This window comes from Lampetra fluviatilis, chromosome 27, assembly GCF_964198595.1.
Source record: "Lampetra fluviatilis chromosome 27, kcLamFluv1.1, whole genome shotgun sequence".
NCBI classification, from domain to species: domain Eukaryota; kingdom Metazoa; phylum Chordata; class Hyperoartia; order Petromyzontiformes; family Petromyzontidae; genus Lampetra; species Lampetra fluviatilis.
This window is the reverse complement of record NC_136301.1, coordinates 7,369,189-7,635,170: the sequence shown is the minus strand read 5'-3', so window position 1 is coordinate 7,635,170 and position 265,982 is coordinate 7,369,189. Positions and strand designations below refer to the sequence as shown.

Below are 265,982 nucleotides of genomic sequence, written 5' to 3'. Positions count from 1 at the left end.
AACAACGACAGCAGCAGCAGCAACTGGAAACAACGACAACAACAACAAACAAACAACACGCAACTTGTCATCGCAGTGGTCGAGATCTCTTGGCCCCGAGTTGGAATCGCGGTGGGGGGGGGGGGGGTTTAGTCGCTGGCTCGCGATGGGGGATGACATTTCGCGAGTGACGCTGCCTGCCACGCGTGATGCCCAACCTTGTCACTCACTCACGCCCCCCCCCCCCACTCACCCCCCCACCCCCCCCCCTCACCCCCCCTCACCCACCCACCGCCCTCGCCTCCAGCCCCCGTCACCCCCCCCTCACCACCCAACCCACCCCACCCCTCGCCTCCACCCCCCCTCACTCCCCCCCCTCCTCCACCCCCCCCTCACCTACCCACCCACCCCTCGCCCCCCCCCCTCACCCCTCCCCCCCTCTCCCCCCTCAACCCCCGCCCTCCACCCCCCACTCTTGAATCTTCATCGGGCATCCCGAGGCGAATGATGTCATCGAGCACACACGTCGTTGATATCGCGATTCCAGTGCGCTGAACTTATTTCGCATCGTACGCAGCCGCAACCGTGCTCAAGTCGGAGATTCTAAAGAAACGAGTTGTCAATCTGGATGATTTGATGGTGCATAGCTCCCTCCAGTGACCTCCTAATATCGGGTGGAAGAGCGTTCCAGACGGCCGCAGGAAGATACCAACACCACGCCCGTACGTACGCCTGCCTTCGGGGGCCGCTGTGGCGAGATGTTAACTACCTCGCCTGGTGTGCAGGAGGTCGTGGGTTCGATCCAGACCCTGACGCCTGCTGTATATTTGGAGTTTGCGTGTCTCTCTCTCTCTCTCATCATCATCACGGTGGCTAGGAGATGTTAACTACCTCGCCTGGTGTACAGGAGGTCGTGTGTTCGATCCAGACCCTGACGCCTGCTGTATATTTTGAGTTTGCGTGTCTCTCTCTCTCTCATCATCATCACGGGTGGCTAGGAGATGTTAACTACCTCGCCTGGTGTGCAGGAGGTCGTGGGTTCGATCCAGACCCTGACGCCTGCTGCTGTATATTTGGGAGTTTGCGTGTCTCTCTCTCTCTCATCATCATCACGGTGGCTAGAAGATGTTAACTACCTCGCCTGGTGTGCAGGAGGTCGTGGGTTCGATCCAGACCCTGACGCCTGCTGTATATTTGGAGTTTGCGTGTCTCTCTCTCTCATCATCATCACGGTGGCTAGGAGATGTTAACTACCTCGCCTGGTGTACAGGAGGTCGTGGGTTAGATCCCGACCCTGACGCCTGCTGTATATTTGGAGTTTGCGTGTCTCTCTCTCTCTCATCATCACGGTGGCTAGGAAATGTTAACTACCTCGCCTGGTATACAGGAGGTCGTGGGTTAGATCCCGACCCTGACGCCTGCTGCTGTATATTTGGAGTTTGCGTGTCTCTCTCTCCCCGTGGTCGCGTGGATTCTTCTCCGGGTCCTCCGGGTTTTCCCTCCGCATTTAGAATCAACGTCACGCGTTTAGAGTGTTTGGCCACTGTACATTTCCACGCGATAAACCACCTCGTTTGGCTGCCACCTGTGGCCAGATCGCTCCTGAGAAAGAGCTCCATGGCAGATCAGTGGCATCTCACACGGTCAAAAAAAAAGAGAAAATAGTTTAGTTTACGGTTAAAATATATGATAATCACGAGCAAATATCTCTACTTCTAGATTTGAAGTTTTCGTGACTGCAAGGATCCATACTCTTTGGTTCTTTCGGTAAAGTCACGGAGGGTAAAAATAAAAAATAAAAAAATAAAATAACTAAATGAAATAATTTGCTAATTATTTCTTGCTGTGGTTGTTCTACCTGATGACGGAGGCTTGTGTTGCTTCCGAAACGTCGTGATTTAATTTAGTTATTTTTATTTTATTTTTATTATTTTTTATTTTCACCTACGTGACTTTACCGAAATTAGTTTAAATTGTCCAACTCGTAGCAGTGTGCGGGGTGGGAGTCTCGGGTCTTGGTGTCGTCCTCTCGCGTCGGTCCAAGTCGCTCCTGCTACTGCTGCTACTGCTACTACTGCTGCTACTACTACTGCTGCTGCTGCTGCTACTACTGCTACTTACTGCTGCTGCTACTACTACTGCTGCTATTGCTGCTACTACTGCTGCTACTGCTGCTGCTACTACTGCTACTACTGCTACTAGCTACTACTGCTGCTACTGCTACTACTGCTGCTACTACTACTACTGCTGCTGCTGCTACTTGCTGCTACTGCTGCTATTGCTGCTGCTACTGCTGCTACTGCTGCTGCTACTGATGCTGCGACTGCTGCTACTACTGCTGCTGCTACTGCTACTGATACTGCTGCTACTACTGCTGCTGCTGCTACTGCTGCTACTTGCTGCTATTGCTGCTGCTACTGCTGCTACTACTGCTACTGCTGCTACTGATGCTGCTACTGCTGCTACTACTGCTGCTGCTACTGCTGCTGCTACTGCTGCTACTGCTGCTGCTTACTGCTGCTGCTACTGCTGCTGCTACTACTGCTACTGCTGCTGCTACTGGCTGCTACTGATACTGCTGCTACTACTACTACTGCTGCTACTGCTGCTACTGCTGCTGCTTACTGCTGCTACTAATACTGCTGCTACTGCTGCTACTGATACTGCTGCTACTACTACTGCTGCTACTGCTGCTACTGCTGCTGCTTACTGCTGCTACTGCTACTGCTGCTACTGATACTGCTGCTACTACTACTACTGCTGCTACTGCTGCTGCTTACTGCTGCTACTGCTGCTGCTTACTGCTGCTACTATACTGCTGCTACTGCTGCTACTGATACTGCTGCTACTACTACTGCTGCTACTGCTGCTACTGCTGCTGCTGCTACTGCTGCTGCTACTGCTGCTACTGCTGCTGCTTACTGCTGCTACTGCTACTGCTGCTACTGATACTGCTGCTACTACTACTACTGCTGCTACTGCTGCTGCTACTACTACTACTGCTGCTACTGCTGCTGCTTACTGCTGCTACTGCTACTGCTGCTACTGATACTGCTGCTACTACTACTACTGCTGCTACTGCTACTGCTGCTACTGCTACTGCTGCTACTGCTGCTGCTTACTGCTGCTACTAATACTGCTGCTACTGCTGCTACTGATACTGCTGCTACTACTACTGCTGCTACTGCTGCTACTGCTGCTGCTACTTGCTGCTACTGCTGCTGCTTACTGCTGCTACTGCTGCTACTGATACTGCTGCTACTGCTGCTACTGCTGCTACTGATACTGCTGCTACTGCTGCTACTGATACTGCTGCTACTGATACTGCTGCTACTGCTGCTACTGATACTGCTGCTACCTGCTGCTGCTGCTACTGCTGCTACTGATACTGCTGCTATTACTACTGCTGCTGCTACTGCTGCTACTACTCCTACTGCTGCTACTGCTACTACTGCTGCTACTGCTGCTGCTACTGCTGCTTAACAGACTGTAGGGGCAAGTGCTGTTAGCGAGCACCTATGAAGGCCGCACGGGCACACGAGGGGGGTGGGGTGGCCAGCAACCACGCCCGGCCGCCTTTGTCTCCCAAGTGGCGATGTTTTTACGCACCGCACCAGGCACTCATTTGAGGCTGAGTCGACCTAGGGGAGGAGGCCCAGGACCGGTTCAGATAATCGTCACCGGTGCTGGCCTGTGAGCGAGAATCGAACTCGGCCCGCCGGGTTTGTAGCGCAGCGCGCTAACCGCTGTCCCACCGCTCCCACTCTACAGGATGCTTTAAAAAAAATTGAGAATTTTTTCTCAGAATTTGTTGCAACGGCGAACAAGTGCAGACTATTTGACTTTTTGAAGCTGTTAACGTTACATTTGTTATCATGTTAATGTACTATCATCCGTTCTTTTCCCATTAAAATCGATAGTCCCATGAGAGTGTTACACTTTTTTGAAGCACCCTGTGTATTGTACGCACAGCAATGGCATGCGGTGAGGACAAACACGATAAGATCCAAAATACCAAATGTATGAACAAAACATTGTCCCCGATGATGCAGTGGCCTCTGCCGCATGAGTCAGCTGCGCGCAGCCTGAGAAGACCCCCCGGGGAGTGCGGGAATAGCAGCCACCAAGCACGCGGGCAACCTCCTCCTCCTCCACCTCCTCCTCGTTCTCTACATCCACCACCTCCTCCTCCTCCCCTCATCCACCTCCTCCTCCACCTCCTCGTTCTCTACCTCCTCCTCCCCACCTCCTCGTTCTCTACCTCCACCTCCTCCACCTCCTCCACCACCTCCTCCTCCACCACCTCCTCCTCCACCACCTGCTCCTCCACCACCTCCTCCTCCACCACCTCCTCCTCCACCACCTTCTCCTCCCACCACCTCCTCCTCCACACCTCCTCCTCCACCCCTCCTCCACCACTCTTCTTCCACCTCCTCCACCACCTCCTCCTCCACACCTCCTCCTCCACCCCTCCTCCACCACTCTTCTTCCACCATCCTCCACCACCTCCTCCTCGTTCTCTACATCCTCCACCTCTACCCCTCCTCCCACCACCTCCTCCTCCACCCCTCCTCCACCACCTCCTCCACCACCTCCTCCTCCACCCCTCCTCCACCACCTCCTCCACCACCTCCTCCTCCACCCCTCCTCCACCACCTGCTCCACCTCCTCGTTCTCTACCTCCTCCACCACACCCTCCTCCACGACCTCCTCCCTCCTGTGCTTCCCACTCCTCCTCCACCACCCCTCCTCCACCACCTCCTCCACCACCTCCTCCTCCACCCCTCCTCCACCACCTCCTCCACCTCCTCGTTCTCTACCTCCTCCACCACCCCTCCTCCACGACCTCCTCCCTCCTGTGCTTCCCACTCCTCCTCCACCACCTCCTCCTCCACCACCCCTCCTCCACCACCTCCTCGTTCTCTACATCCTCCCCTACCTCCTCCTCCACTCCACCACCACCTCCACCTCTACCCCTCCTCCTCCTCCCCTGCTCTTCCACCTCCACCTCCTCTTCCACCTCGTCCTGCGCCCCCTCCTCCACTTCCCACTCCCTCCTTCCTCCTCCACCTTCCTCGTCATCCACCTCCTCGTCCTCCTCCACAACCTCCTCCCTCTTCTTGGTTCTTTCGGTAAAGTCACGTAGAAGGGAAGTAATACAATAATAAAACATAATACAATATTATGTTTTATTTTTTATTATTTTATTACTTCCATTCTACGTGACTTTACCGAAAGAACCAAGAAGATGAATCCCCGCAGTCACGAAAGCTTTAAATCGAAATTTAACCTCCTCCCTCCTCTTCCTCTCGTTCTCCTCCTCCTCCTCCTCATCACCGCAGCGGCACAAGGGGCTGTCGCTTCCGACACACGCGGCCCGGACACCACCGCACGTGGCCCCTGGTCAGCTGGGTGACGGACGCGGCGGTGCAAGTTCAAAGCGAGGCTGCTTCTGCGGAAGTTCTTGATGATGGAAGAGGCTTTAACTCCCCCCTCCCTCCCCCTCCCTCTCACTCCCTCCCCCCTCTCCCCCCTCCCTCCCACCCCCCCTCCCCCCTTCCCCTCCCCCCCTCCCTCCCCCTTTCCCCCCCCTCCCCCTCCCCCCTCCCTCCTCCCCTCCCTCTCCCCCCCCTCCCCTCCCTTCCCTCCCCCCCTCCATCCCTCCCTCCACCCCTTCCCCTCTCCCCCCTCCCTCCCCACTCCCCCTCTCCCCCCTCCCTCCCCACTCCCCCTCTCCCCCTCCCTCCACCCCTCCCCCCTCCCTTCCCCCTCCCTCCCCCCTCCCTCCCCCCCTCTCCCCCCCTCCCTCCCACCCCCCCTCCCCCCTTCCCCTCCCCCCTCCCTCCCCCTTCCCCCCCCTCCCCTCCCCCCCTCCCTCCCCCCCTCCCCCCTCTCCCCCCCCTCCACCCCTCCCCCCCTCCTTCCCCCCTCCCCATCTCCCCCCTGCCTCTCCTCCCTCTCTCCACCCCTGGCCTCCTGGCACATTCAGCTGGTGATGTTCTCGCCTGGCGATGTTCGCGTCTGGGTGAAGGGGTTCGCTATCCCTTGTCGGGACAAGAATTCTTATGGACTGGGACTCTTTGTTTGTTATTGTTGTTGTTTTGATGCCGTGCCGAAGCATGCATTTAGTGTTGAAAGAAATCTGCAGGAATTGATGTAATTTTTCTATCGGACTAATTTGTTTAATTTTAGTTGTTTTTAGTCACTTGATTACCTCTGATAAACTTTGTACTCTTATCGTGTTTTTGTTTTTTATTGTTTGCTGTTGTAACTTACTGAGTCGACCCGACTGTGAAAAAATAGAGCTTCATAGCTCATCGGATTCCTCCAGGATAAATACAGATTCCGATTCAGAAATTATTTGGCGATGCTGCTGCTGCTGCTGCTGCTCCGTTCGGCATCAGTGTGGCACCACCTCGACACATTTGTCCGAACAGGCAACTGGACATACGGGACAAGGTTTGTTCGTATCTCTGAAATTTCGTAAATCGAGTGTTCATAAGTAGAGGAGTATTTGTATAAAATACAAAACAATGATAAACAAGTCAGATAAATAGAAACAATGCACTTATTAATATTATTCGTACGATTTATCAAGATTGGGGCAAGGGCAGAAAAAACAACAACAACACGGTCCCAGAACCACACCGTGATAACACCACGTGACAGTAGGCCAGAGGGCCCTCTTTGAAGGTCCACCCTCACCACCACCCAGAGGTGGGACAAAGTCATTGTTATGCAAGTCCAAGTCGAGTCGCAAGTCATCAAATTCATGACTCGAGTCTGACTCGAGTCCAAGTCACATGACTCGAGTCCACACCTCTGCCACCACCGTTTCCACCTTTTCTCACCTCCCCCCCCCCACCAGCACCCACCCTGACCATCCTGTCCGTCGTGATGACCCCGCACGACCAGGCGAATGCGTCGAATATTAAAAATTGCTGGTCGCTGCGCCTCGTGGCCTTGATATTGTGATGGGTTCCGGAGACACTTGCAGAGGTAACTTCTTTATTACAATCCAACACTCCAACAGTCCTGATACTCTGTTACAGCCTAGGTACACAGCCTAGGTACACAGCCTAGATACACAGCCTAGGTGCGCAGCCTAGGTACACAGCCTAGGTACACAGCCTAGGTACACAGTCTAGATACAAAGCCTAGGTACACAGCCTAGGTACACAGCCTAGGTACACAGCCTAGGCACACAGCCTAGGCACACAGCCTAGGTACAAAGCCTAGGTACACAGCCTAGGTACACAGCCTAGATACACAGCCTAGGTACACAGCCTAGGTACACAGCCTAGGTACACAGCCTAGGTACACAGCCTAGGTACAAAGCCTAGGTACACAGCCTAGATACACAGCCTAGGTACAAAGCCTAGGTACACAGCCTAGGTACACAGCCTAGGTACACAGCCTAGGTACACAGCCTAGGTACACAGCCTAGGTACACAGCCTAGATACACAGCCTAGCGACACAGCCTAGGTACACAGCCTAGGTACACAGCCTAGATACACAGCCTAGCGACACAACCTAGGTACACCAGCCTAGGTACACAGTCTAGATACACAGCCTAGGTACACAGCCTAGGTACAACAGCCTAGGTACACAGCCTAGGTACACAGTCTAGATACACAGCCTAGGTACACAGCCTAGGTACACAGTCTAGATACACAGCCTAGGTACACAGCCTAGCGACACAGACTAGGTACACAGCCTAGGTACACAGCCTAGGTACACAGCCTAGGTACACAGCCTAGGTACACAGCCTAGGTACACAGCCTAGATACACAGCCTAGGTACACAGCCTAGATACACAGCCTAGATACACTACTCTGGCTTCCTCGGAACTCGCCCTCACAAGGACGTAGAGCCGGGAGTTCCAGAGTCCCACCACTGGCCCTCACAGCGTCCCAGGGTCCTGAGATGGCTGGTCTTGGGTCTTGGCTCTTGAGCTACAACTGGCCCCAATCGGTCAGGGAGCTGCCCTTTTATGCCTCGTCCCCAACGAGGGGTGGGGTTGTGTGCGCCCCCAGATATCCCACAGAGCACACACAGCCCCCCCTTGTTGGTGGCGCCAAGGGGCTTAAGCGTCTGGGTTGCCTAGGGTCCCAGAGCCCCCAGCAGCCCCTCCCCTCTTATATTACTACAATATGAATCCGTTCTTTCGCGATCTCCCGGGCTGCCCCCCTCCCCCCAGAGTCAGCCGAAGATCGCCTCGACCCTAAAGGGATTCCATTCGCGAGCGACGGCGTACGGAATAACTGACGACGACATCACCGTGTCAGCAGAAAGCCGCGTGCCAGATGGTGTCGTCTAGGCTGCTGCGAGGTAAATAAGGATGCCTCCTCTTGTTTTATCTTTACCTCTTGCAATCTGTTGTTGTCTCCGTCTGTGCGTGTGCGTGTGTGTGGGTGTAGTGAGAAAATTGGTTGTTCGTGCTCTCGATTTGGTCTGAAGCATGTGCGGGAGATGCTCCTCGTGTCGTTTCGCAAAACGATTGCCGCCATCCGCTCCAAAGACTCTCTCGTTTTTGCTCTCTCCCTCCCTCATTCTCTCTCTCGCTCACTCTCTCTGTAGGACCATCCGCTCCAGGAGGTTTGTATCTGCAGCTCAGTAAATATGCAGGTCTCGAATGTGCAATTTTTACTCTGCCGTTTTTACCCGTGACAATTTTTTACCCGTTGCATTTTTTTTTTACCTGCGCCAATTTTTACCCGTGACAATTTTTTATTGTGCCATTGTTACCGATGCCAATTTTTTTTTATTGTGCGACGTCTTTACCCGTACCATTTTTTACCGGTCACCATACAAGAGGCGCCACCCAGAGACATAGGCCCCAGTTGCCGTGCCCCTCATGATGGCTGGGGTGGCACAGACAGCCACAGCACACGGACACAAAGGCACGGATCCCCCGTATAGCCCTCAACAGGAGTGTTGGGGCAAATGCTGTTAGCGAGCGTCAATGGTCAAGGCCGCCACGACATAGGAATGGATGGGTGGCCAAGTTCAAGTTCAAGTTCATTTATTAGGTATAGCCCTGTGAGCCATTCGGCTCTTGAATCGGGTGCAACCGCACCAAACAAAAAACAAAAACATGAACAAAAAACATCTTAAAGTGAATATGTGACTAAGTGCAAACAGAAAATCCAAGAAAAGACAGCAAAATATTGCCAACACCACACGTGAGAGCTGATATTCACACCCAGCACCTGGTACTCATTTGAGGCCGAGTCGACCTAGAGGGGGGCCCACGGGGGGGGGGGAGGGCATTTCAGACATTCGTCGCCGATATTTAAGCCGCGAGGGGAAATCGGAAATCGGTTCGGCGGTTTCGTAGCGCAGTGCGCAAAACCACGACACGACAGCTCCCCACAGGACATAGACAAAGATCTCCCGCATAGCCTTTGATAGACTTTTGGGGCAAGTGCCGTTAGCGAGCAGCAACCATGAAGGCAGCAACGGCACGCGAAGGGGCGTGGGTGATCAGCACCATGCCCGGCCGCCTTTGTCTCCCCACAGGCCACAGGCCACAGAGGAACACAGGAACATGGGGCACACACACACACACAGATTCTCCCTGCGCGCGTTCCCTTTAAACAAAAATATCGTCAAGATTTACCACCGATTAGTTACCCTTAATTATTAATTCCAGCCCTCACTTCATTGCAGAGAGGGGTGGAGGAGGAGGGGGGGTGGCTCGAGTCACTCCCCCTTATTTATTTATTCTAAAGGACGCCGCGAAATCGAGCGAAATGTGAATTAGTTGATTTGGTTGTTCGTCACCGCGTGAGCGGTGACTAACAACCGGGGTTGGTTATGAGAGACCCCGCGGCAACATTCCCCAACACCCCCCGACCCCCTTCCCCCTACCTCCTTGCTCCGTGCAAATCGCCAAACGGAGGCCGTAGCCTGGCCTCGTGCCCTCCCCTATGTCCACTCAGCGGCAGATGCCTGCGCAGCGCGACTCACGACCTCCTCTTGATACCAAGATCCAGGATGGTCATCGTGTCTATGCGCCGCTTCTCGGTGGCAGCCCCAACAGTCTGGAACGCCGTCACCCCTCTGCACATTTGCAGCATCACCTCAATCGCCTCCTTCAAGAGAAACTTGAAAACTCACCTCTACAGCCACGTGCTTTCGAGCGACTCTGATCTTGGCTCGGCGCCTCTGAGTTGCGGCCGTTGCGTCCGCAAATTTGCGCGCGTTATGAATTGCATTATCATCATTATTATTATTAGCCCGCAAAACGAAGTGACATTTGCGAACGGGTCAAATCGGATTCCTCCAGGATAAATACTACAGATTCTCATTCAGAAATTATTTGGCGATGCTGCTGCTGCTGCTGCGTTCGGCATCAGTGTGGCACCTCCAAGCGCGTTCCTGTCGCGAGCGAGCGATGAGGACAGAATTCCATCGGTGAACACTGAAACCAGATCACGGGTGACCACCCTTGCGAGTATCAAAGTGTAAGGGTAGGTTTGTTACCCTTTCGGGCAATAAAATAGGAGGTATTTACACTATGAGGCCTCCTTTACCAGTGGCAATTTTGTACCAGTTTAAAGGGTAAAACCCTACTACTAAAATAGGAGGTGTTTGAGATGTTCAAACACCCGAATGGAAACCTTCTGCAAGGAATCATGTCTGTATTAACCACAGGCGGGGTTAATACAGACATGTGGTGAACATGCAAACACAGACATGCTCTGGTAGTACGTGATGCATTGTGTCTGGAACTGATTGGTCCACAACAGAGACAGCTTTCTGCAGAGCCTCGTCTCTAACGATGTTAGACCAGAGGACGCCAAAGGGCGGACAGCACCAGGGCAATGCATGATATGACTTTGAGACCCCCCCCCCCCTCCTATACATTCCACAAGTAGTGACTAATCCCATAAATGCATTTTCCATAAATATGCTAAATTCCTCTGTTGATATGTAAATTCCTTTGTCAAGGCGCCATTCCTCCTCTAACCCAGCTTAAATATACGCTGCCAAGCTTGGTGGTGTTTCATTCAGACGCTGTCTTTCCGACAGACCTGTTCTTCACCTGAGGACGGCTGCTTGCGTTGTGGCCGAAACGTCGTGAGAATTGTATTTTATTGTTTTTTTTATTTTATTATTTCATTCTTTCCCTTCTACGTGACTTTACCGAAAGAACCAAGAAGACAATGCCACTATTAGGGCGTTCATAGCTTGGGGCGATCAGCTACATCATGGGACCTTTCTTGCCAGCGTCAAAGTATAACAATTGGTGTTACCCATTCTGCAAATATATTAGGAGGTGTTTGAGATGTTTAAACACCAGAGAGACGGGCAAAAGACAAACTCGATGAACAAGTTAATCACGCAGCAGCAGCAGGAGGAGTAGTAGGAGGAGGCTTTCACGACCAATATTATAATAGAAGATATTTTTTGGGTAGGTGTTAGATCACATGAATATGAATATGCTTCAGCCGCACCGAACCTCACAAAAATAATATTCAGGGCCTACCTTGGCTCCTCCCACCCTCAACCAGTATATATAAAAATTAACCCGTAAAAACAAAGTTTTTCACTATAAATCCTTCATATGCGTGGCGGCTAGAGTCCTCTCGTCCTCTGGCTTGAGATGGCTGCCACCTATGGGTCAGATGATTGCCTGCCAACATTAAGCAATTGGTAATTAAATATAATATTTTTTGTCCTAAAAAGTGTAAAGTTATGGGGAAAATTTTTCACGAAAATAAATTGTCACGCACAACGAGTCTGTGTGCAGAATGTCAGCTCGATTGGATCACGGGAAGTGAATTTAAAACGACCGAAAGATTTGCACGGTCGTAAGCGCGCAAGCAAGCAAGCAAGTGAACTTAATATAAAGGATTTAAAAAATACGGTTTTCCTGTAATTTCTCTCACTTGGTACAGCTATCGTGCTGTGACTGTTCCACCTGAAGACGGAAGCTTGTGTTGCTTCCGAAACGTCGTGATTTTTATTTTATTTTTATTTAACTTTTATTAATTTAATTTTTTTACCTACGTGACTTTACCGAAAAAAACTAAGAATATGAATCCTTGCAGTCACGAAAGCTTCAAATCTAGAAATATGAACGTGTCGTTAAAACCGCCACCACTCGACACACGGCCAACTAGTAAGGTTGTGTAACGTAAATGAAAGTGTTTAATTCCTTACCCAGTGCCGTGACGTTTCGTCGGTAATTAAAAAAAACGACACAAACGAGTGGGTAGAAACGAGACGGACAGAATACTAAATCGACTAACGCCACAAACTGCGCCGAGCTGAGTGCAAAGGAAACCGCGCACTGCGTTTCGCCTGCGCGTACGAATTAAATATTAATGGTGCCATCAATCAATTAAACAATTAATTAACATAATAAACTGGGCCGCTATGTATGCAACCCCCCCCTGACCAGCCCCTCGGGACTGTCCCCCCACACACACGCACCCATCCCTCACACCCACCCCCCCACACATACACCCACCCCACCCCCCCAAACACACACACATACCACACACACCCCACACACACCCCACACACATACACACACCCCACACACACCCACCCCCCACACATACACCCACCCCACCCCCCCCAAACACACACACATACCCCCAACACACACACCCCACACACACCCCACACACATACACACACCCCACACACACCCACCCCCCACACATACACCCACCCCACCTCCCCCAAACACACACACATACCCCCAACACACACACCCCACACACACCCCACACACATACACACACCCCACACACACCCACCCCCCACATACACACTCACCCCCCACACCCACCCCCCACACACACACACACCCACACCCCCCTCCCCACACACACACACCCACACCCCCCCCCCACACACCCCCCCTCCACACACTCCACCCACACACACACCCCACACACACACACACACCCTCACACACACACACCCCCCCCCACACACACCCCCCCCCACACACCTCCCTCCCCCCCACACACCTCCCCCCCCCACACCCCCCCCCCCCCACACACACCCCCCCACACCCCCCCCCCACACCCACCCTCCCATCACCCCCCACCCTCACCACCCCCACCGCCGGTGTTGGAACACCGCAGCCTCGAGTCCCCGGAGTCTGGGCGCTGTGAGCTCGGGGAGTGAGTCTGGCTCGGGGCGACCTGCCGCCCCCTGCCGTTCTCTCCGCCCGCGCGGCCACTGGGAGCCTGCTCACGGTGACTCCTATAGCGGCTGTCGTTCTCGTAGGAAGGACAACAACAGGAACATGAACAGTGGTGGTGGTTGTTGTTGTTACAATAATAATTGTTCTTATAGGATGGACAACAACAGGAACATGAACAGTGATGGTGGTGGTTGTTGTTACAATAATAATTGTTCTCGTAGGATGGACAACAGGAACATGAACAGTGGTGGTGGTGGTTGTTGTTGTTACAATAATAATTGTTCTCGTAGGATGGACAACAACAGGAACATTTACAGTGGTGGTTGTGGTTGTTGTTGTTACAATAATAATTGTTCTTATAGGATGGACAACAACAGGAACATGAACAGTGGTGGTGGTGGTGGTGGTTGTTGTTGTTGTTGTTACAATAATAATTGTTCTCGTAGGATGGACAACAACAGGAACATTTACAGTGGTGGTGGTGGTTGTTGTTGTTACAATAATAATTGTTCTTATAGGATGGACAACAGGAACATGAACAGTGGTGGTGGTTGTTGTTGTTGTTACAATAATAATTGTTGTTATAGGATGGACAACAGGAACATGAACAGTGGTGGTGGTGGTGGTTGTTGTTGTTGTTACAACAATAATTGTTCTTATAGGATGGACAACAACAGGAACATGAACAGTGGTGGTGGTTGTTGTTGTTGTTACAATAATAATTGTTCTTATAGGATGGACAACAACAGGAACATGAACAGTGGTGGTGGTGGTGGTGGTTGTTGTTGTTGTTACAATAATAATTGTTCTCGTAGGATGGACAACAGGAACATGAACAGTGGTGGTGGTTGTTGTTGTTGTTACAACAATAATTGTTCTTATAGGATGGACAACAACAGGAACATGAACAGTGGTGGTGGTGGTTGTTGTTGTTACAACAATAATTGTTCTTATAGGATGGACAACAACAGGAACATTTACAGTGATGATGGTTGTTTTTGTTGTTGTGCGGATAAAATGGAAGATCTAACGGAGAGACTGAGCAAAGGGTCGTCCATAAATGACGTCACGCACCTAGGGGGGGGGTAGGGGGTCAGACATTTGTGACGATGTGTGACGAGGGGGGGGGGGGTTGAGAAATGTGACGTCCCATCAAAATGCGCAACTTTAAATAAATATAGACGACACGTTCTACTTAATTAAATAGACTTTTTAATAAATGCTGTCTCCTACAACATCAGAGTGCACCGCCACATTAAATACGCACTACAATGACAATAGTTTAAAGCGATTTGAAGCATGTTTTATTTTCAAAATGGAAATATTGTTTGGGGGGGGGGGGGGCAGAGCTTTGTGACGTCATTCGAGGGGGGGGGTCTGACTTTTTGTGACGCCGTGTGACGAGATTGGGGGGGGGGGATCAAAAATCGTCCAAAATCGCGTGGCGTCATTTATGGACGGCCCCTTAACTCTTACTGGAGCCTTGCACCACTTTGATTCTCAATGGTTAAAAAAAAATAATTAGAATGTTAACAAATACGTAGGGGTTTGATGAAACAAAGTCAGTTTTAACTTATGCCGCTCGTGCCTAACTTGTGTGTGTCGATGATTTACCGACTAAATAAAAATCTGCCCACGCCTCGCCACCCCCAGGGAGTGGCGTGCACCCCCAGGTTAAGAACCACTGGTGTAGTGTATAGTGTAGTGTATAGTGTAGTGTATAGTGTAGTGTTTAGTGTAGTGTGTAGTGTATAGTGTAGTGTATAGTGTAGTGTGTAGTGTATAGTGTAGTGTGTAGTGTATAGTGTAGTGTATAGTGTAGTGTGTAGTGTAGTGTGTAGTGTATAGTGTAGTGTATAGTGTAGTGTGTAGTGTATAGTGTAGTGTATAGTGTAGTGTATAGTGTAGTGTGTAGTGTATAGTGTAGTGTATAGTGTAGTGTGTAGTGTATAGTGTAGTGTATAGTGTAGTGTATAGTGTAGTGTATAGTAGTGTATAGTGTAGTGTACAGGTTAAGAACCACTGGTGTAGTGTATAGCGTATTGTATTGTTTAGTGTGTACAGTAGTAGTGTAGTGTATAGTGTAGTATATAGTAGTGTAGTGTATAGTAGTGTCGTGTATAGTAGTATATAGTGTAGTGTATAGTAGTGTATAGTAGTGTATAGTAGTGTATAGTGTAGTGTATAGTGTAGTGTATAGTAGTGTAGTGTATAGTGTAGTGTATAGTGTAGTGTATAGTAGTGTAGTGTATAGTGTAGTGTATAGTAGTGTGTAGTGTATAGTAGTGTACAGTAGTGTATAGTGTAGTGTATAGTAGTGTAGTGTATAGCATAGTGTATAGTGTAGTGTATAGTAGTGTATAGTGTAGTGTATAGTGTAGTGTATAGTAGTGTACAGTGTAGTGTATAGTAGTGTAGTGTATAGTAGTGTAGTGTATAGTAGTGTATAGTGTAGTGTATAGTAGTGTAGTGTATAGTAGTATATATTGTAGTGTATAGTAGTGTATAGTGTAGTGTATAGTGTAGTGTATAGTAGTGTAGTGTATAGCGTAGTGTAGTGTACAGTGTAGTGTATAGTAGTGTAGTGATGTAAAATCGATCACGACGGCGTGTAGCGGCCAAGTCCCGTATAAATGTGCGCCGAGGCTGACACGCCGTGCAGTCCCACTCAATGTTCCACTAGGGGCATGGTTCTGGGTGCTCGCAGAAGAGACCCAGATGAGTCCTGCCGGCAGAGGAGGGGATTGCAGCCTCCGCTAGCGCCGCAGGTAATCGCCACGGAGTCGGACACTGGGTGAGTGTGGTGGGGGTGGCTGGCGGTAGGGGGCATCAGGTAGGCCTCGGCAAGGTAAGGTAATTTACTCATAATCAACGTTTTTGGGTTTAGATCGCGTTATTTATAAATGTGTCGTAACCCTCCACCACCCGACACGGCCAATCAGTAAAAAAGTGTCACGTTGACAAAAGACAAATAGTTCACTGCTTTAGCCCACTGATGTGTTGAAGCGTGAAACCACAACATTTACAATTTGAGTACGACGTTTCGCTGGTAATTGCATCAACGTGACACTTTTTTTACTGATTTGCCGTGTCGGTGGTGGAGGGTTACGACACATTTATAAATAACGCGATCTAAACCCAAAAACGTTGATTATGAATAATATTGGTCGCGAAAGCCTACGTGTTATACTAAGGTAATTTAGCCTTTTTACCGGGTAAAAGGGTAAAGGTAAAGGTGTCGACATGCCAAGGGGTAAGGTAAAGGGTAGGGTTAAGGTAGCGCGAAGTATTACCCTGTAAACACCTTGTGTTTACCTACTACATTGTTTACCTACTACCTTGTGTTTACCTACTACATTGTTTACCTACTACATTGTTTACCTACTGCCTTGTTTACCTACTACCTTGTTTACCTCCTACCTTGTTAACCTACTACCTTGTTTACCTACTACCTTGTTTACCTACTACATTGTTTACCTACTACCTTGTTTACCTACTACATTGTTTACCTACTACATTGTTTACCTACTGCCTTGTTTACCTACTACATTGTTTACCTACTACATTGTTTACCTACTGCCTTGTTTACCTACTACCTTGTTTACCTACTACATTGTTTACCTACTACCTTGTTTACCTACTACCTTGTTTACTTACTGCCTTGTTTACCTACTACCTTGTTTACCTACTACCTTGTTTACCTACTGCCTTGTTTACCTACTACCTTGTTTACCTACTACATTGTTTACCTACTACCTTGTTTACCTACTACCTTGTTTACCTACTGCCTTGTTTACCTACTGCCTTGTTTACCTACTGCCTTGTTTACCTACTACCTTGTTTACCTACTACATTGTTTACCTACTACCTTGTTTACCTACTACCTTGTTTACCTACTGCCTTGTTTACCTACTACATTGTTTACCTACTACCTTGTTTACCTACTACCTTGTTTACCTACTACCTTGTTCACCTACTACCTTGTTTACCTACTGCCTTGTTTACCTACTACCTTGTTTACCTACTACCTTGTTTACCTACTGCCTTGTTTACCTACTGCCTTGTTTACCTACTGCCTTGTTTACCTACTGCCTTGTTTACCTACTACCTTGTTTACCTACTACATTGTTTACCTACTGCCTTGTTTACCTACTACCTTGTTTACCTACTACCTTGTTTACCTACTGCCTTGTTTACTTACTGCCTTGTTTACCTACTGCCTTGTTTACCTACTACCTTGTTTACCTACTACCTTGTTTACCTACTACATTGTTTACCTACTGCCTTGTTTACCTACTACCTTGTTTACCTACTACATTGTTTACCTACTACCTTGTTTACCTACTACCTTGTTTACCTACTGCCTTGTTTACCTACTGCCTTGTTTACCTACTGCCTTGTTTACCTACTACCTTGTTTACCTACTACATTGTTTACCTACTACCTTGTTTACCTACTACCTTGTTTACCTACTGCCTTGTTTACCTACTACATTGTTTACCTACTACCTTGTTTACCTACTACCTTGTTTACCTACTACCTTGTTCACCTACTACCTTGTTTACCTACTGCCTTGTTTACCTACTACCTTGTTTACCTACTACCTTGTTTACCTACTGCCTTGTTTACCTACTGCCTTGTTTACCTACTGCCTTGTTTACCTACTGCCTTGTTTACCTACTACCTTGTTTACCTACTACATTGTTTACCTACTGCCTTGTTTACCTACTACCTTGTTTACCTACTACCTTGTTTACCTACTGCCTTGTTTACTTACTGCCTTGTTTACCTACTGCCTTGTTTACCTACTACCTTGTTTACCTACTACCTTGTTTACCTACTACATTGTTTACCTACTGCCTTGTTTACCTACTACCTTGTTTACCTACTACATTGTTTACCTACTACATTGTTTACCTACTACCTTGTTTACCTACTACCTTGTTTACCTACTACATTGTTTACCTACTACCTTGTTTACCTACTGCCTTGTTTACCTACTGCCTTGTTTACCTACTGCCTTGTTTACCTACTGCCTTGTTTACCTACTACCTTGTTTACCTACTACCTTGTTTACCTACTACCTTGTTTACCTACTACCTTGTTTACCTGCTACCTTGTTTACCTACTACATTGTTTACCTATTACCTTGTTTACCTACTACCTTGTTTACCTACTACATTGTTTACCTACTACCTTGTTTACCTACTACCTTGTTTACCTACTACATTGTTTACCTACTACCTTGTTTACCTGCTACCTTGTTTACCTACTACATTGTTTACCTATTACCTTGTTTACCTACTACCTTGTTTACCTACTACATTGTTTACCTACTGCCTTGTTTACCTACTACCTTGTTTACCTACTACATTGTTTACCTATTACCTTGTTTACCTACTACCTTGTTTACCTACTACATTGTTTACCTACTACCTTGTTTACCTACTACCTTGTTTACCTACTACCTTGTTTACCTGCTACCTTGTTTACCTACTACATTGTTTACCTATTACCTTGTTTACCTACTACCTTGTTTACCTACTACCTTGTTTACCTACTGCCTTGTTTACCTACTACCTTGCTTACCTACTACCTTGTTTACCTACTGCCTTGTTTACCTACTGCCTTGTTTACCTGCTGCCTTGTTTACCTACTACCTTGTTTACCTACTGCCTTGTTTACCTACTACCTTGTTTACCTACTGCCTTGTTTACCTACTACCTTGTTTACCTACTGCCTTGTTTACCTACTACCTTGTTTACCTACTACCTTGTTTACCTACTGCCTTGTTTACCTACTGCCTTGTTTACCTACTACATTGTTTACCTACTACCTTGCTTACCTACTACATTGTTTACCTACTACCTTGTTTACCTACTGCCTTGTTTACCTACTGCCTTGTTTACCTACTACCTTGTTTACCTACTGCCTTGTTTACCTACTGCCTTGTTTACCTACTACATTGTTTACCTACTGCCTTGTTTACCTACTACATTGTTTACCTACTGCGTTGTTTACCTACTACATTGTTTACCTACTACTTTGTTTACCTACTGCCTTGTTTACCTACTGCCTTGTTTACCTACTACATTGTTTACCTACTACCCTGTTTACCTACTACCTTGTTTACCTACTACCTTGTTTACCTACTGCCTTGTTTACCTACTGCCTTGTTTACCTACTACCTTGTTTACCTACTACATTGTTTACCTACTGCCTTGTTTACCTACTACCCTGTTTACCTACTTCCTTGTTTACCTACTACATTGTTAACCTACTACATTGTTTACCTACTACCCTGTTTACCTACTGCCTTGTTTACCTACTACCCTGTTTACCTACTACCTTGTTTACCTACTACCCTGTTTACCTATACCCTGTTTACCTACTACATTGTTTACCTACTACCCTGTTTACTTACTACCCTGTTTACTTACTACCTTGTTTACCTACTACATTTTTTACCTACTACATTGTTTACCTACTACCTTGTTTACCTACTACATTGTTTACCTACTACCTTGTTTACCTATACCTTGTTTACCTACTACATTGTTTACTGCTCGCTAACAGCTCCGTGACGCAGTCCGTGGCCTCTATTTAACATTGGAATCATCGAGAGTATTCTACATGAATAAAGCGCTCTACCTAGAATTGACTTGTTATAAACCTTGTTCATGTGTAGTAGTACCCCAGTAATTACCCTGTAATCGGGTAATTTGTATGGGGTAAGGGTAAAAGGTAGGGTAAAGGTAGGCCCGTTGCTTTTGACCTTTTACATTTTACCTTACCTTGCCAGAGGGTAAAATTTAAGGGTAGAGTGATTGTATTGTGGTAAGGTAAAAGGTAGGGTAAAGGTAGGCTCGTTGTTTTGACCTTTTACCTGACCTTGCCGAGGCCTAGGGGCATGTGAGGACGAATCACCCTGGCACCGGGTTAAGCACGTGATGGGCCGGGGTGAGGAATGTGGGCCAAAGGTGAGCGAGGGGACACGTGACGTGTAGCCGAGAAACGTCTGGAGAGTTCCCGAAGGGGGCGTGGTTAAGGGCGGAGCCAGAGAGGGAACGCGCATATTTGTACCATCTTATTTGACAGGTACTCGTCTATTTTACCGAGTTGTTGACATCCCCAGCGTTTAACAGCGCTGATATTTTTTGGTTTTGGAAGCCACTTACCCCTTCTAGCCCCGCCCCCCCCCCTTCTAGCCCCGCCTACCTTCCCTTCTAGCCCCGCCCACCTTCCCTTCTAGCCCCGCCCACTTCCCCCTTCTAGCCCCGCCCCCCCCCCTTCTAGCCCCGCCTACCTTCCCTTCTAGCCCAGCCCACATTCCCCTTCTAGCCCCGCCCACCTTCCCCCTTCTAGCCCCACCCACTTCCCCCTTCTAGCCCCGCCCACCTTCCATTCTAGCCCCGCCCACCTTCCATTCTAGCCCCGCCCACCTCCCCCCCTTCTAGCCACGCCCACCTTCCCTTCTAGCCCCGCCCACCTTCCCCTTCTAGCCCCGCCCACCTTCCCCCTTCTAGCCCCACCCACCTTCCCCCTTCTAGCCCCACCCACTTCCCCCTTCTAGCCCCGCCCACCTCCCCCTTTTAGCCCCGCCCACCTTCCATTCTAGCCCCGCCCACCTCCCCCCCTTCTAGCCCCCCCCCACTCTCCCAGTCCCTGACTGCCACATTTAGATAAGCTCCTCCCCCCTCCCCTTAACCAGCATTTAAGATCTTGTCTCTTGGATTTCTCTTCACTTGTGACAGTAAATTTAGCTGTGACGGTCCCACCTGAAGATGGAGACTTGTGATTTAATTTAGCAATTTTTCATGTATTAATATTTTATTATTTATTTGTTTATTTTTACCTACGTGACTTTATCGAAAACAACTAAGAGTAGGGAACAGGTGTGTCAGGTCGCCTGGAACCTTCAGGAATATTCCGGAGGTGGGCGCGGTCGAGGGTGGAGCCATCAGGTGGGACAACCACGGCAAAAAAATAGCGCCTAATTCAGCAGTTTTGTCTTGCTGTGGTTGTCAAAACCTGATGACGAATGCTCGCGTTGCGATCGAAACGTCGTGATCTAACACATTCCTGCGGAGGGAGCTGGTAGGAACGTTGGGTTGCTCGTTCAATGGCCAGGGTCAACGGCGGCGTGGTGTATTCCGCAAATATGCCCGACTGTGAGGGCGGGCACAAGCCAGCGTGAGTAGGTTAAACCTTCTTAGGTTTTTTCGGTAAAGTCACGTAGAAAGTAAAATAAAATAAAAACAAAAATCACGACGTTTCGGAGGCAACACAAGTCTCCGTCATCAGGTGGGACCGTCACAGCCAGATTAGCTGTATCAAGTGAGGCAATGATTCAAGATGTAATCCCTTAAAAGCGAGTTGAGGGGGGAGGGAGAGGGAGGGGGGAGCTCATCAGACTATGGTAGCCAATGAAAGGAACGTATCGGGAGAGAGGGGGGGCGAGGCCAAAAGGGTGGGCGATGGACGTGGAAGCGCTTGTGCGCAAGCGGCCAATTACTGCACACGCCAACACAATGGAGCGATTGTGCGCAAGCGGCCAGCCACTGCACCCGCCAACACAATGGGCAGAGAGGAGGAGGGGAGGTCTAATACACATGATAGACAAAAGAACGAAAATGATGATGGGTACAAACTTAGGGGGAGCTCATCAGACTATGGTAGCCAATGAATGGAACGTATCGGGAGGGAGGGGGGGGGCGGGGGGGGGGGGCCAAAAAAAAACCTAAGAAGATGATTCCTTGCAGTCACGAAAGCTTCAAATCTAGTAGATTAAACGTTGAGTTTTCTAAGGGCACCACGGGGTGAGCAGCCCCTCCCCACCCAGCCCCACCCCTCCCAACCCCCACCCAGCCCCTCCCCACCCTCCTCTCCCCACCTAGCCCCACCCCTCCCACTCCCCCCCACCCAGCCCCACCCTCCCCACCCCTCCCCACCCAGCCCCTCCCCACCCAGACCCTCCCCACCCATTCCCTCCCTGCACGACGGACGGACACAATAATCCCCTGTGGGCTGGTGTAACCAGGAGGTGTTCCAACCAGTATTATTTTTCTACCCACGTGACTTTACCGATAGAACCAAAGTGTACGATTCCCTGCAGTCACGAAAGCTTCACATCAAGAAGAAGAACCACTCCGCTAGGTCGACTCAGCCTCAATCGAGCACCTATTGCGATGCGTAAACAACAGCCGTGGGGGGAGACAAAGGCGGCCGGGCCATCCTTCGGTTTCTCGCGGTCAAAACATCCCCTTGCCCCGCCGGTCCCTTCGAGGCTACACGGTGGACCTTTGTCTTTTGTTTGATTCGTGACTGACGTTGCAAAGGGCCGCGAGGGGCGGGGGGGCGCTGGGAGGGGGGGTCGCTCCTGGCGACACGTGGTCTGCCGCAGACAAGGAACGCGCAGTTAATTAAAGTGATTAGCATTATGCAAATGAGCAGAAGTTGCCGATTGTTTAGCGCACTGCAGGCGGCGCGCGCGTGCGTGTCAGTGGGCGCGCGCGTGGGTGGGGGTGGGTGGGGGGGATTGTTTTGGGGTGGGGGGGTAGGGCCACTGCGGTGTGTGTGTGTCAGCTGTGTGTGTGTGTGTCAGCTGTGTGTGTGTGTACACTGTGTGTGTGTACGTGTGTACGTGTTGTGTGTGTCAGCTGTGTGTGCGCTGTGTGTCATCTGTGTGTGTGTGTGCTGTGTGTGTGTACGCTGTGCGTGTGTGTACACTGTGTGTGTGTACGCTGTGCGTGTGTACGCTGTGTGTGTGTACGCTGTGTGTCAGCTGTGTGTGTGTGTACACTGTGTGTGTGTGTCAGCTGTGTGTGTGTGTGTACACTGTGTGTGTGTGTCAGCTGTGTGTGTGTGTGCACACTGTGTGTGTGTGTCAGCTGTGTGTGTGTACGCTGTGTGTGTGTACGTGTGTGTCAACTGTGTGTGTGTACTTTGTGTGTGAGTGTTGTGTGTGTACTTTGTGTGTGAGTGTGTGTGCCAGCTGTGTGTGTGTGTCAGCTGTGTGTGTGTGTCAGCTGTGTGTGTGTGTCAGCTGTGTGTGTGTGTCAGCTGTGTGTGTGTGTACACTGTGTGTGTACGTTGTGTGTGTGTGTCAGCTGTGTGTGTGTGCCAGCTGTGTGTGTGTGTGTACACTGTGTGTGTGTGTCAGCTGTGTGTGTGTGTACACTGTGTGTGTACGCTGTGTGTGTGTGTCAGCTGTGTGTGTGTGTCAGCTGTGTGTGTGTGTACACTGTGTGTGTACGCTGTGTGTGTGTGTCAGCTGTGTGTGTGTGTGTACACTGTGTGTGTACGTTGTGTGTGTGTGCCGGGCGTGGTGCTGGCCACCCACCCCCTCGTGTGCCCGTGCCGGTAGCCTTCATAGGTGCTGCTCGCTAACAGCACTTGCCCCTTCAGTCTGTTAGAGGCTACACGGGGGATCTCTGTCTTTGGTTGTGGGGGAGGGGGCGGTAGTGTCGTGGTTCGCGTGCTGCGCTACGAACCCGGGTATTTGAAACGGTCCTGGGCCCTCCCCTAGGTCGACTCAGCCTTAAAACGAGTAGCTGGTGCGTTGCGTAAACATCGCCACTAGGGAGACAAAGGCGGACGTGCCGGACTTCATAGGTGCTGCTCGCTAACAGCACTTGCCCCAACAGTCTGTTAGAGGCTACACGGGGCATCTTTGTCTTTGTACCCCTCACTCTCTGCACTATGTTGAACTTCTTCTGCACCGTACGTAGTCAACCTCGCCGTGCGTGTGCTGCAGCGGTGACGTAGCGGTCAGCGCGCTGCGAATCTGGAGACCCGGTCCTGGGTCTCCCTTAGGTCGACTCAGCCTGAAATTAGTACCTGGTGCGATGTGTGAGCATCGCCACTGGGGAGACAAAGGCGGCCGGGCAGCAGTGTTGGCCACCCACCCCCCTCGTGTGCCACCGTTCCGACCTTCATAGGTGCTGCTCGCTAACAGCACTTGCCCTAACCTTCTGTTAGAGGCTACACGGGGGATCTTTGTCTTTTGTTTGTCTTTGTGTCCCGCGAGGCGCGTCCGTATCTGAGCGCTTGTCCGTGCCTCTGACACCAACGCGCTATCACCCACAACACCCCCCCCCCCCTAAGCCCCCTCCCCCTTCCACCCCCCCCCCATCCACCCCCCATCCAAAACCCCCCTCCAACTCCACTCCAACCCCCTCCAACTCGCCTCCAACTCCCCCCCCCTCCAACTCCCCTCCCCCCATCCCCCCATCCAACTCCCCGCCACCTCGAACTCCCCCCCATCCCCCCCTCTAACTCCCCCCCAACTCCCCCCCAAACTCCTCCCCCCCCCCAACTCCCCCTCCCCCCATCTCCCCCTCCCCCCATCTCCCCCTCCCCCCATATCCACCTCCCCCCATCTCCACCTCTAACTGCCCCCTCCTCCAACCCCCCCATCCCCCCCATCCCCCCCACCCATCCAATCCCCCCCTTCTACCCCCCCCCCATCCAACACCCCGACTCCCCCCCCCAGTCTTCAACTCACGAGCCCTGACCCCCCCCCCCCACGTGGCCCCCGGAAGTAGCCCCCCCCCCCCCTCACTCCCACCCACCCCTGTGGTCTCTGTCCTAAAGGTGCTTCCTGTTGTCCTCATTTGCATACCAGAGAGCCCGGGGGCGGTAGCGAGCCCGGGACACCTGCTCTGTGTGTGGACACGTGACACGTGTCTGTGTGTGTGTCTGTCTGTGTGTCTGTGTGTGTGTGTCTGTGTGTGTGTCTGTCTGTCTGTATGTGTGTCTGTGTGTGTCTGTGTGTGTCTCTGTGTGTGTGTGTGTGTCTGTGTGTGTGTGTGTGTCTGTGTGTCTGTGTGTGTGTGTCTGTGTGTGTCTGTGTGTGTGTGTCTGTGTGTGTCTGTGTGTGTGTGTGTCTGTGTGTCTGTGTGTCTCTGTGTGTCTCTGTGTGTGTCTCTGTGTGTGTCTGTGTGTGTGTCTGTGTGTGTGTGTGTCTCTGTGTGTCTCTCTGTGTGTGTCTGTGTGTGTGTCTCTGTGTGTGTGTCTGTGTGTGTCTCTGTGTCTGTGTGTGTCTCTCTGTGTGTGTCTGTGTGTGTGTCTGTGTGTGTCTCTGTGTCTGTGTGTCTGTGTGTGTGTCTCTGTGTGTCTGTGTGGACACGTGTCTGTGTGTCTTCTCAATGGGCCCCCACTGCGTGCACATCCATATCTATATCGATGTTTTAAATAGAAATCGATATACAAATATAGTTGGTGGCGGTTGAAGCCAACTTCGGGGTGCCGCTGATTTAGACCACGAGATCACGAGGGGGTCACTCCTCATCGCCCGCAGTGGAGACCCGTGCGTCACCATCCCTGCGACACTCACTCTGTCTCTCTCACTCTGTCTCTGTCTCTCTAACTGTGTCTCTCTTACTCTGTCTCTCTAACACTCACTCTGTCTCTCTAACACTCACTCTGTGTCTCTCTCACTCTGTCTCTCACTCTGTCTCTCTCACACTCTGTGTCTCCCTTACTCTGTCTCTGTCTCTCTAACTCTGTGTCTCTAACACTCACTCTGTCTCTCTCACTCTGTCTCTCTAACACTCACTCTGCCTCTCTCTGTCTCTCTGGGCCTGCAACACTCACTCTGTCTCTCTAACACTCACTCTGTCTCTCACTCTGTCTCTCTAATATTCACTCTGTGTCTCTGTCTCTCTGTCTCTCTGGGCCTGCAACACTCTTTCTGTCTCTCTCTGTGGTGGTCGTGGTAGTAGTGGTTGTGGTAGTATTGGTAGTTGTGGTAGTAGTGGTTGTGGTAGTAGTGGTTGTGGTAGTATTGGTAGTAGTGCTAGTGGTTGTGGTAGTAGTGGTTGTGGTAGTAGTGGTTGTGGTGGTAGTAGTGGTTGTGGTGGTAGTAGTGATTGTGGTGGTAGTGGTTGTGGTAGTAGTGGCAGTAGTAGTTGTAGTGGTAGTAGTGGTTGTAGTGGTTGTGGTGGTAGTGGTTGTAGTGGTAGTGGTTGTGGTGGTAGTGGTTGTAGTGGTTGTGGTGGTAGTGGTTGTAGTGGTAGTGGTTGTGGTGGTAGTGGTTGTGGTAGTAGTGGTAGTAGTGGTTGTGGTAGTAGTAGCAGTAGTGGTTGTGGAAGTAGTGGTTGTAGTAGTGGTTGTGGTAGTAGTAGTAGTGGTTGTAGTGGTAGTGGTAGTAGTGGTTGTGGTAGTAGTGGTTGTGGTAGTAGTAGCAGTAGTGGTTGTGGTAGTAGTATTGGCAGTAGTGGTTGTGGTAGTAGTGGTAGTAGTGGTTGTGGTAGCAGTGGTAGTAGTGGTTGTAGTGGTTGTGGTAGTAGTGGTAGTAGTGGTTGCGGTAGTAGTGGTTGTAGTAGTGGTTGTAGTGGTTGTGGTAGTAGTAGTAGTGGTTGTAGTGGTTGGGGTAGTAGTGGTTGTAGTGGTTGTGGTAGTAGTGGTTGTAGTGGTTGTGGTAGTAGTGGTTGTAGTGGTTGTGGTGGGGGAGGAAGAAAGCCGTAGAGCTAAGAAGCTCTGTGTTCCAGGGCGACTCGGACCTGCGGATAACATCAACGCATTTCCACGGCTTTACGGATTTGCAGGGTGCTAGACAAATGAAAATCTCTACAAAGAAATGCAAAATAGTGTCATCATGTTCGACATACCCACGTCGAATTAATGTGAATATCTGTCATAGCCAGGGAAAGTTTGTTAAAACATTTGTTTTATGGTATCGGTGAGATATTCTCGAATTGTGATTGCGTGTCTGTATGTCGTCCATAGTTCACTGTCATCAATCATTCCCTACAATCAATCGTTCACGATGATCAATCGTTCACGATGATCAATCGTTCACGATGATCAATCGTTCACGATGATCAATCGTTCACGATAATCAACGATTCCCCTATGATCATTTGTTCGCGATGATCAATCGTTCACTACCATTAATCTCCATTGGAACCTCCTTTGCCAGTTGCAATTTATGATAATTGTTTTTTTACCCTTTTATCTGGCAACAAAACTTGACACCTTTTTTTACAAGGAGTCATGTTTGCATTGACCACAATACCTGCGGTCGGATTGCAAACAAAAAACACAACTCTGATAATGTGTGCACTGTCCTTGAAGTTGATTGGTCCACACCCGAGACGGCTTTTCTTAGAGCCTAGTCTCACATTGTGTTGGACCAGATGACGCCTTTTTGTTGCCAGATAAAAGGGTAAAATAACAATTATCATATTTTGCTACTGGCAAAGGAGGTTCCAATGGTGTAAATGCTTACCCCGAACTCTCATACTCTGATGGTGCATTGTCCTTGAGTTGTGCGCCTTTTGGCGTCATCTGGTCCAACACCATGTGAGACTAGGCTCTAAGAAAAGCTGTCTCGGGTGTGGACCAATCAATTTCAAGGTCAGTGCATATGTAATGTAGTAACTCCACGGGAGACGACTTCACGGGTAACACACTCTTTATTTTATCAAACTTGGTTACAGGTGACTAACACCTACTTTGCATCTCGGGTGACGAACACCCACTTCGCTACTTGGCGACTAACGCCCACTGAGTTACTCGGATGACCAACATCCACTTAGTACTCGGGTGACAAACACCCGCTTAGCTACTTGGCGACTAACGCCCACTGAGTTACTCGGATGACCAACATCCACTTAGTACTCGGGTGACAAACACCCACTTAGCTACTTGGCGACTAACGCCCACTGAGCTACTCGGATGACCAACATCCTCTTAGCTACTTGGCGACTAACGCCACTGAGCTACTCGGATGACCAACATCCACTTAGTACTCGGGTGACAAACACCCACTGAGCTACTCGGATGACCAACATCCACTTAGCTACTCGGCGACTAACGCCACTGAGCTACTCGGATGACCAACATCCACTTAGCTACTCGGCGACTAACGCCACTGAGCTACTCGGCTTCACTAGGTCTTCAGCTCCGTCTTCGGGTCTTCAACTCGGTAACTCTCCCCGAGTGCTCTCGCGCGTCCCCCTTTATACCCCACCTGCGGACGTCGCTGCGAGCACCCACTTATTCGACCAATCGCCGGGTGCTGGCTACGATCCTCTTTTCCCACATCTCATCGTGCCTCACCACTCACTCCGCGCCGCCTCGTCATCTGTCACTCCCGGCGCGCGCGTCCACACCACGCCCACAACGCGTGCCCAACCCCGCACCCCGCGCCGCCCCGTGATCCATCACTGTCACAGTCGGCGCACGTCAATACCACCACTACATCACCCCCTACCACATAGCTCGCAGCCGCCCCGGCTGCTACAAAAATTACAAACCCTCCCTGTGTGCCCCGTAACACAACACAACAACAAGAACAACAACTAAGCTAACAACACAACACGACGCGAACACCACCATCCGCAACCCTCAACCAATGCCACCGCGACAACAGAACAATATATACAAACCGGCGAGTGACAATAGCAATGTGTATACAAAAAAATAAATGGAAATTTTTTTTTTCTTTCGACTCGTGCAGTGTCCCCTTTTCTTCCGAGCGTCCCTACAACGGGACATTATCCCGGCAGAGGGGAACACTGGGCGAGCTCGGTGTAGAGCACAAAAAAAAACCCGTCCTCATGAAAATTGTTGAGACCTAGCCCGAGTCCGCCTTGCCGGTCCGTCGTACGGCACCAGACGCGGTTGAACGTCCGGTGGTGCCGGCGGTTCAGGAAGACATCGGCCAGGCATCGAGGACTCGTGCGTGCCCCGGGGTTCAGGCTCTCGACGGTCAGCAGCCGTCAAGCCCGAGGCACCTGGGGGTGGGTCAGGTGGAGACACGTGAGGACCAGCCTGCGACACCTCCCTCCCCGAGTCGACGGTCACATCACACGCCCGGTCGTCACGGCACAGAACGGGGTCACACGGTGCCGCATAGGGCTTCAGTCGGGAGGGGTGCACATACCAACGGCGTTTCCCCCATTTAATCTGTATACTCTGGGGCCGTGCAACCCGCACAATCTCCACCGGTCCCCTCCAAGGTCTCAACAACTTGGGGGACGTAGCCAACGGTGCATGTGGACAATGCAGCTAGGCCTTATCGCCTGGTTTTCCAATCATGCGTATGCACCCTCCGCTCATGCAATTTCTCGTTTGCAATTTGCCGCGACCGCGAATTCAACCTTGCCCCCTCCCGCGCTTCAGTCAATTTGGCGATATTAAATTTGATGTGGTCTGCCAATTTAGATTTTGCACGTGGCTGGGAAATCCCCAGTTGGACGTCCATGGCCGGATCGGCCTCCCGCCCATACATAAGAAAAAATGGGGAAAACCCTGTCGCCGCATGAGGGGCCATTCGATAGGCCGCGAGTACCCCCGGCACCTGTAAGTCCCAATCAACCTGATCGTCGCAGACCTGTTGGCACAACATAGACGTAATCGTTCTGTTCAGACGCTCAACCATCCCGTCCGTCTGCGGGTGGTAGGGGGAAGTACGCACTTTCTTTGTACCCAACAGGTCGCACACCTCGCGCAACAAAACGCTCGAAAAATTCTTCCCTTGATCCGTCAGCAAGCGTTCGGGGGGCGCCCTTGTCCAACACATAACCCTGGACAAAGGCGTCCGCCACCGCCGCAGCCGACTGGTTGGCGAGCGGCCATGCCATAGGCCATCGGGTGAAGTATTCCACGCCAACCAGCAGGAACCTATTTCCCCTTGGTGTAACCGGAAAGGGCCCCAAGATGTCCAACGCTACCAATTCGTTTATACGCGAAACCTGAATGGATTGCAGCGGTGGATTAGCTGCCAATGGTGGCGGTTTCCTTTTGGCGCACCCTACGCATCCCTTAAGAATATTCGCCACGTCGTTACCCATCCCCGGCCAATAATAGTCTCGCTGGATTAGGGCGAGCGTTTTGTGAAAACCCAGATGCATGAGCCGTTCATGAGCTGCCAGAACAACCCTACCCCGCATAGCAACAGGCACAACGAGCACGTGACGCCGGGACATGTTGTCCCACCTCATCAACAGGCCCTGTCTGCACACCCAGGAACCGACCCGCGCCTCCCCTTGTTCGGGAGCGCCAACTTTCCGACGCAGCGTAAGTAGGGAGCTGTCGGACATCTGGAGGCGGCCCCACTCAATGAGGGGCAACGACAACAGCGAATCCCTCCCCGTGGGGGCGTCCTCTCCCGGGGTGTCAGTGGCGGCGAGCGCAACTCCCGGGGTGCCGGCGACCGGGGGTTTGCACCGCGCTGATCCCAACAAACATGTGCAGTCCGTGCACGGCGGCAACCGCGACAAGGCGTCCGCGTTTGAGTGCCGCAACCCCTTGCGGTAAATCGTCGTGAATTGGTAGTCTTGAAGGACCTCCAACCATCGGGACAATTGGCCCGATGGCTGCGCCACGCGCATAGCGTATTGTAGAGCCGCATGGTCCGTCCGGACCGTAAAATGACGGCCGTAAAGATACGGCCTGAATTGCTGTGTAAAAAACACAATGGCTAACAATTCACGACGAGTTACGCAATAGCGTTGTTCTGCGGGGGAAAGAACCCTACTACCGTAGGCGACCACCCGTTCAACCCCCCCGACCAACTGTGAGAGCACCCCCCCGATACCCGTATTGCTGGCGTCCGTGTCAAGCAAAAACGGTTGTGTGAAATCGGGGTAACACAAGGGGGGAGCCTGCACCAAAGCGTCACGGAGGGAGCAGAACGCATCCTCCTCCTCTGCCCCCCAGTGAAACCTCACACCCTTAGCCGTCAAAGCGTGCAGGGGCTTGGCTATGGTGGCAAATTGCTTGACAAAACGACGGTAATAGGAGGCAAAACCAATGAAACTACGAACCTCCGTGACCGAGGTTGGCGTTGGCCATGAGCTGACGCAATGCGTCTTAGCAGGGTCCGTCGAGATCCCTGAACGACTCACGATATGGCCCAAATACCTGACCGATTCCCGAAGCAGAAAACATTTAGCCGGTTTAAATTTAAGCTTAGCGGAACGCATCCTGAGGAACACCGCTCTCAGTCGCTGGAGGTGCTCCTCGAAAGTCCGACTAAAGACGATAATATCGTCAAGATAAATCAAACAGGTATCCCATTGGAGGCCCGACAAAACCAATTCCATGAGTCTCTGGAACGTGGCGGGAGCGGAATGTAAGCCCATGGGCAAACGGTTGAATTCAAAAAGGCCCCCAGGTGTCCGGAAAGCAGTTTTAGGTTTAGACTCGTTATCGAGTGGCAATTGCCAAAATCCAGAAAGCAGATCGAGTGTGGAAAAAAACTGCGCTCCCGCCAAGGCATCCAGCGACTCATCCATCCTGGGGAGCGGATACGCATCCGCCATCGAGATTTTGTTTAAGCGGCGGAAATCGACACAAAACCGCAAGGACCCGTCCTGTTTCTTTACTAGGACAATAGGAGCACCCCACGGACTAGAAGAGGGCGAAATGATATCGGCCGCCAACATATCATTAACCGCCGATTGCACATGTTCCTTCTCGGCCGGGCTGAGCCGGAAGGGATTCTGACGAATAGGGGCCGCGTCCCCTGTAGCTATGTGGTGGCGCAACAGGTCAGTGCAGCCGATATCGTACTTATGTTTGCTGAACACGTCAGCAAACTCGATGAGCAAACCCCTCAATGCTCCCAATTGCACCCCGGACAAGTTAGCAGAACCCGCACACAGCGAGTCCAGCCACTCAGTCCCCTCATCACTTTGAGGATGCGACTCGACAGTAAAATCTGCTTGAGCCACGAGCCGTTCCTCAACGGGCAGCGGCGCGGCGTGAGCCAGCACCGTTCCCTGCGCAATTACGGCCGGCCGCGACCCCGTATTCAGGACCATTACGAACGGCTCACTGTCCCCTCTCACCACGGTTTGAGCAACCGCTAAGTCGAGGCCCTTACTGGCTCTGTTTGACGGCCCCAACAGCACCCCCTGTGCCTCCGCACCCACCTCGAGTGGCTTCCTGTACCGAAGGGGTACTAACATTTGCGATCCCGGGGGTACCCGTACAGTGTGAGTCGCCAGCGCCTGCACCGTCGCACAAACCGTGCGCACTTTGATAGGGCTCGACAAGAAGGCAACCCGCCGACCTGACGGAAGCTCTATGCAGGCCTGATCAATAAGAATTTTGATGGGCATTTTTGACAAAAAGTCCGTACCTAGCAAACAGGGAACGGCCAGCGATGATGATACAAAAATAGGGCCCGCTAATTTAATGTCCCCAATGCAAATAGTCGCCCGAATCTGGCCGATGATCCCCAGGGATCCCCCATTCGCCGCATAAAATGGCACGTCTACTGGCAGAAGGGGTCTACTTTGGACGGGAAGAATGTTATAAATAAGGTCCGAGATGATGGTGGCCGACGCACCCGTGTCAACAAGCACCCGGACCTCAACCCCGTCAATGAACCCCGTTACCACGGACGACCCGGCTGACGCAGCCACGATCCTGTGGGCCAATTCGGACCACTCGACTGCTTGCGGGCCGCGTACGGACCCCCCTCGCCGAAATGAACCCCCGGCACCCAGCCGCGAACCCCCCACCGCGAAGCGGCGACCCGAATGTGCCGTGTTTGTGGACCGAACGTGTGAGGTGCCGCGACTTGCCGGGTTTTGTTGGGATGACTTTTGGCCCTGGTCGTCGTCCCGACGTGGTCCTGCGGCGCGCGGACGCGGGGCCCGGCACCCGGCTGCGACGTGACCCCGAAGGCCGCAGTTGTAGCAGACGACAGACGTCGTAGGTTTCGGTTGCTCCAGCTTGCGGGGCGAACGTGTGGGCGAACGACCTCCCGTTCTCCACTCCCCCGGACGCGATGCAGCGAAGGCCCGCTCCTGCACCGCAGCTGGCTGAGGTTCGGCGATCGTGGCGGCCAGTGCCGCGTTCCCCGGCCATTTGCAGACGACCCCCGGCCTGCGTTTGAGGACCTCGTACGCATGAATGCTCGTGGCGATCGCCAGGGAGCAGATCTCCATCTCGTCTGCCACGTTGATGGGGACCCCCAACTCGTGGGCCAACACCAGCAGCTGCTCCGTCACCATGGCGTCCTTCCCCTCCTTATCCATGCGGGGAAAAGCCGCGTCCGCCAAGGCGAGCAGTGCCGTGCGGTAGGCTAGCGTCGTTTCCCCAGCCACCTTCCGCCGATCGTAGAACTGGTGGCGACACGTGGAGGGCGGCCCGAACACCTTCGCCATCAGGTGTAGTGCGGCCTGGAGCGTAGAGCGGGACGACCTTGCAGCAGATGTGAAGGCTGCAAGCGCGTCGTCGTCAAGCATCGCTGGCAACGCACGCAGGGCAGTGGTGTCGGACCACCCCGACATCTCCTGATGAGCGAGGAACCTTCGTTGGAAGGCTCCCCAGTCGCCCCCCATCCGCCTTGAACGCCGACAGCGCGGGCAATCTTTGCTGGAGGACCCGATCGTCGTCGACGTCGGAGAGATTTTCCCGCGCTCCGCTGGAGTTGTGTAAAATGTCGGCTCGGTTGTCAGGCGCAAAATGGAGGGCTCCGGCGCGCGCTGATGACGTGGGCTGCGCTGCGCGGAGGTGTCCGGCCACGTGGCGTCCGTCTTTCCCGCCAATCAATGGCGGCCCCTCAAAAACGGCGGGAACTTCCAGACTTTCGGCGCGAAGCGCCTTTTGGCGGGATCCCGCCAGCCTCGCTCCTTCCTCCAACCCCCGCAGCCGTTTTCCCGCCCGCTGGAACGGAGATCTCGGCCAAGATTGCAGCGGCGGCGAGCAGCAACTCCGCCAACCGGGAGTGTGCGTCTTGGAGGCTGGTGTCGGAGGCAAGCAGAGCGTCGGCCATCACCGCGAGGTGCTGCATCGGCGGGCCACTCCTCGTCCTCTCCTCCCGAGGTTGGTGTCCCCCGGTTACGCCGTCGTCATCCCGACCTCGCTCGTGGGTACGGGTAGTCTTCCTTGTGTCCATACTTCTTGAAGACAGGTTTACTTCTGACGCCAGTTGTAATGTAGTAACTCCACGGGAGACGACTTCACGGGTAACACACTCTTTATTTTATCAAACTTGGTTACAGGTGGACTAACACCCTACTTTGCATCTCGGGTGACGAACACCCACTTCGCTACTTGGCGACTAACGCCCACTGAGTTACTCGGATGACCAACATCCACTTAGTACTCGGGTGACAAACACCCGCTTAGCTACTTGGCGACTAACGCCCACTGAGTTACTCGGATGACCAACATCCACTTAGTACTCGGGTGACAAACACCCACTTAGCTACTTGGCGACTAACGCCCACTGAGCTACTCGGATGACCAAACATCCTCTTAGCTACTTGGCGACTAACGCCCACTGAGCTACTCGGATGACCAACATCCACTTAGTACTCGGGTGACAAACACCCACTTAGCTACTTGGCGACTAACGCCCACTGAGCTACTCGGATGACCAACATCCACTTAGCTACTCGGCGACTAACGCCACTGAGCTACTCGGATGACCAACATCCACTTAGCTACTCGGCGACTAACGCCACTGAGCTACTCGGCTTCACTAGGTCTTCAGCTCCGTCTTCGGGTCTTCAACTCGGTAACTCTCCCCGAGTGCTCTCGCGCGTCCCCCCTTTATACCCCACCTGCGGACGTCGCTGCGAGCACCCACTTATTCGACCAATCGCCGGGTGCTGGCTACGATCCTCTTTTCCCACATCTCATCGTGCCTCACCACTCACTCCGCGCCGCCTCGTCATCTGTCACTCCCGGCGCGCGCGTCCACACCACGCCCACAACGCGTGCCCAACCCCCGCACCCCGCGCCGCCCCGTGATCCATCACTGTCACAGTCGGCGCACGTCAATACCACCACTACACATACATCATCAGAGTTGTGTTTTTTGTTTGCATTCCGACCTTGGGTATTGTGGTCTATGTAAACATGACTCCTTGTAAAAAAAAGGTGTCAGTTTTGTTTCCAGATAAAAGGGTAAAAAAACAATTATCATAAAATTATTAATCTTCCACAATAATCAATCGTTCACTATAATCCATCGTTCACTATTTAAAATCGTTCCCTACACCCCCCGCACCCCCCCCCCGCACCCCCCCCCCACACCCCCCGCACCCCCCCACCCCCCCCCACACCCCCCGCACCCCGCAGTGCCCAGCGGTCACTGCTCTGGGCCCCGTGGGGGTCATTGGAGAGCCGCGAGTTGTTGTTGTTGCGTGGTGGTGGTGAGCACGGGGGGGGTGAGCACGTGGTGGTGAGCGTGGGTGGTGAGCGTGGGGGGGGGGGGTGGTGAGCGTGGGGGGGGTGAGCGTGGGGGGGTGAGCGTGGGGTGGTGGTGAGCGTGGGTGGTGAGCGCGGGGGTGGTGAGCGCGGGGGGTGGTGAGTGTGTGGGGTGGTGAGTGCGGGGTGGTGAGCGTGGGGGGGTGAGCGTGGGGGGGTGAGCGTGGGGTGGTGAGCGTGGGGGGGTGAGCGTGGGGGGGTGGTGAGTGTGTGGGGTGGTGAGTGCGGGGTGGTGAGCGTGGGGGGGTGAGCGTGGGGGGGTGAGCGTGGGGTGGTGAGCGTGGGGGGGGTGAGCGTGGGGGGGTGGTGAGTGTGTGGGGTGGTGAGTGCGGGGTGGTGAGCGTGGGGGGGTGAGCGTGGGGGGGTGAGCGTGGGGTGGTGAGCGTGGGGGGGTGAGCGTGGGGGGTGAGCGTGGGTGGTGAGCGCGTGGTGGTGAGCGCGGGGTGGTGAGCGCGGGGGGGTGGTGAGTGTGTGGGGTGGTGAGTGCGGGGTGGTGAGCACGGGGTGGTGAGTGTGTGGGGTGGTGAGCGTGGGAGGGTGGTGAGCGCGGGGTGGTGAGTGTGTGGTGGTGAGCGTGGGGGGGTGGGTGGTGAGCGTGTGGGGTGGTGAGCGTGTGGTTGTGAGCGTGGGGGGGGTGGTGAGCGTGTGGGGTGGTGAGTGTGTGGTGGTGAGCGTGTGGGGTGGTGAGTGTGTGGTGGTGAGCGTGTGGGGTGGTGAGCGTGTGGGGTGGTGAGTGTGTGGTGGTGAGCGTGGGGGGGGTGAGCGTGGGGGGGTGGTGAGTGTGTGGTGGTGAGCGTGGGGGGGTGAGCGTGTGGGGTGGTGAGTGTGTGGTGGTGAGCGTGTGGGGTGGTGAGCGTGTGGGGTGGTGAGTGTGGGGTGGTGAGCGTGTGGTGGTGAGCGTGTGGGGTGGTGAGTGTGTGGTGGTGAGCGTGTGGGGTGGTGAGCGTGTGGGGTGGTAAGCGTGTGGGGTGGTGAGCGTGTGGGGTGGTGAGTGTGTGGTGGTGAGCGTGGGGGGGTGAGCGTGGGGGGGTGGTGAGCGTGTGGGGTGGTGAGCGTGTGGTGGTGAGCGTGTGGGGTGGTGAGTGTGTGGTGGTGAGCGTGGGGGGGTGGTAAGCGTGTGGGGTGGTGAGCGTGTGGGGTGGTGAGTGTGTGGTGGTGAGCGTGGGGGGGTGAGCGTGGGGGGGTGAGCGTGGGGGGGTGAGCGTGTGGGGTGGTGAGCGTGTGGTGGTGAGCGTGTGGGGTGGTGAGTGTGTGGTGGTGAGCGTGGGGGGGTGAGCGTGTGGGGTGGTGAGCGTGTGGTGGTGAGCGTGTGGGGTGGTGAGTGTGTGGTGGTGAGCGTGGGGGGGTGGTGAGCGTGTGGGGTGGTGAGTGTGTGGTGGTGAGCGTGGGGGGGTGGTGAGTGTGTGGTGGTGAGCGTGGGGGGGTGGTGAGCGTGTGGGGTGGTGAGTGTGTGGTGGTGAGCGTGGGGGGGTGGTGAGTGTGTGTGGTGGTGAGCGTGTGGGGTGGTGAGTGTGTGGTGGTGAGCGTGGGGGGGTGGTGAGCGTGTGGGGTGGTGAGTGTGTGTGGTGGTGAGCGTGGGGGTGGTGAGTGTGTGGTGGTGAGCGTGGGGGGGTGGTGAGTGTGTGGGGTGGTGAGTGTGTGGTGGTGAGTCGTAGGGGGGGGTGAGTGTGTGGTGGTGAGCGTGGGGGTGGTGAGCGCGTGCGGTGATCGTGGTCGGAAGCAGGCGGTGTTGTAAGTGGCGTTAGGTAAGAGGGCGATTTGCCAAGGCGCCGCCGCCGTGGGGAGTGCGGGGATGTGGGTGCTTGCCCAGCAGCACGCGAATCATCGTCGTGCTCGAGTTGGACTTCTTTCGCGCCGTACCCTAGCCGAGCGCGCTAATCGGAGGTGCGCGGTGGGGGAAGCACAACAAACGGAACTCAACCGAAATAAAAGTTCTAAAGAAATTAGTTCGCCAATCTAGATGATGACGATGATGACGAGGACGAGGATTATTTCAAAGTGCCGTAGCTCCCAGCGGCTTCCTTAATATCGGAAGGGAGAGCGTTCCAGACGGCCGCGCATCTGACGACAACGACGATGATGATGATGACGATGACGACGATGATGACGATGACGACGACGACGATATCGGAAGGGAGAGCGTTCCAGACGGCCGCGCATCTGACGACAACGACGACAACGACGATGATGATGATGACGATGACGACGATGATGACGATGACGACGACGACGATGATGACGATGATGATGACGATGATGATGATGACGATGATGATGATGATGACGATGATGATGACGATGCTGTGAACTCCACCGTCTTTGTTCGACGGCTGAGCCCAAAAGCCGCCTGGTGCCACTGCTGCTGCGAGGATAACCCAGAGTGTCGCGTAGCGATGGTGATGATGAGTTTGGTGGTGGTGGTGAGTGGGGTGGTGGTGATGATGATGGTGGTGGTGATGATGATGATGGTGGTGGTGGTGATGATGATGATGGTGGTGATGATGATGATGATGGTGGTGGTGATGATGATGAGTGTGGTGGTGGTGGTGGTGAGTGGGGGGCTCGTGTTGGTGACTGGGGGGCTCATCGTATCGCAATGTTCGCCGCGATGTTTCCCGAGTCGATTTATTTTCTCATTCGTCGCCCGATGCCACCGCACGCCGCCCTCCCAGGCCCCGTTCGGCACCCTCGTCATGATTCCGGAAAATGCATCTTGTTATTTGTAATGCCTATTATTATTACCGTTATCTTTATATTTTATTTCATTCAACTTCTGCTCTTTACTGAACCCCCCCCCCCCGTCACCCCCCCCCCCTGCCATCACCCCGCCCCCCTCGCCCCCCACTCCTCCCCCGCCTGAGCCACCCACTAGACACAGAGACAGAGAGACACAGATCCCCCGTGTAGCCTCTAACAGGCTGTTGGGGCAAGTGCTGTCAGCGAGTAGCACCTATGAAGGCCGGCACGGCACACGAGGGGGTGGGTGGCTAGGCACCACGCCCGGCCGCCTTTGTCTCCCCAGTGGCGATGTTTACACAGCGCACCAGGTACTCGATTTGGGGCCGAGTCGACCTAGGGGAGGCCCAGGAGCCGCTTCAGATAATCGTCACCAGTTGTTGGTGACCGTGAGCGAGAATCGAACTCGGGTCGGCGGGTTCATAGCGCAGCGTAGCGCTAACCGCTGTGCCACCGCTCCCCACACGCACAGACACACACACAGACACACACATAAACACACACAGACACACACAGACACACACACAGACACACACAGACACACACACAGATACACACACAGACACACACAGAGACACACACAGACACACACAGATACACACACAGACACACACAGAGACACACACACAGACACACACACAGACACACACACATAGACACACACAGACACACACACACAGACACACACAGACGCACACACACTGACACACATAGACACACACACAGACACACATAGACACACACAGACAGACACACACACAGACACACACACAGACAGACACACACACACAGACACACACACACAGACACACACACAGACACACACACACAGACACACACACAGACACACACACAGACACACACAGACACACACACAGACACAAAGACACACAGACACACACACAGACACACACAGACACACACAGACACACACACAGACACAAAGACAAAGATCTCCCCCCCCCCCTGCGCTCACAGCCACAGCGGTGCGAGTGTGACCCTTCATACATAGAGACCCATAGAGACCCATAGAGATACATAGAGATAATAGAGGCCCATAGAGATACATAGAGACCCATGGAGATGCACCTCGACACACAGAGACCCATGGAGATTAACAGAGACCCACGGAGATACATAGAGATATATAGATACCCACAGAGACCCACAGAGACCCATGGAGATGAACAGAGACCCACAGAGACCCACAGAGACCCATGGAGATGAACAGAGACCCACAGAGACCCACAGAGACCCACAGAGACCTATGGAGACCCATGGAGATGAACAGAGACCCACAGAGACCCACAGAGACCCATGGAGATGAACAGAGACCCACGGAGATACATAGAGATACATAGATACCCATAGAGACACACAGAGACCCATGTAGATGAACAGAGACCCATGGAGATGAACAGAGACCCATGGAGATGAACAGAGACCCATGGAGATGAACAGAGACCCACATAGATACATAGATACCCATAGAGACACACAGAGACCCATGGAGATGAACAGAGACCCACGGAGATGAACAGAGACCCACAGAGATACATAGATACCCATAGAGACACACAGGGACCCATGGAGATTAACAGAGACCCACGGAGATGAACAGAGACCCACAGAGATACATAGATACCCATAGAGACACACAGAGACCCATGGAGATGAACAGAGACCCACGGAGATGAACAGAGACCCACAGAGATACACAGAGACCCATAGAGACACACAGAGACCCATGGAGATGAACAGAGACCCACGGAGATGAACAGAGACCCACAGAGATACACAGAGACCCATAGAGACACACAGAGACCCATAGAGACACACAGAGACCCATGGAGATGAACAGAGACCCACATAGATACATAGATACCCATAGAGACACACAGAGACCCATGGAGATGAACAGAGACCCACGGAGATGAACAGAGACCCACAGAGATACATAGATACCCATAGAGACACACAGGGACCCATGGAGATTAACAGAGACCCACGGAGATGAACAGAGACCCACAGAGATACATAGATACCCATAGAGACACACAGAGACCCATGGAGATGAACAGAGACCCACGGAGATGAACAGAGACCCACAGAGATACACAGAGACCCATAGAGACACACAGAGACCCATGGAGATGAACAGAGACCCACGGAGATGAACAGAGACCCACAGAGATACACAGAGACCCATAGAGACACACAGAGACCCATAGAGACATACAGAGACCCACGGAGATGAACAGAGACCCACAGAGACCCGTGGAGATGCGTTAAGGACGCAAGGCACCAGGAGTGCGACTGTGGCCATGCAGCCCCATGGGGGAGGAGCAAGAGGAGGAGGAACAGCGACACGAACTCTCTCTCTCCCTTTCTCCCTTTCTCCTGACGTCCTCTCGTCGTGGCAACAGCAGCAGCAGCAACATCAACAACAGCAGCAGCAACAGCAGCAGCAACAACAGTAGCAGCAACAACAACAACATCAGCAGCAGCAACAACATCAGCAACAGCAGCATCAACAGCAACAACATCAGCAACAGCAGCATCAACAGCAACAACAACAGCAGCATCAACAGCAACAACAACAACAACAGCAGCAGCAACAACAACAACAACATCAGCAGCAACAACATCAGCAGCATCAACAACAGCAGCAACAACATCAGCAACAGCAGCATCAACAGCAACAACAACAGCAGCATCAACAGCAACAACAACAACAACAGCAGCAGCAACAACATCAGCAGCAGCAACAACAGCAGCAACAACAACCACAACAGCGGCAGCAACAGCAGCAACAACAGCAGCAGCAACAACAGCAGCAGCAACAACAACAGCAGCAGCAACAACAGCAGCAACAACAACCACAACAGCAGCAGCAACAGCAGCAACAACAACAGCAGCCACAGTAGCAACAACAACAGCAACAACAGCAACAGCAGCAGCAACAACAGCAACAGCAGCAGCAACAACAACAGCAGCAACAACAGCAACAACAACAGCAGCAACAACAACAGCAGCAACAGCAGCAACAACAGCAACAGCATCAACAACAGCAGCAGCAACAGCAACAACAGCATCAACAACAGCAGCGGCAGACCACAACATCGTTGCTGCCGTCGAGCGCAATAGCGAGACGCGCCTCGAACAGCGCGCACCTGCGCGTTGCGTTTTGCGTATGAATGTGTCACGGCCGTCATTGGGTGTTAGAAAAATAAATGTGTGAGACGAGAGAACACCCCCCACCACCACCCTCTCCCCCACCCCCTCACCGCCCTCTCTTATGGGACAGGATCTTTCAAAATTGGGGTAATCAGAGGAAGCGTGCAGAGAGGATGTCTTATGAAATCACACGGAGGAGGGGGAGATGGCGGGGGGGGTGACGCGTCAGATGGGGGGGGGTGCTGGCTGACGTCACTCGCACACTGACAAAGGGTCCCCGTCGTCGTGTAGCCTCTGGGCTGCTGGGGTCAAGTGCTCGCCAGCCAGGCAACGCGCACGGCGCTGATGTCTTCACGTAGCGCGCCAGTCGGAATGTTCTGGGTTTTTTTTAAGGTCGAGTCGACCTAAGGGGGGGGCACAGGGACCGGTTCAGACATTGGCGTTCGCCGTGTTTTGGCCCCGATGTTGGCTGTGGACCTGGAATCGATCTCGGAGTTGCGGTGCGCTAACCACTGCGCCATCGCTCCTCAGAGAGCCGCAGACGCGAAGTCCACACAGTTACATCAAGAAGAGACATTCATTTTGACTTACGACTTTCGTGACTGCAGGGATTCGTATTCTTTGTTTCTTTCGGTAAAGTCACGTAGATAGAAAATAAAAATGTAATTAAAATAAATTTCGTGACTGCAGGAATTAATTTTCTTTGGTTCTTTCGGTAAAGTCATGTAGATAGAAAATAAAATAAAATAAATTATTAAAATTTAATAAAATAAAAGATAAAATAAAAAATAAAATTTTTAAATAATAAAAGCAAAAACCCAGCGACGTTTCGATCGCATGATGAAGACCGCTTGTGTCGCGATCGAAACGTCGTGGGGTTTTTGGGCTTTTATGAATTTAAATGTTATTTTAATTTATTTTAATTTTAATTTTCTTTCCACGTGACTTCACCGAAAGAGCCAAAGAATAAGAGCCATTCATCACCAAGTTGCGGTGACGTCAGCACAAGCCAGTTGTACTCTGAGGCCACGTGAAGTGTGGAAGCCTCGCTGGTGATGACGTCATGGGGCAGTCCCACATGTTGTGGCGTCACCGTGGTGAGTGAGATGTTAACTACCTCGCCTGGTATACAGGAGGTCGTGGGCTCGATCTCGACCCTGACGCCTGCTGCTGTATATTTGGAGGTTACGTGTCTCTTTCTCTCTCATCATCATCACGGTGGCTAGGAGATGTTGACTACCTCGCCTGGTGTACAGGAGGTCGTGGGCTCGATCTCGACCCTGACGCCTGATGCTGCATATTTGGAGGTTGCGTGTCTCTTTCTCATCATCATCACGGTGGCTAGGAGATGTTGACTACCTCGCCTGGTATACAGGAGGTCGTGGGCTCGATCCAGACCCTGACGCCTGCTGCTGTATATTTGCAGTTTGCGTCTCTCTCTCTCTTCCCCCCGTGGATTTTTCTCCGGTTTTTTCCTCCACATTTAGAATCAACATCCACGCGTGTTTAGAGTGTTTGGCTGCCATGAATGTCCACGTGGCGATAAGCCAACGACGTTGAGCCATCATCTGTGACAAGCCACGTCGCTGCTAAAAAAGAGCCACATGGCTCCAGCGGGGCCTTACCGGGTAAAATAAAAATAAATAAAAAGTTGAATAGTTTACTTGATGGGTTTCAACTGACTACCATGACGGATAGAAGCACCTTTCCCTGCGTTTGCCTCCTCCAATCGCCTAACAGCGTCCTTCACGTAGCCGTTCCCTCCTCCTCCTCCAGAGAGGACGATTTTTAAATCCTTTATATTAAGTTCACTTGCGCGCTTGCTTGCTTGCGCGCTTACGACCGTGCAAATCTTTCGGTCGTTTTTTAACCCTTCCCGTGATCCAATCGAGCTGACATTTTCCACACAGACTCGTTGTGCGTGACAATTAATGTTCGTGAAAATTTTTTTCCATAACTTTACACTTTTTAGGACAAAAAAATTATATTTAATTACCAATTGCTTAATGCTGCCATGCAATCATCTGACCCATAGGTGGCAGCCATCTCAAGCCAGAGGACGAGAGGACTCTAGCCGCCACGCATATAAAGGATTTACAGTGAAAAACTTTGTTTTTACGGGTTATACTTGTTACACCGCTGGTACCGGTCGTCGGCAGTTCAACCAAACTCAGCTCCACATCTCTCCAAGCACCGCATCAGCCACCATATCGCTTCTTCTCTAGCCCGTACCCTGCGCCCGTTATGTCTCCCCCTCCCATCCCTCCTCTATCCAGACAAACTAAAGGGCATTGGTGATAGCGAGGGTGAATTGTCGCCGGCCGGATGAGCTAACTTTGTTGGGACCACATGCAGCATGATGGAATAGCCGTCGCACCAATTGTTCCTGTTAAAACGAGGCAGTGTTCCTGTCAAGGAGTTTTGCAACGATTGATGCGAGAGAGAGAGAGGGGGGGGGGCGGTGGGGGGGCAGGAGGGCGATCGAGTTAAAATAAATGATTGCGGCCGAGAAAGACCCAGAGATGCATCTTCTTGGTTCTTTCGGTAAAGTCACGTAGAAGGGAAATAATAAAATAATAAAAATAAAACATTATAAAATACAATTCTCACAGACGTTTCGGCCACAACGCAAGCAGCCGTCCTCAGGTGAAGAACAGGTCTGTCGGAAAGACAGCGTCTGAATGAAACACCACCAGGCTCACGACGTTTCTCATTGCGTCGGCAGACAGCGTCTCGGGAAGCTGACACACACACGCAGACATCGACAGCGTTACACAGACGATGCAGCTGTCGTGGCTGTGACGGTTCCACCTGAAGACGGAAGCTTGTGTTGCCTCCGAAACGTGGTGATTTTTATTTTATTTTACTTTTATTAAGATAATGGCCACGAGTCCGATAAGGGGAGTGCCAACCCACCCCCCACGCCCCCAGGTACCCGGAGGACCTAGCCAGCCTCTCCACAAACCAGCACCCTCGTCCCTGAAAGAGTTGTCGGTGGGTGAGTTTCTGTGGCGGTAGCAATACCCCCGCCAGGTGCATCGTTCCGCATTGGTCCTCCCAAAGACGAACCCGTTGCCCTATTGCAGCCGTGAGCGGCACAATGTTTTCGGGAATGTTATTGCCGTGAATAAAACTCACGCGCGCCACCCCCTATCCCCTCTCACTCCGAACGTGGAATCCAGGCGGCCAGCCAGCCAGCAAAACTTTGTGTTTCTTCCAACAGAGCACGATGAGTTGGCTGAGTAACGCGTTTGTTTCGTGAAGGGTTCGCCTGGTACTCGATAGTTGTTCTATTAGGGGAACTATTGATATGCCCATTTAAAAAAATAAAGCTGGTGGTCACGTAATATTTGTTTTTAATTGTTTATAGTCATCGTCATGCTCGTGTTGTGTGTGGTTGTAGTGACGGGGAGTGTTGATGGTGTTGTTGATTTGTGTGTTAGTGTTGTGGGTGATTGTGTTGGTGTTGTGGGTGATTGTGTTGGTGTTGTGGGTGATTGTGTTAGTGTTGTGGCTGATTTTGTGTAGTGTTGTGGGTGATTGTGTTAGTGTTGTGGGTGATTGTGTTGGTGTTGTGGGTGGTTGTGTGTAGTGTTGTGGGTGATTGCGTGTTAGTGTTGTTGATTCGTGTGTAGTGTTGTGTGTGATTGTGTTGGTGTTGTGAGTGCTTGTGTTGGTGTTGTGAGTGCTTGTGTTGGTGTTGTGGGTGGTTGTGTTGGTGTTGTTGCTGCTGATTGTAGTCACTGCCGGCGAGTAAAAGCTGCAGCCGTCGCTCGGTGTCGATCAGCTGTGAGCTCTATCGCGGGCTTCGAACGGGAGACTCGCATGGTTGGGCTACGTACGGTGCGAAAGAAGTTCAACAGACAGACATATTTACAAGCAAACTCACGCACTGCCCGGAAACCTTAAAAAACGAGGAACTATTATTGGCACCCCCCCCCCTCCACTCCACCACCAAACCACTGAACCCCTCCGCGTGCCCTCGGTGTTGCATTGCACGCTCCGTTGGACCTGCACATTCGAAGCGCTGCCCCTCTCGTCTGTCGTGGTGGTGGTGCTGTTCGTGGTGCCCGTGTGTGTGTGTGTCTGTGTGTGTGTGCGTGTGTGTGTGTCTGAGTGTCTGTGTGTGTGTCTGTGTGTGTGTGTGTCTGTGTGTATCTGTGTGTGTCTGTGTGTGTGTGTGGGGAGCGGTAGTGCAGCGGTTAGCGCTACGCTGCGCTGTGAACCTGGCGACCCGGGTTCGATTCCCGCTCACGGCCAACAACACCAGCGGTGATGATTATCTGAACCGGTCCTGGGCGTCCCCTAGGTCGACTCAGCCTGAATGAGTAGCCGGTGCGGTGTGTAAACATCGCCACTGGGCAGACAAAGGCGGTCGGGCGTGGTGCTGGCCACCCTCCCCATCGTGTACCGTTCCGCCTTCATAGGTGCTCGCTAACAGCACTTGCCCCAACAGTCTGTTAAGGCTACACGGGGGATCTTTGTCTTTGTGTTGGGAGCGGTGGCGCAGCAGTTAGCCCGCCGCGCTTACGCAGACCGCCGACCCAGTGACAATTATCTGGCAATTGTAGACAATTATCTGAGGCAGTCCTGGGGCCTCCCCTAGGTCGACTCAGCCCAACATTAGTACTCGGTGCGGGGTGTGTAACCATCGCCACTGGGGAGACAAAGGCGACCCGGGCGCGGTGTTCGCCACCCACCCCCTCTTGCATCGGTGCTGGTCGCCAACACAACTTTCCCCGACATTCTGACAAGGTCTATACGGGAGGGGGGTGTTTGTGGGGGTGCGTGTGGAGCGCCCTGCGCTGAAAACCACGGCGGACCCAGCAACGACAGTGAGCACTTGGCCCTTGCACAGGGTTGGTGTACGGTGATTTTATCTGCAATATTTAGCTGTCTTTTCTTGGGTTTCTCTGTTTGCACATAGTCACTTAAAGATGTTTTCTTGTTCATGTTTTTGTTTTTTTGTTTGTTGCGGTTTGCACCCGATTCAAGAGCCGGATGGCTCACAGGGCGACACCTAATAAATGAACTTTGAACTTTGATCTGCAAGGCTATACGGCCGAGAGGGGTGGGATCTTTGTCTTTTGTATGCTAAATAATAATAATATTAATATTTGCCTTTAACGGTGTCGGTGAAAAACGTTGTTGGCATTGGATGCAATCAAAATGCGTGCAAAAAAAAACCATGTAAATTAATAAACAATAAATAAATAACCCCATTGTACGAATATGGAAGCGCGTCACTCCTCGTTTTCCTCTTTCGAGTGGCGCTTTTGGAAGCGAGACAAAAATAAAGTCAAGCCCGAGCCCCGGTCGCCCACACGCGTGCACACACATCGTGCGCATGCACGCGTGATCGATGTTGCAAGGGCAGCATTGGAGTGATAGCTGAATGGATTCACAGCGTGGTCGTCTCGGGCAGTGGCGGCTCCTGCAAAATCTCTCAGGGGGGGCAAATGTCTGGATGATTGATAAGGATAATGTCCACCCATGCAATGGATAAATTAACAGCTTAAGCATGTAAAGGCAACTTCACTTCTTTAATATTAATGAAAAATAAAGTGACTCTTACAATTCATCTTGTTTGTTTCTATACTCACTATTATTACAATCCACTCAGTTTATTTTATTAAAGATTCCACTAGGTGGCGACGAATAATATTGTTGACTGAAACGTGCTTACGTTTGATGACGTAAGCACGTTAGTGCGAGCCCTCCCGGAAGCCATAGAGAATGCATTGCAGCGCCCGCCGTTCGAAAAAAAACATCTTTGAATGTAAGTCTATGGGGCCACTCGGGGCGATTCTCAGCCAGAGTGAAATCGCCCAAAAAGAGGCGGTACTCCACAGAACGTGACATGACGCTGATTGGACTATATCCAGAGGCACAGTAACGGCTGAGATTGGTGGTGCGTCGCCCAATCGCCCTAATGAAGAAACCGCCCCTGGTCTCAGGGTTAGCTGAGCGGGATTAGTCCGCCTGTCACACGAGAACACGCGGCGTGGCTGTGTCGGTGTGGGCAGTCGTCAGTGTCCTCACGGCAGCCGCAGGTTGGTGGGGTCCTGGCAAATCGGGGATTGGAGGCGCTGCGGTCACGATCAAAGCGGACTTCGACGAAATCACCGATCTCGCTGATATTGGCCAATCAAATGCAGGGGGGTGGGCGGGGGGGCGTGGGTAACATCATTACTCGATATGCGCAATCGATCGGCGATTAACCCGCACACTTCGATTATTTGAGTTCATCACGGATCGACTGAGCGCAATCGATCGCCATCAATCTCGATATCACGATCCGCAGCGATCATATATCTAGGTGGGGGTGGGGGGTGGGGGGGGGGGCGAAAATCTCCTATCAGTAATTTAGATTCGTCGGGTGCTCGATTATTTATTTATTCAATCGACACGACGCCGGCCCCAGTTTTCAGGTTCATGTATTAGGTGTAGCCCTGTGAGTCATTCGGCTCTTGAATCGGGTGCAACCGCTACAAACAAAAAAAACAAAAACGTGAACAAGAAAACATCTTAAAGTGATTCATAATCAACGTTTTTGGGTTTAGATCGCGTTATTTATAAATGTGTCGTAACCCTCCACCACCCGACACGGCCAATCAGCAACAAAGTGTCACGTTGACAAATGACAAAATAGTTCACTGCTTTAGCCCACCGGTGTGTTGAAGCGTGAAACCACAACATTTACAATTTGAGTAGCACGACGTTTCGCTGGTAATTGCATCCAGCATCATCGGGCAATTCGCCAGAATGGGCAAACAGAAAAATCCAGGAAAAAACTGCAAAGTCTTCCAGAAACCCACGCTGCGTGCAAAAATCCCAGTGGCCCCAAAGGGTCAACAACGCCGAGGCCTTGACAGCAGAAAACTATCGATGTGCACCAGCATTATCGGTGACGATTGATAATTATTACAAAGCAGGCGCTGTAGACGGATGCGCTACGACCCCCTGCGATCCGAGTTCGAGTCCCGCTCACGGCTGCCAACACCAGTGACGATTATCCGAACCGGTCCTGGGCTTCCCCTAGGTCGACTCAGCCTTAAACGAGTACCTGGTTGCGGTGTGCAGTAAACATCGCCACTGGCGTGACAAAGGTGGCCGGGCGTGGTGCTGGCCACCCACCCACTCGTGTGCCGTGCCGGCCTTCATAGGTGCTGCTCGCTAACAGCACTTGCCCCAACAGTCTGTTAAGGCTACACGGGGGGTCTTTGTCTTGTGTATATATAGCAAGATGGTTTTATACAGACGCTATAGATTGGATGTACATGGAGTAGATGCTATAGACTGGATGTTTGTATAGCAGGTGCTCGAGATAGATTTTTTTGTTATTAACATCACATCATCTATCGGGAGAGACGGCGACAAGCTTTTGGAAGCCTCCATCCAGCAGTGGATTGACGGTGGCCGATGATGATCAGACGACAAGCCGCCGAGACGCGCGCACGTGCCTAGGTGTGTGCACGTGACTTGCTCTGTGACGTCACCGGAGCGGAAGTGACGTGTACGTCGGGGGTGGGGCGGGGGCGTTAAAGGGGGGGCGGGGGGGAGAGTTCTTGCAGAGAGACAGAAACGAGCGATAGAGCGACAGGGAAGAAGAGGCAAAGACGACATGGAGAGAGAGAGAGACACACACACGGATAACGACACGACAAAGGGAAAGCCACCCACCGACAAAACACACCAACAGACCCAGGTATAGATGGACACGCACAGAGACGCGCACAGAAAGAGAGACGCAGTTAGTGAGAGAGAGAGAGAGAGACACACACACCGAAATACGCATTGCGACACACACACATACAGACACAGAGAGAGAGACACAGTAAGTGAGAGAGAGACACACACACACATACAGACACAGAGAGATACACACACACATACAGACACAGAGAGAGACACAGTTAGTGAGAGAGAGACACACAGACACAGAGAGAGACACACACACACACATACAGACACAGAGAGAGAGACACAGTTAGTGAGAGAGAGACACACACACACATACACATACAGACACAGAGAGAGAGACACACACACACACATACAGACACAGAGAGAGACACAGTTAGTGAGAGAGAGACACACAGACACAGAGAGAGACACACACACACATACAGACACAGAGAGAGAGACACAGTTAGTGAGAGAGAGACACACACACACATACAGACACAGAGAGATACACACACACATACAGACACAGAGAGAGACACAGTTAGTGAGAGAGAGACACACAGACACAGAGAGACACACACACATACAGACACAGAGATAGAGACACACACATACAGACACAGTGAGAGAGACACACACACATACAGACACAGAGAGAGAGACACAGTTAGTGAGAGAGAGACACACAGACACAGAGAGAGACACACACACATACAGACACAGACACAGAGAGAGACACACACACATACAGACACAGAGAGAGACACACACATACACAAAGATCCCCCACAGAGCCTTCAACAAACTAATGTTGGGGCAAGTGCTGTTAGCGAGTAGAAGCCACGCATATGAAGGTCGGCACGGCACACGAGGGGGTGGGTGGCCAGCAGCATGCCCGGCCGCCTTTGTCTCCCTAGCGGCGATGTTTTTACACACCACTGGTAGTCATTTGAGGCTGAGTCGACCTAGGAGAGACCCACGGGATCGGAAGCGATGTGGCCGTGAGCGGGAATCGAACTCGGGTCGCCGGGGTTCACAAGCGCCGCGCTAACCGCTACACCACCGCTCCCCCACAACACAGACAAAGACAAAGATCCCCCGTGTAACCTGAACAAACTGTTGGGGCAAGTGCTGTTAGCGAGCACCTATCAGGGCCGGCACGGGCACACGAGCGGGCGAGTGGCCAGCACCACGCCCGGCCGCCTTTGTCTCCCTCCCCAGTGGCGATGCTTACACACCACTGGTAGTGATTTGAGGCTGATTCGACCTAGGAGAGGCCCAGGGGATCGGAAGCGGCGTTGGTTCGGAGCCGTGAGCGGGATTCGAACTCGGGTCGCCGCGCACACAGACACAACACGCGGACAGACAGACACATGGATGTAGGAATGAGCGCGGGCGAGATAGGGGTTCGGATTAGACTCAACGATTCAGGGATGGAGGGGAGAGAGAGAGGGGGGGTGGTGGAGTGGGGGGCGGGCAGTGGAGGCTGCTAAAGGCGGTGAAGTTGTCGCCTGTCCGCACCGATAAGAGGCCGGCAGATGTACGCGACCCATCGCCCACGCTACCCCCCCCCTCGTCACCGCCACCAATCCCCCACCACCCACCACCACCTCACAAACCCCAAACCTCGTTATCAGAACCCCATGCCATGCGCGTTCACGACTCTGCTCCTCTCTACGCGTCTCTGCTCCCCGCAATCCCTTCTGCTCACACCCCCCCCACTCCCCCCCCCCCCTCTCTCACCCCTCCCCCCCACTCTCCCCCCTCTCTCCGTCTCCCCCCCCTCTCCCCCCTCCCCCCCCCCTCTCTCCCCTCTCCCCGTGTCCCCGTGTCCCCCCTCTCTCCTCTCTCCACGTCTCCCCCCTCTCTCCGTCTCCCCCCCCTCTCCCCGTCTCCCCCCTCTCCTCCCTCTCTCCCCTCTCCCCGTCTCCCCCTCCCCCTCTCTCCCCTCTCCCCCCTCTCTCCCCTCTCTCCGTCTCCCCCTCTCTCCCCTCTCCCCCCTCTCTCCCCTCTCCCCCCTCTCTCCCCTCTCCCCCCCTCTCTCCCCTCTCTCCGTCTCCCCCTCCCCCTCTCTCCCCTCTCCCACCTCTCTCCCCGTCTCTTTTTTTGTTACGATCAGAGAGAACAAGAAGATGCTCGGTGTAGTCGGTGTAGTCGGCACTTTGCTTCGTTCATCATTTCGTTTTTTTTCAATGCTTTGCTTTATGTGCCCCCCCCCCCCCCCTGTTAAAATGAAATATTTCACAAAATATTTCACACTCTGCTCTCCTCCTTCTTATCCCCTCTCTCTCTACCCCCTCTCTCTACCCCCTCTGTCTACCCCCTCTGTCTACCCCCTCTCTCTCTCTACCCCCTCTCGCTCTACCCCCTCTCTCTACCCCCTCTCTCTCTCTCTCTACCCCCTCTCTATCTACCCCCTCTCTCTACCCCCTCTCTCTCTCTCTCTACCCCCTCTCGCTCTACCCCCTCTCTCTACCCCCTCTCTCTCTCTACCCCCTCTCTCTCTACTCCCTCTCTCTACCCCCCTCTCTATCTACCCCCTCTCTCTACCCCCCCCCCCCTCTCTCTACCCCCCTTTCTCTACCCCCTCTCTCTCTCTACCCCCTCTCTCTACCCCCTCTCTCCCTCTCCTTTCTCCCCTCTCTCCCCTCTCTCCCCCCTCTCTCCATCTTTCCCCCCCCCAATCCCCTTTTCCCCTCGCGGGGCAACTCTCCCCGTGGTGCGACTCACGCGGCTCTGACACCGCCGCGATGCGACGTGACGCCTCTAATCGTAATCGAGGGACAGCGATCGATCCCCGCTTAGCCACTCGGCGAACGCAAAACATTCGACCCATCGGCGGAACATCGGAGTTGGTCGTGAAGTCTGCGATCAAACCGCTGGGCGAGCATCGCTTGACGGGCGCGGGTTTCTTTTTTTTTTACGATCAATGGAAACAAGAAGATGCTCGGTGTATTCGGCACTTTGTTTCGCTTCGAAGCGCTTGTTGTCGTTTGACTTGCGAGGAATTTTGGGAGTGGCTTCGGCCGATGTTGCGATTCGTAATTCGGTTTTCTGCTTCGGTTCGAGTGGCGCTCTAGCCGACGCCTGGTGAAGCTGGCTGCGATCGGCAGCGAAACGTCGCGCGGCATTGCCCGTCTCGTTTCGCGTGCTTTTTTTTACATTCCTGATAACTAAACGCTGGTGTCGATTTAAAGCTTCTTTCGTGACTGCAGGGATTCATCTTCTTGGTTCTTTCGGTAAAGTCACGTAGAAGGGAAATAATAAAATAATAAAAATAAAACATAATAAACATAATAACATTATTATTTTATTATTTCCATTCTACGTGACTTTACCGAAAGAACCAAGAAGATGTACGCTGGTGGTTTTTTGTATTCAGGTAAAGACCCACTGGGCAATATAAGTAGCTCTGTTTCAGAAGCGACCCGGCCGCAAATGACAGCTCAACGAAGTGGCTTAACATCATCACGTGGAAATGTTTCGCAGCCAATTACTCTAAACATGTTTTTTTTTCTAAATGGGGAGGGTAAAACCCGGAGGACTCGGAGAAAAAATCCACGCGAGAGAGAGACACGCAAACTCCAAACATACAGCAGCAGGCATCGTCAGAATCGGAATCGAACCTACGACCTCCTGTACACCAGGCGAGGTAGTTAACATCTCCTAGCCACCGTGATGATGATGATGATGATGATAGAGAGAGAGAGACACGCAAACTCCAAACATACAGCAGCAGGCATCGTCAGGGTCGGGATCTAACCCACGACCTCCTGTACACCAGGCGAGGTAGTTAATATCCCCTAGCCACTGTGATGATGATGATGATAGAGAGAGAAAGACGCAAACTCCAAACATACAGCAGCAGGCATCGCCAGGGTCGGGATCGAACCCACTACCTCCTGTACACCAGGCGAGGTAGTCAACATCTCGGCGGGTTGGCCCATACAATTTGACTGTGATCTCCTCTGTCGGGTGGTGGAGGGCTTTGGTTTTAAACAACCAAAAAAAGCTGACGTACGAGCAAGGCCTCGACAAGTGCGAGGATTAGACGCGGTGGGGTGGGTGTGTGTGTGGGGGATGGAGGAGTGGGTGGGAGACGCGGTGGGGTGGAGGGAGCGGCAAGTTGGATGAGATTCGCGTCGCGGTCGGGGGTCTGATTGGAGTCCTGTTTCGTGGTGCTCGCCTCTCTGATTCGACTCACGACTCTCCAGAGTTCTGCCGAGTTCACGATTGTGGCAAGGTGGTGGGGTGGGGGGGGGGTCGGGAAAGCCAAAAAAACAACAACGAGAGACATTTCGATGATTCCTTGCGATAGGTTTCGGTTTGGTGTTTTAACAACTTAACACCTGTTTTGTTGCCAGATAAAAAGGGGAAAACGAGCGGCATTTCGTTTCGAATTCGGTAAGCGGAAGAAATAGCAGCAAAAATTTCAGGAGCCGCAATGCACCGTGTGGTGGACACGAAACGGTGGTGGCCTTTAATGATCAAGCGTCACGGAGCAGTCCTTCATGAGCAGCATACAGCCCCAGAGCCACAGGTGGCCCCATGGTGAACTGGACTCCCATGGTGAACTGGACTTCCATGGTGAACTGGACTTCCATAGTAAACTGGACTTCCATTGTGAAATTGACTCCCATGCTAAACTGGACTTCCATGGTAAACTAGGCTTCCATTGTGAAATAGACTCCCATGGTGAACTGGACTCCCATGGTGAACTGGACTCCCATTGTGAAATAGACTCCCATGGTGAACTGGACTCCCATGGTGAACTGGACTTCCATGGTGAACTGGACTCCCATTGTAAACTGGACTTCCATAGTAAACTGGACTTCCATTGTGAAATTGACTCCCATGCTAAACTGGACTTCCATGGTAAACTAGGCTTCCATTGTGAAATAGACTCCCATGGTGAACTGGACTCCCATGGTGAACTGGACTCCCATGGTGAACTGGACTTCCATTGTGAAATAGACTCCCATGGTGAACTGGACTCCCATGGTGAACTGGACTTCCATGGTAAACTGGACTTCCATTGTGAAATTGACTCCCATGCTAAACTGGACTTCCATGGTAAACTAGGCTTCCATTGTGAAATAGACTCCCATGGTGAACTGGACTCCCATGGTGAACTGGACTCCCATGGTGAACTGGACTTCCATTGTGAAATTGACTCCCATGCTAAACTGGACTTCCATGGTAAACTGGACTTCCATGGTGAACTGGACGCCCACAGTAAACTAGACTTCCATAGTAAACTGGACTTCTGTAGTGAACTGGACTCCCATGCTAAACTGGACTTCCATGGTAAACTGGACTACCACGGTAAACTGGACTTCCATGGTGAACTGGACTTCCATGGTGATATGGACTTCCATGGTGAACTGGACTTCCATGGTGATATGGACTTCCATGGTGAACTGGACTTCCATGGTGATATGGACTTCCATAGTAAACTGGACTTCTGTAGTAAACTGGCTGCCATAGTAAACTTGACTTCCATGGTGAACTGGACTTCCATGGTCAGGGGCTGGGCAACCAAAATAACAATAAAAGGCAATTTTTTTCTAATTTCCAGAACCGCACTGCACTCCTTAGAGAGCCACCTCATACCGGGGTGCTGTTTGTCTGTGCCCGGTGGTAGCGGCTTTAACGACACATTTATATTTCGGCGGTCTAACCCAACAACAACCCCCTCTATCATAGAGTTGGTGTCGATTCGCTGTTCCTCCGAAAGTTCACCGTGGAAGTCCACGTGGAAGGGGTGCAGACCACAGCGTGTTTACTGCGTGGTCCGTAGTTTCTTTGGGGATTGCGTGACCACAATCGCACCGCCGTGGTTTGTGTCTTTAATGCATCTTTGTATGTCTGAATGTATCTCTGAGTATTCATCTCTATGTGTCTCTGTGTATGTTTGAGTGTCTGGGCATCTCTGGGTTTACTAGATGTGGTCCATAATTTGTTTGGAGGTTGCGTGGCCACACTCGCGCGCGATCTAGGATTGTTTTTAATGTGCTTCTATGGGTCGCGATGTATCTCTATGTGAATGTTGAGCTCTAAAAGCCATGAGCGGGCTTCCCTAGTTAAGAGTTGATATCGTTCTCCTGTTCCTCCTCCTCCATTGAATGAGCGCAGACTTCAATGTGTTTATTATACAGTCCACAGGCAAAATGGGAAAAATAAGCATCTGTCTCTGACTCTGTCAGCATGTATGTGTACATGTTGGAACTTATTTCGCACCGTACGTATTCAACCGTGCTAATCTGAGGCAAGGATAGCACATTCAGTGGCCCTAATTCTTGGCTGTGTTTGATGGGACATGGAAAGACCGGACTTCCAAAACTTGTGTCAGGTTTGACCACTAACAACAATAAGAAATCTACAACAATAAGAAATATATTTCTAGATTGGAAGCTTTCGTGACTGCAAGGATTCATACTTTGTTTTTTTCGGTAAAGTCACGTAGGTAAAAAATTAAATAAATGAAAACAACTAAATTAAATCACGACGTTTCGGGCGCAACACAAGCGTCCTTCTTCAGGTGAGGACAACGTAGCGAAAGCACGCTGTTCCTAATAATACATCTGCCATCTTGAAACATAATGGTGGCCACTTAGGCACTTATAGAAGAAATAAAGTCGAGTGCACGCTGAGAGAGACCGCTCAATTGGGCCTCCGGAAATTCGCAATTGAATGCAAGCGGTTACCGTCGAGATGAGATAATGATTTACATCCTCGTTATCAATCGGATGAAGTGCAACGCTGACGGCTGAAAGGATAACGCGCGGATACCTGCGGTAGATAACGCACGTTCTCAAACGAACGACATCCATGAATTTCATTAGAAACTAACATCTTCTCGATTCTTTAGGTAAAGTCACGTAAAATGGAAATAATAACATAATACATATAAAAAACATCTTCATTTTTATTATTAGAATGGAAATAATAAAATAATAAACATTAAACTTACTTTATTTTTTTTTATTATTTCCATTCTACGTGACTTTACCGAAAGAACCAAGAAGATGAATCCCTGCAGTCACGAAAGCTTTAAATCGAAATAGAAACTAACACTTAAGACTTTACCGAAAGAACCGAGAAGATGAATCCCTGCAGTCACGAAAGCTTTAAATCGAAATATAAACTAACACTTAAGACTTTACCGAAAGAACCAAGAAGATGAATCCCTGCAGTCACGAAAGCTTTACATCGAAATAGAAACTAACACTTAAGAGAGACCAACACTGGCAGCCCTCTATTCGGCCAAGCGAGAGATGACGTCCCAACTGGCGACCCTACCCTCAAGTTGCAACCGTCGTTCCGAGGGCCTTGTCAGCCAGGCTCCCTGCTGCGATCGGCACGACGGTTGAGACGCAAATTCGACGTTGACGGAAAATTATCTAAACAGCTCATCTCGTATCTAGCAGCACTTTGGAACCCGTTCGGAATTAGATTTTCTTTCTGTTGTTTGCTGTTGTTGTTCCGACTCCCCTCAAAACAACCACAATCCCAACTGTCATGTGGTGGGTCGTTTATCTGAGTTCTACCTCCACCAATAACCCACAGCCGCCATTCGCTACAGGGTAATGGTAATATCACCACGGCGTCCGTGCCAGGCCAGGTGCGCTTTGAGGCCAAGAGAAGTGTCGAAGGCTCGTTGCTGACAGGAGGTCACGAGACAAACCCAGGTGCCGTGGGTTGGCTGACTGAGATGACTGGCAGATGCACCACCAGCTGTACCCACCACTGTGCCAACTTGCTGCATTTTAGCCGCCCGGCGCTCCGCTCGTTGTTGTGTGCATCGCCCCTCTGCCCTCCGTTGTTGTTGGAGGGCGACCGCCTCCAACTGCCCAGTAGCTTCAAGTTCAAGTTCATTTATTAGGTATAGCCCTGTGAGCCATTCGGCTTTTGAATCGGGTGCAACCGCAACAAACAAAAAATAAAAACATGAACATAAAACATCTTAAAGTGACTATGTGACTAAGTGCAAACAGAAAATCCAAGAAAAGACAGCAAAATATTGCAGAAAAAAACACCGTTATACACCAACGTTGTGTGCAAACATCCCAGTGGGATGCAAGTCAAACAACAACAACAACAACCACAAGACAACTTATATTAAGACCATCAGTCTAACTCTGTACTACAACAAACAAACATGGCTAAACCAATACACTTTTCGAAAATCACCAAAATAAAGCTATGAAAGCATCCTTTGCGTCCTTCACGAGCCTCCACCACCACCACGGTTGTTGTTACAAGCTTTGGAAGCTTTGCAGCCCCCCCTCCATCCCCCGGGTTGTTGCGTGAATGCCTTGCGAGATGTTAACTACCTCGCCCGGTGTGCAGGAGGTCGTGGGTTTTGATCCTAAACGCCGACGCCTACTGCTGTATATTTGGAGTTTGCGTGTCATGGAGTCTGGGTCTCTCTCTCTCTCTTTCCCCCTTTGTCGCGTGGATTTTTGCTCCGGATTTTGTTTTCCTACCACATTTGGAAACAACATCACCACGCGTTCAGAGCATTCGGCTGCCGATATAAATTCCCACGTGACAAGCCACCACGTGGTCGGGCTATCATTTGTGATAGCCAGAGTCGTTTCTGACAAAAAAATAGCCAGAAAGTTCAGTGGGGGGCCTTACTTGGTAAAATACAAAAAAAGAGTTTCGTTTTAGTTAAGTGTATGGGTTGTAACTGACTGCGAAAACCGTCAGATGAACCATCCGCGCTCCCCAATGCCACGCTTTTAGACTATTTTGCCGCTGATGTAGATCTCCACGTGGCGAAAATAATCAGCCGCCACTTCGTTGGGCTGTCTCCGAATAAAAAGAGCTACTACATAGTAGCTCAGTTGGAGGCCTTACCTGGTAACATAAAATAAAAAATATAGTTTCAATAAAATGTGTAATTTTTATTTTTTATATTAGCGCTGTTCGCGATTCGGAGATGTTGGTTGCGTGGTTTAAACCCCGCGCGCTCTCTCTCTCTGCTACACTCCTTGGGTTTCCCTCGGCGATCGTTATTTTGCTTTATGATCTACTTTACGTGATGTACAGCGCCTTGGGTATCTTGTATAAAGGCGATTCATGAATGTAATTTGTTGAGCGCGGCAGGCAATGTTGACGTTGTGGAGCGACGGCTGTAATTCGTACTCGGAGGTGGTTGATGGGGCAGATGATTGCGTTTAGGTGGAGCGGAGTTTGTCGAATCGTCGGCGCTGTCACGACTACTCTTGCATGTATTGATCGGACATTCGTCGTCATGATCATCGTCGTCATCGTCGTCATCGTGATGATTTACTGACGGGCGCGGTTCCTCCACAAGGCGCGTTGGGGTGCCGCTCCAACGAGATGAGAAATTATTTTTGGAACAAAAAAATTACTTTTCTATAAAACATTTTACGCGTTTAAATGTTATTTTTTCATAATGATTCTTGCAAGGTTGACTCGCCGAATGAAGATAACATTTTAAGTATCGATTTAAAGCTTTCGTGACTGCAGGGATTCATCTTCTTGGTTCTTTCGGTAAAGTCACGTAGAAGGGAAATAATAAAATAATAATAACAAAACATAATAAAAAATAATTCTCACGACGTTTCGGCCACAACGCAAGCAGCCGTCCTCAGGTCCTCAGGTGAAGACCACCTGGGGACGGCTGCTTGCGTTGTGGCCGAAACGTCGTGAGAATTATTTTATTATATTTTATGTTTTATTATTTTATTATTTCCCTTCTACGTCACTTTACCGAAAGAACCAAAAAGATAACATTTTAAGTTGTTCGTAATCGAAACCGCTGCAACGCTACAGCCTGATCCGTGCCTCGAGGAGAGAGTTCCCCTTCACTGGTCGCGATTCGATTCTCGCATTTGCAGCCGCGCCGTTCGAGACCCAATCAGGCGTCACGTGGCTGTGGCGAGACGATGTCACAAACTAAGGGAAATCGAGCAGGTCACGGGGTACACGCTGGAGGAGGAGGCAGCAGCGATGGTAGGTGCAGCATACGAAGAATTAGAAACGACCCACTGTGGAATCACTCCGAAATAGTCACTTCGAAAGGATTATCTCCCTACTCTTAGTTCTTTCGGTAAAGTCACGTAGGTAAAAAATGAAATTTAAATTAAAATTAATAAAAATAAAATAATAAAAATCACGACGTTTCGGAGGCAACACAAGTCTCCGTCATCAGGTGGGACCGATGACGGAGACTTGCGTTGCCTCCGAAACGTCGTGATTTTTATTATTTTATTTTCTTAATTTTATCGGTCCCACCTGATGACGGAGACTTGTGTTGACTCCGAAACGTCGTGATTTTTATTATTTTATTTTCTTAATTTTATCGGTCCCACCTGATGACGGAGACTTATGTTGACTCCGAAACGTCGTGATTTATTATTTTGTTTTTTATTAATTTAATCTGTCCCACCTGATGACGGAGACTTGCGTTGCCTCCGAAACGTCGTGATTTTTATTATTTTATTTTCTTAATTTTATCGGTCCCACCTGATGACGGAGACTTGTGTTGCCTCCGAAACGTCGTGATTTTTATTATTTTATTTTTTAGTAATTTTAATTTCATTTTTTACCTACGTGACTTTACCGAAAGAATTAAGAGTATGAATCCTTGCAGTCACGAAAGCTTCAAATCTAGATTCTCTCCCTCCCACTTTCTTACCTATACAAGCTCTATGCCATGGCGGCTTTCTCGCCTACCTCAGCATATTTATTGCTGTGGTTGTTCCACCTGATAAAGATTGCTTTGTGTTGCGATCGAAACCGTCGTAATTTTTTGTTGTATTTTATTTCTACCTACGTGACTTTGCCGACAGAACCAAAGAGTATATAGCATTGAAAGGATTTGTTGAGTCGTGTCGGCTGATCTTGAATTGTTCTTATGGTCTTCTTGGTTCTTTCGATAAAGTCACGTAGAATGGAAATAATAAAATAATAAAAATAAAACTTTTTTTTATTTTATTACTTCCATTCTACGTGACTTTACCGAAAGAACCAAGAAGATGAATCCCTGCAGTCACGAAAGCTTTAAATCGAAATTGTTCTTGAGGCTTTTGGCCGTGTCAAAGGGGGGTTTGCGTGGTGCGGACTTTGAGGGGCATGGGGACAGGGTATGAGTGCTGTGTCACTTCGTAGTCGTATCGCTTCTGGATGCCAATCCGTTGGTAGATGGGACAGTTCATCTTCTTGGTTCTTTCGGCAAAGTCATGTAGAAGGGAAATAATAAAATAATAAAATTTACATTCAAATAAAACATAATCAAATAATTCTCACGACGTTTCGGCCACAACGCAAGCAGCCGTCCTCAGGTGAAGACCAGGTCTGTCAGGCGCTATCTCCCCGACAGACCTGGTCTTCACCTGAGGACGGCTGCTTGCGTTGTGGCCGAAACGTCGTGAGAATTATTTTATTATGTTTTATTTTTATTATTTTATTATTTCCCTTTTACGTCACTTTACCGAAAGAACCAAGAAGATGAATCCCTGCAGTCACGAAAGCTTTAAATCGAAAGATGGGACAGTTGTATGACTTTCACGGGAATGACAATAACACGATGGGGTTTTTCTCAATGAGAACGCCGTCTTTTCAGAGGTCACTCAACAAACAGCCCCACGTCGTGGAAATGTCACGAGCTGCCACCGATGACTGACAAAATAAACACAATATCACCTTGTCCACGCGACGATGGTTTTCTCAGGTATTTGAGTTCGAGGGGACAGTGGAGTCGATTCAGTTGAACGCGTCGTAGGAGGCTTTCGGGACCAATATAATCGATAATAGAAGTTTTTGGGTTCGATCGTGTAAATAAATATATAAATGTGTCGTCAAAGCCGCCACCACCCGACATATCCAACTAGTAAGGGCTGTCACGTAAACAGAACGTGGCCAATTCGTCACTAGTACAGCAACACCGGTGTGTTGGAGAGCAAATCCACAACATTTACAACCACACCAATCGGCTGTGTCGGGTGGTGGCTGGTTTGACGACACATTTATATTGACGCGATCCTAACCCCAAAATAAAAAAAAACTTATTGTGGAGTAGAATCTGGCAGCAGAGAAGACTCTGGGCCCGAAAAGCCACCGTGACATTATTCGCGATTCATTTTGGGGGGAGATTGTCGTTGTTGGGAGTTTGATCGCGTAAATGTGAATTTGTGTAGTGCACCCCACCTCCACCCGACACCGTCGATGACCAAAAGATTGTCACGTGAGTAAAAAAAACAGAGAAGCTCAAACGTGTTACTACTTTAGCGTCGTTTTTCTCCTTCATCGTATATAAATATAAATTCCTCTTCATATGCACATTCTTTTGTTAAGGCGCTCCTCCTCGCTACACCTATATAAGCTCCTAGCTTGATAATGTTCTCATTCTTCGCCTGAGGACGGCTGCTTGCGTTGTGGCCGAAACGTCGTGAGAATTGTTTTATTATGTTTTATTTTTATTATTTTATTACTTCCCTTCTACGTGACTTTACCGAAAGAACCAAGAAGATATATAAATATAGTTGAGGTTGTCTGCGTCGGGTGGAGGTGGATGTACGACACAGCCACTGTACCGGGCACGAGAGTTCGAGGAGAGGGATGATCGTGGCCTCCTCGCTGTGCGCGCTGTCGCAACGGGAAGTCACGCAAGGGTGGCCACCCGCTGCCCATGCCACCCCCCCCCCCTTATCTTGCCTCATAGCTACGACTTGTTTCATTCATTCATTATTATTCTTATTAAAGTGCCGTCTTGACAAAAAAAAAACACACGCGCACACACAGAGAGAGAATGAGAAGAAACGGTCAATTGTTTGAGAAAGATTAGTTATTACAATTATGAATATATGAATTTGCAGAGGTTTGTAACGCCACTGGTGGATGACGGGTGCCCCCCACTCATCCTGCCCCCCCCCCCACTCACCCTGCCCCACCCACCCACCCTGCCCCACCCACCCACCCTGCCCCCCCCCCACTCACCCTGCCACCCCCCACCCACTCTGCCCCCCCCACTCACCCTGCCCCACCCACCCACTCTGCCCCCCCCCCACCCACTCTGCCCCCCCCCACCCACTCTGCCCCCCCACCCACTCTGCCCCCCCACCCACCCTACCCCCCCCCACCCACTCTGCCCCCCCCCCACCCACTCTGCCCCCCCACCCACTCTGCCCCCCCCCACCCACTCTGCCCCCCCACCCACCCTACCCCCCCCACCCACTCTGCCCCCCCCACCCACTCTGCCCCCCACCCACCCTGCCCCCCCCACCCACTCTGCCCCCCCCCACCCACTCTGCCCCCCCACCCACCCTGCCCCCCCCACCCACTCTGCCCCCCCCCCACCCACCCTGCCCCCCCCCACTCACCCTACCCCCCTCCACCCACTCTGTCCCCCCCCACCCACTCTGTCCCCCCCCACCCACTCTGCCCCCCCCCACCCACTCTGCCCCCCCCCACCCACTCTGCCCCCCCCCCCCCACTCACCCTACCCCCCTCCACCCACTCTGTCCCCACCCACCCACCCTGCCCCACCCACCCACTCTGCCCCCCACCCACTCTGCCCCCCCCACCCACTCACTCTGCCCCCCCACTCACCCTGCCGCCCCCCACCCACTCTGCCGCCCCCACCCACTATGCCCCCCCCCCCACCCACTCTGCCCACCCCCCACTCACCCTGCCCCCCCACCCACTCTGGCCCCCCCACCTACCCTACCCCCCCCCACCCACTCTGCCCCCCCACCCACTCTGCCCCCCCCCACCCACTCTGCCCCCCCACCCACCCTACCCCCCCCACCCACTCTGCCCCCCCCACCCACCCTGCCCCCCCCACCCACTCTGCCCCCCCCCCACCCACTTTGCCCCCCCCCCACTCACCCTACCCCCCTCCACCCACTCTGTCCCCCCCCACCCACTCTGCCCCCCCCACCCACTCTGCCCCCCCCCCACCCACTTTGCCCCCCCCCCACTCACCCTACCCCCCCCCACCCACTCTGCCCCCCCCCACCCACTCTGCCCCCCCACCCACCCTACCCCCCCCACCCACTCTGCCCCCCCCACCCACCCTGCACCCCCCACCCACTCTGCCCCCCCCCCACCCACTTTGCCCCCCCCCCACTCACCCTACCCCCCTCCACCCACTCTGTCCCCCCCCACCCACTCTGCCCCCCCCCCACTCACCCTACCCCCCTCCACCCACTCTGTCCCCCCCCACCCACTCTGCCCCCCCCCACCCACTCTGCCCCCCCCCTCACCCACTCTGCCCCCCCCCCACTCACCCTACCCCCCTCCACCCACTCTGTCCCCACCCACCCACCCTGCCCCACCCACCCACTCTGCCCCCCACCCACTCTGCCCCCCCCACCCACTCACTCTGCCCCCCCACTCACCCTGCCGCCCCCCACCCACTCTGCCGCCCCCACCCACTATGCCCCCCCCCCCCACCCACTCTGCCCACCCCCCACTCACCCTGCCCCCCCACCCACTCTGGCCCCCCTACCCACCCTACCCCCCCCCCCCCACCCACTCTGCCCCCCCACCCACCCTGCCCCCCCCCCTGCATCCTCCCCTCCACACGAAGTGTCGATCGTGGGACTTGCCTGACCAATGCTGTTACTTGATTTCATTTTCGTTCGTCGATTTACGGTGCCACTCCACACCTCTCATAACAAAGGCAGGGGTTGTCCTTGCTTTCAAATGTTTGCCAATTGTTTTGCTTGGTATTGTTATTGTTGTTGTTTGTGTGTGTGTGCTGATGTTGACGCTACTGGGCAGTTGGAGGCAACCGCCCTCCGGAAACAACGGAGGGCAGAGGAGCGACGCTCACAACAACGAGCGAAGCCGCGGGTGGATAAAATGCAGCAAATTGGCACAGTGGCAGTGTCGGATTATCCTCGTAGCAAAAGTAGCTACATATGTAGTAGCAGCTACTACTACACATGTAGTAGCTACTACTACACATGTAGCAGCTACTACTACACATGTAGTAGTTGCTACTACATATGTAGTAGCAGCTACTACTACATATGTAGTAGCAGCTACTACTACACATGTAGCAGCTACTACTACACATGTAGTAGCTACTACTACATATGTAGCTACTACATGTGTAGTAGCTACGGGCCCCGCACTTTCAAGGGCCCCGCGCTAAATGCTTTCAAGCTATCAATTCCGGTTCAGTGATTATGCGCTTGCTCTATTGCTATAGTACTGTACCGCCTTCGACTTTTTGAATGACTGGGTGTTTAGGTTTAGCGATTTGTCGTATTATCTGGCTGTACAGCAAATGAAAAAATACAATTACTTTACTACGCAAGTTAAAAATGTGCGTTTTTTATGTTTTTGTGTGTTTTTTATATTTAGGGCCCCTTTATAACATGATATGCTACAGGCCCCGAACTAGCTTAATCAAGCACTGCACAGTAGAGGGTACAGCTGGTGGTGGTGCATCTACCGGTCATCTCAGTCAGCCAACCCATGGCACCTGCCGGGTCTGTCCCAAGACCTCCTGCACCTAGCCTGGCACAGTAGGGGGGTACAGCTGGTGGTGCATCTACCGGTCATCTCAGTCAGCCAACCCGTGGCACCTAATGGGTCTGTCCCAAGACCTCCTGCACCTAGCCTGGCACAGTAGGGGGTACAGCTGGTGGTGGTTCATCTACCAGTGGTCATCTCAGTCAGCCAACCCATGGCACCTGCCGGGTCTGTCTCGAGACCTCCTGCACCTAGCCTGGCACAGTAGGGGGGTTACAGCTGGTGGTGCATCTACCACTCATCTCAGTCAGCCAACCCGTGGCACCTGCTGGGTCTGTCCCAAGACCTCCTGCACCGAGCCTGGCACAGTAGGGAGGTACAGCTGGTGGTGCATCTACCGGTCATCTCAGTCAGCCAACCCGTGGCACCTGCTGGGTCTGCCCCATGACCTCCTGCACCTAGCCTGGCACAGTGGGGGGGTACAGCTGGTGGTGGTTCATCTACCGGTCATCTCAGTCAGCCAACCCGTGGCACCTACTGGGTCTGTCCTGTGACCTCCTGCACCTAGCCTGGCAAGTAGGGGGGTACAGCTGCTGGTGGTGCATCTACCGGTCATCTCAGTCAGCCAACCCGTGGCACCTGCCGGGTCTGTCCCGAGACCTCCTCCTGTCAGTGATAGCCTCAAAGTGCACCTGGCCTGGCACCGTCACTTAGTGGCGAATGTCGGGTTATTGGTGTGTGTGCGTGTTGGACTTCTTTCGCAACCGTACGTAGCCAACTTGTGGAGTGCTTCGCCGTATGAGAGGCGATCATCTTCGTGCCCAGAGAAAACCCGAAACGCGTCCGAGAGGCATCTACATCTGCAGAACGTGAAGAACCAGTGGCATCTACATCTGCAGAACGTGAAGAACCAGTGGCATCTACATCTGCAGAACGTGAAGAACCAGTGGCATCTACATCTGCAGAACGTGAAGAACCAGTGGCATCTACATCTGCAGAACGTGAAGAACCAGTGGCATCTACATCTGCAGAACGTGAAGAACCAGTGGCATCTACATCTGCAGAACGTGAAGAACCAGTGGCATCTACATCTGCAGAACGTGAAGAACCAGTGGCATCTACATCTGCAGAACGTGAAGAACCAGTGGCATCTACATCTGCAAAACATGAAGAACCAGTGGCATCTACATCTGCAAAACATGAAGAACCAGTGGCATCTACATCTGCAGAACGTGAAGAATCAGTGGCATCTACATCTGCAGAACGTGAAGAACCAGTGGGATCTACATCTGCAAAACGTGAAGAACCAGTGGCATCTACATCTGCAAAACATGAAGAACCAGAGGCATCTACATCTGCAGAACGTGAAGAACCAGTGGCATCTACATCTGCAGAACGTGAAGAACCAGTGGCATCTACATCTACAAAACATGAAGAACCAGTGGCATCTACATCTACAAAACATGAAGAACCAGTGGCATCTACATCTGCAAAACATGAAGAACCAGTGGCATCTACATCTGCAAAACATGAAGAACCAGTGGCATCTACATCTGCAGAACGTGAAGAATCAGTGGCATCTACATCTGCAGAACGTGAAGAACCAGTGGCATCTACATCTGCAGAACGTGAAGAACCAGTGGCATCTACATCTGCAGGAGATTATACAACTTTTAAAGCCATTTCCCGTGTTTAGTGCACAATGCCGACTTACGAACAGACCTCTGGAACCTAACTCGTTCGTAAGTAGAAGAGTCGCTGTACAGCAAACGTGGACTCGACGTGTTGCGTCTGTACGGTGTAGACGATAGAGAGTTGCATGTTCACCACAAGGACCGTGGGTCCTCACGGGGTCTGAGTCTCATCTCCCGTGGGAACTCACGGGGTCTGAGTCTCATCTCCCGTGGGAACTCACGGGGTCTGAGTCTCATCTCCCGTGGGTCCTCACGGGGTCTGAGTCTCATCTCCCGTGGGTCCTCACGGGGTCTGAGTCTCATCTCCCGTGGGTCCTCACGGGGTCTGAGTCTCATCTCCCGTGGGTCTTCACGGGATCTGAGTCTCATCTCCCGTGGGAACTCACGGGGTCTGAGTCTCATCTCCCGTGGGTCCTCACGGGGTCTGAGTCTCATCTCCCGTGGGAACTCACGGGGTCTGAGTCTCATCTCCCGTGGGAACTCACGGGGTCTGAGTCTCATCTCCCGTGGGTCATCACGGGGTCTGAGTCTCATCTCCCGTGGGAACTCACGGGGTCTGAGTCTCATCTCCCGTGGGAACTCACGGGGTCTGAGTCTCATCTCCCGTGGGTCCTCACGGGGTCTGAGTCTCATCTCCCGTGGGTCCTCACGGGGTCTGAGTCTCATCTCCCGTGGGTCCTCACGGGGTCTGAGTCTCATCTCCCGTGGGTCCTCACGGGGTCTGAGTCTCATCTCCCGTGGGTCCTCACGGGGTCTGAGTCTCATCTCCCGTGGGTCCTCACGGGGTCTGAGTCTCATCTCCCGTGGGAATTCATGGGGTCTGAGTCTCATCTCCCGTGGGTCCTCACGGGGTCTGAGTCTCATCTCCCGTGGGTCCTCACGGGGTCTGAGTCTCATCTCCCGTGGGTCCTCACGGGGTCTGAGTTTCATCTCCCGTGGGTCCTCACGGGGTCTGAGTCTCATCTCCCGTGGGTCCTCACGGGGTCTGAGTCTCATCTCCCGTGGGTCCTCACGGGGTCTGAGTCTCATCTCCCGTGGGTCCTCACGGGGTCTGAGTCTCATCTCCCGTGGGTCCTCACGGGGTCTGAGTCTCATCTCCCGTGGGAACTCACGGGGTCTGAGTCTCATCTCCCGTGGGAACTCACGGGGTCTGAGTCTCATCTCCCGTGGGTCCTCACGGGGTCTGAGTCTCATCTCCCGTGGGTCCTCACGGGGTCTGAGTCTCATCTCCCGTGGGTCCTCACGGGGTCTGAGTCTCATCTCCCGTGGGTCCTCACGGGGTCTGAGTCTCATCTCCCGTGGGTCCTCACGGGGTCTGAGTCTCATCTCCCGTGGGTCCTCACGGGGTCTGAGTCTCATCTCCCGTGGGAATTCATGGGGTCTGAGTCTCATCTCCCGTGGGTCCTCACGGGGTCTGAGTCTCATCTCCCGTGGGTCCTCACGGGGTCTGAGTCTCATCTCCCGTGGGTCCTCACGGGGTCTGAGTCTCATCTCCCGTGGGTCCTCACGGGGTCTGAGTCTCATCTCCCGTGGGTCCTCACGGGGTCTGAGTCTCATCTCCCGTGGGTCCTCACGGGGTCTGAGTCTCATCTCCCGTGGGTCCTCACGGGGTCTGAGTCTCATCTCCCGTGGGAATTCATGGGGTCTGAGTCTCATCTCCCGTGGGTCCTCACGGGGTCTGAGTCTCATCTCCCGTGGGTCCTCACGGGGTCTGAGTCTCATCTCCCGTGGGAACTCATGGGGTCTGAGTCTCACCTCCATCATCTTGGCGGCGGCTCGGCACGCGCTCTCGGCGCTTTGCCCACCACCAACACGACGTTGCGTGAGTTCGCGTTCAGGCGTTAAGACGTCGCGTCGTACACCCTCCTCCACCCGACGCGGCCAATTAACGAACGTTGCCGTTCCTGGCATGTTACTGGCATGATACTGGCATGTTACTGGCATGTTGTGTGCTGGTCTCCGACGCGCCCGGTGGCGCTGCCGAGGCAGTGACACATTTGGCGTCTGTGTCCACGTGACAACTGCTTCAATTGCTAAGGATTGAGCCCGTGGGATGACGACGATGACGATGGTGATGATGATGATGATAATGATGATGGGGATGATGATGATGATAATGATGATGTGTGTGTTGTCTTTGTTGTTGTTGTTGCAGGCGACATCCTCGTCGTCTGCATTGACGTCGCTGAGTCTGCCGGTTAACGTCAGTCACACCATCACCACCGTCACCACCACCACCACCATCACCACCACCACCATCACCATCACCACCGTCACCACCACCACCACCATCACCACCACCACCATCATCACCACCACCACCATCACCATCACCACCACCACCACCACCACCATCACCACCACCACCATCATCACCACCACCACCATCACCATCACCACCGTCACCACCACCACCATCATCATCACCACCACCACCACCATCACCACCGTCACCACCACCACCATCATCATCACCACCACCACCACCATCACCACCACCACCACCATCACCAACACCACCATCATCACCACCGTCACCACCACCACCATCATCACCACCACCACCACCACCATCACCACCACCACCACCATCACCAACACCACCATCATCACCACCGTCACCACCACCACCACCATCACCAACACCACCATCATCACCACCACCACCATCACCATCACCACCACCACCACCACCACGAACATCATCATCACCACCACCACCACCATCACCACCGTCACCACCACCACCATCATCATCACCACCACCACCATCACCAACACCACCATCATCACCACCATCACCATCACCACCACCACCACCACCACGAACATCACCACCACCATCACCACCACCATCACCACCACCACCACCACCATCACCATCACCACCACCACCATCACCAACACCACCATCACCACCATCAGCACCATCACCACCGTCACCACCATCACCACCACCACGAACATCACCACCACCATCACCACCATCACTGTCACCACCACCATCACCACCACCATCACCACCACCATCACCACCACCATCACCACCACCACCATCACCACCACCACCACCATCACCACCACCACCATCACCGTGGCTTGCGTCTGTCCCGCTTCCTCGTCGTTCTTTCACCAGAGAGAGGTCGTCGTTCTCTCGGCGTCAGCTCGAACCGAGCCCGAAACAAGTGGAGCCACGAGCTGCTGTGGTCTGTTTACTGGCAGGTCGTCAACAGTTGGGGCCACGCCACCACCACCACCGCTACCATCACCACCACCGCTGCCACCGCCACCGCAACCACCACCGCTACCATCACCGCCGCCACCACCACCGCCAACACCATCGCAACCACCATCACTACTACCGCCACCACCACCACCGCTACCACCACTGCTACCACCACCACTGCCACCGCCATCATCACCGCCACCACCACCGCTACAACCACCACCATCGCCACCACCTGTTAGACGCGCCGGTTTAACCGCCCTGCACAGAGCCGTCCCTACGGGTTGCGGCGAATTGGGCCGACCGCCCAGGGCCCCGCGCTTTGGGGGGAGGCGGGAGGCGGTGGGGTTTATCGCGGCCCGCCCCGCACCCCGCTATCGACGGCTCTGTGTGTATGTTTACGTGAATGCTGTAGACACGCACGTGTGTGTGTGTCTGTGAGTGTGTGTGTGTTTGTGTGCGTGTGTGTGTGTCTGTGTGTCTGTGTGTGTGTGTCTGTGTGCGTGTGTGACTGTGTGTGTGTGTCTGTGTGTGTGTGTCTGTGTGTGTGTGTTTATGTGTCTGTGTGTGTGTGTGTGTCTGTGTGTGTGTGTCTGTGTGTGTGTCTGTGTGTGTGTGTCTGTGTGTGTGTCTGTGTGTGTGTCTGTGTGTGTGTGGGGAGCGGTGGTGTACCGGTTAGCGCTACGCTGCGCTACGAACCCGGCGACCCGAGTTCGATTCCCGCTCACGGCCAACACCAGAGACGATTATGTGAACCGGTCCATGGTGCTCTTCTAGGTCGACTCAGCCTCGAATGAGTACCTGGTGCGATGTGTACGAACATTGCTACCAGGGAGACAAAAGTGGCCGGGCGTGATGCTGGCCACCCACCCCCTCGTGTGCCGTGCCGGTCTTCATAGGGGCTACTCGCTAACAGCACTTGCCCCAAAAGCCCGTGCAGGCTATGTGGGGGACCTTTGTCTTTGTGTGTTTGTTCACGCATCACTTCATACTCTGTGCTGATCGCTGTAGCCTCGCAATAGCACTGTGGAATTTCCACCACTGACTCAATGATGTCGATCGATACTTTGTGTCTCTGACTTCCTCAAGTTTCGTCTCACAGAATGGAGTGGCTTGTGTGTGGGGTGTGTGTGTGGTGTGTGTGTGTGTTGTGTGTGGGGTGTTGTGTGTGTGTTGTGTGTGTGGGGTGTGTGTGGTGTGTTGTGTGTGTGGTGTGTGTGTGTGGTGTGTGTGGTGTGTTGTGTGTGTGTTGTGTGTGTTGTGTGTGTGGAGTGTGTGGGGTGTATGTGGTGTGTGTGTTGTGTGTGTGGTGTTGTGTGTTATGTTGTGTGTATGTTGTGTTTTACGGTTGTGGGCACAAAGACAAAGAACCCCCGTATGGCCTTGCTCGACTTTTGCGGCAAGTGCTGTTACGTGAACAGCGCCAAAGCGGTTGTCGTGACCATCGCTACGCCCGGCCGCCTTTGTCTCCCCCACCGGCGCTGTTCACACAACCCGCTCATTCGAGGCGGACTCCAGCGAAGGGCTCAGGAACCCCCCATCGGAGTTGCCCGCGACCTGGCACCGCGTGCGGGGCCCCCCTTTGAGCAGAGAGCGTTGGGGCGAGAGCTGTCAGCGGGCAGGGCCGGGTCAAAACACGGGGGGCTTCAGGAGGGGCTGTAGTTGGCCTCAGGGCAGCTGATGGGGGACTTCCAGAGATGGAGTGAAACGTTATTTCGTTGGTGAATGTTTAAAAAAAAACGAAAAAAATGTTAGCATTGTAAAAAATTAAAAAAAATTTTTTCTTAAATTTAGTTTTTACTTTTGAAAATATTACTTTGGGGGGGACCTCACGCTAGCTGTATCCCAGTGGGTCTACAACATCTTAATCCAGTCCTGTTAGCGAGCACCTATTAAGGCAGCCCACGGGCACACGATGGGGTGGGTGGGTAACCAACACCACGCGCTCGTTTAAGGCTGCGTCGAACGACCACCCGAGCAAAAACGACGCCGGGTCTCACACGGAGCATGGAACTCTCGGCTCTTCGCTTTGCTCGAATTCGCCGTCAGCGCTGTTAGCGGCGCTAACCGCTGCGCCACCGCTCCCCCCCCCCGCCGCGTGCGCTGATCGGAAGTCACGTGAGCGACGGCGCGCAGTATAAAGCACGTGGCGAGGCGAGATGAGTGAAGTCGTTGATGTGAGTGGAGGGTGAGTTGCTGTAGTTGTTGGCGGGGGGGGTGAGCGAGTGAGAGAGGTGAGGAGTTCGCGTCCCGAGGTCCACGGAGACGAGATGTACAGCGCCCATGAGCTGACGCGTGTGAGTGTCACACTCATCACACACTCTCTCTCTCTGTGACACACTCACTCACATTCACTCACACTCACCCACTCACACTCACCCAGCCACTCACACTCACTCACACTCATCACACACTCACTCTCTCTCTCTGACGCACTCACTCACTCACACTCACTCAGTCACACTCACACACTCATCACACACTCACTCTCTCTCTCTGTGACACACTCACTCACATTCACTCACACTCACCCACTCACACTCACCCAGCCACTCACACTCACTCACACACTCACTCTCTCTCTCTGACGCACTCACTCACTCTCACTCACATTCACTCACTCACTCACACACTGACGCACTCACCCACTCACACACTCACCCACACTCACACTCACTCAGTCACACTCATCACACACTCACTCTCTCTCTGACGCACTCACTCACTCACACTCACTCAGTCACACTCACACACTCATCACACACTCACTCTCTCTCTGACGCACTCACTCACTCACACTCAGACACACTCACACACTCATCACACGCGCACTCTCTCTCTCTCTGACGCACTCACTCACTCACACTCACTCAGTCACACTCACACACTCATCACACACTCACTCTCTCTCTCTGACGCACTCACTCACACTCACTCAGTCACACTCACACACTCATCACACACTCACTCTCTCTCTCTGACGCACTCACTCACTCACACTCACTCAGTCACACTCACACACTCATCACACGCGCACTCTCTCTCTCTCTCTGACGCACTCACTCACTCACACTCACTCAGTCACACTCACACACTCATCACACACTCACTCTCTCCAACTCACACTCACCCAGCCACTCACACTCACTCACTCTCACTCACACACTCACTCTCTCTCTCTGACGCACTCACACACTCACACTCACATTCACTCACTCACACACACACTCACCCACACTGACGCACTCACCCACTCACACACTCACCCACACTCACCCACTCACCCACTCACACTCACCCAGCCACTCACCCGCACTCACTCACCCACTCACACAGCCACTCACCCACTCACACACTCACCCACACTCACCCACTCACACACTCACACTCACCCAGCCACTCACACTCACTCAGTCAACCACATCCACTCACTCACTCATACTCACCCACTCACACTCACCCAGCCACTCACCCACACTCACCCATCCTCACCCACACTGACGTGCTTACCCACACTCACCCACTCACACTCACACACTCACTCACCCACTCACACTCACCCACCCACTCACGTTCACTTAGTCACCCACATTCACTCACTCACATGAACCCACTCACCCACTCACACTCACTCACCCACTCACACTCACCCACCCACTCACGTTCACTCAGTCACCCACATTCACTCACTCACATGAACCCACTCACCCACTCACCAACTCACCCAGCCACTCACGTCCACTCAGTCAACCCGCACTCATTCACTCACTCACATTCACCCACTCACCCACTCACACACTCACCCACTCACTCACGTTCACTCACTCACATTCACCCACTCACCCACTCACACACTCACCCACTCACTCACGTTCACTCACTCACATTCACCCACTCACCCACTCACACACTCACCCACTCACTCACGTTCACTCACTCACATTCACCCACTCACACACTCACCCACTCACTCACCTTCACTCACTCACATTCATCCACTCACACACTCACCCACTCACTCACGTTCACTCACTCACATTCACCCACTCACCCACTCACACACTCACCCACTCACTCACGTTCACTCACTCACATTCACCCACTCACACACTCACCCACTCACTCACCTTCACTCACTCACATTCATCCACTCACACACTCACCCACTCACTCACGTTCACTCACTCACATTCACCCACTCACCCACTCACACACTCACCCACTCACTCACGTTCACTCACTCACATTCACCCACTCACCCACTCACACACTCACCCACTCACTCACGTTCACTCACTCACATTCATCCACTCACACACTCACCCACTCACTCACGTTCACTCACTCACATTCACCCACTCACCCACTCACACACTCACCCACTCACTCACGTTCACTCACTCACATTCACCCACTCACCCACTCACACACTCACCCACTCACTCACGTTCACTCACTCACATTCACCCACTCACCCACTCACACACACTCACCCACTCATACTCACCCAGCCACTCACATTCACTCACTCACATTCACTGACTCACAGAATCACTCGCAGTAACGAACTCTCAGCCACACGCTCAAATTCAACTCTACAAACATCGCAATTTACTAAAACCCCTCACATCTACACCACTCACTCGCATACCGAGCACTCTAAACTACTATACACTACACTATACACTACTATACTCTACACTGCTATACACTACATTATACACTACTATACACTACACTATACACTACACTATACACTACTATAAACCACCATACACTACACTATACACTACACTACTATACACTACACTAATATACACTACACTAATATACACTACACTATACACTACTATACACTACACTACTACACTATACACTACTATACACTACATTATACACTACACTATACACTATGATACACTACACTATACACTACACTATACACTACACTATACACTACACTACTATACACTACACTACTATACACTATACACTACTATACACCAGAGGTGTGGACTCGAGTCATGTGACTTGGTCTCGAGTCAGACTCGAGTCATGAATTTGATGACTTGCGACTCGACTTGGACTTGCATAACAATGACTTAGTCCCACCTCTGCTATACACTACACTATACACTACACTACTATACACTACACTACTATACACTACACTATACACTACACTATACACTACTATACACTCTACACTACACTACACTCTCCACATCCGCTCAGTAGCAAACGCTAAATTAACCACTCACACTCATTTTGATCACTCAATTACACAAAGACAAAGATCCCCCTTCCCCTATAGCCTGTAACAGACTCATACTCTTAGTTCTTTCGGTAAAGTCACGAAGGTAAAAAATGAAATTAAAATTAATAATTTTAATTTCATTTTTAAAGTCACGTAGGTAAAAAATGAAATAAAAATTATTAATTTTATTTTCATTTTTTACCCACGTGACTTTACCGAAAGAACTAAGAGTGTGAATCCTTATTGTCACGAAAGCTTCAAATCTAGAATTATGCAACAGACTGTTGGGGCAAGTGCTGTTAGCGAGCAGCACCTATGAAGGCTACCGGCACGGCACACGAGGGGGTGGGTGGCCCCACGCCCGGCCGCCTTTGTCTCCCCAGTAGCGATGTTTACGCTCCGCACCAGCTACTCATTTGGGGCTGAGTCGACCTAGGGGTGGCCCAGGACCGGTTCAGATAATAATCGTCACTGGGTGTTGGCCGTGAGCGGGAATCGAACTCGGGTCGCCGGGTTCGTAGCGCAGCGTAGCGCTAACCACTGTGCCACCACTCCACACTGAGTCTATATACGTGTAGGTCGTCTCTGGTAGAACCCCTCTTAACGACGGTGATTGGTTCCAAGACGCCGGTCGTCAAGGGATTTGGTCGCTAAGCGTGTATATAGGAAACACGTAAAAGCTTTAATTCGTTCGGACAGGATCGAAAGTTGCAACTTTTTCACCCGAAAACACGTAATTTGTAACATTAAAACAATGGATGTTAATACACAAAGATACTAACAACATGATAGACACGTAATATTAAAAGAAAGACCGTTGATCAATGCCTCCATTAATATTCACTGGACCTACGACAGCCTGTCGTGAACAGGGGAATGGTCGGTAAGCGAACACATTGGGCTCTATGGAGGCACTACACTGCTCTACACTACACTATACACTACACTACTATTCACTACACTACTCTCCACTACACTATACACTACACTACTATACACTACACTATACACTACACTATACACTACACTACTATTCACTACACTACTCTCCACTACACTATACACTACACTACTATACACTACACTATACACTACACTATACACTACAGTATACACTACACTACTATTCACTACACTACTCTCCACTACACTATACACTACACTACTATACACTACACTATACACTACACTATACACTACACTATACACTACACTACTATTCACTACACTACTCTCCACTACACTATACACTACACTACTATACACTACACTATACACTACACTATACACTACAGTATACACTACACTACTATTCACTACACTACTCTCCACTACACTATACACTACACTACTATACACTACACTATACACTACACTATACACTACACTATACACTACACTACTATTCACTACACTACTCTCCACTACACTATACACTACACTACTATACACTTCACTATACACTACACTATACACTACACTATACACTACACTACTATTCACTACACTACTCTCCACTACACTATACACTACACTATACACTACACTATACACTACACTATACACTACACTACTATTCACTACACTACTCTCCACTACACTATACACTACACTACTATACACTACACTATACACTACACTATACACTACACTATACACTACACTACTCTCCACTACACTATACACTACACTATACACTACATTATACACTACACTATACACTACACTACTATACACTACACTATACACTACACTACTATACACTACACTATACACTACTATACACTACACTATACACTACACTATACACTACACTACTATATACTACACTATACACTACACTACTATACACTACACTACTATACACTACACTATACACTACACTATATACTACACTATACACTACTAAACACTGCACAACTATACACTACACTATATACTACACTACTATACACTACACTATACACTACACTATACACAACACTATACACTACACTATAAACTACTATACACTACACTATACACTACACTATACACTACTATACACTACACTACTATACACTACACTATTATACACTACACTATACACTACTATACACTTCACTCTACACTACACTACTATACACTACACTATGCACTACACTATACACTTCACTATACACTACACTATACACAACACTATACACTACACTATACACTACACTACTATACACTACACTAATATACTCTACACTACTATACACTACACTACTATACACTTCACTATACACTACACTATACACAACACTACTATACACTACACTATACACTACTATGCACTACACTATACACTTCACTATACACTACACTATACACAACACTATACACTACACTATACACTACACTACTATACACTACACTACTATACTCTACACTACTATACACTACACTACTATACACTTCACTATACACTACACTATACACAACACTACTATACACTACACTATACACTACACTATACACTACGAAACACTATACACTACACACTACTATACACTACACTACTATACACTACACTATACACTACTATATATTACTATACACTACACTACTATACACTACACTATACACTACACTACACTACTATACACTACACTACTATACACTACACTATACACTACACTACTATACACTACACTATACACTGCACTACTATACACTACACTATACACTACACTATACACTACTATTTACTACTATACACTACACTACTATACACTACACTACACACTACTATACACTACACTATACACTACACTATACACTACTATATATTACTATACACTACACTATACACTACTATATACGACTATACACTACTATACACTACACACTGCTATACACTACACTAAACACTACACTATACACTACTATATACTACTATACACTACACTACTATACACTACACTATACACTACACTATACACTGCACTACTATACACTACACTATACACTACACTATACACTATACTATACACTACTATACACCACACTATACACTACACTATACACTACACTATACACTACACTACTATACACTACACTACTATACACTACACTATACACTACTACACACTACACTATACACTACTATACACTACACTATACACAACACTATACACTACACTATACACAACACTATACACTACACTATACACTACACTACTATACACTACACACTACTATACACTACACTACACACTACTATACACTACTATACACTACACTATACACTACTATACACTACACTACACACTGGGCCCTATGGAGGCCCGTCGTCTAGCGATTAGTCGTTCACAGGGGTGCTCGTGAAGAGAAGTTCCACTCCGCACCAACACTTGTCTTGCACGCACGTCAAACTCGCAGTAGTGACACGTGTCCCTCCGCACGAAGTACTCGTACACAAGCACCACACGTGTGCACGCATCCAGCAGATATGATCTCTCCTCCTCCTCCTCCTATCTATCTCTCTCGCGATCAATAAGATCAATAAGATCAGCCCGGGAGTATTTATTTTGACTTATCGGTGGACGCAAGGACACCCGACGAAGACGACGCTCTGCGTTAACGTACCGTGTACGCGTACTTTAACAACGTGTACTTTAACAACGCGTACTTTAACAACGCATACTTTAGCAACACGTACTTTAACAGCGCGTACTTTAACAACGTGTACTTTAACAACACGTACTTTAACAACGCATACTTTAACAACACGTACTTTAACAACGTGTACTTTAACAACGTGTACTTTAACAACGCGTACTTTAACAACGCGTACTTTAACAACGTGTACTTTAACAACGTGTACTTTAACAACGTGTACTTTAACAACGCGTACTTTAACAACGCGTACTTTAACAACGTGTACTTTAACAACGTGTACTTTAACAACGCGTACTTTAACAACGCGTACTTTAACAACGCGTACTTTAACAACACGTACTTTAACAATGCGTACTTTAACAACACGTAAGTTAACAACGCGGAAGTTAACAACGCGTACTTTAACAACGCGTACTTTAACAACGCGTACTTTAACAATGCGTACTTTAACAACACGTACTTTAACAACGCGTAATTTAACAACGTGTACTTTAAAAACACGTACTTTAACAACACGTACTTTAACAACGCGTACTTTAACAACGCGTACTTTAACAACACGTACTTTAACAACACGTACTTTAACAACGCGTACTTTAACAACGCGTACTTTAACAACGCGTACTTTAACAACACGTATTTTAACAACACGTACTTTAACAACGCGTACTTTAACAACGCGTACTTTAACAACGCGTACTTTAACAACACGTGCTTTAACAACACGTACTTTAACAACGTGTACTTTAACAACACGTACTTTAACAACGTCTACTTTAACAACACGTACTTTAACAACGTGTACTTTAACAACACGTACTTTAACAACGCGTACTTTAACATCACGTACTTTAACAACACGTACTTTAACAACGTGTACTTTAACAACACGTACTTTAACAACGCGTACTTTAACATCACGTACTTTAACAACGCATACTTTAACAACGTGTACTTTAACAACACGTACTTTAACAACGTGTACTTTAACAACGCGTACTTTAACAACGCGTACTTTAACAACGCGTACTTTAACAACACGTACTTTAACAACGTGTACTTTAACAACACGTACTTTAACAACGCGTACTTTAACAACGCGTACTTTAACAACGCGTACTTTAACAACGCGTACTTTAACAACACGTACTTTAACAACGTGTACTTTAACACGTACTTTACCAACGCGTACTTTAACAACACGTACTTTAACAACACGTACTTTAACAATGCGTACTTTAACAACACGTACTTTAACAACGCGTACTTTAACAACGTGTACTTTAACAACGCGTACTTTAACAACATGTACTTTAACAACGTGTACTTTAACAACGCGTACTTTAACAACGCGTACTTTAACAACGTGTACTTTAACAACGACTACTTTAACAACGCGTACTTTAACAACGCGTACTTTAGCGTGTACTTTAACAACGTGTACTTTAACAACACGTACTTTAGCAACGTGTACTTTAACAACACGTACTTTAACAACGTGTACTTTAACAACGCGTACTTTAACAACGTGTACTTTAACAACGCGTACTTTAACAACGTGTACTTTAACAACGCGTACTTTAACAACGCGTACTTTAACAACGTGTACTTTAACAACGTGTACTTTAACAACGCGTACTTTAACAACGTGTACTTTAACAACACGTACTTTGACAACACGTACTTTAACAACGCGTACTTTAACATCACGTACTTTAACAACACGTACTTTAACAACACGTACTTTAACAACGTGTACTTTAACAACACGTACTTTAACAACGTCTACTTTAACAACACGTACTTTAACAATGTGTACTTTAACAACACGTACTTTAACAACGCGTACTTTAACATCACGTACTTTAACAACACGTATTTTAACAACGTGTACTTTAACAACGTGTGCTTTAACAACACGTACTTTAACAACGCGTACTTTAACAACGCGTACTTTAACAACGCGTACTTTAACAACACATACTTTAACAACGTGTACTTTAACAACACGTACTTTAACAACGTGTACTTTAACAACGCGTACTTTAACAACACGTACTTTAACAACGCGTACTTTAACAACGTGTACTTTAACAACGCGCACTTTAACAACACGTACTTTAACAACACGTACTTTAACAACACGTACTTTAACAACGTGTACTTTAACAACACGTACTTTAACAACACGTACTTTAACAACGCGTACTTTAACAACGCGCACTTTAACAACACGTACTTTAACAACACGTACTTTAACAACGTGTACTTTAACAACGCGCACTTTAACAACGCGCGCTTTAACAACACGCACTTTAACAACGCGTACTTTAACAACGCGCACTTTAACAACGCGCACTTTAACAACGCGCACTTTAACAACACGTACTTTAACAACGCGCACTTTAACAACGCGTACTTTAACAACGCGCACTTTAACAACACGCACTTTAACAACGCGTACTTTAACAACGCGCACTTTAACAACGCGCACTTTAACAACGCGTACTTTAACAACATGTACTTTAACAACGCGTACTTTAACAACGCGCACTTTAACAACATGTACTTTAACAACGCGTACTTTAACAACGCGCACTTTAACAACACGCACTTTAACAACGCGTACTTTAACAACGCGCACTTTAACAACGCGCACTTTAACAACACGTACTTTAACAACGCGCACTTTAACAACGCGCACTTTAACAACGCGCACTTTTACAACGCGCACTTTAACAACACGCACTTTAACAACGCGCACTTTAACAACGCGCACTTTAACAACGCGCACTTTAACAACGCGCACTTTAACAACGCGCACTTTAACAACGCGCACTTTAACAACGCGCACTTTAACAACGCGCACTTTAACAACGCGCACTTTAACAACGCGCACTTTAACAACACGTACTTTAACAACGCGCACTTTAACAACGCGCACTTTAACAACGCGCACTTTAACAACGCGCACTTTAACAACGCGCACTTTAACAACACGTACTTTAACAACGCGTACTTTAACAACGCGCACTTTAACAACGCGCACTTTAACAACGCGCACTTTAACAACGCGTACTTTAACAACACGTACTTTAACAACGCGTACTTTAACAACGCGCACTTTAACAACGCGTACTTTAACAACGCGCACTTTAACAACACGTACTTTAACAACACGTTCTTTAACAATGTGTACTTTAACAATGCATACTTTAACAACACGTACTTTAACAACGTGTACTTTAACAACGCGCACTTTAACAACGCGCACTTTAACAACGCGTACTTTAACAACGCGCACTTTAACAACACGTACTTTAACAACGCGTACTTTAACAACGCGCACTTTAACAACGCGCACTTTAACAACGCGCACTTTAACAACGCGCACTTTAACAACGCGCACTTTAACAACGCGCACTTTAACAACGCGCACTTTAACAACACGTACTTTAACAACGCGCACTTTAACAACGCGCACTTTAACAACGCGCACTTTAACAACGCGCACTTTAACAACGCGCACTTTAACAACGCGCACTTTAACAACGCGCACTTTAACAACGCGCACTTTAACAACGCGCACTTTAACAACGCGCACTTTAACAACGCGCACTTTAACAACGCGCACTTTAACAACACGTACTTTAACAACGCGCACTTTAACAACGCGCACTTTAACAACGCGCACTTTAACAACACGTACTTTAACAACGCGCACTTTAACAACACGTACTTTAACAACGCGCACTTTAACAACGCGCACTTTAACAACGCGCACTTTAACAACGCGTACTTTAACAACGCGCACTTTAACAACGCGCACTTTAACAACGCGCACTTTAACAACGCGCACTTTAACAACGCGTACTTTAACAACGCGCACTTTAACAACACGTACTTTAACAACGCGCACTTTAACAACGCGTACTTTAACAACGCGTACTTTAACAACACGTACTTTAACAACGTGTACTTTAACAACACGTACTTTAACAACGCGTACTTTAACAACACGTACTTTAACAACACGTACTTTAACAACACGTACTTTAACAACACGTACTTTAACAATGCGTACTTTAACAACGCGTACTTTAACAACGTGTACTTTAACAACGCATACTTTAACAACGTGTACTTTAACAACACGTACTTTAACAACGTGTACTTTAACAACGTGTACTTTAACAACGTGTACTTTAACAACACGTACTTTAACAACACGTACTTTAACAATGCTTACTTTAACAACGTGTACTTTAACAACACGTACTTTAACAACGCGTACTTTAACAACACGTACTTTAACAACACGTACTTTAACAACACGTACTTTAACAATGCGTACTTTAACAACGCGTACTTTAACAACGCGTACTTTAACAACGTGTACTTTAACAACGCGTACTTTAACAACGTGTACTTTAACAACACATACTTTAACAACTTGTACTTTAACAACACGTACTTTAACAACGTATACTTTAACAACGCGTACTTTAACAACACGTACTTTAACAACGCGTACTTTAACAACGTGTACTTTAACAACGCGCACTTTAACAACACGTACTTTAACAACACGTACTTTAACAACACGTACTTTAACAACGTGTACTTTAACAACACGTACTTTAACAACACGTACTTTAACAACGCGTACTTTAACAACGCGCACTTTAACAACACGTACTTTAACAACACGTTCTTTAACAATGTGTACTTTAACAACGCGCACTTTAACAACGCGCACTTTAACAACGCGTACTTTAACAACGCGCACTTTAACAACGTGTACTTTAACAACGCGCACTTTAACAACGCGCACTTTAACAACGCGTACTTTAACAACACGTACTTTAACAACGTGTACTTTAACAACGCGCACTTTAACAACGCGCACTTTAACAACGCGTACTTTAACAACGCGCACTTTAACAACACGTACTTTAACAACGCGTACTTTAACAACGCGCACTTTAACAACGCGCACTTTAACAACGCGCACTTTAACAACGCGCACTTTAACAACGCGCACTTTAACAACACGTACTTTAACAACGCGCACTTTAACAACGCGCACTTTAACAACGCGCACTTTTACAACGCGCACTTTAACAACGCGCACTTTAACAACGCGCACTTTAACAACGCGCACTTTAACAACGCGCACTTTAACAACGCGCACTTTAACAACGCGCACTTTAACAACGCGCACTTTAACAACGCGCACTTTAACAACGCGCACTTTAACAACGCGCACTTTAACAACGCGCACTTTAACAACACGTACTTTAACAACGCGCACTTTAACAACGCGTACTTTAACAACGCGCACTTTAACAACGCGCACTTTAACAACGCGCACTTTAACAACACGTACTTTAACAACACGTACTTTAACAACGCGCACTTTAACAACGCGCACTTTAACAACGCGCACTTTAACAACGCGCACTTTAACAACGCGCACTTTAACAACACGTACTTTAACAACGCGCACTTTAACAACACGTACTTTAACAACGTGTACTTTAACAACGCGCACTTTAACAACGCGCACTTTAACAACGTGTACTTTAACAACGCGCACTTTAACAACGCGCACTTTAACAACGCGCACTTTAACAACGCGCACTTTAACAACGCGCACTTTAACAACGCGTACTTTAACAACGCGCACTTTAACAACACGTACTTTAACAACGTGTACTTTAACAACGCGCACTTTAACAACGCGCACTTTAACAACGCGCACTTTAACAACGCGCACTTTAACAACACGTACTTTAACAACGCGTACTTTAACAACGCGCACTTTAACAACGCGCACTTTAACAACGCGTACTTTAACAACGCGCACTTTAACAACGCGCACTTTAACAACGCGCACTTTAACAACGCGCACTTTAACAACGCGTACTTTAACAACGCGCACTTTAACAACACGTACTTTAACAACGCGCACTTTAACAACGCGCACTTTAACAACACGTACTTTAACAACGCGCACTTTAACAACACGTACTTTAACAACGCGCACTTTAACAACGCGCACTTTAACAACGCGCACTTTAACAACGCGTACTTTAACAACGTGCACTGTAACAACGCGTACTTTAACAACGCGTACTTTAACAACGCGTACGTTAACAACGATTCGTATACACATATATAGGGTAAACACCACACAAAAATGTAGGGCACACCACACACATATATGTAGGGTACACACATTAATAGGATACACACAACACATATATAGGGTACGTATATACGGTACACACACATATAGGTACACATACATAATAATTACACCATATGTGTGTGTGGGATATTATCTTCATAGCCATTGGGTGACGTCGTTGTGATTTGAGTTGACGCACGGTGCTGTACGTAATGGGCCAATCGTCGCTTTCTGTGTTTTTTAACGCGAAGGCAGAAAGCTCGTCCCGTTGCAGTGTCAGACCCTGGTTCACGTGGCCCCCCATTTCACGTCGTTTCGCAACTACGTCGTCACTTCACGAACAATATCACAGCGTTCGCCACAGCCACCCACAACCACATGGCGCTGGCAGCAGCATCGGTGTCTGTGCTGCCTCGTGCAACGTCGCATCTCCACTACACTCACCACTAGTACACTCACCACTAGTACACTCACTAGTACACTCACCACTAGTACACTCACCACTAGTACACTCACCACTACACTCACCACTAGTACCATCACTAGTACACTCACCACTAGTACACTCACCACTACACTCACCACTAGTACCATCACTAGTACACTCATCACTAGTACACTCACCACTAGTACACTCACTAGTACACTCACCACTACACTCACCACTAGTACACTCACCACTACACTCACCACTGCACTCACCACTACACTCACCACTAGTACACTCACCACTAGTACACTCACCACTAGTACACTCACCACTAGTACACTCACCACTACACTCACCACGAGTACACTCACCACTAGTACACTCACCACTACACTCACCACTAGTACACTCACCACTACACTCACCACTACACTCACCACTAGTACACTCACCACTACACTCACCACTACACTCACCACTACACTCACCACTAGTAGACTCACCACTACACTCACCACTAGTACACTCACCGCTAGTACACTAACCACTACACTCACCATTACACTCACCACCATTACACTCACCACTAGTACACTCACCACTAGTACACTCACCACTACACTCACCACTAGTACACTCACCACTAGTACACTCACCACTACACTCACCACGAGTACACTCACCACTAGTACACTCACCACTAGTACACTCACCACTACACTCACTAGTACACTCACCACTAGTACACTCACCACTACACTCACCACTACACTCACCACTACACTCACCACTACACTCACCACTAGTAGACTCACCACTACACTCACCACTAGTACACTCACCACTACACTCACCACTACACTCACCACTACACTCACCACTACACTCACCACTAGTAGACTCACCACTACACTCACCACTAGTACACTCACCACTAGTACACTAACCACTACACTCACCATTACACTCACCACCATTACACTCACCACTAGTACACTCACCACTAGTACACTCACCATTACACTCACCACTAGTACACTCACCACTACACTCACCACTACACTCACCACGAGTACACTCACCACTAGTACACTCACCACTACACTCACCACGAGTACACTCACCACTACACTCACCACTACACTCACCACTAGTACAAGAAGCGAGGTCCATTGCTCGAAACGTCACCCAAGTCCCTCCGAAGAGCGAGACACGCGCGGTTTTTCTTCACGTTCCATGCGTTATGAACAACGAAGAAGCTAGGTCCATTGCTCGAAACGTCGCCTATTTTTTATCGTGACGATATACGCGCAGCTAAAGTATTACCCCCACCTTTATTGAAGCGACGTTGGTGGGTTTTATAATTTTTTGACGAACTCATTGAGTTCGTTTTTGATTTGTCCACCCGTGAAACTTTGAAATCGTGACCACGCGATGGGTACGAATATATCTACACACGCACACGCGGGCGCGTGTGATCATGATGAGCTAAAGCAGGCATGTCCAAAGTCCGGCCCGCAGGTCAATCACGGCCCGCGGGCAGATTTCATACGGCCCGCAGCTTCGGTCTTATAATGTGTTAGTTGTGGCTCGCCAGCTCTGTCAGAATACATACATCATAAAACTCATGGAAATTTAAGGTGTTCTATACAGTTTGTTCAATGTTATCTGACTGAATGAAAGGCAGAATTCCGTTTTTAGAGTTGTTCCCGTCTGCCTGAGTGGCTTATATTTGGTTACATTGTCATTTGAAAAATAAAGGTAATTGTGACAATGAAAATTGTTTTATAACAGTGTGTATTTCCACGTAACTTTTGTGGTTAAAACAATGTCAAAAGGAACTATTGGCCCCCGGGCATCCTCACTTCATCAAATGTAGCCCTCTTTGCAAAAAGTTTGGACACCCCTGAGCTAAAGCAACGCACGTCAGTTCATCATCAGTGGCCATGCTGTGCCTGTGTCTCTGTGTGTGCAGCCGCCACGTATCCACGCTGTGTGTCTGTGTCGATGTCTCTGTGTGTGCAGCCGCCACGTATTCACGCTGTGTGTCTGTGTCTCTGTGTGTGCAGCCGCCACGTATTCACGCTGTGTGTCTGTGTCTCTGGGTGTGCATCCACCACGTGTCCACGCTGTGTGTCTATGTCTGTGTCTCTGTGTGTGTATCCACCACGTGTCCACGCTGTGTGTCTGTGTCGATGTCTTTGTGTGTGCATCCACCACGTATTCACGCTGTGTGTCTGTGTCGATGTCTCCGTGTGTGCATCCACCACGTATTCACGCTGTGTGTCTGTGTCTCTGGGTGTGCATCCACCACGTGTCCACGCTGTGTGTCTATGTCTGTGTCTCTGTGTGTGCATCCACCACGTGTCCACGCTGTGTGTCTGTGTCTGTGTCTCTGTGTGTGCATCCACCACGTATCCACGCTGTGTGTCTGTGTCGATGTCTCTGTGTGTGTATCCACCACGTGTCCACGCTGTGTGTCTGTGTCTGTGTCTCTGTGTGTGTATCCACCACGTATCCACGCTGTGTGTCTGTGTCGATGTCTCTGTGTGTGTATCCACCACGTATTCACGCTGTGTGTCTGTGTCGATGTCTCTGTGTGTGTATCCACCACGTATCCACGCTGTGTGTCTGTGTCGATGTCTCTGTGTGTGTATCCACCACGTATCCACGCTGTGTGTCTGTGTCTGTGTCTCTGTGTGTGTATCCACCACGTATCCACGCTGTGTGTCTGTGTCGATGTCTCTGTGTGAGCATCCACCACGTATCCACGCTGTGTGTCTGTGTCTGTGTCTATGTGTGTGCATCCACCACGTATCCACGCTGTGTGTCTGTGTCGATGTCTCTGCGTGTGCATCCACCACGTATTCACGCTGTGTGTCTGTGTCTCTCTATGTGTGCATCCACCACGTGTCCACGCTGTGTGTCTATGTCTGTGTCTCTGTGTGTGTATCCACCACGTGTCCACGCTGTGTGTCTATGTCTGTGTCTCTGCGTGTGCATCCACCACGTATCCACGCTGTGTGTCTGTGTCGATGTCTCTGTGTGTGTATCCACCACGTATCCACGCTGTGTGTCTGTGTCGATGTCTCTGTGTGTGTATCCACCACGTATCCACGCTGTGTGTCTGTGTCTCTGTGTGTGCATCCACCACGTGTCCACGCTGTGTGTCTATGTCTGTGTCTCTGTGTGTGTATCCACCACGTGTCCACGCTGTGTGTCTGTGTCGATGTCTCTGTGTGTGCATCCACCACGTATTCACGCTGTGTGTCTGTGTCGATGTCTCTGTGTGTGCATCCACCACGTATTCACGCTGTGTGTCTGTGTCGATGTCTCTGTGCGTGCATCCACCACGTATCCACGCTGTATGTCTGTGTCGATGTCTCTGTGTGTGCAGCCGCCACGTATCCACGCTGTGTGTCTGTGTCGATGTCTCTGTGTGTGCAGCCGCCACGTATCCACGCTGTGTGTCTGTGTCGATGTCTCTGTGCGTGCATCCACCACGTATCCACGCTGTATGTCTGTGTCGATGTCTCTGTGTGTGCAGCCGCCACGTATCCACGCTGTGTGTCTGTGTCGATGTCTCTGTGTGTGCATCCACCACGTATCCACGCTGTGTGTCTGTGTCTCTGTGTGTGCATCCACCACGTGTCCACGCTGTGTGTCTGTGTCTGTGTCTCTGTGTGTGTATCCACCACGTATCCACGCTGTGTGTCTGTGTCTGTGTCTCTGCGTGTGCATCCACCACGTATTCACGCTGTGTGTCTGTGTCTGTGTGTGTGCATCCACCACGTATTCACGCTGTGTGTCTGTGTCGATGTCTCTGTGCGTGTATCCACCACGTATCCACGCTGTGTCTGTGTCTCTGTGTGTGTATCTACCACGTATCCACGCTGTGTGTCTGTGTCTCTGTGTGTGCATCCACCACGTGTCCACGCTGTGTGTCTGTGTCAATGTCTCTGTGCGTGTATCTACCACGTATTCACGCTGTGTGTCTGTGTCGATGTCTCTGTGCGTGTCTTTTGTCTCACGCAGCTGGTGGGCCTGGATACAGACTTTGAACTGCAGAGATTTTCGGACGAGGTGGATTTATACGGCAGCGGTAGGATTATCATCAACACCACCACCACCACCAGCACCACCAGCACCATCAGCACCATCATCATCATCATCAACACCATCATCAACACCATCATCAGCACCATCATCATCATCAACACCATCATCAACACCACCACCACCACCAGCACCATTAGCACCACCATCATCATCATCAACACCATCATCAACACCATCATCAGCACCATCACCACCATCAACACCATCATCAACACCACCACCACCACCAGCACCATCATCAACACCATCATCAACACCACCACCACCAGCACCATTAGCACCACCATCATCATCAACACCATCATCAACACCATCATCAGCACCATCACCACCATCAACACCATCATCAACACCACCACCACCACCAGCACCATTAGCACCACCATCATCATCATCAACACCATCATCAACACCATCATCAGCACCATCACCACCATCAACACCATCATCAACACCACCACCACCAGCACCATCATCAACACCATCATCAACACCACCACCACCAGCACCATTAGCACCACCATCATCATCAACACCATCATCAACACCATCATCAGCACCATCACCACCACCAGCACCATCATCAACACCATCATCAACACCACCACCACCACCAGCACCATCAGCACCATCATCAACACCATCATCAACACCACCACCACCATCATCATCATCAACACCATCATCAACACCATCATCAGCACCAGTAGCACCACCATCATCATCATCAACACCATCATCAACACCATCATCAACACCACCACCACCACCAGCACCATCAGCACCATCATCAACACCATCATCAACACCACCACCACCAGCACCATTAGCACCACCATCATCATCAACACCATCATCAGCACCATCACCACCATCAACACCATCATCAACACCACCACCACCAGCACCATCATCAACACCATCATCAACACCACCACCACCAGCACCATCATCAACACCATCATCAACACCATCATCAGCACCATCACCGTCATCAGCACCACCATCAGCACCACCATCATCAGCACCACCATCATCATCAGCACCACCATCATCATCAACACCATCATCAGCACCATCATCAGCAGCACCACCACCATCATCAGCACCACCACCATCATCATCAACACCATCATCAGCACCATCATCAGCAGCACCACCACCATCATCAGCACCACCACCATCATCATCAGCACCACCACCATCATCATCAACACCATTATCAGCACCAGTAGCACCACCATCATCATCATCAACACCATCATCAACACCATCATTAGCACCAGTAGCACCACCATCATCAACACCATCATCAACACCATCATCAGCACCATCACCGTCATCAGCACCACCACCATCACCATCAGCACCACCACCACCATCATCATCAACAACACCACCATCAATATCAACACCAGCACCATCAGCACCATCATCATCAACACCACCACCATCAACACCACCATCATCAGCACCAGCAGCAGCACCACCATCATCATCAATACCACCATCATCAGCACCACCACCAGCACTATCAGCACCATCATGATCAGCACCACCACCATCATCAGGACCACCACCATCATGACCACCACTACGACCACCGTCATCATCTCAACACCACCGTGCCTGTCACGTGCCTGTCACGTGCTCACACCGCAGCTGCGATCCCGTCGCACGTGGCTCGCCCTTGGAGTGTCAGGGTGGCTAGGAGATGTTGACTACCTCGCCTGGTATGCAGGAGGTCGTGGGTTCGATCCCGAGTCTGACGCCTGCTGCTGTATATGGAGTTTGCGTGTCTCTCATCATCATCACGGTGGCTAGGAGATGTTAACTACATCGCCTGGTGTACAAGAGGTCGTGGGTTCGATCCCGAGTCTGACGCCTGCTGCTGTATATGGAGTTTGCGTGTCTCTCATCATCATCACGGTGGCTAGGAGATGTTAACTACCTCGCCTGGTGTACAAGAGGTCGTGGGTTCGATCCCGACCCTGACGCCTGCTACCGTATATTTGGAGTTTGCGTGTCTCTCATCATCATCACCATCACGGTGGCTAGGAGATGTTAACTACCTCGCCTGGTGTACAGGAGGTCGTGGGTTCGATTCCGACCCTGACGCCTGCTGCTGTATATTTTGAGTTTACGTCTCTCTCATCATCATCACGGTGGCTAGGAGATGTTGACTACCTCGCCTGGTATGCAGGAGGCCGTGGGTTCGATCCCGACCCTGACGCCTGCTGCCGTATATTTGTAGTTTGCGTCTCTCTCATCATCATCATCACGGTGGCTAGGATATGTTAACTACCTCGCCTGGTGTACAGGAGGTCGTGGGTTCGATTCCGACCTTGACGCCTGCTGCTGTATATTTGGAGTTTGCGTGTCTCTCTCTCCGCCCGTGATCGCGTGGAGTTGTCTCCGGGTCCTCTGGTTTTCCCTTCCACATTTAGAATCAACATCACGCGTTTAGAGCATTTGGCTGTTGTAAATGGTCCACGTGACAGGAAGTCACTTCGTTGAGCCATCGTCCGTGGCCAGGTCGCTTCTGAAAACGAGCTACAAATCTCAGTGGGGCTTTGCCTGGCTCGTGAAGGACGCTGCTGGGCAGTTGGAGGCAGTCGCCCTCCAACAACAACGGAAGGGCGAGGAGCGACGCTCACAACAACGAGCGGAGCGCCGGGTGTCTAAAGCACAGCAAGTTGGCAAAGTAGGGGGCACAGGTGGTGCATCAGCCAGTCATCTCGGTCGTCTCAGTCAGTCGACCCGTGGCACCTGCTGGGTCTGCCCCGTGACCTCCTGCCAGCGGGCGTTCGACACTTCACGTGGCCTCAAGGTGCACATGGCCTGGCACAAGCGGGAGTGAAGGGGGGGGGGAGTGAAGGGGGGGGGTGAAGGGGGGGAGTGAAGGGGGGGGGTGAAGGGGGGGTGAAGGGGGGGGGCAAGAGGGAGGGCTTTGGGGCAGCCATCTGCGGATAATAATCTCGCCCGCGTTATTTTGCAATTGCGTCAAATGTCCCCAGGCCTTGTATAACATCGACGCCTCTGTGTGTGTGTGAGACACACACAGAGAGAGAAAACACATAACGGACATCCGGATTCGCGATTTGAGTTTCCCCAAAATGTCTCAACAGGAGAGGGGCGGGGTGGATGGGTGTGGGTGGTCTGAAGCTTCCTTCCCGTCCGATATGAATCTTACATTTGACTGATATCGGATTCCCCACGTGGCGATAAGCCACCGCGTTGAGTCGTCACCAACGCGCGTGGCCATCCAGGGTCGCTTCTGAGAAGAGAGACAGACAGAGAGAGAGAGACCCAGAGACAGACGGAGACTTTTGACTTTTAAAACAACTTTTATTGCCGCCAGCAGCAACAGCACTGGAGGCGATTCCGATACGAAAAACACAAAGTCACCAGCAACACAAACAAATAAACTAACGCTGTAAATTCTAGATTTGAAGCTTTCGTGACTGCAAGGATTCATATACTCCTAGGTTTTTTCGGTAAATTCACGTAGGTAAAAATAAAGAATAATAGAAATAAGAATGGAAATAAAATAATATATAAATAAAATAGTATATTATTTTATTTATATTATTTTTATTTATTTCTTTTGACTTTTACCGAAAAAACCTAAGAGTATAAACGCCGTAAAACCACGCGCTGCGGTGGCGCTAAATGCGCCGCGCACAACACGAAAGAAAAGCCACGTGGTGGTGGTGGTGGTGGTCATCGCGCACGCCACGGCGACGAGCGAGCGCTTCAGAAGGTGAACACCACGAGGGTGCCGTCCACGCTGCTACAGAGAGGGGCTTGTCCGGCTCCCCAGCGTTCGAAGAAGACGCGCACATCACCGGCATGTGTGTGGTACATGGCGTGCTCCAGCCGGAGCCGCGTCTTGAGCAGATTGGTTGCCGCCGATCGAGTGACCGGCCTCCCCGTGCCAACAGCGTTCTCTCTGTGGGACACGGCCAGTGGCTGGCTCCCCACCGCCTGGGGTTACCCCACACACACACTCCCCCCCCCACCACGTACACCACGGCTCGCGCTAACAATTAGACGTGTGAATGTGCACGCGTCCCTCCCCACCTCCCGTTGGGTCGGCTTTCATCCGCTGCGCACGCGGGCACGGGCACGACGGACGGGTTGACGATCATATTCGCGCGTTCCATCGCTGAGTGCTATCGTACGCTACGTGAAGACACCGCGTGCGAACGGGTCTTCTTAACTCGCCCTATTACTCGCGCGGCGCCGCTGTGCAGACGCGGTGGTCGTTCATGAGTTGCCTCTCGCGTGCCTCCCACACACCCGCTCGAATTACGCGTTCGTGTCGGGGGGGTGGCGAGGGGATAGTGGTGCTGGCAGAGCTGATCCGTTGATGTGGTACCACACAGGCCCCCTGGACACCGGAGGCACAGAGGCAGCCGTCAGTGTTATCCTTCCAGCATCTTTTTCCTCGTTCTGTACGCAGCCATCTTCGCCTGAGCACAGGCGAAGATGGCGAGAGAGAGACACACAGAGAGGCAGAGACACACACAGAGAGACAGAGAGACACAGAGAGAGACAGAGAGAAACACACAGAGAGACAGAGAGACACAGAGACACACACACAGAGAGACAGAGACACACACAGAGAGACAGAGAGAGACACACAGAGACACACCGAGAGACACAGAGACACACACACAGAGAGACAGAGAGACACACACAGAGAGACAGAGAGAGACACACAGAGACACACCGAGAGACACAGAGAGAGACCACCGCACGCGGCTTGGCTACGCACGATGCGACATGGGTTGAGTGTGTGCGTGCAAGAGTGTGACCCGCTCGTGCTGATAGCAAGTGGGTACAGCAATCGTGCTGTGACGGTTCCACCTGAAGACGGAAGCTTGTGTTGCCTCCGAAACGTCGTGATTTTTATTTCATTTTTATTTTACTTTTATTAATTTTAATTTTTTACCTACGTGACTTTACCGAAAAAAACTAAGAATACGGGTACGGACAGTTACCGGCACAGGAGCGGCGCGATTGTGACGTGCACGGCCCCTTCTCGCGTCGTGTCGCGACTGCGTCGTCACCGCACTTGCGTCGCCTCGACCCCGCGTCACTCACGCCGCTCGCAGCTTCATCGCCACCCCCCCACCCACCTCTCTCTCTCTCGTAGCCCATCGCCTCTCAGCCTTCGCCTCCACCACCCACTACCACGTGATAATGATCGTCGTTTCGATGATATTTGATTAACGTCGCTTCGATGATATTTGATTAACGTCGCTTCGATGATATTTGATTAACATCGTTTCGATGATATTTGATTAATGTCATCTCGATGATATTGGATTAACGTCGTTTCGATGATATTGGATTAACGTCGTTTCGATGATATTGATTAATGTCATCTCGATGATATTGGATTAACGTCGTTTCGATGATATTGATTAATGTCATATCGATGATATTTGATTAACGTTGTTTCGATTATATTTGATTAATGTCATCTCGATGATATTTGATTAACATCGTTTCGATGATATTTGATTAATGTCATCTCGATGATATTGGATTAACGTCGTTTCGATGATATTGATTAATGTCATCTCGATGATATTGGATTAACGTCGTTTCGATGATATTGATTAATGTCATATCGATGATATTTGATTAACGTTGTTTCGATTATATTTGATTAATGTCATCTCGATGATATTTGATTAACATCGTTTCGATAATACTTGATTAATGTCATCTCGGTGATATTTGATCAACGTCGTTTCGATGATATTTGATTAATGTCATATCGATGATATTTGATTAACGTCGTTTTTCCATATTTGATCGACGTCGTTTCGATATCCGTCGTTGCACCTTCCAGGAACGCATCCCACCCTCCCGCGACGTAGAATCAGGATCACAATCTTGACTGGCAGCCATCCGAGTTGTGTTTGGTTGCAAAGTGACAGCGACGGTGCTCACGGTCCGGTCAAGCCGTGCGCCTGACTGGGCTGGTGCTGGGCACGGTGACATTTTAATCATCAGTGTCAGAGTCAGAATGATTATTTTGACGACTGAAGGAGTAATCCGATGAACTATAAAGCTCTTTGATTCACGGGTTGTCCAGTATAGGGCACGGGGGTCAACAATTTCCAACAACAAAACAATACAAACTAAACTGATAGTACAGGCACTCCTCTACTTACGAATGAGTTGGGTTCCAGAGGTCTGTTCGTAAGTCGATTTGTTCGTCCAACTTTACTCCTGCCTATTCCAAACATGTTGTACGGCGTGTACACTAAACACGGGGAATGGCTTTACAAGTTGTATAATCTCCTGTGGATGTAGATGCCACTGGTTCTTCACGTTCTGCAGATGTAGACGCCACTGGTTCTTCGCATTCTGCAGATGTAGATGCCACTGGTTCTTCGCATTCTACAGATGTAGATGCCACTGGTTCTTCGCATTCTACAGATGTAGATGCCACTGGTTCTTCGCATTCTGCAGATGTAGATGCCACTGGTTCTTCGCATTCTGCAGATGTAGATGCCACTGGTTCTTCGCATTCTACAGATGTAGATGCCACTGGTTCTTCGCATTCTACAGATGTAGATGCCACTGGTTCTTCGCATTCTACAGATGTAGATGCCACTGGTTCTTCGCGTTCTACAGATGTAGATGCCACTGGTTCTTCGCGTTCTACAGATGTAGATGCCACTGGTTCTTCGCATTCTACAGATGTAGATGCCACTGGTTCTTCGCATTCTGCAGATGTAGATGCCACTGGTTCTTCATGTTTTGCAGATGTAGATGCCACTGGTTCTTTGCGTTCTGCAGATGTAGATGCCAATGAGTTTTCATGTTCTGCAGATGTAGATGGCACTGGTTCTTCGCGTTCTGCATATGTAGATGCCACTGGTTCTTCGAGTTCTGCAGATGCAGATGCCAATGGTTCTTCATGTTCTGCAGATGTAGATGCCACTGGTTCTTCAGGTTCTGCAGATGTAGATACCAATGGTTCTTCATGTTCTGCAGATGTAGATGCCACTGGTTCTTCACGTTCTGCAGATGTAGATGCCATTGATTTTTTGCGTTCTGCAGATATAGATGCCACTGGTTCTTCGCGTTCTGCAGATGTAGACGCCACTGGTTTTTCGCGTTCTGCAGGTGTAGATGCCACTGGTTCTTCACGTTCTGCATATATAGACGCCACTGGTTCTTCGCGTTCTGCAGATGTAGATGCCACTGGTTCTTCATATTCTGCAGATGTAAAAAAAAGTCTATTTAATTAAGTAGAACGTGTTGTCTATATTTATTTAAAGTTGCGCATTTTGATGTGACGTCACATTTCTCAAACCTCCCCCCCTCCTCGTCACACATCGTCACAAATGTCAGAGACAACACGTTCCGCTTAACTAAATAGACTTTTTAATAAATGTTTTCTCCGACAACATCAGAGTGCAGCGCCACATTAAACGCGCACTACAATGACAATAGTTTAAAGCGACTTGAAGAATGTTTTTTTTTTAGGGGGGGGATGGGGCAGAGTTTTGTGACGTCATATTTGAGGCGGGGGGGGGGGTCTGACTTTTTGTGACGCCGTGTGACGAAGGGGGGGGGGGTCAAAAATCTACAAAATCGCGTGACGTCATTTATGGACGGCCCCTTGCTTGCTGGAGGGGGTTTGCCCCCTCCCCCCCTACCTGAAAACCCTGGCTCCGCCATTGCTCGGTGGTGCCACGTGGTCGTGTGGGTGACCTCCTCCCCCTCTGCCCCTCCCCCCCCCCTCTCACCAGTGAGCGACACCCCCGTGACGTCACTGTCGGGGGTGGGGGTGGAGGGTCCACTGTACCCGGGGGTCTCGGCCTTCCTGGGGGAGCCCGCCTGGGGCCTGGCCCCCCACCCCCACTCCTCCTCCTACAGCTGCGGCAGTGGCGCCCCCTCGTGGACGGCGCTCGCCAGCCCACACCCACTCACGCAGCTGCACGGAGCGCTGCAGGTACGGGGGGTGGGGGTGGGGGGGTTAGATGCGGTGGGGGTAAGGTGAGGGGGGGTCGGGGGTGGGGGGTTAGGGGTGGGGGGTGAGGGGGTGAGGGTAGGGTGGGGGGGAGGGTGGGGGGTTAGGGGTGGTGTGGGGGGTTAGGGGGGGGTGGGGGTGGGTGGGGGTAGGGTGGGGGGTTAGGGGTAGTGGGTGGGGCGGTTAGGTATGGTGGTGGGGGGTAGGGTGGGGGGGGGGTTAGGGGTGGTGGGGGGGGTTAGGGGTGGTGGGGGGTAGGGTGGGGGGGTTAGGGGTGGTAGGGGGGAGGGGTTAAGGGTGATGGGGGGTAGGGTGGGGGGGGTGATGGGGGGCAGCGTGGGTGGGGGGTGGTAGGGTGGGGGTGGTTGGGGGTTGTGGTGGGGGGGAGGGGTGAGAGGAAGTGGGCAGCAGACTGCAGGAGCTGACGGCAGCGTGAGTGCAATCCGGGCCACCCTCCCCACAGCCGCCCCGTGGTCTCACGCCGCCTGCGACGAGAAGCCGTCGCCTTGAGATCCCCCTTCCCCTGTGTGTCCAGTGTTGGTGTTGTTGTTGGTGTCGTCGTCCTTCCCCCGCGCCTCCGACTAGCACGGTTTGGCTGCTACGTACGGTGCGAAAGAGGTTCAACGTACGTACCGACACAGGGACGTGCTCACCCAGAAGCCACGGGGATCCCTCTCCGTCTCACAAAGCCCAAGCGACTGAAGCCTAAACCCATAGCCCCCCGCCGCCCCTATACAGTTAACCCCAATCTCTGCATCTTTAGGGGATTGCCCGATGCACCGAGTTCTGCGGTCCATGGCAGTGAATGTCAACGGGCTCCAACGATCCATTACCACTACCACCATCATCACTACCACCACCACTACCACCATCATCACTACCACCACCACTACCACCATCATCACTACCACCACCACTACCACCATCACTACCACCACCACTACCACTACCACCATCATCACTACCACCATCATCACTACCACCACCATCACCACTACCAACACCACGACCACCGCTACCACCACCACTACCACCATCATCACTACCACCACCACTACTACCATCATCGCTATCACTACCACCATCATCACTATCACTACCACCACCACTACCACCATCATCACTACCACCACCACTACCACCATCATCACTACCACCACCACTACCACCATCATCATTACCACCACCACTACCACCATCACTACCACCACTACCACTACCACCATCATCACTACCACCATCATCACTACCACCACCATCACCACTACCAACACCACGACCACCGCTACCACCACCACTACCACCATCATCACTACCACCACCACTACCACCATCATCACTACCACCACCACTACCACCATCATCACTACCACCATGAGATTATGTGAGGCAATGACACAAATTCGCCCGTTTTCTCATTGAAAATAGGGACGTTTAAAAATGTCACTGTCCTGGTCACAAAAGCAAAGTTTGTGGGGAATAGTAGCAATTTTCTGTACCTTTTGAGGCATAAGCAATTAGGGAAATAACACTTACTACCCAGGAACAAAAAATAAAAACATTTTGTTACACAGTGTGAAAATCGAGGCGTGTTTGTCAATGTGTTAGATGGCGTAAATGTGTCGTGAAAGCCAACACCACCCGACCACGCAGCCAATTGGTGACGGTTTGCCACGTGACCAACACGTGGCAAATTCTAGATTTGAAGCTTTCGTGACTGCAAGGATTCATATGCTTAGGCTTTTTTCGGTAAAGTCACGCAGGTAAAAAATTTAAATTAATAAAAGTAAAAAAAAATGCACGCACCTTTAAATCATCCGCACCTAGTTTACACAACAAAGGCTCATTCCTAACAGCATGCTTCAGCCGCACCGAACCTCACAAAAAAAATAATATTCAGGGCCTACCTTGGCTCCTCCCACCCTCAACCAATATATATACAAATACTGTGTTCTTGGAATTTCTCTCACTTGATACAGCTATCGTGCTGTGACGGTTCCACCTGAAGACGGAGGCTTGTGTTGCCTCCGAAACGTCGTGATTTTTATTTTATTTTTATTTTACTTTAATTAATTTTAATTGTTTACCTGCGTGACTTTACCGAAAAAACCTAAGAATACGTGGCAAATTGTTACGAGTTGGAGAGTCAAACCCACCACGACGTTTACAACTCGTAGCTTCGTGACGTTTCGCCAGTAATTACAACAAACAGCATCATGGGGCGGACAGCCGGGAGCCGTGGAGAAATCTCTGGTCGTGTCGGGTGGTGGCGGGTTTAACGACACATTTATATTTTTCGATTTAAAACTTTCGTGACTGCAGGGATTCATCTTCTTGGTTCTTTCGGTAAAGTCACGTAGAAGGGAAATAATACAAATATTTATAATACTTTTGTTATTATTTTATAATAATATTTTTTTTTATTTTATAATTATTTTTTATTATTTCCCTTCTACGCTAATTTGTTAAAGATTAATTATATTCTTGGTTATTTCGGTAAAGTCACATAGAAGGGAAATAATAGCATTTTTATTATTTTATTATTATTTTATTTTATAATACATTTTTTATTAATTTATAATATTTTTATTTTATAATAACATTTTATTATTTTACAATATTTTCATTATTATTTTATAATACAAAATTGTATTATTTCCCTTCTACGTGACTTTACCGAAAGAACCAAGAATATTAAATTTCGATTTAAAGCTTTCGTGACTGCAGGGATTCATCTTCTTGGTTCTTTCGGTAAAGTCACGTAGAAGGGAAGTAATAAAATAATAAAAATAAAACATAATAAAATAATTCTCACGACGTTTCGGCCACAACGCAAGCAGCCGTCCTCAGGTGAAGAACAGGTCTGTCGGGATAAAGTTGGTCACGAAAGCCGATACTACTGTGTGTACATTGACGATCTAGGGGACCGTTTTTTTTAATTGCCCGAATTCACGTGGTGAACATGCACCACAAGCATTGTGGGTATAATGCAGACACGATTCCTTGCAAAGTTTTCAGCTTGGTGTTCAAACATCTCAACACAACTGTTTTATTGCCAGATAAATGGGGAAACCCCTATTATCATAATCGAATACTGGCAAAGGAGCGACTCATGACGACGCGTTTATATTGACGCGATCCAACTCCCCTTAACCACAAAGACCCTCTGCTACAGACAATGTTGGTCGCGAAAGCCCAAATACGACGTCTGACTAACAGATTGAGCTCCAGCCGCGGAGTTCCGCGTCGTTCACGCGAGAGGCCGCGTCGGTGACCGGCGTGCGATGTGCATCTTGACACGGGGAGTGATTTTTTAAATCCTTTATAATTAAGTTCGCTTGCTTGCTTAGGACCGTGCAAATCTTTAGGTCGTTTTTTAACCCACTTCCCGTGATCCAATCGAGCTGACATTTTGCACACAGACTCGTTGTGCGTGACAATTAATTTTCGTGAAAAATTTTTTCCAAAATTTTACACTGTTTAGGGAATTTTTTGTTAAATATTTCATTACCAATTGTTTAATGCTGCCAGAGGACGAGAGGACTCTAGCCGCCCCGATGCCACGCATATAACGGATTTATAGTGAAAAACTTTTTTTTACGGGTTTACTTGTTTTTATTTGTCATTGTGGTGGTGATGGTGGTGGTTGGTGGTGGTTGATGGTGGTTGATGGTGGTGGTTGATGGTGGTGCTGGTATCAGGACGGCGGCGATCCCACGCTGGGCCTCCACCTGGGAGCCTTCCACTCGTTCGAGGCGTCGCTGCTCCAGGAGCAGATCGTCTTCCCGGCCACCGCGACCTCTTCCTCGTCGACGTCGTCGTCGTCGTCGTTAGCGGAGCGTGCGAGCCCGGGGCTCACGCCGCCTCGCCAGCAACACTACCACCACCAGCACCACCACCACCAGCACCACCACCAACAACAACAACATCACAGCCATGAGCACCCCGACACAACACCGCCGCCCACGTTAACGCCACCGCCGCCGCTACCCCACCACCACCAACACCACCAACATCAACAGCAGCAGCATCATCATCACCACCAACACCAACGGCACACGCCACAACCGCACCCCGGCCCCGCCGAGCAATTCGGAAGCATCATCGCCGCGACCGTCACAACCACCAGCTCGCCACCGCCACAACCCCCGCAACCGCTGCAACCCCTGCAACCGCTGCAACCGCCGCAACCGGCGCCCTTCTACTACCACCACCACCACCATGAGGACGACCTCCCCGGCTCGCCGTGCACCTCGTCCGGACGCCGAAGCCCCGGGCACCGCGGCTCCCCGGGGCCGCTTGATGCTGGTCCTCCCCCCCCGGCGGCGGCGTCGTCCCCGACCCCGTACGCCACGGTGTGCTACTACCCGCAGCGCCTGCTGCCCCCCGGCTCCCAGCAGCAGCAGCAGCTGCAGCAACAGCAGCTTCAGCAGCAGCTGTCCGACTCTCAGCTGCGCAACCTCAACGGCGCTGAAGCGTCCCAGCGACACGCGGGTCGAGGTGCGGGGAGAGGATGACGGATCGGGGGGCTCGCAACGGGGGCCCCCCTCTCTCGTGTGTGTGTGTGTGTTGTGGTATGACAACCCCCTCGTGTGCCACATGGCCGGCCTTCATAGGTGCTACGTCGCTAACAGCACTTGCCCCAACGGTCTGTTAAGGCTACACGGGGGGTATATACTCTTAGTTTTACTGGTAGGAACGAAGTGAACCAGCCTACAATAGATTATATCGTCCGTCTGTCCGTCCGTGTAGCAACATTGCCCCCTACTGCAAACACTTGGCAGGACCCTACAAAAACCTTTAGACTCAGTGACGCTTTCCTGGCTAAACAAGTGAAACATTCCCTTATAATTCCCTGAGATAGCTTTTAATTAAAACATTTATATTAAAAATTAACTCACAGCGGCCTAAAGCCTACAGCTAGGCCTAAAGCCTAGAACTAGGCCTCAAATTCTCCCTTCGTATCGTACCCCCGCGTGTGTGAAAGGGAGTTAATGTTTAACAATGTTACATTCCCTGATGTTTTTTTATAGAAACATTTACATTTAAAGCTTTTACATTAATAATTAAAACATTTAAATTAAAAATTAACTCACAGCGGCCTAAAGCCTACAGCTAGGCCTAAAGCCTAGAACTAGGCCTCAAACTCTCCCTTCGTATCATCCGATTAGGTGTAGCAACATCGTCCCCTACTGCAAACACTTGGCAGGACCCTACAAAAACCTTTACACTCAGTGGGGCTTTCCTGGCTAAACAAGTGTAATAATACATTATGTTTATATTCTTTGGTTATTCGTTCCTACTAGCCCACCCCGCAGGGACCTGTTTTCGGTAAAGTCACGTAGGTAAAAAATGAAATTAAAATTAATAAAACTAAAATAATAAAAAATCACGACGTTTCGGAGGCAACACAAGTCTCCGTCATCAGGTGGGACCGTCACAGCCAGATTTGCTGTATCAAGTGATTATTTTAGTTTTATTCATTTACCTACGTGACTTTACCGAAAAAACTAAGAGTATGAATCCTTGCAGTCACGAAAGCTTCAAATCTAGAATTAATACACGGGGGGGTCTTTGTCTTTGTGTGCGTGTCGGTAGTGTAGCGGTCAGCGCTCTGCGCGATCGAACCCGGCGAGCCCAGAGTTCCATTCCCGCTCACGGCGACCAACACCAGTGACGATTATTTGAGCCGGTCCTGGGCCTCCCCTGGGTCGACTCAGCCTCAAATGAGTAGCTGGTGCGGTGTGTAGTAAACATCGCCACTGGGGAGACAAAGGCGGCCAGGCGTGGTTACTGGCCACCCCACCACCTCCGCGCGCTGTGACGGCTTTCATAGGTGCTACTCGCTAACAGCACTTGCCCCAACAGTCTGTAGAGGCTATAGCGGGATCTTTATCTTTGTCTTTTAATGGGGAGCGGTGGCGCAGTGGTTAGCGCGCTGCGCTCCGAGCTCGGCGACCCGAGTTCGATTCCCGCTCACGGCCAACACCGGTGACGATCGTCTGAACTCGGTCCCTGAGCCCTCCCCTAGGTCGTCTCAGCTTTAAATGAGTAGCTGGTGCGGTGGTATAAACATCGCCACTGGGGAGACAAAGGCGGCCGGGCGTGGTGATGACCACCTACCGTACCGGCCTCCATAGGCGCTGCTACTCGCTCAGTTGGCATTTCTCTCCCTAACCTCCTCCTGACCTCTCCCCGACCTCTCTCCCTAACCTCCCATTGACCTCTCCCCCATGACCTCCTGCTGACCTCTCCCCCATGACCTCCCCCTGACCTCGCCCCCCTGACCTCTCCCCCCTGACCTCCCCCTGACCTCTCCCCCCCTGACCTCCCCCTGACCTTCCCCTGACCTCTCCCCCATGACCTCTCTCCGACCTTTCCCCCCCTGATCTCCCCTTAACCTCTCCCCCCCTGACCTTCCCCTGACCTCTCTCCCCCTGACCTCCCCCCCCCCTGACCTTTCTCCCCCTGACCTCTCCCCCCTGACCTCTCCCCCCTGACCTCTCTCTCCCCGACCTCCCTCCCAACAGAGCCGCGTGCCCCGCGTCGCCCTCGTCTCTACGAGTTCCTGCTGGAGGCGCTGTCCGACCCCGCCATGCGCCACGCCGTGCGCTGGGTGAGACGCAGCACAACACCGACACTCACCACCACTCACCACTCACCACCACCACTCACCACCACTCACCACCACCACTCACCACCACTCACCACCACCACTCACCACCACTCACCACCACTCACCACCACCACTCACCACCACTCACCACCACCACCACTCACCACCACCACTCACCACCACTCACCACCACCACCACTCACCACCACCACTCACCACCACTCACCACCACCACTCACCACCACTCACCACCACCACTCACCACCACTCACCACCACTCACCACCACCACTCACTCACCACCACCACTCACCACCACCACCACTCACCGCCACTCACCACCACTCACCACCACCACTCACCACCACCACTCACCACCACCACTCACCACTCACCACCACTCACCACTCACCACCACTCACCACCACTCACCACTCACCACCACCACTCACCACTCACCACCACTCACCACTCACCACCACTCACCACCACTCACCACCACTCACTACCACTCACCACCACTCACCACCACTCACCACCACTCACCACCACCACTCACCACCACTCACCACTCACCACCACTCACCACTCACCACCACTCACCACCACTCACCACCACTCACCACCACCACTCACCACCACTCACCACCACCACTCACCACCACTCACCACTCACCACCACTCACCACTCACCACCACTCACCACCACTCACCACCACCACTCACCACCACTCACCACCACTCACCACCACCACTCACCACCACCACTGACCACCACTCACCACTCACCACCACTCACCACCACCACTCACCACCACCACTCACCCAGCACCACTCACCACCACCACTCACCACCACTCACCACTCACCACCACCACTCACCACCACTCACCACCACTCACCACTCACCACCACTCACCACCACCACTCACCATCACTCACCACCACCACTCACCACTCACCACCACTCACCACCACCACTCACCACCACTCACCACTCACCACCACTCACCACCACTCACCACCACTCACCACTCACCACTCACCACCACTACCACCACTCACCACCACTCACCACCACTCACCACTCACCACCACTCACCACCACTCACCACCACCACTGACCACCACTCACCACTCACCACTCACCACCACTCACCACCACCACTCACCACCACTCACCACCACTCACCACCACCACTCACTACTCACCACTACTCACCACCACTCACCACCACCATTCACCACCACTCACCACCACCACTCACCACCACTCACCACCACTCACCACCACCACTCACCACCACCACTCACCACCACTCACCACCACTCACCACTCACCACCACTCACCACTCACCACCACTCACCACCACCACTCACCACCACTCACCACCACCACCACTCACCACCACCACTCACCACCACTCACCACCACCACTCACCACCACCACCACCACCACTCACCACTCACCACTACTCACCATCACCACCACCACTCACCACCACTCACCACCACTCACCACCACCACCACTCACCACCACTCACCACCACCACTCACCACCACTCACCACCACTCACCACGACTCACCACCACCACTCACCACCACCACTCACCACTCACCACCACTCACCACCACTCACCACCACTCACCACCACCACTCACCACCACTCACCACCACTCACCACCACTCACCACTCACCACTCACCACCACTCACCACTCACCACCACTCACCACCACCACTCACCACCACTCACCACTGACCACCACCACTAACCACTCACCACCACCACTCACCACCACCACCACTCACCGCCACTCACCACCACTCACCACCACCACTCACCACCACTCACCACCACCACTCACCACCACTCACCACCACCACTCACCACCACCACTCACCACCACCGCTCACCACCACCACCACTCACCACCACTCACCACCACCACTCACCACCACTCACCACCACCACTCACCACCACTCACCACTCACCACCACCACTCACCACCACCGCTCACCACCACTCACCACCACTAACCACCACCACCACCACTCACCACCACTCACCACCACCACTCACCACTCACCACTACTCACCATCACCACTCACCACCACCACTCACCCAGCACTCACCACCACTCACCCAGCACCTTTCACCACTCAACACCACCGCTACCACTCACCACCACCACCACTCACCACCACCATCACCACTTACCACCGCTCACCACCGCTCACCACCGCTCACCACCACCGTCACCACTCACCACCGCTCACGACCAACACTCACCACCACCACTCATCACCACTCACCACCACCACCGCTACCACTCACCACCACTCACCACCACCACTCACCACTCACCACTCACCGCCACCACCACTCACCACCACCACCACTCACCACCACCACTCACCACCACTCACCACTTACCACCACTCACCCAGCACCTCTCACCACTCACCACCACCACTCACCACCACCACTCACCACCACTCACCACCACCACTCACCACCACTCACCACCACTCACCACCACCACTCACCACTACCACTCACCACCACCACTCACCACCACTCACCACCACCACTCACCCAGCACCTCTCACCACCACCACTCACCACCACTCACCACCACTCACCACCACCACTCACCACCACCACCACTCACCACTCACCACCACCGCTACCACTCACCACCACCACTCACCACCACCACTCACCACCACCACTCACCACCACCACTCACCACCACCACTCACCACCACTCACCACCACCACTCACCACCACTCACCACCGCTATCACTCACCACCACTCACCACCACTATTCACCCAGCACCTCTTACCACTCACCACTACTCACCACCACTACTCACCACCACTCACCACCACCACTCACCACTCACCACCACCACTCACCACTACCACTCACCACCACCACTCACCACCACTCACCACCACCACTCACCCAGCACCTCTCACCACCACCACTCACCACCACTCACCACTCACCACCACCACTCACCACTCACCACCACCACCACTCACCACCACCGCTACCACTCACCACTCACCACCACTACCACTCACCACCACCACTCACCACCACCACTCACCACCACCACTCACCACCACTCACCACCACCACTCACCACCACTCACCACCACCACTCACCACCGCTATCACTCACCACCACTATTCACCCAGCACCTCTTACCACTCACCACCACTACTCACCTGTCACAACATTACCACTCACCAACTCACGCGCGCCGCGATCACCGCTCACCATCAACCTCTCTCTCTCTCTCACCTTCCTCACCACCCCCCCTCACCCCCACCAGGTGAGCATTCACGAGGGAGTGTTCGCCTTCTCGTCGCGGCACAAGGAGGAGCTGGCGCAGGCGTGGGGGCAGCGCAAGGGCAACCGCAAGGCGATGACCTACCAGAAGATGGCACGCGCGCTACGCAACTACAGCAAGACGGGGCGCGTGCGGAAGGTCAAGCGGAAGCTCACCTACCAGTTCGGGCCCGAGGCGCTCTGCTAAAGTTGGGGGGGCAGCGCTGCCCCCCACCCCCAACAACTGGAAAGGAGGGGGGGCGGGCGGGTAAGTGGTTTTTGTGGTAGGAAGGGCAGTGGTGGGTTTGGTGAGCGGGCAGGAGGGCGAGGTGCTGCGATGGGGTTTTGGTGGAGAGGGCCGTAATGGGTGGGGGGGAAGGGCAGCGTGGTGGTGGGGGGGCAGCGTGGTGGGGAGGGGTGCAGAGTGGTGGGGGGGGCAGCGTGGTGGGGAGGGGGGCAGCGTGGTGGGGGGTTGGCAGCATTGTTGGTGGAGAGGGGCAGCATGGTGGGGTGGTGGGCAGCATGGTGGTGGGGGGGGGGGGCAGCATGGTGGTGGGGGGGAGGCAGGTGGGGAGGGGCAGGTGGGGGGGAGGCATGTGGGGGGGCGGGGGGTTCTCTCTCCTGTTCATCGGACTCGAGGGTGCCGTTCGACGTGGCGGTGCCGCGGTGGGGAGCGAGTCTGCGGGACGTGGCCTTCCCAGCAACGCTCCGTGTGATTGCTGCCTCTTGTTTCGCTGTTGGTTCTCGCCCTGTGTGTGTGTGTGCTGAACGTCTTTCGCACCGTACGTCGCAGACCGTGCTAATCGGAGGTGCTGGGCGCGGGGTGGGAGGGGCGAAGAACAGCAAACTAAACGCAAACATCAGTTCTGAAGACGCGAGTTTTTCACTGTCGATGATTGCAAAGCGCGTAGCTCCCAGCGGCTTCTAGAATATCGGAAGGGAAGAGCGTTCCAGACGGCCGCTGAAGCGCATCGGAAAGCGCCGCGTGACGATGGTGACGATGATGACGATCATGATGATGACGATGTTGACGATGGCGACGATGGCGATGATGACGACGATGATGACGATGTTGACGATGGCGATGATGACGACGATGATGACGATGTTGACGATGGCGATGATGACGACGATGATGACGATCACGATGATGACGATGTCGACGATGATGATGACGATGTTGACGATGGCGACGATGACGACGATGATGACGATGATAACAACGATGACGACAATGATGACGATGAGAGACCACCACCGTCTTAGTTCGGTGGCTAAGCCAGAAGCAGCGCCCTCCACCACCGCCGCTGCTGCTGCTGCAAGGACAACGGGTGGGGGGGGGGGGCGATGTAGTGGATGGAACCACGTGTCTGGGGCCGGCTTTCTCTCAGCTGTGGTTTGCTTGGAGCAGGCGCAGTTTGCGTCTCTGGCCTTAGCAAGGTCAGCTTCTTGGTCGCAACGCAGCCCCCTCCCTCAACCCCCCCCCCCCTCTACCCACCCAGACCCCCGACCCCCCCCCCCGCCCCCTGCTCTATTCGCCGATATATATTCAGAGCTAAGTTATCGACCCTCCTTTAAGTTATAATTCACTCTGTAACAAAAGAAATGTTTTAATCCTGTGTAGTAAGTGCTATTTTCTAAATTGCTTCTGCCTCAAAAGTACAGAACATGGCTATTATTCCCCACAAATTTTGCTTTCGTGACCAGGACAGTGAAATTTACCTATTTTCAATGAGAAAACGTGGTGTGCATCCGTGTCATTCCTTCACGTAAAGTCCTAGCGACGAAAACAAAGTTTGTGGGGAACAATAGCCGTTTTTTTTCCTTCTTGGTTCTTTCGGTAAAGTCACGTAGAATGGAAATAATAAAGAGACAGACCTGTTCTCCACCTGAGGACGGCTGCTTGCGTTGTGGCCGAAACGTCGTGAGAATTATTTTATCATGTTTTATTTGTATTATTTTATTATTTCCCTTCTACGTGACTTTACCGAAAGAACCAAGAAGATGAATCCCTGCAGTCACGAAAGCTTTAAATCGAAATTTAATATTCTTGGTTCTTTCGGTAAAGTCACGTAGAAGGGAAATAATAAAATTTTGTATTATAAAATAATAATGAAAATATAATAAAATAATAAAATGTTATTATAAAATAAAAATATTATAAATTAATAAAAAATATATTATAAAATATAATAATAATAAAATAATAAAATGCTATTATTTCCCTTCTACGTGACTTCACCGAAAGAACCAATAATGCAATTAATCTTGAACAAATTAGCGTAGAAGAGAAATAATAAAAAAGAATTATTAAATAATTATTTTTTTATTATTATAAAATAATAACAAAAGTATTATAAATATTTGTTTGAGGCATAATCGATTAGAAAATAACTACTTTACTAGCCAGGGACAAAAAAAATCGTGTCACATGGCGCGTGCAGTGTCGGCGTTCGAGAGCCGACCGCCAGGGAGAACTCTCCTCCTCTCTCGGCGTTCGCGGCGTTTCTTTGTGTCGTGGTTTCGCGTGGCCTCTCCGGGGTCAGAGGTCGCAAATATTTGTGCTCTCCGAAGAAACCTTTTTCAGAGTTGATTTTTTTTTTTTAAAAAAATAATTGTTGTTTTTGTAAGGAAATAAAAAATGGGGTTTTTTTTTTTTTGAAAGTTGTCCCGAAGCGCATTCGGTGTTTGAATGTTGTACATTGTATTAAAGGGTGGAAAAAAATAAAATAGCCGCAATTTATGTGAATGCCGTTCCGTTTGGAGTCTAGAGCAGATTAAGAATGTGCTCGATTAAAATACGATACATACGGCTCGAAGCTGTGCCCGCCTTTTATCAGCGTTATGGTCACACTCCGCTAAGTAGCGACGAAGTCGGCACCACGCCTGTGCCAGGCTGGGTGCACTTTGAGTGCCACGTGAAGTGTCGAAGGCTCGCTGCTGGCGGGAGGTCACGGCACAGACCCCGCTTGTGCCAGGCTGGGTGCACTTTGAGTGCCATGTGAAGTGTTGAAGGCTCGGTGCACTTTGAGAACAACGTGGGGACCCACGCGAAAAGACAAAGATCCCCCCCGGTGTAGCCTCAACAGACTGTTGGGGCAAGTGCTGTTAGCGAGTAGCACCTATGAAGGCCGGCACGGCACACGAGGGGGTGGTGTGGCCAGCACCACGCCCGGCCGCCTTTGTCTCCCCAGTGGCGATGTTTACTACACACCGCACCAGCTACTCATTTGAGGCTGAGTCGACCCAGGGGAGGCCCAGGACCGGTTCAAATAATCGTCACTGGTGTTGGTAGCCGTGAGCGGGAATCGAACTCGGGCCGCCGGGTTCGATAGCGCAAAGCGCTGACCGCTACACTACCGACACAGAACAAAGACAAAGATCCCCCGTGTAACCTTAACAGACCGTTGGGGCAAGTGCTGTTAACGAAGTGGCGCCTATAACTGCACACGAGGGGGTGGCACACAACAACCGCCATTCGCCACTAAGTGGCGGTGACGTCACCACGACGGTTGTGCCAGGCCATGTGCACCTTTGCCCAGATCTTTCAAGGATTTTGGAGCTCCTCACACAATCCAGCCTGGTTAAGCCCAGGATGGATCGTAGGCAGGCCAGCCTAAATGTTTCTAACCGGCGAAGATGCTCCATTAGGGGGGGGTCGACGTTTCGCAAGCGTAGAGAAGGGAGGGAATGACCGTGGCCGAGAAGACCTGAAACTTCGTGCGGAGCGACAAACCAGGTATAGCTTCCACACAGCGTTACGCAACCGATGAAAAGATATTGCCGCTCGACTGATTCGGAGTGAGACCTCTGCTGTTAAACTGGAGCCGCACACACAGACACACCAACGGGCACACACAATGGACGTACAACATTTGATATTAAAAAATTAACCCGTGAAAACAAAGTTTTTCACTATAAATCCTTTATATGCGTGGCGGCTAGAGTCCTCTCGTCCTCTGGCTTGAGATGGCTGCCACCTATGGGTCAGATGATTGCCTGCCACCATTAAGCAATTGGTAATTAAATACAATTTATTTTTTCCTAAAAAGTGTAAAATTTTGGGGAAAAAATTTCACGAAAATAAATTGTCACGCGCAACGAGTCTGTGTGCAAAATGTCAGCTCGATTGGATCACGGGAAGTGGGTTAAAAAACGACCGAAAGATTTGCACGGTCGTAAGCGCGCGAGCAAGCAAGCGAGTTAACTTAATATAAATGATTTAAAATTCAGGGGGGGGGGGCGGGTGATAGGTGCGTCTTGTGCTCCAGATACCGCGAGTAGTATTACCAAGTGATGATGTTATCATCGTTGCTGTAGTAACCAGGTTTCTATCGTGCCACCAGGTACCTGTGGAAAATGTTAAATGTGCTTCCCAGTGGGTTTTACCTGTAGCCAGAATAGAACCGTGACTTAAAGCTTTGGGGCCGTCCATAAATGACGTCACGCACCTGGGGGGGGGGGGTGTCAGACATTTGTGACGATGTGTGACGAGGGAGGGGGGGGGTTGAGAAATGTGACGTCACATCAAAATGCGCAACTTTAAATAAATATGGACAACACGTTCTACTTAATTAAATAGACTTTTAAATAAATGTTTTCTCCTACAACATCAGAGTGTAGCGCCACATTAAATACGCACTACAATGACAATAGTTTAAAGCGATTTGAAGCATGGTTTTTTTTTTGGGGGGGGGGGGCAGAGCTTTGTGACGTCATATTTGAGGAGTGGTCGGACTTTTTGTGACGTCGTGTGACGAAGGGGGGGGGGTCAAAAATCGTCCAAAATCGCGTGACGTCATTTATGGACGGCCCCTTTCGTGGCTGCAGGAATTAATATTATTGGGTCTTTCGGTAAAGTCACGTAGATAGGTTAAAGAAAATAACAAAAAAATAACAAAAAAAACTACGACGTTTCGATCGCAACACAAGCAATCGTCATCAGGAGAAAAAATAGTCGTAGTTTTTTTAAATGTTTTGTCATTTTCGTTGAACCTATCTCCGTGACTTTACCGAAAGACCCATGAATAGGAGCACGCCGTATTATGAATCGGGCCACATGAACAAGTCAGTTTTAATTACTCGGGGATTCCCAGGTGTTAGAGTAGGGGGCATGAGGAGCCCTACGAAACAAAGCCGTGTGTTCACAATACAGGGGGGGGGGGGGGAGAGATCGCGTAAATATACAAATGTGTCGTTAAACCCGCCACCACCCGACACAGCCAATTAGTGAGGTGTAGTGTCACGTCAACGGAACTTGCCAATCGGTTACCAGTGTAATGGGTTCGATTGAGGCGCATACTCAACTATTTATTATCGATCTTGATTTGAAGCTTTCGTCACTGCAGGAATCCATACTCTTTGGTTCTTTCGGTAAAGTCACGTGGGTAGAAAATAAAATAGATCACGACGTTTCGGGCGCAACACAAGCGTCCATAATCAGGTGGACGCTTGTGTTTTATTTTATACCTACGTGACTTTACCTAAAGAACCAAAGAGTATTCAACACATTCCTGCGGAGGGAGCTGGTAGGAACGTTGGGTTGCTCGGTCAATGGCCTGCAGGGTCAACGGCGGCGTGGTGTATTCCGCAAATATGCCCGACTGTGAGGGCGGGCACAAGCCGGCGTGAGTAGGTTAAACGTTGAGTTTTGTAAGGGCACCACGGGGTGACCAGCCCCTCCCCACCCAGCCCCACCCCTCCCACCCCCCACCCAGCCCCACCCTCCCCACCCAGCCCCTCCCCACCCTCCCCACCCAGCCCCTCTCCACCCAGCCCCTCTCCACCCTCCCCTCTCCACCCAGCCCCACCCGTCCCATATGATGGGCGGGGGGGTGCATTTGCTTATCTATTGCATAACTTTTACTCTCCACAGGGAAATTAATCTTTTTGTGTGTTCTGTATTGTATAATGTTGGGACGAGCTAGGACCCATATCTGAAAGAGAGGTTGCTTCTGTATGACATCTGGCAGTTCACCAGCATTGATTCAAGCAAGTCTGACTTCTGCCGATCACACACCGTAATTCGGTAATGGTCCAGAGTTTGCCTGTACTGAATGAGTACTGCTGAAACTAAACTAAACTACGTTTTTATTTTACAACAAAAGGCCCACTGCGCTATAAAGTACTTTTTCAGAAACGACCTGGCCACAAATGATAGCTCAGCAAAGTGGCTTATCACGTGGAAATGTGTAGCAGCCAAATACTCTGGACGTGCGATGTTGATTCTACATGTGAAGGAGGAAAAGCCGGAGGATCCAGAGAAAAATCCACGCGACCACGTGGGAGAGAGACACCGCAAACTTCAAATACACAGCAGGCTTCAGGGTCGGGATCGAACCCACGACCTCCTGTGTACCAGGCGAGGTCATTAACATCTCATAGCCACCGTGATGATGATGATAGAGAGAGACACGCAAACTCCAAATATACAGCAGCAGGCGTCAGGGTCGGGATCGAACCCACGACCTCCTGTGTACCAGGCGAGGTCATTGACATCTCCTAGCCACCGCGGAGCCCATTATTGAGACAGCTTTATGAAGAAGGCGGTAAAGTATCTGCGCATCTATTTTATGAGTTATTCTCTCCACAATTACTATGATTTTGTGTTATCGCCTTTCCCCACCAACTCCGACCGAGACACCCCCCCCCCCCCTCCTGGAATCCAAGGGGTGTCCACAATGGAGGAAAGGCGGGGGGGGGGTTGGATGGAGAGTAGGGTGGTGGTGGTGGCGGTGATGGGGTTGGTGGTTAGTGGAGGCGGGCAGTGGGGGTGGTGGTGGTGGGGTGGTTGTGGTGCAGGGGTTGGTGTTAGTTGTGGTGGTGGAGGGGTTGGTGTTAGTGGAGATGGGCAGTGGGGGTGGTGGTAGTGGTGGAGGGGTTGGTGTTAGTGGAGGCGGGCAGTGGAGGGGGGGTGACAGAAAGAACCCAAAACAAACACCCAGTGAATTCCTCACAGGGACAGAGGGGGCGGGGGTGATGATGGGTGGTTGTGTGGGGGGGGGTAAGGAGGGATGGAGGGGCATAGGTAGTTCCGCCCACATTCCACACCCCCCCCCCTTCTCCAATTCAATTTCCCCTGCCCCCCACCACGTCCCCACGGCAGCCCCAAGACCATTGTGGTGGTGTTCTATGTAAAGCCATATACAGTAATGTTGTGGACCCAAGCGAGAAGACGGGTGTCAAGTAGCGTTACGAGCCACTGTGGTGAGCACAGGATGCTTCGCGCCGGATCAGAAGTCACTCACGCGCTCCTGTTGGGTCATTGGTCGGGACTCGAACTGGCTGGAGTCGCCGGCTTCAAAGCGCAATGCCATAATAACCACGGTGCCCTCATTGTTGCATTGAGCATTGATTGGATTCAACTTCTTGGTTCTTTCGGTAAAGTCACGTAGAAGGGAAGTAATAAAATAATAAAAATAAAACATAATAAAATAATTCTCACGACGTTTCGGCCACAACGCAGCGGTTCAGACGCTGTCTCCCCGACAGACCTGGTTTTCACCTGAGGACAGCTGCTTGCGTTGTGGCCGAAACGTCGTGAGAATTATTTTATTATGTTTTATTTTTATTATTTTATTACTTCCCTTCTACGTGACTTTACCGAAAGAACCAAGAAGATGAATTCCTGCAGTCACGAAAGCTTTAAATCGAAATTTACATTGATTGGATTGTTGTCCGTTCATATTCTTAGGTTTATTCGGTAAAGTCACGTAGGTAAAAAATAAAAATTAATAAAAGTAAAATAAAAAATGAAAAAAATCATAATAAGTGAAAATAACTAATTTTCGATTTAAAGCTTTCGTGAATGCAGGAATTCATCTTCTTGGTTCTTTCGGTAAAGTCACGTAGAATGGAAATGATAAAATAAAATAAAAACATACTAATAACATAATAAAATAATAAATTTATCATGCTTTATTTCTATTATTTTATTACTTCCATTCTACGTGACTTTACCGAAAGAACCAAGAAGAAAATAACTAAATTAAATCACGACGTTTCGGAGGCAACACAAGCTTCCGTCTTCAGGTGGAACCGTCGCTATGGTGGGATCTTTGAATTGCACGGTGAAGCAGACCGAGAGTGCAGTAGTTTGTGGTTTATAAACGTGAATGATTAATTAGGGCGGTCTGCCGGATTCGAACCACGAGCCTGTGTCAAGCGGCGGACTCGCTGGGCCAGGTCACCCGCCGTCCCGTTCATCTGGACTCTTGAATAATTATTGGTCTGAATTCACTCTGGGTAATAGGAATTAGTCCGTTTTGATCGTAATAATATCCCAATTACCATCATTCATTGGTCTGAATCCTTTTTAACGATGATCTAAACGTTTCGCTGTCAATTTGCAGACGACATCCTTCAAATATATCTGCCTTTCCACATTTGAAGCTTTCGTGACTGCAAGGATTCATACTCTTAGTTCTTTTGGGACATTCTGTCTACAGGAAAGCCACCCACACAGATTCCTACATGAAACCGGATTCTCACCACCACCCATCTCAAAAGAATTATCTCATCAAAACGCTATACCACAGAGCTCATGGCATTTCTGACCAACACCACCTGGCCAGTAAATTAAGACACGTACATCGGGCCCTCAGGATGAACGGATACTCTGAACGCACCATCCGCCAAGCTGTGTCTCCCACCATACAGAAACAGCCACTTGAAATTCCGATCAAAACTGTCACGTTACCATACATAGCAGACGTGACCAAAAAGATCTCCAAAATTCTAAATAAACATAAGATCCAAGTCCGATTCAGTACAGTACATAAAATCCGTGATCTAATTCCATCTGTGAAGGATGTCATCCCTGACTTGCAATACCCTGGAGTCTGTAAACTGAGTTGCAGCTGTGGTGACTGTTACATTGGGGAAACGAAACGTCATGTCTCTGATCGTGTCCGCGAGCACAAGTCAGATTTGAAACACGGCAAAATTGAGTCTTCCGCCGTTGCCGATCATTGCTACAACGCGGTGGGCTCTCATGATATTGTTTTCTCCGAGACTAAGGTGCTCTGCAAACCCTCTGGCTACCATCAAAGGTTTGTACACGACGCCATTCAGATGTACAAACACAGACATAATTTCAACCGTGAATATGGGTACAAACATAGTAATCATTGGAAAGATGTTATCAACCATGCTAAAAAGATTTAACTATACATTTTTGGACCATCTTATCGGACAGGCACTATTTTACTCTACCGAGTGTTAACATCCCCAGCGTTTAACAGTACTCTGTTTTGTCGTATTTAATTAATTTACCCACCCAGCAGCATAACAAAAGGCGGCTTGAATCGTATTTAATTAATTTATCCACCCAGCAGCGTAACAAAAGGCGGCTTAATCCTAGCTGGCTTATCTACATATGCCATCTACATTACAAAGGCTCAGTTCCAGCAGCAGTACTGACCATTTCACAACTCCTCCTCTCCCGCGGCCCTTCCTGGCTCCTCCCCCCTTAACCAGTATATAAGGGACTTCTCTTCACTTGATACAGATATTTTGCTGTGACAGTTTCACCTGAAGACGGAAGCTTGTGTTGCCTCCGAAACATCGTGATTTTATTGTTTTTATTTTTTGTATTAATTTTAATTTCATTTTTTACCTACGTGGCTTTACCGAAAGAACTAAGAGTATGCCTTTCCACATTATATAACATCAACATTTTTTACACTTCCCGTCAACCACGAGGCCTTCTGGGAGTGCATAATCCACAACGACACCAATGATTATTCTTATTTAGTGGTTCAACTTTTTCACCGATTACTCTGATTTCCCCCCCCCCTTCCCTCCAATTATTGGTCGTATTATTTAGTTTCTTGAACTTGGAAAGTTTGAGTCTCAAGAGAAGGGAGGTCCCTGCCATGTTTTCGCAGTAGGGGACGATGCTGCCATGTGTAATCGAAATTGAGTGATGTTTGCAGCAAAATTTTGTACGGGGTATTTCTAAGCTGATAATTGGTTTTTTACCCTTCTCTCTGGCAATAAAACTGACACCTTTTTACAAGGAGTCATGTTTGCATAGACCGCAATACCTGCAGTCATAATACAAACAAAAGACATAACTCTGATAATGTGCACTGTCCTTGAAGTTGATTGGTTCACACCCGAGACAGCTTTCCTTAGAGCCTAGTCTCACATCTGTTGGTTGTCGGAGGAAACACCGAAAATTCAGTGGAAACTCACTCGGGACAGGGGAAGGTCACACAAACTCCACGCGGAAAGGCGAACCGATGCCAGGAATCAAACCCAGGCCAGAGTCATAATACAGTAGAACCTCGGAGATCGAACGCACCAGAACTCGAACAAATCGGTGTTTGAACGATATTTCCGAAAAAATTGCCCCGGAAATTGAACGAAATTCGGAGGTCGAACGGGGCAATCGCGACTGGAAAGAACCTGTACGGCTGAGACGCGTATGGCCAGCGTGCATGACGCTTGCCCACACAAAGGTTTTAGCACCTCCTCCTCCTCACCACCTCCCACTCAATCCATCAACTCTCCTTACTACATGTAAAGTGAAGTTCAATGTTCATTTATTTCATTTATTCCATATATTTATTCATTTATTCAATTTATTTATTGTGTTTCTTGTTTTTTTCTATGCGTTTATGCATGTAATTACTGTAAACTTCGTGTAAAAATGCTTTATAATGAGAGATTTCTTGTGTCTGGAACCAATTAATGTCATTTACGTGATTTCTTACGGGGAAAATGAATTCGGTGTTCGAACAAATCGGTGTTCGAATGGCCTTCTGGAACGAATTAAGTTCGATCTCCGGGGTACCCACTGTATTCATTAACACGTGAGAAATCCGATGAGCTATGAAGCTCTTTTGCCCACAGATGTCCCTTCTTGCCAAACTTCTATAACACAGTTTTTTTTGGGTTAGATCGCTTAAATATGTGTCGTTAAAACCGTCACCACCCGACGCAGCCAATTAGTAAGGTTTGTCACGTAAACAGAAGATGCCAAACTTGTTTTGACTGATCGGCTATAGCCATCACCATCGATAGATAAAACACATTCGTTCGGAGGGAGCTGGTAGGAAGGTTGGGTTGCTCGGTAAATGGCCAGGGTCAACGGCCGCGTGGTGTATTCCGCAAATATGCCCGACTGTGAGGGTGGGCACAAGCCGGCGTGAGTAGGTTAAACGTTGAGTTTTATAAGGACACCACGGGGTGACCAGCCCCTCCCCACCCAGCCCCACCCTCCCGACCCAGCCCCTCCCCACCCTCGCCTCCCCACCCAGCCCCTCCCCACCCTCCCCTCTCCACCCAGCCCCACCCCTCCCATTTTTGGATGCACGACGGCCGGACACAATAATCCCCTGTGGGCTGGTGTAACCAGGAGGTTCCTACCAGTATTATTTCTCTGCTCTGTTCTCTGTCCTCGATTATCCCGAGATCCTTGGGAGTGAGTGACATCTCATTGTAGTGATGCCGACATTGACTCAGAACAGGGGAAAAATCATACAACCTCCACACGGAAAAGGCGTGCCGATGCCAGGAATCAACCCCAGGTCAGAATATTGACTAACCCTGGAGAAATCCGATGAGTTATGAAGCTATTTTTTTCCCACAGATGTCCCTTCTTGCCATGAGCCACAAGTGTTCACCGTTGCGCCACCCTAAAACAAGCCTAACTTTGTTTTGACCCTAGATTTGAAGCTTTCGTGACTGCAAGGATTCATACTCTTTGGTTTTTTCGGTAAAGTTACGTAGGTAAAAAATAAAATAAACGAAAAATAAATTAAATCACGACGTTTCGGGCGCAACACAAGCATTCGTCATCAGATGGGAAAGCGTGGCCTACTGCTGATGCAGACTGCAGACTGCTGATGCAGATTGCATCAGCAGATGACGGGCGCTTGTGTTGCGCCCAAAACGTCGTGATTTAATTTAGTTGTTTTCATTTATTTTATTTTTTACCAACGTGACTTTACCGAAAAAACCAAAGAGTTTGTTTTGACCGATCGGCTATTTAGCCATTCACCATCGACGGGTCAAATTCCTTCTCTGCTCTGGGAATTTCGAATGCCATTAGGTTTTTTCGGTAAAGTAACGTAAGAAAAAAATAAATACTAATAATAAAATATTAAAATAATAGAAATAATAATAGAAATAAAATAATAAATACAGTAAATTCAGCTGTGACGGTCCCACCTTATGACGGAGACTTGTGTTGCCTCCGAAACGTCGTGATTTATTATTTTATTTCTATTATTATTTTTATTATTTATTTTTATTATTTATTTTTACCTACGTGACTTTACCTAAAAAACGTATGAATCCTTGCAGTCACGAAATCTTCAAATCTAGAATTTCGAATGCCCTCGATTTTTCCGATATTTTTGGGAATGAGTTGACTGACGAGTGACGTCAGACGATGGAGAGACTCCGCCCCCCCCCCTCGTCGATTATAATTATTCATCGAATCGCCCCCCCCCCCTCTCCTCGCCGCCGCTGATTGGTTGCGCCCCATTGACCAATTGGGTGCACCCAAAACAAACGCGGCGCGCGCGCGCGGTCTACGGGCAATCGAGCGCCACGCAGAAAATAATCCCATCCCCACCTCCTCCTCGCCTAATAAAGCACACCCTTTTCGCTTTTCGCTCGCAACGTATTTTAATAAAATACTTGCAAGTTAAACCACACGCGATTTTTTTTTAGACGGAACTCATTTTTCAGTGCGACCAAAAAAACTAACAAATACTGTAACGTTGCGCGCGCCGCTTTTCTCCCCTCCCCCCGCCCCACCCCACCCGTGTGATATCCCTCCGCGGGGTGGGAGGGCTTGCAGACTTGTTAATATGGGTGGTGGTGGGGTGGGGGGTGATGTGGGGGGGTGATGTGGGGGGGATTGGTGGTGGTGTGTGGTGGGGTGGTGGTGTGGGGGGTGGAGTGGTGGTGTGGGGGGGATTGGTGGTGATGTGGGGTGGTGGTATGGTGGTGGGGGGGGTGGTGGTGTGGTGGTGTGGGGGTGGTGGTGTGGTGGTGGGGGGGTGGTGTGGGGGTGGTGGGGGGGGGTGGTGGTGGGGGGGGTGGTGGGGGGGATTAATGGTAGTGTGGGGGGCATGGTGGGGGGTGGGATTGGTGGTGATGTGGTGTGGTGGGGGGTGGTGTGGGGGGGGTGTTGGTGGTGATGTGGTGGGGGGAGTTGTGGTGGTGTGGGGGGAGTTGGTGGTGGGAGGGGGAGTGGTGTGTGGGTGGAGTTTGTGGTGGGAGGGTGGTGGATGGTGGTGGGGTGGTGGATGGTGGTGGGGTGGTGTCGGGAGTTTGTGGTTGTTGGTGTGTGGGTGGAGTTTGTGGTGGGTGGGTGGTGGTGGTGTGGGGGTGGTTAGGGGTGGTGTAGGAGGAGTTGGTGGTGTGGGGGGGGTGGTGTGTGGGTGGGGGCGGTGTAGGGGTGGGGGGGTAGGGGTGGGTGGGGGCGGTGTAGGGGTGGGTGGGGGTGGTGTAGGGATGGGGGGGGGTGTAGGAGGGGTGGGGGCAGGACGACGTTGTGGGGGGTGCCAATCGAACGAGCGGAGCAAGCTACTCACAAACTTTTTCCTCCTCAAAACCCCCCCCCAGTTCAATATAAATTGCGAAGCAACAGCCGTGGGCCTCTGCGTTTGGTTCCACCGTGACCATGGTGGTCTCGCGAACGCGCGAGCGGTGAGGGAGCCGACGCTGAGGCAATGAGTGCGGTGGGCGAACCGTGGCCGAGGCTGACGCCGAGGAGGCTGCCGTTCGCGGTGTGCTGCTGGGCCGGCCTCCTGTCGCTCTCGGCCGGTAAGAGGCGCTAGGCAAGAGCGGGGGGCTCGCGCCCGTGTTTTGGTAGGCCCGTGCTTGCTTAATGCAATAAAAATAATGAATAAATAAATCTCTGCTTAATGCAGTGAAGATGATGATTGTGATTCACGAATGTCAGGTTGTTATAATGTAATATAATAATGGTTCATATTCTTGGTTCTTTCGGTAAAGTCACGTAGAAGGGAAACAATAAAATAAGAAAAATATAAAACAAAAAAATTAGTGATAATTTTTATTGTTTAATATTTTTTTTATTTTATTATTTCCCTTCTACGTGACTTTACCGAAAGAACGAAGAATATGAATCCCTGCAGTCACGAAAGCTTTAAATCAGAAAATAATAATGGTTATTAGAAGGTATTTGCTGTATAAATATGGGTGGATATTATTGACTGGACAGTTACATTGGTATTTTTTTTATGCAATAGAATGTAATGATTTTAATACTGTATTGCAATTACAATGCGAATGATAGTAGTTAGTACTATGATATTGCCTCTATTAATATTATAGTTACATAATCATATAGTTTGTAATACAGTGATATAACGATTATTAGTGAGTTGTATCGACTATGTAAAAATGATCATATATGATCAATATATTATACCATCCTATAATTGCAAGTGCACTTCTAGGGATAATGGTAATTACGTAATACTTGCATGTAATGTTTATGCTTTTGCCCTTTCGCATTAATGACGCACAATCGTGTTACTTTAACGGTTGTGACAATTGCGAGGCATTTATCGATCAGGGTTAAGATTAACGACACATTCCTTATTGACTGATATTTTAAGTATCTCGGTGTGAATATTGGCTCTGGTGGTAACAGCCACGGGGCTTGCTGGGTGATGGTAACGTGGCTTCAAAACTTCAATCAAATCGCAGATTGTTCGCGGTTGTTCACGGAACAAAAGTGTGGTGTTTGTGTCAGGGATCTTTAACACGTAACGAGGACGGCTGTGTTTTGCAAGTTGAAGGATTTTAATTTGTTTAAAAGGAAAAAGCAATAATAAACGAGATAATAAGAATAGTTAGAGAGATCCATAGTACATTTGTTTTTGGGTTTAGATCGTGTAAAAATATAAATGTGTCGTTAAACCCACCGCCACCCGACACAGCCAATTAGTGAGGATTGTCACGTAAACAGAACGTAGCCAATTAGTTACTAGTACAGCACTAGTGTATAGTGTAGTGTATAGTGTAGTATACTAGTACAGCACACCGGTGTGTTTGAGAGCAAATCCCACGACATTCACAATCGGAGTACGACGTTTCGCCTGTAATTACAACGAGCATCATCAGGTTGTCGCCTTACTTATTGGCTGTATCGGGTGGTGGCGGGTTTAACGACACATTTATATTTACACGATCTAACTCCAAAAAAACCTATTATAGATGATATTGGTCGCGAAAGTATACTGCGTGTTGTTAAACCGTTAGAGAGATGTTTAAAGTACTGTCGTGAAGATCTGACACCGTTAAATTCGCCTAATTTTTGACCTGTGCAAGTTTCTGTGGTTTATTTTCGAATTTCCCATACACGGCGGTCGCGAATTGGCATCTGCGGATGAAATGCGCTTTTGCAAAATGTCAATTATCATGACGACTATAAACCATCGTCGGCTGCTTTACAAAACTTCTGCATGGGTTATAAGTATAACCCGTAAAAACAGTTTTTCACTATAAATTCTTTATATGTGTGGCGGCTAGAGTCCTCTCGTCCTCTGGCTTGAGATGGCTGCCACCTATGGGTCAGATAATTGCATTGCACCATTAAGCAATTGGTAATTAAATATAATATTTTTGTCCTAAAAAGTGTAAAATTTTGGGAAAATTTTTTCACGAACATTAATTGTCACGCACAACGAGTCTGTGTGGAAAATATCAGCTCGATTAGATCACGGGAAGTGGGTTAAAAAACGACCGAAAGATTTGCACGGTCCTAAGCAAGCAAGCGAACTTAATATAAAGGATTTAAAAATATATCGATGTTTGTGATGGGGTTAAATTGTCCCCCACACTCGCATCAGGATGTTTTTGGTCGGTTAATTTTATTTTCTAAAGTAATTCGGCTATTATGCACTTTGTAACGGGCACAGCGCGCGTGATAATGATATTATTTTGCTCACGCGATGTCCAATGATGTCCTTCCACTTGAGTGTGTTTCTCCGTCTTGAACCGCAGTTTAATTTAGGCACCACACAAATCCCAGTTGTGTTCGTGCCTGATGGTAAGGAGGCAGCCCCACGAATGGTACCAGACTAACCATGCAGGTGGGCTCTGGAAACCCAACGTGTATACACCCGGCATTGTTTGACAGTGGCTTGTAACAAAATATTATAGACCGCAGTGTCAGCCCTTAGGCTGATGATCATTATTCGGAGCAGGTAAGAGAGTTTGGATCTGTGTTTGTGCGCAACTGCAAGTGCGGTTCCTTTTAAATGTTGGATTTGAGAAGCGATGTTACCATATTTTCACACTTCTCTCAAACACAGAAGCACTGTTTTTTTTTTAGCTTAGTGCCGTACGTGCAGACACGAACAAAGAAATGAATGCGAGTGTGACCCTTTTGTTAGCTCATCGAGTACTTTTGAACGGATAGAGAGAGGGGTTTGTGCCGCAATAAACGTTGCAGTTATATCACGGCCGGTGAACAAAAAAACTCGTTATCCAGGCAACAGTCGCTTCATTGTGTTAATGTCACGAGTGGTAAGTGTAATATTATTTTTTTAACATTCCTTTTCACAACTGCAAGTGCGTTTGTCATAGTGCAGTGCATAGACTTGGGGGGCGGGTGAGTATAAGGGAGGGAGGAAAGCATCATTGCCCAGTACGCCTGAATCTCTCTTATCGTTCCATCGCCCTGCTAAATGGAGCACACGTAGGATTTGTCGCCTCTCCTGACACTCATTCTGCCATAACGCTGCCGCTGCCCCCAAAAGTCTTGTCAGTTGCACTCATTTGTTTTATTTTACCAGGTAAGGCCCCGCTGAGCTCTCAAACTCTTTTTTTTTTCCAGAAACAACATGGCCATCGCGACTGATGGCTCAACGAAGTGGCTTATGCAGAAATGTATAGCAGCCAAATGCTCGAAATGCGTGATGCCGTTTGTACATGTGGAGGGAAAAACTGGCCACGGGGATACAAACTGCAAATATACAGCAGCAGGCGTCAGGGTTGGGATCAAACCCACGACCGCCTGTATACCGGGCGAGGTAGTTAACATCTCCTAGCCACTGTGATGATGATGAGAGAGATGCAAACTCAAAATATACAGCAGGCGTCGGGGTCTGGATCAAACCCACGACCTCCTGTATGCCGGCTGAGGTAGTTAACATCTCCTAGCCACGGTGATGATGATGAGAGAGAGATGAAAACTCCAAATATACAGCAGGCGTCAGGGTCGGGATCTAACCCGTGACCTCCTGCATACCAGGCGAGGTAGTTAACATCTTGCCACTATGCCGCCTCATAGCGCATATGTACCAGTGTTGGACGGGGTGTTCGTATCATCATCATCACAACCATTCATGTCACAACCAGTTGTGTTGTTGTAATCACTGGCTGATAGTGAAAACAAAACAGCTGACATTTTGAACTGGTTATTCACCGTAAATATGTGAACAAATATGTGAACAAATGCACTATTTGATTCATTGCAAGCGTTTGTGAAGAAAACGGCATTTGTTAAATACAACAATCCTGCTTTTGTCATCCATAATAGAGGTTTTATTGGGTTAGATCGCGTAAATATATAAATGTGTCGTTAAAACCCGCCACCACCCGACACAACCAACTAGTCAGGGCTGTGACGTAAACAGAACGTGGCCAATTAGTTACTACTTCAGCCCACCGGTGTGTTGGAGAGTAAATCCACAATATTTATAATTTGAGTAGTGCGACTTTTTGCTGGCAATTACATGCAGCATCAGCGGGTGATTTTGCCAGAATTCTGGCATGGGTTAACGGCACCTTTATACTTACGCGATCTGACCCAAAAACCTTTATCATGAATAATATTGGTCGTGAAAGCCTTCGTGTCAAATTTCTGTACTTGTTACCGCGTTCATTTGTGAGTGAACCAAAGTTAACTTTTATAACAGACGGACCATCTTAGACGTATCCCTTAATCATCATCATCATGAACAAACACCGTCAAATCTCTAAGCTGCATGGAAAGTTTACGGGTAGACTAATATTCCGCACTGAAGATGGACTGACCCACCATTCGTTCTGTCGCGAAGCTCTCGTGTATGCTTTTGTAGCACTTTCCCCTCGCTTGTGTGGAAGTGTTAATGACGACAGCAGTCAAAGGTATTTGGAGCTTACACGTTTACACCAGTTCTCGCACAGTCCCTCGAAGTTTAATCGGCGCCCATTTCCATCGCATTCCGATTGGGCCCCCTCTTTTTTGTGTGCCAGCTGTGTTTTTTTAAACCAAAACCCCCCCCACCCCCCACCTCTATATCCGTTCTGGGTCGGTGCTTGTGTTCAGCATTTTGCAAACGCACGCACCCCCACCCCCAAAATTGACATTGCAACGTGCGTTAAGTTGAAGTGAAGGCGTAATGTTTTTACTCCGTTAAATAATTGCATCCACGTTCGCGAACGAGAGGTTTCGCGGTGCTCAGCTCCCTCGGTGGTCCAAAACCCAGTGGTGGATTCGCGTATTCCACGTTCCTATGGTACTGTAGGAAGGCCAATTCCCTTGTCTTTTGATGTTGGTTAGTTTCATGTCATCGGGTTGGATATAGGGCGGTCGGATACGCGACGTTGTACTCGTACTCCTCGTCACCGATGTGTGCGGCTGGAAATCGAACCCAAGGTTTGTTGAGATCGTGGCGCTGTCATGAACCCCCACTTTGCCACAGTGTACATAGGACATAGACTATACAGCAAATATTTTAATGGGAAAACCATGGCTCGCTGGATATACTGAAAATACTTTTCCATTACGGTTATTTAATGCGCTCCATAACAGAAAATGTTTTTTTTGCCTTTTTTTTTTTAAAGCAGATATTTGGCTGGAGACTTTTGGTTGGAAAAGTTGTATTGCTTTTCTGGTAAGATGACATTTTGAGCCGGTTGACATTTGGAGATAATGTTGTTCATATAATGATATAAATATAGCAAATATACAAACAATTTTTTTAATCCACAGCTGAATAAAAGCCTTCCGGACTCGGTGAATTTTCATGGGAGTCGTTTGGTGGCAATTTGCGCTACTCAAGTGGCTTTTGGGGAAAAAGGTGGGCGACCCAGGACCGGCTCGGATATCACTCGCCACTGACCTTACGTTGTGGCCAGGAATCTAACCCGCCACACTGTAATAGAGGTTGTTTTAAATCCTTTATATTAAGTTCACTTGCTTGCTTGCTTGCGCGCTTATGACCATGTAAATCTTTCGGTCGTTTTTTAACCCACTTCCCATGATCCAATCGAGCTGACATTTTGCACACAGACTCGTTGTGCGTGACAATTTATTTTCGTGACAATTTTTTTCCCAAAATGTTACACTTTTTAGAAAAAAATAAATTATATTTAATTACCAATTGCTTAATGGTGGCAGGCAATCATCTGACCCATAGGTGGCAGCCATCTCAAGCCAGAGGACGAGAGGACTCTAGCCGCCACGCATATAAAGGATTTATAGTGAAAAACTTTGTTTTTACGGGTTTACTTGTTTTGGGTTAGATCGCGTAAATATAAATGCGCCATTAAACCCGCCACCACCCGACACGGCCAATTAGTAAGGCTTGTAACGTAAACATGCAACTTCTTGGGTCTTTCGGTAAAGTCACGTAGAATGGAAATAATAAAATAATAAAACATAATAAAATAATTCTCACGACGTTTCGGCCACAACGCAAGCAGCCGTCCTCAGGTGGAGAACAGGTCTGTCGAGAAGACAGAGTCTGAATGACACACCCCAGGCTTGGAGCGTCTATTTAAGCTGGGATGGAGAGGCAAAGAGCGCCTTGACAAAATAATTTGCATATCAAGAGGAATTTTAGCATATTTGTGGGAAATGCAGATATGCGATTCGTACTACTTGATCTTTTCAGCACACCGGTGTTTCGGAGTGAATATCCACGATATTGTTCGCGAAAGGCCTGCGTGTGAAGATCGGGACACCATGTTTCACAGCTTGGCACGCCAACTGCCGCAACTCCAATCTGCCCCCGCTGATGATGTACAACACGGTTTTATAGCAGCATATTTAGATGAACAAACTGTGAACAAAAAATTTTGGTGAATTAACTTTCATTAAGTCAATTGCATGCTTTCAACCTGAGAATTTTAATGATGTTAGTGTGTTGATTTGGGCTTTGCCGGTGTTAAATATACTGCATATACCTATTGTTTTTGTATTAAGTCAGGGATGTATTGGAAAATGTAATATCGCACACGATTTTAGAGCTCTTTGCCAACTTTCATCATGATCATGCCAGCTTCATTGGAACACAATTCCATTTTTCATAGGATATATTGTATCATCTCCCCAGACAGTGAATGATAATTAACTTTTTAAAATACAATAACATACCGATTTCCAACAGTACGTTACTTTCTGGACAGTAATCTTTTGTGGCTTCGTACGGCTTTCATTACACTTCTCAAATTGTCAAATGCAGTTCGAGAAACTGGATAGTTCACATATTCTGATTCGCCGGACAATGTCACTTCGCATGTACATCCTGATTTGGCGCCGCCAATTCTCGAGATGTTACTTTGCCTCACCTGGTATACAGGAGGTCGTGGGTTCGATCCCGACCCTGACGCCTGCTGCTGTATATTTGGAGTTTGCGTCTCTCTCAGTCATCATCATCACGGTGGCTGTAAGATATTGACTACCTCGCCTGGTGTACCGGAGGTCGTGGGTTCGATCCCGACCCTGACGCCTGCTGCTGTATATTTGGAGTTTGCGTCTCTCTCAGTCATCATCATCACGGTGGCTGTGAGATATTGACTACCTCGCCTGGTGTACAGGAGGTCGCGGGTTCGATCCCGACCCTGACAATGCCTGTTGTATATTTGGAGTTTGCGTCTCTCTCTCTATCATCATCATCACGGTGGCTAGGAGATGTTGACTACCTCGCCTGGTGTACAGGAGGTCGTGGGTTCGATCCCGACCCTGACGCCTGCTGCTGTATATTTGGAGTTTGCGTGTTCTTTCCCCTGTGGTCGTGTGGATTTTTCTATGGGTCATCCGGTTTACCCCTCCACATTTAGAAACATGATTTCAGAGAGTATTTTGCTGCTGCTATAAATCTACACGTGATAAGCCACTTAGTTGAGCTATCATTTGTGGCCAGGTCGCTTCTTAAAGAGATCTACAGGGCTCAGTGGTCCTTACCCAGTAAAACAAACAATTGTTGTAAATGGTTTTGTTTCTTGGAACAGGGAGATGCTTTTACTTGACTTCTGAATCCATGTGGCAATGATTGTTGGCGTCAACAATAGCTTGTATGTGTGGAGCAGCAGCATCGTTCTATCATGAAGTGAGGACCCCCAAAGGATTTGACTTGCTGGCCTTAACTTGTACACATCTGTTCGTCGGAATATAGACCGTGGCCGGCGGGGAACCTTTTCCTTACTGAGGGCCGAATAGAATCGTTCGCATGCCTCTGGCGTGCAACACACGAGCACGGACCGTAGCGTTATCCACTAATAACGTGAAAAATAACTTAACGTGAAAAAAAAATTAACCCGTAAAAACAAAGTTTTTCACTATAAATCCTTTATATGCGTGTTCAATGAGCCACAACCCAGCCCACATTGGTCTTTGAAACGGGCGGCTAGAGTCCTCTCGTCCTCTGGCTTGAGATGGCTGCCACCTATGGGTCAGATGATTGCCTGCCACCATTAAGCAATTGGTAATTAAATCTAATTTTTTTTTTTCTTCCTAAAAAGTGTAAAATTTTGGAAAAAAAATTTCACGAAAATAAATTATCACGCACAACGAGTTTGTGTGCAAAATGTCAGCTGGATTGGATCACGGGAAGTGGGTTAAAAAACGACCGAAAGATTTGCACGGTCGTAAGCGTGCAAACAAGTGAACTTAATATAAAGGATTTAATGACTTAACTTTTGTGGGCGAAGCCAAAATCCGCGGTGTCGCCAGATGGAACACGTTCACCGATAGTGCCCGACATTAGTGTGGCTAAGATGCTCTCGGTAACGGATACATGTAGTTTGGTTAGGGTTTCTAAAATGTTTGGCCACGGGGACATTCAACGAAGTCGCGGAGGCTTTGGGTTCACCCCCACCCCTTGCTGTAGACAATGGCGCATTCTCCAAGTGAGATCAATGCCCTCGTGTTGAATACAACGAAACTTCTTAGCACGCAGCCGATTGGTTTCCAGGTCACTCTCTTTGAGAGAACCGAACAACTGTCACGAGGAGTGTCGATACTTGGCCAATGAAGCTTTGTTTGATAAAAAAAACCCCAAATATTTCATGAGATTATGAAAGCCCAACTAGGTGCAATTGGGATTTTTTAGTTTGTTATGTAATAAAAAAAACTAATTGTATGCCTTGCAATAACCACCTTGAACATCTCCAGCACACTCGTGCAGGAACTACTGATTGAGCATGCCTTGATGTCAGAAAACAAGCCGGATGAAAACAGGCCTTTAGGCACTCGCATTCTTTGCACGTGTACGCATGCACGTTCAGAATCGGAATATTTATTTCTACTGGAGGAGGAATCCGATGATCTATAACGCTCTTTCACAGATGGCCAGTGGGGGCGGGTGAGAATGTTGCCACAGCAAACGATACAAAAACCACGATAGGAAAGGTCAAATCTCGGTTTTGGCAATGACCACGTTAAATCCATATCGACGTATCGGCCGATCAGCGATGCTTATCCTTGGTAGGAAAATCTAAAACGCTGACGCTTGTCCACCAACAGGTGAAGAGGCATTTCAGGTTTTGCTCGGAGTACGTAGCCACGAGAATTTCCATTCCCGTTAGAACAGTAACACAGTGTTGGCGCAATTACTTTTGATCCCGCAGAGCTGGCCTATAGAAAACAAAGCCAAACTCGGTGTACTTGCCTAGCCAGCTGTCGCTTTTAGCGTCCGTGGCCACGTCTTAATCTTGCCGCCAAATTCGCGCAACTTTTTAAAGCCACACGCGGTAGTTTTTTTTGCACGCGCGCGGAAAGCATGGCGGTAGAGAGGTATGCTCTCCCCCACTCCACCCCCTCCGCTCCCCCCCCCCGTGTTATTTTTTTTGTTTTGTTTAGCCTGCATGGCGTCACGGTATTTGGGTAAAAGTATGTGTCGTATGTAATGGGATGCTGAGCCGGAGGTGGTGGTGGTGGGGGTGGCGGCGGCGGCTGCGGTGTACATGTCCTGGGCGTGGAGTTGGTGCATTTTTTTGTACGGGTTATGCAGACGCAGCAGTACAAAGACAAACATCGCCGCCTTCCCCCCCCCCATCTTTCAATTCATCAACTGTTTGAGCTAAGTATTGTTAGGGAGAACTTGTTCAAGTTGACCAGGCGCACGAGAGGGTGATGTGGACGGCATTGTGCTAAATGCACACCCTTTGTTCGCCCCCAGTACTGTTCAGAATGAGAATATTTTCGATGCTAGAGGAGGAATCCGATGAGCTATCAAGCTTTTTTTCACAGATGTCCAGCAGGAGCACGGGGTCAGACCGTTACGTCAACAAACAATACAAAAACACAGCAGGAGTGCAAAATATAGGAAAGGTAAGCAAACCACTCAATAAGTATACAAATGAAACTAAACAATTAGATTTTAATAGGGAAAGCCCACTGATCTATTAGCTTGTACTGGTAAGAACCACCTGGTTCCACCAGCCCACAGGGGATTATTGTGTCCGTCCGTCGTGCATCCAAAAATGGGAGGGGTCAGGCTGGGTGGAGAGGGGAGGGTGGAGAGGGGAGGGTGGAGAGGGGAGGGTGGAGAGGGGAGGGTGGAGAGGGGAGGGTGGGGAGGGGCTGGGTGGGGAGGGTGGGGAGGGGAGGGTGGGGAGGGGTGGGGCTGGGTGGGGGGCGGGAGGGGTGGGGCTGGGTGGGGAGGGGCTGGTCACCCCGTGGTGCCCTTATAAAACTCAACGTTTAACCTACTCACGCCGGCTTGTGCCCGCCCTCACAGTCGGCCATATTTGTGGAATTCACCACGCCGCAGTTGACCCTGGCCATTGACCGAGCAACCCAACGTTCCTACCAGCTCCCTCCGCAGGAATGTGTTCCAGAAGCGAAACTGGCTATCGACAATGATAGCTCAACGAGGTGGCTTATCACATGGACATTTATAGCAGCCAAATAGTCTAAATAATCTCACTGCATATTTCTAAATGTGGAGGGGAAAACACCGGAGGACTCGGAGAAGGATTCCACGCAACAATTGGGGGGGGAGACACGCAAACTCCAAATAAACAGGCCTCAGGGTTGGGATCGGGATCGGGATCAAACTCCCGACCTCCTGCAAGCCAGGCGAGGAAGGTAACATGCGCATCACGTCATCGTGGCCGCCCCTGTTGTTTGCACTCGTCATATGGTACTCATTTAAAGCCGAATTGACTCAAATTTAGGGGGGGTGGGGGGGGGTGCTCAACGTAGGTTTGTTACCTTTTCCCACTGATATTATCCGTGGTTGGGTATCGAACTCAGGCGCTGGAATCACAGGGCAGTGTGCTAGCCACGGCATCGGCCAATGTCATCCATCTGAGTCTGAAAGGGCTCACCAAATCAAAATAAAAAAAATTGTCCCACCACCGTTGTGGGATATTCCCGGATTACGTCGTTCCACTTAAAAGGTACTTAAATATAACCCCTTTGACATCATTCTCAAGAGTGAAATTACACATTTGAAAATGACTCCACAGCCAGGCTCAAAGAGCGATTGACGCAATGAGCGGGGTGAGTGCAGACCGTCTCGTTCTCACTCCTGCTCCTCGACTCTCTCGTCGGTTTTGACACGGGGGTTAAGAGCCGGGGTTATCTTTTCTCCACGTCGCCTGCGGTGTATTTTGATGTCACCAAGCGTGCCCGTCGGGGGGACGTCGGAACAAGGCCTAATGTGAAATGACTGCAACGTTGGTCACGGTGCTGCGTGTTTTACGATTTCTCAAACGCATCATTTGCCAATGGAAATTTCCACCACCTACTGAAGTTAAGGCCTCCTCAAAAGAGACAAATAGTTTAGTAGATGATCGGCGACTGCGCCGTGGTGCCCTGGATTTTCAATTTAACTCGGCGCCCCACGATCCTTTGCTGAAAGGGGGGCAGGGGGTCCCCACCATCCCTACCTCCCTCCCCCGGCCCCCCCAAACTGTCAAAAAAACGTAATTGATGGGAGGGTTTTGAGTTTGCGACTGGAATCGAGTAAAATTTTGATTTAAAGCTTTCGTGACTGCAGGGATTCATATTCTTGGTTCTTTCGGTAAAGTCATGTAGAAGGGATATAATAAAATAATAATTCTAGATTTGAAGCTTTCGTGACTGCAAGTATTCATATTCTTAGGTTCTTTCGGTAAAGTCACGTAGGTAAAAAATCTAAATTAATAAAAGTAAAATAAAAATAAAATAAAAATCACGACGTTTCGGAGGCAACACAAGCTTCCGTCTTCAGGTGGAACCATCACAGCACGATTGCTGTAATCACCTGAAGACGGAAGCTTGTGTTGCCTCCGAAACGTCGTGATTTTTATTTTAATTTTACTTTTATTAATTTAGATTTTTTACCTACGTGACTTTACCGAAAAAACCTAAGAATATAAAATAATACTGTTTTATATTTTTATTACTTTATTATTTCCCTTCTATGTGACTTTACCGAAAGAACCAAGAAGATGTAATCGAGTAGTTCCATTGTCTGTGAGAGGAGTAGCCAGCCAGCCGATGGCAAGCGGGCTTAGCGGAGGGGAGTGAGAACGTTTCTAAAAGTAGAAACTGAATGTGCTGAGCATTGTTCGAAGGAAGGTGCGCACCCCAAGTTCGAAACAATTGTGGGGTTTTTTTTTTCCTCTTGCTTATCGACAAGGTGAGATTAAAACATCGGTTTACGAGATATCTGAACTAGATTCTTAGGTTATTTCACGATGCTCACCCATTTCGTCTTAATTTGACCTCGTCATAATGTGACCGGGGCAATGTTCTCTCCGATAAAAAGGTTGTCGTGCAGACGATGTCTCACTTGCAAGGATAGATGGATAAACATTGAAGACAATGGGCCATTGTGGAATATTTTAACAATTTAGTCGTCACTGCTTAATTATTGCATTTAAAATGTGATCTGGAACACGGCACATATTCCAGTTTCTAACATCCACAATATTGCATGTTTTAATAATCATCAGCCACGATCTATCAACTGCTGGATTAAGGCCACATCGAGCTGTCTCCGTCCCTCACTGTCTCGCAACGCATCAATGCACACAGAGCCTTACATCAACTATAATTCAATGCCCCTGCATCAATCTTCATTTGAAGCTTTCGTGACTGCAGGAATCCCTACTCTTTGGTTCTTTCGGTAAAGTCACGTAGGTAGAAAATAAAAATAAAATAAATCACGACGTTTCGGGCACAAAACAGGCGTCCCACCTGATGACGGATGCTTGTGTTGCGCCCGAAACGTCGTGATTTATTTTTATTTTATTTTCTACATCCTCGGTGGATGTCCTCACAGGCATCTTGTTCCCTCCTTTTGTCATCGTTGGTGTGTGTCCCCCCCCCCACCCACAAAAGCTGTGGCCGAGTGTGAATTGCACACGGCGGTGGGAAACTTGGGATCTCGGCCGTTGTGGCTTATGCCTCGTTTCCGCGGCCAGCGGGAAGGACAAGGAGCTTATGCCAGGCCAAGCTTTTAACCCTTTCCCATTTGGAGATGACTGCAAGTTGCAGGGCGCGGGTCTCCCGTTCACCGCCGAATCTCGTGAACGCTCGACTGGTTCAGCGTTCATTTGATTTCGGAGAGTCGTAGTCGCGCCGTCGATTTGAATGACGTTGCTTCTCGGCGCGGAGAACCGTGGCGACGTGACCGCCGCACTCTTCGACAGCTAGCACCAAACTGCCGCACGCCCTCCCGCGTGGCCTTACGTTATAAAGCTGTTTTATTTTAGGCTTTCTTCCGGTTCCGTTTCGATGACGTACGCGGACGTACACGCCATCGCAACGGCAAAATAATTAAAGAGAAATAATAAAATAATAAAAATAAAACATTATAAAATAATTCTTACGACAGACCTGGTCTTCACCTGAGGACGGCTGCTTGCGTTGTGGCCGAAACGTCGTGAGAATTATTTTATTGTGTTTTATTTTTATTATTTTATTATTTCCCTTCTACGTGACTTTACCGAAAGAACCAAGAAGATGAATCCCTGCAGTCACGAAAGCTTTAAATCGAAAAATAATTAGAGTCCACGTTCCCACAGCAAAACCCTAACAGTGGATTTTCAGATCCCCCCAAAAACTTTAGAGCCCGCTTCTCTACTTGTTGATCCGAACTGGTCGGCGATTAAATAAGATACCTGCCACTCACCTTTATTTCAGCTTGCCAGACGTGTTGGTGTATTATTTTTTTTACAGTTTTTATGTCAACTCAACTCGAGCCCGGTAACGAGCATCCATCACAGAACAAGAAGGCGCGGAGAGGGGGAGGGGAGGTCAGAAGTTCCGTGAACAAAATCCCGAGATCGGCACGGTAGGGCTTAGAGAAGTGGGGAGGGAGGGGAGATTTGGCTCCCTGCCCCACCCAGGTTTGGGGGCCACTCGCGGAGAAGCGACGACCGTGTTTTAAATCCTCGGGACTGAAAAAGTCTAAAACTAACCATGGACTTACCGCATTCATTGTTGACGAACACCAACTTTTTCAAGGCCGCTGTCTTAACCCCCCACCCGGCTCCCCCTACCCGCCACCGGGGAGATGTGGGGGTAGGGAGGGGCGGCAGGAACGAAGCGGGAGCCAGGGCCAAGTCCCACAGAGCAGAGGTCGCAATCGGGTACCCGATACCCGTACCCTACCCGATACCCGGCTACCCATACCCGGCCGGGTACGGGTAGCCGTTTGCGACCCTGGTGCGGCCGGGTACGGGTACGGGTAGGCCGTGAGTCACTGGTGAGTAACCGTTTGTCACTCATTTCGGGTAGGGTACGGGTATGGGTAGGGAACGAGTACCCGTACCCGGCCGGGTACGGATACGGGTACGGATAAGGAATCAAAACCCGTTTGCGACCTCTGCCACAGAGCAGCGCGGGGACAGCTTCCCGGTGCCCCTCGAGTGTTCGCTCCTGGCCCAGCGCTAGGAGGCCATTGCTGGGTCGGCAAATCCAAAGTTTCCCCAGTGCTTTTGCACGTACCCACGTTGAACTTCTTGTCGCACCCCGCGTTGCCAGCCGTGCTAATCGGAGGTGGTCGCGGGAGATGGGTCGGGCTAGTTTCTCGCCGTGGGAATAGCCGCTCAAGTGGGCCAGTCAACAACCCAGACGCTGTTATCGTTCGCGATCTGCCCGACGAATTGGAGGATTCATTTGCTTTGGCTTTTCGCGAGGAGGCTCGCTCCTTTAATAAACTCGCGCCTGTTGCTGTTTGCGCTGGGGGCGGATGTGATGGAGTGTGCGGCGGGCTGCTGCTGCTGCTCGTGGTTTATAGCTCTGTTTTTGTTTGTTATGGCTCGCTTGTCATGGCTGCCGCAGTGAACATGCCCTCCTTCCTCCACCACCTCCTCCTCCCTTCCGCACTGACGGATGAGCGGCAGAAGCCCGCTGTTCTGGAGTTAATAGGCGCACGCAAACAAACACGCGCCGCGGGCAGAAGCCGACTAACAGATGCCCAACGTAAACATCGCGCGGGACTGCCGCTCGCGGCTTGCTGTTGCGGTTTGCGTGCTTTGTCGGATTCGTCCGCGGATTTTCAAGTCTGGCGAAGTATTGGGGAAGGACTTTTAAAAGAGAAAAATGCTATTGCCCCGCTGTTTTAGCCGCTAAAAGCGGTGCACGGTTTAGCGTTCTAAACTGGAGAGTTGATCCAAAAATGGAAGCCAGGCCGCGGTGTTGAGGTTAAGTTCGGCTAATGAGGACGCTTGTGATGGTTTCACAAAGTGCACATTTCTCTCGCCCCCCCCCGCCGCCTCCCCACATCCCTCTCACCCAGCCTGTCCGCATGACCCACAACAGCTGCACCCGCGACCAAATTTGAGTCTCGCACACACACGCACACACACGCACACGCGCGTTTCTGAGAAAGGCTTGCGTGTGAAAGGCACTAAAAGTAACGTGTGCGCTAAACTCACGGTAACGGTTCCGATTTGAGGTGTGCGAACACCATTGGGTAAAACGCACGTGCACGTGTGTGCAACGGCAACGCTTGAACCGTGCGCTTTGCGTGTGTGCAAACTCACACCCGTGCACACTTGAGATGTTGGCTCGCATGTACGCAATTCATTATTTGGCTTGTAAACTCCGACAGTACAATTGTCCGCTCGCACACGCACAGAGATCACTTGTACATACTCTTGGTTTTTTCGGTAAAGTCACGTAGGTAAAAAAATGAAATAAAAAATGAATAAAATAAAATAATAAAAATCACGACGTTTCAGAGGCAACACAAGTCTCCGTCATCAGGTGGGACCGTCACAGCCAGATTTCAATTGATACAGCAAATCTGGCTGTGACGGTCCCACCTGATGACGGAGACTTGTGTTGCCTTCGAAACGTCGTGATTTTTTTATTTTACCTACGTGACTTTACCGAAAAACCTAAGAGTATGAATCCTTGCAGTCACGAAAGCTTCAAATCTAGAATCACTTGTACAGCCACTTGCACACCTAAATTGGGCAGCGTTCGCGGTTTGAATCCGGCGGCCTGCTTTGGTTATTGCTTGCGGGTGCTGTGACCCATAATGATACGCGCCGTGTAATAACACACAGCAGTGGATAGAAGTAACTGAGAGGGCGATATTCTTAGGTTTTTTCGGTGAAGTCACGTGGGTAAAACATTAAAATTAATAAAATAAAATAAAACTCACGACGTTTCGGAGGCAACACAAGCCTCCGTCTTCAGGTGGAACCGTCACAGCCACGACAGCTGTGTCAAGTAAACGTCGTGAGTTTTATTTTATTTTACTTTTATTAATTTTTATGTTTTACCCACGTGACTTTACCGAAAAAACCTACGAATATGAATCCTTGCAGTCACGAAAGCTTCAAATCTAGAATGAGAGGGCGATATCGGAGCAGTGAGCCGGCGCTCGACTGAGATTCTGATTTCAAACCCGGGCCGGCGTCCCATCGTTGCTTCCAGGTTGCCGAGTGTAATGGGAGATGCACAATTTCCGTCTCGTGTTGACAACGAGAGAGATCTCTGTGCGAATGAGCGACCCTCGCGCGCTTTTTATCTTCTGGAGAAGTTCCCCGCAGTTTATTCCGCGCCGACTGGGGAGCTGCAGGAGGATCATCTCTTCGTCTCGCGAGTAAACTTTCATTTTCAACACTCGCCACGAAAAAATGACAGCCCGCAGCCCCTAACCCCGGCAGTGTATTGCTCACCTTCAGACCAGTGCTATCCATCATGTCAACTGAACCCCAGGCATAGCCCCGGACCTTCACTCTTCCACGCGTGATGACGGTCACGAAGCAGTCCTTTTAACGAGCCGCATGCGCTTCCTGAGCCCCGGGCCGGTGACCCCCTGACCCAGTCTTAAGCGTTAGTCTCTAAGCCTGCACTCGCACTTGTTAACCTGGGGGTGCGAGATGCCCTTTCTGGGGGTGCGAGACATGGACAGATTTTATTAGACGGTAAATCATCGAAAACACAAATGAAGCACGGGCAACGTTAAGTACAACTACTTTGTTTTGTCAAACTCCTACGTATTTATTGACATTCTACATTTTTGTAACGATTGAGAACCATACCCAAACCTAACTCTGGGCCCACGGGCAAACTCTCCTGGGCCCACGCCAAACTCTTAATTATGTTTTTCAAACCCAAGGCAAACGAGCGCCTCTCTTCGTGGCATTGATTCGTTGCGCATGCCGGGTACGGGTACCAAGTTTGCGACCCTGGTGCGGCCGGGTACGGGTACGGGTAGGCCGTGAGTCACTGGTGAGTAACCGTTTGTCACTCATTTCGCGTAGGGTACGGGTAGGGAACGGGTACCCGTACCCGGCTGGTTATGGGTACGGGTACCCATTTGCGACCCTGGTGCGGCCGGGTACAGGTACAGGTAAGGAATCAAAACCCGTTTGCGACTTCTGGCGCTTGTAGAGGGGAGGCGGCCGTGCGGGGGGGGGGGGGGCGCACGTACTTTTTTGTTGGCCACAAGCATCGCGTCGTGGCGTTTTCTGCGGCGCCGTTAAGCGCAAGCCGGGGGGGGTATCGTCACGGTATCGTCACGGTATCGTCACGGTATCGTCACGGTATCGTCACGGTATCGTCACGGTATCGTCACGGAATCGTCACGGAATCGTTTCTCGCCCGTTGGCGCTGTTGCGACACTAACCGCACGCGCGTCCTTTGCCGACCAGAAGCACGTGTCATCGTCCGTGGTTGGTATGTTGCCGGAGCCGAACGCTTCAGTTTCGGTTTTCGTCTGTTCGTTAATCAGGGAAGCGTTTGGCCAAGACAATGTCAGAGTTGTGTTTTTTGTTTGCATTACGGCTGCAGGTATTGCGGTCTATGCAAACATGACTCCTTGTAAAAAAGGTGTCAGTTTTGTTGCCAGATAGAAGGGTAAAAAAACAATTATCATATTTTGCTACTGGCAAATGAGGTTCCAATGGTGTAAATGCTTACCCCGAGCTCTCATACTCTGATGGTGCATTGTCTTTGAGTTGTGCGCCTTTTGGCGTCATCTGGTCCAACCCATGTGAGACTAGGCTCTAAGGAAAGCTGTCTCGGGTGTGGACCAATCAACTTCAAGGACAGTGCATACATTATCAGAGTTATGTTTTTTGTTTGCATTATGACTGCAGGTATTGTGGTCTATGCAAAAATGACTCCTTGTAAAAAAAGTGTCAGTTTTGTTGCCAGATAGAAGGGTAAAAAAACAATTATCAAGACAATGTCTGTTTATAGAAAGGGGGGGGGGGGTCCCTGGGAGGTGGTGGAGGGATGAGAGAGTTCTACTTTTGATTTTGTCTTTTCAACGCTTTTATTTGACTCGTTATTTATTTACATTTTCGATAGCGGGGTGGCCGAGGCACCTCCTGTGTGCAGTGAGTTTGAAGGTCTCCGCCCGATTTTACAATGATTGCACGCACAAAAAACTCCTTCTATTAAATTAGTTTCCCCCTCCCTACCAACACCACCACCACCGGCCATAATTTTGCTGAATTCCAGCTCTGAGAGTTAAACTCTCACTTTGGATGCCATGTGACAAACGCTCATTCCCGAGTGGAGTGCAGTGTGGGAAAGTGTGACACTATTGTGTCGAGATAACAAAAATTAACCCAACCCCACACTTAAATTTTGATTTAAAGCTTTTGTGACTGCAGGGATTCATCTTCTTGGTTCTTTCGCTAAAGTCACGTAGAAGGGAAATAATAGAATAATAAAAATAAAACATAATAAAATACAATTCTCACGACGTTTCGGCCACAACGCAAGCAGCCGTCCTCAGGTGAAGAACAGGTCTGTCGGAAAGACAGCTTCTGAATGAACACCACCAGGCTTGGCAGCGTATATTTAAGCTGGGTTGGAGGGGGAAGGGTGCCTTGACAAATGAATTTGCATATCAAGAGAAATTTAGCATATTTATGGGAAATGCCGATATGCATTTCCCATAAATATATCTGCTTTGTTGTGCGCTTCTTTGCATCGTCGGTGTGCGTGTTTCCGATCCACGTTGTCGAAGCGGGGTGGTGACGTGCACTTGTCCAAAGTGTCCATCTTCAGGCACAGTGTGCGCACGCGCGCGGGCATGTGTTTCAAATGCATCGCGCTGGCATTTTGTATCGGTTGCCATCCGCATTATTTGTCCGCGTGCGTTTGTCGCAAAATCCGAATCGGGAAGCATTTAAGTTGGAAGCAGCGGGCGGAATATGTGACCGCGTATAATTATACGTAATTATCGAGCATTTCATCGAATGCCGAGACGACAAGAACGCACTATTATTTACCTCGAAGTCGCCTCCAGTGCGGAGGTATACTGTTAACCGTTATTAAATTGTGGTTACTTTTAATCGCAAGCTGATGTTGTGTTGCCATTATTATATGAAGACAAAAGAGGGGTCCCCCTGTTAGTCTGCGCGTAGACTGTCGGCGAGAACCTATTAATGTCGTCGCTGTGCACGAGGGGGTGGCATGTCCCCAGCACTACGCCCAGGCCTCCTTTGTCTCCCCGTTGCGGATGCTCACTCACCGCACCGCCGCGCCCATCAAAGGCCTCGGTTGACCAAGTGGAGGCTTGGAACGGGTTCGAGTACACGGTTGGAAATCGTAACTCGGCACGTGCGTACGCCGCACACGCTTGCCGCTAGCCTTCCGGTCTTGACTGTGAATCACAACATCGTCTCGAGTTACCGCAACTTTGGGCCTATGCCCTTGCCAATTTTGAGACCTTGCTAAAAAAAGTGACTTGGGGCATTCTCATGCCGGCGATCAATCGGTGCCCATCAAGTTAGCAGCTTTTTTTTCTTCACATCCCTTGAAATCGTTCAACTAAAACCACAGCCACGGGCGTGACCTCGGTGACAGAAGCTCGCTTGTAGGTAATTTCAAATCCCTGTGGCAGCACTACTAAGTTTTTCGATTTTCGAACCCGGGCCGGTGTCCCGTTGTGCTGCCTGGTTGGCAAGTGTAATGGGATGATGGTTTCGTCGAGCTCTGGGTACATTTAGTTTTTAAATCCTTTATATTAAGTTCACTTGCTTGCTTGCGCGCTTACGACCGTGCAAATCTTTAGGTCGTTTTTTAACCCACTTCCCGTGATCCAATCGAGCTGACATTTTGCACACAGACTCGTTGTGCATGACAATTTCTGTTCGTGAAAATGTTTTTCCAACATTTTACACTTTTCAGGCAATTTATTTATGTATTTAATTACCAATTGCTTAATGGTGGCAGGCAATCATCTGACCCATAAGTGGCAGCCATCTCAAGCCAGAGGACGAGAGGACTCTAGCCGCCTGTTTCAAAGACCAATTTGGGCTGGGTTGCAGCCCATTGAACACGCATATAAAGGATTTATAGTGAAAAACTTTGTTTTTACGGGTTAATTTTTTTGACATCGGGGGGGGAAGAAAAAAAGTGCTCCTCCCGGCGGGCAGGAGTTCACCTCGTGTTGACACGAGAAGGCCCCGTTGAGATGTGGTTCACCACGTTCGTAGCGCAGCGTGCCGTGCTAAGCAGATCTGCCGCCCGTTCGCCACTTTTAGCGATTGTGACCGTTGGCATTTGGGATGCTTCAATGAAATTCTTCAGATTCAAAGTGATTTGTCAAACAAAGATGCAGATTCCCCCCTTGTGTAGCCTTGACGGACAGTAGGGGCGAATGCTGTTAGTGAGCACCTATGAAGGCTGGCACGGCACAAGAGGGGGGTCAGTGGCCAGCACCATGCCCGACCGCCTTTGTCTCCCTAGTGATGATGTTTGTATATCACATCAGGTACTAAGGGAGTCTTAGAACCGGTTCAGATAATCGTCACATTGTTGTTGGCCGTGAGCGGGAATCGAAGTCGTGTTGCCGGGTTCGTAGCGCTAACTGCAACGCCACTGCTCTAACACACACACGCGCACAAACCGCGTGCCCCTGTCCGGCAACTTTGAGCCACCAAAATCCGGCCACCCGAGCATTCCGAGGGCAAATCTGCGTTCAATGGGCGAGAGGGCAGTCAGTAGTCGGCCGCCCCGTTTGTGGAATGTCTTGCCCCGGTCCAAAAGGGACGCTCCGTCAGCCGAGGTATTTTAGGACGACTCAGAAAACCACGTTTATTTTCTCTTGTGTATCCCCGTCTGTGTAAGGGGGGGGGTGTTTTCTTCTTGGTTTTAACTTTAAGGGTTTTTACTGACTGGGAGTGTGTTGGAAAGTGGTGTGTGGCCTTGTATGAATGGCACTATGCACAACGCAGGTTTACTTGCTTACTAACAGACCTTTACATCTACCTAATAGTATTTTATTACATTTTTAGTATGCTTAAGGTGACTTTAAAATACAGCATATGAAAACTAAAATGTAAATTTGTCCTCTGCACAAAAATATACTTCTCCACTCAATTGTAATAATAATTTAAGTAGATAAAGCGCCCTCAATCAATCGTTCTCATGGCGATTGTGACAGTACGTTCGACCAATTGGTTGTATTTAAATCACGTGCAGTGCAAGTTCGGAGTGTTTACAAGGTTGTGCCGAGAATGATGAAATCTTGCAGGAAAAAATCAGATTAGTTTTGACGAAAATGCGTGCAGGTTTTTCGAGCGGTTATTGTTATCTCTTTGGACAACAGTTCTATTCAGAAGAATAGGGTCAGGTGACTGAGATGGAATGCACCTTCAAGAAGGGTCTAACGTGTGTGGTTACGCCTATGGCCAATGCACAGAGAGTGTTCCCCGTCTCGTCACATCTCAGAAGCTAAGCAGCTTTGAGCCTGGATAGTGCTTGGATGGGGTCTGCTACGCACAAACAGGTTGTGTTGCAGGGCCTGCAGGGGCTATCTGGTGATCAGCAGAGCGCAGTGTATGGCACATCCATTGCTGCCCTGTATGTTTATACTTCCAGGCACAGGCTGTTCTCCGATAACGCGTGTTATTGTGGTTTTCATGACGCGAATTGTATAGAACGGGATGATGAATGTTTTAGGGAGCACATTTTTTATTATGCGGAAAGAGAATTGGATATAACGCGATCGAGCGAACGGAGCTACGTCGCGCGAGGGGGGATTGGTTGAACGGCTGCCTTGGCGTAGCGTCATCGCACACAGCATTGGGATGCTGCTGGATGCTTCTAGACGCTACCCACGCGCCTCAGCTGTTGTTCGGCCTGCGTACGGACTGTGCTTTACCCTATAGTATATATTATTTATTATCGTAACGCGATTTTTCCATAACGCGGTGTTCTTCAGGGACGCAACTACCGCCGCGTTATGGGAATAACAGACTGCGTATATCCCGCCCATACCCCCCCCCCTTCTTTTGCCAACCCGCACTGACAAACTTGGTGAAGTATGGTCGCAGTAACCCGCGTATGGCATGCACTGGGCTTGGGGATGCCGCTCGCCCAGTCGTGGATTGACAGCCAGGGCTCTACGTGCACGGCCGTTGTTTCACTCGCAACTTCCGTATCCGTGTGGCACACCGCGGGACGAGGGAGCCGAGTCGAGGGCACAGTGTGCGGTGGAAACAAAGGTAAGGGGAACGAGAAATGAAAATTAATGGGAAATGGGAGGAAAATGATGTCAAGGGGAACGGAGAAACGGGACTCAAAGGGTCGGGAGAGACGAGGGAGAGGTGTCCGCATGAGGGCCTCGACGCGTCTGCACGACTCGCGGCGATTCCTGTGAAAGCCGGGGGTCGGCGGCGGGGAGAGAAAGGATTCCACGAGGCTTGAGCTGATGTACATCTACAGGCGGACGCACGAAGGCACGGGTTGAAGCTTGACGCAGCGGCGGCCGAAAACATTTAATTTCATCGACTTGGCGACCTGCCCCATTTGTTGGTATTGGTGACATCGTAACGGACTGTTTCGTTACAAATATAAGGCGGATGAATATTCACTGTCGCAGGCTCTGATTTGGTAACACTTTCTTGCTTCTGTTATTCTTGGAGTAGTGTGTTTTGCGCGCCACTCTCGACTTAACATTTCAGGACGGATGCAAAAGATTGCGATGTAAATGTACGGGTCTCGAGTGTTAGTCATGGAGATTGGTGGTTCCCAACCTTGTCGAAGTGCGCACCACCACATGCTACTACCGGGACTCCTCTACTCACGAACGAGTTTGGTTCCAGGGTCTGTTCGTATGTCGATTTGTTGGTAAGTCCAACTTTACTCTCGTCGAATCCAAACTCGTTAGACGGCGTCTACACGAAATACAGGGAATGGCTTTAAAAGTTGTTTAGTCTCCTGTAGATGTAGATGCCACTGATTCTTCACGTTCTGCAGATGTAGATGCCACTGGTTCTTCACGTTCTGTAGATGTAGATGCCACTGGTTCTTCACGTTCTGCAGATGTAGATGCCACTGGTTATTCACGTTCTGTAGATGTAGATGCCACTGGTTCTTCACGTTCTGCAGATGTAGATGCCACCTAGTTCTTCACGTTCTGTAGATGTAGATGCCACTGGTTCTTCACGTTCTGCAGATGTAGATGCCACTGGTTCTTCACGTTCTGCAGATGTAGATGCCACCTAGTTCTTCACGTTCTGTAGATGTAGATGCCACTGGTTCTTCACGTCTACAGATGTAGATGCCACCTGGTTCTGCAGATGTAGATGCCACTGGTTCTTCACGTTCTGCAGATGTAGATGCCACTGGTTATTCACGTTCTGCAGATGTAGATGCCACTGATTCTTCACTTTCTGCAGATGTAAATGCCACTGGTTCTTCACGTTCTGAAGATGTAAACGCCACTGGTTCTTCACGTTCTGCAGATGTAAATGCCACTGGTTCTTCACGTTCTGCAGATGTAAATGCCACTGGTTCTTCACGTTCTGCAGATGTAAATACCACTGGTTCTTCACGTTCTGCAGATGTAAATGCCACTGGTTCTTCACGTTCTGCAGATGTAAATGCCACTGGTTCTTCACGTTCAGCAGATGTAGATGCCACTGGTTCTTCGCGTTCTGTAGATGTAGATGCCACTGGTTCTTCACGTTCTGCAGATGTAAATGCCACTGGTTCTTCACGTTCTGCAGATGTAGATGCCACTGGTTATTCACGTTCTGTAGATGTAGATGCCACTGGTTCTTCACGTTCTGCAGATGTAGATGCCACTGGTTCTTCACGTTCTGCAGATGTAGATGCCACCTAGTTCTTCACGTTCTGTAGATGTAGATGCCACTGGTTCTTCACGTCTACAGATGTAGATGCCACTGGTTCTTCACGTTCTGCAGATGTAGATGCCACCTAGTTCTTCACGTTCTGTAGATGTAGATGCCACTGGTTCTTCACGTCTACAGATGTAGATGCCACCTGGTTCTGCAGATGTAGATGCCACTGGTTCTTCACGTTCTGCAGATGTAAATGCCACTGGTTCTTCACGTTCTGCAGATGTAGATGCCACTGGTTATTCACGTTCTGTAGATGTAGATGCCACTGGTTCTTCACGTTCTGCAGATGTAGATGCCACTGGTTCTTCACGTTCTGCAGATGTAGATGCCACCTAGTTCTTCACGTTCTGTAGATGTAGATGCCACTGGTTCTTCACGTCTACAGATGTAGATGCCACCTGGTTCTGCAGATGTAGATGCCACTGGTTCTTCACGTTCTGCAGATGTAGATGCCACTGATTCTTCACTTTCTGCAGATGTAAATGCCACTGGTTCTTCACGTTCTGCAGATGTAAACGCCACTGGTTCTTCACGTTCTGCAGATGTAGATGCCACTGATTCTTCACTTTCTGCAGATGTAAATGCCACTGGTTCTTCACGTTCTGCAGATGTAAACGCCACTGGTTCTTCACGTTCTGCAGATGTAAATGCCACTGGTTCTTCACGTTCTGCAGATGTAAATGCCACTGGTTCTTCACGTTCTGCAGATGTAAATGCCACTGGTTCTTCACGTTCTGCAGATGTAAATGCCACTGGTTCTTCACGTTCTGCAGATGTAAATGCCACTGGTTCTTCACGTTCAGCAGATGTAGATGCCACTGGTTCTTTGCATTCTGTAGATGTAGATGCCACTGGTTCTTCACGTTCTGCAGATGTAGATGCCACTGGTTCTTCACGTTCTGCAGATGTAAATGCCACTGGTTCTTCGCGTTCTGCAGATGTAGATTCCACTGGTTCTTCATGTTCTGTAGATGTAGATGCCACTGGTTCTTCACGTTCTGCAGATGTAGATGCCACTGGTTCTTCACGTTCTGCAGATGTAGATGCCACTGGTTCTTCACGTTCTGTAGATGCCACTGGTTCTTCACGTTCTGTAGATGCCACTGGTTCTTCACGTTCTGCAGATGTAGATGCCACTGGTTCTTCACGTTCTGCAGATGTAGATGCCACTGGTTCTTCACGTTCTGCAGATGTAGATGCCACTGGTTCTTCACGTTCTGCAGATGTAGATGCCACTGGTTCTTCACGTTCTGCAGATGTGGATGCCACTGGTTCTGCAGATGTAGATGCCACCGCCGCCATGTATTGCGTGGCGGTTGAACTTGCGGCTCTCGGTCCGAACGGGTGACTGGACGTGCAGACAGGTTTGTTCGTATCTCTGAAAGTTGGTTAGTTGAATGTTCGTAAGTATAGGAGTCCCTCTTCTTGGTTTTTTCGGTACAGTCACGTAGAAGGGAAGTAATAAAATAATAAAAATAAAACATAATAAAATAATTCTCACGACGTTTCGGCCACAACGCAAGCAGCCGTCCTCAGGTGAAGAACATGTCTGTCAGACTCTGTCTTGTCGACAGACATGTTCTTCACCTGAGGACGGCTGCTTGCGTTGTGGCCGAAACGTCGTGAGAATTATTTTATGTTTTATTTTTATTATTTTATTACTTCCCTTCTACGTGACTTTACCGAAAGAACCAAGAAGATGAATCCCTGCAGTCACGAACGCTTTAAATCGAAATATAGGAGTCCCTGTACGAGTTATTTGAAATTGTACATTTCCTCAGTGAGGATGTTATTATTTATCCTTTCCGCGGGCCCCCCCCCCCCCCCCCAGTCGTAGCTTCGCAAGACCGCCAGGCGTCCGCGGAACCAAGGTTGGGAACCTTTGATGTACATTTATTAAATATTAAAACAAGGACCACTCTGTTTTTGCAGTGATTTGTAACGGAGCCGATAGGATACATATTACAACGGCTGGAAATATCGTGTCCTTTCGTCTCGGCATGTATTCACAAGGACTCCAAAACCCTTAAGGCCAGCCCCCGTACGAAACTCCGCACACGGATTGTTTGAAGCTCAGAGTTGTGCAAGTTTTTTTGGGGGGGGGGAGGAGAATGGGCAACAACTTATTTTTACAAAAGGTTTTTTTATTTTCATAATAATGATTGGCATTTATTTGTAAGGCGCCATCCGCTAATGTCTCAAGGCGCCTTGTTAGGATAACGAAAGGGGTCAAGAGAGACAAAGCTAAATAAACTAAACTGACTTAAGAACACATCGGTTTTAATTCGTAGGCTTTCGTTAGATCGCCCGATCTAACCCAACAAAAAACTTCTGCTACGGTTAAGAAAGATGTGGTTTTAAGACGAGACTTATAAGTGTCCGAATTATCGGATGAACGGATTTCCAACGGTAGCGAAATTCCACAAACGGTGGCGCAGGCACGGAATGCAGCCGGGATCGAGGCACGCACAGAAGGCCAGAGTCTGCAGATCTTAACGACCTTTGAGGGGTTGGTACGGATTAATTGACTCGCGAATGTTTTCAAAGTAACATTGTGTTGTTAATCAGGACTGTTCGGACACGTATCTGTGGGTGTAAATTTAACGCGTAGGCTTTCGCGACCAATATCCATAATAGAGGTTTTTTTGTGTTAGATGGCGTAAATATAAAGAGTAAACCCACAACTTTTATTTAGTTATAATTACTGGCGAAACGTCTTACTCAAATCGTGGAAATGTTGTGGGTTTACTCTCCTACACGCAACCGGTGTCCTGAAGTAGTAAACCACTTGGCACGTTCTGTTTACGTGACAAAGCCTTGCTAGTTGGCTGTGTCGGATGGTGGCGGGTTTAACGACACATTTATATATGTACACGATCTAACCCAAGACAACCTCAGTTATGTGGGTGTTAAGTTAGTCTGCCTGTGTATTGTGCTGATTTGCGTTTCTGGGCGCAGATTTCTTTGCGGGGTTAAAAAATCCCCTAGCAAATGGGAGGCTCCCTTAATAGACTGGCCTGCCGCCTTTTTTTGTTTACCCAGTGACGATTTATGTTTTTGAAGAGTGGCTCGTGCAGAAAGAGCAGACCCATTTGTCGAACATTCCGAAACATGTTTCCAAGCCGCAGAAGTCACCAGAACGTTTCGTAATGTGGAAAACTTTAACGTTGGAATGGATCATGTTTGAAAAAATGTCGTAAAAATTGCCGTGCAATCTCTTGCAATAAGATGAGTTTAACTACGCTTTAAATTTGGCCTTCATTGGAACATTTATTTACATAGGCCGATAAGTGCCAGCGAATACACTCTAATGTAAATTGTGTAAATTACACTTAGTTTAGTATTCCCACCACCTCGCATAATTTCACTTTACAATTGCACTTGTACAAGAGAGGCGTTACAATTATAAGCGGGCATTGCCACAATTTTCGACGTGCATTTCAAACGTTTTAAAGGTGCGCGTACTCATTAGTAACGCTTTGCAGCCGTGGTTGAAAAGCGTTGCGGTATTTGCACTACAGCTCTGGCCATCCGTAGCGGGTCATCATGATTCTCATATTGATTATCTCATCTTCTTGGTTCTTTCGGTAAAGTCACGTAGAAGGGAAGTAATACAATAATAAAAAATAAAACATAATAAAATAATTCTCACGACGTTTCGGCCACAACGCAAGCAGCCGTCCTCAGGTGAAAACCAGGTCTGTCGGGGAGACAGCGTCTGAATGAAACAGCACACGAGCTTGGAGCATGTATATAAGCTGGGTTGGAAGGGGGGGAAAGGGCGCTTCGAAAAAATAATTTTTTATTATGTTTTATTTTTATTATTTTATTACTTCCCTTCTACGTGACTTTACCGAAAGAACCAAGAAGATGAATCCCTGCAGTCACGAAAGCTTTAAATCGAAAAATTGATTATCTCATGTAAATAACCATCGTCACGATCCATGGGCAGATAGCCCGAAGTTGTCCGCTGCACATTTCCACATTTGTTTCCACTTTCCTCTCTGTCTTCTAGTGCCAATACACTCGAGTAGTGGTTCACATCTTTCTGGCACCGATCTCTTATCTCGTCGTCATCATCATCAAGCCATTCTCTTTAACACGCAGAGCCTCACCATTTTGGCGAATTGCCCGATGATGCTGGATGCAATTACCAGCGAAACGTCGTACTCAAAAAAAATTGTAAATGTTGTGGTTTCACGCTTCAACACACCGGTGGGCTAAAGCAGTGACACTTTTTTTACTGATTGGCCGTGTCAGGTGGTGGAGGGTTACAACACATTTGTATATAACGCGATCGAAACCCAAAAACGTTGATTATGAAGCCATTCTCTGTTAGGTCTTCCTCTCTTTCCGATTCCTTCCTTTTATTTCCGAACAACAACAACACTTTTTTTTTCCTGTTGTTGTTCATCCTATATTTAGTCCCAGTTTTCCTTCGTCAGCACTGCCTGCATCATCAGGTCTTCTTCTATGTGCAACATTTAAATATAATATGTCGGTATAAAGTTTTTTTTTGCTATCAGGAAGTCAACCCAATTGGTTATTGGCCGTTGTTCAGGTTAACCAAAGTCCACCATCATTGCTTTTAACGCCTTGGCTGCAAAGCGCAATGTTTATATTTTAACTGGATCGGAGCAGTAACCGCATCAACTTTTTTGGGCGGATTTTCGTTGGGTTTTGGTCAACTCTGCTTGGCCATATAAGAGGCTTACCCATGAGCAAACCAGGTAAAAATTTATGGCGTGATTATCCAACGTGTCTCACGGCGTCACACTCCACGAAGGCCTCAACCGTATTTGACCGTGACAAGCGAAACTTTATTCCACGTGACGTAATCACGTTTGCAATTACCCTGTTATCTTTCAACATAATTACATTCGAGGCCTAGTGGCCCCCTCGGGCCAGGCCTGCCTCACCTGGTTTCTCTGCCTGGATCCCCGTGCCTTTGCAAGCAAGGGAATCCCGGGAGAAGCCTGGGTGGGCCCACGTCACTGATTGTCATCATCAGCCAGGGTCTCTCTCCGCTGTTGGAAGGATATCAGTAAATACTGATTTGTTCTTGTTGCCCGATCCACCGCGTGTTCCTCTTTCTCTCTCTGGCCGTGTAATTCCTTGAATGCATCTCGCCGTACTTGTGATCACTTCCCTCGATCCACGGCTACCTGAAGATCAAAATGATGTCGTTAAGCCCTCGTACGTTCTACAATCCATGTGCTCCGCTTTCCATCTCTCGGTGCAATTCAAATTGTTCATCTCTCCATGCCTCTTTGAACAGTCTCCGTTATCTGCGCGCTTACCGTTCTACTTCCTCGATGTCCATGTTTCTGATCCATGTCATTGCAGGTAATATTCATTCATGAGTGAACAAAAACACACGTGAGTGTTGGATGTACTCAAAAAAACTAACGTTTCATCCTTGCTGGGATTGTAATGGACATTCAGCCATGTACACGAGTCAAACCATTGACTGGTTCCATGATTAAAACTGTACATAATCAAGTTTAGCTTGCACCCAAAATGTATGATTAGTATTTTGAATGTGAGGTTGCCCAATGTTTGAAACTGGCCTTATAATTATTAAAGATTTCACAATCGTACACGCTCATTCGTGCCTCTGCCAAACATTGAACGCACAGCTGCTGCAGAAATCTCACGGAACCAAACAGCCATAACCTGGCATTCGAACGACAACGGCAAATTTATAAACTCGACCCCCAAGCAGTTTGCGATTTGTAGCAAAAAAAACCCGTTACGGTGTTGCTTCCCCACCCGCCCGCCCGCCCGCCGGTGCGAAGAAAGACAACATTGTTGGGCGCCTTGCGGCACAGTACCCGCGTAGGTGCGAGCGCGCCGATGCGTTCTTGCGGTGCTCGCTAAAAGGCGCAGGTCTTGGCAGCCCGCGGGCTCGCACAAAGCCCTGGGGCTGTGGGAGGCTTTGGCCTGCGATTGCAACGGTCTGATGCGCCTCAATGGCAGCGTGACGTTGTGCGCACCGCTGCTCTGCTGACCGGTGGAGGGGGGGGGGGTGCTGGCCCCGGTAGGTCGGGGAAGTGCACCGGGGCAGACGCAGCCGTGAGGCCCTCTGGGTGGATCTTTGTGTCCTCGTGAGCCGCGCGCGCGTTTGTGTGTCGGTGTGTGTCGTTCGGCTGGATCGAGGGGGCTAAACGGGCGCGGCACGGGCTAGAGAAGAGATGTAGTGATGTGGTACAGGAGGACGTGGAGCTGAGTGGACTTGCCGATGACTGGTACCAGCGGTGTCAAGATCGGCCTCTGTGAAGGAGGCTCGTGAAGGACGCTACTGGGCAGTTGGAGGCAGTCGCCCTCCAACAACAACGGAGGGCGGAGGAGCGACGCTCACAACAACGAGCGGCGCGCCGGGTGGCTAAAGCACAGCAAGTTGGCACAGTAGGGGGCACAGGTGGTGCATCGGCCAGTCATCTCAATCGGTCAACCCATGGCACCACCTGGGTCTGCCCTGTGACCTGCCAACGAGCGTTCGACACTTCATGTGGCCTCAACGTGCACACAGCCTGGCACAAGCGCCGTGGTGACGTCACCGACACTTAGTGGCGAATGGCGGTGGTTGTTGTTGTTGTGTGCGTGGTGGGGAGCAGTAGTGTCGCGGTTAGCACGCTGCGCTATGAACCCGGCGACCCAAGTTCGATTCCCGCTCACAGCCAACACCAGTGACGATTATCTGAACCGGTGCTGGACCTCCCTGAGGTTGACTAGGCCTCAAATGAGTACCTGGTGCGGTGTGTAGTAAACATCGCCACTAGGGAGACAAAGGCGGACGGGCGTGGTGCTGGCCACCCACCCCCTCGTGTGCCGTGCCGGCCTTCATAGGTGCTACTCGCTAACAGCACTTGCCCCTACAGTCTGTCAAGGCTACACGGGGGATCTTTGTCTTTGGTTGCCGAGGCATGTCTTTAGATGTGGGACACTTTGGAACTCCCGACCCCTCGCTCCTTGATTTTGATGAATTGTCACAGGTCGGGGTTGTGATTGGATTTTAATTTTTTAGATTAGTAATGGGACGAATCCATCCTGGGTCACGTTGATTCAAACCTGAATTTCAGCTGAATCTGACGGGAGTCTGAATCGTTATTTGCTTGAGTTTAGAAAAGCACAAAAATGAAATCAAATTACGAATGTTGCGATGGCACTCCCAACTGCAGCTGCATGAACCCAGCGCATTGCATGTGACGGATACAATGTGCCCCGGAATGTTCAAGCATGCGAATGGAACCTATACTTCAGTGTATTTGATGTACATAATAAAGATTTGAAGTTTTCGTGACTGCAAGGATCCATACTGTTTGGTTCTTTCGGTAAAGTCACCTAGGTGAAAACATTATTACAATAAAATCGAAACGTGATTTAATTTATTTATTTCTATATTTTTTTATTTCATTTGTTTTTTCACTTACGTAACTTTACCGAAAGAACCAAAGAGTATGTACATAATAAGCTGCATGAGTGCTCGGAAGCATTTAAAGTGTACATTTAAACACGGTATCCATGTATTGATACATCCCCAGCTGTGATGTGGTGGGAGCTGTTGCCGGATGTAGCCATGGCGTGCGCTGCACCATCAGCACCACGCTCCTCGCAAATTCGCTTCCGGATTCGCGTGCACAAATTTGAGTCTTGTTGAAAACCCAAAATCGAATCCGTGTTCGGAGGGGAGGTGGGGGCTGGTGGCGTGGCGGCATCCTTTGCCGTATTGTATGTTGATTACACTATCGATCCAACCGATAATGGATATCCGTTGTAATTTATATGCATACATTAATCCCCGACACCCACCCCCCACATTTATCCTCCGTCTATTTAAGACCGAAACAGAAGGAGGATTTCTCCACAACTCTCCGCCTCCTGATGCTGGTTGTTGTAATTACTGGCGAAACGTCACGGTCCTCGAATTGTCGATGTTGTTGTGGGTTTACAGTCCAACACACACAGCTGTGCTGAACCAGTAAAGAAATTGCACGTTTTGTTGACGTGACAAAACCGTGCTAATTGGCTGTGTCGGGTGGTGGCGGGTTTCGCGACACATTTACGCGACCTAACGCAAAACACCTGGATAATTTTGTTCGCGAAAAAACCTACGCGTGAAATCCCGTTGCCCGTGCGCACAACAGCTTGGCCGCTTCTCCTCTTCGCCAACCGGCGGGACATCCGCGTGGTGGACGCGGCGTCGGCATCGTCGTCGTCGTCGCCACGGGGTGCCGGGCGAACGGCTCGGGCCAACGTCTCCGTGGTGCTGGCCGGCCTGGAGGACGCGGCAGCGCTGGACTACGTCTACGACGAGGGCACCGTCTACTGGAGCGACGTCAGCGACGAGGCCATCAAGCGCGCGCAGCTCAACCGCTCGCTCGTGGTAACGCACGCACGGGACACGCCCCTCAGGCGGGACACGCACGCACGGGACAGGTACGGGACACGCACGGGACACGCACGGGACACGCACGGGACACGCACGGGACACGCACGGGACACGCACGCACGGGATGCGTCCCTCAGGCGGGGCACGCACGGGACACGCACGGGACACGCACGGGACACGCACGGGACACGCACGGGACACGCACGCACGGGACACGCACGGGACACGCACGGGACACGCACGGGACACGCACGGGACACGCATGGGACACGCACGGGACACGCACGGGACACGCACGCACGGGACAAGTGCAGGACACGCATGCACGGGACACACTTGCTCGGGACACGGGCGGTACACGGGCGTGACACGTGTGCGCGCAGGTTGACCGATGTGTACCGCCGACATTGTACGGCGCGTCTTGTCTCGCCGCACAAAGCGCATTTAGTTGTCGCCAGTCGGTTTTCTTTCCTCTTGCGTATGACAGGGGAGGAGTTGATCTATTTGCTTGTTGTTAATGCTTTATGAGATTGAGGTTGTTTGATTTGTTACACGGATGATCCCGTTTAGCCATTTTCCTGGCTATTTTGCAAGGGAGAAGATAAACAAAGGACAAAAACACAAATATTTCAGAGAATGAGTACAACCAACAAAAAGAGGAGCAGTGCGTAACATCGTTATCATCATCATCATTATTCGTGTTTCACCACAACCTATTTGCATGCACCTGCATCAATCCTTCTCTCACCAGGGGAGTTGTCAAACGGCAGATGCGCATAACGTGAACACTCAATATGCACAAGCAGAGCTTGCCGCAGTGTCACAGTTGTACACGCGCCGCATGTGTGCCAACCATCGCGGCCACGCATTCCTGCAATTAAACACCTAGGAGCTTTCTCGTTCTTCTTGGTTCTTTCGGTAAAGTCACGTAGAATGGAAATGATAAAATAATAAAAATAAAACATAATAAAATAATTCTCACGACGTTTTCGGCCACAACGCAAGCAGCCATCCTCAGGTGAAGAACAGGTCTGTCGAGAAGACAGTCTGAATGACGCTTTGTCTCTGTCTTCTCGACAGACCTGTTCTCCACCTGATGACGGCTGCTTGCGTTGTGGCCGAAACGTCGTGAGAATTATTTTATTATGTTTTATTTTTATTATTTTATTATTTCCCTTCTACGTGACTTTACCGGAAGAACCAAGAAGATGAATCCCTGCAGTCACGAAAGCTTTAAATCTAAAGATAATTATTTTATTAAGTTTTATTTGTATTATTTTATTATTTCCCTTCTACGTGACTTTACCGGAAGAACCAAGAAGATTAATCCCTGCAGTCACGAAAGAAGCTTTAAATCTGAGCGTTCTCCTTCTTCCAATATTAGGAAGCTATTGGAGCTGCGCACTTTTAAATCATCAAAGGTGAAAACTCGTTTCTTTAGAACTGCGTGTTGTTGTGTTTAGTTTGTTCTACCGCCACGCTTCTGATCAACACATTTAGCTACGTACGGTGCGAAAGATTTTCTACATATCGATTTAAAGCTTCCGTGACTGCAGGGATTCATCTTCTTGGTTCTTTCGGTAAAGTCATGTAGAAGGGAAATAATAAAATAATAAAATAAAACATTATAAAATGCAATTCTCACGACGTTTCGGCCACAACGCAAGCAGCCGTCCTCGGGTGAAGAACAGGTCTGTCATTCAGACGCTGTCTTTCCAACATACCTGTTCTTCACCTGAGGGACATCTGCTTGCGTTGTGGCCGAAACGTCGTGAGAATTGTATTTTATTAAGTTTTATTTTATTTTTTCCCTTCTACGTGACTTTACTGAAAGAACCAAGAAGATGTTCTACGTACATACGTAGGTGTACGTATATATGTACAGCCTGTCACGCCACCAATTTATACGTGGTGTTTGTGCATATGGAATTGCAATAGTGGCAACACAATGCGTTTACATTTCAATTCCGCTACCTAAGTGTACACTTAAGAAATGTGTAAATTGATTTACGGTTGCACACACACACATGCATGCCATTCATCTCAACTGTTCATTTAACTTAGACCGCCCCAACATAACAACAACGGCCGGTACGACGTGACGGTGATGTCGCCGTAGCCCACGTGCCAGGCTGGGTGCGCTTTTGAGAGCTCGCGCAGTGTGGAAACGTCGCGCGCGAGCAAATCTACGGGGCAAGGCCGGCCGTTGTGTGGGTACAATCGACTCGCGCGACTGGCACATGCATCACCTGCGCCCAGCCCACTACGCCGAAACAGGAGCGCACAGAGTTCGTCTCATTCATTAACGGGGGGAGGGGGGTTGGGGGGGGGCGCGTGTGAACGGACTCTTGACAACCGCTCACTTCACAGTTGCCCGCAGAGGCCCGGCTCCTCTCTCTCATCGCATGCCCCGCGCCAGCAAAGACAGCAACAGAACCATGCGTCATTGGCGCCCCCCCTCCTCCTCCTTCCCCGCCCCCCCTTGCTCAACCGGTTTTGAAGGCGTCAGGCCGTGGCGTTCAGACAGCGCTGCCCTTCTCCACTACTCTCCGTGCCGCCCGTGTTGAACTGGTCCATGCAGAACGGTCCTCTGTGGCGGGGGGGGGGGGTGGGGGGCGTTGCGTTGGTGGGGGCGGTGGCGCGCGAAACGTACCCGCGGTGCGGGCACGTTTCGCGTTACAACTGCTCAATTCATTCATTCCCAGTTTCCCGTGACAAATAGTTTCGCCTTCATTCCTCCGAGGGGTTTCCTTTCTGCCGTGGCTTAATGACTCAAAATCAAGTTTATTTTAGTTGATAATGTCCTTCTTTGCGCATTCGGTGCGTGTGCGTGTGCGTTGTCTGTCTGTGTGTGAGCGGTTAGCGCGCTGCGCTACGAACCCGGCCACCCGAGTTCGATTCCCGCTCACGGCCAACACCAGTGACGATTATCTGAACCGATCCTGGGCGTCCCCTAGGTCGACTTGGCCACAAATGAGTACCTGGTGCGGTGTAAAAAAAAAAAATCGCCACTCGGCGTGGTGTTGGCCACCCACCCCCTCGTGTGCCGTGCCGGCCTTCATAGGTGCTCGCTAACAGCACTTGCACTCAACAGTCTGTTCAGGTTATACGGGGGATCTTTTTCTTTGTGTTTTTGTGTAGATGTCTTGTCCACACTGCATTGTACACTCGGTGTAACAGGATCAGTTTGTATCGGCTGTAATTTTTATATGGACAGGCTGGCTCTGACTGTACTGTGCAAAGGACATCTGCACATCTGTGAAAAAGTGCTTTACAGCTCAACGGATTCCTCCAGTCTAAATACATATTTTCATTCTGAGGTTGGATTATGGTGGCGGTGACGCAGTGGTTAGAGCGTTACGCTATGAAACCGGTGACCTTGAGTTTGAGTTTTGGCCACGTTTAATACCATTGCCGAGTTATTTCTGAATCGGTTTCAGGACTTGAACCTATCCGCAGGGACCTACGCGTGGTAACGTATGGTCGACAACTACTCCCATGACCCACAACAAAGCTTGGGGAGGTTTTCAAGCAGCAGTGGATTAACGAGAGATGTAAAATACACCATTGGAACCTCATTTGACAGTAGAAAAATATGATAATTGTTTTTTTACCCTTTTATCTAGCATCAAAACTGACACCTTTTTTTACAAGGAGTCATGTTTGCATTGACCACAATACCTGCAGTCGGAATGCAAACAAAAAACACAACTCTGATAATGTATGCACTGTGCATATGCACTGTGCATATATTATCAGAGGTGTGTTTTGTAATGTACTGTGCATACATTATCAGAGTTGTGTTTTTTGTTTGCATTCCGACTGCAGGTATTGTGATCAATGCAAACATGACTCCTTGTAAAAAATGTATTAGTTTTGTTGCCAGATAAAAGGGTAAAAAACCATTTATCATGTAAATTACGGTCAACATAAAGTGAACTTGTCGATCGATGTCAATTAGACAAAGGTTATTCTTGTCAGCAAGAGAGCATCCAAACATTGATATTGTAAATAAATGAAGAACGCCTAGCAGAAGTACGGAATATTGTGGAGTTCCATTATGCAAGGATATCGAGTAAGGAAATTGTGATGCATGCACAAATTCTAGATTTGAAGCTTTTGTGACTGCAAGGATTCATACTCTTAGGTTTTTTCGGTAAAGTCACGTAGGTAAAAAAGAATACAATTAAAATTTATAAAAGTAATAAAAATGATTTATGTTTTTATTTTTATTATTTTTTAAATTTTAATTTTATTCATTTTTTACCTACGTGACTTTACCGAAAAAACCTAAGAGTATGAATGCACAAAGTTGGCAAAGCAAATCGCACATATGCATGGCTTGTATAATGCTTTCCAACATGCATTTTTTACTCGGAAGAAATTAGTTTTTTTTATGCATTGAAATGCGCATTACCTATCCGTGACACGGATCGGAAATGTGAATATTAAACATATAAAATGGAAAGTGTTCAGATAATCACCGAGAGGGTGCGCACTTGGAGTCGCATTGACAACGACGGAAAGAGGAGCGCGTGGATTAAAGAACCGCCCCCGACTTTCTTTTTTTTCCTGACATTTTCTCGTGGGTTGTTATTTGTCCCGGAGCAGGGCGGCTCTCCGACTGTGGTGGTGTCGGGCCTGGTGTCGCCGGATGGACTGGCGTGCGATTGGCTGGGCCGCAAGCTCTACTGGACCGACTCGGAGATGAACCGCGTCGAGGTTGCCGAGCTTGACGGCTCCCACCGTGCCGTGCTCGTGTGGAGCGAGTTGGACCAGCCCCGTGCCATCGCCCTGCATCCCGTCAAAGGGTACGGACGCGCAGACGAACGTTTGCCTCCGCGCGGCCGTACGCGCACTGTAAGGGGCAAGTTGCTGTTGGCGGTGCTCGCTTCGTATTCGAGGGACTGGTGCGGCCACGTCTGGTTGCCACTACGTCTGGCTACATGATCCTTTTCTCGTTTGAGACCGTCTTGAACGGGGCCAGCGTCATAGCACTGGTCAACACACTTTTTCTGGCATAAGGTATTCCAACGGTTTTAAGGTAAAGTTTTTGTCCGTCACATCAGGTTTGTGAGATATCAAATATTGCATTTTCCATAAAAACTGCAGAAGAAAAATATTAAATAAATGTGGATATCTACATAAAACGATATTATAAACACACTATCCTAAAACTACAGCACCATATTTTAACACTAAAGCAGTCACTGACTCGCAACAACTTGCAATCATAAGTGACAGAGTTAATTTCGGGTAAAATCAATGAAAATGGGGTATGCCGATAGCATAAAATGAGATGTGATAGAGCAAATCTGAGATGAGATTTGGAATCGGCACCCTGAAATTAGTCTAAAACAGCTGCAAAAGTCCAGGCCAGAAAAAAATGGTTTTTTTTTTTGACCAGTGTAATAGATTTCGGACACCCAATCGCCGCTTTGTGTGCGGCTTATTTTTTGCGTGGCTGGGAATTTGACTTAAGCGCATTGCGCCCGCCATATGCCCCGCTACTCGCCACCCGCGTACACACGGCGGGACATTCGGTCAATCGCAGTAACAATACAGCCTGACGCACGCAGTCCGGTCAGTTTGATGGCGAGTGTTCACGCCCTAGTTTTGTTGTCATTTTGGTAAAGTGTTGGAGAATTCTCGGGGCCGGTTGAGTTGCCTTTTTTGGGAGAAGTATATCGAGTACTTTTTTGACCCATTGGGTTGGCGGGTCGTTGTTGTTGTTGTTGTGTTGTTGTTATTGTGTTGTTGGGTTTTTGGTCATAGCCTGCGGCGTCCTCCTAAACGCAGAAATGCCCACTAAGTAATTTACCAAATATCCCAAGCAGCATCTTCCGGGTGAGGCAATCAGACTGGGTGATATAAACGAACTGTTAATCATTATTAAGTAATAAAATAATAAAAATAAAACATAATAAAATAATTCTCACGATGTTTCGGCTACAACGCAAGCAGCCGTCTTCAGGTGAAGAATGGCAGTGTCTCATTCTTTTTATTACTTCCCTTCTACGTGACTTTACCGAAAGAACCAAGAAGATGAATCCCTGCAGTCACGAAAGCTTTAAATCGAAACATTAAGTAGTTTGTGGTGTTTCTGCAGTAGGTTATTTCTCTGCTGTATATTTACTTTATATTTTCATAAACAATACAGACAGGTTTCCCGCTGCTGCGTAAGGCGATTGAAACGTGTCCTCGACTCGGTCCGTTAACCCGGTGTCTGGCACACCGCTTTTATCCCGCTCGCGCACTGCGATCTGATTCAAATGTACTGTGTGCGATGGACGGCGATTGATGCCGTTGGCTATCGCAGCTCGTTGAATGGGAGTGTTGGCGAGTTGGCCGTCGGGGGTTTAAGCCTCCGACTGTCGGGGATTAGATCACGTGGCTGTTGCGTCACGCGCATTCGAATATCGGCCTGCAGTGCGACGTGAACGACGTCACTTCAGTTGGAGCTTCGTAAGATACCGGAGTAACTGGAACGCATTAGTTGGGTGACGTGACGATCGTCTTTTACCGTTAAAAAGTGAAACGCATTGAGGAGGCAGACGCCCAACACGTTACGAGTTGTCGCACTTTCCCCATTTTTCATCTCTCGTCGATTGGGATAGCACCATGGGGGGGGGGGGGGGGAGGGTGCCCCTCTCGTAGGCCCGCGGTCGAGTGAAAACAACGTTTCGAGCGGCCGATTGGTTCTGCATTGCCTTGGCCTTAGCGATTACACCCCCCTCACTTAACCCAGCCGTGAGCATTGGACTAAACCCAGCGCTCGCCCCACTCCACGTAGAATACTTTTCCTTTCAAACACAATCGTAGGGAGTCCCAACTGTTGCCTCTAATGCCTGCTGTCATCCTTCACCCAAGTCGTAAGGGTTCTACTGACCTTAGCCTGAACCCTACCGCTAACTTATATTCTACCACTGCCTGCGAAGCAAAAGTATTATGAATGTAACCCCCCCCCCCCCTCTGGGTCACGGGATAGGGTTTGACAGATAGCCAAACACATTTTTTTTTCGCTCTCTCTCTCTACACACTGTTTCTGGTTGCCGATGGGAGTTTTGTTGTTGTAAACATGTTGTCCGGCGTCCGGCAACGGTTACGGGCGCGCACACACGCTCATCGGAGAGGACCTTGCACCCCCCCCCCCCGGCTCCTATCGAAGCCGTGGTCCACGCTCGTCCTCGCGTGCCGAGCCGCTGCCGCTGGCAGTCCCATAACGGTGCTCTTGTTTAGCCGTCCCTCCCCGCGGGTCGGTGTGAGAGGGGGCTTGGAGGCTGGGCCCGGTGGCTGTGGTGCAGCGTCGGTAGCGGCGGTGTTTGGATTGTGATGGGAGTTAGTGGAATGAGAGATGATGATGTTGGTGACTGGCGTCTGTTGTGAATTGTTACATTTAAATTTCGATTTAAAGCTTTCGTGACTGCAGGGATTCATCTTCTCGGTTCTTGCGGTAAAGTCACGTAGAATTGAAATAATAAAATAACAAAAATAATAAAATATTTAATTATGTTTTACTTCTATTTTTTTATTATTTCCATTCTACGTGACTTTACCGAAAGAACCAAGAAGATGTTACGTTTAAGTTGTTCGTGGCCGGGGGCGGTGGGGTGCAAGGTCATGCCGGGCCCCCATTACTCTCCGTTGTATGTTCAGTCGACGCGTTGTATTGGCACAATTGCGATATTTTGTACCCGTCTACACTTTTTTTTTTCCCCTGTTGGGCATTTGTTACGCTAACCTAAATTCGAAAAATTACCCCCGAATTTTCGAATTTCCCCAATTCGGTGGAATACGCGGAGCGATCATTGCTCCCCTCCCCCCCTACTGGCAGATCAACGCCCCCCAAGTCGCTCTTGCAAGTGAGACTCATCCTGGTCTCTTGAGTTCTCACCCGGTTAAACAATGTGAACTTAAAACTTAGAACTGTTGTTGTTGTTTCTTTAAGTTGAATCCGAACTGTAACTAAAACAATCGCAACCTGAAACTTTAAAATCACCTTTGGCGTCAAGGAGTTGACTAGATTGAGATGTTGTATAGGTCTTTGTGCAAGTCACGTGATCGCCGACACATTAACGTGAGATTTCGTTTCGACGTGGGATGCCAATTGGCGCGGTTAGCGAGTTGCACGCTGACCCCCTCGCAACCCGAGTTGGATTCCTAGTCAAGGCCAGCATCGGTGGTGGGTGATATCTGAAGCGCGCTCCTGGTCTTTCCCCCACGCGTTCATAAACCTGTACGTCCCCAAAAAGATTGGCAAAAAAATCCCTACGACTGACATGGCACGAGAAGGCCCCCCCCCCACAGGCTTCCGGAGTAGCCGAGAGATGTCAGTGAAGAAGGTCAGCTTTGCGAGCCCCATCCGTATGGACCTTCTTTGTCGTATGCCTGCGTTTTCTCCCCGTACTTCCGCATGCAAAATGCCCCTTAAAATGGAATTGATCAAACGCACACCAGTGCAGAACCCTCCTGAAATAGGCCCTTGGGATGCAGGCATGCTCTCTTGAATGAATATATCGCAGTTGATTATCGATTATCCACCTGATTCCAACATTATCCGGTAGTCCCGGGCCGATCCGGCGAAACCGGCAAAACCCCCCCCCAAAGGTTGAAACTAGTCCTGCGATCGGCACCACATGCGTGACAAAAACAAAGTGGCTACGCTTGAATTCCGTGTCAAGTAGTATACACAGTACTGTACATTATACACTACATGCAACTTAAACAGTGAAAATACTGCACTATACACATCACCCCATGCAAGAGTCTCCGAGATTGGAGCGGTGAGTACGGTGCAGTAAATAGTGTGACTTTTTACAGGAGGGTATTTATTTTTGTCTATTTGTATGTTCTCGTGTATGCCAATTTTTAATAGTAAACAAATTTAAAACCACAAAAAGAACTCAAAACAATGTCATGCAAAAATGTGCAAAAACTATATATTTTAAATAATAATGTCGTGGTTACCCGGCGTTTTTGAAAATCTGGCACTCCATCCAACTCGAAGCCAGTGGATAATTATTCGATGATCTACTGTAAATAGTATCATGATTATTCACTACTGGTGTGGACTCGGTACCCTGACTCAACCACCAGTCCCCAAAGCTTCCCAAGCACTTCCGATTTTACGATATTCTCCTTGGCTTAATCATGGTTTCTGATTAAGCCAAACATTTCCTGTTTCATTCTCCAGGGTATCACCAGTGGGTTGCAGCTGCGCTCGGCTTGGTCCGAAACTTCCATAACGCTTGCGCATTTTATTTTTCCTTTTTTGAGTTGCAAGCGAGCACCCCCCCCCCCCACACTTACAACATAAGTATCCATTTGCAGCGCGCTAATGCCGGTGCAATCGGCGAGCACCTATTAAAGCTACCGACACATCACAAACTCATTTCTTTCGGACTACTTTTTGGTGTTTCGTTTGTTGTCCTTCCCCGCGGCCTCCGTTTCGCACGGCTGGCTGCGTACGGTGGGAAAGAAGGTCGGCGTACGTACACGTTGTGCCTGGCCACCTTCGTATCCTCAGAGTTGCTGCGAGCAACAGGAACCTTCTTCTTGGTTCTTTCGGTAAAGTCACGTAGAAGGGAAAAAATAAAATAATAAAAACAAAACATAATAAAAGAATAATTCTCACTAGTGAGAATGATTATTATGTTATTATTTCCCTTCTACGTGACTTTACCGAAAGAACCAAGAAGATGAATCCCTGCAGTCACGAAAGCTTTAAATCGAAATTCAACAGGAACCTATATTTTAGACCCAAGTTGACGCAAGGAAGGCTCGTGCCGGACGCAGACAGAATGTTGCCGGTCAGTGCCGATGACAAGCGAGTGAATGCAAGTCGCTGGGATTTTACTGCAGTGGGTTTAGCCATCATTGCTCTCTTCCCCTGCGTTTCTCCACATCCCCCTCACCACCCCGCTCCCGAACAAAGACAAAGATCCCCCGTATAGCCTGAGGAAACTTTTGGGGTAAGTGCTGTTAGCGAGCACCTTTGAAGGCTGGTAGGGTACACGAGGGGGGTGGGTGCGCAAAGCCACGCCCGGCCGCCTTAGTCTCCCGAGTGGCGATGTTGACACACCGCACCAGGTACTCGTTTAAGGCCGAGTCGACCTAGGAGAAGCCCAAGACCTGTAAAAAAAAATCGTCACTAGTATTGGCCGTGAGCGGGATTTGAACTCGGGTCGCAAGACTACCGCTCCCCAGCAAACACAGGTGCACGCACACGCACACCGACTTGCACAGACTAATCAATCACCGCTTACACGTAGACACCCAACAATTCCAGAGACCCACGCGGACAAACACACGACGACATTAACTGATTTCGTTTATATTATCCAGCTGCAAACAAAAACCAGAGAAGGATTTGGCACTCGCGAACAACCAAACCCACCCCAGTGGCGCATTCGCGTCGGAACAGAAATCGCTGCCGTCTGTCTGCGCGCAGGCAGGGGCAACCTTCGGGCGCTTTTGTTTTTAACAGGGCCCCGGGTTTAAGAGCAAAGGGGTAGGATATAGTTACGGCCGTGTGGGACGATCGCCGAAAGGGGGCCTGGCGGAGTGGAGTGGGAGGGAGGTGGGGAGCCGGGGGGTGGGGGGGTAGGGGGAGGCATTCCGAAGGCCCCAGCAGGCGTTGGCAATCACGCCTCATTCATTAGGCCACGCGGCGGTGACGGGGAGCGGACAACAGCTTTTCTGCTGCTGCTGTGACGGCTGCTGCTGCTGCTGCTACAGTTGGCGCTGCCTCCAGGCCCCATCAGTCACACATGTGGGATTGTTTTCCCGGTGTCTAAACATCCGCCTCGGCCACTGCGCCTCTGAGCGGCTGGTTCGTACGTCTTGGGAGGATGGGGGGGGGGCGGGGGGGGTGCGCGTGCACGCGCGCAGTGCACGTGCGCACGAAGATGGTTTTTTCCACGTGCGGATCGTGTTTGTGCGTGCGACACGCGGCGCGCGCGAGAGTGAGGTGCACGTGTGGTGTGCATTGTGAGCTGTAACAAGTTGGTGTTGCGTGTTTATTTTCTTGCTTTCCTAAATCTTTGTATTGTTGGGGAGCGGGTATTAGCGCCGGCGCAGTAGTGAGTGAGCTGTGCACCATGGCCCTGGAAGCGTGAGTTCGAGCCACCATTTGAATTACTCATCACCCCCCCTTCCCCCCCCCCCCCCACAGGCCTTCACCAACTATCACTGACCAGCATGGTCAAGTATGGTCATTGAAGCTCTATGAGCAACACAACTTACTTTATGAGTAGGCGCGTGTGCGATCAGCAGGAGTGTAGTAGAGAGTGGTTAGGGTAGCGTTGGTGCGTTGCGCTACGAACCCGGCGACCCGAGTTCGATTCCCGCTCACGGCCAACACCAGTGAGCGATTATCTGAACCGGCCCTGGGCCTCCCTTGCGTGTTGCTGGCCACCCACCCCCTCGTGTGCCGTGCCGGCCTTCATAGGTACTCGCTAACGGCACTTGCCCCGTAGTCTGTTGGTGCTAAAACGAGGGATCATTGTCTTTGTGTTGGTCAGCATGCTTTGACAATATCACCCCACAGAAATCTTGATTAGCTTGCTGGGGAATCAAACTGCGAAACCGATGAAAGCAGCCTCCATGATTACCATGCTTGGCCACTGTGTTGGGTTCGGGAGAGCAGCTACTCTGAAAGGTTATTTGCCTTATCTGTAAGTCTTGAATAGACTGTGAATGGGGGCTGCTGCCTTCCTTGACGGCTGCGGGCCGCGTGGTTGTGGGGCGTCTGTTCGGAAATGTCACAGCCTGCGTGCGCGTGAGAAAAGCCGCTCAAAAAAGAGGGCCAGATAATAGAAATAATAATTTTACATTAATTTGTCGGGCGCCTTTCACTAATGTCTTAAGGCGCCTTGTAAGGAAAGGCCAAGAGAGAGCGAGAAGCCAAATAGAACCAACTGACTTAAAAAAAATATATTTCGGTTTAAAGCTTCTGTCGTGACTGCAGGGATTCATCTTCTTGGTTCTTTCGGTAAAGTCACGTAGAAGGGAAGTAATAAAATAATAAAAATAAAACATAATAAAATTTCGATTTAAAGCTTATTTCGTGACTGCAGGGATTCATCTTCTTGGTTCTTTCGGTAAAGTCACGTAGAAGGGAAATAATAAAAATAAAACATAATAAAATAATTAGATTTAAAGCTTTCGTGACTGCAGGGATTCATCTTCTTGGTTCTTTCGGTAAAGTCACGTAGAAGGGAAATAATAAAATAATAAAATAATAAAACATAATAAAATAATTCTCACGACGTTTCGGCCACAACGCAAGCAGCCGTCCTCAGGTGAAGAACAGGTCTGTCGGGAAGACAACGTTGTGGCCGAAACGTCGTGAGAATTATTTTATTATGTTTTATTTTTATTATTTTATTATTTCCCTTCTACGGTGACTTCAAAAAAATAGTTTTTAAGAGGAGACTTAAAAGTATATCCACACGATTCGTGTTGGTTGACCGGTTGGGATTTTTTTTTTCCCCCTTTAAAAATGTTTTGCTCCTCGGAGCAGGAAAATGAAAATTAAACTGAAGTTGAAGATCGAACGTTAAGCTAATCAGATTATGTAGTTGTACTTCAGGAGGAATCCGATGAGCGATGAAGCTCTTTTTCATGATGTCCAGTAGGGCCATGGGGGTAAGAACATTACCACAAAACATCTATGATACAAAAACGCGATAGGAGTGTAAAGTACACGAAAAATAAACAAATCACCGAAACATCTACAAATGAAACTAAACCATCCCCATCCTACCAGGCCAAGCCCACTGAGGTATTAACTTACTTTTTTAAGCGACCTGGCCACAAATGACAGCTCAACAAAGTGGCCCCATCATTTGGCCATTTATAGCGGCAACATCACCTGAATAGTCTAAATGTGGAGGGAGAAACCGGAGGATCCGGAGGGAAAAAAAATCGACACAACCACGGGCAGAGAGAGAGAGAGAGAGACACGCAAACTCCAAATATACAGCAGCAGGCGTCAATGTGGGAATGAAACCCGGCGACCTCCTGCATACCAGGCGAGCAAGATAACATCGCACCACCATAGCGCCCTTTAAATAAGTAAAGAGCTACGAGCCAGAGGTGTGGACTCGAGTCATGCGACTTGGACTCGAGTCAGACTCGAGTCATGATTTTGATGACTTCAGACTCGACTTGGACTTGCCTCATCTTTGACTCGACTTGACTCGGGACTCGAGAGCAAAGACTTGAGACTTACTTGTGACTTGCACAACAATGACTTTGTCCCACCTCAGAGGTGTGGACTCGAGTCATGCGACTTGGACTCGAGTCAGACTCGAGTCATGATTTTGATGACTTCAGACTCGACTTGGACTTGCCTCATCTTTGACTCGGGACTCGAGAGCAAAGACTTGAGACTTACTTGTGACTTGCATAACAATGACTTTGTCCCACCTCTGCTAAGAGCCAAAACGAAATCATCCAGACTCAATGCGAGTGCTGCAAAATGTATTGTGTTTTTCGTCTTGTTTTGTTGTAATAACTTAATTACCCAACCCCGCCTCAGTGCCCCTTCTGGACATCTTTGAAAAAGAGCTTTATCGCTCGTCGGATTCCTCCGGAACGAATTAAAGATTCTGATTCGACGGCATATTGTGGGTTTGACGCACGCCATTTAATCCGTCATCTTTGAAGTGGGGTCGGTGGATTCTGAGTTTGCCCCTCCACGTTTAGAAACGTGCGTTGAGATTATTTTTTTATGATTATTTTGCTGCTAAACATTTGCACGTGATGAGCACATTTGTTGAGCTGCTAATCGTGGCCAGGTCGTTTCTAACAAAAATAAGTTAATACCTCGGTGGCCTTGTACCTGGTAAGATAAAAAAAAAGTGCTTTATTTCGATTTAAAGCTTTCGTGACTGCAGGGATTCATCGTCCTTGGTTCTTTCGGTAAAGTCACGTAGAAGGGAAGTAATAAAATAATAAAAAATAAAAATATTTTATTAAGTTTTATTTTTATTATTTCATTACTTCGCTTTTACGTGACTTTACCGAAAGAACCGAGAAGAAAAATGTGCTTTGTCTCATTTTTTTAAGTGATTTGTTTACAATTCATGTACTTTTCACTCCGATCGTGTTTTTCTGTCGTTTGTTGTTCTAACGCTCTGACCCGCCCCGACTGGACATCTGTGAAAAACTGCTTTATAGCTCATCTCATTTTTCCAGTATAAATACATATTTTGATTCTGAACATATACGAGGCTATGACGTGCGATTGTGTTTTTCTTTCCTTCCCCACTCCCAATCGGTATTGGCAAAATCGCCCCGTCTTTGCCGCAAGGAATCTAACGAAGAGTCACATTTGCCACGATGCGAATCGGGCCGTGAATGTGTTAGAGTGTGACCAGCTTGTGTTTGCATGCGTGTGGTGCGTCTGCACGTCATCTCAATCGGTCAACCCGTGACACCCGGGTCTGTCCCGTGACCTCCTGCCAGCGGGCGTTCGACACTTCACGTGGCCTTAAAGTCCGCACAGCCTGGCGCAAGCGCCGTGGTGACGTCACCGCCAAATTTCGATTTAAAGCTTTCGTGACTGCAGGGATTCATCTTCTTGGTTCTTTCGGTAATGTCACGTAGAAGGGAAGTAATAAAATAATCAAAATAAAACATAATAAAATAATTGTCACGACGTTTCGGCCACAACGCAAGCAGCCGTCCTCAGGTGAAAACCAGGTCTGTCGGGGCGACAGCGTCTGAATGAAACAGCACCATGCTTGGAGCGTATATTTAAGCTGGGTTGGAAGGGGGGGAAAAGGGCGCCTTGACAAAAGAATGTGCATATCAAGAGGAATTTAGCATATTTATGGGAAATGCAGGTATGTGATTAGTACTACTTATGCCCGTGCATTATGCAGGATTAGCAGCATCATAGTGACGAACGGCGGTTGTTGTTGTTGTTATGTGCCCGAACAGCTACATGTACTGGACGGATTGGGGAGAGGTTCCCAAGATCGAGCGGGCTGGCATGGACGGCACGGCACGTTCCGTCATCATAGACACGAACGTCTTCTGGCCCAATGGCCTCACCATCGACTATGAGGCCTCCAAGCTGTACTGGGCGGACGCCAAGCTCAGCTACATCCACCGCGCCAACCTCGACGGCACATTCCGGTGAAGGGGCTGCTCGCGGCAAGGGAGACGCGCTCCAATAAAAAAAACCAACACCCAACGCCTTTCGTTGTGCGGTTACCGATTAACCCTTTCCCGTTACAAGACGTCTACAAGACGTCGGATAGGGAACTGGGGGGGGGGGGGGTCCTGTTCGCCGCCGAATCTCGGAATGAAAAAGGATAAACCAAAACCGAAAAAATTAGAATAGGCTTTATCTTCTTTGGCAATCAAACAGAAGGTGTTAAGATGTTCATACATCGAATAGACACCTATTGCAAAGCATCGGTCTGCACTTACCACACTTACTCGTGGCAAAACAAGTGAAAATTCGCGTCCCAGTATGCCGCCGTGACACTAGTGACGCGTTTTAGAATATTTGGCGGCGATAAATTTCCACACAGTAAGCCGCTTCGTTGAGATGTCATTTGTGGCCAGGTCACTTGTGTAAAAGGGCTACAATATAGCTCGGCGAGCCCTTACCTGGTAATATAAAAATAGTGATCTAACCCATAACAATTCCTTTATTATTATGGATAATATCGGTCGCGAATGCCTATGTGTTCAATTGCAAGGACTGGAGTTTGGCAAACCCTGGAATGAAAGTAAATAAATAATAACATTTCGATTTAAAGCTTTCGTGACTGCAGGGATTCATATTCTTGTTTCTTTCGGTAAAGTCACGTAAGTGAAAAAATAAAAAAATACATAAATGAAAAATATTAATAAATAAATCACGACGTTTCGCTTGCAACACAAGCAATCATCATCAGGTGTGACAACCACAGCAAGGGCATTTTTAGCTGAATTTTTCACTTCAGTAAAAATTTCCTTGCTGTGGTTGTCACACCTGATGATGATTGCTTGTGTTGCAATCGAAACGTCGTGATTTAATTATTTATATTTATTTATATTTTTTACCTACGTCGTTTTACCGAAAGAACCAAATAGTTATTGATCCTTGCAGTCACGAAAACTTCAAATCTGGTGTCGTTGAGTTTATCGAAACATTTCCATTGAGAAAGCTTCACGGCCACGCCAGACAAGTGCGGACACACAGCTCGTTTAAGGATTATAGATTCGCGTTCGTTTGGAGAGACCACTTTTCTCGGGAGATACGTTCCTTTAAACTCAGTTCGGTTGGAGACTGGTTTTTTTTACACCACCGGTGAATTTTATCTCGAAGGAAAATAACAGGTTCTGCGAGACCTTTTTTTTGCAAATGTTTCTTTAAAAAGAATAAACTACATCCCCCGGTGGTAGATTATTTTCTTCTGCGATAGTTTTCCCCCCACTGTACGCGGCAAAGTTTTGCCAATCTGTTTTGCTGTGAACCGGTTAGACGTTTTCCTTTCATGTCGAAAGTGCCACTATCTCGACATCAAAACAAATCACGTTGTTTGTGACATCACCCGGTTGTGCTTGCGTTGGTCAGCGAGCAACGTCGCGGATTTTAATCACGTGTATATTGTGTGGCCCGTGGAAGAGAAATGTCAACTGCATTGCGATGCCTTTCCATCGTGGAATGTGTAGGTGCAATCAAAAAACTAAAATATAGTTTTTTTGTAAATTGCTTCAAAACTTTGGCAGACAAATGTCAACTACCTCGCCTGGTATACAGCAGTTACGCGGGTTCGATCCCGACCCTGGCGCCTGTATATTTGGGAGTTTGCGTGTCTCTCTCTCCCCGTGGTCACGTGGATTTTTCTCCGGTTTTTCCCTCCACATTTAGAAACGTCACACGTTTAGAGTGTTTGGCTGATATACATTTGCACGCGATAAGCCACTCCGTTGAGCTCATCATTTGTGGCCGGGTCGCTTAAAAAAGTAATAGTCGCTGTTTTTCTGGGGCGGGCACCAAGTTGCTGCCCCCTTTACCAGCACATTTAGAGCAGCCACGACCCGCGATCTCTCACGCTTATCTGTACCGCGACGGGGGGTGAACGTGGGCTTTGGGCACCTTGGCCCCGGGAAGACTCTGCCACAGAACTACTTGTGATGTCCCTTCGTTTGCCCCTCATCCCCCTTCTCATTGGCACACTTTTTTTAATGTGCCCTACAAAAGGACGTTCGTCGCATGTCAATAAAACCAAAGCTTTCAGTCCTTCATGTACCGTGCCAAAGTAAAAACCGGATGATATGGTTTTTAGGCACAGTGTAATATTTGAGGTGCAGGGGGGGTTTTGGGGGGGTCACAGTGAGGGAGTAAACAAAGCATTTTGAGAGCGTGGGGATAACCCTCCCGCATCGGCGGGTTTGTGTAAAAGTCGAGGCCTCAAACGTCGTCCCCGTGGCGCGAGCAGGCAGGTGGTGATAGACGGGTCGCTGCCGCACCCGTTCGCCCTGACGCTGCTCGCCGACTCGCTCTACTGGACCGACTGGCAGACGCGCTCCGTGCACGCGTGCTCCAAGCTCACGGGCTCCGACCGACGGCAGATCGTCACCGACATCTACTCCCCGATGGACATCCACGCGTACAGCCCTCTTCGGCAGCCCACTGGTACGTACGTACGTAGGTGTGTGCTTCTTTTGAACTTCTTTCGCACCGTACGTGGCCACCCGCGCTAATCGGAGGTGCGGGGGAAGGACAACAAACGAAACACGAGAAGCAGTTTTGTTGAAATTGGTTTTCAAAGTGCATAGCTCCTAATGGCTTCCTAAATATCAGAAGGAAGAGCGTTCCAGACGGCCGCTGAAGCCAAATCTTCCTCCGCTGCGAGGATGGCCGGAGTATGCGTGATGGTTTATGCCCCTTGACGGGATCAGCAGCGAGGTGTTGTGGCTCATTTGTGGCAGGCACTTTGTGTGCAATGAGTGCGACTTTGTAATGTATTCGTTGAGCAACCGGAAGCCAAACGCAGCTCAGCGAGCACTGGAGGGACACGGTCGGTACGCGCTGTGCCAGTTGCAACAAGAAAGTGGGGTGGTGGTGGTGGTGGAGGAGGAGGGGGTGTACAGGGGGGGGGAGGTACACATTTTGCCGCGCTCGCCGCCGTCTCCCCGCGAGCCGGGGGCTGTCGCATGTCGACGTCCGTGGAATAGACGACGCGCCCCGAGAATCGGTCGACGGTTCGTCAGATCGCGCGCGTGGCAGACGCTGGCGGGCACGGCTCTGGGCACGGCTCTGGGCACGGCTCTGGGCACGGCTCTGGGCACGGCTCTGGGTGTGGCGAAATCGTCACCCTCTGAGCCTCTGTGCCTGGCAAAACACACACCACCACACCGCCCCCCCCACCTTCTGTCGCGTTAAACCAAACGCGGCTGCGTGCCTGCGTACCTGTCCTCTTATGCAGGCCGGAACCCTTGCGGCGACGACAACGGAGGCTGCTCGCACCTGTGCCTCATGTCCCCGGCGAAGCCGCACTTCAGCTGCGTGTGCCCCACGGGCGTGCAGATCCTTGCCGACAACAAGACCTGCCGCCAGGGTAAGCGGGCGCCCCCTCCGCCCACCCCCCCCCCCCCCGACAGACACCCGCTCTCCAAGCTCGCTCGCCGTGGCTTCTAGCGTGAGCCCGCCGCGTCGGTGTCATTCGTGCGGCCGCCTCTCGCTCGTCCGGCCGGTTGGCCTCTTGCGGTAGGGACGAATGGCTCTCGCAAGTCAGTGTCTCGAGTTCAAATTCTGGTGTTGTTCCCCAGCCCCATCATCCCTCCCCAGGGTCGATAAAGTACCACCGCTTTGTGGGGAAGCACGACGATGAGCCACTTCGCTGAGCTATCGTTTGTGATAGCCGGGTCCTATTCTGAAAAAAGAGCTGCACAGTTCATATTCTTAGGTTTTTTCGGTAAAGTCACGTAGGTAAAAAAAATTGAATAAAAGTAAAATAAAATCACGACGTTTCGGAGGCAACACCTGAAGACGGAAGCTTGTGTTGCCTCCGAAACGTCGTGATTTTTATTTAACTTTTATTAATTAAAATTTTTTACCTACGTGACTTTACCGAAAAAACCTAAGAATATGAATCATTGCAGTCACGAAAGCTTCAAATCTAGAATCTGCACAGTTTAGTGGGGCCCTTACCCTGCTCAAAAAAATGAATACAAAACATTTCAGCGGACCCATTTGTAGTAGCCTCGCGGACCACCGTGATCCGCTTATCACAGCTTGGACACACCAAGCTCTTGCTCCCGTCGCATGCTGACATCTCGGCGTTCGTCGGCAAGTGAAACCGCGCTTCCATCGCAAACAGGCGCGCAGGAGGTGCTGCTGCTCGCGCGACGCACGGACCTGCGGCAGATCTCGCTCGACACGCCCGACTTCACGGACGCGGTGCTGGCGGGCGCCGGCGAGGTGCGCCACGCCATCGCCATCGACTACGACCCCGTCGAGGGCCACGTGTACTGGAGCGACGACGAGCTGCGCGTGGTGAAGCGCGCGTCGCTGCAAGCCGCCGGCGGTGGCCCTGCCGACCCCACGACGGGTAAGCGCGTCGCGGGCGGTGGTCGCCGAGCGTCGAGTGGTGAAAGGCTTTTTAAATCCTTTATATTAAGTTCGCTTGCTTGCTTGCTTACGACCGTGCAAATCTTTCGGTCGTTTTTTAACCCACTTCCCGTGATCCAATCGAGCTGACATTTTGCACACAGACTCGTTGTGCGTGACAATTAATGTTCGTGAAAAATTTTTCCAAAATTTTACACTTTTTAGGACAAAAAAATTATATTTAACTACCAATTGCTTAATGGTGCCATGCAATCATCTGACCCATAGGTGGCAGCCATCTCAAGCCAGAGGACGAGAGGACTCTAGCCGCCACGCATATAAAAGATTTATAGTGAAAAACTTTGTTTTTACGGGTTAATTTTTTCTTTCTCTGCTTAGCAGACGGAGGGCCATTGTATCGTCGAAACGACACCGGGAGAAAAACTAAAATGAAATCGCTTTATTTTGGTGCCGAGGCTCCCCGGGCAAGGGCATGCGGGAGGGCGCGCAACACGGATTTTGGCGCCAGCTATCGTCGAATGCGGCGGTCGTGTCGCACCCGGTTTCTCTGCGGTGGGTAACGACGTCCAGTAAAACCTTGGGTTGCGAGCATAATTCGTTCCTGAAACGTGTTTGTAATCCAAAGCACTAGTATATCAAAGCACTCGTATATCAGTTGTGATCACGTGACGCTCGGCAGACAAAGCGTATACACGTACTACTCGTATTGCAAGACCTCGCTCGTTTATCAAATAAATATTTAGTTAAAAACTTTGCTCGTCTTGCAAAACACTCGCAGACCAAGTTACTCGCAATCCAAGGTTTTACTGTAGTTTAAAAACAACGGGCGAAGCGAAGGTGGCTGTCGCAAACGGGGCGACGGTTTGATTCGAGAATCGACGCTTGTTTTTGGTTTGCGGCGTCTCATTCGTCGGTTACGCCATCTCATTTTGTACGGTGTCTCATCTGCACTTTCTCATTCGACGCATAGACTGAACTACTTTTATTTTAGCAGGTAAGGCCCAGCTGAGCCCCATGTAGCTTTGTTTCAGAAGCGACCTGGCCATCGCGAATGATAGCCCAGCGAAAGTGGATTATCACGATCACGTCGAAATTTATAGCAGCATCCAAATATTCTCAACGCGTGATGTTGATTCTAAATGTGGAGGTAAAATCGGGAGGACCCGAAGAACACACCAAGCGACCACGGGGAGAGAGAGAGAGAGACACGAACTCCAAATGTACAGCAGGCGTCGGGGTCGGGATCGAACCCACGACCTCCTGAGGAGATGCTCCCCCCCCTCCCCCTCTTTCCCCCCCGTTCCCATCGCCATGCCGGGGGGGTTAGAATATGAAGCTGGTGCACCTTCTCTTGCTAGCGGAAGAAAGCCGACCCAAAAGGCACATCCCCCCCCTGACATGCTGATGTTGCCCGTGTATGTACCGTACGTTGAACTTCTTTCGCGCCGTACGTAGCCAGCCGTGCTAATCGGAGATGAGCTGAATAGACACATCAGAGGTGCGGGGGAAGGAACACATTCCTGCGGAGGGAGCTCGTAGGAACGTTGGGTTGCGCGGTCAATGGCCAGGATCAACGGCGGCGTGGTGTATTCCGACTGTGAGGGCGGCGTGAGTAGGTTAAACGTAGAGTTTTATAAGGGCACCACGGGGTGACCAGCCCCACCCTCCCCACCCAGCCCCACCCTCCCCACCCAGCACCTCCCCACCCAGCCCCTCCCCACCCTGCCCCTCCCCCCTAGCCCCTCCCTGCACGACGGACACAATAATCCCCTGTGGGCTGGTGTAACCAGGAGGTTCCTACCAGTATTATGTATGTGTGTGTGTGTATACGTTGTTGTTGTGGGGAGCGGTGGTGTTGAGGTTAGCGCATTGCGCTACGAACCCAGCGACCCGAGTAAAAACCAGCGACGGTTATCTGGGCCTCACCTAGGTCGACTCGGCCTCAAATTAGTACCTTGTGCGCGTGTGTAGTAAACATCGCCAATAGGGAAACAAAGGCGGTCGGGCGTGGTGCTGGCCACCCACCCCCTCGTTGTGCCGTACCGGCCTTCATAGGTGCTCGCTAACAGCACTTGCCCAAACAGTCTGTTACAGGCTATGTAGGGGATTACATAGGCGCTATTCACTAACAGCACTTGCCCCAAAAGTGTTAATAGGCTATCCGGGTGGAGCGGGGGGGTCTTTATCATTGTTTATCTGTCTGATGTGACCTCTCTGCTATTGATTCAACAACAACAACAACAACAACGCAAAACGAACCAACAGAGGAGACGCTGGTATGGACGGAGGTGCAGCACCCGGACGGGCTGGCGGTGGACTGGATCGCCCGGAACCTCTACTGGAGCGACACGGGCACCGACCACATCGAGGTGGCGCGTCTCAACGGCTCGTCGCGCCAAGTCCTCGTCTCCGAGGACCTCCAGGAGCCCCGGGCACTCGCGCTCCACCCCCTGGCCGGGTAGGCGCCACGCCCCGCTTGTCGGTGTCCCCCCCCGCCGCCTGACGGGGGATCTACCGCGCCGCGTGCGCTTGCACGTACTTGGGTCGAACTGCTGTCGCGCCGTGCGTAGCCAACCGTGCAGGTCGAGCCGCTTGGCCGCAGCAAGAAGGCAAATGCAGCGGTATCAATGTAGCGGCCCTTGAATTAAAAAAAATACTCTTTAAGTCAAATCTCGGTTGATCTTTAAGTTGAGTTTGGGACTCTGCAAGACAACGCTGTCTTTTAGGCTACGATGTGTGTGGCCGTTTCCCCCCCCCCAAGTCCTCGAAAGGTGGGCCACAAATTTTCCCCTGGTGGTTCTGGAACCTCAGCTCAAAGTCGTACGTACAGTAAAACCTTGGATTGCGGGCATAATTCGTTGTTTGTAATGCAAATCACTCGTATATCAGTTGTGATCACGTGACGCCCGGCAGACACAGCGTATACACGTGCTGCTCGTATTGCAAGACCTCGCTCGTTTATCAAATTAATATTTATTAAAAAATTTAGCTCTACTTGCAAAACACTCGCAGGCCAAGTTACTCGCAATCCAAGGTTTTACTGTACGTTCTCGAAAATCTTTCGCACCGTGCGTAGCCGACCGCGCTATTCGGAGGTCGCATGGAGAAAGGATGGCAAACTAAACAAACAAAGCGGATTCGAAAGAAATTAGTTTGTCAATCTCGATGATTTAAAAGTGCGTAGCTCCAGCGGCTACATAGTATCGGAAGGAAGGGCATTCCAGACGTCCGCAGGAGCGCATCTGAAAGTGCGAGTTAGTTGGACTTCACTACGTTGGTCGGTGTGGGTTGTGGGGGGTTGGGAACTCGGGACTGTTCAAGTTAACATTCAGATATCAACGAGGCCTTGCACTTGTACATTCGGCCTTTTGTCAATCCGCTGCTGGATGAGGTTCTCCCCCACGCTCTTTAGGTCGTGGGAGCGCGGGGGGTTATTTGATCACACGTATTGCTGGCCAGTGCCGGTTGGTTAAATTGGGCAGCCGTCGATCTGGAAAGCGTAGAAGTGCGGTACAACAATAGCGGCTTGCTGCTCTGACACCCAGCTTTGGCTGTCTCCTGCAGCCTGTAAAACAGCTTGTCGTACGTCGTGGGCACTCATCCACACTTGGCTTCTGAGATTTGATGAGATCGGGCGTATTCCGGGTTGTTTGGCCATTAGCCCACTGTCGTTACCCCCATAGAAGAAAAATGACGACCGTCACCAGCTCGTGGTTTGTAGTCGCCTACCGTGCTGTGTTGCGGTGTGCCGGTGTCAAGGTTTTGTAAGTGCGAGAGATAAAATATTTTTAAAAACTTTTTAAAAACACGCTTTTATGAAATGTACTAGTAATGGAAGAACTCCACGACTCGATGAAGTGGCCCCGAAACTTGCCATAACGTAAGGGACCGTGGCCAATTACAGCCAACGTCAGTTGACCGTGGACAATTAGACCCAAGCCGAAACATAATATATACAAAATAATGCTTACAAATATTTTTTTTTTATGATAGAATATAGTATTGTCATCAGTATGACATAAATATACCAAGTTTGCAGTCGATACCACATTGGGAAGTGTGTCAAAATTGAGTTACAAGATTTGAGGATACAACAACAACAGCCAGTGAGTTAATAGAAGGCGTGTAATAATAACAATATACAAGTTGCAAGTTGATGTTTAGCAGTGCCTCTATGGCGCCCTCTACTGACGGGCACTGCCACCGTGACTGGCACGCAATTTGAATTCGGCAGCATCGCAAGAGCAAAGGTCGCAAGCGGGTTTTGATTCCTTACCCGTACCCGATACCCGGCCGGGTACGGGTAGCCGGGTATCGGGTAAGGTACGGGTATCGGGTACCCGATTGCCAAAGCGTCTGGCCCACTGTGTTGCGTCTGCCGCGCGTTCCTGTGCCGCGCGTCAGGTACATGTACTGGACGGACTGGGGCGAGCGGCCGAAGATAGAGCAGGCGAACCTAGACGGCTCTGAGCGCGTAGTGCTTGTCAACACGTCCCTGGGCTGGCCCAACGGGCTGGCGCTCGACATCGCCCTGGGCACGCTGTACTGGGGAGACGCCAAGACGGACCGCATCGAGGTGAGGCCCCCCCCCACCCCCTCCACCGTCACCGCGACCGTCACGGGAAGAGGGGGCGGACGCGGTGCCCGCGATCGAATTTTTGTGCGTAGCTCCGGTGGCTTGCTAATATTGGAAGTAAGGGCCACTCACTCACTCTGTGTGTGTGTGTTGTGTTAACGCGACCTACATTCCGGCCTGCGTGGCTTTGATTACAAGCAACACGTAATGATCGTTTTTGAATCGGCGCGTTCGTGACCCGTTGGCCAACGTTGATGATTTATTTTTTTAAACTCTCGTGTACGCAGTGCATTGAGCCGTGAGTGTAAGATGCTCAATAGATTATTTGGCGACGCTGCTGCTGCTGTTGCTGAGTTGGCAGCGGTGCACAGGCACACTTATTGACCGAAGAGGCCTTAACACGTTCGTCAATAATGTCGCCTTCTTTCGTGTTGTCGGTGTTATTGATGAATGCAGTGAGTTTTTACGCACTGATATTGGTTATTTTAGATGAGGTGAACTTTTTTTGGAGGTTAGTGGAACGAACGCGGCTAAAACGGGGTGGACGGTGCAGGTTATATGGGGTGCCACGATGGGGAGATGTTCTATCTACCTCGCCTGATATGCACGAGGTCGTGGGTTCGATCCCGACCCTGACGCCTGCTGCTGTATATTTGGAGTTTGCGTGTCTCTCTCTCTCTCATCATCACGGTGGCTATGAGATGTTAACTACCTCGCCTGGTGTGCAGGACGTCGTGGGTTCGATCCCGACCCTGACGCCTGCTGCTGTATATTTGGAGTTTGCGTGTCTCTCTCTCTCTCATCATCACGGTGGCTATGAGATGTTAACTACCTCGCCTGATATGCACGAGGTCGTGGGTTCGATCCCGACCCTGACGCCTGCTGCTGTATATTTGGAGTTTGCGTGTCTCTCTCTCTCTCATCATCACGGTGGCTATGAGATGTTAACTACCTCGCCTGATATGCACGAGGTCGTGGGTTCGATCCCGACCCTGACGCCTGCTGCTGTATATTTGGAGTTTGCGTGTCTCTCTCTCTCTCATCATCACGGTGGCTATGAGATGTTAACTACCTCGCCTGGTGTGCAGGACGTCGTGGGTTCGATCCCGACCCTGACGCCTGCTGCTGTATATTTGGAGTTTGCGTGTCTCTCTCTCTCTCATCATCACGGTGGCTAGGAGATGTCAACTACCTCGCCTGGTGTGCAGGACGTCGTGGGTTCGATCCCGACCCTGACGCCTGCTGCTGTATATTTGGAGTTTGCGTGTCTCTCTCTCTCTCTCATCATCACGGTGGCTATGAGATGTTAACTACCTCGCCTGGTGTGCAGGACGTCGTGGGTTCGATCCCGACCCTGACGCCTGCTGCTGTATATTTGGAGTTTGCGTGTTATCCCTGTAGTCGCGTGGATATTTTTTTCCCCGGGTCCTCCAGTTTTTCCCTCCACGTTTAGAATCAACATCACGTATAGCAGTGAGTATTTGACTGCTATACATTTCCACGTGATAAGCCACTTCGTAGAGCTGTCATTTGTGGCTAAGTCGCTTCTGAAAAAGAGTTACATTACAGCTCATTTAAATACATAAAAACCCAGCCTGCGTTTAAAGTCACAAGCTCATGATTGTGGGTCAAGGGCTCCAATCATTGTCCTTTCTATGAAAACAAAAACTCGGAACGGCTAATGTTTCTAGATTGAACTTTTAAAGAGCGAAACATTAGCGAGCGATTTAATGTGAAAGAGGAATGAAAAAAGCGTTAAAAGTAAAAACGGCGGTCACTTCCGTGAGACGCTCTTTCCTCGCAACTCCCTTTACCTCAATCTCACGACGTGATCCGATAATTAAAAGACATTCAGAGAAAAAAAAAATTAACCCGTAAAAACAAAGTTTTTCACTATAAATCCTTTATATGCGTGTTCAATGGGCCACAACCCAGCCCACATTGGTCTTTGAAACGGGCGGCTAGAGTCCTCTCGTCCTCTGGCTTGAGATGGCTGCCACCTATGGGTCAGATGATTGCCTGCCACCATTAAGCAATTGGTAATAAAATTTAAAAAAATGTTACCTAAAAAGTGTAACATTTTGGAAAAAAATTTTCCCGAAAATAAATTGTCACGCACAACGAGTCTGTGTGCAAAATGTCAGCTCGATTGGATCACGGGAAGTGGGTTAAAAAACGACCGAAAGATTTGCACGGTCGTAAGCGCGCAAGCAAGTGAACTTAATATAAAGGATTTAAAAATACCAATTACTAGTTCTTCATCAATCCACTCTGGGATGAGGTCCTCCACACGCCTTGACGCTCGTGACGATCTCACCCAAAAAAAAATTCTCTTTCTTAGATAATATTGGTCGAGAAAGCCCCACGTGTTAAACTGGGCTCATGTCGGTGTTGTTTGACCATACTTCACCACGCTGGTGATGAGGGTCCTAGCACCCAGTCCAGATACTAGCCCATGAGCCCAGATCGGATCTCTCTCTTGTCCAGTACCACTTGAGCTGGCATAACCCAAAGGGTTACAATTTCTACGCGGTCAGTAACACTAAATTATGCAATAGCAATTTCAAATGGTCAGATGGTTATCGTGTAATTAACTTTTATTGGCGATTATAAATAAATGGGTTGTACTCAAGATGCGCTACCCTTAGATGTGATACCAATTCCTGCTCTGACCTACGAACTAACACACCACTCGCTACTCAATGGCAAGTCATGACCCGTGGAATTGAACTCGAGTCTCCGGGTTTCACGGTGCAGTGCGCTATCCACTCCGCCACCTCGCCTTCCAAAACACAGGAAAGTTAATTTCGGCTTAAATATACGCTGCCAAGCCTGGTGGTGTTCATTCAGACGCTGTCTTTCCAACAGACCTGTTCTTCACCTGAGGGACGGCTGCTTGCGTTGTGGCCGAAACGTCGTGAGAATGATTTTATTATGTTTTATTTTTATTATTTTATTATTTCCCTTATACGTGACTTTACCGAAAGAACCAAGAAGACATGAAAGTAAATTTACCATCATTCTGTAATTACAGGAAAACTCCATTCAATTCTGGTGACACCCCCTCCCTCACTCTCTACTTTCGAATCGAATTTTTTCCCTCCAGACCCCACTCCCCCCCCACCTCCCAGCCCCCGAAGCTGTGATCACTAAGTGGGATGAGGTTCCACAAACACACAGCGCTGTGCGGGTCGGTCGGTCGTGTGACGGTTGGTTGAATTTTTTTGGCGAGTTTTTTTTGTTTTTGCCACCGTGATGTGACACGTCGTTTGAGCCCGCCCGCTGTTTGGCCACACGAGAGTTCGCGCGCTGACGCCACAAAATTCCTGCCGTGCGGTTTCGCAAGCCGGTTTGCCGTTTTATTAAGAATTTAAGAGTGGTGGGGCAGTGCTTTTCTTAGCAGCCGGTCCTCGGAGATAGCCAGCCCGCCCCCCCCCCCCCCACAACGCGTTGTTTTGTTTTTAAGTGAATAATAATGATCATCATCATGATGTGATGTTAAAATGGCAATAAATTGCTGCGCGACCCATTGCATGCAAAGCATGGCCTTGCAAAAACGCTTAATTGTCGACATGTTATGCGCTCGTCGGAAAGGACACGTAATCCGAACAATTTTAATTACTTCTAGATTTGAAGCTTTCGTGACTGCAAGGATTCATGCTCTTAGGTTTTTTCGGTAAAGTCACGTAGGTAATAAAATAATAATAATTTAGTTATTTTCATTTATTACTATTTTATTATTATTTTTACCTACGTGACTTTACCGAAAAAACCTGTCCAGTTAAAACTCGGTCTCTTACTAATCTCCACACGAGAAAGTTCCCCATCTGAAATGTTTAATTTTGCCACGAACTGAGCTTGACTTGAACCAGTTCTGAAATGTGCACTGTGCCGCTTGCTTGGCGCGACGTCACTCGACGTCACTGCCAAATCCCCCCCCTCTCCCCCACCCCGCTGTTTTCGAACGTGAGAAGCATCTAATTTGGACAGTCTGCGAGTTGAACGCTTTCGGCGGTTCTTCCACTGCAAAAAAACTCCTGCAAACCAATACACACACTTCTGCATCGGCCCGGCTGGTAATGTCCGATTTGGTGAACATTGTTCGGTGGACGGTGACAACGACGGTCAAAAACCTTGGCATGCAGCAAATAGATTGAAATATTTACATTTTATGTCTTTCATTTAACATTTGATTTGATTACATTTTTAATTTATTAAACGTGTATGACCCCCATTTTTTCCTCTTCCACAAATCCTATTATTCTTGGGGTTCAGGTCATCCACTTTATTTATTTGCCCACAGATCCCACTGGTTTTGTAGACATTTATTTCGTCTGCTTCAATTGCGGCATGAATGCTGCACAGCTACGTTTCCTGTGGCCCGCGGGGGAACTAAAAATGTAATCGGTTCGTCGGTTTAAAATTGCTGACTTTGACAATCAACTCGCTTCCACATGCAGCGAGTTCCCGCACCTCCGATTAGCGCGGTTGGCTACGTCACAGCCAGCTGCCAGGATTCCAAAAACCAGGATTTCATTGGTGTCAGCTCGGCGCTCTGACCCATGAACCACCCTGCTGCTCCGTTTAAGCATGGTTGGCTACGTGCCGTCGCGAAAGAGGTTCAACATACGTACGTACACACACCAGAGGTCGCAAATGGGTTTTGATTCCTTACCCGTACCCGTACCCGGCCGCACCAGGGTCGCAAACGGCTACCCGTACCCGATACCCGGCTACCCGTACCCAGCCGGGTATCGGGTAGGGTACGGGTACGGGTACCCGATTGCGACCTCTGGGATGAAGCCATGTTGATTCTAGGAACTTGAATTGTGAGAAGAGACAAGACGTTGGGAAATGAGTGACAAACGGTTACTCACCAGTGACTCACGGCCTACCCGTACCCGTACCCGGCCGCACCAGGGTCGCAAATGGGTACCCGTACCCGGCCAGGTATCGGGTAGGGTACGGGTACGGGTACCCGATTGCGACCTCTGACACACACGCACATGCGAACCAAGTCTGGTCATGGTCAGCTTCCAAGATTCGGAAAACCAGGATTTCAACGCTGCCAGCTCAGCACTCACAAACCCACCCGCACCTCCGATTTGCAACATGCGGTGCTGTTCCGTCACCTCCGATTATCACGGTTGGCTACGTACGGTGCGAAAGAAGTTCAGCGTCCACACACGCCCAGAGCAACGACATCCCAAGTCGGCCCTGTGCTTACGATCGAGCTCGTCTCTTTAACGGTGTGCTTCCGCCCATCTCCCTCTCCCCACCCCCCTGACCCCCGCGTCGCTAGATGATAAAGCTGGACGGCTCTGGCCGCCGCGTGCTAGTGGAGGACAAGCTGCCGCACATCTTTGGCCTCACGCTGCTGGGCGACTTCGTCTACTGGACCGACTGGCAGCGGCGCAGCGTGGAGCGCGCCCACAAGCACACGGGCGAGCGGCAGGTCCTCATCGACCAGCTCCCGGACCTCATGGGGCTCAAGGCGACCGCCATCGCCGCTCCGTCAGGTACCCCGCCGCGCGCCGCAGGGAAGGGCGCATCTGAAAGCGCGCGACGCGGGTGGCCGCCTTTTGCTCGACGGCTCGCCAAAACCATGGACGCGCTTATTTGATCGGATGTCTCTATTTTTCTTCGGTGCCTGGCGCCCTCAACTGCGTGAAAGTCACGTGTAACATTTTATCTACTAAATTTACACCTTGCCATATTTACATCAAGTTACCCTGTTTGTATTTTTGTGTATTTTAAGATTGTATATAATACGGCTAATTCACATTTTATATTGTATACTTATTCAAAATTTTACATACTTTAGCCCCTTAGTATTAGTTAGACTTTGTAACTTTAGTATAGTTAGACTGTATACCACTTATTTACGTTTTAAGATTCCTACATGTTGAATGCATGCACCTTCCCTGCCACAGTAAATTCCTTGTCCGTGCGAACTTTCACGGCGAATAAAACCCTTTCTGATTCTGGTGTGTGTGTGTAAAAAGCACTCGCCGGATACATATCTGACCGTCGCCGCTGCGCTACTCTCCCCGCCTCCCCCTCCCCTCCCCAATTGCTACCACCGCTCGTGCCGCCACCGGCTACAGGCACGAACGCCTGCGCCGGGGAGGAGAACGGCGGCTGCAGCCACCTGTGCCTGTTCCGCCCGGCGGGTCTCCGTTGCGGCTGCCCCCTGGGCCAGGAGCTGCTGGCGGACGCGCGCACCTGCGTCGTGCCAAAGGCCTTCCTGCTGTTCTCGCGCCGCGGCGACATCCGCCGCATCTCGCTGGAGACGAACGCCCGCGGCGACGTCGCCATCCCGCTCGCCGGCATCAAGGAGGCGTCGGCGCTCGACTTCGACGTGGCCGACAATCGCATTTACTGGACCGACATCAGCCTCAAGGTCGGAGCGCGCACGCAAGGGGGTTCGGGTATTTTGCGTTTCGTTAAGACGACGTCCGCCATGCCGGCGGTTCCCAACCTTTTCGAGTGCGCGGAGCCCTTTGCTCGGCGCCGAGGTTGCTAGGAGATGTTAACTCCCTCGCCTGGTACGCAGGAGATCGTGGGTTCGATTCTGTTAACCCCAACGCCTGCTGCTGTATATTTGGAGTTTGCGTGTCGCTTGCTCTTGCCGTGGTCGTGCGCATTTTTCTCCGGGTCCTCCGGTTTTTCCCTCCACATTTTGAATCAACGTGCCTTTACAGTACTGTATTTGGCTACATTTCCACGTGATGAGACACTTTTTTGAGCTATCATACGTGGCCAGGTCACTTCTTGGTGCAGCGGTTGGGAACCGCATCTCGGCATTCGTTGGCAAGTGAAACCGTACCCTGTCGTACGTATTGCTCCATCGCAGGCTATTCGGCGACGTAAAATTTATCGGCCCCTGCTTTTTGCTTGTTTGTTTGTTTCACGTCCGACAATGAAACTTCCTTCGTTCCCGCAGACGATCAGCCGCGCGTACATGAACGGCAGCGCGATGGCGACGGTCATCGAGTTTGGGCTGGACTACCCCGAGGGCATGGCCGTGGACTGGCTGGGCAAGAACCTGTACTGGGCGGACACGATGACGAACCGCATCGAGGTGGCGCGCCAGGACGGGGCGCACCGCGCCGTGCTCGTGTGGAAGGACCTGGACAATCCGCGCGCGCTGGCGCTCGATCCTGTCGAGGGGTAACGCTCGCAAGCGAAGTTGCCCACTATCCCGTTTAATTTTGGGGAGACTGTGGGATGGAGGGCGCCTGGGCATGTGACGCGCGTAGGCCCCAGGGGTGGGTGATACGGCCCGTGACTTAATTTCGTGAGCGGAAAGGGGCCGTGATTTATTTCGGGGATTAATTTCCCGGCGGTCCGCGCCACGGAACCCGTTTATTTATTTATTTATTTGTACTGGACAAATCCAATGAGCCGTGAAGCTCTTTTTTTCGCAGATGTCCAGTAGGCGCGTGGGTCAGACCGTTACAACAACAAACGATACAAAGACACGACGGAAGTGCAAAGCAGAGGAAGGATAAACGAATCGCTTTCAAAAAATATCCAAATGAAACTCAACTTTTTTTAAAGCCCCATTGAAGCTCGTTGGTTATGCAGCTACTACAGTGCTAGAGCTGCAAGATGTTAGCTACCTCACCTGGTTTCTATGATGTCTTGAGTTCGATCCCGACCCTGACGCCTGTATATTTGGAGTTTGCACGTTCTCCTCCGTAATCGCGTGGATTTTCCTCCGAGTCCTCCGTTTTTTTTACTCTTACACATTTAGAATCAACATCACGCACTTAAGAGTATTTGGCAGCGTTAATTTTGCACGTGATAATAGTAATAATCCGCTTCATTGTGCTATCATTTGTGGTAGCCAGGTCGCTTGTGAATAAACAAGTAATATTTTTAAAAAAACTTTTTTAAAAACACGCTTTTTTGAAATGTACCCTACTGGTAATGGAAGAACTCCACGACTCCAGGAAGTGGCCCCGAAGCTTGCCATAACGTAACGGACCGTGGCCAATTACAGCCAACGTCAGTTGACAGTGGGCAATTAGACCCAAGCCAAAACATAACATATAGAAATGAATGTTTAAAATAAAATATATTTTTAATGATAGAATATAGTATTGTCATCAGTGTGGCATGAGTATACCAAGTTTGCAGTCGATACCACATTGGGACGTGGGTTAAAATTGAGTTACAAGATTTGAGGATACAACAACAATGACAACAACAACGGACAGAATGAGTTAAATGAAAGCGTGTAAAAATATCTCTATCTCGGTGGATCTTCATCATCAACATCACAATCGTAGGTGTCCTCTGCACATTTCGTTATATGCTTCCACTTTCCTCTGTCCCCGTGCCAAGTGGTGCACCGTCTATCTGGAACCAGTTTCTTATGTCGTCGTCTAGACGTTTACCAGACAAGTGGGGGCCTTACCCTGGTCAAATAAAACCTAGTTCTAGATTTGACCACTGCTACAACGCGGTGGGCTCTCATTAAATTATTTTCTCCGATACCAAAGTGCTCTGCAAGCCGTCTGGATACCACCAAAGATTTGTCCATGAAGCCATCCAGATATACAAACATAGACATAACTTCAACCGAGAAGATGGATTGAGCAATCATTGGAAGGATGTTATTAACCAAGTTAAACCTTAGCTGCCTTATAGTTTATATTCATACCCACATCTCCAGTATTTTACTCCCAGCCTTGGACACTACCATCAATAGGAAATTTGACGTGCAGTGTTTCGATCGTTCAGATTTTTTCTAGATTTGAAGCTTTCGTGACTGCAAGGATTCATATTCTCAGGTTTTTTCCGTAAAGTCACGTAGGTAAAACATTAAAATTAATAAAAGTAAAATAAAAAACGTCGTGATTTTTATTTTATTTTACTTTTATTACTTTTAATGTTTTACCTACGTGACTTTACCGAAAAAACCTAAGAATATCGTTCAGATTTGCCGCCCCAACCCTCTTCCCCCCCCACCCCCAACGTACTTGCACAGCTTTAGTTCGAACTCTAGGAACAACATCCTTGCCGCTCTCCCCGCCCCCTCAGCTATACAATCCCTTGTTACAGCCATCTCTTTGGCATACTTCAGCGATTGTTTTCGCTGTGATGGTCCCCCACCTGATGAAGGACGCTTGTGTTGCGCCCAAAACGTCGTGATTTAATTTGGTTGTTTTCATATTTTCTTTTATTATTTTCACCTACGCGACTTTACCGAAAGAACCAAAGAGTATAAAAATAAAACATAGTTTATAGTTCGAGTGCTTTGGTTTTATTTGAGTTGCCTCCCCTCCCGTTGGCGCGTGTGCAGCTACATGTACTGGACCGAGTGGGGCGGGCGGCCGCGTGTGGAGCGCGCCTGCATGGACGGCACGGAGCGCCGCGTGCTGCTCGCCAACGTGGGTCGCACCAACGGCCTCACCATCGACTACGCGGCACGCCGCCTCTACTGGGCAGACCTGGACACCTACCTCATCGAGTCTTCTGACTTGCTGGGTAGGCCGCCGCTTGTACGGTTCTTCTAATAATGATGATTATCAAGTTGCCCTTTAACCAGCAAAGCTGAAATCGGTCTCAAAACCATTTACCCATAGATGCTCGGCAGTAATGCGTAATCAGTCTGTGGACAATATGGCTCTTTTTGCATTTCATTGTTTTGACGGAATACTCTTGCCAATAACATCCGGTGTCCCGGCAGCGTTTTGCTCATAACGGTGTTCTTCATCATTGGAACCTCATTTGCCAGTAAAAAATATGATAATTGTTTTTTTTTACACTTCTATCTGGCAACAAAACTGACACCTTTTTTTTTATTACAAGGAGCCATGTTTGCATAGACCACAATACCTGCAGTCATAATGCAAACAAAAAACATAACTCTGATAATGTATGCACTGTCCTTGAAGTTGATTGGTCCACACCCGAGACAGCTTTCCTTCGAGCCTCGTCTCACATGGGTTGGACCTGATGACGCCAAAAGGCGCGTTCTTCATCGCAAGGCCACCACGGGCCACTGACAGCCCCTGGTGGCCTCGAGTGCGGCCCCTTGACGTGTGGCCCCCTGACAACACACACATAGTGAAAACAACACTCCCCATCATCATCGTGCTGCTGTCAAAGCCAACAGTGGTATCAAATGTGTGGCGGCCCTCACACTGACGATGTCTTCTCGGCGAAAGCGGCCTCCCTCTGACAATTAGTGAAGAACACTGATTTCAAACCATCCCGACTGCGAGTAATGATCGTGGCGGCGGTGGCTGCGGCGGTGATTTGCAACCAGGAGAAAACCGGGGCGTGATCGCGGACGACCTGCCGCACCCGTTCGGCCTCACCCAGTACCAGGACTACATCTTCTGGACGGACTGGACGCGGCGCAGCATCGAGCGCGCCAACAAGACGGACGGCAAAAACCGCACGCTCATCCAGTCGCAGCTCGACGACGTCATGGACATCCTGGTGTTCCACTCGAGCCGGCAGGTGAGCAGCGGCGGGCGCAGTCGCCCCAGCCACGCGCCGAGCAACCGCTGGGCACTCTGGACAGATGGACGCGTACCAGGCACGCACTCGCACAACAAAGGCGAAGATACCCCACCCCTCCCCCCCCGTATAGCAAGTGCTGTTAGCGAGCTCCTTTTATGGACGGAACGGTACACGGTGGGTGGGGGGGTGGGTGGTACAGCATTGACCACGGCGACGTCCCCGCTGCGCTCTTGCCTTGCTCGGTGCACTTTGAGAACAACGTGGGGACCCACGCGAAAAGACAAAGATCCCCCCGTGTAGCCTCAACAGACTGGTGGGGCAAGTGCTGTTAGCGAGTAGCAGGCACACGAGGGGGTGGGGTCGCCAGCACCACGCCCAAGCCCGCCTTTGACTCCCCAGTGGCGATGTTTACACGCCACACCAAGTACTAATTTGATGCTGAGTCGACCTAGGGGAGGCCCAGACCGGTTCGAATAATCGTCGTCGACGTTGGCCGTGAGCGGGAATCGAACTCGGATCGCCACTCCGCACACGTTTTGCACACACACACGCACACAGGTGTGTATCGGGGGCAAACACATGGTTGTACGCACACACGCGGTCCTGTACTGTGAAAGTGTGCAACCGTACGCACTCGCAGGCGCGAGGACCCTTATCCACAATAGAGGTTTTTGGGTTAGATCGCTTAAGTATAAATGTGTCGTTAAACCCGCCACCGTCCGACACAGCCAATTAGTACGGTTGTGTGACGTTAACAGAACATGCTAATTCCTTACGAGGTACAGCACACCGAAAATTGTTTTTTTACCCTCATATCTGGCAACAAAACTGACACCTTTTTTACAAGGAGTCATGTTTGCATAGACCACAATACCTGCAGCCATAATGCAAACACTTTCCTTGAAGTTGATTGGTCCACGCCCGAGACAGCTTTCCTTAGAGCCTAGTCTCACATGGTGTTGGACCAGATGACGCCAAAAGGCGCACAACTCAAAGACAATGCACCATCAGAGTATGAGAGCTCGGGGTGAAGCATTTACACCATTGGAACCTCATTTACTGGCAAATGAGGTTCCAATGGTGTACAGCACACCGTTACTAGTTGTACTCGTAACGAACTTGCACGTTCTGTTTACGTGACAAACCTTACTAATTTCCCGTGTCAGGTGTTGGCGGGTTTAACGACGAGTTTATATTTACACGATCGAACCCAAAAGAACCTGTATTATTGATCATATTGGTCGCGAAACTAAACACAAAAAGCAGTTGTATAGAAAAAAATGCGTTTTCAATCTACATGATTGAAAAGTGCCCAGCTCCAGCGGCTTCCTAATATCAGAACGAAGAGCGTTCCAGACGGTCGCAGGAGCGCACCTGAAAGCGTGCGATACGGTTGACCGTCTTCGTTCCAACGGTTGGCCAAACTTGGCTGCGAAAAACCTACGTGCTAAGCTCACTTGTCGTGTCGTCTCGACAGGGCGGATGGAACGCGTGCGTCATGGGGAACGGCCAGTGCTCCCACCTGTGCCTGGCGAGGCCTGGCGGGAGCTACGTGTGTGGCTGCCCGGCTCACTACACCCTCAACGCCGACAACCGCACCTGCTCACGTGAGTTATCTCCCACCCCCCCCCGTGCTGCCCCGGATGCGTGCGGGAACCGTGGTTCGTGATTATGATTTGCCGCTGCGTTTGCTCTGGTTAAGCGTTGCACGTTCCCTCCATCCTGCGATGTCCGTACGTTGAACTTCTTCCCCGCCGTACGTAGCCGACCGACGCTATTCGAGAAGTCGCGGGAGGTTGGACAACAAACTGAACACGAAAAGCAGCTCCTAAAGAAATTAATTTTCAATGTAGATTATTTAAAAGTGCATCGCCTCCAGTGGCTTCCTCATAGCCAACTGTGCCAATCGGAGGTGCGGACCGTGCTAATCCGTAACTGCCGCCCGACGAGCTCACCGCCGTGTGGAAACCCGAACGACAGACGGGCGACGTTGCATTCTCACCGTGCCTTCTTACCTCCCCCCACCGTGTCCCGTTCACCGCCAGCGCCCACGTCGTTCCTGCTGTTCAGCCAGCGCACGGCCGTGAACCGCATGCTGCTCGACGACCTGCAGAGCCCCGACATCGTGCTGCCGCTGCCGTCTCTGCGCAGCGTGCGCGCCGTCGACTACGACCCCCTGGACAAGCTCATCTACTGGGTGGAGGGGCGCCAGGGCACCATCCGTCGTGCCCGCGAGGACGGCACACAGGTGTGTGCTCGCCGCCCCCCCGTCTTTGCTTGGCCTACAGCAGGGTGGTGGGGAACGTCCGGCCCGCTGGCTGCACGAGGCCCGAACACATTCCTGCGGAGGGAGCTGGTAGGAACGTTGGGTTGCTCGGTCAATGGCCAGGGTCAACGGCGGCGTGGTGTATTCCGCAAATATGGCCGACTGTGAGGGCGGGCACAAGCCGGCGTGAGTAGGTTAAACGTTGAGTTTTATAAGGGCACCACGGGGTGACCAGCCCCTCCCCACCCAGCCCACCCCTCGCATCCCCCACCCAGCCCCACCCTCCCCACCCAGCCCCTCCCCACCCTCCCCTCCCCTCCCCACCCTCCCCTCCCCACCCAGCCCCTCCCCACCCTTCCCTCTCCACCCAGCCCCAACCCTCCCATTTTTGGATGGACGGACGGACAGAATAATCCCCTGTGGGCTGGTGTAACCAGGAGGTTACACCAGCCCACAGGATGTCAATGGATTCTTTGCTCCACTGCAAGTCTCCTATCACCACTCTCCCATTGACATATTTCGTTGCTTCCTCTTAGTATCTTTTACGCGCCGGTCAATGGTATAGTGTATAGCAGATTGTATAATAATAACTAGTATAAAATTGTAATGTTTAATACAATGTATAAGGTAATATATAGTATCGTAATTGTATAGTGAATATACAGCAGCGTGATATACAGTAGGAGGGTGGGTAGAATAATACATAGTGTAATATTACAATGTATAGTCGAAGGTATAGGGTGGTGTATAGTAATACAGTATATAATTTAATGTTGGGTTTGTCTATGGCAGTATATAGTACGGTGTAGACCCGTGTGATGTAAGAGAAAAAAGTTTAGCTGGAAGCATATTATATTTTTTGCGACATAGAATTGTAATGTATTACTTACTGTTAGTAGCTCAGCTTATTGGAGAGTATATTTAGTATACTGATGATACTATGTAGTTTATACTTTAGTTTTTTACGTGGTGGTTTAGTTACTGCAGCTACATACTATTAACATTCCTTCCCTTTATTAATGCTACCCCTATCCCCTCCCTTTGATGCTGCTAATCCTGCATAATGCACGGGCATAATATGACTTTAAACCCCCCGCCCACCTCCTACGCATTTCACAAGTAGTACTAATCCCATATCTGCATTTCCCATAAATATGCTAAATTCCTCTTGATATGCAAATTATTTTGTCAAGGCGCTCTTCCCCCTCCAACCCAGCTTAAATATACCCTCCAAGCCTGGGGTTTTTCATTCAGACGCTGTCTTTCCGACAGACCTGTTCTTCACCTGAGGACGGCTGCTTGCGTTGTGGCCGAAACGTCGTGATAATTATTTTATTATGTTTTCTTTCTACTATTTTATTATTTCCCTTCTACGTGGCTTTACTAACTGCACTAGTTACTACGTAACTGCTACTACGGACCGGGACCAACGACTTGAGCCCGGGTCCACGTGTTGGAGACTCATTGAACGGAAATCGCAAGCGAAGGGTTTCTTCCAGGATGAACAACAACAACCCTAGTCTCTCTCGGGACCCGGCTTCTCTTCTCTGCGGCGTGGCCGGCTCCGCTCTTGGCCACGACCACCTTCCAGAATCCTCGGGAAGGATCTGGGTCCCAATCACGTGACCCCCCCCCCCCCACCTTAGCCCCCCTCTTGAGGTCTCTTTATCAACTATACTGGTCACGTGTCCACCCGGGTCAAGCAGAGTGCCATGGCCTCACGCAACCTCATCCTTGGATCGGCACCCACACACCCTGTCCTGTAGGGTCGGCGCTGCACTCAACGCGTGGTGACATCTAGTACTATTATTCAGTGCACACCGGGTCCCTCTAGGGCCGGTACTACAGCCACAGTCTGTTTACATCCAGCGATGTCGCTACCCTCAGGCATTCGCGTCCAATATTATCCATAATAGAGGGTTTACTCTCCAACACACCGGTGTGCTGTACTAGTGATGAATTGGCACCTTCTGTTTACGTGACAGCCCTTACTAGTTGGCTGTGGCGGGTTTGACGACGCACTTATATTTACACGATCTAACCCCAAAAAAACCTCTGTTATGGACGATGTACATAGGGTGAGCCCCGTTGTGTTTTACTGCGCTTACGCGACATAGCCATGGATGTTTAAACAAAGTTGATGAAGCTGGGGTTTATAAAACAACTCTGCAATGTTTATTGGTGGAGACTTGCTTTCATTAATCTTGTCAAACAGTTTTGACCGCCTGCCATCCATCCGTGTGCATGTGTGTGTGTTTATATTTCATGTGATGTACCGGTTACAGGGTGGGGGGGGTGGTTGGGGGGGGTGGCTGACGGTGTGTTAATGTTGTATAATATTGCGCGTGTGTGTGTGTGTATATCATGCATAGTGTAGTGGGGAGCGGTAGTGTAGTGGTTAGCGTGCTTCACTACGAACCCGGCGACCTCGAGTTCAATTCCCGCTCACGACCAACACCAGTGACGGTTATCTGAACCGGTACTGGGCATCCCCTAGGTCGACTCAGCCTCAAATGAGTACCTGGTGCGGTGTGTAAAACATCGCCATGTGGGAGACAAAGACGGCCCGGGCGTGGTGTTGGCCACCCACCCCCTCATGTGCCTACTACCGGTCTTCATTAGTTGTTCGCTAACAGCACTTGCCCCAACAGTCTGTTCAGACTATGCGGGTAAAATCTTTGTTGTATTTCAAGTAAACCTCGTCGACTCCTGTTGAGACTCGTTCGCTTGAGTCCACTGCTGTGTAAAACATCCCCGCTGACTTTATCTCGTGGGTGGTCAGCTATATTGTGAAGAGCCGAGTAAACATTGATTCTGCACCGACTCCTACGTCTGGAACCGCGGAAAAAATGTATCTAATTTTCAAGCGGTGCGCTTTTAAGGGCATTCTCTTGCATTGAACTGCCCGATGTCGGGCATGGGCGGTGGTACGTGCAATACTTGCTGGTGTCTGCGCCAAGATGTCAAGATGTTGACTACCTCGCCTGGTATGCAGGAGGCCGTGGGTACGATCCTGATCCCGACGCCTGCTTTATATTTAGAGTTTGCGTGTTCTCCCCGTGGTCGCGTGGATCTTTCTCCCGAGTCCTCCGGTTTTTCCATGCGCATTTAGAATCGGCATCACGTGTTGAGAATATTTGGCTGCTATAAATGTCCACTTGATAAGCCACTTTGTTGAGCTGTCATTTGTGACCCGGTCGCTTCTTATAGGAAGCTAATAACCTGGTGAGATAAAAAAAAATTGGTTAGTTTTATTTGTACAGTAAAACCTTGGATTACGAGCATAATTCGGTCCGGAAACATGTTTGTAATCCAAACCACTCGTCTATCAGTTGTGATCACGTGACGTTCGGCAGACAAAGCGTATACACCTACTACTCGTATTGCAAGACCTCGCTCGTTTATCAATTGAATATTTATTTTAAAAAATTTGCTCGTCTTGCAAAACACTCGCAGACCAAGTTACTCGCAATCCAAGGTTTTACTGTATTTCTATTTTTAAGTGATTTGCTTACCTTTCCTATACTTGGCACTGTTTTTGTATTTTTGCATTGTGTTGTTGTTGAAACGTTCTGACCTTTCCCCACTGGACATCAAAAAGAGCTTCATAGCTCATCGGATTCCTCCATTATAAATAAACCGCACCCACCGCGTGCGTGCTCGTGCGTGCTCGTGCCTGCTTGCGCGCAGCTGTGGACGCTGGTGGCGGCGTGGGGTGGCGGCTCGCAGCCGTTCGACCTCAGCCTGGACGTGTACAGCCGCTCCATCTACTGGACGTGCGAAAGCACCAACGTGGTGAACGTGACGCGCCTGGACGGGCGCCCCGTCGGGGTTGTGCTTGGCGGGGGCGCCGATCGACCCCGCTCCATCGTCGTGAACCCGGAGAGGGGGTGAGCGTGGCCAGGGGGAGGGGGGGTGGGTGCTTGGCGAGGTGGAGCTGAGTGGACTTTGCCGATGATTGGTAACAGCGGTATCATCAAGGTCGGCCTCCGTGGAGGAGGCTCGTGAAGGACGCTGCTGCTGCTACTGGGCAGTCAGAGGCAGTCGCCCTCCAGCAACAATGGAGGGCAGAGGGGCGACGCTCACAGCAACGAGGAACTTGGCAGTCAGCAACTCATGGCACCTGGGTCTGTTCTGTGACCTGCCAGCGGGCCTTTTGAACTTCACGTGGCCTCAACGTGCACTTAGCCTGGCACGAGCGCCGTGGTGACGTCACCGCCACTTAGTAGCGAATGGAGGTTTTGTTCTAGATTTGAAGCTTTCGTGACAGCAAGGATTCATATTCTTAGGTTTTTTCGGTAAAGTCACGTAGGTAAAAAAATTGAAATTAATAAAAGTAAAATGAAAATAAAATAAAAATCACGACGTTTCGTAGGCAACACAAGCTATCTTGTGTTGCTGTGACGGTTCCACCTGAAGACGGAAGCTTGTGTTGCCTCCGAAACGTCGTGATTTTTTTTTTTACTTTTATTAATTAAATGTTTTTACCTACGTGACTTTACCGAAAAAACCTAAGAATAGGAGTTTTTTTTTTATTGTTGTTGTTATTGTAGACGAGCAGCACGCGGAAAGAGGGGAGCGCGGGTCGTTTGGCTCGCCCGCCGCGTGATTGAGAAATTTCCAAACCTCGCTTGGCTGCGACGTGGCCAAGAAGTGGCGGCACAGCTCCATGATCTTAGAATGCGGTGGCAATGATTTTACCGGATCGGCGAAACCCGTTTGCCTTCACAGCTAGGCGTATATCGCACACCTGCGCTAACCCACGCGTAAACACGTTGGCCCTCGCAGGTACATGTACATCACGAACCTGCAGGACCGGGCTCCGCGTATCGAGCGCGCCTCCCTGGACGGCACGGAGCGGGAGGTGCTCTTCACCAGCGGCCTGAGTCGCCCCTCCGCGCTGGCGGTGGACAACGCTCCCGGGCGACTCTACTGGGCCGATGCCGAGCTCAAGCGTATCGAGTGCAGTGACCTCAATGGTGCGTTTGACCCCCGAGTTCTTGTACCGCTACTATTTGTATTTTAGCAGGCGAGGCCCCGCTGAGGGCGCTACGTATCGTGGCCCTTTTTCAGAATCGACTTGGCGATCGCAAACGATAGCTCAGCGAAAGGTGGCGGCTTGGCATCGTCGTGTGGAAATTTCATAGCAGCCAAATGCTCGGGACGCGTGATGTTGATTCCAAATGCGGAGGGACAAGCCGGAGGACCCGGAGAAAAATCCACGCGACCGCGAGGAGAAGGCGGAACTTTTAAATATACAACGGGCGTCGAGATCAAACCCACGACGACCTCCTTCATTACCAGGCGGGGTAGTTCACATCTCGCCAGCGTGGCGGCACAACTAACTAAACCGTGCCACGTTCGTCTGCCGGAGAGCTCGTGTTGAGATCAAAACGTAGTCTGCGTGGCAATATCGTTAAAGAGCACCGGTCACAAGGCCGTGACCGCATTTGTGCGTCAAGGATCGGACTCCATGGAAGCGACGGCCGAATCTCGAATCCACGGCGTCCTCTCGCCTAGCACCAATTGAGACGAGGCCCAAAAGAAAGCCGTCTCTGGTGTAGACCAATCAGTTTCAAGGACAATGCACAGATATTATCAGAGCGTGTTTTTCGTTTGCATTTTGACCGCAAGTATTGTGGTTAATGCAGACGTGAATCCTCGTAAAAAGGTTTTGGTTTTGTTGCCAGAAAAATAAAAAAAGGGGGAAAAACCTTATTATTATATTTTGGTACTGTCAAAGGAGGTCTAATGATGATGAAGGATTAGGAACATTTTAAAAATATCTTGCTCGAGAGATTGAACGTCAACCAGAAAGAATCGATGGGATAAAAACACAGGCGGGTCCCCAACTGGCACGCGCCCACGCTTCAAACGCTTTGAAGCGAGTATAATCACAGTACCCAGAGGTAAACCCACGGGGAATGAAGAAAGGCGGACGCCAGTGAAATGTCCGCACGGATGTTCGTCACGGATCTGTTTTCTTTTCATGTGGAGGGACAGATGTTAGGAAGCCGCTGGAAGCTACATAGCTCAGTGGGCCTTACCTGGGAAGGAAGGAAAAAAAAGTTTAGTGCGCGCAAAATTCCTGAAGCGTCGCGTACTCCTCGTTCTCAGCACCATCGATGTTTTTGTTTTGTCGCCGTGGCCGTCATCGTCGTCGTCGCTGCTGCAGTTCTCGCGCACCACGGATGTCTCAGTGTAAAGCAGCCAGGCGAGCGGACAAAGGGGACCGTCGTCCGTGGAGCGAATCAAAATCAACTTGAGTCCACGGCGAGCGCGAGTTTCTGTGCCGTGTCATCGCCAGGGGGCGTGGGAAAGATGTGCGGGCTTTGATGTTATTCCTGGCGACGGCGTTGTCGAGACCCGTGCCGCGGCGGGTGGCCACGTCGCATGCCAGGATTTTCCCCCCTTGTTTGTGAAATCAAGAGGTCTTGGAAAGTTTCCTCGGTTTAACATTTTTGCAGGTATCTCTTAGCGTCAGGGGGTGGGGGAAACACCCCCCTCCCAGAGGTCGCAAACGGGTTTTGATTCCTTACCCGTACCCGGCCGCACCAGGGTCGCAAATGGGTACCCGTACCCAGCCGGGTACTGGTACCCGTTCCCTACCTGTACCCCAAACGAAATGAGTGACAAACAGTTACTCACCAGTGACTCACGGCCTACCCGTACCCGTACCCGGCCGCACCAGGGTCGCAAACGGCTACCCGTACCCGTACCCGGCTGGGTACGGGTAGCCGGGTATCAGGTAGGGTACGGGTATCGGGTACCCGGTTGCGACCTCTGCCCCCCCCTCCTCCACGCCCCGGTGACGTTGCCAAACTGACGACGCTGAATCGATTCTTACGATTCTAGATTTGAAGTTTTCTTGACTGCAAGGAATTCATACTCTTTGGTTTTTTCGGTAAAGTCACGTAGGTTAGAAAATCAAATAAAATAAATGAAAACAACTAAATTAAATCATGACGTTTCGGGCGCAACACAAGTGTCCTTCAGGTGTGGACAACGTAGCGAAAGCACAACCACTGAATTGTTTGTGAGGTTTGAGTACTTGTCGTTTGTGCCAATAGTCCGCCGCTATTTCTTTAGATGTTACGTTAAGGCTGGTTGAGCGAACTAAACCGTACAAACTGACGAGAGAGAGAAAAAAGAAATAGGTTGTGGAGTCTGATCGCATCCTCCAGTCGGGACTATTCATTGGATCGTCTGTTGGTGGAGCGGAAGTGGGGGGCTGGGGGGGGTAGGGGTGGTGGGGGTGCGTTAATCGTCACGTCCCCAACTGATACCGAAGACTTGAGGTGGCTAGAGGACCATTGTTAGAATGACTGACGGAGAGGGAGGGGGGGGAGGCCGACGGCAAACACAGCGTCAACATCGCCACAGAGGGAGACAAAAGCGGCCGGGTGTGGTTGCCGGCCCCACCCGCCCCCCCGGTCGTGTGCCCGTGCCGGCCTTCGTAGGCGCCGCTCGCTAACAGCACTCGCCCCAACAACAGTCGGTTAAGGCTACACGTTTTGTGGGGGGGGGGGAGAACTTTGAGCTTTGTGTGCGTGCGTGTGCGTCCGCCCCTGCTGCTGCTGCCGCTGCCACCGCCATCGGCGCAGGGGCCAACCGCATCGTGCTGGAGGAGTCGAACATCCTGCAGCCCGTGGGGCTCGCCGTGTTTGGCGCTCACCTCTACTGGATCGACCGGCAGCAGCAGCTGATGGAGCGCGTGGCCAAGGAGGGCGGCGGAGGTCGCACCAAGGTGCAGGGGCGCATGCCCTACCTCACCGACGTGCTGACCGCTCACGAGATGCCCCTCGCCCATTACCGTGAGTGACACCCACCCATCCCCACCCACCCCCCCCCCCACCCCGTGATCCGTGGATCAAGGAAATCGCTCGACGCCGGTGTACAGCAGCGGCAAGGGCAGTTTACGCGAATGCTGTCATCGCTAAGAGGTCGTACGTTTGGCGGCAACGGCCCTTCGCCGGCTACGCGCAATGAATGATTTCCGTGTTCATTTAGGAAGAAATAACGACTGTCCCCCCCCCCCCCATCAGACTCATCCCAAGCACGCGCACTCCTTTCGCCAGTTTGCCCTCCTCACAGATGCATCCCAGCTCAACCCCCGCCATTCCTTTCATTTGCAAGCACCGCGTGGTCTGGGTGACCAAATTTACAAAAGCAAAAAAAACTCCCCAAAGTTTACAAGAGAGCAGGGTGACGGTCGATTTGACGGACCAATCGCAACGCCTCCTCGCCGCGTAGTCTGGTGCCGCTCCGTCTCCCGCTCGCCGCGTCTCTGTTGCTCCTCGCTCACCCGTTGTGCCCACCCGCCTGTCGCCCCCCGTCCCGTCCCGTCCCCCTCCACCCACCACGTGGCTCGGACCGCAGGGAGCCACCCGTGCTTTGGGGACAACGGCGGCTGCTCCCACATCTGCATCGTCAAGGGGGATGGCACCACGCGGTGCTCCTGCCCCGTTCACCTCGTGCTGCTGCAGAACGAGCTCACGTGTGGGGGTGAGGGTGGCGCTCGCTCGCGCGCGCGCGCGACGGGACGCGAAGGCAAAGTTCCGCACGGAATAATGACGACGGCTCGTTTTCTTCTCCCCTCGGTTGGATCGCGTCAATATGGCGATGCGTGGAGCATCAGGCCGCAACAAGGCAGCTTTCTCTGCTTCACCCCAAGACAGCCCCCCCCCCCCCCCCCCCCCATGGTCTTTAGTTGGTCTTGAACGGTGCCGTCGCCAGATGGTCTACGGCCTGCCCCGCGTGGTCTCTCTTCCGTTGCGGTGCCCGCCGTAGGGCAGCTATCGCTGTGGAGCTCTGGTTCCATGCTCGGCACGTGTCCCAGCCACACCCCAGAGTCTCCGTTCTGTCCCGCGTCATGCGCCGTACCCGCACAGCACGGCCGTGCGTGTGTTGCGTCTCCTTTCAAAAACCGCACGTAGCCGACCGTGCTAATCGGCGGTGCCCGTGTTGGAACTTTGCTTTGATGATGATATAAATATGTAGCGGTGCACGCAGTGGACCGACCGCCGCGCCCGCCGGTCGCCGCTGATGAACAGTTATAACCCCCCGTCGCCCCCCACGCAGAGCACCCGACGTGCAGCGCGGAGCAGTTTGCGTGCTGGACGGGCGAGATCGACTGCATCCCGCTGGCGTGGCGCTGCGACGGGTACGCCGAGTGCGACGACCAGAGCGACGAGCGCGACTGCCCCCTGTGCTCGGACGCCCAGTTCCAGTGTCGCAGCGGGCAGTGCGTGGATGCCGCGCTGCACTGCAACGGCGACTCGGACTGCCAGGACATGTCCGACGAGAGCAGTTGCTACGGTAACGGCCCCTCGAACCTAACTTTGGAGTATTCTTAGGTTTTTTCGGTAAAGTCACGTAGGTAAAAACATTAAAAAGTAAAATAAAATAAAATAAAAATCACGACGTTTCGGAGGCAACACAAGCTTCCGTCTTTAGGTGGTACCGTCACAGCCACGACAGCTGTATCAAATCTAGAATTAATTTTGGAGCTTTCGTGACTGCAGGAATTTCTCTTTGGTTCTTTCGGTAAAGTGACGTGTAAAGATAAAGTAATGAATTAAATACCAGCATACTACGACGTTTCGATTGCAACACAAGCAATCGTCGTCGTCAGGTATAAATGAAATAGAGACACAAATCTAGTATACTTAGAAATGTAATACAACAGAGAGTCGGATAACATAACAGTCAACACCCTACCTGGTTGATTACGTTCTTCCTGATAATGCTAAATTTGAGAGATAAAACACAATCAGAGACATATAGAAAGACATGTAAGCAGACAGATATCACAGAGATACATAGAGAGAGAACAAACATAGGCATTTAATTTATACCTGATGATGCTTGCTTGTGTTGCAATCGAAACGTCGTATGCTAGTATTTAATTTATTATCTTATCTTTATACGTGACTTTACCGAAAGAACCAAAGAGTAACGGCCTCTCCCCGTGTAGTACGTGTGTGCAATGGCGGAGCCAGGGTGTTCAGGTAGGGGGGGGTGGGCAACCCCTCCAGCAATGAGACATGATAGAGGAGTTGTTAGTAAGTGAGGACTTGTCGCTTGCTTTTTATTCGAGGCGTGTGCGGCGATGGCGCAGCCATCGATCGAGGGTCGAATTCGAACCGCGTAGTGTGATCGGCATCGCGCTCGCTGAAGTCGTGTACTGTAGACGCAACTTGCAGACAATTCTGTCAGTCACTTATAACCGCTTTGCCGTTACTTATTGCCAATTATGGACTCAGACTATTGTCCTATCATCTCATAGAGTCCCTGGCATGTAATAATATGCTACACAGTGGCAGTGGGGGTCGCAACATGCTGATTTATTACTAATAAACCCCAATGATCCGATCGAAATTAGGGATTTTGATCGGATCATTGGGGTGGGGGGGCACGTGCCACCCCACCCCCCCCACTGGCTCAGCCAGTGTGTGTGTGTGTGTATGTCGAAGTGTGTGTATGTTGAACTTCTTTAGCCACCGTTGTAGGGGTTGAGCCTGGACGGTGACGGGATGAGTGACCCGCTGTGCGCTAAACACGTGTGCAGTAGGCGTTGTGGGCAGCAGAGGGCAGCGCAGCAAAGGGCACCGTAGTCCAACACGGTTAAGTTTTGCTACCAACGCGTTGTCAGGCAACGCGTTTTGTGCGCTTTGTGCCCCTCGCGGAAACTTGGCCAATCCCGTGTGCTCCTTCGCCGGACAGCCGTCCGTCGACGGCGACACTCGTGTATTTATTGAAGGCAGCCTGTACGCATGTTGAGCTTCTTCCGCACCGTACGTAGCCAAGCGTGCTCATCGGAGGTGCGTGCGGGGGAAGGACAAAAAATGAAACGCAAAAAGCGGTTTTAAAAGAATTGGGTTTGTCAATCTAGACGACGATTTAAAAGTGTGCAGCTCCCAGTGGCTTCCTAATATCGGAAGGAAGAGCGTTCCAGACGGCCACACGAGCGCATCCCAAAGCGCCTCGCGATGATGATGCGGCGACCGTCGTGTTGGTGATGGGTGATGGACGCGCACGATAAACGTAAAGTGGTGTCGGCGAGAACCTATGAAAGCTGCCACGGGGTTGGGGGCGGCCAACACTACGCCAGGCCCGCCGTTGATGAACGAGTAACTCCCCCCGCCCCCCCCCTTCCCGGCGTCTCTTTTCGCTTCTCCGTTCTGTATGGAGTAAAAGTAAAAAAAGAAGCCAATGATTGAGTACTTTCTTTTATTTTGTAAGCCATTCCGCGGCATCCCGGGTCGTCGCTGAGTGGAGCAGTCCGCTTGTTCTGCGTTTAAGAGTGTTTTGGCTGCTATAAATTTCCACTTCGTCGAACTATCGTTTGTGACGGCCAGGTCGCTTCTAGAATAAGAGCGACGTAGCTCGGTGGGGGCCCCTACCTGGTAACATAACAAGTGTCGTATCGTGAGTTGAGTTTCAATTGTTCTTCCGGTGCGGGCGATTGCCGTGGCTGCTGTGTTGGCGGCAAGCGTCGCGGTGGTGACGTCACCGCCACTTATTGGCGAATGACGGTCGACGTTGTCGCTGTGGTTGTTTATGTTGTTTTTGTTATTTTTGTTGTTTATGTCGTTTTTGTTGATTTTGTTGATTTTCTGGTTTTTGTTGAATTTGTTATTCTTGTTGATTTTGTTGTGGTGGCAAGAGTGCCCGGGGGACATGTTCCAGTGCGGCAGCGGGCAGTGCCTGCTGCGTCGGCAGCGCTGCGACGGCGCCGCCGACTGCCCGGACGCCTCTGACGAAGACGCCTGCCGTGAGTTTGGTGGCGGGGGGCGGCGGCGGCGGCGGCGGCGGCGTTCGCGGTTTGGGGCGCCACAGCAAATCGCTCGCTCGGTCGAGTGGGAAGGTTGACGGGGGGGCTTCTTAGCAGGCATTCTCGCATGCAGTCTCGGGGACGCAAACCACACCTCTACCCTACCCGGAGGTCGCAATCGGGTACCCGATACCCGGCTACCCGTACCCGGCCGGGTACGGGTAGCCGCACGTGACTCACCCCAACCAATGAGTGAGAAGGCCGCGAGTCACTGGTGAGTCGCCGTTTGTCACTCATTTCCCAACGTCTTGTCTCTTCTCACAATCCAAGTTCCTAGAATCAACCCACCCGCGCCTGCAACGTGGCTTCATCCCAGAGGTCGCAATCGGGTACCCGATACCCGTTTGCGACCGTTTGCGACCCTGGTACGGGTACGGGTAAGGAATCAAAACCCGTTTGCGACCTCTGACCCTACCCCCCTGCTCGCTAGATGGGCTGCCTGCCACAAACGGAGCGAGCGCGTGAAATGGGGGCGCGCTCACGGAGCCGTGAACAACTTCCGCCGACGGCCATCTATTTCTCCCCCGCCTCCTTGGTCGTCGGGCGACGGACAGTCGGGCAGCGCTTGCAGGCCGACGCTCGGCCGCGCGTCCGTGCGCGCGTTCGTGCGTGTGTGCGTGCGTGTGTACGTGCGTGCGTGTGTACGTGCGTGCGCACGCGAACATGACGCCGATGTCTCTTCTTCCAGCGCTGACTCCGCTGCCGCCGTCCAGCCACGTGCCGGCCGGCTACACCATCAGCTCGGTGGTGGGCGTCGTCTTCCTGGCTCTCGTCATGGTCGCCGGCGCCTGCTTCGTGTGCCAGCACCTGCTGTGTCTGCGCGGGCGGCGACAGCGGCGTCGCGGCGGTGGCGGCGTCGTCAGCGGCATCGGCGGCACCGCCGGGGTCATCGTCGGCGCCGACCTGGGCCCGGGGGGCCACGCGGGCGGCTTTGGGGGCGGCGCTGGAGGGGGGCTGCCCGTGCACACGCCGCTGGCCTTCATGCCCCGCTCGGGCGCTCACGGCGGTTGCCACATGGGTGAGTTGGCCCGGCCTGCTCGCTCGCTCGCTCGCTCGCTCACGGGCTTTGCGGCCCGCTTGTCGGGCTACGAGTTCACACGAACTCCCACGAACTCCCACGAACGGCGTGTTAGCCCGGTACGCTTTCTTACAAACTCGCGGCTCGTTTTTTTTTTTCTCCGTCGCGTTTCACGATGCCGCGCATGGTGTCGGGTGTGGGGTCGCCTGCTCCGTTGCTTTGTTGTTGCATCTTACGCCGCGTCCGTTGCTGGCGCTCGTCACGGTGATAGCGTGACAATCGCGCCGTTTGTTTTTATCTTGTCGAGCGGTTGCTCCGGCAAAAGTTTATTGTCGCACGAGTTCCCGACATTCCGTGGCGATGATGATCGCTTTCTCAAGCCCATTTCCACAACAGTTTTTGATCCACAGTTTTTGTTTGCATGCTCCAGCGCTTGGTCACTGCGTTTGTGTTTTTTCCCGTTAAGCTATCCCACACGCCCAGATAAAAGGTAATATTAATTGCAAGGCAGTAAAAACACATTTCTATTGTGACATTTAGCCATGCAGTAAAAGGCCTGGCTAGCCAGACCCTGGCTCGCCAGGGATTCTTACTGCATCGTGTATTTCTTTTTTGTCAGTGAATTAATTTTGTTCAGTGGTGGGGGCAGGTGGGGGGGAGCCCCCCCTTCTTCTCCATAGATTCAAACACCTCGTGGCCCACCCATTGCTTTACGTGAACCGGCGTAACGTTATGTTTGTACAATATGTTGAACCTCTTTCGCTCCGTAGTACGTAGCCAACCGCGCTAATCGGAGGTGCGGGGACAAGGGACAGCAGCAAATTAAACACAAAAAGTGGAAACGAACGGCTCCTTGTACAGGGGCTCCTCGACTTACGAACATTCGACCTACGAACTTTCAGAGATACGAACAAAGCTAACCAGTGTGTCCAGTTGCCTGCTCGGACCGAGAGTCGTAACTTCAACCGCCACGCAATAGTTGGCGGTGATGGCATCTACATCTGCAGAACGCGAAGAACCATTGGCATCTGCATCTACATCTGCAGAACGCGAAGAACCATTGGCATCTACATCTACAGAACGCGAAGAACCAGTGGCATCTACATCTGCAGAACGTGAAGAACCAGTGGCATCTACATCTACAGAACGTGAAGAACCAGTGGCATCTACATCTACAGAACGTGAAGAACCAGTGGAATCTACATCTGCAGAACGTGAAGAACCAGTGGCATCTACATCTGCAGAACTTGAAGAACCAGTGGCATCTACATCTACAGAACGTGAAGAACCATTGGCATCTACATCTGCAGAACATGAAGAACCAGTGGCATCTACATCTACAGAACGTGAAGAACCATTGGCATCTACATCTACAGAACGTGAAGAACCATTGGCATCTACATCTACAGAACGTGAAGAACCATTGGCATCTACATCTACAGAACATGAAGAACCAGTGGCATCTACATCTGCAGAACGTGAAGAATCAGTGGCATCTACATCTACAGAACGTGAAGAACCAGTGGCATCTACATCTACAGAACGTGAAGAACCAGTGGCATCTACATCTGCAGAACGTGAAGAATCAGTGGCATCTACATCTACAGAACGTGAAGAACCAGTGGCATCTACATCTGCAGAACGTGAAGAATCAGTGGCATCTACATCTACAGAACATGAAGAACCAGTGGCATCTACATCTGCAGAACGTGAAGAATCAGTGGCATCTACATCTACAGAACGTGAAGAACCAGTGGCATCTACATCTGCAGAACGTGAAGAACCAGTGGCATCTACATCTACAGAACGTGAAGAACCAGTGGCATCTACATCTGCAGAACGTGAAGAATCAGTGGCATCTACATCTACAGAACGTGAAGAACCAGTGGCATCTACATCTACAGAACGTGAAGAACCAGTGGCATCTACATCTACAGAACGTGAAGAACCAGTGGCATCTACATCTACAGAACGTGAAGAACCAGTGGCATCTACATCTACAGAACATGAAGAACCAGTGGCATCTACATCTACAGAACGTGAAGAACCAGTGGCATCTATATCTGCAGAACGTGAAGAATCAGTGGCATCTACATCTACAGAACGTGAAGAACCAGTGGCATCTACATCTGCAGAACGTGAAGAATCAGTGGCATCTACATCTACAGAACGTGAAGAACCAGTGGCATCTACATCTGCAGAACGTGAAGAATCATTGGCATCTACATCTGCAGAACGTGAAGAATCAGTGGCATCTACCGGAGATTATACAACTTTTAAAGCCATTCCCCGTGTTTAGTGTACAATGCCACACAACGTGTTTGGGAACGACACGAATAAAGTTGGACTTACGAACAAATTGACTTACGAACAGACCTCTGGGACCTAACTCGTTCGTAAGTAGAGGACTCCCTGTATATTTTTTTGTGTGGGCAGCTTTCACGCAGCGGCAGTGCCGATCGGACCGTACTGGACCGGCCGGCCGATTTTTTTCGTTTTTCATAAACGCCACGACCCCCTTCGGCTCCCCCCCGCCCCCACCCACCCCCGCCCGCAGGTGCCTCGCGTGGAAAGTCCTTGATGAGCTTCAACAGCCTAATGGGGGTGGGCGGCGGCGGCGGCGGCGGCGGCAGTAACGGGGCTCCACCCTACGACCGCGCGCACATCACCGGCGCCTCTTCCAGCAGCTCCTCCAGCAAGGGCACTTTCTTCCCGCCGGTAAAAGCCCTGGGCGGTGGTGGCGGCTGGGAGGGAAACCCCAACAGTCGCTCGCCACCAGATTCTAGCCGCTGTCTCGAATGGGCGTTGAGGAACCGGTGCTCGTTATCGCCGGTTGTGATCCCGGCGGGGAGCCCAGTGGTGGAAATTCTAACTCGGTTATTTCTTATTTTACTTGCCAAGTGCAGGCCCAGCGAGCTCTTTATGTATATATAGCTCCGTATTTTTCCAGAAGCGACGTGGCCACGAATGATAGCTCGACGACGCGGCTTGTCGTCACGTGGAAATTCATAATTAATGTTGGCCGATTGTTCTAAGCGCTTGTTGATGCTAAATCTTGAGGGGGAAACAAACGGAGGGCCCGGAGAAAAATCCACGCGACCACAGGGTGAGGCAGAGAGAGAGAGAGAGACACGCAAACACCAAATATACAGCAGGTGTCCAAGGTCGGAATCGAACCCATGACCTGCCAGCCTTGATAGGCGCTCACTAACATCAACTTGCCCCAACAGTCTGTGATAACGGCTATACGGGGGTGTGGGATGTCGCGGGAACTTTGTCTTTGTCTTCCGTTGTAGAATCTCAACCCTCCACCCTCGCCTGCCACGGACCGGTCTCGCTACACGGGGATCCCCAACTACAGCAGCACCCCATCCACGTACAGGGCCTACAGGTGGGCTACCCCCCCCCACCCCATTGCCTTCACCATCGTCAAGGCGATCGTTGTTGCGTCCTTCTGCCAAAGTGTTGCGTGTGCTGGTGGGTTGGTTTTCGGGGCAGCGGCAACTGCTCGTGCCTCGCAGCAGGTAGCCGCTGGGTTCGATTGCCGATTGCCGACCCCGGGTGCCCTTTGCGCGAGAGAACGGGTCCGTACGTGTCCTCACCCCCTCATTTTGCGTTGTGCGTGTGCCTCAGAGGTCGCAAACGGGTTTTGATTCCGTACCCGGCCGCACCAGGGTCGCAAACGGGTACCCGTACCCAGCCGTACCCGTACCCTACCCGTACCCTACCCGTACCCAGCCGGGTACGGGTATCGGGTACCCGATTGCGACCTCTGGGATGAAGCCATGTTGCAGGCGCGGGTGGGTTGATTCTAGGAACTTGAATTGTGAGAAGAGACAAGACGTTGGGAAATGAGTGACAAACGGTTACTCATCAGTGACTCACGGTCTACCCGTACCCGGCCGCACCAGGCTCGCAAACGGGTACCCGTACCCGGCCGGGTACGGGTAGCCGGGTATCGGGTAGGGTACGGGTATCGGGTACCCGGTTGCGACCTCTGGTGTGCCTACTTGCCTCCGTTGAACGTCTTTCGCGGCGTGCGTAGCCAACCCGTGCTAATCGGAGGTTGCGGGAATCGGACGTTCCGTTACCCCTCCTCCGTGTTCTGCGGTTTCGTCCCATGGCTAAAACAAACGTGCAGTGTCAGAAACGGTCTTCCCAAAAAATAGCAATATATACACACACAGGTAAATTGCCCAATAGGGAATACACACAGGAGCAATGTGGCCCGCCCCCACCCACCCCACCAGACCACCCCACCCATTAAAGCCATCAGGGCGCCGCATGCGCCTCTAAAGCTGCAGGTTGCCAACCCCTTCCCATGGTGAACTGGACTCCCATGGTGAACTGGACTCCCATGGTGAACTGCGCTTCCGTTGTGAACTGGACTTCCATGGTAAATTGGCCTTCCATTGTGGACTGGACTTCCATGGTGAACTGGAAGTGAAGCCGCCGCCATCTCGTTACACCACGAAGGTTTTTTGGTTACGTTGCCAAGAATGTATTAATATCGATCGATAGTAATAATGATGATGACAATAATGTCATCGTTGGGCTACTCGCCACTGCCCAGGAGAGCCGCTGTCGGATCCGCTGCGACCGCTTGCAGCTGCGTCGCGAGGAAATCCGCGTTCTGCTGCAAGTGCAGACGTGCTGTGTCCAGCTACGACGGCAATTTCGGTCACCTGATCAACCCCTTGTCGTGTGTCTCGGCACGTTTGGGTTTTGGACGCCGTGTTGCGCAAATGATCGTCGTGTGTGAATTCTGTTCTTGTGGCCGTCCCCCACCCCCTTGCTTTTACGCACCACTGCCACCCACCGTGGTGCAATACACGCACTCGCCGTGCTCACAATCACGCGCACCGCACGCACGCACACACCACACACCAACGCCTGCACACCCACCGCTCCACGCACGCCCACACACCCACACACCCACACACACGCACATGCACACACCCACACACCCACACAACCACACACCACACACCCACACACACCACACACCCACACACCACACACACCACACGCACCACACACACCACACACCCACACACCCACCCACACACCCACCCACACACACACACCACACACACCACACACCCACACGCACACACACCACACACACCACACACACCAACGCCTGCACACACCACACCCACCCACACACCCACCGCTCCACGCACGCCCACACACCACACACACCACACACACCACACACCCACACACCACACACATCCACCCACACACCCACCCACCCACACACACACACCACACACACCACACACCCACACGCACACACACCACACACACCAACGCCTGCACACACCACACCCACCCACACACCCACCGCTCCACGCACGCCCACACACCACACACACCACACACACCACACACACCCACACACCACACACCCACACACCACACACACACCACACACGCCACACACACCACCCACCACACACACCACACACACCACACCACACACACCCACACACCCACACACACCCACACACCCACACACCACACACCCACACACCACACACACACCACACACACACCACACACACCACACCCACCACACACACCACACACACCACACACACCACCCACCACACACACCACACACACCACACCACACACACCACACACACCCACACACCCACACACCACACACCCACACACCACACACACCCACACACCACACACCCACACATCACACACACCACACACACCACACACACCACACCACACACACACCACACACCCACACACCACACACACCCACACACCACACAACCACACACCACACACACCACACACACCACACACACCACACACCCACACACCCACACACCTCACACCACACACACAACCACACACCCACCACACACACACCACACACACACACACCACACACACACACACACCCTCGCAACGCCAGGCATCAGAAGCCGCACGCCGTGGCCCCCCCGACCACGCCGTACAGCACGGACGTGTGCGACAGCGACTGCCCCGTCGTGCCGCTTGGCCCCGCTCGCGGCTGGCGCCCCATGCCCCGGCACGCCGCCAACGCCGCCGTCTCCGTGGGCGGCGTGGTCTGCGCGCCGCCCCCACTGCCCGTCGCTCTCCCCGGGCCGCCGGCCGCGCCGCCTCGCTACTGCGGCGGCGGCGGCGACGCGGCTGCGGCTGCGGCGTACGACTCGGAGCCGTTCGCTCCACCGCCCACGCCCTGGAGCCAGTACCTGTCGGCCGAGGACAGCTGCCCCCCGTCGCCGTCCACCGAGCGGAGCTACTTCCACCTGTGCCCTCCGCCGCCGTCACCGTGCACCGACTCGTCGTGAGCGACCGCCCGCCCGCCTCCTTGCCCGGCTGAACTGAGTTGGCGAGTGGTGCGCGTGCGCCTTGGCTAGTTGTGTGTGTCAACTAAAAAGTAAAATTATTATGTTTTGTTTTACCAGGTAAGGCCCCCCCCCCCACTGAGCTATAAAGTAGCTACTTTTTCAGAAGCGTCCTGGTTTGCCACAAAGACAGCCCGACGAGAAGTGGCTCGTCGTCACGCGGAACTTTATAGCGGCCAAGTACTCTTGAATGCACGCTGGTTCTAAATGCGGACGGAAAAGCTGGAGGGCCCGGAGGAAAATCCACGCGACCACGGGGAGAACGTGCACCGGCAGGATCGAACCCACGGTGCCCCTGCACGCTAGGCGAGGCAGCTGACGTCACGCCACCGTGTGCGTCTTCGTGTGGGGAAGGTTTGCCGGCTGGCCGAGTGTCCGCCGTGTGGTCGTGCGAGTCTGGTTCGTGTGGCCGTGAGCTGCGAATGGCCTCGTTTTGCGGCTTGCCACGTGCCGCTTCAGAGAGATGCTGGCTGCCGAGTTATCCAATCCGGTGGCGGCTGCTTTTAATTTCTCGCCGTTTGGTTAGGTGGCTTCCGGTTGGCTAAATTGAGTTTGGCCCCTTTAGCAGTAAATGTTACGGCAAGAATGGCAAGCGATTTCGCCCCGTTTACGAGGTTTTAGCTTGTTAGAACATTACAGAGCTGCCTTGAACATCCTTTTTTTTTTTTAATACCAAACCATCCCGCGTGCCATCCCACGTGCCACGAAGTGGGATCTGGTACCGATTCCGCATACTGATGACTCTGCGAACCCACACGGGTTCCTTCGCGACTTTTGTTCGTCGCGCTTAACAGGTTTTCTTGGTTTTGCCGGTAGTGTTTGTTTGCGGGGTTATTGCACCACACCTGCGCTTTAGCGGCCGGCTCTCTCTTTCTGTCTCTAAGTTTGCGAGACCGTGGATTAAAACGCCGCCGGTGACCCTGCGCCGCTCGGCCACAAAGTGTCTGGCGACGGTTGTTTTTGCCGAGATCGCTCCTTCGCCGATGAAAACGTGGAGCGGGGGGGGGGGGGTGGTTTATTTTTTTGTAACGTATGGGATGAGCGCGCTTTACCCACCCCCCCCCCCCCCCCAAACATTTGACGAGGAATTCTGACCGACTTGTTCATTTGGAAGAAATCCTCACTGTGCAATGACAAAAGTATTTTTTTTGACTCCCGTGAACGTTAAAAGCGAAACGTTTATTTTGAGGGCTGTAAATAACGGTGGCCAGACGGCTTTCGTCTAGCCTCTCGCGAGTCACCGATCTGCCAGTTGCCCTTTGCTCTCCTACTGACCGTGACGGTGACAAGGGCGGCGTTTTGGAACGCCCGGTTCAGGTTTGCGGACTTTCGCGCTCTCTCTCTCTCTCTCTCTTGCTCTCTGTTGCTCTCTCTCAGCTCTGCCAGCCAACACGTGGTGGGTTGTTGCTGGTTGCCGTGTCCCACGGTGGTCGTCCGTCGCCCGAGACAAAAAAAAAAAACGGCTGCTGAATGAGACGTTCACCTCTTTCGCGGCGCGGGTGTCGCATTTATTATTCATTTTAAGTACCGATGAGTGGCCAGTTAGCGGGCCAGGGCGTCACCCTCTCAACTCCCTTCGTGCGTAGCGTACGAGAGCACGACCCGAGCCGTGCGCCGTGCGTGTATTGTAAAACACTGTGTGTGCGCGCGCATTGAGCAAAGAAAATCTCCGTTTGGGTGGCGACCCGGGCCAACTCGGCTGAGAGAGGGCAGCGACGAGCGCGTGGTGAACATGTGATGAACATGTGATGAACACGTGATGAACACGCGACGTGGGAAGGGGGAGAGAAGAGGGGTTTGTTTACCTGCGGTGATTTTGAACTGATTTTTTTCCCTCTCGTCTATAATGTCCAAGTTAATATTTTTTTCGTTTCAACTCGGTGAGACAGAGGGGGAGGACGAGTGGCTCATTTGCAACGGTGACCCCTGGAGGGGCATTCTTCTGCTGCCAATAGGGGGGGGGGGCGGGGGAGGGGGGCGGGGGGGGGGAGCGGGCGATGATTGCCACGTGTGACTCCAACCGAGCAACCTGCCGGCAATCGTCGAACATTGGAAATTTTTTGTTCAAGAAAGTACGAAAGCACTCCGGTCCGCGCACATGGCATGGCCGCAGCCTCCGTCGTTGCTGGCGACACGGGGGTGGGAGGGGAGGGGATCCTTTCGGTGGTGTAAAGGGGCAGAAGGTCAGAAGGTCAGCGACATCCCTTGCAGGTTCGTTTCGTCAAATCCGAACCGGTGTGGAACGTACGCGGTCTGTTCTAGAACGTGGCGGTAGTGGTCGCGTTTCCTGAACAACAACCGCGTTCTGGGAAAATGGCGTGATGGTATGCAACACGGAGAGGTAGAGCACAGTCCGCGATAACGCGTGACGATGCGTACACAGGCTGAGCAAAGGCCGAGGGTTCATCCCGTCGAGAAACGGTTTTTCCAGCACGCGTCGATTGTAAGAAAATCGCACCTTTTGGAGAGCGAGAGAGAGAAAAAAATATCTGTAATGATCTACTTGAATTTGCGTGGCCCCACCGTAAATTCGGCGTATGCCTCCCGATTGGCATGCCCCCTGATGCCCGATGGCATTCCACCCCAAAAAAATCTGGCTTTGCCCGTAGCGGCACCTTACCACTGTCAATATCCAGACTGCAGGCAGTGGTGGGGGCGTTTCTGCTCAACGCATTTTGTGGCGGGGTGTGTGCCCCCCCCCCCCCCCCACCTGCGATTAGTACGGTCGGTTGCGTATGTTGCGAAAAAACACTCCGGTATAGTAGACTCTCCATTATCCGCGTGCGGTTTATCCAATTTGCGGAGACTTTGACGTAAATTCATAACTTGCGGATTTTCCCTTAAGCCCAAATGAATCATCTAAAAACGGTTGAACATCATTGCTACTCTTGGAAATGTTTATGACAAGTCACGTGCTTAAACCGAACACGGTACGTTGCTCCGGTTAATCCGAAATCCATGCGATCGCCTCTACAGTACAGTAGTTGCCATATCTTTACGACGTTGGGCGGATTTTGATTGATGTTGATTGGCGTCGCTCTGCTGTCATCAACTTGGTTGGTCGAGTCTTCTGCACGGGAGCAGGAAAGTGTTTATCGTTAGTATCAGTTTTGTTCATTGACGAGCTTAGTTTTCTTAACTAAAAAATAATTTACACCAACATTAGTGTTTTTTGGCCTCGAAATCCGCAAAAAACGGTTATTTTTGGATTAACCGCAATTCTAAACAATCAAGCGGTGGCACAAATTTGATGGCAACTGTCATTTGAAAAATCCATTTCCGTCGCCCTCAAACTGCTTGTGAACATTTAACCTAAAGATAATTCTCGACTCAAACCTTAACGTGTTGGTGTATATTTCCGCGAAATTTAATGTAGGTTTTTTTTCTGGGTTAGATCGCGTAAATATATATAAATGTGTCGTTAAACCCGCCACCACCCGACACAGCCAGTTCGTAAGTTTTGTCACGTAAACAGAACGTGCCGATTCGTTACTCGTACTTTATATTGCCACGTACTTCCCTCCCCTCGTCTGTCACTCGCCGTCTCTCTAAAGCTCATCAAGTAACCTACAAAGCCCCTTTGCCAAATGCACTTACCCGCTAGATATTCTCTCGCAAAAGGTGCCAATAATATTAACGCGTTGCTCTTTCGACGGAGTTGCGTTTCAATCCTCGTGTTTTTTTGTTGTTGAACGAACGGGCGGGCGGGTTTAGACTCGGCGGAGATTGTTTATCACTTCTAGATTCGAAGCTTTCGTGACTGCAAGGATCCATACTCTTAGTTTATTCGGTAAAGTCACGTAGGTAAAAAAATGAAATTAAAATTAATAAAAAATAAAATAATAAAAAATCACGACGTTTCGGAGGCAACACAAGTCTCCGTCATCAGGTGGGACCGTCACAGCCAGATTTGCTGTATGATTTTTTTTACCTACGTGACTTTACCGAAAAAACGAAGAGTATTGTTCATCACTCTCGCCGTGTTTTTCTGCCTTATTGCCTCGCGCGCGGGCGAGTCATCGTTGCCTTCGTGCTCCCCGCTGCATTTGCCTGAACCGTTTTGACTTTCGCAACTTTTAAATGAGCATCTCGAAACCGCTAGAAGCCAAAGTTATTGCTCGTTAACCGAGGATGCGTGGAAAAGTAACTCGGCAGGGCGGGAGCAAAAATTACCGCGCGTCTTAAGTTCGCGTGCCCAGCCATCACCGGCGGATGTCGGCGTCTTTGTCAACGGTTGGCTAGAGGGGAGTTCGAGTACATCATCTCTGTGTTATTGCCACTCGCAAAGCAGCGGTTTTGGGGTCGGTCCTACCTAACATTTCCTCTGTCCAGCAGCGAGCGAGGACACTCCAGCGAACGTCCCTCTTGCACGCCGACTCCCGTACGCATTCAAACCTCCTTGGGGGCGCGGAAGGGTTCTCAACAAAGGGTTCATTATTAATATTACAAGACCCTAACGCCAGACGATGAGATGCTGCAAGGGCAGTCCTCGAAGGTCAGATGTCGACCCTTCAACCTCTTGTGTGGGATCGGGCAGAAGGAAGGAAGCGACGGCGGCGGCCCGCTGACGCTTTCTAACTGCGTCGTTCAAGTGGCAACGTTGATCGCCGTCCCGTGTAGCAACTTTGAGCCCCAATGCGGCGAGGGGCAGCCATGGGGGGGGGCGCGAAGGAGCAGCGGTATTTGTGGACTATCCCACGGGAGAGCGCTGCTGTTGTGGACAGCACGGCCGTATTTGTTTGTTTGTAAACGATGTCAGATTTTTTTGCCGTCGTCGCCGTGATTGTGACGTTTCCGACGCTTCCGTTTGCGTCACACCACGGATCTGATGCGGGGGGCGATTGGTTGCCGAGCTTTTTTCTTGGCGGCCGCATTTAAACGTCTTGGATATCCGTCTCTTATTTTTTTCATTATTTTGGGACGCATCGCCCAGCCCCCCCCACCCACCCCCGTCTCGACTCGTGAACTCCTGCGGCGAGTTGCGCATCCCAGTCGGGGGGGGGGGGGTCTACGTTCGAAGCGGAGCGCGGCGGACCCTCGCAGGAATGGGGCCCCCCTCCCCGTGCCCCCCCCCCGCCCCCCTCGTGATCCGCGGAGATCAAACAAATCATATTCTCTGGTTCTATCGGTAAAGTCACGTAGATAGAAAATAAGTATAACCCGTAAAAACAAAGTTTTTCACTAAATCTTTTATATGCGTGGCGGCTAGAGTCCTCTTGTCCTCTGGCTTGAGATGGCTGCCACCTATGGGTCAGATGATTGCATTGCACCATTAAGCAATTGGTGATTAAATATAATATTTTTGTCCTAAAAAGTGTAAAATTTTGGGAAAAAAATTTCACGAACATTAATTGTCACGCACAACGAGTCTGTGTGCAAAATGTCAGCTCGATTGGATCACGGGAAGTGGGTTAAAAAACGACCGAAAGATTTGCACGGTCCTAAGCAAGCAAGCACGCAAGCAAGTGAACTTAATATAAAGGATTTTAAAAAACACCTTTCGGTCGCAGCACAAGCGTCCGTCTTCAGGTGAGAAAAAAACTGTTCTGCCGATGTGGCTTCATATAGGCACGGGAGGGGGGGAGGGAAGGGAGTGGAAAGAGTTTGGCTGCAGGAGTTCACAGGGGAGAGGAGGGGTAGGAGGGTTTGTGGCGTGCAGGGACGGGTGGGGCTGGAGAAATGAGCAAGTACTTTAGCGATAGAACCAGAGAGAGTATGGATTCCTGCGGTCACGAAACCGTCAAATCAAGATCAAACAAATCGCTCGACGCCGGTGTACGGCAGCAAGGGCTGCTGGTTCGTATGCGAAACGCTGTCGCCGCAAGAGGTCGCGCGTTCGGGGATGAATGGACATCCGTCTTCGTTTAGGAAGAAGGAGCCCTACTGGAGGTTGGATGTTACAGGGTGATTCAGAAAAATGTGAACACTCCTGAGAAATTTGCAACAACGCCACAAGAAATTTGCCGCCTCCGAGTTCTGGAGACCACCTGGAGAACATTCCAGGCACGCGTTGACAACGATGGCGAACAAGTGAAGACTTTGACTTTTTGAAGCTATTAACATCACATTTGTTTTCATGTTAATATATTATCCGTTCTTTTTCCATTAAAAACGACAGTCCCATAATAAGTGTTAACATTTTTTTGAAGCACGCTGTATATGTACAGATGTAGCTTGCGTTGGCCGTTCGAATCTTCAGGTCCAACCGTGTGTATGTTGAACTTCTTTCGCGCCGTACGTAGCCAACCCTGCCAACCGGAGGTCTCCTTAACAAAGTGTCGGCGCTGATGTTCAGTGTTACGGCACAATCGCTCGGCTCTGGGCCAGTTAAAGTGGGTGTGTGTCTGTGTGTGTGTGTCCCCTCATCCTCCCGCCAGCGTGGGACGATGTTCATATGCTCCGTGCGACATTGACAACGCAACGAGAACACGATTGTACGACGTTAAACGGCAAAAGGTTCGGCGTCGACAGATCGGGCGCATCGCTGCTCACGTTGCCTTGCTCCAGAATACGATACGACACCGTGTGTGTGTGTGTGCGAGCGTGCGTGTGTGTGCGAGCGTGTGTGTGTGTATGTGCGAGCGTGTGTGTGTGTGTGTGTGCGTGCGTGTGTGTGTGTGTGTGTGCGTGCGAGCGTGTGTGTGTGTGTGCGTGTGTGTGTGTGTGCGTGCGAGCGTGTGTGTGTGTATGTGCGTGTGTGTGTGTGTGTATGTGCGTGTGTGTGTGTGTGTGCGTGCGTGTGTGTGTGTGTGTGCGTGCGTGCGTGTGTGTGTGTGCGAGCGTGTGTGTGTGTGTGCGTGTGTGCGTGTGTGTGTGCGTGCGAGCGTGTGTGTGTGTGTGCGTGTGTGTGTGTGTGTGTGCGTGCGAGCGTGTGTGTGTGTATGTGCGTGTGTGTGTGTGTGTGTGTGCGTGCGTGCGTGTGTGTGTGTGCGTGCGTGCGTGTGTGTGCGTGCGAGCGTGTGTGTGTGTGTGCGTGTGTGTGTGTGTGTGCGTGCGAGCGTGTGTGTGTGTGTGCGTGCGAGCGTGTGTGTGTGTGTGCGTGCGAGCGTGTGTGTGTGTGCGAGCGTGTGTGTGTGTGCGAGCGTGCGTGTGTGTGCGTGCGAGCGTGCGTGTGTGTGTGCGAGCGTGCGTGTGTGTGCGTGCGTGCGAGCGTGTGTGCGTGCGAGCGTGTGTGTGCGTGCGTGCGTGTGTGTGCGAGCGTGTGTGTGTGTGCGAGCGTGTGTGTGTGCGAGCGTGTGTGTGTGTGTGCGTGTGTGTGCGTGCGTGTGTGTGTGTGCGTGCGCGTGTGTGTGTGTGTGTGTGCGTGCGAGCGTGTGTGTGTGTGTGTGCGTGCGTGCGAGCGTGCGTGTGTGTGCGTGCGAGCGTGTGTGTGTGTGCGTGCGAGCGTGTGTGTGCGTGCGTGCGAGCGTGTGTGTGTGTGCGTGCGTGCGTGTGTGTGTGCGCGTGCGAGCGTGTGTGTGTGTGCGTGCGAGCGTGTGTGTGTGTGTGCGAGCGTGTGTGTGTGTGTGCGTGCGAGCGTGCGTGTGTGTGCGTGCGAGCGTGCGTGTGTGTGTGAGCGTGTGTGTAAGCGTCGTGGTGACGTCACCGCCACTTAGTGGCGAATGGCGGTTGTTGTTGTTGTTGTGTGTATGCGAGCGTGCGTGTCGAGCAGTTCATCTTGTGCTCTGTTCTGAAGAACACTTGGACTGTCGCCCCCAAGCATCATTGTTTTATATTTAATTTTCCTGTTACAGGGCGGGCTGTGGGGTGAGCGCGACGGACGGTGTGTTTAATATTCTCAGGTTTTTTCCACTTAATTACACTTTTTGGACCATCTTATCTGACAGGTACTATTTTAATTTACTTCACCGAGTGTTAACATCCCCAGTTATTTTTAACAGTACTCTCTTCATTTTTCAGCCTGCATTGGTATTAACATGGGCATTTTCGTTCCTTTGTTCTATCATGTGTATCAGACCTCCCCTCCCCCCTCTCTGCCCATTGTGTTGGCGTGCGCAGCAGCCGCGTCCAAGCCGTCGCCAAATGTTTTGTTGGCTCCCTCCCCCTCCCACCCCCCTCCCTCCCGATACGTTCCATTCATTGGCTACCACATTCTGATGAACTCCCCCCCCCTCTCCTCCCCCCCTTCAACTTGCTTATAAGGGATTACATTTTGAATCATTGCTTCACTTGATGCAGCTAATCTGGCTGTGACGGTCCCACCTGATGACGGAGACTTGTGTTGCCTCCGAAACGTCGTGAATTTTATTTTTATTTTTGTTTTGTTTTATTTTACTTTCATTACTTTTAATGTTTTACCTACGTGACTTTACCGAAAAAACCTGAGAATATGAATCATTGCAGTCACGAAAGCTTCAAATCTAGGTGTGTTTAATGTTGTATAATATTGCGCGTGTGTGTGTGTCTATCATGCACAGTGTAGTGGGGAGCGGTGGTGTAGCGGTTAGCGCGCTGCGCTATGAACCCGGCGATCCGGGTTCGATTCCCGCTCGCGGCCGACGCCGGTGACGGTTATCTGAACCGGTCCCGGGCCTCCCCTAGATCGACTCGGCCTCAGATGAGTACCTGGTGCGGTGTATAAACATCGCCACTGGGGAGACAAAGGCGACCGGGCGTTGTGTTGACTGGCCTTCATAGGTGCTCGCTAACAGCACTTGCTCCAACAATCTGTTCAGGCTATACAGGTCTTTGTCTGCATACATCATGCATAGTTAGGCAGTGTGTGGCTACGTCCGGAGCATTATCTCGTCTCGGCAGGTTTGGCTTTTTGGGGAAGTGCTGTCTGACGTTGACACCATTGACCAGTGCGATTGTGAGAGAGGGGAGGGGGGGCTAAATATTGTATATGGCAAGCAGTAGGCCACCACCCCGCTAATACTGCTGCTGCAACCATAAATGTCAAGTTCTCAGCCTTGCCAAGCACACTAAAGCACGTTTATTGGTCGTGAAACATCTCCGTTAAAGCGCCGGTGCGAGAACTTACTCGAAAAGAGTTTGGAAAGTGCGTATGTTGAACTTCTTAAGTACGTGTGTTGAACTTTTTTCGCTCCGTACGTAGCCAACCGTGATAATAGGTGGGGGAAGGACAACAAACTAAACGCGAAAAAAACAGTTACGAATTGTATTTAAGGCAATCGCCATTTTTCAGTCATAATTCACAGCCCTTTTCATCAATCCTCTGCTGGGTGGGTGAAGGACAAACCCAGACAATGGGGTCACGGTGGCTGTCCACCCGACCAAGATGTCAACGCGAATCCAGGGTGACCTCCCTCGCCCCGTGCCCCCCCCCCCCTACTATGTGCTGGAACGGAGGCGATTGGGACAGAAGTGAGTGAGAGGAGGACGGCAGCCAGGGCTCCGATAAGAAAATGAAACTCGAGCCCAGCCACCGCGGAGCCCAGAACAGATGTTCAGCTCTTGGCGGTGTTGGCGGGGAGGCGTGGAATTAGTGGGGGCGGTTTCGAGTCGGGCTGTGTCGGAGTCTCGGTTTCGGTGTCCTCTACATTGCAAGGAGCCGCGGTCTCCTCCCTAACAATACAAACATGTGAAAACACCCCCCCCCCGCCCGCCCCAACATGGTCATCATCATCATGGTGCTGCTGTCACAAACCCAACAATGGTTTCAAATGTGTGGCGGCCCTCACGCTGGTGATGTCTTATCGGTGAAAGCGTCCGCGTTCCGCGTTGGGAGTTTGCGTCGACAATGTAAGAGAGAGAGAGAGAAAACACAATCGTGTAAATAATTGCTATACATACAGATTTTAAATAAAAAACTATTTTATTACAGATCGCACCACGACTGGTTTCTTGCGACTCGTCCACGTGGTAAGTGTTTTTTTTTACCCTTCTATCTGGCAACAAAACTGACACCTTTTTACAAGAAGTCATGTTTACATAGACCACAATACCTGCAGTCATAATGCAAACAAAAAACATAACTCTGATAATGTATGCACTGCCCTTGATGTTGATTGGTCCACACCCGAGACAGCTTTCCTTAGAGGCTAGTCTCACATGGATTGGACCATTATGACTGCAGGTATTGTGGTCTATGCAAACATGACTCCTTGTAAAAAGGTGTCAGTTTTGTTGCCAGATAGAAGGGTAAAAAAAACAATTATATTTTTACTGGCAAATGAGGTTCCCATGGTCGTCCACGTGGGTTTAACGATGCTCCATATTCTTGGGTTTTGTCGGTAAAGTCACGTAGGTAAAACATTTTAATTAATAAAAGTAAAATAAAATAAAAATCACGACGTTTCGGAACCGTCACAGCACGCTGTGACGGTTCCACCTGAAGACGGAGGCTTGTGTTGCCTCCGAAACGTCGTGATTTTTATTTTATTTTACTTTTATAAATTTACATTTTTTACCTACGTGACTTTACCGAAAAAAACCAAGAATATGAATCCTTGCAGTCACGAAAGCTTCAAATCTAGACGCTCCCAGATCTCGACTTGAAGCTTTCGTGACTGCACGAATTCATATTGTTTTGGGTCTTTCGGTAAAGTCACGTAGATAGAAAAATAGTTTAAAAAATCACGACGTTTCGATCACAACTGCTGAGGCAGGAAGAAATCGGACTGCTGTATTTTTCCACCTGAAGACGATTGCTTGTGCTGCGATCGAAACGTGATTTTATTTTTTTATTTTACTATCTACGTGGCTTTACCGAAAGACCCAAAGAGTAAGAGGATGCTCCCAGATTTTGCGAGTGAAATGATTTTGCAAAAGAAAATGAAGGGAGGCAATACTTGCACCTGGATTTGCAACCCACTCAAAGTTGCGAGGTGGGGTGTGTGTGTGTGGGGGGGATATTGTGAATTCGGAATGCGGTGTATTGTTATTGTGCAAGCTTTTCACGCGCGTGGTTGTACAATGCGTGCGAGAAGTTAACTGATGATAAAAAAAAACATTTTTTGCTTGCGTTAAAACACGTGGTGCCGATATTGCATCTCGACTCAAAGGTAACTTCCATTCGCCGAATGTCTACGGAGCGGGGAGGCGCCGCCGAAATTATTTTTCAAATCTCGGGGTTTTCATGCTCGTTGTCACCCGTTGACAAAAGAAATACAGTTTAAGATGATAATTGTTTTTTTTACCCTTTTATCTGGCAACAAAACTGACACCTTTTTTTACAAGGAGTCATGTTTGCATTGACCACAATACCTGCGGTCGGAATGCAAACAAAAAACACAACTCAGATAATGTATGCACTGTCCTTGAAGTTGATTGGTCCACACCCGAGACAGCTTTTCTTAGAGCCTAGTCTCACCCTGGTGTTGGACCAGAACATGACTCCTTGTAAAAAAAGGTGTCAGTTTTGTTGCCAGATACAAGGGTAAAAACCCAATTATCATTTTGCTACTGGCAAAGGAGGTTCCAATGGTGTAAATGCTTACCCCGAGCTCTCATACTCTGATGGTGCATTGTCTTTGAGTTGTGCGCCTTTTGGCGTCATCTGGTCCAACACCATGTGAGACTAGGCTCTAAGGAAAGCTGTCTCGGGTGTGGACCAATCAACTTCAAGGACAGTGCATACATTATCAGAGTTGTGTGTTTTTTGTTTGCATTCCGACCGCAGGTATTGTGGTCAATGCAAACATGACTCCTCGTAAAAAAGGTGTCAGTTTTAATTAAATAGACTTTTTAATAAATGTGTTTGCCCAACTCGCATCCACTCAAGAAAATGTCTCCAGACAGCAGGATGAAGAGAAGTGCTGCACCACAGCGAAAATTGTGGATCACCGTTCGAACAAAGACGGTCACTGGATAGCGCCCTTTCAGACGCTCTTCCCTTCCCATATTAGGAAGCCACTGGAGCTGGGCACTTTTAAGTCATCTGGATGGACTCATTTTTCTTCGGAATTGCTTGTTTAGGTTGTGTTTCCCCCCCGCACCTCCCGATTTTATCACGGTGGGCTACTTCAGAAAGAAAGATTTTCCAACGTACGTACCATGGCCGATTTACCACACTTCCCCACCCAACCCTCCGTGGCATTGATTTCTCGGTGCACCGTTTGACGACGAGCATTTACAACTCCAATGCCGCCCGTCGCCCCATCTACATTTGCGTTCCATTGCACCGTCCAGTTCACACCGTCACTCCCAAACGAAAAGCAGCAGACGCGTGAAAACAATCTCGTTCCATTTACACCTTTATTCAAAGCAACGCGCAAATGTTTAAGACCACAAACATTCTGAATCTGCATTTTTTTTAATTCTCAACTAGCCTTCAAAATTACATCCTTGCCTCCCGCGCCACTCGCTCCACTACCTCTATACCATCCAATTAAATCAAAGGCGGCAGGGCGCGGGGGTAAACAAAAAAATCGATTGACTAAAGAGTTCAATTCAGCCAGCCACCACGTATTGGTGCGTCCAGGAATCAAGGCTGGACCACACACACGTGACAGTGAAGCAGCAGCAGCACGTCATCAGCACAAGGTGGCGGCCCTCCGGCACGGCGTTCCACTACAAATTAAGCGAGCGGAGGGGGGGCCCAAAGTGCGCTCCCGCTGACTTACGGCAACGATAGAAGTTCAACACGCGCACGCACTGCCGTACAAGGCAGAATCGCAAAAGCAGCAAGTCACTAGGATTTCAAATGCGTTGGCGACGGCTTCTTTAGCGACTGTAGCTCCCCACGTGGAAACGCGTATCCTGGGCCAGAGGCACTCCCAGTTGTAAAATTCTCACCGTGCCAAGCTTGCCATCGTCAAAACGGGAATTAGCATCCCGCGAAACGCTCCCAATGCAATTTGTGGCATCGCCAAGATACAGTGGGGCACGTATCGCCGAACGGAGGCACGAGACTTGTAGTTTGTGTATCTCTCTTAAGCCGTGTTGGGGAGGACGGCGGGGATCAGTCCAACCGCCACTTGAGAAAAAAATAAACACCCAATGTGGCTTCCAGGTGCCAGATGCCATCACTGGAAACGTTGCATTTGATTCGCAAGCTCAGAAAAATGAACGTGCAGGTTTTAATCGCGGGTCCAATGGGCAGCTCGCTTAAAAAATGTCCCAAAGCACGGCAAAACAAACCACTGCCGATTTGAGCAATGGTTACCGTAATGAATGAGAACATTTAACAAGAAAAAGAAAACGCGGTAGTGCAAAGGGCAGTTCAGGTCTTGAGCTAGATGGGTGTGGGGCACAGCGTGTCAATCACATCGCCGTAACAAACGTCCGCGGGACCAGGAGGAAGTAGAGCAGATTGCAGGCTACCCCCCCCACCCCCAAAATCAGCGTTACAGAGCGCCGTCCAATCAAGGGGCACTTTGCGACAGGTCGGTGCGGAACAGCGCACGGATTGCGACACTGAAGGGTGTCTCGGCCTGTCAAGTTTGAAGTCTAGCTAGACTGTTTTAATTGTTTTAATCTGTCATGCTCCGGCGGGGGAAGAGGGAGAGAAAGCTCAAGTTGCTTTTCGCTCCATCTCTGGCAAAACCTTGAGGCGACAGCCGCTGGGTTTTGGGTCGAGTCCGGGACACGCCAAGCCCGTCTTGCGCCAATTCATCGTCGTGCTTGAAAATCCGAGCAGTGGCCTTGAAGTCAAGTCCAGAGCTCGGAACCGAGAGGCACTTAGGCTCAAGGCCTTTGGTGCAATGAGCCGCTGAACAAGAATTGGCGCGTGCTGTGCTCCCGAACGAAGGGCGATACACACTGGGTAACCGGAGCGATTGTTGCTGGAGTATTTTATTTTTTGTTCATTCAACTTGTTCACCGGGCTGCGTTTTTCCCGCACGTTTGAAGCCGCAACACGAAACTTTTTTCCGAAATTATTCGGTCAAGGGGCACACGCGCGCTCTGGAAGTTTACTTTCTCCGACCGACCGCTTACCGACGCGACTTCAATTAGCGGTTCTTAACCTTTGCTGCAGCCTTGCACCCCCCCTCCTTGGTTCTCAATAGTTAAAACATGCAATGTTAATAAAAACGTAGGGGTTTGATGAAACAGAGTTCCAACTTACATTGCCCATGCATAATGTGTTTCGTTGATTTCCCTTCTAAAAAAAAAATCTGACCGTGTCTCGCACGCCCAGGAAGGGCGGCTCACACACCCCCAGGGGGGGTGGGGCGTGATGGACCCCCAAGTTAAGAGCCACAGACTTAGAGCAAAACATTTGCGGCAATGGAAATACCGCAAGTGTGAAAGACAAAGTTGCGTTTCGTCTAGAAGCGGTGGAAAACGCGACAGGAACCAAATTGGGGCCGATTTTCCCTTCTGCCCCCCCCCCTCCACCGTTGCCCACTCGCCATCGCCCATCGGCATCGTCCCCATGGCCAACCAAGATCCGTGAAGGGCGGCTGGAGGCTACGGAGGAGCCCGAATCGGAGAACGCACGCAAATACACAAACACGCAAAGACGCAAACACGCCGAATCGGAGAACGCACGCAAACACGCAAACACGCCAACACGCCCGCGGTTCGTTCACGTCGAGAAAAAAGGTAAGCTGGCCGAGCGAAATGTTTCGTCATTTTTGAGCAGTTTTATTCTGGCGAATCTCAGGATTTTGCCAGGATTTTCTTTGCGACAACCTAAATTAAATGAACAAAAATCTGCCAGGTAAGATATTTTAAAAATTATGACGCGGACGTTTGTTATAACATCCGGTTAATCTCAAAATTGTGGAATTATGAGCACGGGGGTGAGAGGCAGGGAAAGACGACCTGATAATCCCAAAATGTAATGCCACAGGGTCAAGCAAGGGGTGGGGCAGTACGCCATCACGCTACGGGATTTCTTTTTTGCGTTCTTAAGCACAACTACGGTCCACGTCGGTACGTCATTACGGAACGAAATCCGAGAGAAATATCGCACTGCCACCCAGGGGGGTCAAGTCATGTCGCCGGACAGGCGGGGCAGGGAGAGGGGGCGAGTAGGTTGGAGACTTGGGGGGGGGGGAGGGGGGGGGTAGAGGCCTCTGCTCGGTCACACGGCCTGGGCGAAACCCACGCGGTTGTTGTCGCGGTCGAAGACGGTGTAGTAGGGCCCGATGAACACGTCGCCCAGGATCCAGAGCGGGCCCGCCGGCGGGGGGATGTCCATGCCGATGAAGCCGCTCAGGCACACGGTCTGGCCTGCCTGGCTCACCTGCAGGAGAAGGGCACGCCGGGGAAGGGGGGTCAGGTAGAAGGGGGGGGGGGGGGGTTAAAGGCCCGCCTGGCTCACCTCATGTTAACTACCTCGCCTGGGGTACAGAAGGTCGTGGGTTCGATCCAGACCCTGACGATGCCTGCTGCTGTATATTTGGAGCTTGCGTGTCTCCCCCCCCGTGGTCTCGTGCATTTTAATCTCCGAGCATATTGGCAAAAGACAAGAGAGGAAAGTGGAAACAAATGACAACACGTGGAGTAGACACCTATAGGGCTACCTGCCCATCTCCCGCGATGATGAAATGCGCAGCCCTGCAATTTGCTCTGCGCCGGCAAGGAGTCTCCACGAGAGGGACTTTCAAACTTCGGCTCCACGCCCCCCCCCAGCCCTCGATTGTGCGTCGCCGTTTCATTCGTCAAGTGTTGCGCGCGTTACGGATTGTCCTTCTGATCATCCGCACTTGGGTGCGTACGCTTCTTTGCATGCCCCGAGAAAAATATTGCCCCCCGTCCGATTCAACCGCTCCCGACGCTGGCCATCGGGGAAACCCTCCCCGCGCCCGGCGGCGCGCACGCGCGCTCTCTCACCTTCATGACGTACTGCTCGCCCGTCAGGCTGTACTTCTTGCCGCCGATGGTCAGGACGACGACGGGCAGAGTGGGAACCTTGTCGCAGTTGATCATGTACTGCAGGGGGGGGGGGGGTGGGGGGGGGGGGGAGACGCGCAGACAGCCCACGTCCATATTGCAGATGACCAGCGATCAACGTCTGGCGATGCTGCCCCGTCACATTTGCGCAAACTGGACTCTTCGTAAAACAAATCTTCAGACTCGGCCACCGGCCTCGCAGTCAGTAAGGAGTAATCGTCCAACTGGGTTGAACGAACAAGGTTCATCTGCCTACGTGACTTCATCGCGGTTTGTGGTACGAGCATCATGTCGCGAGACGCAGCAAGACAATCCACGTTGCGGAATGGTGTGTGTGTCTCCCGGAAGCGGACACCACAGAGCTACTTCCGAATGTCCTATGGGCCACACATTAGAAGACAGCATTTAACCAACTGCCCCGCCACTTGTTGTTTGTTGCGTGTCCGTTAAACCTGGTGCTTTTAATCCTCAAGAGCTGGAAATGAAAAACCAAATGTAATAAGACGGGGGGGTTGAATGTTTGTGCTACACATGCAAGCAAGACCGTCAAACTCGTCTACAAACGGACACGGTTCCATCACGGGGTCGCCGCCCAGATTCGAACCCAGGCCCTCAAACGGTACCGGCCACGGCGCTCTCGACCTGCGACCTACACGTGCACCTCACTGCGACTTGGCATTCCTGCGGTGCGACCGCACCTGAAGGGCGCAGCGAGAATCGACGACTCGGGTCGACGAACTAAACTCCTAGCAGGTGGGGCGGAGCGTCGGTGCGAGGCGCGTGATGTCGGGCCGGGGGTGGGGGGGGGGGTGGCGGCAGGGGTCAGGGGTCAGGGGTCAGCGCGGGTGACCCACCTCTCCCATCACGAGCGGCACAGCGCCGATGGCCTTCTGCAGTGCCTCCACCTCCTTGGTGGGGCCGGCGATGAGCGAGGTGCCCGTGTCCACGATGGCCGCACAGCCTCCGCTGCACAGCGCCAGGCCGCCCTGCACGTTCAGCCTGCGGTGCGACGCCACCCCCGGGGGGTTTACAAAGATTCCGGGGGGCCCACGCCCCCCCCCCCCCCCCCCCCCCCCAAGCGGGGCCGTTGCTGGTATCGTCGGCATTAACAACGCGCGTGCGTTCAACTTCTTTCGCGCCGTACGTGGCCAACCGTGCTAATCGGAGGTGCGGGCGGGGTAAGGACAACCAGCTCGGCCACTTGTGTTGCTCCAAGGGGCTCTGGCGAAGTTACAGAAGTTCGCCGAGGCATGGGTGTCCGTAATGTACGTTTCCCCGTTACAATTCCTCCAAAGAGGCATCGTTCTTTTGCTCGACATTTTTATTTTTTTACAGCCCTGTGAGCCATTCGGCTCTTGAATCGGTTGCAACCGCAACAAACAAAAAACTAAAACATGAACAAGAAAACATCTTAAAGTGACTACGTGACTATGTGCAAACTGAAAATCCAGGAAGAAAAAAAAAAATCAGCAAAAATCCAGAAAAAAAGCACCGCACACCAACGCTGTGTGCAAAGATCCCAGTGGGATGCAAGTCATTGAACAGGCGCTGGCACTCACCCGTCCATCTGGATCTGCCAGTAGGCCTGGCGCGTGACGGGCACGTACGACAGCTCCCCTTTGTAGTACTTGGGGTCGGTGCCGCCCAACATCAGCTCCCCACCCATCGGGGCCTGCGGGTCCCTGCAATGGTCACGGGGTGGGGGGGGGGGGGTCGGGGGGGCTTACCAAGCAGAGTCTTGCAGGTTCGAATCCAGCAGGCGGCCCTGGTTAATACCGCGGGTGCGTTTTATCCGTAACGCGCGGGCGGGCATGGACGCCGTCTGCTTCGCAGTGGACGTTGGGACCCGCTATTTTTATTTTACATTTTAGCAGGTAAGGCCCACTGAGCTATATAGCTGTCTTCTTGGTTCTTTCGGTAAAGTCACGTAGAATAGAAATAATAAAATAATAAAAAGAAAACATAATTAAATAATTCTCACGACGTTTCGGCCACAACGCAAGCAGCCGTCCTCAGGCGAAGATGAATCCCTGCAGTCACGAAAGCTTTAAATCGAAATCTATACAACTGTGACAACACCGCCACTGAAACTAAAACTTCGTAACAATTTTTTTCTCATCTTACCGGGGAAGACTCACCGAGCTGTACAGCTCTTACTCAGAAGCGACCTGGCCATCACCAACGAGAGTTCGATGAAGCGGCTCATCGTGTGGAAATTTATAGCAGCGGCCAAACTCTAAACGCGTGATGTTGTTGATTTTAAATGTGGAGGGAAAAACCGGACGACCCGGGAGGACAGATCCACGTGACCACGGGGAGAACATGCAAACTCCAAATATAGGAGGCGTCAGGGTCGGGATCGAAACCATGACCTCTTGTATACCAGGCGAAGTAGTTAACATCTTGGAGATGCGGTGACATCATTCAAAGGGCCACGCGCCACTGCATGCACGCAAATTCTCACGGTGACCTCTCTTGGGTCGCCAGTCTGCGAGTTCGCTCGCGACTTAGCAAGGCCGGCGTTTGGACGACAAAGATAAAGAACCCCGTATAGCCTTAACAGACTGTAGGGGCAAGTGCTGTTAGCAAGCACCTATGAAGGCCGGAATGGTACACGAAGGGGTGGGTGGCCAGCACCACGCCCGACCGCCTTTGTCTCCCCAGTGGCGATATTTACAGACTGCACCGGGTACTCATTTGAGGCCGAGTCGACCTAGGGGAGGCCCAGGACCGGTTCAGATAATCGTCACTGGTGTTGGCCGTGAGCGGGAATCGAACCCGTGTCGCCGGGTTTGTAGCGCAGCGCGCTAACCGCTACACTACCGCTCCCCACACACACACCTCCTTCCACAGCAGATAATCACACGCACAGTGGCCTGAACTCCTGAGATCCACACCCAGTCTCCGAGCTGGGTGTAACCTGGGTAACGGGTAGCTTTTCGATTTAAAGCTTTCGTGACTGCAGGGATTCATCTTCTTGGTTCTTTCGGTAAAGTCACGTAGAATGGAAATAATAATAATAGTATTTTATTATGTTTTATTTTTATTATTTTATTATTTCCATTCTACGTGACTTTACCGAAAGAACCAAGAAGATAATGGGTAGCTGTCGCGGGCAACTCCCACGGCTCGCACCTGTTGAGGTAGAAGGAGAAGATGTTCTTGTCGACCAACTTCTGGGCGATGACGCTGTCGAAGACCGGGGTGACCTTGTCGACGGCGATGGAGGGGTAGGCCATGCCGAGGATTCCGTCAAACTTGGCGGCGATGAAGGTGATGCCCGGCTGCTTGATGGCCTCTCCGAACACCTGCTTCTTCACAGAGAGGTCTCCGATCTGCAGCAGCAGCAGCGCACGCACAGAGATGCTCGGTCACGTTGTACATGTATATACATATCGTCTTCATTCAGTGATCTAATGCATACATTTCACGGTAGGATACGTACGGTGTTAAAGAGGTTCAACATGGTTTTGATTTAAAGCTTTCGTGACTGCAGGGATTCATCTTCTTGGTTCTTTCGGTAAAGTCACGTAGAAGGGAAATAATAAAATAATATTTTTTTTACATAATAAAGTAATTCTCACGACGTTTCGGCCACAACGCAAGCAGCCGTCCTCATTCAGACGCTGTCTTTTCGACAGACCTGTTCTTCCCCTGAGGACGGCTGCTTGCGTTGTGGCCGAAACGTCGTGAGAATTATTCAATGTTTAATTTTTATTATTTTATTATTTCCCTTCTACGTGACTTTACCGAAAGAACCAAGAAGAGGTTCAACATGCATTGTATTCTGTCAGTGATCTTCTAAATACACATCGCATTGATTCAGCGATCTAATACATATCACTCATTCAGTGATCTAATCATATATATTAGCACGGTCGGCTATGTACGGTGCAAGAGAAGTTCAACACACACACAGCATTAATTCAGCGATTGTGTATATATCGTGCTCATTCGGGGGGTGGGGGGGGTGGGGGGGTGCAGTCACCGTGGTGGTGTCCTGACTCAGATACCCCGAAAGGCTGCCCGTGCCGTACTGGATGGCGAAGTCGCGGCCGTCCTTCACGTACGAGCTCGACTTGGACGAGTCGTACTTGTGGTGGAGCACTGCGCACGCCCCGGGAACCGGCGAGGCCACGCGGACGCAAAAGACGACGTTCATCAACAACCCGGGGGAGGGGGGGGGGGAGGGGTTCATCCTCCAATGACGCACGCACACGCGCGCACGCCCGCACGCCCGCACGCCCGCACGCCCTCTCGCTCACTCACTCACACACACACTCTCTCTCACTCGTGCACACCCACCCTCTCGCTCGCTTACTCACTCATCCACCCTCTCGCTCACTCACTCACATGCCCGCTCTCTTTCCCACTCACACACGAGTGAACTCGCTCTCTCACTCGTGCACACCCACTCTCTCTCTCACTCACACCCACTCTCTCGCTTGCTCACTCACGCACTCACACCCACTCTCTCTCTCACTCACTCGCTCACTCACGCACTCACACCCACTCTCTCTCTCACTCACACCCACTCTCTCGCTCGCTCACTCACGCACTCACACCCACTATCTCTCACTCGCGAACTCGCTCACTCACGCACACCCACCCTCTCGCTCTCTCACTCACACCCACTCTCTCTCGCTCGCTCATTCACGCACTCACACCCACTCTCTCTCACTCACTCGCGAACTCGCGAACTCGCGCACACCCACCCTCTCGCTCTCTCACTCGCTCTCTCTCTCACTCGTGCACACTCGCTCTCTCTCTCACTCGTGCACACTCGCTTGCTCGCCCATTCGCAGTCCGTCAGCTCCACTGGGAGCTGACGCGGTGTGACGCGGTGTGACGCGGTGTGACGCGGTGTGACGCGGTGTGACGCGGTGTGACGCGGTGTGACGCGGTGTGACGCGGTGTGACGCGGTGTGACGCGATCGGCAAGCTCAGCCGGGGCTCGCGTTGCAGAGTTTACCTGCTGCGGCGGACTAATGACGGATAGAGTAACAATAATAATAATAAACAATAACAACAATAAACAACAACAACAATAAACAACAACAATAAACAACAACAACAATAAACAATAACAAACAATAACACAAGTCATGAGCGTGGAGCCGCCCGATCGCTCGCTAATCTTGAGGGTGTATGGCGCCGAGTTTGTTACACGTCACCTGCTGTTGTTGATTTGTACTATTTTTTTTTAAATAAAATCTGCTTTTGTATTACGGCTTTTTGAATGACAACAAAAACATTTATTTTTGTTTTAAGCCGCGGTTCGTGCCAACGAGCCGGCCCCTAGCGGTTTCCACTTAAGAACGTCTCGCCCTCGCGGGGCGGAGTGGGGATTGGGGCGAGCGGGCGGGGGGTGGGGGGTCAGAGACTCACAGCAGGCGATGTCGAGCAGCGAGCAGTGGATGGACGGCACCCACAAGTTGGAGGAGCCCGTGTCGAAGATGACCGTGAAGAGCTGCGGCGGAGTGCCGATGCCGATCTCGCCGTAGTACTGGGCCTGCACCATGCCGGAGACAAACAACCGCCCCCCGCCCCGCGTAGCTTTTAAACACCGTCTGTGGCAAGTCCTGTTAAGCGAGCACCGATGAAGGCCGGCATGGCACACGACGGGGGTGTGTGTGGCCAACGCCGCACCCGACCACCTTTGTCTCCCTAAGTGCGCATGTTGACACGCCAGACGACGCCTTCCTATCAGGCTGCGTTGACGAATATCCCTTGGGCACTATCCTTGCCTGCACCTCCGACGCGTTCTGTTCTGCCGTTCCGCTGCTGCCAGATCCGGACGGATCGCTCCGATGTTGTCGATCTCGTTCCGTGACGACGACGACGACGACGCACCACGGATTACTCCTCGCGAAACTCAGCTGGGCGTTAACGCCGGCGAAAATTATGGGACGTTTCGTGTAACACGCAAAACGTCGATCGGTTTACAGGGGAGGCCCCAGGACTGGTTCAAACGTGCGCCACGGTTGTTGGCCGAGAGCGGGAACCGAACTCCGATCGCCGGGCTCGCAGCGCACCAAACACACACGCGCGCGATTGCACGCCTATTACAGATACAGTAAAAGCTGGTCATTTCGGTATTTGATCGTTCGTAATTGGGGACAATTCGGCACGGCTGCGCTTTCGGCATATATACGGTGTATTAGTAATTCGCCACGAGCCGAATTGCCGTACCGAACGGTCTAATTTCGGCATAGCACGTGGAGCCAAGTCCGGTGGCAGCGCGCGTAGTGAGCGTTCGTGCAAACCCCCGTCTGTGCACTATGTGCAAGCCCAACCCTCGCAGAAATGTCGTCTACACCCACATCAAGAAGTAATAGAGGGACCACCTGAGGACGGCTGCTTGCGTTGTGGCCGAAACGTCGTGAGAATAATTTATTATGTCTTATTTTTATTATTTTATTTCTTCCCTTCTACGTGACTTTACCGAAAGAACCAAGAAGATGAATCCCTGCAGTCACGAAAGCTTTAAATCGAAATATAAATCCCTTAGTCTGCGATACAAATCCAAAGCTTTGGATAGAACTGATGCAGGGTGTGTGTCAATGTGCGTGAAGAGTTTGGGAAAACGAATTTGGAAAACAAATGTATTGGGGCAGGAGGCACTAGCGAGTACCATTGTACACAATTCGGAATATTGTATCATTCGGCAAGGCCAGAGCCCCATATGTGTCGAATTAACAAGGCTTTACAGTGTGCACTAATTCACGCAGGCACACTAACACGCACGCACGTGAACACCGTCGTTAACCACGAAGCGCCATCCATTCTCCGAAACCCACCGACCGCAAATCGAGTCAATTCCGCCCGCGTCTAAGGCATTGACGCCCCGTGTCGCTCCACTGCTGGACGAGTGGTTGGGGAGGGGGGGGGGAGTTCCCTGACCCCTGTGTGGAGACCGTGCGGTCACTTCGACCGTTCTCTCGCCCGCGCGGGTTGGCGAAAGAGGGGGGGTCAGCGTGGACGCGCGAGGATAGAATTTAGACGTACGGCACAACGGTGCATTTTTCCGCATTGTCTCCCCTACTGCATGCTCGGGGTTGGGGGGGGGAGGGCGGGGCACACACGCCAACACATTCACACGTTCTCGCAGCGGTAGCAGCAGCGGCAGCAGCAGCGGCAGCAGCAGCGGCAGCAGCAGCGGCAGCAGCAGCGGCGGCAGCAGCAGCGGCAGCAGCAGCGGCAGCAGCAGCGGCAGCAGCAGCGGCAGCAGCGGCAGCAGCGGCAGCAGCAGCGGCAGCAGCAGCAGCAGCAGTGGCAGCAGCAGCAGCTCGTGCGCGCCTGTAAACGGTAAAATCACCAAGGCAGCAGCAGGCCCCAAAGCCCGGCCGCCCTTGTGACAAAGTCCCCAGGACACCGATGGTTGGTGAGTCATTAACCCAGGAGAGATCTTAGTTGCGCACAGCAACTGGCAAACAGGTGCGCACACAGCGCGGTCTTCTCAGCGGCTCTATAAACCGAGCCGGGGGGGAGGTCACAGAGTTAGGTGGCTGCGGTAAAAAAGAAGCAAATTGCTTTCCCAGGCAATCTCTTCACTAAAATAAAGCGACCACACGTGTGTGCGTGCCGTGTGCGTGCCGTGTGCGTGCCGTGTGCCGTGTGCGTGCCGTGTGCGTGCCGGAGGGGGAGGGGGGAATGCACTATCACAGATCCTATTATCCATGGGGTTATCCGCAATGTTACCTTATCCGTGAGATAAGGGGCAGTGTTACAGGGTATAGACATGTAGGGATGGGCAGGGTGACAGGGTAGGGGTGTGTGGGGTCACGGTAAGGGTGAGTGGGGTCACAGGGTAGCGACGGGCAGGGTGACAGGGTAGGGGTGAGTGAGGTCACAGGGTAGGGGTGACTGGGGTCACAGGGTAGGGGTGTGTGAGGTCACAGGGTAGGGACGGGCAGGGTGACAGGCTAGGGGTGAGTGAGGTCACAGGCTAGGGGTGAGTGAGGTCACAGGGTAGGGGTGTGTGAGGTCACAGGGTAGGGACGTGCAGAGTCACAGGGTAGGGGTGTGTGGGGTCACGGTAAGGGTGAGTGGGGTCACAGGCTAGGGACGGGCAGGGTGACAGGCTAGGGGTGAGTGAGGTCACAGGGTAGGGGTGAGTGAGGTCACAGGGTAGGGACGTGCAGAGTCACAGGGTAGGGGTGTGTGGGGTCACGGTAAGGGTGAGTGGGGTCACAGGCTAGGGACGGGCAGGGTGACAGGCTGGGAGGCATGGCGCTTACATCCATGTAGTTCTTGAGGGACTCGGGCGTGGTGCCGTTGCGCAGGGCCGGCGCGCTGTACTTGAGGTGGCGCCCGTCAGCCACAAGCCGCTCCATTTTCCCGCCGGCGGCCGCCATCGTGTGCCGCATCGTCGTGAACTTGCGCAGCGGAATCCTGGGCAGGGATCGCGCGCACGACAACGACGCAGCTCTTACAACGACCCTGTCGCCATCGTCTGTGGCGAGGAGATGTTAACTACCTCGCCTGGTATACAGGACGTCGTGAGTTCGATCCCGACCCTGATGCCTGCTGCTGCTGTATATTTGGAGTTTGCGTGTCTCTCGCTCTCATCATCATCATCACGGTGGCTAGGAGATGTTAACTACCTCGCCTGGTGTACAGGAGGTCGTGGGCTCGATTCTGACTGACGCCTGCTGCTGTGTATTTGGAGTTTGCGTGTCTCTCCCCCCGTAGTCGCGTGGATTTTTCTCCGGTTTTTCCCTCCGTGTTTAGAATCAACATCATGCGTTTAGAGTATTTCGCTGCTGTACATTTCCACATGATAAGCCACTTTCGTTGAGTTATCATTTGTGATAGCCAGGCAGCTTCTGAAAAAGATCAAGGTAGCTTAGTTTGAGCCTTACCTGGTAAAACATTTTTTTTTAAATGAGTTCATCATCACCGCCGACTCGTCCGTCACCGCTGCCGCCATCGCCGCGACCAACAAATTTTCTTAAAAATCGATCTTCTTTCATCCGTCCATCCTCGCAAGTGGTGTTTATTTTCTCAGGAGACACAATCCGCGGTGTCATGAGCCGCCTTGCTAATCGCGGCGTTTTTACTCTAAACGTATCAAAGTCAAACGGGTCTTCCCCTTGCTCCAGTGAGCAGCAGTGAGGTCACTGGTGCTCCCCCCCCCTCCCCTCCCGTTTCGTACTCAGAGCCAGCGGTGGATATTCCATGTTCCTTTACGAGACAATTGGGAACTGCGGGGGGGGGGGGTACGCTGGCCGGATTATCCATCACCATCTCTACGCAACGCCAAGTAGAGAAGAGGTAAACAAGTGACGAATAAGTACTGAAAAGTAAAATACAAATCGTCAAAAGTACATCAAATCCTGCCGAATATTCATTACCAAAAGGCAAGGCAACAAAACAACAACAGCAGTCCCAGACCACACCAAGACAACAACAACAACAGTCCCAGACCACACCAAGACAACAACAGTCCCAGACCACACCAAGACAACAACAGTCCCAGACCACACCAAGACAACAACACTCCCAGACCACACCAAGACAACAACAACAACAACACTCCCAGACCACACCAAGACAACAACAACAACAGTCCCAGACCACACCAAGACAACAACAACAACAGTCCCAGACCACACCAAGACAACAACAACAACAGTCCCAGACCACACCAAGACAACAACAACAACAGTCCCAGACCACACCAAGACAACAACAACAACAGTCCCAGACCACACCAAGACAACAACAATAACAACGACAGTCACAGACCACACCAAGGCAACAACAACAGTCTCAGACCACACCAAGACAACAACAACAACAGTCCCTCAATGTCATTACTGATTCAACTACTAAACACTTAAGCCCCCCCCCACATCTCCTCCCCGGGACATATCACGTGGGAGCTGCTGCTTGCTGAGTCACGCTCAGCTGACGGCACGTAAAGCTGACTGCGGGCTCGGCAGCGAAATCCTCCCACGGGGTTCCACGACCCCGTGGGAGCGCGTGCGGCGCACACCTCGCTCGTTAAAGATCGTGGCCACAAAGAAACAGGCGGACCACTTCCGTAAAAGCTGTCCCAGCCGGACTAATTGTTAAGCGTGGGTGGGGGGGGGTAAAAGCCTTTTGCGGTTACGGGGGATGCCGTGCATACTGCGAGCGATTTAAAACACATCGTCCTGCGGAGGGAGCTGGTAGAAACGTTGGGTTGCTCGGTCAATGGCCAGGGTCAACGGCGGCGTGGTGTATTCCGCAAATATGGCCGACTGTGAGGGCGGGCACAAGCCGGCGTGAGTAGGTTAAACGTTGAGTTTTATAAGGGCACCACGGGGTGACCAGCCCCTCCCCACCCAGCCCCACCCTCCCCACCCAGCCCCTCCCCATCCTCCCCACCCAGCCCCTCCCCTCCCTGCACGACGGACGGACGGACACAATAATCCCCTGTGGGCTGGTGTAACCAGAGGTTCCTACCAGTATAAAGCATTAACGTAAAAACAAGATTGTGCAATGACACACCTAGGGCATGTAGTAATCATTATAACAGCTGTGTGTTTACGATCGAATCCGTGACGAGTCACCGCGACTTCCTGATCGAACGAGCGCCGAAGCCACGAGCTCTTTTTAAATCCTTTATATTAAGTTCACTTGCTTGCTTGCTTAGGACCGTGCAAATCTTTCGGTCGTTTTTTAACCCACTTCCCGTGATCCAATGGAGCTGATATTTTGCACACAGACTCGTTGTGCGTGACAATTAATTTTCGTGAAAAAATTTTTCCTAAATTTTACACTGTTTAGGGAAAAAATAATAATATTTAATTACCAATTGCTTAATGATGGCAGACAATCATCTGACCCATAGGTGGCAGCCATCTCAAGCCAGAGGACGAGAGGACTCTAGCCGCCCGTTTCATGATGACGCAAATGTTGACTAACCACATGGCATGAAATCCCTGCCGCAACGCTGTACAGTGGAGACTATTTATAGAGCAGTTAAATTGAAGCCGCCAGGTTCTTGAAAGTGGTAAAACGGGTCAACACTAGTGCCCTCGGGAATATACGGGGCATGTCAAGAGGTGATCTTACATATAAAGGATTTATAGTGAAAAACTTTGTTTTTACGGGTTAATTTTCTCCATTCACCCCCCCCGCCGCCCGCGAAGAGTGTAAATTCCAGATTCCCATGGCATGTCGCCACCTCTACCACGTCTCTCCACGCTCACGCCATCCCGTCTGGCTCCTGCGGGCGAGCCGGGCTCGTAGCTCCGTCTCCGCGATGGCCGCACTCTCAGGCACGACGGGTTCCTTTCAATTCTGATCCCGTACGAGAAACGGTTGAATTCATCTTCTTGGTTCTTTCGGTAAAGTCACGTAGAAGGGAAATAATAAAATAATCAAATTCAAACAGAATAAAATACAGTTCTCACGACGTTTCGGCCGCAACGCAAGCAGCCGTTCCTCAGGTGAAGAACAGGTCTGTCGGAAAGACAGCGTCTGAATGAACACCACCAAGCTTGGCAGCGTATATTTAAGCTGGGTTCGGGAAGGAAGGGCGCCTTGACAAAGGAATTTGCATATCAACAGAGTTGCATTTCCGACAGACCTGTTCTTCACCTGAGGACGGCTGCTTCTGAATGAGGTTGAATTCATCTCTTAGGGTTTCATATTGCGCGTGCGCGTGACATTTTTCGGGGAGAGGTAGCGTGGCGGCGGTTAGCGCGCTGCGCTACGAACCCCGGCGGCCCGGGTTTCAATTCCCTGGTCCGGGGCATCCCCTACGGCGACTCAGCCCGAAATGGGTACCTGGTGCGGTGTATAAATGTCGCCACTGGGGAGACAAAGGCGGCCGGGCGTAGTATGCTGGCCACCCGTCCCGGCCTTCACAGGTGCTCGCTGACGGCACTTGCCCCAAGTCCGCTAAGGCTACACGGGGGAACTTTGTCATCTTTAGGAATGGAAAATGCTCTGCCCCCGTGTGTCTTGGCATGAAAAGTTGCCCCGTCGGGATATGTTGTCTCTTAGAAAAATATATAAATATACACAAGTCAAAGAGAAACACAAGTGAGGCAAGAGAGAGTGTGTGGGGTACATCATGTCACAATGTCAGCTCTGCAAAGCAGAAGCATAAAAATGCAAATTAAGGGTTTCCACTCAAGCATAGCGGACACACGAACCCACTACACACAAAAAAACACCCGATGCCGAAACACATTTGTTCCGACTGTGCATTAAAAAGCAAAGCGACGCTTGTTGAAAATGCGCACTAAGCACGCGCGTCAGCGAGTGCGGTTAACGCGCTGCGCCACGAAACCCACAGGCCCCATGCCGATTCCCGCCCACGGACGTTATGCAAGTCCAACTTCTTCCGCGCCGTACGTGGCCGACCGTGGCTAATCAGCGGTGATGATCATTGCAATCATGGTCCTGGGCCTCCCCGAGGCCGACTCGGTTTCAAATGAATACCTGGTGGTGCGGTGTGTAAACATCGCCATCAGGGAGACAAAGGCGGCCATGCCGGCCGTCATAGGTGCTCACCAACAAGCACTTGCGTCAAATAGTTTGTAAATGCGATACGGGGAAATCTTTGCGTGTGCTCAATAGTAACACGCACCTCTCTCTATGATAGTTGAAAAGATAGCGGCGTTCTGCACCAAAGGGAAAATTCTTCATGTTTTGAAATGGGTCATGTTGGGTGGAATTCAGATAGGCCAGATATCTTCATATCAGGGGTACACGGGGTCATTAGTGATTGGAAAGTGGGGATAATGCCGTTCTTAACAAAAGCTTAATCTTAAAGGCCTTGAAATGCAGACTGGTCCGTTTGCAAGGTTATCGTTAAAGGCACCATGGTGGCTGGGAGATGTTAACTCCCTCGCCTGGTATGCAGGAGGTCGTGGGTTCGAGCCAGACCACGATGCCTGCTGTATATTTGGAGTTTGCAAGTATCTCTCCCCGTGGTCGCGTGGATTTTTCTTCAAGTCCTCCGGTTTTTCCTTGTACATTTAGAATCAACACCTCGCATTTAAATTTCCACACGATAAGCCACTTTGTTGAGCTATCATTTGTGGCCAGGTCGCTTCCGAGAACCAGATACACACATAGCTCAGCGGGCTTTTGCTGGTAAAATAAAATTTGTTCAGTTTTAATAAGAGAAACAAGGAAGTGGGGATCTGTGGATCGCACGCAACGAGACAACAGCTGGTGAGAAAAGGAACGTCTGGTGGAGACAATGGCCATGTGGGTTTGCGCACTGCGCCCTGAAGCCCAACAACAAACGGATTGATTCCTGGCCACGGCTGACATCAGTGGCGAGTGACATCCCAAAAGGTCCCGGGGCTTCCCCCACCACCCCCCACCTCCCACCCTGCCATTTCGCAATCCGGCACTTAGCAGACACGATGAAGCCTGCCCCTTGACCGTGTCGGTCGTTGAACAGCCTTGACCACGCCGGTCGGTTGTGTGGGTTGGTACAAGTTTTAATAAAAGGGTTTTTCCCCTTTTTTCTGGCAACAAAACTGAAACCTTTTTGCATGGAATCATGTCTGCATTAACCACGATACTTGTGGTCAAAATGCAAACAAAAAACAAACTCTGATAAAGTGTGCTGTTCCTGGCCCTTCCCCCCTCAACCATTATATATACGGGGTAGTATTTCTTGTGATCTCTCATTTACTTGATACAACTGTCGTGGCTGTGACGGTTCCACCTGACGACGGAGGCTTGTGTTGCTTCCGAAACGTCGTGAATTTTTTAATTTGTTTTATTTTACTTTTATTAATTTAAATTTTTTACCTACGTGACTTTACCGAAAAAACCTAAGAGTATGAATCCTTGCAGTCACGAACGCTTCAAATGTAGAAAACTCTGATAATATATGCATTGTGCTTGAAACTGATTGGTCCACACCAGAGACCGCTTTCTTTTGAGCCTCGTCTCAATTGGTGCTAGACCAGAGGACGCCAAAAGGCGTACAGCTCAAAGACAATGCCACTATCAAAGTAATGAGAGCTTGGGGTAAGCATCTACACCATTAGACCTCCTTTGCCAGTACCAAAACCCCTTTTTTTCTGGCAACAAAACTGAAACCTTTTTACGAGGAATCACGTCTACAATAACCACAATACTTGTGGTCAAAATGCCAACAAAAAAGACACTCTGATAATATATGCATTATCCTTGAAACTGATTGGTCCACACCAGAGACAGCTTTCTTTTGAGCCTCGGTACATGTTCTTTTTTGTTATGGCTCTGGGACATGTCCAGGTTTTCATCGGCTGCTGATTTCATTGCGTACGTACAAACTCTGAGTGCGAGGTTCGGAGTGCCCTACGTAACCGACTCGGGCACCACTCACACCCCCGCCACATTCACGTTATTCACCGTTGCAAAAAGCACAGGGTGAATAACCGATGCCAATGTGGGACTTACGGCTGCCGTGAATTCAATTGGACCCCTCCTGCTGTGCATATGGGTTAGCCCAAAAGTCAGGGTCACATGGGGTTGTTTAATTTATTTTAACAGTGGCATTAAAACATTGTAATTGCTTATTCTTTAAGTTAATATTTAATCCATAATCATTATTTATATCTATTCGTCTTCTTCCCTTTTCATACGACATTTGAAGTTGGAAAGAAAATTGATGAAACACGAGAACGGGCTCAATTCATTTTTTTTTACAATGCATGCTCAGGAACTCAGCTGTGATATTGACCAGGAATTCATTTCAAAAGAGAATTCATGCATGCGTCCATCCGATTGGAAGCCGGCAACTTGCTCACCCGCCGTGAGCTTCATAGCTCATCGAATTCTTCCCTAATAAAGATTCCGATTCAGCTTGAACGTCTGTTCAAGGAAATAGAAATGACCCTACGAAGTGACGTGTTGAAACAAACATAAAATAACCCTGTGTGCCCTGCCTGTTGGGCCGCCCCGTTAACCATCGTTGAGGTAGCTGCAACCGTGGACTCACTGCTGTCATTTGTTGGATTGTTACAAAACAGGTTGGCGGAGGCGTGCTGGAAAAGACTGCTTGCTGCAGGTAACAGTTTGATGTGCGCAACACGCAGCTGTGGAGAGTAAGCCGTCTGCAGGCCGCCCTGGTGAACGCTGTGGGTGCATTCATCCACGAAATACGCGTGACGTCCGTGCCCCCAATAGAATTCCCGACCCACATTGTATTCTTACCAATAATTCATCTTAATTTGCTTATTCATATTCTTAGGTTTTTTCGGTAAAGTCACGTAGGTAAAACATTAAAATTAATAAAAGTAAAATAAAATAAAAATCACGACGTTTCGGAGGCAACACAAGCTTCCGTCTTCAGGTGGAATTTGCTTGTTTAGCCAGGAAAGCCCTCGCTGAGACTTTTTTTTTCAGAAGCGTATTTTTACGCGCTTTTATTTAACTCACTCTCTGTCTGTTGTTGTTGTTGTTGTCGTATCCTCAAATATTGTAACTCAATTTTAACCCACTTCCCAATGTGGTATAGGCTGCAAACTTGGTATACTTATGTCTTACTGATGACAATACTTTTTTCTATCATAAAAAATATATTTTTAAACAATCTTTTTTTACACGCTTTCTATTAACTCACTCTGTCTGTTGTCGTTGTCGTATCCTCAAATATTGTAACTCAATTTTAACCCACTTCCCAATGTTGTATCGGCTGCAAACTCGGTATATTTATGTCATACTGATGGCAATACTATATTCTATCATTAAAAATAAAAAAAAAACATATTTTAAACCATCTTTTTGATATGTTATGTTTCGCCTTGGGTCTAATTGTCCACGCTCGACTCACGTTGGCTGTAAATCACCACGGCCCCTTACATTATGGCAAGCTTCAGGGCCACTTCCTGGAGTCGTGGAGTTCTGCCATTACTCGTACGGTACATTTCATTAAAGTGTGTTTAAAAAAAAAAGTATTTTTAAATATTACTTATTTTTCAGTAGGGAACGAGGACTGCTTCGTGTGATCCCAATTAAGTAATCCGCTAATTTTGCCCAATTCGCAGCAAGATGCCGGCACACAACGGCCTCCAATTCTCTCTTCTCTTGCGACGCCACGAAACGTGTTTTGTTACGTCCGTCGCGAAGCGAGACGGCGGGCGGCATTTTTAGGCTTAACACCCCTTGCAGTGTTCACCAGGGTGGCCTGGCAGATTCGAACCACCAACCTCGGCAAAACAAAGCAGCTGTGTGCATCGCCCCGGGGGTTAGCCACGAGGTCTGCCACGGTTGACCGTGACTAAAAAGATAAATAACCCTGAAGTGAATCACAACCGTGAACCATGAAAATTAAACTATTCAACGACTAATCGTGGCAATAGCTTACAAAACACAACTATCTTCTAATTCTTCTTCCACGCGTTTGTCCCACTCATGCGGGAGTGATTCGCTGTCCTAGCCGGCCTGTCCACACGCCGGCTCTTTCCGCTACTTGGACCATCACGTCCGATCGTACCATATTCCTCCCCACACCTATTCTTCTGGCGTCTCCTCTTAACTTATCTTAAAACGAATTTATACAGCGCCTTATCCAAGGCACTGTACACAGAATTAGCAACGGTACATATGATGAATGTAATGGTGGAGAATGAGGTGAATGAAATAGATGGAGAGGAAGTTTCAATGGGCAAATCTGTGATGCGTGAAATCGGTGAACGATAAATTGATGACAATAAATGATGATCAATGGATTGAATGAATGGGGAATGAGGGTGGGGGGGGAGCGGTGGCGCAGCGGTTAGCGCAATGTGCCAGCTACCCTTGGCATAAAAAATGGGCTCAATAAATTGGCTGACAATTCAGATACTGTATGGATAACAAGAGTTGCCACATTTGTGTGTGTGTGTGTGCCTGCCGGAATCAATGGTCGAATTTTTTTTTTAAACCATTTACAAAAAACGGAACAGCCACACACGTGAGGTTTCTTGACTTAAAGCTTTCGTCACTGCAGGAATTCATATTATTTGGGTCTTTAAGTAAAGTCACGTAGATAGGTTCAAAGAAAAAAACTAAAATGCCATTATTTCTTGTTATGAAAAATAACATAATTTTTTTATTTTCTTTGAACCTATCTACGTGACTAGGTTCAAAGAAAATAACAAAACATTTTTATTTTTTGTTATTTTAATGTTCATTTTAGTTATTTTCTTTGAACCTATCTACGTGCCTTTCCCGAAAGACTCAAAGAATATTGCGAGGTTTCCTTCAAGAAATAAAGTGTTTGTGAAACGAATCGATTCGTAAACAAATCGCGGTTTCGCGATCCGATTCAAGAAACGCCCAAGGCGTGCAACGAATCGCAGCGGCGGAGATTCGACTTGTCGCGAATTCGGATCGTGCGATTCGATTTCAGTAACCGATTCTCTTCGTTTGTATCGTTTCTTGCAGTTACAGGTGGACAGATGTTAACTACCTCACCTGGTATACAGGAGGTCGTGGGTTCGATCCCGACCGTGACGATGCCTGCTGCTGTATATTTGGAATCTGCGTCTTTCTCTCTATCATCATCATGGTGGCTAGGAGATGTTAACTACCTCGCCTGGTATGCAAGAGGTCGTGGGTTCGATCCCGACCCGGACGCCTGCTGCTGTATATTTGGTGTTTGCGTGTCTCTCTCATCATCATCATCATCACGGTGGCTAGGAGATGTTAACTACCTCGCCTGGTATGCAGGAGGTCGTGTGTTCGATCCCAGACTCTCCGTGTGTCCATGCCGGCCTTCATAGTTGTTGCTCGCTAACAGCACTTGCCCCCGACAGTATGTTAAGGCTATACGGAGGATCTTTGTCTTTGTGCAGTGGTCAGCGCTACGCTGCCCTACAAACCCGAGTTCGATTCCCGCTCACGGCCACCACCGGTGACGATTATTTCAACCGCTCCTGGGCCTCCCCTAGGTCAACTCGGCCTCAAACGAGTAACTGCGGTGCTGTGTGAACATCGCCACTGGGGAGACAAAGGCGGCCGGGCGTGGTGAATCCAAGTCCCGGGCGAAGCCGGGTAGTAAAGCTAGTCAGTAATAAACCCAGTGATTGTATGGGATTTGACACGGCGTGTGTAATATACATACAGTACTTGGTGACTGCTAACACGGTGTAAATAGTTTTTAGTTCAAGTGGCGTGCCAGGCTAGGTGCACCTCGAGGCCTGCATGGCTCTCGCTGTTAGAACAGCGGTAACCCGATGTCACTGGAAGTTTAAAAGAAAGTGAAATACGGGACAGTGTCAACGCGCCATAAGAGCCCTCCCCCCGTGTGTTTACGCCATCGCCCGGAGGCGCAAAGCCACTCCGACCACGACGAAAAATTTCCCGGGTGGACGACAAGCCAATTCCATAGACACAATATTACATTACGACGTGCGCAGTTACACAAAGAGACACAGAGACACACACATAGAGACACACGCACAAAGACACACGCACAGAGACACACGCACAGAGACACACGCACAGAGACACACGCACAGAGACACACGCACAGAGACACACGCACACACACGCAGACACACACACACACACAAAGACACACACACAGAAAGACACAGAGACACAAAGACACACACACAGAGACACACACAGAGATACACACACACAGAGACACACACACAGACACACACACAAACACACACACACAGGGACACACACACACACACAGGGACACACACACACAAAGACACCCACAACAGGGACACACACACAAAGACACACACAACAGGGACACACACACAAAGACACACACACACAGGGACACACACACAAAGACATACACACACACAGGGACACACACACACACAGGGACACACACACACAAAGACACCCACAACAGGGACACACACACAAATACACACACAACAGGGACACACACACAAAGACACACACAGGGACACACGCACAAAGACACACACACAAAGACACACACACAGGGACAGTCTTCTTGTGCAACAGCAGTTGACCATGTGGTGATGTACAGTGGATGGAGATGCGGGCGGAGGCGCGTTAACGCGACCTACATAACCAGCCGACACGTGAGCTTCAATTACAAAATCGTCCGTGTGTGTCTGTGTGTATCTTTGTCTGTGGGTCTGTGTGTATCTTTGTCTGTGTGTCTGTGTGTATCTTTGTCTGTGTGTCTGTGTGTATCTTTGTCTGTGGGTCTGTGTGTATCTTTGTCTGTGTGTCAGTGTGTATCTTTGTCTGTGTGTCTGTGTGTATCTTTGTGTCTGTGTGGCTGAGTCTTTGCGTCTGTGTCTATATTTGTGTCTGTGGCTGTGTCTTTGTGTCTGTCTTTGTGTCTGTTTGTGTGCATCTGTGTCTGTGTGTATATTTGTGTCTTTGTGGTTGTGTCTTTATCTGTGTGTATATTTGTGTGTCTGCGTGTGTATCTTTGTTTCTCTGTCTGTGTCTTTGTATCTCTGTGCGTGTGTCTCCGTGTCTGTGTCTCCGTGTCTGTGTCTCCGTGTCTGTGTCTCCGTGTCTGTGTGTGCGTGCGTGGGTCTGTGTGTATCTTTGTGTCTGCGTGTGTTTGTATCTCTGCGCGTGTGTCTGTGTGAGTGTCTGCGTGTGTCTTTTATCCACCTGATGAGCGCATCTGCGGGCAGCAGGCAGGCAGCCAAGAGGAGCGATATGGCGACGTAGCACTGCATGTTGATCGTCGTTTGTTTTCGTCGTAGTCGTTGTTGTTTATATAAATTGTAAACACGCGACTGTAGAGACCACAACAACAACAACCACCTCCACCTCACAATGACGACTGAGGCGAGGGGGAGGCTCTCGTCTCCCCTATTTATAGGCGCGCAAGGCCGCGCCGCGTGATTGGTCCCCCGCGCCGGGCTCGCGCTCGCGTTCCAACCAATCGCGTGCTTCCCCCACACCCCACCACCCCACCCCCCCAAAAAAAAAACACAAAGACAAAAGCTCCCCGTATAGCCTCTGTTGTTGGGGCAAGTGCCGTTGGCGAGTAGCAGTACCCTTTGAAGGTCGACACGGGCACACGTTGGGGAGGGCACGGGGGTTTAGGGGGGGCAGCAACCACGCCCGGCCGCCTTTGTCTCCCTTCATCAATGGCGATGTTTTTTTACACACCACCACTGTGGCACCAGGCACTCGCTTGAGGCTGAGTCGACCTAGGGGTGGGTTTGTTCGTCGGTGGCCGTGAGCGGGAACGCGCTAACCACTTCCGCCACCGCTCCCTCCGACGGTGAGAGGTCAGCTGGGGGGAGGGGGGAAGGAGGGGGGGGGTGGCTGTGACGTCACCGCGCGCGTGACGGCCCCCGTCATCCCGAGCGCGTGACCGCCGGGCTGAGCACGTGGTCGCCACCGCCACTGAACACGTGGGCACGTCTCTACACGCAATTTGCCGGAGCGCATTCGAGCCGATTAGATCCTGAGCCACAAAGCGTTGCCAGACCGTGTTGACGAAGCTATTCAGTAATTGGTTATCACAATGACTATGGGTTTTTTTTTATTCTCATGTAATTATGTGTATGTCCCCGACAGTACGGTGACGATATGTTAACTGCCTCGCCTGGTATGCAGGAGGTCGTGGGTTCGATCCCGATCCCGACCCTGACGCCTGCTGCTGTATATATTTGGAGTTTGTGGTGTCTCTCTCTCCGCGTGGATTTTTCTCCGGGCCCTCCGGGTTTTCCCTCCACATTTAGAGAAACACGCGTTTAGATTATTTTGGCTGATATCAATGTCCACGTGATAAGCCCACTTCGTTGAGCGATCATTTGTGGGAGCCAGGTCGCTTCTGAAACAGAGCTCCTGTGTAGTCTTCTTGGTTCTTTTGGTAAAGTCACGTAGAAGGGAAATAATACAATAATAAAAAAATAAAACATAATACGTGACTTTACCGAAAAAACCAAAGAGTAGAAGAAAGGTCCCCCACCCCTGTTCTACATCAACCATACGAATGAAGACGAGAGTAAAACCTCGACTTAGCGCACTAAATGAGATGGGGTGGGGGGTTAATTTCGGGTGTCCGGGCATACTCCAACGCGTTAAATAATACTGCGTTGTACCGGGTGGTGCAGATATCTTCTGACCCGTTTGATTGTCTACAATTTTATATGTTTCTAGTAGGGTTTATTTAAAATGTTAGCGGTCAATTAATTGGGGGAGGGGAGGGGAGGGGCGGTCACAAGACATCTGGACCACCACCCCGTACAATCCTGTTTCAAGTTGAGTCGCCCAGATGGCGGTGGAACGAGTGGCTCGCACTTGGAGGATTGTGAAATCAAACCCCTGTTTGGGCGTTTACTCGACCCATCATCCCTGCCTCGGTGATGGTGGGGTCGATAAAACGTGTACCAGTTTGCAGGGGGAAACGCAACGGTGAATGTCCTAGGGGCCGTCCATAAATGACTTCACGCGATTTTGGACGATTTTTGACCCCCCCCCCTCGTCACACGGCGTCACAAAAAGTCAGACCCCCACTCAAATATGACGTCACAAAGCTCTACCCCCCCCTAATAAAACATGCTTCAAATCGCTTTAAACTATTGTCATTGTAGTGCGTATTTAATGTGGCGCTGCACTCTGATGTTGTAGGAGAGGACATTTACTAAAAAGTCTATTTAATTAAGTAGAACGTGTTGTCTATATTTATTTAAAGTTGCGCATTTTGATGTGACGTCACAAATGTCTGACTTCCCCCCCTAGGTGCGTGACGTCATTTATGGACGGCCCCAGTGTGTCATTAGCCCCACGCAATAGACTTCAGCCCGTTCTTGACACTCAATGTATATGGCATTGAAAACCGTCTAAACTGCACGTGTTGTATATTTTAAAGTGTGTGTGTAGACACTATGTGTTTGCTGTGAGGAGCGGTGGTGCAGCGGTTAGCGCTACGCTGCGCTACGAACCCGGCGACCCGAGTTCGATTCCCGCTCACGACCAACGCCAGTGACGATTATCTGTACCGGTCCTGGGACTCCCTTAGGTCGACTCAGCCTGAAAACGAGTACCTAGCGTGGTGTGTAAACATCGCCACTGGGGAGACAAAGGCGGCCGGGCGTTGTGCTAGCCACCCACCCCCTCGTGTGCCGTGTCAACCTTCAAAGGTGCTCGCTAACAGCACTTGCCCCAACAGTCTGTTCAGGCTATACGGGCGATATTTGTCCTTGTGTGTTTGCTGTGTGTCACTCGACGCCCTGGATATCGTCAAATAACATTATACCGGGGATGGCCCCGGTATAATGTTCAGCAATTTCAGCAGTTTTCTTGCTGTGGTTGTCCCACCTGAAAGAACCAAAAGAACCAAGAAGATGAATCCCTGCAGTCACGAAAGCTTTAAATCGAAAAGCAGCCTTGTTCTTCATGGCCCAGTCTCACTACCACCAGTGGCAGACCAGAGAACACGAAAAGTCGAACAGTAGCAGGACAATGCCACTATCAGGAAATTCAGAGCTCGGGGTGAGCAGCTATAGAATGGGACCTCTTTTCCAGTATCAAAGTATAAAAAAAAAAATTACCCTTTCTGGCAATAAAACAGGTGTTAGGATGTTCATTCGGCATGCACTGTCAAAATCGTTAAGTTCGTAATGTACAGCCCTCTATTGTTATGTTGAACACTTCAATTACCGATGATGCACGCATTTTCCCCGAGTTGCCTTGGAATGAAATTTAACAATAAACTGCGTTTAGAAAGGTCACAGAGACTCCAGAAGACTGCATTTAGCCACCGTTCCCAAATGTTTATTCGCAATTGAATCCAGCAATCACAAATCCTTGCCCCGCCGCGCTCGAAAATGCCATCTTGCCATTCCAACCATTCCTCCCGCCCTCCGTAAGCGCGTGCAATCGTCGCCCGCAACTCGCCGCCGAGTACGGGTCAACGTTCGAGCACCCGCGCACGTCTCCTGCGCTCACGCCTCGCTCGCTACACCGGCACCGATCCCGAACACGCCACCGCCTTCCCAAAGCTCTTCACGTGGACGCAGGACACCGCGTAGCTGGAGATGAGCCACAGGTACACGATGCACAGCGTGAACGTGACCGTGAAGCAAAGGCAGGCGACCGCGAGGCCGTTGGCGAAATCGCAAGCGCCCAGGGACATCAGCAAGCGCACCGCGGCCCGAGTCGTTTGCCTGCCCCTGCTGACGATGGCGCGGATCGAGCGGCCGGCGCCTCCGGAGCAAAAGCGCAGCGGCGCGCCGGTGCCCGACCGGCGGCCGACGCTGGAATCGTCCGAGTCGCTCGAGGCGAGCTCGCCGTAGGAATCGCTGTCGGTGGCGGAGCGCGTCGGCTGGGCGGCCCTCCGACGGCCAAATTGGGCCAACTCCTCTCGGTGGCCAGTTTCGCCGTCGGTGCCTTGCTTCCGCAAGCAGGCGGGCTCGCGTGACACGCTCCACCGAGGCCGCCGCCGCTGCTGCTGCTGCTGCTGCTGTCGAGACGCCCGTGAACCTTGGTGGCGGCGACAGCGCTGGCTGCGATAGTGTTGGCGGTGATGGCCACGGAACGCCGATGCGCCAGTCGGCTGCGGACCGCGGGGAGTCGACTCGTTGGCCAGGACGGTGCCGGAGAACGAGAGGCCAACGTTGCAATCCAACGAGTTGGCGCCGAGATCCTGACGCAGGAATTCGCGGGACTCGCTCTCGCCGTGGCTCGACTGCGACGGGGTGACGTTCAGCTGGCTTTCCCTGAGGTCAGAATCCAGCAAGCCAGAGCTGAGGTCCTGCGGCAGGAGGTCGTGGAAATCGCCGCAGGTGCCTTTGGGCAGCGAGAAGGCGGCGTGGCTGTGGCCGACTTGGATGTAGCAGCCGTCGCTGGTGCAGACCGACTCCGAGTCGGGGATCAAATACTGCCACTTGCACGGTGCCTCTGGCAGACGAGCGCCGGCCTGCGGCGACGACGGGGACACGGGGTTAAATGTGCGCCGTACTGACACATGGAACAGACAGTCGTACGCTCAAGACGGAGAGTAAAACACGAAGACGGTGAGCTCTAAAGCAGTGGTTCTTCTTCTTAACCTGGGGGTGCACGCCACCCCTGGGGGTGCGAGATGCCCTTTCTCGAGGGTGGCAAGACACGGACAGATTTTAGAAGGTAAATCATCGAAAACACAAATTAAGCACGGGCGACGTAACATTATACATGTTTTTTACAATTGAGAACCAAAACGGTGCAAGGCTATGGTAAAGGTTAAGAACTACTACTCTACACTATACACTACACTATACACTACACTACTGTACACGACACTATACACTACTAAACACGACATCACTATACACTACTATACACTACACTATAAACTACACTATACACTACACTACTATACACGACACTACACACTACTATACACTACACTATACACTACTAAACACTACACTACTATACACTACACTATAAACTACGCTATACACTACACTACGCTATACACTACACTATACACTACACTATACACTACACTACTATACACTACGCTATACACTACACTACTATACACTACACTAAACACTACTAAACACTACACTACGCTATACACTACACTATAAACTACGCTATACACTACACTATACACTACACTATACACTACACTATAAACTACGCTATACACTACACTATACACTACACTATACACTACACCAGTGGTTCTTCTTAACCTGGGGTGCACCACGCCACCCCATGGGGGTTCAAGACAGATTTCTTTTGAGAAGGTAAATCATCAAAAACACAAATTGCGCACGGGCAACGTGAGTCACAACTCACCTTGTTTCAGCAAACCCCGACGTGTTTATTGACATTGTTGAAATGTTTTACGATCGAGAACCAAAGGGGTGCAAAGGCTGCAGTAAAGGTTAAGAACCGCCGCTCTAAACAGCTAATTGTCCAAAGAGCGATTGTTGTTTTTTTTCCTCCCCCCTCAAGTTCTTTCGCACAGTTCAATTACTGATCAAGCACGCATTCCCCCCCCCCCCCCCCCACATTACCGTGAAACGTCATTCGCCGATAACTCAGTTGGGAAACCGATATCATTCCCCCCCCCCCCACATTACCGTGAAACGTCATTCGCCGATAACTCAGTTGGGAAACCGATATCATCCCCCCCCCACCCCCCCACATTACCGTGAAACGTCATTCGCCGATAACTCAGTTGGGAAACCGATATCATTCCCCCCCCCCCCCCCACATTACCGTGAAACGTCATTCGCCGATAACTCAGTTGGGAAACCGATATCATTACCCCCCCCCCACTCCCTGGCAGTGTACAGGTGTAATGTGAGAATATATCCGGGTAGCTGACGGATCACAACTCATCACGATGATTTGCTCTGCCGGTCCTGGTCCATAGCCAATGGGGGGAAGCCTAGGGGCGTGGCCCTGACGTAATGGAAAGGTGACCGCTGCAAGTAGAGGATTGGTTTTGCTGGCTTTAGCCACAGCCAATGGGGAGACTAGTCAGGGGCGTGGTCCCGGGAGCCTACGATGGAGTCTGGAAGATTCCATAGAGGCTAACCAGGATTGGTGGAAAGGTACCACGTGACCCGGGTATTAAATAGGGGTGGAGACAGGGGCGGTTTCTTCATTAGGGCGATTGGGCGACGCACCACCAATGTCATTCAACCACAGAGTCACGCTAGCCGTCACTGTCAGCCTCTGGATATAGTCCAATCAGCGTCATGTCACGTTCTGTGGAGTACCGCCTCTTTTTGGGCGATTTCACTACGGCTGAGAATCGCCCCGAGTGGCCCCATAGACTTACATTCAAAGATGTTTTTTTTCGAACGGGGGCGCTGCAATGCATTCTCTATGGCTTCCGGGAGGGCATGCACTAACGTGCTTACGTCATCATACGTGCTTACGTCATCATACGTAAGCACGTTTCATCCAACAATATAATTTATCGCCACCTAGTGGAATCTTTAATAAAATAAACTTGAGTGGTTTGTTTTAATAGTGAGTATATAAACAAACAAGATGTATTGTAAGAGTCACTTTATTTTTCATTAATATTAAAGAAGTGAAGTTGCCTTTACATGCTTAAGCTGTTAATTTATTCATTGCATGTGAAGTACCGTTGATGACTCTTGGACACCGTTGGTGAGGCACACGTATTTATTCCGTACAAGTAGTCACAACTGTGGACATACAATACTAGAGGGGGTATCGGCCCCCTCACCCGGCTAGCTGGGAATACACTGCTAGCTATCTCTGACCTACCTCCTAGTCCTCCACTAACGGGCTAGGGGAGGCTGTCTGGCCCGACACTGGTAAGTCGGGCTACGGTACCCGGAGTCCCAGAGCACTAGCTCTGGTTCTCGGGACCACGCCGCTGGCTCGGTCCTGCGCGGCCCTGACAAGGGCGGCGTCCCAGGGGAGTCCAGGGCTCTAGCTAGACGATCTTCGGTCTTCACTGGTTTAGCTTTAACATTCTGCCCCGAGCCCTCTGACACATCCCCCTTTATACTCAACCCCCGCTGAGGGGTGGGGCCCCGGGCTGCCTGGTGCGGACGTCGCTGAGAGCACCCCCCCCCCCGTGCACTCACGTAGCCCCGCCCACTGTGTTTGTTTCCCATAAGCTGCCATGCATAACGGCTCTCTCTCTAACACCCCTACACATGGGTGGACCTTATCAATCATCCAGACATTTGCCCCCCCTGAGAGATTTTGCAGGAGCCGCCACTGGGTGGAGACAAACAACACGTGGTCAGAACTAGAACGAACGGAGGAGGAGGCCACGCGAGAGCGGGGGTCCAGGCTGCCACGTGGCTGCGCGCGTCTCTCTCTCTCTCTATCCCTCTCACGCTGTCTGTCAGCAGCGTGAAGGAATGTTGTAATGAAAGACAAATAATAAAGACCGGATTCCAGAAGTCGCTTCCACGACCTTTATTACACAGGCATAGAAACGTGCGTTTAGATTTTGACTGTAATGTCCACACGACGATGAGCCAATTCGCCGCGCTATCATTTGCGATGGCCGGGTCGCTTCTGAGAAAAGAGCTGCCTACCCCAGTGGGGCCTCGCCTCGTGAAATGGAATTAAAAAGTAAATCAATGGCTTGGCAACGTTTTGCTGATTTCTTTATGGGAAGAAAAAAACCACTAAATGTACTGTAAACAGTGACTATGGGTCATTGTTCACTTGAAAATTAACATAGCAGGTCGGGTTCATTAAAAAAACTATAGGGTCTCCTCTGCCAACGAACGTGTTAGGTTCCAGAGGTCTGTTCGTAAGTCGATTTGTTCGTAAGTCCAACTTTACTCCTGTCGATTCCAAACATGTTGTACAGCGTGTACACTAAACACGGGGAATGGAATTAAAAGTTGTATAATCTCCTGTAGATGCCGCTGATTCTTCACGTTCTGCAGATGTAGATGCCACTGATTCTTCACGTTCTGCAGATGTAGATGCCGCTGGTTCTTCACGTTCTGTAGATGTAGATGCCACTGGTTCTTCACGTTCTGTAGATGTAGATGCCACTAGTTCTTCACGTTCTGTAGATGTAGATGCCACTAGTTCTTCATGTTCTGCAGATGTAGATGCCACTGGTTCTTCACGTTCTGCAGATGTAGATGCCACTGGTTCTTCACGTTCTGTAGATGTAGATGCCACTGGTTCTTCGCGTTCTGCAGATGTAGATGCCAATGGTTCTTCGTGTTCTGCAGATGTAGATGCCACTGGTTCTTCATGTTCTGTAGATGTAGATGCCACTGGTTCTTCACGTTCTGTAGATGTAAGTCCCACTGGTTCTTCATGTTCTGCAGATGTAAATGCCACTGGTTCTTCACGTTCTGTAGATGTAAGTCCCACTGGTTCTTCATGTTCTGTAGATGTAGATGCCACTGGTTCTTCACGTTCTGTAGATGTAAGTCCCACTGGTTCTTCATGTTCTGCAGATGTAAATGCCACTGGTTCTTCACGTTCTGCAGATGTAGATGCCAACACCGCCATCTATTGCGCGGCGGTTGAACTTACGACTCGGTACGAACAGGCAACTGAACACACGGGGACAGCTTTGTTCGTATCTCTGAAAGTTCGTAAGTCGAGTGTCCGTAAGTAGAGGAGTCCCTGCAGTGCATTTTTTTCCACCGTCACTGAGAAGAAATGAAACACTTTCACGTTTCGCCCGACCGGCCTTCCTCAGCTGCGGGACGTTCCGTGTGTGCGACATCGCCAAAGGCAGCGACGCGTACAATGAACGACTGGACATACCGACGCACAGGGCTGGCATTCATCACGGGTGCCCCCCCCATCCCCCCCGAGTCGCCCAATGTCCCATCGACTTCCCGGCAACTTGCGTCATTCACAGGCGCCCGAGGGTAGAGGGAGCACGACAATTTTGTGAACGCGACGGTGGTTTTCTTTTTGCTCTTCATCATTTCGGTGACCCGGGTCGCGGTTAGCAAATGAGCGCTCGCAGCGATCACCCCGAGTCTTCAAGAAGGTTAAAGAAAATAGAATTACACTTGAGAAGACCGACCAACTTACAAATGACGCATCAATCAGATTTGCTTACCTATTGGTGTGTGTGCGTGTGTGTGCGCGTATGGTGTGTGTGTGTGCGTATGGTGTGTGTGTGTGCGTGTGTGTGCGTATGGTGCGTGTGTGTGTGTGCGTGTGTGTGCGTATGGTGCGTGTGTGTGCGTATGGTGCGTATGGTGCGTGTGTGTGCGTGTGTGTGCGTATGGTGCGTGTGTGTGTGTGCGTATGGTGCGTGTGTGCGTGTGTGTGCGTATGGTGCGTATGGTGCGTGTGTGTGCGTGTGTGTGCGTATGGTGCGTGTGTGTGCGTGTGTGCGCGTATGGTGCGTGTGTGTGCGCGTGTGTGCGTATGGTGTGTGTGTGTGCGTATGGTGCGTGTGTGTGCGTGTGTGCGCGTATGGTGCGTGTGTGTGCGCGTGTGTGCGTATGGTGTGTGTGCGTGTGTGTGCGTATGGTGCGTGTGTGTGCGTGTGTGCGCGTATGGTGCGTGTGTGTGCGCGTGTGTGCGTATGGTGTGTGTGTGTGTGTGTGCGTATGGTGCGTGTGTGTGCGTGTGTGTGCGTATGGTGCGTGTGTGTGCGTGTGTGTGCGTATGGTGCGTGTGTGTGCGTGTGTGCGCGTATGGTGCGTGTGTGTGCGCGTGTGTGCGTATGGTGTGTGTGTGTGTGTGTGCGTATGGTGCGTGTGTGTGCGTGTGTGTGTGCGTATGGTGCGTGTGTGTGCGTGTGTGTGCGTATGGTGCGTGTGTGTGCGTGTGTGTGCGCGTATGGTGCGTGTGTGTGCGCGTGTGTGTGTTGCGGTAGCGTAACAATTAGCGCTACGCTGCGCTACAATCCCGGCCTACCCGAGTTCGATTCCCGCTCACGGCAAACACCGGTGATGGTTATCCGAACCGGTTCCGGGCCTACCCTAGGTCGACTCATCCTTAATGAGTACCTGGTGCAGTTTGTAAAAATCGCCACTAGGGGGACAAAGGTGGCCGGGCGTGGTGTTCGCCACTGACCCCCTCGTGTGCCATGCCGGCCTTCATAAGTGCTCACTAAAAACGCTTGCCCCAACAGTCTGTTACAGGCTATACGGGGGATGTTGGTTTTTGGTGCGGTAGCATAGCGGTTGGCGTGCTGCCCTACGAAACCAGCGACCCGAGTTCGATTCCCGCTCACGGCCAACACCAGCGACGATTATATTATCTGAACTGGTCTGGGGCCTCCCCTCGATCGACTCAGCCTCAAATGAGCACCTGGTGCGGTGTGTAAAAACATCGCAACTGGGGAGACAAAGCACGGGCAATCTTTAACCTTGGTGCGAGTCCTTACCAGGTTTTTGGAATCGCGTGCACCCTTTGTGCCTCCTTGGTCCGATCCAGAAGCATCCTGGGTCGAATCCCAGCCAGGGTAATCGTCATCCTCGCTGCGGAGGAGCGACGCGCCGCACGCAAGTCAGGAAGTTGCAATTTTGGGAAGACGGAAAAACTAAAATGCGGTAGGATTTGAAAATAAATTGTGCCGGAACTGATTCAGTTACGTAAAGTTCACTCTTGCCGGCCAGCGAAGAACGCAACAGCAATAACCTCGATGTACGAAGGAGATGCGTTCCCGGAGCGTCGTTCGGATATTTTAGCTTCGTATGTTGAATAACTTCTAACGTTAGAACCCAGCCTTTCGTAATTCGCCATTTCACACCATAAACACACTTCGTAACTTACCAGTCGTACTGTAAACAAAGACAATTACTAATGAAAATAATGTCATAGTTTATACCGCACAGTATTAAATGACAAATGAAAGAAAAATAGTGAAGAAACATAATACAGGACCATACATCGATTGATTTATTATTCACCATTGGAACCTGCTTTGCCAGTTGTAAAATATGATAATTGTTGTTTTACCCTTTTATTTGGCAACAAAACTGACACCTTTTTTTACAAGGAGCCATGTTTGCATTGACCACAATACTTGCGGTGCGCCTTTTGGCGTCATCTGGTCCAACACCAAGTGAGACTAGGCTCTAAGAAAAGCTGTCTCGGGTGTGGACCAATCAATTTCAAGGACAGTGCATACATTATCAGAGTTGTGTTTTTTGTTTGCATTCCGACCGCAGGTATTGTGGTCAATGCAAACATGACTCCTTGTAAAAAAAGGTGTCAGTTTTGTTGCCAGATAAAAGGGTTAAAAAAAACAATTAGCATATCTGATGTATTATTCACTCGTTCATGCCAGTGAATTAATTAACTGTTTGACTATATTTTATCGAACATATATACGCATATCTAGGTGTGACGGACGGGTCATTGAACCGACAAAAGGTTGTTAGCGTCCGTCATACCTGTGCACGTGCCCATGGCGGTGGTGATGGTGGTGATGGTGGTGATGCCGCTTTGTAAGATCACTGCTGAGGTTCATCTTCATCGCCTGGTCGATGTCATGCTTCATCAGGTGGATGGTATTTTCCATCTCCTGCAGCGGTCACACGAAAGACACTCGACTGATTCGGAGTGAGACCTCTGCTGTTAAACTGGAGCCAGTCATATGCACACTGCCCAGGTATGGGAAACTCTCCACTCTCTCCACAACTGCCCCATCACCGATTGGGAGTTGTGGGGGTGGAGCAGGGGTCGGCAACCTACGGCTCCGGAGCCGCATGCGGCTCTTTAAGGGCTGCTTCTTGACGATATGTACGTATGTACATAGATGCTATGCGGCTCTTGAAATACTGAATTTTGTACCGAATTGGAAAGAAATGGCTCTTCTTGTTGTTTTGGTTGCCGACCCCTGGGGTGGAGTATCCGATGGTACAAAATACCCAGGCAGGTGCTTACTCACACACTCACTCGCACACTCTCACACACACTCACACACTCTCATACACTCACACACGCTCTCACACACTCTCATACACTCACACACACTCTCACACACTCTCACACACACTGTCACACACACACTCACACACTCTCACACACACTCACACACACTCACACTCTCACACACACTCACACACACTCTCACACACTCACTCACTCACACACTCACTCGCACACTCACACACACACTCTCACACACACACTCTCACACACAAACACACTCTCACACACACTCTCACACACACTCTCACACACACGCTCACACACACACTCACACACACTCATACACACTTCCTCTCACACTCACTCAAACACTCACTGACACACTCTCTCACACACACACTCTCACACACACACTCACACACACCAACACACACTCACACACACTCTCACACACACTCTCACACACACACTCTCACACACACCCACTCACTCACACACTCACTCGCACACTCACACACACTCTCACACACACACTCTCCCACACTTACTCACACACTCACTCAAACCCTCACTCGCACACTCACACACACTCACACACTCTCACGCACACTCACACACACTCACATCAACACACACTCACACACTTTCACACACTCTCACACACACTCACACACACACTCTCTCACACTCACTCACTCACACACTCACTCACACACACACTCACGCACACTCTCACACACTCACTCACACTCTCACAAACTCACACACACTCTCACAAACTCACAGACTCTCTCACTCTCACACACTCACACACACACTCTCACTCACACACTCACGCACACTCTCACACATAACAATCAGAAAGACATTTTCTTGATCGGATTTTGAAAAAAACTAAAATGTAACAATATTATCAGAGAGCCGCAATGCACACCGCGCTGAGTGAATAGGAGAGACGGTGGTGGGTGGTTGTGGTGATTGGTGATGGTTGGTGGTGCTGGTTGTGGTTGTTGGTAGTGGTTGTGGTGATTGGTGGTGGTTGGTGGTTGTGGTGGTTGGTGCTGGTGGTTGTGGTGATTGGTGGTGGTGGTTGGTGGTGGTGGTTGGTGATGGTGGGTGGTGGTTGTTGTGGTGGTTGGTGGTGGTGGTTGTTGTGGTGGTTGGTGGTGGTGGTTGGTGATGGTGGATGCTGGTGGTTGGTTCTGGTGGTTGGGGCTGGTGATTGTTGATGGTTGGTGGTGGATGGTGGTTTGGGCATTCATAAATAAATAAATAACGTCTCCAACCGCCGCTTCAAGAGCCCCCACCCCAGGGGGGGGGGAGGGGGGCTGCGAATCGGTACGCGGTGGGGGAGGAGGAGGAGGCGTCTCACCCGCACCCTGCCGGACAGCGACCCCAGCAGAGGCCCTGCAGCCTCCATGTCCACAGCGCTCACGCCTGGCGAGCCCCGTGACCACCAACGGCGGTGGGTGCCCCGCCCACTCGGCCCCCGTGACCACCAACGGTCGTGAGTGCCCCGCCCACTCGCCCCCCCCCCCCGTGACCACCAACTGTCGTGGGTGCCCCGCCCACTCGCCCCCCCCCCCCCGTGACCACCAACGGTCGTGAGTGCCCCGCCCACTCGCCCCCCCCCCGTGACTACCAGCTGTCATGAGTGCCCCGCCCACTCGGCCCCCCCCGTGACCACCAACTGTCGTGAGTGCCCCGCCCACTCGGCCCCCCCCCCCCCGTGACCACCAACGGTCGTGAGTGCCCCGCCCACTCGCCCCCCCCCGTGACCACCAACGGCGGTGGGTGCCCCGCCCACTCGGCCCCGTGACCACCAACTGTCGTGAGTGCCCCGCCCACTCGCCCCCCCCCCGTGACTACCAGCTGTCGTGAGTGCCCCGCCCACTCGGCCCCTCCCCCGTGACCACCAACGGTCGTGAGTGCCCCGCCCACTCGCCCCCCCCCCCCCGTGACCACCAACGGTCGTGAGTGCCCCGCCCACTCGCCCCCCCCCCCCGTGACCACCAACGGTCGTGAGTGCCTCGCCCACTCGGCCCCCGTGACCACCAAGGGCGATGAGTGCCCCGCCCCGTGACCACCAACTGTCGTGAATGCCCCGCCCACTCGCCCCCCGTGACCACCAACGGTCGTGAGTGCCCCGCCCACTCGGACCCGTGACCGCTCACTAAGCTCCGTGACCTCCCACTTCGCCCCGTGACCTCCCACTTCGCCCCGTGACCTCCCACTCCGCCCGTGACCTCCCACTCCGCCCCGTGACCTCCCACTCCGCCCCGTGACCTCCCCACTCCGCCTGTGACCTCCCACTCTGCCCCGTGACCTCCCCACTCCGCCCCGTGACCTCCCACTCGGCCCCGTGACCTCCTCCTTCGCCCCGTGACCTCCCCCTTCTCCCCGTGACCTCCCACTCCGCCCCGTGACCTTCCCACTCCGCAACTGGATGCACGTACGGTGAGTTTATGATTCTAAAACAATTCCATCGCCATACCTCCCACCCTTTAAACCTTACTCAGCGATTGCCCTCAATGCCGATGTACTTGCCCCCGTCATAGAAACGCGGAATTGTCCATCGCCGTCTCAGCGCCGCGTCAATGCTCAGTCCCAGCAGTGGCGTCGCACGTCCACGACTTCAACTTGACCTCTGATCTTCTTGGTTCTTTCGGTAAAGTCACGTAAAATGGAAATGATAAAATAATAAAAATAAAACATAATAAAATAATTAGTGAGAATGATTTTATTGTTTTATTTTTATTATTTCCATTTTACGTGACTTTTTAATAAAATAATACAAATAAAACAGAATAAAATAATTAGTGAGAATTATTTTATTCTTTTAATTTTTATTCTTTTATCATTTCCATTTTACGTGACTTTACCGAAAGAACTAAGAAGATGAATCCCTGCAGTCACGAAAGCTTAAAATCGACATTTGACCTCTGATGTCTGTGGCACGCGGTCACCAGCAGGTGGCAGTAGCGGCGCGGCGTCGCTGTTCGAAAATTTAGAATCTTTATCCGGACTCCGCCTACTTGCAGGAGGAGGAAATCCGATGAGCCATGAAGCTCTTTGCTTCACAGATGCCCAGTACGGGGCCACGGGGGTGGGGGGTGGGGGTTAGCAAGTGACAACAGCAGCAGCAGCAGCTAACAATGCGTGGAAGAAAAAAATAAACACGATGGGAGTGCCGAAAGTCGAGTAAAATTGTAAGCAAGTCACTAAATATTAATAGATGAGTTTTTTTCTATCAAGATTGGTCAAGGCAGCAACAAGAACAGCACCCACACCAACATAACACCACGAAGCAGCAGCAGCTCCCCAATACTCCGAGCAGAGGGGACGTGGATGTTTTACCAACGCGCAGAGTCAGAATCTTTATTTAGACTTCTTCTGCAAGAGGAATCTGATGAGCCATGAAGCTCTTCGTTTCGCACATGTCCAGTGCGGGGCAGGTCAGCAAGTTACAAGAACAGCAGCAAACGACACACGCAGCGAGAACGTGTTTATGAAATTGCTCTGTGCTATCTTGATTTGAATCTTTCGTGACTGCAGGAATCCATCATCTTTGGTTCTTTCGGTAAAGTCACGTAGGTAGAAAATAAAATAAATCACGACGTTTCGGGCGCAACACAAGCGTCCATCATCAGGTGGGGAAGCCATGGTCTGCTGCTGATGCAGACTGTTTTTAAAGGTTTTCAATGGGTGGGTAGCCCAAGGGTCATAAAGAAGTGGCCGGGGCTAGTGATGTTAATGTGAGAAATTAGCGTGGAACTGTAAGATAGATAGGAGAGCGGCCTCCTGGACGAGGGCACGGAAGTGGCTATGTTAATGTGAGAGATTAGCATGATGTTAAAGTGAGAACTTAGAGGGCACGGAAGTGGCTATATTAATGTGAGAGATTAGCATGATGTTAATGTGAGAACTTAGAGGGCACGGAAGTGACTATGTTAATGTGAGAGATTAGCATGATGTTAATGTGAGGACTTAGAGGGCACGGAAGTGGCTATGTTAATGTGAGGGATTAGCATGATGTTAAAGTGAGGACTTAGAGGGCACAGAAGTAGCTATGTTAATGTGAGGGATTAGCATGATGTTAATGTGAGAACTTAGAGGGCACGGAAGTGGCTATGTTAATGTGAGGGATTAGCATGATGTTAAAGTGAGGACTTAGAGGGCACAGAAGTAGCTATGTTAATGTGAGGGATTAGCATGATGTTAATGTGAGAACTTAGAGGGCACGGAAGTGGCTATGTTAATGTGAGGGATTAGCATGATGTTAATGTGAGAAATTAGAGGGCACGGAAGTGGCTATGTTAATGTGAGGGATTAGCATGATGTTAAAGTGAGAACTTAGAGGGCACGGAAGTGGTATTGTTAATGCGAGAGATTAGCATGATGTTAATGTGAAAACTTAGAGGGCACGGAAGTGGCTATGTTAATGTGAGGGATTAGCATGATGTTAAAGTGAGGACTTAGAGGGCACAGAAGTAGCTATGTTAATGTGAGGGATTAGCATGATGTTAATGTGAGAACTTAGAGGGCACGGAAGTGGTATTGTTAATGCGAGAGATTAGCATGATGTTCATGTGAGAGATTAGTACGATGTTAATGTGAGGACTTAGAGGGCACGGAAGAGGCTATGTTAATTTGAGGGATTAGCATGATGTTCATGTGAGAGATTAGTACGATGTTAATGTGAGGACTTAGAGGGCACAGAAGTGGCTATGTTAATGTGAGGGATTATCATGATGTTAATGTGAGAGATTAGCACGATGTTAATGTGAGGACGTAGAGGGCACGGAAGTGGCTATGTTAATGTGAGGGATTAGGATGATGTTAATGTGAGGACTTAGAGGGCACAGGAGTGGCTATGTTAATGTGAGGGATTAGCATGATGTTAATGTGAGGACTTAGAGGGCACGGAAGAGGCTATGTTAATGTGAGGGATTAGCATGATGTTAATGTGAGGCTTTAAAGGGCACGGAAGTGGCTATGTTAATGTGAGGGATTAAATATCATGATATGTAAATTCCTTTGTCAAGGCCCTCTCCTCCTCTAACCCAGCTTAAATATACGCTGCCAAGCTTGGTGGTGTTCATTAGGACGCTGTCTTTTCGACAGACCTGTTCTTCACCTGAGGACGGCTGCTTGCGTTGTGGCCGAAACGTCGTGAGAATTATATTTTATTATGTTGTATTTTTATTACTTTATTATTTCCCTTCTACGTGACTTTACCGAAAGAACCAAGAAGATGAATCCCTGCAGTCACGAAAGCTTTAAATCGAAATTCACTCTATATAAGTTGGGGAGAGGGCCTTGGATCGGACAAAGTGGCAAGTGGCAATGCCTCAAGTCCTAGCGGCCGTGAATTAATTCTCCTTGCAGCCGAATCAGAACGTGGCCGTTGTAAACTCCACTTTGTGGCCTGAGACACGTGGAGGTGGTTAGCCGGGAATGATTATCCTGACCACTCTGCCGCCTTCAGGCAAGGGGGGGGACGGTCGTGCACAATCATCATCGTGATCATCATCATCGTGGGGGGCTTTAGGTGGACTGCAGCCCAGGGACATCCGCCAGCTGGAGGAGCCTCCAGAGATGAAGTGAACAGTTGATTCATTTGTGAATGCTGCATTTGTATTTGTTGTTCGCCTTGTAAAACGTACATTGAATTTTTCCTTAACTTTGTTTTCCTTTTGAAAGTATTACTAGGGGCCTCGCAGTACCTGTAGCCCAGGGGCCTACACAATCTTAAATCCGGCCCTGATCGTGATCCATGGTGGGGGGGGGGGCAGATAGCCCGTTAGGTGTTCGCTGAACATTCTGTCACTTTGTTTGCACTCTGTGGTCGTCATGTGCAGAAGTATCATGCAACGCTTTCGCCCTACCCTCCTCCTCCTTGGCGAGATGTGGCGTCACGGTGGCTAGGAGATGCTAACTACCTCGCCTGGTATACAGGAGGTCGTGGGTTCGATCCAGACTCTAACGTCTGCTGTATATTTTAAGTGTCCGTGTCTCTTTCTCTTTCATTATCATCACGGTGGCTAGGAGATGTTAACTACCTCGCCTGATATACATGAGGTTATCGGTTCGATCCCGACCCTGACGCCTGCTGCTGTATATTTGGAGTTTGCGTGCCTGTTTCTCTGATCATCATCACGGTGGCTTGGAGATGTTAACTACCTCGCCTGGTATACAGGAGGTCGTGATTTCGATCCCGACCATGACGCCTGCTGCTGTATATTTGGAATTTGAAACTCTCCCTCTCTCTCTCCCCGTGGTCGCGTGGATTTGTCTCTGGGTCCTCCGTTTTTTCCCTCCACATTTAGAATAAACATCACGCGTTTAAGAGTATTTGCCTGCTATACATTTCCACTTGATGATGATGAAACGCCACTTCCGTTGAGCTATCATTTGTGATGTCCAGGTCGCTTCTGAAAAAAACCCAGCGACTACATAGCAGCTCAGAGAGTGGGGCCTGACCTGGTAAAATAAAAATAAAATATCTTCTTGGTTCTTTCGGTAAAGTCACGTAGAAGGGAAATAATAAAATAATAAAAATAAAACATAATAAAATAATTCTCACGACGTTTCGGCCACAACGCAAGCAGCCGTCCTCAGGTGAAGAACAGGTCTGTCGGAAAGACAGCGTCTGAATGAACACCACCAGGCTTGGCAGCGTATATTTAAGCTGGGTTGGAGGGGGAAGAGCGCCTTGACTAAATAATTTGCATATCAAGAGGAATTTAGCATATTTATGGGAAATGCAGATATGCTTCGTGTCATTGTGACCTTTAAATGGAGTTTCCTTCCAGCGACATCACAGCACCCGGCCAGGCACCCCCACACCCACCTTGGGGGAGGGATGGTGGGGGGGTGATCTGGGGGGGGGAGGGGTGATCTGGGGGGGGTGATCTGGGGGGGATGGGTGATCTGGGGGGGAGGGGTGATCTGGGGGGGGGGTGATCTGGGGGGGAGGGGTGATCTGGGGGGGAGGGGTGATCTGGGGGGGGGGGGGGGTGATCTGGGAGGGGTGATCTGGGGGGGAGGGGTGATCTGGGGGGAGGGGTGATCTGGGGGGCGTGATCTGGGTTAGAGGGGGGGGGGACCGACTCTTTATCTGCTGGGTATAAAACAAGTAAACGGATGGGCGTACAGAGGGCGGGGCGGGTGGTGGTGGAGGTGGTGGAGGTGGTGGTCGTGGTGGAGGTGGTGGTGGTGGAGGTGGTGGTGGTGGAGGAAAGTGGGAGGGGGACTTCTCGCCATTGTTTCAGCTGCCGCGCCGGTCGGGACATGGAGGCGAAGCGCAGGAAACGCACACGTGGTTGTGCCAAGTCCAGTGGGCTGACGAACAGCCGGGCATCACCTTGGCATCACCTTGGCATCACCTTGGCACCAGCCGGGCATCACCTTGGCATCACCTTGGCATCACCTTGGCACCAGCTGGGCATCACCTTGGCATCACCTTGGCACCGTCCTGGCTCCACCGTGGCAGCTCGCCGCAGGCTTTTTTTAAATCTTTTATATTAAGTTCGCTTGCTTGCTTGCGTGCTTGCTTGCTTACGGCCGTGCAAATCTTTCGGTCGTTTTTTAACCCACTTCCCGTGATCCAATCGAGCTGACATTTTCCACACAGACTCGTTGTGCGTGACAATTAATGTTCGTGAAATTTTTTTTCCAAAATTTTACACTTTTTAGGACAAAAATATTATATTTAATTGCTTAATGGTACAATGCAATCATCTCACCCATAGGTGGCAGCCATCTCAAGCCAGAGGACGAGAGGACTCTAGCCGCCACGCATATAAAGGATTTATAGTGAAAAACTTTGTTTTTACTGCTTATACTTGTTAACCTCCTAAAAGTTCACGAGCGTTTCTCGCTCCACCCCCCACCGCGTGTTTTATTGCCCGCGTGAGTGCCCGCGTGCGTGCGTGCGATGTATTCCAGACCACCACACACGGACAAAGCCACGAACCTCAATAACACAATCTCACTTTCATAATAATAATGAGAAGAAGAAATCAGGCACTGCCCCCTCCTCCCCGCATTGACCAGAGTGGCGAAGTATGGTTGTTAAAAATATATAATTACCAACATGGGCTGGAAATCGGACTCCTTCCCACGTTCACATCTCTCCCGCGTAAAAACCCGAGCGAGCAACGTTCGCACGCGTCCCATCAGCAACACGTGGCCTCCTTTATCGCCGCACCGTTCGAGGAGCACGTGGTCCGACACGAAGCTAACGCCCCCTGGGGACCCGTGTTTGGTTGACCCGTTCGGTGTCTCATGAGCAGAGCGCAGAGGTCGCAAACGGGTTTTCATTCCTTACCCGTAGCCGTACCCGGCAGCACCAGGGTCGCAAATGGGTACCCGTACGGGAACCCGTTCCCTACCCGTACCCTACCCGAAATGAGTGACAAACGGTTACTCACCGGTGACTCACGGCCTACCCGTACCCGTACCCGGCCGCACCAGGGTCGCAAACGGGTACCTGTAACCGTACCCGGCCGGGTAGCCGGGTATCGGGTAGGGTACGGGTATCGGGTACCCGGTTGCGACCTCTGGCAGAGCGTGTGTGGCCCCGTGGCCCCATGGCCCCTTGCCCCATGGCCCCGTGTGGCCCCGTGTGGCCCCGTGCCCCATGGCCCCGTGTGGGCCCATGTGGCCCCGTGTGGCCCCGTGTGGCCCCGTGCCCCATGGCCCCGTGTGGGCCCGTGTGGCCCCGTGTGGCCCCGTGTGGCCCCGTGGCCCCGTGCCCCATGGCCCCGTGTGGCCCCGTGTGGCCCCGTGTGGCCCCATGGCCCCGTGTGGCCCCGTGTGGCCCCGTGTGGCCCCGTGTGGCCCCCCGCGAGAACGCGGTGCCATGGGCGGGCGCGTCGCCTTCGTTCCAGACAGACGCAGCGGCGAGTGAGGAGCGGGGAGGCGAGATCCCTCGTGTGCGTGACGCAGGGCGCTGCGCCCCAGGGGTGTCCGCGCTCTCGAGTCTCTTGTCGTGTCGGGACATCGAGCGCAGCAGCAGCAAGAACCAGCAGCAGCAAGAACCAGCAGCAGAAGAAGACGCAGCAGCAGTAGGAACCAGCAGCAGCAGAAGACGTAGCAGCAGCAGAAGACGTAGGAGGAGCAGCAGTAAGAACAAGCAGCAGCAGGAGCAGCAGCAACAGTAGTAGCAGCAGCAGTAGCAGCAGCAGTCGCGCAACGCGAGCTGTCCTCCCCGTCGTCGCCTCCGCCCTCGATGGCTGCTGGGTCCCAATCAGAAGACCCGCGCCCGGAGCTCCGCGGGTCCCCTTGACGGGGCCAGTGTCGGGGGGGTGGGGGGGTGTGGGAGTCAGAGGGGGAGGGGCAGGTGGGGGAGTCAGGGGGGGGGGGGCAGGTGGGGGAGGTGGGGGAATCAGAGAGTTGGGGAGGTGGGGGAGTCAGTGTCGGGGGGGGAGGTGGGGGAGCCAGAGGTGGGGGAGCTAGAGGGGGGGGGGGAGGTGGGGGAGCTAGAGGGGGGGGGGAGGTGGGAGAGGTGGGGGGGGGCGAGGTGAGGGAGGTGGGGGAGCTAGACGGGGGGGGAGGTGTGGGAGCCAGAGGGGGGGGCGAGGTGGGGGAGGTGGGGGAGGTGGGGGAGCCAGAGGGGGGGGCGAGGTGGGGGAGGTTGGGGAGGTGGGGGAGCTAGTGTCGGGGGGGAGGTGGAGGAGCCAGGGGGGGGGTAGGTGGGCGAGGTGGGGGGAGACAGAGGGGGGGGGGGGAGTGCCGCTCGCAAGGACCGCGGCGAGTC

General features: G+C 50.6%; 4 protein-coding genes across 5 annotated transcripts; 3 read left to right on the top strand and 1 right to left on the bottom strand.

Moving 5' to 3' along the window:
- The first annotated feature begins 71,506 nt into the window (after positions 1–71,506).
- Positions 71,507–100,257, top strand: LOC144942453 (uncharacterized). The gene is made up of 4 exons (XM_078869323.1): positions 71,507–71,611; positions 88,875–88,941; positions 96,740–96,942; positions 100,180–100,257. Exons 1-4 carry the CDS (start codon positions 71,585–71,587, stop codon positions 100,255–100,257), a joined length of 375 nt encoding a protein of 124 aa, XP_078725449.1. The 5' UTR covers positions 71,507–71,584.
- A 3,293-nt stretch (positions 100,258–103,550) lies between these two features.
- LOC144942541 (transcription factor Spi-B-like) lies at positions 103,551–107,737 on the top strand. The gene is made up of 3 exons (XM_078869402.1): positions 103,551–103,576; positions 106,933–107,196; positions 107,722–107,737. The coding sequence occupies exons 1-2, from the start codon at positions 103,556–103,558 to the stop codon at positions 107,134–107,136; spliced, it is 225 nt and encodes a 74-aa protein (XP_078725528.1). The 5' UTR covers positions 103,551–103,555; the 3' UTR covers positions 107,137–107,196; positions 107,722–107,737.
- Positions 107,738–120,452: 12,715 nt separating this feature from the next.
- LOC144942347 (low-density lipoprotein receptor-related protein 6-like) lies at positions 120,453–211,190 on the top strand. 2 transcript variants are annotated; one of them, XM_078869169.1, is made up of 26 exons: positions 120,453–120,713; positions 152,846–153,084; positions 157,702–157,901; positions 168,040–168,237; positions 170,538–170,734; positions 171,528–171,659; positions 172,422–172,652; positions 174,938–175,130; positions 177,077–177,248; positions 182,551–182,767; positions 183,356–183,651; positions 184,195–184,421; positions 186,562–186,746; positions 187,531–187,727; positions 189,208–189,337; positions 189,776–189,978; positions 193,687–193,886; positions 194,785–194,975; positions 197,601–197,810; positions 198,376–198,501; positions 199,078–199,314; positions 201,665–201,772; positions 202,521–202,850; positions 205,408–205,568; positions 206,147–206,241; positions 208,795–211,190. In XM_078869169.1, the coding sequence occupies exons 1-26, from the start codon at positions 120,620–120,622 to the stop codon at positions 209,192–209,194; spliced, it is 5,169 nt and encodes a 1,722-aa protein (XP_078725295.1). In that variant the 5' UTR covers positions 120,453–120,619; the 3' UTR covers positions 209,195–211,190. The 2 variants fall into 2 exon arrangements, with proteins under 2 accessions (XP_078725295.1, XP_078725296.1); XM_078869170.1 differs by lacking the exon at positions 205,408–205,568.
- A 10,203-nt stretch (positions 211,191–221,393) lies between these two features.
- LOC144942345 (cathepsin D-like) lies at positions 221,394–244,756 on the bottom strand. Its single transcript, XM_078869166.1, has 9 exons — positions 244,559–244,756; positions 233,239–233,392; positions 230,387–230,510; positions 228,987–229,105; positions 228,134–228,333; positions 226,558–226,680; positions 225,853–225,997; positions 224,939–225,037; positions 221,394–224,348 (listed from the first exon to the last, which is right to left on the bottom strand). Exons 1-9 carry the CDS (start codon positions 244,624–244,626, stop codon positions 224,187–224,189), a joined length of 1,194 nt encoding a protein of 397 aa, XP_078725292.1. The 5' UTR covers positions 244,627–244,756; the 3' UTR covers positions 221,394–224,186.
- Between the last annotated feature and the right edge of the window lie 21,226 nt (positions 244,757–265,982).

Coding starts and splice junctions, on each gene's coding strand:
- LOC144942347 (XM_078869169.1), top strand. CDS start 120,620: ATGAGTGCGGTGGGCGAACCGTGGCCGAGGCTGACGCCGAGGAGGCTG. Junction 186,747..187,530: donor CGAGTCTTCTGACTTGCTGG/GTAGGCCGCCGC, acceptor ATTTGCAACCAG/GAGAAAACCGGGGCGTGATC. Junction 197,811..198,375: donor GATGCCCCTCGCCCATTACC/GTGAGTGACACC, acceptor CTCGGACCGCAG/GGAGCCACCCGTGCTTTGGG.
- LOC144942541 (XM_078869402.1), top strand. CDS start 103,556: ATGCGCCACGCCGTGCGCTGG. Junction 103,577..106,932: donor TGCGCCACGCCGTGCGCTGG/GTGAGACGCAGC, acceptor CACCCCCACCAG/GTGAGCATTCACGAGGGAGT.
- LOC144942453 (XM_078869323.1), top strand. CDS start 71,585: ATGTACAGCGCCCATGAGCTGACGCGT. Junction 88,942..96,739: donor GGTGGATTTATACGGCAGCG/GTAGGATTATCA, acceptor CCCTCTCACCAG/TGAGCGACACCCCCGTGACG. Junction 96,943..100,179: donor AGCTGCACGGAGCGCTGCAG/GTACGGGGGGTG, acceptor TCTGACTAACAG/ATTGAGCTCCAGCCGCGGAG.
- LOC144942345 (XM_078869166.1), bottom strand. CDS start 244,626: ATGCAGTGCTACGTCGCCATATCGCTCCTCTTGGCTGCCTGCCTGCTG. Junction 228,334..228,986: donor TGAGTCAGGACACCACCACG/GTGACTGCACCC, acceptor CTGCTGCTGCAG/ATCGGAGACCTCTCTGTGAA. Junction 226,681..228,133: donor TTCTCCTTCTACCTCAACAG/GTGCGAGCCGTG, acceptor TGACCATTGCAG/GGACCCGCAGGCCCCGATGG.